Genomic DNA, 287,387 nt, shown 5'->3' on the forward strand with positions numbered 1-287,387 from the left:
TGAAGCACGCCCAGGGGTGGAGAGAGATGAGGCCGAGTGGGTGGGGTCAGGCTGAAATGGGCCTTGAGTAGCAGCAGCTGCAGACGCACAGGCAGACCAGGAACTGCTCTGGACTCGGAAGCGACGGAGCACCTGGAGGGATGGCAGGCAGAGGAGCAACATCAGACTGACGTCACAGAAAGACGGCTGGGGCTGCAGTGAAGTCACTGGCCCGGCAAGGGCCAGGCCAGAGGCAGGGATGACAGCTGAGAGGCACAGATGTAATCTAGGCCAGCCAGCAAGAACAAGCCTGTACAGAGAGGAGAGGGAGACAACAAGTGGGGCGAAGTGTGAAGTTTGTACAAATTTCTCGCCCTGGCTGGTTGGCTCAGTGGTAGAGCGTCGGCCCAGTGTGTGCAAGTCCCAGGTTTGATTCCTGGTCAGGGCACACAGGAAAAGCGCCCATCTGCTTCCCCACTCCTCCCCTTCTCGCTTCTCTCTCTATCTCTTTCTCTTCTTCTCCTGCAGCCAGGGCCCAATCGGAGTGAGTTGGCCCCGAGCACTGAGGATGGCTCCAAGACCTCTGCCTCCGGTACTAAGAAGAGCTTGGTTGCTGAGCAACAAAGCAATGCCCCAGATGGGCAGAGCATCGCCCCCTTGTGGGCTTTCCATGGGGATCCCGGTTGGGGTGCATGTGGGAGTCTGTCTCTGCCTCTCCTCCTCGCACTGAATTAAAATGGAAAAGAGAAGAAAGGAATTTCTCCTCCCTGCCCTCTGCTGAGCGCAGCCCCCTCCAGCCACAGCCCAGGAGCTTGGGCCCCTTTGGAACCTGAGACATACACCCTGCAAACAGGGGTCAGGCTCTCTCTTAAGCTGACTTTGGCTTCCGATGGTCTTTGTTGGTTTTCTTCTTCTTTTCTTTTTTTTACAGTGATCACTTTACCCCATTGCCAACTGCCCCCACCTCCCCTCACCCCAGGAGGTTGGGATCTCTCCTGGCATAGGAGCCAGGAGGACCGAGCCTGAACTTCTGGTGTTCTGAGGGCCTCCTGAGAATGTCAGCAGGAAATGACCGAGATGGGTCCTGGCCCTGTAGGCTGTGGGTGTGATTTCAGAGGCTGTTCTCTCAGCTGAGCCCAGACAAAATACGTGATCTTCCTCATTACCCTTCCAGGTGGTAACTAACGCTCTTAGCTACTTCTTCCCTTTGCCACTAAGCCTCCCTCTTTCTTAGTCAAGGTTTAGGATATTTATAACATTAATTTGAAATACCTAAAACTGAAAATTTCTCAAGCACCACAGAAGCGTATTTCATGAGTGTGTGGTTGAAATGGTGGCCAGAGGCCCTGGAGAGGTAGCTCAGTTGGTTAGTGTCATCCCGATACGCCAAGGTTGCGGTTTGATCCCAGGTCAGCGCACAGACGAGAATCAGCCATGAGTGCAAAATAAGTGGAACAACACATCGATGTTTCTCTCTCTCTCTCTCTCTCTACCTCTATATCTCTAAAATCAACATATAAAAATAAGTGGTGGCCAGAATTTTATCTAATAGATGGAAATCAAGGCCCTAATTCAGTCACCTGCCTCTTCATATTGCCTTCGCCTTCAAGACCACTGCTTTCAGCAGCTGCCTCGTGGTGAAAGCACCCCAGATCTCATCTTCCCATGGATAAGGGAAGGACAGGGACTTGGATTAGGAGCAAAGAAAGACTCTCGGCTTCTCAGCGGTGCTGACCGGAGGGCAGGTAGGAGGAGAAATGGAGAGACGAGCATGAGAGACAGAGAGAAAAATAAAAACACGCAATTTTAATACTTAATCTATTTCTGTCCCCGGCTGGGCTCCAGGGTGAGATGATGAGCTGGCCCTGTCCCCCAGCATGGCTCCTCTGCTCTCTGATGTCAGCGTGCTGGCCCGAGGTCATCCACAAAGACACAACACTAGCAAAGATACACTCCTGTATTCATCGTGGCGGACATGTTATCAGCCTTACAGCTAAGGAAAGTAACAAAGTTCAGTATGCTCTGCCTTCACCCTGATCAATCCATGTATTGAACACACTATCACTGCCACTGGCTACGTTCGCTCTCCGTTCACCTGCTCAGATTTCCCGCCACAATTCCAGGAGCCCGATAGCCAGGAGCCCGACAAGGAAGATGAAGACCAAAACTTCATTAGTGAGCGCAGCATGGATGGGACACACACAGGCTTTAGAATCACACAGACTGCTTGTTTTTAATAATTTATCTGCTTATAAAAATGTTAATTTTTAATAAAACTTAATTTTAATAAGAGTAATTTTAATAAAAAGAAAAAAAAGAAAAAGAAACTCCTCGAAGGTAACTGCTGCTAAAATCTGGTGTTTAGTATTCTTGATCTTTTTCTGTGCATATTATTAAAGTAGTTGAGATTACTATTAAGCATTATAAATTATAATATAATTATATTATAATTAAAATTTTAATTTATATAAATTATAAATTAATGTGATCTTATACATTTCATTTATATAAATTGTAAGTTAACACAATTTTATTTTAAGCTTTTTTTCTATTGATTTGAGAGAGAGAGACAGAGAGGAAAGGAAAGGGAGGGAGGGGCCCTGGCTGGCTGGCTCAGTGCACAGAGCATCAGCCCGGCATTTGGACGTCCGAGGTTCGATTCCCGGTCAGGGCACACAGGAGAAGCGACCATCTGCTTTCCTTCCTCTCCATCACCCCCTCTTCTCCCTCTACCCCTCTCATAGCCAGTGGCTTGATTGGTTTGAGTGTCAGCTCCAGGCACTGAGGATAGCTCGGTTGGTCCGAGCATGTCAGCCTCACGTGCTAAAAATAGGTTGGTTGATTTGAGCATCAGCCCCAGACAGGGGATGCCAGGTAGATCGTGGTCAGGGTGCATGCGGGAGTCTGTTTCACTATCTCCCTTCCTCTTACTTAAAAAAAAAAGGGGGGGGGAGGTAGGGAAGGAGAGAGAGAGAGAGGGAGGGGAAAGGAGAGAGAGAAGGAGAGGGAGAGTGACAGGGAGAGGGAGAGAGGCAGGGAGGGTGGGGGAGAGAGAGAGAGAGAAAGTGCACAAAAGCATCAACTCGTTCTATTTAGTTGTGCACTATTTGGTTGCTTCTCATAGGTATCCTGACCAGGGATCAAACCTGCAACCGCAGAGCACCAGGATGACATTCTATCCACAGAGCAACCCAGTCAGGCCAAATTAATGCAATTTTATATATTAAATTGTATGTAAGTTATATTGTATTTATAATAAAATTATTGGATGTATTATAAATAAAATTATAATGAAACTATTTATAATGAAAATATATATATCTTAATGTCTTGTTATTTTCACCTAATCTTATTACATGAACATTTTCTCATGTTATTACAAACTTTAGGAGGGACTGTTTTCCTGGCTATATAATAACCTATCATGGGTAAGTTCCATAGTTTCCCATTTACTTAGCCATGTTCTTAGTGTTGGTTATTACCTTCTTTCCAAGTTCTGACTTTTAATAACTCTTGAATGAAGAATTCTTTTGCAACAAGATTTTCTTTGAAAATTTTACATAATTAGAATAACTAAGTAATAGAGAATACAGGGTGGGGCAAAAGTAGGTTTACAGTTGTGAGTACCCAATACAGAGTTTATTCTTGTATTAGTATTTATTATTGTGTTATTTTCCATATGAACAACTGTACACCTACTTTTGCCATACCCTGTATTTTTTTTTTTTGTATTTTTCTGAAGCTGGAAACGGGGAGAGACAGTCAGACAGACTCCCGCATGCGCCCGACCGGGATTCACCCGGCATGCCCACCAGGGGGCGATGCTCTGCCCCTCCGGGGGTCACTCTGCCGCGACCAGAGCCACTCTAGCGCCTGGGGCAGAGGCCAAGGAGCCATCCCCAGCGCCCGGGCCATCTTTGCTCCAATGGAGCCTTGGCTGCGGGAGGGGAAGAGAGAGGCAGAGAGGAAGGAGGGGGGGGGGTGGAGAAGCAAATGGGCGCTTCTCCTATGTGCCCTGGCCAGGAATCGAACCCGGGTCCCCCACACGCCAGCGTAGGCTCTACCGCTGAGCCAACCGGCCAGGGCCCATACCCTGTATTTAAGCCTCTTGATAATACTGCCTTCTGAAAGTTTACAACTTGATACTGCCTCCAACAATGTATTAGAATGTGAAGATAAGAGTTGAAATCTAATTTTATTTCTTATTGAATGAATGATTTCAGGCAAGTTGTTTAAGTTCTCTGAGCCTCAGCTCTGTCATCTATAAAATGGAGGTGCCTGCCTCAGAGTTATAAAATTAAAAAATGTAACATATGTAACTTGGCACAAGTCTGATACATAGTAAATGGTCAATTTAAATATTAGTTCCCCTTTTCCCATTTCTTTGCCACTGTTAAGTTAAAATAAAATAAACTTTAGGTTTGTTCAATTTCCTAGTACTGACTTACTTAGATCATAACTGAAACATTTTAACCACAAGGTCTCTGAAGTAGTTCACTATACAATTACAGGCACATTGTATTTGGTTTAGAACTCACTAAATTTTATGTAATTGAACAGGTAATAAGTATTTGATGCAATTGTTACTGTTACTGCATTTAAATTTTTTTTTTTAATTATTGATTTTAGAGAGAGGGGTAGAGAGAGAGAAAGACAGGAACATTGACCTATCCCTATATTTGCCCTGACCAGGGATTGAACTGGCAACCTCTGCTTCAGGATGGTGTTCTAACGAACTGAGCTATCCAGTCAGGGCCTGCTCAATGCCATTTCTAAACAAGGCAGTGTTTCATATGTCTTTCTATTTTATCCTTATGCAAATTATTTATCATCTCTGTTCTCAGTTTCCCCATCAGAAAAACAAGGATAATACCTGTCCTGTCTCATCTGTGTAATAAAAGTACTTCTTGATAACTATAGAGATTTTTTACTCACAAAGTAAATACACCAGGGGTCCCCAAACTACGGCCCGCAGGCCACATGCGGCCCCCTGAGGCCATTTATCCGGCCCCCGCCACACTTCCAGAAGGGGCACCGCTTTCATTGGTGGTGAGAGGAGCATAGTTCCCATTGAAATACTGGCCAGTTTGTTGATTTAAATTTACTTGTTCTTGGCCCTGGCTGGTTGGCTCAGCGGTAGAGCGTCGGCCTGGCGTGCGGGGGACCCGGGTTCGATTCCCGGCCAGGGCACATAGGAGAAGCACCCATTTGCTTCTCCACCCCCCCTCCTTCCTCTCTGTCTCTCTCTTCCCCTCCCGCAGCCAAGGCTCCATTGGAGCAAAGATGGCCCGGGCACTGGGGATGGCTCCTTGGCCTCTGCCCCAGGCGCTAGAGTGGCTCTGGTCTCAGCAGAGCGACGCCCCGGAGGGGCAGAGCATCGCCCCCTGGTGGGCGTGCCAGGTGGATCCCGGTCGGGTGCATGCGGGAGTCTGTCTGACTGTCTCTCCCCGTTTCCAGCTTCAGAAAAATACAAAAAAAAAATTTACTTGTTCTTTATTTTAAATATTGTATTTGTTCCCGTTTTGTGTTTTTACTTTAAAATAAGATATGTGCAGTGTGCATAGGGATTTGTTCATAGTTTTTTTTTATAGTCTGGCCCTCCAACGATCTGAGGGACAGTGAACTGGCCCCCTGTGTAAAAAGTTTGGGGACCCCTGAAATACACAAAACTGAGCGACATACAACATAAGCAGGATTAGCTACATATGTCAGAGACACAAACAGAAAGAACTAGCATTTCTCCAGTCTGCATTTTATATACATCACACACACACACACACACACACACACTATCAGGAGAGTTGTTTCACAAGTATTCAGATTTTTTAGCTAAGAAAACTGAAATTTGGCCAGGTTAGGTAACTTCCTCAAAGTACTAAGCTACCAGGAGGTAGAGACACAGCCCAAATATTAGACTGTCTCTGGCGAAGCAGAGGGCATTTTCCTGCTATACCGGCTTAGTCACTATGAACACTATTATGGGGTTGAACAATTAAATTGTTTTTATTAATTTGCACTTTGTTGCTTAGACAGAAAAGCAAACAAGGTAAATTCACCTGGGAAATTCATTCCCTGATGCAAAGGGTCACCTGAAAGGAAGCCACACTGATAACGGTCCTTCTCGTGAGCAACCAGGAAACGATGATGAGTGTGTGTTCAGGCGATGAGGACAGATAGAAGTTTTCATAATCCCGAAATTTTGTTTGGTTTCAGATGATAAAATATTATATATTTAAAAACTCCATGTGGATGATGCGGTAAGCACCAAGTATCATCTCTGTGCAGGCACCAGGAGTCGGTAACCGCAGGCGACCAACACAAACCTCCTGCTGAGACAACAGTCAGGCATGCCTCTTGGAAAGGGGAGGCCCAGAAGGAACAGACTTCTTCTATTACCCAGGGCTTCTTATACAAAATTATTCTCAGGGGCGGCCAATCCATGCCACTCCCCAAAAAGGAACAAAGATGAAGGCAAAAAAACCCAACAAAACAAAACATGGCTTAAGTGAAAACTAATATTGAAGCAACTAATATTTCTATTAGGCTAACCCAGTCTTGTAGCCCCAAGTCAGTTAAATACGATTTTCATTTGGTTAAACTACACATGTGACATTGTTCCATAAACCCAGAGTTATCTCTGGGAACCGATTTCAAAAGTGATACATGGTGGTTAGGGTTTTGACAAGCTATCATCTTTAAATTCTATTCATCACTTTAAAAAAAATTTTTTTTTAATTTATTGATTTTAGCGAGAGAGGAAGGGGGAGGGGAAGGAAGAGAGAGGAACATCCATTCGTTCCTGTATGTGCCCTGACCAGGGACTGGACCGGCAACCTCTGCCCTCCAGGAGGGTGCTCTAACCAACTAGCTATCCGGCCAGGGCTATTCATCACTTTTAAAGTGGAACTGTGAACTATTTTAACAGGTATTTCAAGCTACACAAAAGAAAAGTAACTTAATTACAACAGGATATCCTGTTTCCCAAGTCCTGTACTTCTTTAATTTTTGCATCTGAAAAATCCCATGAAAAATCTATAATACATAGAATTGCATTTATGCACATAACGCATGATACTCATAGAATATCCATATTATCCCAGATATATGAGAATATCCATATTATCACTTGAAGAACTAGAAGCCCTGCTGCTTTCTATTTGCGTGGCCTTGGGCAAGGCCACTGACCATCTGTGAACCATCTGTGTAAAACAAAGACAATAACTTCCTTCGTGGAATAACTTGTCAGTAAGACATGAAATGCAATAAAGTAAATGAGTGGCCTTTAAAATTATAGAGTGTTATTAAAAGTTGGTTATGATGCTAATAAACATCATAACCTGTAGACCACCGAAGCAGTATATCTGTGGTTTGAAAGGAGCTTAGATTGTTTTCAGTCATCTCCTCCAAGACAAGGAGAGAGCCAGGTACGAAGACAGGCTTCCTGTGCTGTTGGTGATCAGTTTATGTGGTCAGTGTAGACAGACCCATCTCATAGCTAGAGGATTATTTTGTGAGCTTAAATCATTCAAATAGACCTTAGACATGGATCAAATTGATTCTTTTTTATTGATTTTAATTTACTGTGTTTACATAGATTCTAGTGTTGCCTCGAATGCATTCCCCCTCCCCCTCAACATCTCCCTTGACTCCCCTTCCTGTATTGCCCTCCCCACTTCCCTTCAGGTTTATCCCATCCTATCATCCCCTTCCCTCTGTTCTCTTTTCCTCTGGTCCCTTTGATTTCTCCTCTGTCTCAATTCTGTTCCTCAGTTTACATTGTTCATTGTATTCCTTAAATGAGTGAGGTCATATGATATTTTTCTTTTTTTGCCTGGCTTATTTTACTTGACATAATAGTTTCTAGGTCCATCCATGATGTCGCAAAAGGTAAGATTTTCTTCGTTTTCATGGCCCCATAGTATTTCATTGTATATATGTATATGTACCACTGCTTTTTAATCCACTCGTCCATTGACAGACACTTGGGCTGTTTCCAGATCTTCGCTATTGTGAACAATGCTGCCATAAACATGGGGGTGCATTTCTCCTTTTGAAATGGTGCTACGGTGTTCTTGGATTAGATTCCTAAAAGTGGGATAGCTGGGTCAAAAGGCAGTTCGATTTTTAATCTTTTGAGGAATCTCCATACTGTTTTCCACAGAGGCTGCACCAGTCTGCATTCCCACCAGCAGTGTAGGAAGGTTCCCTTTTCTCCACATCCTCGCCAGCACTTATTCTGTGTTGTTTTGTTGATAGGTGACATTCTGACAGGTGTGAGGTGGTATCTCATTGTGGTTTTAATTTGCATTTCTCTAATGATTAGTGATGTTGAGCATTTTTTCATATGCCTATTGGCCATCTGTATGTCCTCTTTGGAGAAGGGTCTATTCATTTCTTTTGCCCATTTTTTATTGGATTATCTTCCTGGTGTTGAGTTTTACAAGTTCTTTATAAATTTTGGTTATTAACCCCTTATCAGATGTATTGTCGAATATGTTCTCCCATTGTGTAGTTTGTCTTTTTATTCTCTTCTTATTGTCTTTAGCTGTGCAAAAGCTTTTCAGTTTGATATAGTCCCATTTGTTTATCCTGTCTTTTATTTCACTTGCCCATGGAGATAAATCAGCAAATATATTGCTGCGAGAGATGTCGGATAGCTTACTGCCTATGTTTTCTTCTAAGATGTTTATGGTTTCATGGCTTACATTTAAGTTTTTTATCCATTTTGAGTTTATTTTTGTGAACGGTGTAAGTTGGTGGTCTAGTTTCATTTTTTTTGCAGGTAGCTGTCCAATGGCTTCACAAGTGAATTCTACCAAATATTCAAAGAAGAACTAAGTCCTATCCTTCTCAAGCTATTTCAAAAAATTCAAGAGGAAGGAAGACTTTCAAGCTCTTTTTATGAGGCAAGTATAATTCTGATTCCAAAATCAGGCAAAGACAACACAAAGAAAAAAGATTGCAGGCCAATACCCCTGATAAACTTAGATGCTAAAATCCTCAACAAAATATTAGCAAACCGGATCCAGCAATATATGAAAAAATAATACACCATGATCAAGTGGGATTTATTCTGGGGAGGCAAGGCTGGTACAATATTCGCAAATCAATCAATGTGATTCATCACATAAACAAAAGGAAGGAGAAAAACCACATGATAATTTCAATAGATGTAGAAAAAGCATTTGATAAAATCCAGCACCCATTCATGATCAAAACTCTCAGCAAAGTGGGAATACAGGGAACATACCTCAACATGATAAAGGCCATCTATGACAAACCCACAGCCAACATCATACTCAATGGGCAAAAATTAAATGCAATCCCCTTAAGATCAGGAACAAGGCAGGGGTGCCCCCTTTCACTACTCTTATTCAACATAGTTCTAAAAGTCCTAGCCACAGCAATCAGACAAGAAGAAATAAAAGGCATCCAAATTGGAAAAGAAGAAGTAAAACTATCATTATTTGCAGATGATATGATATTGTATATAGAAAACCCTAAAGTCTCAGTCAAAAAACTACTGGACCTGATAAATGAATTCAGCAAGGTGTCAGGATATAAAATTAATACTCAGAAATCAGAGGCATTTTTATACACCAACAATGACCAGTCAGAAAGAGAAATTAAGGGAACAATCCCCTTCACTATTGCAACCAAAAAAATAAAGAAAAATAAAGTACCGAGGAGTAAATTTAACCAAGGAGATTAAAGACTTGTACTCGGAAAATTATAAAACATTGATAAAAGAAATCAAGGAAGATACAAACAAGTGGAAGCATATACCATGCTCATGGTTAGGAAGAATAAACATCATTAAAATATCTATATTACCCAAAGTAATTTATAAATTCAATGCAATACCAATTAAAATACCAATGACATACTTCAAAGATATAGAACACATATTCCAAAAATTTATATGGAACCAAAAAAGAATAGCCTCAGCAATCTTGAAAAGGAAGAATAAAGCGGGAGGCATCACACTTCCTGATATCAAGTTATACTACAAGGCCATTGTACTCAAAACAGCTTGGTACTGGCATAAGAACAGGCATATAGATCAATGGAACAGAACAGAGAATCCAGAAATAAACCCACAGCTCTATGGACAACTGATATTTGACAAAGTAGGTAAGAGCATATAATGGAGTAAAGACAGCCTCTTTAACAAATGGTGTTGGGAAAATTGGACAAATTGATTAATTATGAATTGCTCATTTCCTGATTCTAGTTGTGTAGGAGAGACAGCTGAAGACCAGCCAGTTTCCATGGGTACTGTCTATGTGTATAATCAGTACTTCCAGGCACTGTCACTCTCATAAACAGCAAACATTCTCAGACGATCTCTTGTGCAGAGCACTGTGACAAGGGTGTCCTCGCTGTCCTCCTGGCCTCACACCTGAGCCTGAGTGTCGGATGGGTGACTTAGACACCACCACTGTGGTAGATGGTAGAGTAAAAAGGCTATTGGGAAATAGAGTAGGAAAAGAAGAATTCTAACAAAGGGTTTAGGAGGGAGAAATTAAGCCACAGTGGGTGGCTACGGAGAAGAGGAATTCAAGCAGATGAAGAGTTTCAGGCAGGGCACCAGAGCTAGACGGAGGTTCATGGTCAGCCAGAGGGGGTGTGGGTGGAGAGCAGTGAAGGCGAGTCAGCCCTGCAAGGGTCAGGACTTCCTTCTGTAACGAGCAGGGAGCCATCCTGTGGGATTTCAAGCAGGGAAATAACTCGGAGTAAACAAGATGAAGGTCAATTCCCTAATTTCAGAGTAAGTGGGGAGACTAAGGAGCCTTTCGGTTTCAGGTATGCGGAAAGCTTCAAACGCAGATATCCCTCAAAGGAAGTACACTGACCTAAACCATAAATTCCTCGAAGGCAGGGTCAGGGTCTTAACCACTTCTGTTTCCTTGCCTTCAAGCCCAATACCCGGTGATTACAAATGAAAGAAAGAGAAAGGGGTGGAGGGAGGGAGTAAGAAAACGAAATTTGCTTGATGGAACCAAATTCACATCGCGATGTAATAGGTGGGGCCCTGGAAAGCTCCGGCCTGGCGGCTGAGAAGCGGTCGTTCCTGGCGGAGCCCCGCAGTTCTGCCCAGGCCCGGAGAGGTCACAGGGCGAGGCCTTGAGCAAGTAACTTCCTCTCCAAATGAAGTTAAAACCGGCTACCTCGATTTTGCCGAAGAAACGTGTAACGGACGTAAAGGGCAGTGCGCAGCACAAAGCCATCGCCGAGTTAAGTCTGGGGGAGATGGGTGTCCTTCCTACAGGGCGACAGCCTCGTAAACGCGGTGAAGGAACCCCGGGACGAGCAAAGGGCCGACAGGGAGCCGGGTTAGCGAGTCCGAGAGGCCAGCTGTTCGGTGCCGCCCTGCAGCAGGACCAGCCTCCGCGCGCGGCCGCAGAAGCGGGGCTGGTGACCCCGCGCCCACTCACCTGCGGGGGTTTCCCCGGGCATGGTCTCTCCTGGACGGGGCGATGCAGGGTCGAGGCAGGGGTGCCAGCCTCCCCCGCCGCGCCGCGCACCCAGAGCCGCTCGCGGGCCGCGGAGGGATTATGGTGCGGGGCGGCACGCGGGCAGGGGGTGGGGGGTGGGGACGGCACGCGTGGGGCGGGGCGGCGCCCGTGGGGAGGGGGCGGCGCGCGTGGGGCGGGCCGGCGCACGTGGGGCGGGGGCGGTGCCCGTGGGGCGGGGGCGGCGCCCGTGGGGAGGGCCGGCGCGCGGGGGCGGAGCCGCCGGATCTGGAGCCTGGCCCGCGGTGTGGGGGCGCGCCCCCTCCCTTCCCGCGTTCCCCGCCCAGGCGCTCCCACCCGCGGCTGAGGACCCGCGGAAGGTCCGCGCACCTGCCCTCGGGCTCCGCGGCGCCAGCGGGCCGGGCTGCTCTGGTTGAGGGGACACCCTCCATGTCAGGCGCTCTGCTCGCAGCCAGTTTCTTCCCAGCGCCGCCCGAGCCCGCCCCGCCCCGAGTTCGCGGCCCTCGTCGCGTCCCCTCCACACCCCCAGCAGCGCAACTTCGGCGGCTGTCCCCGGGCGTCCCCGGTCCTGCTCCAGCAGGAGCCGCAAGGTTGGACTTCGCGAGGCGGGCTCTGCTCCCGCGGGGTGGAGGTTGCCACGGGCAACGGGACAGCGCCCCGCATCTCAGCCCCCAGCCTGGGAAGAGCCCTCCAGCGATGGAGAGTTGGGAAGCGCGGAGGAGACCCTCCCCGCACCCAGATGTGTTTCGGTCCCCGCCACGACCCGCGTCTACCCCGGGAGGCTCCCAGGAGCGAGGTGCGGGCGCCAGCCTGCCTCCCGGGACGGCGCCAGAAGCGCTTCCCAACCCGCAGGAGAATCGGGGTTCTCTGAACCCCGGAACTGGGCCTGGCGGGGGAAGGTCACTGCGCGAGAGGCGTTAACCTAAGAATAGCGCTGTTCCTTCCAGCTGGCCGCCCTGCTCCCCGCCGGGTAAGTCAGAGGAACGGTCCAGGTTGACCGCGTGGTCGTGCACCGGGCGCCGCTTCGGAAGCGCCTCCGCCAGGCTCGCTGTCTGCCTTCTCCGAGCGCATGCTGAGGGCTCCCCGTGGACCTGTGCACACATGCCGAGGGCTCCCCGTGGGCCTGTCCACACGTGCCGAGGGCTCCCCGTGGACCTGTGCACACGTGCCGAGGGCTCCCCGTGGGCCTGTGCACACATGCCGAGGGCTCCCCGTGGGCCTGTCCACACGTGCCGAGGGCTCCCCGTGGACCTGTGCACACATGCCGAGGGCTCCCCGTGGACCTGTGCACACGTGCCGAGGGCTCCCCGTGGGCCTGTGCACACATGCCGAGGGCTCCCCGTGGACCTGTGCACACATGCCGAGGGCTCCCCGTGGACCTGTGCACACGTGCCGAGGGCTCCCCGTGGACCTGTGCACACGTGCCGAGGGCTCCCCGCGGACCTGTGCACACGTGCCGAGGGCTCCCCGCGGACCTGTCCGCACGTGCCGAGGGCTCCCCGCGGACCTGTGCACACGTGCCGAGGGCTCCCCGCGGACCTGTGCACACGTGCCGAGGGCTCCCCGTGGACCTGTCCACACATGCCGAGGGCTCCCCGTGGACCTGTCCACACATGCCGAGGGCTCCCCGTGGACCTGTCCACACATGCCGAGGGCTCCCCGTGGACCTGTCCACACATGCCGAGGGCTCCCCGTGGACCTGTCCAGGTTGACCGCGTGGTCGTGCACCGGGCGCCGCTTCGGAAGCGCCTCCGCCAGGCTCGCTGTCTGCCTTCTCCGAGCGCATGCTGAGGGCTCCCCGTGGACCTGTGCGCGCGCGCCGAGGGCTCCCCGTGGGCCTGTGCGCGCGCGCCGAGGGCTCCCCGTGGACCTGTGCACGCACGCCGAGGGCTCCCCGTGGGCCTGTCCGTGCGTGCCGAGGGCTCCCCGTGGGCCTGTGCGCGCGCGCCGAGGGCTCCCCGTGGACCTGTGCGCACATGCCGAGGGCTCCCCGTGGACCTGTGCGCACATGCCGAAGGCTCCCCGTGGACCTGTCCAAACAGCCTCTCAGAGACAGAGCGTCTCCTTACCAGGCTGTCCTATTCCAGTTTCTCTGGGACACTTTTGTAGGAGACTCCACGTGAATGTTCAGTTTCGTGCATCTCAGCGGAGTTGCCGATGGTGGGGCGGTCGCGTGGTTAGCCTTCGTGGGTACCATCAAATAGTTTTCCAAACTGGCTGTACGTTTCACGTCCCCGCCAGAAACGTATGAGAACTCCAGTTGTTCCACATTCCTGCCAACACTTGCCAACTGTTTTGCTTTTTTAATTTTAGCCTTCTGGGCTCTGTAGTGGAATCTCACTATGGGATTTATTTTATTTTATTTTTTAGGTTCAGTCATGACAATGCTTCTAATTGCCTTACAGAAATGGTGATTTCACAGGATTCAACCTAATATGCATTTCTGTGGTAATACTGTTGAACGCCTTTTCATGTGCTTATTCACTATGCATATAACCTCTTTTGTGAAGTCTATGTTTCTGTCCAAGCTTTCCTTCGTTTTTAAATTGGGTTAAATGTCTTCTTCTTCTTTGATGGGTAGTTTGTCTTTTCCCTCTGAATGGTTTGTTATGTGCTGAACTGTGCCCCCAAACCTCAAATTCATATGTTAAAGTCCTGACTCATAGTACCTCTGAATGTGAGTATATTCAAAGATTAGACCTTTAAAGAGGTAAATAAAATAAAATGGGGTCGTTAAGGGTGGGCCCTAATCTGCTACAATCGGTGTCCTTACAAGGAGAAGAGATTAGAACGCAGGCAGATGGGTGACCACAGCAGGAGGCCATGAGGCCATGTCTACAAGCCAAGGAGGGAGGCCTCAGGAGAAGCCAAACCTTCCCACACCTTGATTTTTGCACTTCTAGCCTCCAGAACTGCGAGAAGATAACTTGATGTTTATGTCGCCAGCCTGTGGTTATTTCTCCTTGTACCGCAACCTAGCAAACTGATGCATAGTGTGATTGATTCATTGAAGTGCAAGAAGTCCAAGTTATCACGATTTTCTTCATGGTTAATTTTATGGTTCTTTTATTTTTGTGTAAAATCCATCCTTGATTTTTTAAATTGCTGATAAAATAGCATAAAATGGTTAGTCTTTAAAGGTACAGCTGTACAATAAAACACTATATGGCTAAAAGCCCAGTATCATGTTTCATGAGGAAACATTACAATTAAGGTCAGGAAGGATACAGATTATCTGTCATCTCCATTACTATTTAACATTTTTCTGATGATGCTGGTCAGTGCAATTAAAATAGAGGGGGGGGGGAAGCAAGGGCACAGTAACTGGAAAGGTCATTTTACTTAAATGATTATAATTGACAGGTGATTTGGTTTCTGACCTGAAAAACTCAAGGGAGTCCATTGAAAAACTCTTTCAACATGATTCTTTGTCATGGTTCAGATTAAATATGAAAAAGCCAATAGTTTTTCTATATGCAAAAAAAAAAAATCTTTGGAGAAATATAAGAAAGAATCCCATTTAAAATAACATCAAAAAGACAAAGTGCTATGAATAAAAGTTCCAAAACATCCAATTTTTATGGAAAAACTATTGAGTATTATAGTAGTTTTACAATTGAATGTAATCTCAATTAAAATATTTTTTTACATTAGGCAAATGTAGACAACACAAGAATATAGGAACACCCAACAAATCTAAAAAACAAGAGTCATAGAGTTATACCAGCACTCCACTGTCTTGATTACTGTCACTTTAAAATATCTTGATGTCAAGTAGTATCAGTCCTCTAAATTAGTTCTGCTCTTTTCAAAGTTGTTTAGGCTATGCTATGTCCTTTGCATTTCTATATGAACTTTAGAATCAGTCTTTCAGTTTCTGCCTCCCCCCCAAAAAAAAGCTAACAGCGGTTTTGACTGGATTTACATTAGATCTATTATGTCAAATTTATTCTTAAATATGCCATAGTTCTGATGCAATAATAAATGTTATTTCTTTATTCAGTTTCCAAGTGTTCATTGCTAGTATATAGAAATGCAGTTTATTTTTTGTACGTTGATCTTGTATCCTACTAAACTTTAGTATTGGATTTCTAGCTTCCAGGACAGCGAGAGAATAAATTTCTGTTGTGGCAAGCCTCCCAGTTTGTGGTAATTTGTTACAGCAGCCTAGGAAACTAATACAGAGATGCTGAGATCTGTAACTCTAAATGTCAATCAGTCTCTTTCTCCTCGCAGTTATATCACTTTTTGTTTGATGTATCTTAAAGTTCTGGATTTAGATGCAGAAACATTTAGGGTTGTTACATCCTCTTGATGAATCAACCTATTTATCTTTAGAAAATGACCTTCTTTGTTCCTGATAATATTCCTTCTGTTATATATTTTTCTACTTTTTAAATTTTTATCTTATTTATGTCTTTATGTTTAAAGTGTATTTCTTGGGGCTTGGTTTCTTTCTCCTTGTGACAATCTCTGCTTTGACTAATTTTGTCTACTATTTTGAGACTGCACTTGTATGTTTTTTTAAGAGTAGGGAGGCTTTGTTAGTTTTGTTTAAATAAAAATTAGACCTAGAATACTATTCTAAGAATAGCTGTGTGTGATCTCCCTCTAGTGGTCACACATTGAATAATGTTAGGAAATTCAAACAATTCCGGCTCGATTTATCCTTGCAGGTTAGGTATATTTGACAGCTGTGTCATTCCTTATTCATTTGACTTTTGTGTTTTCTGAAGCAGTAAATAAGCTTGCATTATGGTCCCGAGAAACACTCAGTCCTTAAACAGGAAACTTTGCCCTCTCAGAAACTGGCAAAATAACAGCCACTTAAAATAGTAACAATTATGGTGTTATTAGCACCATAGTAATTCAGAAACATATGTAATAGTTGACATACGATAGTCATGGTAAATGTCATGTAAATGATGACTTTAAAAAATATGCAGGAGGAAAAATAGCATAAAATAAAATGGCAGACCGGCCCTGGCTGGCTGGCTCAGTGGTAGAGCATCGGCCCAGCGTGTGGAAGTCCAGGGTTCAATTCCCAGCCAGGGCACAGAGGAGAAGTGCCCATCTGCTTCTCCACCCTTCCCCCTCTCTCTTCCCCTCCTGCAGCCAAGGCTCCATGGGAGCAAAGTTGGCCCTATATTGAGGACGGCTCCATGGCCTCGCCTCAGGTGCTAGAATGGCTCTGGTTGCAAAGGAATAATGCCCCAGATGGGCAGAGCTTCGCCCCTGGTGGGCATGTCGAGTGGATCCCTGTTGGGCGCATGCGAGAATCTGTCTGACTGCCTCCCCACTTCTAACTTAAGAAAAATACCAAATAAAAAGGGAGGGGGCAGAAACAGAACATTTCAAATATGTGTAATGATTCCTTTGCAGATTTCTTTGAACTCATAGTTATTTTAAAAGTAAAATTTAGCCCTGGCCGGTTGGCTCAGCGGTAGAGCGTCGGCCTAGTGTGCGGAGGACCTGGGTTTGATTCCCGGCCAGGGCACACAGGAGAAGCGCCCATTTGCTTCTCCACCCCTCCGCCGCACTTTCCTCTCTGTCTCTCTCTTCCCCTCCCGCAGCCGAGGCTCCATTGGAGCAAAAATGGCCCGGGCGCTGGGGATGGCTCTGTGGCCTCTGCCTCAGGAGCTAGAGTGGCTCTGGTCGCAACATGGCGACGCCCAGGATGGGCAGAGCATCGCCCCCTGGTGGGCAGAGCGTCGCCCCTGGTGGGCGTGCCGGGTGGATCCCGGTCGGGCGCATGCGGGAGTCTGTCTGACTGTCTCTCCCTGTTTCCAGCTTCAGAAAAATGGAAAAAAAAAAAAAAAAGTAAAATTTAAAAGCCATCATTAGTCTAAATGGAAATGGATTCAAATTCTGTAGCTAAAAGAATAAGAATGCCAATTTAGAATTTTAAAAAAGGAAAAAGAAAATGTGAGTTTACAGGGAATGTACCTCAAACATGTGGAATGGTGGGAAGTAAAGGAATATAAAAAGATAAATTACAGTCAGATACAAACCAAAGGAAAGCAGGTATTGCTTTGTTCATTTGGGGGGGGGGGAGATTTTAGGCAAAAACATTACTACAGATAACAAGGACTAAAACTTAATGACAAAAAGTTAAATTCACCCAGAAGTCCTAACAATTTAAATCTTATATGACGTTAAAAAACAAAGCTCTAAAATAAGTAGAGAAAAATCTGACAGAACTACAAGGAGAACTCGATAAGTTCCCCATTGAAATGGCTATGATTTTATATGGCAGACAATATGGTACAGACAACCATAATTTTGCTGATATAATTACTTCTATATGATGAAATTCCATATACCATATATTTCTTCATAGTGCACCACAAAAATTATGGTGGGTGACAGGTGCTCCATTTTGGGGGGGAAAACTGCACTGGAAATTGAAGCATGGTTTTTTTTCTATTCATTCAACACCTTAAAACATTTATTTTAAGGTGTCATGTTAAAAGAGTCAGTTGTTGTACATAGGTAGGTCAGCCATTTAATAGGCATGCAAAAGCTGGAGTTTCACAGAGATTCCTAGGGAAAACTGCCCTGACGTCCCTCCCCCCACCCACCCACACTCTCACTAAGTGTGCGTCTCCTTCTTAAAGAAATGTCCTTGATGGAGCAAACAACAATACTTTCCAAAATTATGATTTCTTTAGTGTATTATCTTTTAAAACTAAGAACGTATTATAGCAAGAGTGAATATTGGTCAACAATCTCAGCTGTACAAAGCAATTTAATTAAGGGACTCCCTTCTGCCAAGTGGTGGAAACAGGGTCCCTTCGTCTCTGTGCTGCTTTCTAACGCAGCACATCTGAATTCCGTAGTAGTGAGGATGGGTGAGTGGAGGGCGTCACGTGGTCTGGATCTTCATCCATCCATGCTGGCATCAGCTGCCAGGTCCTTATTCCTTTCTGGTCCTCCGTCATTGCCCGCTAAGGTCGCTCCTGACACTTGCCTCATTTCCAACCAAGAGGCTTGCAGGTCTGGCTGCCTCTCAGCTAACTCGGGTGTCCTGGAGCCCAAGGTGTGCTTCTGCCGCTCCACACCACACTGGGGCGCCAGAGCCGAGCGGGGTCCGTCGCACTAGCCGGCCAACCCGCGGGTGCCTGGCCCTCGCTCTCCCGCCCTCCTGCTCCTTTGTATGCCTCAGTGAGCTCCGTGGGGCTGGCTCTGACCTTCCTACTAAAACAACATCCAACCGTTCCTCTGGCTTCCTGCGGCCTCGCCCTGGGCTGGGGGAGAGCAAGGCGCCGCCGTTCCCGCAGACCCACACTGACATCTCCCTCCTTCCTCTCTCTGACCGTCTGCCTCTTCCCCAGGTTTGGGAAACTTGTCCCAATGTTGGAAGGGGGTTAGCAGGAAACATTGTTTTCCTCAGGTATGCTCCCAAATCTACTGCGGATACTCGCATCCTTTCTCTTCCTTTGGAAAGTCTAATGCCAAGAACAGACAGACTAGTTTCCGGCTTTCTGAACGTTTTCTTTCTCTGAGGTAATGACATAGAAAGTCGAGCTGACTAAACGAGGAAAGGGCCGTGGGGTAAAAGCAGCAATTATAAAAATCCTCATTCATCAAAACAGCAAAGCATCGTTCTTTACCAATCCAGATCAACAAACATAGTCCCTCTGATAACATTTATTGAACGTTGATTTTTAAAATAAGGATAAAGCAGCTGTTTTAAGAATGATTGGTAGGGTGTATGCAACACTAAATACTAGGGAAGCCCGTTCAAAGTGTACTTTGAAAATCAGTGGAGTCAGCTCCGAGTGAAGAATGGCTGCGTTCCCAGGGACTGTGAGTCAGTGAAACCGGCCGTGAAGGTGGACAGCTACAGTTGGAAGCCATTATTACACACGCACGAGAATAAGCCTAACTGTAAAACACTGGTTGCTGTTGGAGTCTTGCATACAGTAAGGAGGGGACGTGAAGATGACGGTGGGAGAGAAATTGTGGATTTCTCATTAGGAATGGGGCAGGAAGGTCGGCCTGTGTGGGTTGGAGGAGAGGTGTTTTAGCCACCGCACCCCTAGTCCTCCCACTCCTCACCCCCAGCAAACACTGAGTCAGTTCTTCAGGGATGGGGTCTTCAGGGATAACTCCCTCTGATCATTATTTTTTTATAATTTAGAGGTTCTTCCTGCCCCAGAAATCACCTACTTCAAATAAGAACGACTAAAATCCTGGCCCTGGCCGGTTAGCTCAGCGGTAGAGCGTCGGCCTGGCATGCGGGGGACCCGGGTTCGATTCCCGGCCAGGGCACATAGGAGAAGCGCCCACTTGCTTCTCCATCCCCCCCTCCTTCCTCTCTGTCTCTCTCTTCCCCTCCCGCATCCAAGGCTCCATTGGAGCAAAGATGGCCTGGGCGCTGGGAATGGCTCCTTGGCCTCTGCCCCAGGCGCTAGAATGGCTCTGGTCTCAGCAGAGCGACGCCCTGGAGGGGCAGAACATCGCCCCCTAGTGGGCAGAGCATCCCGGTCGGGCGCATGCGGGAGTCTGACTGTCTCTCCCCATTTCCAGCTTCAGAAAAATACAAAAAAAACAAAAGAAAGACTAAAATCCTTATCACAAAACTGTTGGTTTGTTACAATGTGAAAAATACAAGTTCTTACTGAGGTAAGGCACCAAAAGTCATTCGCCTAGAAGTACAACAAGAGCCCGCCTTGGTCCCGTGTCACACCACGTAGGAACAGTCTTCTAGGCCACACAAGTATGTCTGTTCCTGCGTCTGAGCCTCTCCAGGGCTGCTATCTTGCTTTTCTGATATTTGTATCATCAGTACCCACAGATGGTGGTGTCAGGAGTAGGCATTCAAAATGCTTGTTGAAAGATGAAAAAGAAAAAAAAAATAAAAGGAATGAATGAATGAATGAGATATAAGTGATTCAAATGATAACTATTTTGATGAAGAAGAGTAGGAGGAAAGTGGGTTCTTGAAGGAGCTGATCACTAAAGCATAAGAAGTTTCTACAGATGGGTTTAAAAAACACACATTTTGCAGTTCCATAATTTTGCTCAGCAGTCACTAAATAGGAGCTGTGCTTGGAGCATTTTTCAGGGCTACTCATGATTCCTGAAGGTATGTATAGTGTGTGCGTGCCCACTATAATAAGGACTTCACTGTAAAGGAATTTTCTTTTAAAGAATATGTTACCTTAGGTATTGTTCTAATTAACTAAGCTATCCTGAGGAATAACTGGAGAAATGATGCATTTATTTTTTGTCTTTTTGAAGCCATGCAGAATGAAGTCTATTAAATAACCTTTGATTGAAATTCAGCAATTCACATGTGATCTCATATCTGATCAAAAATTAATTTTCAGAATTCATTCCTCTTTGCTTAACTGAAATTCACCACATGGACAAATAGTAATAGAGTTGTCCCAGTTCCTGACGGTTTTAGATCTATACCGACACATGGTCCCCACCCTCAGCAAATCCTTAGAGTTGTTTCTCTCTTGGCCTTTGACCCATTAACAGCTCCCATTCGCTCTTCCCAATTCTGTAAAAGAGATTCATTACTTAAAAGCTTCCACGGACTTTCCAAAGACTAGCTTAACACCTTGCTGTCCTTTCAACAGAGCCCCGTCCCCACCTCCCCCAGTCTCCAGGATACCAAACCACGTTTGAGAGCAGAGATTTCTCTCTTATCTCCCGGATGCCTGTCCATTCTCACCTTGGCAGAAAGCCACTGAGTACTGGGACTGGTGGGTGGACACATGTTCTGCTGAGCTCCATTCTCTCACTGCCTGTGTAAGTGATACCTGGATCTTGTGATCACAGGCAGCTCCTGCTGCTGAGGGCATCTAAGGCTTCCCTTTTCTGAGAAAGTCAGTGGAGGGAGAGGTCAGTGTATGGGTTTCCGTGGATAGCCCTCTTGTCAAGGATTCTAGCTACGGCTCCTCCAACAGGACAGGATAACTGGACAGAAACCAAGGAGAAATATGGTATCTCCAATTTAGAAAATATCAAAAATATAAGTAAAAGTAAGTATAACAAAGATGATAGTACTTCCTGAGTTAATGTACTAAGTTAACATTTAATTTAATTTAAATGTCTGTTAAAAAGTCTTCTGGTGATGTTTAAATAATTGAACAAGTTGACAATAAAAATAAATCCAGGCATAGAAGCAGATAAAACTTTCTATTTTTGAAGTGGTTGTAGAATAACATATAAATTGTTCTTTTTTAAAGACTGATGATCGAACCAGTCATGGTATGATGACTTCGTAAGTTAAAACTATTATGAGAACTTAATACATGACAAATTAGAATTAGTAATATAAAATAAATAATAAAGAAAAGAAAATATCTACTTAAGAATTAGTGTTGAGATACTTAAGAATGGTAAAGAGAAAAATGAAATTGGATCATACCTTCTTACAATATATAATGTAGTATTAGATTTTTAAAAAATGACTACCAAGAGAAGTAAGAGAAGATAGACTAGTTATCTGTTAGGGCTAACAGACACACATCCATATACAACAGAGACACATTTACATCAGAACATGAAATATATCATCATATCATGGGTCTGCTCATAGTTAAATAAATAACGCTTAGAACAATGCAATAAAATAAATATCAAAAGAAAAAGAACAAAATGAAAAATACTCAGCACATGTTTAAAGCACCAAATATATTTTTTAAATTGTTGTAAATATAGAGAAGTACTCTGCTTTCATGCCATAAGTGGTCAAGGAAGATTAAAAATTTTTGTAGAGCCCTGGCCGGTTGGCTCAGTGGTAGAGTGTCAGCCCAGCGTGTGGAAGTCCCAGGTTCGATTCCCAGCCAGGGCACACAGGAGAAGCACCCATCTGCTTCTCCACCCTTCCCCCTTTCCTTCTTCTCTGTCTCTCTCTTCCCCTCCCACAGCCAAGACTCCATTGGAGCAAAGTTGGCCAGGGCACTGAGGATGGCTCCATGGCCTCTGCCACAGGCGCTAGAATGGCTCCAGCTACAACCCAGGGACACCCCAGAGGGGCCAAGCATCACCCCCTGGTGGGCATGCCGGGTGGATCCATGTCGGGCGCATGCGGGAGTCTGTCTGACTGCCTCCCCACTTCTAACTTTGGAAAAATACAAACAAAAAAAGTTTAAAAAAAATTTTTTTTGTAGAAAGAACACCTTGACAAATTAAATTGAGTAATATGTACTCAATTTACGCAGTTGAGAAACATGTATTATTTCATAGCAATTAAAAAGGTACAAATTGGAACCCATATTATGGCACAGATAACTAAAAGATGATTATTTTAAAGCCAGTGTTGCAGAAGGGTCTATGGGGAACAAGAGTCCCACCTACGTGGCTGCTGGGCTCCAGATTTATGTAGAACAATTTCCCAATATGCAGCAGGGACTGAAAGAGCCTTTAAAAATGTTCAGTTTGTTCTATTTGGGGAATATATGAGAAGAAAAACTTAAAGGGGAAAGTGAAACTTTTGCAGAAGTATTTACATAGCAACATTGTTTTTCATAAGAAACATCTCTAATGCACAATTAAAAGGAAATGGATTAGGCAATGGCTCTATATTAACAGGATGGGATACAATGCTACTATTCTAATTAAAAATGACTAATATGTGAAGCTGTGGTAAATAAAGTTAAACAAGTGACAAATATGTCAACTGCTGAAGGGTGAGGTTCTTGGGGACAGAGCCATATCTTACTAGTATGGGATTCATAGGGCTATACTTCATTCCTGGTACACAGTAGGTGCTCAAGTGTTTGTTGAATGAATGCATATATGGCTTTCTTGTTTATCCTGACTTCTTGCTGTGACCTTGATACAGTTTCACTTTGCTAGCTTTCACATTGCTCACCGGCATTTCCGAACTCTAGTCTGCCCCAATCTCAGATAAATGATTATCCTTTGCAGTTCTGGCTCCCAACTAGTGACCTGTGCTCTATTGAAGTCTCCAGTCCCAGGGTGACACACAGCTGCAGCTCAGTCAACACCTAACCTGATGTCTGCATTCATCAGCAAGGTTGTGGAAAAAAGGAATAAACTTGTCAATGCACGAAAGAACATCAACAAACATGGGAAAAGAACTGAATAGGGTAACGAGTGGAGAGTTAAAAAACTAACTGCAATCATTCTGGGGGAAAGAAGAGCTGTATTTGAAAACCGGAATGATTAATAAGAACTGCCCCCCATATATTACAGCTCAAAGCTCATAGTAATATATTTTTAAAAAACTAATTGCAATCAATTTCCTACGACTAGAGAGCATATGTCTTCCCACCCCCAAGCACCTGTTAAAAAGAGGTAAATACGGCCAAGGATTCGACCTTTTCTTAATATCCTGGTCACCCAGCTACTCTGATGGGAAGGCCAACAGCACCGGCCCTCAAGGAGCCGCCAGCTGCCTGAGAGCGTTCTGCCCAGAATATATGCTGAGATTCCGTTGACAGCACAGTGGCTGGCATATTAAGCCCTTAAGATATGTAGAAAATAAGTGTCCTCTAAGGTCCCCGTTCTTAGCGACAGAAAAGCAACACACACACACACACACACACACCCCTTACAAAGACAATTATTCCCTGTGGCCCTCTGCACTTGGCCTTTCCTGGTGCTACGGAGTGCCAGGCACATGAATATTTGATAGCAGAATGAATGATCGAACATTTGAATGGAAAGAGGAGGGGATTCAGCAGGCTGCCAGATTGTATTAGGCAATCACAGCATCAAGTGACGTTAGTATTTATTTTGGAGGATCTTCATTATTTGTGAAAACACACAACTCTGAAAGAGGTGCAAATCCAGGCAGCGAGCTGTGGTTTGAGACACCATTCCGGAGATGCAGGAAAAATCAGCCTGAAGTCCCCTGGCCAGGAGCAGGCCAGTGCAGGCCCGAGGTTAAAGCAAGCCCTACTTGAGGCATCGGTCCCGTGTGTGTCCCCAGGTCGGCCCCAGCCTAAGCCTTCTTGTGCTATAAATACAGTGGCCCACATGCTGCGGAGACATGGTGTTCCCTCTGCTCGCCGGGACAGATAACATGAATTTGCCCTTTAAACGTCCCAAGCTGAAGGCACAGCCCCCGGCCCACCCCGGGCTCCCGGAAGCGCCTTCGCCCCCTTTGCCCTCTGCAGAGGAGGGGGGCGGCGAGGGGGTGTCCAAGCACCTGCTCAGCCAATGCCCACTGCGCGCACCGCCCCGGGGTCCCTCCTCCTCTCGCGAGAGGCCGGGCGGGGGATATAAGGAGGGATGCGGGGCGAGGCAGGCGGCCCCTTCGCGTCGCGCAGGGACGGAGACGGCGTGGCGGTGCCTGACCCGGCGGAGGCGAGAGCGAGAGCGAGAGCGAGAGCGCGGCTCCCGGAGGCTGTGTGCGCCCGGCCGGCATCATGGGTGATCAGGCTTTGAGCTTCTTGAAGGACTTCCTGGCGGGCGGCATCGCCGCTGCCGTCTCCAAGACCGCGGTCGCCCCCATCGAGAGGGTCAAACTGCTGCTGCAGGTGGGGACGGGCGGGCGCGGCGAGCGGGGCGGGCGGGCAGGGCGCGCGGGGCGCGCGGGGCGCAGCGGCGGCGGGGACGCGGGGCGAGCGGGCGAGCCGCAGCAGATCTGCGCTAGGCCACAGGCTGGGCGCCCGGCCTGCGCCGAGGGGAAGGTGCCCTCTGCGCGCACAGGTCCAGCGTCAGTAGCAGATTCCTGGTGTCGGGTGGCGCCCAGCGCCCGGTGTCTATATATGGAAACCCACCCCGAGTGGGTTACAGCCAGCCAGATCCTGTGCCTGGGACAGCACTGGCATGCCACCCGGGCCTCCTAGGTCGGCCTCACCTTCTGATATTCAATGACCCGTCTACCTTTTTGCCTGCACCCACCTTTTAAAATAAAAACGTTAAAATAATTTTTACAGAAGAACTCGCTCACTGTGTCCCACGCACGATGCTAGAGTCTGACATGAATATATTTCATTCATCTTTATGTAACCTCTGTAAAACAAGTATTGTCTCCTCCAATTTGACAGATGAAGAAAGGCTGTGAGAGATTAGAAACAATTTTTGGGATGAACTCGGGTGGCCTTCCTTATCCTGTCCCCAAGTCATGTACACTCCAGCCTAGTCACTGAGTGGCTTGTCATCAGCATCATCCCATCTATCCCGTTTCTCTCCACTTTTCCAAAAGACAAGGGCTGTCAGTGAGCAATTGGGCCTCTTCAGTTTGGGAGTGTAAATGATCAATAATGAGAAAAACCCCAATAAATGGCTTACAGCAGCGACAAACCTCTCAGTACTTGGTTACTTGGATAATCTGCCTGAATATTTCCAGACTTCCTGCTACTCAGAGATCCTGGTCTCTAGGGAGATGGGGCTGAGACTGAGGAATCCTCATCTCCTGCCCCTCATGTCTCAAATCAGGGCAGCTGCCCTTTGCGGATCTTGAATCATTTCTATGTCCCACTGAGCCCCTAGCATAGTTCTGGCACCTAGGGAAAATTCAATACATAAGCGACTCTTTACACAATGAATTCATCTTTTCCATTTATTTGGGGCAGAATATTTTTTCTCAAATGCCCTGATAATTGAGGCAAAAATCGGATTTTTTTTGGCTCTCATCCAAGTAGCTAACACTTATGTGTTTGATTCCCCATGTCTGTTTAGAAAGGAAACCAGGGAAGTGCACGTTCTTTTTCTGCCCTCTTCTCCTTCTCCCTCTGTCCTGCACATCTTAACACCCATCTCGGCCCCTCTCGCCTCCCCCGCAGGTCCAGCACGCCAGCAAACAGATCAGTGCCGAGAAGCAGTACAAAGGGATCATTGATTGCGTGGTGAGAATCCCCAAGGAGCAGGGCTTTCTCTCCTTCTGGAGAGGTAACCTGGCCAACGTGATCCGTTACTTCCCCACCCAAGCCCTCAACTTCGCCTTCAAGGACAAGTACAAGCAGATCTTCCTGGGGGGCGTGGACCGGCATAAGCAGTTCTGGCGTTACTTTGCTGGTAACCTGGCTTCCGGTGGGGCAGCTGGGGCCACCTCCCTCTGCTTTGTGTACCCGCTGGACTTTGCCAGGACCAGGTTGGCTGCCGACGTGGGCAAGGGTGCCTCCCAGCGTGAGTTCAGTGGTCTGGGCGACTGTCTCACCAAGATCTTCAAGTCTGATGGCCTTAAGGGTCTCTACCAGGGTTTCAGCGTCTCTGTCCAGGGCATCATTATCTACAGAGCTGCCTACTTCGGAGTCTACGATACTGCCAAGGGTGAGAGGAGGACCTGGGGGTGGGGCCTGAGGTCTGGGAGGAGGGAGGCGCACAGGGGATCCTGAGGGATCTGTAACTCCCCAAGGGCGTCATATTTATTCATCTTTCTTCCTCCTCTCTGGGCTAGACTGAGGCTTTTGAATGAGGAGGGTATCGAGGATTCTCCTTGTCCTCTACAGAAAGAAACTCTGGCCTTGAGTTATTTGCAGGAAGAAGGGGCAGACTAGCTTCCTCTTGCCCTGGCTCTAAGTTACTGAGTGTAACTGGTGGCCGCTTCAACATATCCTATCCGCTGGGCAGAACTCGGACTTCCCTCGGCCCAGCGAGGGCAGTCACCAGCGTCTGTGGGCTGCCTGGTTACCTGTGAGGCAGCCCACAAGGGGCAGGTTCTTCTGGAAGTGGGGGCGTGGAGTTGGAGGTTCGGTAGCCTCTCCCCCATCCCCACTTAACATTTTGCTGAGCTGCTGAAAGGAATCATTTCATTGCCATTTGGCTCCTCGGCTCTGCCCACAGGGATGCTGCCTGACCCCAAGAATGTGCACATTTTCGTCAGCTGGATGATTGCCCAGAGCGTGACAGCGGTGGCGGGGCTGGTGTCCTACCCCTTTGACACTGTCCGCCGTAGGATGATGATGCAGTCTGGCCGGAAAGGGGGTAAGCCTGGCACCGACTGATCTAAATCATATTTTTCTGCCCGAGGAGAACACTGTTTGGTACTGTTTTTAGTCTTCACTATTCTAATTGTTAAAATTATACGATAAGAACTTAGGAAAGAAAGACTCTCAACTAGTTCTTTAGAGAATTTTGTTATATAGATAAGAATGTCAAAAATAGGCCTGACTGGTGGTGGCGCAGTGGATAGAGTGTTGACCTGGGATGCTGAGGGCCCAAGTTTGAAACCCTGAGGTTGCTAACTTGAGCGCGGACTCACCAGCTTGAGTGTGGGGTCATAGACATGACCCCATGGTCACTGGCTTGAGCCCAAAGGTCACTGTGAGCTTGAAGCCCAAGGTCGCTGGCTTGAGCAAGAGGTCACTGGCTCAGCTGGAGCCCCCTGGTCAAGGCACATATGAGAAGCAATCAATGAACAAAAGTGCTGCAACTATGAGTTGATGCTTCTCATCTCTCTCCCTTCCTGTGTCCCTCTCATACAATAAAACAAAAACAAAAATACATAAAATAATGGCATATTTAGAGGTGAACCTAACTAGGTATGCAGCCCGATGGAGGCCTTAGGCCCTTTCACCTAGAGCCTGGGTGCAGAAACAAGGGGAAAGCTGGTTTTGGTCTATTTAAAAATAACTTTCTTATCCAGTTATTTCAAGCAGGGGAGGGTGATTTAGCTGGATGAGAGCTGGCCTGAGGCAGTCTGATAGAAAGTTTTGGCTTCCATAGGTTAACACATGAAACTGCCATTTTTAAAGTCAAGCATTGGTTTTATTTGGTTCAACCTAGTAGCTGTAGCTCTTTTAACTGTGTGATCTTGGGCTGGTATAATCTGAGACTAGGCCCCATTTTCCCATCCATCAAAAAGGGTACTGTCTAGTTTAACACTTCTGTCCCACCCTGTTCCCTCCCATTTCAGTTTGATGGTCTGTGAATTAGCTGGTTAATTGCCACAGTTCTTTCCTTGAGTCACAAGAGTAGGAACAATGACAGCCTGCCTAACAGTTACGTAGGGAAGGGGAATGTCCAGTTGAATGTTGCATAGAGCTGGCCCTTAGAACTCAGGTGGCTTATTTGTAACCCTCTGTGGAGATGTCTTTCAGGGGAAAAGTCTCTTTCATAGAATTAGGAAGCCCTTACCAACATTTGTTTCCACAGCGGACATTATGTACACTGGGACACTGGACTGCTGGAGGAAGATTGCCAAAGATGAAGGAGCCAATGCTTTCTTCAAAGGTGCCTGGTCCAACGTATTGAGGGGCATGGGCGGTGCTTTTGTATTGGTGTTGTACGATGAGATAAAAAAATACGTCTAATGTCATTAAAACAAGTTCACTGGTTCCAGACCTGTTGTGTGGTTTGGTAAACGTTTCCTAGGGGAAGTAAAAAGAGTAATCTGGGATAAAACCAGATGGAAAGGGATACCTCAGGGAAGAGGGAAAAAGGCTTCACTGAGTGTTCATTAAACCACGAATGTATTTTGTATTTATTTTACATTTAAATTCCCACAGACAATATAACATTTACTTGTATAATTAAAGACCTGATGATGACGAAAGTAACTGAATGCGAAACCAATAAAAACTACTTAATGCATATTCTCTATTGAATTCTTACAACTGACAAATGGATTAAAAAATAAGACTATAAATGCCTATTTTCTAGCATGACTCATTTATCAGTCAGTGGCCCAGCTCCTAACTGTCAAATATGACACTCTATACCAGTGGTCCCCAATCTTTTTTGGGCCATGGACCAGTTTAATGTCAGAAAATATTTTCACAGACCGGCCTTTAGGGTGGGACGGATAAATGCACAAAATAAAATTAGGTGACCGGCATAAAAACTGTGGTATTTTTAAATATAATTGTTGAACTTACGAGACAAGCATTAAGAGTGAGTCTTAGACAGATGTAACAGAGGGAATCTGGTCATTTTTAAAAAAATAAAACATCGTTCAGACTTAAATATAAATAAAACGGAAATAATGTAAGTCATTTATTCTTTCTCTGCAGACCGGTACCAAATGGCCCACGGACCGGTACCGGTCTGCGGCCCAGGGGTTGGGGACCACTGCTCTATACCATGTAAGTACCCACAGTGCTTCAAGTCCTGGCTTTCACACTTGAACAGCTCATGCCCTCTCTTACCTGCTGTCATGTTGCCATAGGCTCAGAAGTGGTGGCATTGGTCACAACGTCCATAATCTCACCTTGTTTTAGGCAGGCACCTTCCCTCAGTCTTTGGGAATTCTGGGGTTCCGCTAAATGCTTTAATTCAGTGTTTTGCGTAATAAGAAAGCGCTTTGTATTAGTACTGTTAGAGAAGTGTGAGACTTAGAATTTTACGACGGTTCATTGGACATTGAACTAAGTGTGAGACTTAGAAAATTACGACAGGACACTGTTCATTGAAAACTCATTTAGTAAGCTAGTATACGATGATTAGGTTCCATGGGGGATGTGGAAAGACGGCTCCAGGGGGGGGCAGAGGGAGGAGAAATGGTATTGTTAAATGCTGTGTTTAGTATACTGACTCTCGGTGTGAGGACAAAGTGGGGTTGAAATGGAGGAAGTGGTAGAAAGTGGCCTTGAGGGAAAACAACTTGGTTTAGACACATTGCTGTCCAAAGCCTCTGCCAGTGTTCAGCACATGCACGTAGAACCTATCTGCTAACACTTCTTTTCTGTAACAAGTTAGCAAGAACTCACAAGTCAGCTTTGGATCTGACTCATAAATTTGTGAACAAGATCCTAATTACAATTTCAAGTGGGAAAAGAGTCACTTTGGTCTGGAAAACCAAAGGGTCCATACTCCAGGTCACCTCTACCCGAATCTAGTAGATACCTCTTAAGAGAAAATGGGGCTGCTTCATTTGGTGGCTGCCCAAACCGATTCAGGATCAAGATTAGCCTACTTATTTCACTGTTAAGATCTGAGGATTCTCTTGAAAAACAAAGTGTATTTGTGGTTTATAAAGGAAGAACTTCCATATTGGCAGACCGGGTAATGCAGCCCAGTGCGCCCTCTGACAGCTAGACGGGGTTCAAGCTGGTTAAAAATCTGGATGAAGGCACAAGAATTATGGGGCCAAGATTTTGGAAGAAGACCACCCAAAAGTGAGCCTGATATTCACCCCCATCTGATACTGGCCCCCATTGGGTGCCTGCACGTTGTGGAAAATTCAGTGGAAAGGCTGAGGGGCTGGAGAGTCTGAAAGCCTTTCAGCGCGAGCGGGACAGAAACAAACCCTTGGCCTGCCAAGGAAGGGGAACCCAGGTAAGCCCGTTTATATTGTGACCCAAAGGGTGGCCCTAGTAGCGAGAGTGAACTGGACGTAGTTTGGCTTTGCCGTCACTGCTGCCGACCTTCAGATCACTCGACCCCTCAGCTGGATGAAGTGATTTGAGATTGTGAGCATCCTTGAGGCAGGCCAGAAGCAAAAGTCTGTCTGGGAGACAATATCCAGAGCAGGGTCAACAAATATATATTTTGCCTGAAGGGCGAGAGAGTCAATAATATAGGCCAACTGGTTGACCAGATGGTCTTTGACACAACACTGCTCTTAGACAAAACAGATGTATGGGTATGGCTATGTTCCATAAAACTTCATGTATGGACCCTGAAATGTGAAATTGCTACAATATTTACATGGCACAAAATATTCTTTTGATCTTAAAAACCCATTTATAAAAGTAAAAGCCACATAAATAGGCAGTGGGGCTGTTGAATTTAGCTCATGGGGCTTCAAGGTTTTCCTACAGCTTTTCACATAACCCAAAGCCACAAATACAACTGTAAAACATCCACTGAAAATATAAACTAAAGAACCAATTCTTTTAAAAGTAGAAATCACAATGGAAACCCAGAAACATTTTGAACTTAATGAAAATAAAAGTATCATGTTATCTAAACTTACAATAAACAGCTAAATCTATGCTAAGAAATTTATACCCTCCTATACAGCTATTAGAAAAGAGGGCTGGACTATGCATTCATTTCAAGAAGTTAGAAAACTAACAGCACATTAGACCCAAAGAATAAAGCTGGAAGTAATCAACTAAGGTAACAGTGAAGAGAGATCATGGTGCAGAATGAACTGCCAATCTCAGTGTGAAAGGCAACGTTCTAGAATACAGCAGTCTCTTCATGACCTTAGGTAAATAAAAATTTCATCACATCTAACAGTTTAAAAAGAAGTATTAACCATGAAAGAAAAGGCTGATACAGTGGGATAAAGAAAATTAAGAATTTCTGTTCAGAGACACCATTCATAGTGAAAAGGAAAGCCAGACTGGGAGAAAATATTTGTACCTTAACTCACACCAGTATCCAGAACATGGAACTGCTCCTACCAATCAACAAGAAAAAGACATTCAACCAATAGAAAAATAGGCAAAAACAAAAGCTTGAAATGGCACTTCACAAAAGATATCCCAATGTCCAATAAACATGAAGTGTTCAATCAGATCTGAGTAGTGCAATTAAAATCACAATATACCATTACATACCCAAATGGTTAACTTACAAGTGACACTAAATATTAGTGAGGATATGGAGATACAAGAATTAATACACTTCTGCGGCAGATAAACGGGTATTCACTTTGGAAAGCTCTGGCATTCCCTACTAAATAAGTCAGTTCTGTGACCCAGCCACTCCACCCCTAAGAATATGCCCCCAATTTAAATGCATAACAGGTAATCAGGGCACACCTACAAACACCTTCATAGCATTATTTGAAATACTCAAAACCTGGAAACCACCTCAAATGCCCAAGAACCACAGACTGGATAAAGTAAATTACAGTAGAGTCAGACTAGTATACAGAAATGAGAATGAATTCCAGCTACGTGAGACAACATGGAAAAATCTCACAAATATAACTAGATTCCACAAAAGCAGCCAGATATAAAAGAATGTATAATTCAATTCATATGACATCAAAAAAACAAAACAGGCAAAACTACACTATGGTGGTAAAAGTTAAGATAGCAGTTACCTTTTGGCAGGCAAAGAAAGTAACGACTGGGAGTTCCAAGGGACTGTGTGAGATATTCTAGAGCAGGGGTCAGGAACCTATGGCTCATGAGCCAGATGTGGCTCTTTTGATGGCTGCATCTGGCTCACAGACAAATCTTTAATTAAAAAAATAACGTTAAAAATATAAAACATTCTCATGTATTACAATCCATTCATTTCCTACCGCTCATGTTCATGGTTGCAGGTAGCTGGAGCCAATCAGAGTTGTCTTCCAGGACAGCACCAAATTTTTATTGGATAATGCGTAAGGTACATGGGTCGTTGTATGGCTCTCACGGAATTACATTTTAAAATATGTGCCGTTCATGGCTCTCTCAGCCAAAAAGGTTCCCGACCCCTAATCTAGAGCAATATTCTAGTGGTGACCAGGTATTTGCTTTGTGGCAACATGAGTTGTCTATTTATGTTTGGGGCCCTTCCTATACTTCCCTAATACTTAGATCAACACCAACAAAATCTGTATAAAATGTGATTTTTCTTGCGAACATTCACCTGAAACAACCACATCTCTCTCATATTCTCCAGAATAGAATTTAAAATGAAATGTCTCAAATTAATGATAGAATTAGGTTTTTCTAGTTAGTATACATAACGACATGGGAGGACATTTATTTTCTTATAATTCTGGATATCTTCTCTTCATAAAACAGAGTCTCAGGATTAAATAAAGCCAACAGGGCACACGCCACACCTGGAGGTCAGCTGTGGTCCCAATGTATGAAATAAAAGTGATGTCGTTTTTGTGACGATTATCATTGTAATACACATACTGTATCTTTAGAATCATAGTTTTAAATTTTTTTCTGGTGACTAACCAAATTTTTTTACTAACTTAAAATAGCAATGTGAAATTAGGTTCATAGGAAAAAAACCCATGTCTCATTAAATTATAGTAAAATAATGCTGTTACCTCATAGTAGATTAAAAAACAGTAACCAGAATTTTAAAACCAAATACAACCTTCTGCTATCACATCATCTTATTTGCTAGAAGCATCCTTTAATTCCATAGCTGAGCACACAAATATACTTACCACACTGTATACTCAGCGATTTATTCTAATAGCCTTGTCATTAATTCTTATTTAAAAATCCTCAAATTGCCTGACCGGGCGGTGGCACAGTGGATAGAGCATCAGACTGGGATGCAGAGGACCCAGGTTCAAGACCCCGAGGTCGCCAGCCTGAGTGCAGGCTCATCTGGTTTGAGCAAAAGCTCACCAGCTTGCACCAGTCACTGGCTCAAGCAAGGGGTTACTTGGTCTGCTGAAGGCCCGCGGTCGAGGCACATATGAGAGAGCAATCAATGAACAACTAAGGTGTCGCAATGCGCAACAACAAAAAAATGATAATTGATGCTTCTCATCTCTCCGTTCCTGTCTGTCTGTCCCTGTCTATCCCTCTCTCTGTCCTTGTAAAAAAAAAAAAAAAAAAAAAAAAAAACACACACAACAAAAAATCCTCAAATTGATGTCTGAACAGCAAATTTTAAAAGTAATATTTATCATTCATAAAACATGTGAAATGTTGATGTAGGTATACTTTTAAGACACACTTCTTCAATCTACAACAGTGTCCATTGTAGCATCAAAAATGAAATTTTAAGCAAACTCTTTTTCTTTCTTTTTTTTTATACAGTAAGAGGAGGGGAGGCAGAGACACACTCCCGCATGTGCCCTGACCAGGATCCACCTAGCAAGCCCATTAGGGGGTGATGCTCTGCACATCTGGGGCAATGCTCTGTTGTTCAGCAACTGAGCTCTTCCTAAGGCCTGAGGCAGATGCCATGGAGCCATCTTCAGTTCCCTGGGGCCAATTCACTCCTATTGAGCCATGGCTGCAGGAGGGGGAGAGACAGAGAGAGAAGCGAGAGGGGGAGAGATGGAGAAGCAGATGAACACTTCTCCTGTGTGCCCTGACTGGGACACACAGGACATCTACATGCTGGTCCAATGCTCTACCACTGAGCCAACCAGCCAGGGCCAGCAAACTCTTTAAAAACTCTACAAATAATTAACACCCTCCTTCCAATTTCGTTTTCACTAATGATATATAAAAGTTATTATGCTAATTTTTTGTGTGATATATAAAAGTTATTATGCTAATTTTTCAAATGAGAACAAGACCATGCATTTGAGAGATGTAGGATCAAAACTCAGTTATCTTTTATTTCTTTCTTCATGATGCCAAGCTAGTTCTTCATGGCTAAAACACATTACAATGAACTGAAAAATTTTAAAAGGATATTGATTTTTCAGTTTCTTACTAATCTTAATTCACTGAAACCAAGTAGTCATTAGCATTAAGCACATTTCCTAGGATGGTATACAATCATTTGCAGGGAGAGACTTTGGCATTTAAGATATTAAATATTTATGAATTTAACTATCAAAATATACTAAAGTAAACCTATGTCTCCAACATTATATTGTTGTAATATTTTTCACAGTGTGCAGTATTTCCATCTGAAGACGAGACACACAGTCACAATGACTTCTTCTAAAGTTGTCCAGATATCCATTTTGGACATTTGGGTTAATGGGTTGCAAACAACTGCATTACACTATACTTACAAGTAAACCAGAACGATTTTATTTGTAGTAGCTAAGAAAGCAGCTTTTCATGCAGTGTGAAGAAAGGAAGTAGGGATGAATGAGATGATAGCTGTCCCTTAAGAAATAATTTTAATAATTCAATACTCTTTCAGAGAGTATTAAAATGGAGGCTATATTAGTCTAATATTTGACAGATAAGAAAACAACTCTCATGAAGAATCTTGCCTAATAGTTTTGACCTTGTATTAGTATAATTTCTAGTTGCAGAAGTAAATCTTCAAAGTATATACAATAAGGTACAAGGAACCAAATATAAAGCAGTGCCAACGGATCCTTCACTCTTTATGTTCTTGAAAATGAAAACAGTGGAATTACGAGTCCTTCATAAAATTGCTCCTTAAACCATAACTTCAAAGTATCACATTTTCAATCCTAGCCTTCTATTTATGCTTATCACATGTAAGTAATCATGACAAAAAGAACTGTAAAATTATGCACTGAAAAAATGAAGATTATTGTCCTTCCTGACTTTTACTTCAAGTTGAATCCCTGCTATCAGTAATACTTAGCTGCACCTCCCCAAAACTAAAGGCACTAAACTAGCTCTAAAATCAAAGTACAGCTTTATCTATAAATTATGTGTTGTACCTGATATATGGCAAAGACCATATAAAATGTTCTCAGAGACTAATGACATTATGAACATTAAAAGATTTCACATATATTTTCCCCCTAACAAATTAAAAATCAATTTAAAAATATTGGCTAATCATTACTGGACAGATGTTCAAATGCTGAGTTTTAAATTCAGCATATCTTACATCTCCTTAAAGACAGGTTTTTATACAAACAGTAAGAGTACAATGAGTTAGAAAACAAACTCTCCCATTAGTATGTCTAAAGGTTAATATGTAGAGCAGAACACTAAATGTAAAAACTGTTCTCCAGAACAGAGCATCAAGTAACAATGAATGAACATTACAGTGCAAAGAAGGAAGCAGAACCACCTCAGAATCAGGTTGTGTTCCCAGGGACTTTTTCATTGTAGCCCCACTGTTCCCACACTTCACGTGCCCGATCCTAAACAAAATCTATGAACGTGAACTAAGACTCGGAAACTATGAACTGATGTTTAGTAAAATGCAGTTTGGCTCTGCATACAAGCTACAGAGCTTGAGTTAACCCATAAAAATACAAATCTTGTTATTGTAGCTACAGATCAAAATGACATATTATAAAAAGAAAGGTGTGGCATTTAATATGGAGACCTTAGTATATCCAAGGATATATTAAAAAGGCCAGTAATGAAGAACAGTGATAACTAGAACAGGAGCAACCATGGCTGAGATACACTTTGTTGTATAGAAGAAGAGCCTACAAACTGACAGAAAAATATTCTAATCCCACAGGTCAGCTACATTATACCGTACTAACTCCATTCTGATTGCCAGGACTTGACAGCGGGGCTAGCAAAAAGGAGACTTCCAGGATTCAACCAGTAAGCCCACACCAAGAAACAAGAAAATTAGAAGACATTTAAAAAGTAGCCTCAACAAATAATGATTTCCCCCCTTTATCATTTATATTTTAGTTGTCTTTTCCAGCCCTTAAAAACTCTACCTGGAATTTCTAAAGCTGTAAGACAACGCATTTCTTTCTTGTTCATCTTCTCTCAATGCAATAAATATTCAATAGAACACAACTTGTTAACAGTATCACTTAAAACACAGTTCCGGTTCCGACACAACTCAGGATCTACCTCTTGGCTCTTCTAACTAGTGGTGCTATTTTGCTGATTCAAAAAATACTTGGTTTTGCTTGTGCTGATCTGGGCCTTGGACAAACTATTCACCATGCAAGTAGACTGTAGCTCTACGGCCCTCTCGCTTCTCAGATGACGACTAGTACTTTACCTGGACGTACAAAGCCAGGAAAGAAGAACACCTATGTGAAACTTTCTAACACTCACAGTTTGGAACGGTTGATTAAATGCTGAGATCTAACCCAGCACACTTACACAGAGGTAGTACATACCTCTGGCAAATCCTAAAGATTGTCTCAATAAATTAGCTCCACCAATGAAAACAAATTTTAAGATTTGTCTCATAAGAAAGTGTTATAATAAAGTTATGAGTCACACCACCTAAATCCAGAAGCAAACAGAAAACAAGGCCAGTGTAAGTTGGGAGTTATGCTCATGGTTTAAAGCTTACAAGAAATGAAAATAAAATGAGACCTACAGAGCTAACCGCTTGGGTGCAACATAGAGTGACACTACCACAACTGTTCTGTCAGCATGACAGCTGGGTCAATTTCCATGCTGAGAAAATATACGTGCGCTTCTCTATTAAATAGATATATATCCCATATAAATACACCCTCACAGGAAACACTGATTTTACATTAAATTGTCTCTTTTGAAAACAATTTTGCATTGAATTACAATAAATTACAACTCACTGTTGTACAACTTAAAAATTTTAAGACAGTTATAGATGTTTACATGAGAATTATAGTAATACACAAGAGCACTTCCATAAGAACTGGATGAGCAATGTTTAAAGTAAAACGTTTTTATAACCAAGCTGTACGAAGAGGAGGGGGCTTAGGTCTTAGCAACAGGCCAGCGGAAGTGTCACAGACTGCTCGCTCACTCTTACAGCTGAGATGGCTGGTAGCACTAGATGTCCTGGAAGCTCCTCCTGAAAATACACAAAAATAGAAAGTGATCTGACTAAACTAAATACATAAATCATCATCTGATAAAATTCCTCCCCTAATTTTAAGTCCATACTAAATTTTTCTTTCCTATCTCACATGTGATTTTAATAGACTAATATAATTTTTTCTTTCCTTTTTTTTTTAAAGTGAGAGAAGGGGAGATAGAAGGACAGTCTCCCACATGCACCCCAACCAGGATCCACCTGGCAACCTGTCTGGGGCTGATGCTCGAATCAACTAAGCTATTTTCAGTGCTGAGGCTGATGCCTTCAGACCAACTGAGCCATCCTCAGCACGCAGGGTGATGCTTGAACCAATCAGCCACTGGGTGTGGGAGGGGAAAAGAGAGAGAATGTGAAGATGGAGGAGGAGAGAAACAGATGGTCACTTCTCTTGTGTGCCCTGACTGGGAATTGAACCCAGGACGTCCATACACCGGGCCAGTGCTCTATGCACTGAGCCAAACGGCCAGGGCTTAGACTGATAGAATTTTCACCCAGAAACCACTTCAGAGTTCCCTATGGAAAATAAAAGTAACAAACATGCCCAGGCTCTACACTAGGGAATTTTGATCCGACAGATGTGGGAATAAATGTTTAAAAAGCTTATCACATGATTCAAGTGAAATAAAAAAACTTTTACATAACCATTTATACATTTATTCAACAAAAAATTTACTGCATTCAAGACCTAACACCAAGCCTGAGTTATTGGAAGAAGACCTCATCTTAGTTACTATACAAGGAAGTGATGCCTGGAGAATGAGTGAATGGAACTACTGGTCAGCTGACTCTCTAGACTCAGATGAGCACTAGGAAGTTATGGCACGGTGAGTGGTTCCCACATTTAGTGCTGGCTTCTTTTTTCTCTAGTTTGGAATGCACACATGAAGTGAAAGCACAGACTTCTGTAAAGATGTCCGGCTCCTCTGTGTGTCTCATATCCTGGCACTAGTGGTTGCCGTAGGCCCACATTCTGTGTGACACACCATTGGTTAGATGCACAACCGATCAGGTAACGAGCATGAAGAGGAATTACATCTGATGACGACAGACTGATAATTTTTTAGTTACGCACTGAGGAAGACAAAGCCCATACAAGGGCTAAAAATATTACCAATAATTCTTAACTGGCTGGGGGAATGTTTCAGCAACTTTTAAACAGCATATCTATTTACTTCTTCCTTTAATAAATACATTGAAGATAAGTCTCTCTTCCATTATCCAGGAAAACTACTGATATTTTCAATTGTTTTTTTTTCTCCTGGTTTCCTTACTCTGCTGCCATTACCTGCTGCAAATGAAACCTGAAATTAAGTGAACTAACACAAATAAAGCATGCCAGTGAAAAATCATAAACTGCATTCCGGAAGTCAGTTTTACAACTCTCATAATAACGTAAGCTATACTTTTAAAAAAGAATAAGAGAGCCTGGCCTGCAGTGGCACAGTGAACAAAGAGCTGACCTGGAATGCTCAAGTCGCTGGTTCGAAACCCTGGGGTTGCCTGGTCAAGGGGCATATTGATACAACAAGCAACCAATGAACAGCTAAAGTGAAGCAACTACTTCTCGTCCTCCCCATCACCCTGTATAACTGATAAATAAAATGTTTTTAAAGGATGAGAGATATAAACAAGTATAGAAAAGTCTGCCTGTGCTTACTTAAGGGGCTGTACTGGCCGAGAGTCGACCTCGCCCGTCTGTAGGACGGTGATGTGTTGAAATAACCCATATTGCGGTGATAGTCCATCAGCTGTTCTGAGCGCTTCATACCCACTGTTGGTTTCACAGCTTCAAGCCTCTTCAGTAAAGCCTTCATTTAAAGACAATCAATTTGAAAGTCAATGTTAGATAAACAGCAGTACTTTTCCAAAATGAAAACTATTTTTAGAACCTGAAATTCATGAAGTAAAAAAGACTGTATATCACTGTTGGCAAACTATGTAAAAAAATATTTCAAATAATGTACTTTCAGGAATATTTAAGGGCTTTGACCTACCCTACAGCTATTCAAAGCCACTATGATTTTAACAAGTGATTACAGAGACATCTCTCTTTGATATTAGGTTACAATTGCAGAAAAGGTGCTATTAAGTTGAAATACATTAAACCTAATTTTCCCATAGAAATAATATACTGGGGATAATAATACTAAGAGCCCAGAAATGCCCATAAACTTTTTGAAGCTACTTTACATCCTGTACCTGATTACACCACAGTGGCTTTCCATCAGTTTCAACTCTCCAGTGTGACTCCAGGGTGACCAGGATGTGGACGAGAGGCCCAGTGGGCAGGGCTCTCCCACTCCCGGTTCCTACCAGCTCAACTACGTTTCTGAACTGCCTGTTTTATGTAGTGAAGATTCTGCATAAAATTTAGTTTGGAAAAAAAATGTCTTTGCTATTAAGAAGTTTGAAAATCAACTACCAAACAGAATATAAAGCTTTTTAAAGCTTTTATATAAATCAACTAGCCAAGGCAACACAGTATCCAGTAACATGGTATTTTAATAAGACTCAGTAAGAGTACTAAACAACATGTATACTGTTGCTAATTTTATTTTCTTTCTTCACAAATCTGAGGGCGAGTTTCTTAATATCTTTTGATATATATATTTTAATTTATTCATTTTAGAGAGGGGTGAGAAAGAGAGAGAGAAGCGGGGGAGGAGCAGGAAGCATCAACTCCCATATGAGCCTTGACCGGGCAAACCCAGGGTTTCGAACCACGACCTCAGCATTCCAGGTCGGTGCTTTATCCACTGTGCCACCGCAGGTCAGGCCAGTAAAAGAGTTTCTCTTGTTTGATTTTCCCCTGGCATTCTTGAAAAAGAAATAGTTAAGTAGATTAATGGATCAGGGAATCAATCCATGGTTGTGTTTTATTATTTTCTTTATGAATTTATACCTTTTCTGTAGCACACCGAGCTTTAACTGAAAAGAAAATGCTGTTCACCAAGATTCACATGAAAAAGTCAGCCTCCTGTGTCCCATCATAGGACACAGTTTCCTCTGCAGTCTTTTTTCCTTCTTCCTCCACTAAGGTTTTCTTTTTACTGTGGTAAAATATACATAACATAAAACTTGCCATTTTAATTTTTTTTTTTTTTTTTTTTACAGGGACAGAGAGAGAGTCAGAGAAAAGGATAGATAGGGACAGACAGGAATGGAGAGAGATGAAAAGCATCAATCATTAGTTTTTCGTATCACATTGCGACACCTTAGTTGTTCATTGATTGCTTTCTCATATGTGCCCTGACCATGGGCCTTCAGCAGACTGAGTAACCCCTTGCTCGAGCCAGCGACCTTGGGTCCAAGCTTGTGAGCTTTTGCTCAAACCAGATGAGCCCGTGCTCAAGCCAGCGACCTCAGAGTCTTGAACCTGGGTCCTCTGCATCCCAGTCCGACGCTCTATCCACTGCGTCACCGCCTAGTCAGGCCATTTTAACCATTTTTAAGCATACAGTTCAGGGGCATTTAGTCCATGTATGTCACTGTGGACTATCACTGCCAAACATTTCCAGACTTTTCCTCAGCTTAGTGTTTTGCTTAGTATTTTCACCCCTGTCTTTCTCTTCTGAGGTTCCACTATCAGTGTTCCTGAGCAATCCCAGAGAAGGGATAGATGGTGATGGAAAAAGTCAAATCATTCAGGGCAGTCTGGCCTGTGGTGGCGCAGTGGATAAAGCATCAACCTGGAATGCTGAGGTCGCTGGTTCGAAACCTGGGGCTTGCCTGGTCAAGGCTCATGTGAGAAGCAACTACTACGAGTTAATGCTTCCTGTTCCTCCGCTGACCTTTCTCTGGCTCTATCCTTCTAAGATCAGTAAATAAAATGTTTAAAAAACATTCAGGGGAAGCAGTTTAGAAAAGGGAGATAGGAAGGAAGGTGGTGCAGAAACAAAGGGAGCCTGGAGACAAACACAGAGGTGCAGGAGACACGCAGAAGGACGCAGACCAGCCGCGAGAACGCCGCCTGCCAGCCGTTCTTTCTGCGTGGATGCCCTTCCCCCACCGCTACCTTCCAGGGCTAGGAAAGTCAGTTCTCTGGAAGCCCTACCCACCTGGTGTTAGCGGTTCTCCTTGCCGTTAATCACAACATGTTAAATCATGAACATGGTTCCATCTGTGAGGTCTATGGTCTTTCCATCATAACTGTCCACCTCTCTTTGTGGACAGAGAAGCTATATAATCGAGGTGGCAAAACCTCCTATGATTCCACCTCCTCTGTCTACAGTTTGTATGTAAGATACTGAAAGGACTACAAGAAAAATATAAAATACGTCCTTGTCATGTAATTTATAACTCAGTTAAAAGATCACACCATTGCATGTCTAAGACATTCAAAGCTGACTAACAACCTTCCTATGTAGCACATCATCAATGTGTTTCCCTGGGCTGTTGTGTCCAATCTGTTAACTACTGACTGAGCTGTACAGAACACACTGGATGGGACAGAAACATGATATTTTCAGTTACCTACTAATTTTGTTTTGCTGATGAAAGTCTCAATAATTTTTTCAGATAAACTCCTAACTTCCTAAATTCATGTACTTGGTTAGATGCGTATTTAAAAATATTAAGAAAATTGTGATGCTTATTCATTAGATGTAAAACATATAAAGTAATATCAAAATCAATTTTGACAATTAGGCAAAAAGTAAACCCATTTAGTAGTCCTGAGAGTCGCTTATCAAGTTTATATGCAGAAGCTTGGGGAATAAGACATGATTGGGCTCAGCTATCCAAATCACACGGAACCATACTATGTATCCGTCTGTGTGCCATAATCTAGCAAACTTTAAAGGAATGACTTAAGAGAGAAGTAGCTCTTGCTTGTAGAAACAATATCAAAACTATGACGTATTGGTTACAGTATAAACCCTATAATCAAAAGTACTGGCCTGACCAGGTGGTGGCGCACTGGATAGAGCGTCAGACTGGGATGCCGAGGACCCAGGTTCGAGACCCTAAGGTCGCCAGCTTGAGCGCGGGCTCATCTGGTTTGAGCAAAGCTCACCAGCTTGGACCCAAGGTCGCTGGCTCGAGCAAGGGGTTACTCGGTCTGCTGAAGGTCCGCGGTCAGGGCACATATGAGAAAGCAATCAATGAACAACTAAGGTGTCGCAATGCGCAACGAAAAACTAATGATTGATGCTTCTCATCTCTCCGTTCTGTCCCTGTCTATCCCTCTCTCTGACTCTCTCTCTGTCTCTCTAAAAAAAAAAAAAAAAAAAAAAAAAAGTACTGTATATATATTTCACTAGAATCTAGTCATCAATTTACAACTTTTGGGTAAAACTTACAAATGATAGTTCAAAATGCTATACCACTTGTAACAGAATGATAAAAAAATGTAAGTTATTTAGTCAGAAACCTGGTTTAAATCCAGGCTCTGCTACTGACTGTGTAACCTTGGTGGTCAAACGACTTAATAGGGAGATTAACAATGAAGTCAACCTCGAACAGTTCTGAGGAATAAGGGAGACAGTGCACATGACACGCTCCGAACTACCCCTGAGATATAGTCAGACTTCATTAAATATTAGTGCTATCATTAATATTGCTTTGTATTATTTTCCAGTTGTTTGCCATGTAATAGTATTATCTTCCCAGCTAAATCATAAATTACACGACAGGACAGTGTTTTATATTTCTTCTTATAGTCCTTCCATAATTAAATATTTGTTTAATAATTTGAAAAGTGGTAAGAATTGTTACTTATAGTACAATTTATTATTTACAAAATCTTAGAAATGCTACTCAAATATTCTAATAATAAATCCCAAAATAGTCTGTCTAAATTTTTTTTGTTTGGAAGTTTCATTGTTTTCAGAAAGAAAAACGACCCAGCCTGAATCCTGTCTTCAAAGGCAGAAAGGTTGAAACGAATGAATAAATAGTGTGTTAATGATTTCTGTGGTTGCATTCGGAGAAGAGCTGCTTTACTGTTTGTTTCTAAAGCACTAAAGCAGAGACCCTGAAGGACACTAGAGTGACAAGCGTCTTCCAGTCGGGGGAAAGCAGGACTGTTCTCCATATTCTCTAAAGCTTGAGTCAGACTTAGTTACCGGTAGGTTCATTTCTGTCATGGAAGGAGACCACAGACAACAGAGCAGAGCAGGAGAACCAGACTGAATGAACGGTGAATTACCTCAAGACTTCAAAACAAAGGTCCTGATTATTTCACAGACTAACACTCATACTAGGTATGAGATTTGCTATCAATTTTCATCTCTGTGACAATGTGTCACTCTCTCTTTAATATTTTTCCCATTCTAAGAGCTCTAAAATTAGTCCTCTAGACCAGCAAAGAACAGAAAAGGGAGGATTTTATGTTTCACTTAATGTTTTTAAGAACAGTCTGGATTTCTAAATTTGTACATGCATTACTTTTATTTTAACACAGGAACTCCTGAGTGGAAAGATCATGGTCTACTTTATTGTCTGCTTATTTGTAATTCTCTGGAGTTACAAGTGAAATAAATGAGCTCTATTTGAACCCTAGGCTCTAATCCTGATATATTCCTGCAGGAACCTTACTTCTTCCCTCATTTTGCTTCAGTTATTCCCCCTCCTTTCAGAGCTCAGGAAACGGACACACATTTAAAAGAATGAAATTCTCTCACTTCTATTAGAGGCTAAAACGAAACTATAAACTAATATCCTTATTGACCTACTCTCCCTTAAGATTATTTCTGTGCTCTTTCATAAAAAATCAAATTCATATTGTGTTCAAATGAAGATAAGAATATGTTGCTTAACAAGACTATTTCAAAAGTCATACATTAAAAAAATGGAAATAATGAAGTTCTAACATAATTGAGTCTATGTGTAGCAAGCACGCCCTCTACTGGATCAAGTTATTTTTTCTTTATTATTCCTCTGATTTATTTCCCTTGAGAATGAGAGGAAGAAAAAGGTAATGAAACAAAGAAGAAACCAAAATTCACAAGACAGATTAAGAGCACACTTTCACCTCTGAGGCTCGGGACTCAACTGTACACACATCACTCTGCCTTTCTACCTCCCTGCACAGCAGGACTTCTCGGTCTGAACTGTGTCGGCACGCAGCCTCTGGATTGCTAACAAGAGAACGTGAGACACCTGGAACAGAACTGCTTTTGTCGTCAAGCCTGTCAGCCACGTGGACTGGTCTCTATCACTGGAGATGGAGCAGAAGAAAGAATACAAATCATAAAAATTATAAAGGAATGGGCACTGCTTGTGCAGTACATCTGACACAAATAACCACAAGGTGTGTGTGTGTGCTGACTGTAAAATAGCTTAGCAAGCAGATTTAAAAGTTTATCAGCTCACAACAAAGTACTCTTGGAGCCAATATGGCTCTAAATAGGGTTTGGTAGGTGACTGGTTATAAAATAAATATACAAAAATTCTATTTACAAAGGTAAGCAGTTAGGAAATGTAATAAAAAAAAATGTCACACACAATAGCTTAATACGGAGTTTTGAAGAAAACTACTCTACCTTCCTAAGGTAGAGTATACTAAAGTAGAGTGTAAGAAGGCTTTGAATAAATGGAAAGGCATACCAGATTTCTGGGTAGGAGGTAATACTTTAAGAGTGACAATTAAAGAGTATTTACATTTTAAACACTCTGCAATTAAAATGTAAATTTAGCCTGACCGGGCGGTGGCACAGTGGATAGAGTGTCGGACTGGGATGCGGAAGACCCAGGTTCGAGACCCCAAGGTCGCCAGCTTGAGCGAGGGCTCATCTGGTTTGAGTAAAGCTCACCAGCTTGGACCCAAGGTCGCTGGCTCGAGCAAGGGGTTACTCAGTCTGCTGAAGGCCCGCAGTCAAGGCATGTATGAGAAAGCAATCAATGAACAATTAAGGTGTTGCAATGTGCAACAAAAAACTAATGATTGATGCTTCTCATCTCTTCGTTCCTGTCTGTCTGTCCCTGTCTATCCCTCTCTCTGACTCTCTCTCTGTCTCTGTAAAAAAAATAAAAAAAAAGTAAATTTAACACAATTCCAATAAATATTTACAATAAATTTGTAATGAGAAAATAATCAGTTACTATGAAGAATAAATGCAAAAGAATAGCCAAGAAACGATTTTAAAAGGTATACAATTAGAAAACTATCGTGTAGCTCACTACCCAGCAATGTTTCAACTGGTTCTGTTGCTATTCTACTACTTGCCACATGCAGAGTAACTCTCCTGGAGGATTTAAGACGTTTCCATTATTACTTTCAATGTATAAATTAAATTACATATTCATTTCAGGTAAATACATAGATAAATAGGACTGTACTGATAATGAAACATGAAGGTAAATTTTGGAAACTGTTTCAGAAAGTATAAAAAAACTTTATTAATTATTTTCACTCTGGATTTATGTGCTCCTTGAGGACCTCACTTTAGTGTAGGACACTACGTGGTTGAGAACCTTGGCTCAGCACTTCCTAGCTCTGTGTCCCTGGGCTGGTTATTTCACTCTCCAGGTGTCAGTTATTTCACTTGTAAGATGTGGATAAAAATACCTGAAAGAGTTACTGTCAGCATTCAGTCAGCTAACATTTGGAAGACACTAACAACAATGCCTGGCATTTATTAAGAGCTCGGTAAACAGCAATTACTATGAACTGAATTTTATGAAAATGATACATTATTAATGTTTTTAATGTGAAGATTTTTAACAGTTCCCATATATATTTCTTAGAACATCAAAGTGTAACTCTGTTTTTTAACAATATCTTTCATACATTCAAATAGCGTACCATCACATTTGACCTCTCTGAGAATGTACTTATCGTTTAAAATTGTGATATGTAAGTTATTTTAGCTTTTAGGGATATAATTAATTGAAATAGATTTAGCTAATGATTGAATACTTCAGCGATGTATATACCTGACCCTTGGACACTACTTTTTATACTATCATAGTGACTTAATAATGTTTTTTTTGTTGTTTTGTTTTTGTTTTGTTTTTTGTACTTTTCTGAAGTTGGAAACGGGGAAGCAGTCAGACTCCTGCATGCACCCGACCGGGATCCACCTGGCATGCCCACCAGGAGGCGACGCTCTGCCCATCTGGGGCGTTGCTCTGTTGCAACCAGAGCCACTCCAGCCCCCGAGGCAGAGGCCATGGAGCCATCCTCAGCGCCCAGGCCAACCTTGCTCCAATGGAGCCTTGGCTGCGGGAGGGGAAGAGAGAGATAGAGAGGAAGGAGAGGGGGAGGGGTGGAGAAGCAGATGAGCACCCCCCCTGTGTGCCTTGGCCGGGAATCGAACCTGGGACTGCTGCACACCAGGCCAATGCTCTACCACTGAGCAAACCAGCCAGGGCCTGATTTAATAGTTCTAATCAAATAGACAATAAAACTTAAAACTTTCAGTGTTTTTTTTTTTGTTTGTTTTGTTTTTTTTTCATTTTTCTGAAGCTGGAAACAGGGAGAGACAGTCAGACAGACTCCCGCATGCGCCCGACCGGGATCCACCCGGCACGCCCACCAGGGGTGACGCTCTGCCCACCAGGGGGCGATGTTCTGCCCATCCTGGGCGTCGCCATGTTGCAACCAGAGCCACTCTAGCGCCTGAGGCAGAGGCCACAGAGCCATCCCCAGCGCCCGGGCCATTTTTGCTCCAATGGAGCCTTGGCTGCGGGAGGGGAAGAGAGAGACAGAGAGGAAAGCGCGGCGGAGGGTGGAGAAGCAAATGGGCGCTTCTCCTGTGTGCCCTGGCCGGGAATCGAACCCGGGTCCTCCGCACGCTAGGCTGACGCTCTACCGCTGAGCCAACCGGCCAGGGCAAAACTTTCAGTGTTTTAATTTAATGTTCCCTTAAAATATAGTTCACTGGGCCTGGCTCATTTGCTCAGTGGTAGGGCATTGGCCCGGCATGTGGATGTCCTAGGTTCAATTCCTCTGTCAGGGCACAAAGGAGAAGCGACCATCTTCGTCTCCACCCCTTCTCCTTCTCTCTCTCTCCTTCTCCCATAGCTATGGCTTGACTGGTCCAAGCGAGATGGCCCTCAGTGCTGAGGATGGATCCTGGCCTCTGCCTCAGGTGCTAAACATAGTCCAGTTGCTGAGCAACAGAGCAATGCCCCGAATAGGGGTTGGGAAACTTTTAGGCTGAGAGAGCCATGAACACCACATATTTTAAAATGTAATTCTGTGAAAGCCATAAAACGACCCGTGTATGTTACACATTATCCAATAAAAATTTGGTGTCCTGGAGGACAGCTGTGATTGGCTCCAGCCACCCGCAACCATGAACATGAGTGGTAGGAAATGAATGGATTGTAATATATAAGAATGTTTTATATTTTTAACATTATTTTTTTCTTATTAAAGATTTGTCTGCACCTGACCAGGCGGTGGTGCAGTGGATAGAGCATCAGACTGGGATGCCAAGGACCCAGGTTCGAGACCCCAAGGTCGCCAGCTTGAGCACGGTTCATCTGGTTTGAGCAAAAGCTCACTAGCTTGGACCCAAGGTCGCTGGCTCCAGCAAGGGGTTACTCAGTCTGCTGAAGGCCCGCGTCAAGGCATATATGAGAAAGCAATCAATGAACAATTAAGGTGTAGCAATGTGCAACGAAAAACTAATGATTTATGCTTCTCATCTCTCTGTTCCTGTCTGTCTGTCCCTGTCTATCCCTCTCTCTAACTCTCTCTCTCTGTAAAAATGAAAAAAATTTTAAAAAAAGATTTGTCTGTGAGCCAGATGCAGCCATCAAAAGAGCCACATCTGGTTCGCGAGCCATAGGTTCCCGACCCCTGCCCCAGATGGTCAGAGCATTGCCACATAGGGGGCTTGAGGGATGGATCCTACTCTCTGCCTCCCCTCCTCTTACTTAAACACACACACACACACACACACACACACACACACACACACACATACACACACACACACACACACACACACGTGTATATATATAGTTTTCCGGAAAAAACTACATATTGTACATTATAGGCTCATAGTTCATCATATTTCATGCCAAACACATAAACCTACTTTTATATAATTAAGTTTGAAAATTGGGCTGTATTTGAGTTTGTGGTAAGTTGGACTTAAACTCAATACAAATGCATTTTCGTTGATGACTAAAAAATTTCAGGTACTTACCAAATTTTCTCTTTCAATCCTTTGCTGTTCTCTCTGTCTGTTGAGAGCACTGTGATATAGCTTAGGAGGATGACTAATTGATCTTCTAGGGATTGTATTTTTGCTTCCTGGTTTCTCAGCCTGTCTTGACAGTTCTTTCAAAAGCCTCTGATTTTCCCGATCAATCTGTCTCACCTCCTCTCTCGTGAAAGAGTAGTTTCTCCTAGGTACGACTGAAGGCTGATCTAAGTGATGTTTCTGTGGTCCCTTTTTATCCAATTCCAGAAAAGCTACAGAAATGAACAAAAGAAGGAAAAATGGCAAAAGCACAGAAATATGATGGTACATGCTTTAACTTTTAAAAACAAAAACTACGTACATTAATTCATGAAAAGGTATGGGTGAAATAATGTTAATGACATCTAGACTATAACTATGTAGGAAAAATCCAGAGGCAGCTTAGCATTTTATGTTTACAGGGTTCTTTAGGAATAAAAGCTATACACAAAATAATAAATATATATTATTAAGAAATGTACAAGGTGCTGGTTCTAAGATTAGGTATAATTTATGGAAAATTTTATGTTTCCCACAGCAGCTTAATATTTAGGGAGGTTAGAAACCTCTAATTCAGTGTACCAATATAATACTTAATTTAGGCAGTTTTTGTTAATTGGAAGGCTTATTTCAAAAATAAAATGTTGTCAGCAATGACCAATGGAAAAAATGGCTGGAAAATGGCAAAAACAAACCCAGAATAGCCTGAAACTTTCAACTTAATCTGAAAATATTTTACTACAAAAGATTTATGATCTTAACATTGGCATTAAAACAAATCCTTCTACTGTAAAAGTCAAACATTTCATTTGTGACTAAACAAAAACATGAATCCACTGTATAAACAGAGTTCTTAACCAAGAAAAGTATTTTTGTATACTATGTTTATCAATAAAAGTTTCTAAAAATATAAAGCTTGCTAAATGTTTCAGCTTAAGTCTGTCCTAAAAAATGAATACATTATATCAGATTAATATACTGACACATTTGTTTTGCTTTGTTTTTTACAATATTTTTCTAAAGCAACCATTATTTGTTTTTACTTGAGTATCTTTTTGTTAATTCTTTTACTTGCTTAGCATTTTGTACTGATAAAAACACAGTGCTATCAGGGAAAGCAGCATTTTTAACCCTCATCCAGGGTTAAAATACAGAAAATTTAAAACATTTCAGCAAGGTCACGAAAACTGTAAGTCTACCTCCCTACATCTAACCAAAGACAATAAAAAATTACATGAACTTTAAAAAATGTTTATTAATAGTGGCTCCTGAGGGGAAAAAATGAGGAAATTAACAGTTGGTAATTTGTTGAAAACCATACAAAGTTAATGACAAAACCTGGATGAGATACAGATGTAATGACCATAATTATCTTGCTCCCAAGAAAAGCCTGTTTTGTAGAATAACGTTTCTAGATTAATTTAGCCATATGAGAAAGCCTTTAAAATAAAATTCTAAAGGGAATTAAAAGTAAACTATTTTCATGGTATTTAAAAATGTTATAAAAATTAAAATAAGGCAATCGCAATAAATAAAGTTTAATCTAATTCACTTTTAAAATTAGTACTCTGTGATAGAAATGTATATACATGGAATGTATTTTTATATATATGCCAGTCTCGACATATGATGTTTCGAGTTTACAACGTTTACTCCTATAAAACTTAAAACAATTGAGACATGAGTATTTCGGCTTTCACTGTTAGCATACACGGGTGAACTACACTGGTCACAAAAATGAGGGGATAGGGACCGTGCAGATACTGCAGTATGTCAGCCTTTTGTACAGTGCATTTCCACCAATGGAATTCGAGTTGGTTTTGCATCTCATTTTCATAATTGAACAACTTTTGTTTGCTTTTCTGGTGTTGTTTAATATAAAAAAATCAAATGTTTCTTCTTTTTATTGCTTCATTTTCATTTTAAACTATTCCCTAATTTTTGTGAGCCGTATAGTTTGGTTGTGCGCAGTGTATGGAGGAGGGAGGGAGGCGGCATCCCCCAATACGCTTGCTTACCCATGCCTTTTTGGACTGGTAAAAGTGCAAGTGTTCCATTTGTGTTAGGCTAGGACATGTTTCGAGTTACACCAAAATTCGGGTTACATCATGTGGCAGGAACAGAACTGGTTGTAACCCAAGGACCTCCTGTACATGTTTTAGTATGAAGCAACCTCAAATACAGGCATGGGCAAAAGTAGGTTTATGGTTAAAATATAACTAATAAATAATAACACAAGAATATTATCTATTAGTTTTTCCAATTAAGATCTAATTTTTTAACTTGAATAAACTTTCAGAGATACATTTATATAAATATGTACCTATTTAACTCACATACTTATTAAATATTGCTTTTCCTAAATTTTCTTCAATGAAACGATTTTGTTTGAACTTGTTACAGTATTTCAGTATCAGTGTCTATTCATTTCTTGAGTCATCTAACGTAACTTACTAGAAGTATCAGCTTTACTTTTAGCTAAGCTGAGATACACACAGCATTTAAAAGTTATGTGTAATGATACCACTGAAAATGTTACAAGCTATGTTAAGACCTTATTCATATTATATTAATGTATTTAAAAAAATAATCCACCCTGTGTGTATAATCATGACCCACTAATAGAAATGGTATTTGCTTTTTAACTTTTCTTTGTGAGAATGGGGGGTACAGAGATAGATTTATGCATGTGCCCAGACCAGGATCCACCCAGCAATCCCCATCTAGAGCTGATGCTCTGCTCATCTGAGGCCACTGGCAACCAAGCTATTTTTAGTGCCTGAGGCAGAGGCTCCATGGACTCATCCTCAGCACCCAGGGTCAACATGCTCAAACCTTTTGAGCCAGGGGAAGAGAAAGAGGGAAGGGGGAAGGGGGAGAGGGAGAAGAGGAGGGGAGAAGAAGGGTGGAGAAGCAGATGGTCACTTTTCCTGTGTGCCCTGGCCAGGAATTGAACCCAGGGCTTCTACACATCAGGTTGACATGTTACCTCTGAGCCAACCAGCCAAGGCCTAATTTTTCTTTGTAAAGTGAGAAGAGGGGAGATAGACGGACCCCTACATGTGCCCTGATAAAATGGTTTTTTAATGTTTTGGGTTTTTTTTTTATCTAAACTTATAAATAAGAGAGGTCACATTTCAAGGAATACTAATTACCGTATTTCCCTATGTATAAGACGCACATTTTTTCAAATTTTGGGGGTCTAAAAACTGGGTGTGTCCTATACAGCAATTGTAATTTTTTTACTTGCATTTCCTGTTTTTTTGTGCTTGTGTTTGTATTCATTGTTGAAGACAGTGATTCATCATCAGACACAGATGAGGACAAGCTAATGGATGGGAGTTTTGACAGTGATGAGGAGTTGTATGAATTTTATGATAGATATGACTTGAGTTCAATAACTTGATATAATACATCATTTTTCAAATTTCAGGCCCCAAAATTGAGGTTCTCACTCTACTACTCTTCTGTTTAATGCTCTCTGCCTATTCAGCGATTTAGATCTCAAGGTCAAAGAACTAAGTCCAACCATACCCACTTTTTGCTATTACACAGCAAAGACAGGCTTGGGGTAGGGCTGGGGTGTCTCCCAAATCAGCCACCCAAATGAGCTAAAAGAGGCTAAATATAAAGAAATTCTCATACATTTTCAAGGTCTACTTTAATGTTAGATGTCTAATAATGCTAGTCTAGACTGATTCTCCTTTCCAATATTTCTCACAGAACCCCAGAAATCCAAATTTAAAAAGGGCCTGAGCAGCTTGACCAGGTGGTGGCGCAGTTGATAGAGCATCGGCCTCGGATGCTGAGGACACAGGTTCGAAACCCCGAGGTTGCTGGCTTGAGCACGGGCTCATCTGGCTTGAGCGTGGAGTCGCCAGCCTGAGCGTGGGATCATAGACATCACTCCGTGGTTGCTGGCTTGAGTCCACGGTCGCTGGCTTGAGCAAGGGGTCACTGGCTCAGATGGAGCCCCCCAGTCATGGCACATATGAGAAAGCAATCAATGAACAACTAAGGTGCCACAAGGATGAACTGATGCTTCTCATCTCTCTCCATTCCTGTCTGTCCCTGTCTCTCTCTCGCTTAAAAAAAAAAAAATGGCCCTGAGCAACCTACATGAACACCTCAACACCTCATCCTACAACTGAGGAAACTGGGGCACAGACCCTGGCCAGGTAACTCGGTCGGTCAGAGCACTGTCCTGATCTGCCAACACTGCAGGTTCAATCCCAGGTCATGGCACAAGCAAGCATCAACCACTGAATGCATGAATGAGTGGAACAACAAACCGATGTTTTTGTCTCCTTTCCTTTCTCTCTCTAAAATCAATAAAAACCAATCAAGCAATAAAGTAATATATTTTTTAAAAGAAAAGAAACTGGGCACAGAATAGTTACTGTTGTCTAGGGTCACACAAATAACAGTCAGAAGCCTAAACTTTTTATTCTACTTCTAGAATTTTCTTCACCTCGCTCCACAAGTGCCCAAATTCAACACTGTTCCACACTCTATGGCCTATAATTGGGACATCTGATTCTATATTCTTTAATTAACTTTTGTTTCACATGCTTATTATTTCATAGTTCAAATTTATAAACTTATTAACAAAAGTTATTTTAAACCAGTAAGTAACATCAGCACTTAGCTATAGGCATCCTTTCTATCTATACTGTTGCCTTATGTTTGCTGTAATGGCTTGCTAAATTTTTACTCAAAATTTACTATCTGAATCAACAAACTGTCTTGATGTATTTTGTTCTGAGCTAGTGAAGATGTTTTAATTGAGAGGATGCTGAGTATGCTGTGTTCCTACCGCTGTTCTGTGAAGGTCACATCTCACGCTCATAATTTTTAGATGTTATGCATCACCACTATCGTCCTCCTACATTGAGTAAATTTAGGAGTAAATTTCCAAGTAGATGGAAGAGGCTGTGACGAACTCAGGGGAGGCCGGGAGGCCAGCGAAGCCCACACAGAGCTGTGGAGAAACGAGCGCGCGGGGGGGGGGGGGGGGGGGGGGGGGGGGGGGGGGGGGGGGGGGGGGAAGAAAAGAGAAACGAGCGAGGTGAGGAATGCCGAGAAGGCACAGGTGCGCATGCGTCTCCATCATACACGTTCAGTCCGCGGTTTAGTTCTACACGTGGGGAAATAACGAAAACCTATATAAAATATTCTTGAATCTGAAAAGCTTCACTGAGTAAATTGAGCATGAATAATTTTGAAGAACTATAGAAAAACAGTATGCAACAGGCTGAAAGCCATCATTAGTGTGTGCAATACTTCATTATTATACAGGCTCTTTGGTGGATTGTTATGGTATGGATTCCAGTAACAGATGTTCCAGCTGGCAAATGCCACCTTCACCCCGTGCCTGGAAAAGCCTTGAGCATCACTCAGTAGCAGGTCACTGAGTCCAGGGTTCCCTCCTGTGCAGCGGAATAAATACAGCTCTTCCTTCTACATTTCAGCTCAGTTTCCCCTATTTCAGTGCTTCAATTATATTTGGGGAACTGTTGAGAGATTTGAGGTATGACTGTTTCTCCCATTTCAAAATTAAAAATATACAGGCTGTCCATATACAACTAAGTTTCAGAAATAGGTAAGAATAGTCAGAGATGCCTGTACTTACTTTCTGTGGAACCAAACCATTTTTTAGTGTCGGGGCATTCAGACCGTCATGGCCCTTGGGTCAGCAGTACTGGGACATGCAGTGGGCTGGCTAGAAACGCTGCCCCTGGGGTCCCAGTCTAGATTTACTGAGCCAGAACCTGTATTTTAACGGTATCCCCAAATGATCTGTATGCATATTAAAGCTGAGAAGCTCTGACCTAGTGGATCAAGTTGGTTACCCAATTAGCATACATTTCTACTTTCCTCCTTATTAACAGATCCCTAATTTTTTTTTAAAGACATCTATCCCTTTCCTATGAAGCCATGTCCTTCAGGGAAGCTGACCTCCTCTCCTGACTCTCACCCGAGTCCAGGCAGAGTAAGCCAAATCTGGGCAATGAGACATAAGTGGAAGTCAGCTGGGAGTGCTTCTTTGAACAGTTCCCTCTATTCTAAGGAGAGCCACCGGAGGAGATGTTTCCCTTCCTCTGGACACTGTTATGTCCAGATGCAAATCCTAGAAAGTGCTGTAGGCATCTCCTAGCAGCCGACACCAGGGCTTGGGAAACAGAGTGGTAGAATCTTGGTTCCTGAAAACATTTCTGAGCCACTGAATCAGTCAACTCTCAAGCCTTGCTTATCTTAGGACTTCCTGATAAGTGAAAAACATTGCTTTATTAGAAATTTCTGCTTCTTGCATCCAAAGTTATCTTAACCAATACAAGTAAGTAATCACTGACAGTCCTGAATAAAAAGCTCAGATATCACAGTCCACTTTCCATTAGGTGTTTTTTCAACCAGATAATTTAATAGAGCCAAGTGTTTTCATCCTAAAATTGGCTGTGTCTTCTCATTCTCATTTGAGGATAGAGTAGTGCTTATAATTTGTGGAATCAAATAATACTTATAAAAAATAAAAAATGGGGCCCTGGCCAGTTTGCTCAGTGGTAGAGTGTCAGCCCAGCATGTGGAAGTCCCAGGTTCGATTCCCGGCCAGGGAACACAGGAGAAGCGCCCATCTGCTTCTCCACCCTTCTCTTCTCCCTCTCCTTTCTTTCTGTCTCTCTGTTCCCCACACGCAGCCAAGGTTCCATTGGAGCAAAGTTGGCCCGGGCACTGAGGATGGCTCCATGGCCTCTGCCTCAGGCACTAGAATGGCTCAGGTTGCAGCAGAGCAACGCCCCAGATGGGCAGAGCATCACCCCCTGGTGGGATCCCGGTTGGGCACATGCAGAAGTCTGTCTGCCTGCCTCTCTGCTTCTCATTTTGGAAAAATACAAAAATAAAAATAAAAATAATAATAAATAAATGAATAATGGAACAGTGGACCTTTAAAATGAAAATTATGTCTTAGACAAATAAGACCATATTTTAAAGAAATAAAACCTGTAAGTCATGTTATATATTTTTATCTTCTATAACATTCTTTTCAATAACCATGTTCTTAATGTTTTGACCCAATGTCATAAAATTCTCTAAGATACTTTATAATGCCATATGTTAGGATGCTACTTTTAAATATATATACATCACAGTAAAAATTATTAAGGACAATGCAGCAGTAGAAATTTGACACAGAAAGGGGCAGATATATTAAGTTGCATATTATTAATATAAAATATTAGTGAGCAGTCCATCAGATGGACTTTTATGGCTTATTTTTTACTGCCTTTCAATTTTTGCATTAAAAATGATTTTAAAAAACAGCCCCACCACTTCAAGGAAAACAACTGACAATATCTGTTGACAATAATAAAATATGAGCATTTTAGCCCTGGCCAGACAGCTCGGTTTGCTAGAACATCGTCCCAAAGTACAGAGGCTGCCGTTTCCATCCTTGGCCAGGGCGCCTACAGGAACAGCTCGATCCCTGTTTCACTCCTTCTTCCTTCCTTTCCCTCTAAAATTAATAAATAAAAGTTTTTAAAAATCTGAGCATTTTAGTACAAATTTAAATTTCAGTAAACTTGGGTTTGACAGCTTCTTAAGAGTTTTCTAATCATATTGGTAGTGGTATTAACAACTATGATTTCTATATAGTTTACTATAAAATGTCAACATTTGTAGCTCAGAGAATTAATATTTTCCAAATCCAAATAACATACACATCATGTTACAAAATCATTCAAACTATAAGATCAATAAATTACAATGTAATAGGCTACAAATCAGTATTACTGTCTTTTTTTCTTTCTTTTTTATTAAGAGGCAGGGAAGCAGAGACAGATTCCTGCATATGGCTGACCAGGATCCACCCAGCATGCCCACCAGGGGGTGATGTTCTGCCCCTCTGGGGCTGCTATGCTGTTGCTTGGCAACCAAGCTACTCTAGTGGCTGAGGAGAGGCCATGGTGCCATGCTCAGTGCCTGAGGCCAAGTTGCTCAAATGAGCCATGGCTGTGGGAGGGGAGAGTAGAGACGGGGGAGGGATGAAGAAGCAGATGGACACCTCTCCTGTGTGCTCTGACTGGGAATCAAACCCTGCACTTCCACATGCGAGGCCGACGCTCTACCACTGAACCAACCGGCCAGGTCTAGTATTAGTTTCATACTTCAACTAACATTTAAGAAACTACTACTTATGGAATATTGGTGTGGTAGCAAAGAATATCTAAACTTAAAAGGTATTTAAAATACTCCTCTATTTTCCAATCATATAGCTGTGTAAGGCCATATTTTTTTAATATGCTTCGACCAAAATAATAATATATCACAACAGTTGTATGCAGAAGCTGACGGAAAATCCAGTCATATGCTAGGCATTAGTGATTAGCAAAAACCACAAATTTTTGGAAATATAGTTTCATAAAATGTTACTTATGTTAACACATAATGGGTTTATTACTACTATTCTTTAATGAACTGATATTTAAGTTTCTGCTTTAATTTCTAATATGGTAAATGGAAATCTGAAGGAGAGGAAGATGCAATCATACAAACAATCTTATAGACTGGAAAGTGGTCCTAAAGAATTTTGTAAATAGAAATTGTTATACTGACTGGCTTAATAAGGAATTTCCCGCCCTGGCCGGTTGGCTCAGTGGTAGAGCGTCGGCCTGGCGTGCAGGGGTCCTGGGTTCGATTCCCGGCCAGGGCACACAGGAGAAGCGCCCATCTGCTTCTCCACCCCTCCCCCTCTTCTTCCTCTCTGTCTCTCTCTTCCCCTCCTGCAGCGAGGCTCCATTGGAGCAGAGATGGCCCGGGCGCTGGGGATGGCTCCTTGGTCTCTGCCCCAGGTGCTAGAGTGGCTCTGGTCGCGACAGAGCAACGCCCCGGATGGGCAGAGCATCGCCCCTGGTGGGCGTGCCGGGCGGATCCCGGTCGGGCGCATGCGAGAGTCTGTCTGACTGTCTCTCCCCGTTTCCAGCTTCGGAAAAATACAAAAAAAAAAAAAAAAAAAAATCCCTAGAGAAGAATATTAATCAAATATACTAAAGGTTATAATGCAGGAGGCACAGACTTACTCTATGTATTTCAGACAGCAAACCTAAAACTAATGGGTAACTGATACAAGATCAGGTGTCAGTGAAACACAGAATACACTTCCTAACCATCCGAGTTGTGCAGCAACAGAAAAGTCCTCACCGTTCTTTTAGTTCACAAACATCGTCCATTATGTGCCAACACTTGCTGGATTGGGGGATTCCTGTAAGGAGTAAGATCCTGCCCTCCTGTGATTTACACTCCAAATGGAGGGAAAAGCAAACAAATTACACCAATTTCAGGGTCTAGTAGGTATTCTGATGGGAGGAAACAGGCTTTTGGGACAGACACGCAGGAGTCAAGGTTATAAAGATACTCTAGAGCAGTGGTAGTCAACCTGGTCCCTACCGCCCACTAGTGGCATTCCAGCTTTCATGGTGGGCGGTAGCAGAGCAACCAAAGTATAAATAAAAAGATAGGTTTAACTATAGTAAGTTGTTTTATAAAGATTTATTCTGCCAAACTTAGTGAAAATCCGACATAAAGTACTTGGTAAGTAATTATTATTATATGCTTTAACTTGTTGTAACTCTGCTTTATAAATTTTATAAAGTAAAGTTACTTCCCTACTTTATAAATCACCATTACTGTGGAACCGGTGGGTGGTTAGAAAATTTTACTAACAGAGATACAAAAGTGGGCGGTAGGTATAAAAAGGATGACTACCCCTGGTCTAGACAAAATGTTGAGAAAAAGTCTCTCTGAGGAGGGGATATATAAGCTGAGACAGAGAGACAGCCCGTGCAAGGAAAAGGGCACAGTCAAGTGCAGGTGCGCCACGAGGGCAAGTGCTCCAAGAACGGTGAGGAAGCAGTGCTACTGGAGCAGAGCAAGAGATGGAAACAAACGAGGGGTTAGGGAGCAGCCCTAATGGTGTAGCAATGGTTCTCATCCCCCTTAACAGTGCATCAGAACAACGGCACCAGCGTGCCCTTGGCGGGGCCTCGGCATGAACATGTACCTGTTTGTTCCACTAGTTCTCCAGATGACACTAGCGCACGACCTAGGATGCGCTATCCTGACACCAGTCGGGTAGGCTGCGAGAAGGAATTGGGACTTCATTTTGAATATAAGAGCACCTCACTGAAGAGTTGTAAAACTAGTAGGATTGATTTACTTTTTAAAAGATCACTCTGGGCCTGGCCTTTGGTGGCAGTGGATAGAGCATCAACCTGGACTGCTAAGGTCGCCAGTTTGAAATCCTGGACTTGCCTCATCAAGGCACATACAACAAGCAACAAGCAAGCAATGCACAATTAAAGTGAAGCAAATATGACTTGATACTTCTCACTCCTCTGTTCTCTCCTCTCTCTGTAAAATCAATAAATAAAATCTTAAAAAGAAAAAAAGAATGATCACTCTGAACCCTGGATAAGTAGCTCAGTTGCTTAGAGTGATGTCCTAATAGGCCAAGGTTGGGAGTTCAATCCCTGGTCAAAGCACATACAAAAATAAACCAATAAATGCATAAATAAGTGGAAAATAAATTCATGTTTATATTTCATATTCTTTCTCCCTTCCTCTCTCTAAAATCAATCAATAAACATTTTTAAAAATTTAAATATCATTCTGGTTGTTAGTATAAGAAGCAGAGGGGCAAGAATAGAAAATGCCTCAATCCTAAAAGTTTTAAGAGACTGAATGAGCATTTATCAGGAAAGATATATCGAGTGGAGGCTTAGCCACTAGGGGTAATGGCCAAAGTGGAGTCACGTTTCAGACACAATAAACAACAGGGACAATCAGAGCAACGTGAAAAAAAACCTACAGATGAGGGAACATTCACAAGTGTAAACTGTCCCAAAATACACTTTTATTAATCTGCCTATTAGTTATTAGACTAAATAAGAGATTTACTTACGCCTTTACATTGCCACCATCATACCAATTATGATGTTAAAAGATTTCTTTTTTCAACATTTTGAACAAAGAGAATCCTATTTACAACTTAAATGTTATCTTCAATTGACCTAAAACTTAATTTGCAAGTCATATATTTTTAGCTATATTAACAAGTCCAAAGAAATCTCAAGTTACTTTTATTTCACTTAGAAATATTGTTCCTTCCAAAAGAAATATGGATAATAATAAATTGATACAGAAATATAGCCATAAAGATTATTCTAACTAAAAACATTTATATTTTAAAGCAACTGAAACTTGAATTATGCTATTTCTTTCTTTTTTTTAAGTAAGAGAGAGAGAAAGAGAGAGAGGGACAGATAGGGACAGACAGTAAGGGAGAGAGATGAGAAGCATCAACTCATAATTGCAACACCTTAGTTGTTCATTGATTGCTTTTTCATATGTGCCCTGACAGGGTGGGGGGCAGGAGGGCAGAGGGGCAGGGAGGCTCCAGCCAAGCCAGTGACTTTTAGGGTCAAGCCAGTGACCATGGGGTCATGTCTATGATCCTATGCTCAAGCTGGTGACCCTGCGTGCTCAAGCCGGTCACGTTGGGGTTTCAACCTGGGTCCTCAGTGTCCTGGGCCAATGCTCTATCCATTGGGCCACTGGTTGGTCAGCCTTGACTTACACTATTTCATCAACCAGGTAATTATTTTCAAGTAATGCTCTTTAGCCTTTAACTTAAAATCTAAATAGTACCCTATAATTCACTATAATTTCCTGGGTTCTTTCATTTGCCAGCACTCTTGCCACTTTCCCGGGTATGAAGACAACAGGTCAGGTTATTTTAACCTCAGTGCTGTTGCCTTTTCTTTTCCTTTTCTTTTTAAATGTTTACCTTACTGATTTTAGAAAGAGGGAGAGAACGAGCGAGCGACAGGAACACTGATTGTTCCTGTCTGTGCCCTGACTGGGGATCGAACTGGCAATCTTCGCGCTTCGCTTCGGGATGATGCTCTAACCAACTGAGCTTTGTTAGAGAGGAAAGTGAAACAGATCTCGTGCCGATGTCTCTATCAAATGTGGGGAAACCAGGCTCCATTTCTCTCAGTTACCCATTTGGTCCCTCTACGCATTTTGAGTTTGTGTGGCACTAAAAATAAAATCAGTGTGAAGTAGTTTCTAGGCCTGGTTGAATTAGCTTGGCAATGATATTCTTGATATTTTTATGGTAAAGTGGAATATTTAGTAAAGTTATAGCATCAATGATCCCAAACAACGAAACATAGCTATTAGAAAAACCAATGCAAATTCATAGTATTTAATGTTTAAGCTCAACAGACCTTTAAGTTTAATATTTAAATTCAATACACAGTTCTGAAAAAGTTACCTTTCAAGAGATGATTCAGGTCCATTGTGTCATGTAAGGCTTTCTGCTTACATCTGGGGTCGAAACCGGAATCCGATACTGAAGACTGCGAGTTGAGATGGGACCCACCAGGTTTTTCTTTCCCCCTTTTGGCCGATTTCAAATTATTTCTTAAATCTTCAACATTTCCATACACTTCTCGACTCACATTTTCTTGCCTTTTGACTTTTACTTTTCTATCACTTGATGCGCCCAGTTCAAAAGACTGAACAGGGCTGATGTCTGGGGTTGATAAAGGAGTAACATCTGTCACAGTATCTTCAGATTCCTCAGTGTAGTGACCGACTTTCGGTTTAGTCCTTGAAGGCTGTGTTCCTGCTGATTTCATTCCTGGTTGACATTTCTGTTTTGGTGACAAGTGGGTCATACCAGAGAGATGTTTCTTTAACGATGGAGATGAGTCAGACGTATAGTGATCAGGCCTTGTATCGGAACAATCTGTATCTGAACTTGAAGAGGAAGAAGACAAAGAGGAAGAGGAACTGCTTTGGGAATACTTTCCCCTTATGCCTTTTTTAACATTACAGGACGGCCTGGCTGACTTGCACCTGACATGATGCTTTCTCTCATCATCACTGCTTTCCTCTCCATCTGTAGAGGAATCATTTTCACCTTCGTTTACAATTTTGGGAACTCTATTCGGAATGGTCACGTGTATTTTATATCCAGTTGGAGCATCACATAATTGTTTTGCTCCTGAAGAAGTGGTCAGTGATGAAGAACTGCCGGCTTGTGTACTATCATCTTCTCCAGGATGTTCTTCTAGAGTAATTGTCTCTTTTTTTCCATTTCCTTTCTCAGTAAAATCATTTTCTTTTCTTTGCACTCCAAATTTTGAGTTTCCATTTTCCATATCTTTGTCTAGTCTCTCTTTAGGGTTACCATTTTGTGAGTAAAAAAGTGAGTTACTTTCACTTTTCTTTGCTTCTTCAGAGTCACTGTCAAAGAAAGAATAGTCCACTTCACTTTCTGATATATCTCCAAACCGATCCATGGTGGTGAAAATATACCTGAAAAGAAGGGAAATGGGACCATCAGACTAAAGACTAATTTTCAGATGCCCAAACACATTATTTTAGCAAAAGTAGTCAATAAAGATAAAAAAATGGCAATAAATACATATCTATTAACAACTGAATTTAGAAAACAAAGTGAACAAGCAGAACAGAAACAGATGAATAGATACAGAGAACATCTTGATGGTTGCAGATGGGAGGTTTGGGGGGAGGGTGAAAAAGGTGAAGGGATTAAGAGGCGTAAATTGGTTGTTACATGGGTAAGTGAAGTACAGCGTAAGGAATGTAGTCAATAATATATATTTTTAATTTTTTTTTTCTTTCTTTAAATTTCTGCAGCTGGAAACGGGGAGAGACAGACAGACAGACAGACTCCCGCATGCGCCTGACCGGGATCCACCTGGCACGCCCACCAGGGGCGACGCTCTGCCCACCAGGGGGCAATGCTCTGCCCCTCCGGGGCCTCACTCTGCCGCGACCAGAGCCACTCTAGCGCCTGGGGCAGAGGCCGAGGAGCTGTCCCCAGCGCCCGGGCCATCTTTGCTCCAATGGAGCCTTGGCTGCGGGAGGGGAAGAGAGAGACAGAGAGGAAGGAGGGGGTGGGGGTGGAGAAGCAAATGGGCGCTTCTCCTATGTGCCCTGGCTGGGAATCGAACCCGGGTCCCCCGCACGCCAGGCCGACGCTCTACCGCTGAGCCAACCCGCCAGGGCCATATTTTTAATTTTTAAGTGAGAAGTGGGGAGGCAGAGAGACAGACTCCCTCATGCGCCCCAACCAGGATCCACCTGGTAAAGACTCTTACAGGGCAATGTTCTGCCCATCTAGGGCCATTGCTGTTACTTGGCAACCAAGCTATTTTAGCACCTGAGGCAAGGCCATGGAGCTATCCTCAGTGCCTGGGGCCAACTTGCTCCAACCAAGCCATGGCTGCAGAAGGGGAAGAGATAGGGAGAAAGAGAAGGGAGAGGGTGGAGAAGCAGACGGTGGCCTCTCCTGTGTGACCTGACTGGGAATTTATCCTGGGACATCCGCATGCCAAGCCGACACTCTACCACTGAGCCATCCAGCCAGGGCTGTCAATAATATGCTAATAGCCATGTATGGTTGTCAGGTGGGTACAAGATTTATCAGGATGATCACTCAATACGTTATATAATATCTAATTACTGGGGTGTACAACTGAAACTAATATAATATTGTATGTCAACTGTAATTGACAAAAAAAGAAAAAAAAATCACTCCCAAATAAGCCACCCCCAAAGACTGACAAGCTTCCCCATTTCAGTACCTGTTTCTGCCCTATTCTGCTCCGTCACTGCAGCAGAAAGGAGACGACTACTATGAAAAGTAAAAGCTGCCTTTACCCCTTCCCGTTAAGAAATTGAAACTCTTAAGGAACATACATAGGCTGTACAGGTTGCTCAGAGGCAAACCTATAAAACTTTCACCACAAACTGTCAATAACCACATATGGAAAATGACCAGGGAAGAGTACGTATGTCTTATTATGTTAAAGGAAGTTTGGTATAAGAGATTTTATAGCACACAGCCTGCCTAAAACAGAAAAATTAAAGCATATTATTTAGACACATGGAGTTAAATATTGGAAAAATGGGATAAAAATGTTCCAAGTAGTTGCTTCTAGCATGGTGCAGGGACCACTGGTTTGGTTATAGGCTTTAAGTTACCAGTTGACTTGTTGATTTAAAAACAGTTTAATACTTTATATCATTAGAATTAAATTGTAATCATCATTATAAATTCATAGCCTTTAAAAAATATTTTTCTTGCCTGACCAGGCGGTGGCGCAGTGAGTAGAGCATCGGACTGGGATGCGGAAGGACCCAGGTTCGAGACCCTGAGGTCGCCGGCTTGAGCGCAGGCTCATTTGGCTTGAGCAAAAAAAAAAAAAAAAAGCTCACCAGCTTCGCTGGCTCAAGAAAGGGGTTACTCAGTCTGCTGAAGACCCGCGGTCAAGGCACATATGAGAGAGCAATGAACAACTAAGGTGTCGCAACAAAAAACTGATGATTGATGCTTCTCATCTCTCTCCGTTCCTGTCTGTCCCCATCTATCCCTCTCTCTGACTCTCTCTCTCTGTCCCTGTAAAAAAATATATATATATATATCTATATATATTTTTTTTTTTTTTTTTTTTCTTTCTTCCAGCCCTGCCTGGTTGGCTTGTGGTTGTCCTGGGTTCGATTCCCGGTCAGGGCACACAAGAAAAGTGACCATCTGCTTCTCCACCCTTCCCTCTCTCCTTTCTATCTCTCTCTTCTCCTCCCGTGGCCAAGGATCCATTGGAGCAAAGTTGGCCCGGGCGCTGAGGATGGCTCCAGGGCCTCCGCCTCAGGCACTAGAATGGCTCTGGCTGCAACAGAGCAACACCCCAGATGGGCAGGGCATCGTCTCCTAGTGGGCATGCCGGGTGGATCCCAGTTGGGCACATGTAGGAGTCTGTCTCTCTGCCTCCCAGCTTCTCACTTCTAAATATAAATATAAAAATATATATATATATATTTCTTCTTAATTGATCTTAGTGACAGCACCACAATTTCAATTACTAATAATCTTGAATTCAGAGTGTGACCTCTAATACTATTCTCCACTAAAAATTTTTTTTAAAAAATCAGGACCTTGGAAGATGCAGCTGATTCCATTTCTGGAGGGGGAATAAACGTCCAAGAAGGGCCTCAAACATCTTACTGTTGCCAGAAAGCAAAATATTCATATATGCGTGGGGTAGTTGGAATAAAACAAAGACTCTAGTTTTAAAGGGGCTTTAACTATCCAAGCTGGACAATTTAGCACTGAAAAGCAAAAAATACAAAACGTGCATAAAAATGAAAAAGTAATTCTGTGGAAAGTCATGAGTCCAAATTGATATCTAAAAGGGGCAAACAGTATGAGTTATGGGAAAGGAATATATAAATTTCCAATAATAACATATAGCTTTCAATCCTATTTTGTATTTATTATTCAATTTGATAACCAATCAAGAAAATATTATGTAATCTGTACCTAAATCAGCCATGATACTTTGCAGCCTTTGTGACTTTGCAACTTATAAAAACAAGTATGAACATGATTTAAATATCAACAAAAACATATACCATTAATATTAATGTGATAAGTTAAACATGGTAAGTTAAAGTATATGTGGTAATTCATTTTATCATCATTGGATCATTTGTCTGCCTAAGGTTTTAAAGAATTTAAGAGATTCTAATGTATTACAAAATTTTAACTGTTTATAATCCACTTTTCAACATTTAAGGGACTCTGATTAAATCAGTAAGTTTAGGCTTGCTGGGTTTATAAATGTCTCTGTGCTTAGGAAGAGTTTCCTAGGTCTGCAGGTCCCTCTCTGAAATCCCTGTTTTTCACAGCGAACAGTTCCCTGCCTTGCTGTTTCCTTACCGGATTGGGAACTCCTGACAGCCACCTCATTTTTCCATCCCTAGTGTCTAGAGCAGAATTTGGCAAATATTATTCAGTGTTTAATCAGTGAAGGATTTTGGAGTTAGGAGACAAGATTGAGCCGTGGTTCTGCTCTTTGATATCTGTGTAAGCAGAAAAGTCTCCTCTCTTCCCTTAACTAGAATCCCTGATAGCTTCCCATAACCATCCCTCACCCCCCACCACACTAACTCTTATTTGCATTTTCATGGTTCATGTAGCCCCCAACAGTTTGTAAGCATCTGCCGCCTGTTAAGTGATCACAGGTCCTGAGAGTATGGCCCAGCGCCTGGGAAACTTTTTCAGGTTTAAATTTGGATTGATAATACCCAACAGATATGGTTATTTAAGGATTTCAAAGCTCAGATGGTTTTAGTTACAGAAAAACTGTCCAACAATCCCATCCACTAAGCATTCCTTTTGATAATACTTATTTCAAAATTAATGAGAATAAAAATATGGGCTTAACATAGTAACGATTCTCTTCACAACGTATTAGGAAAGAGTAAAAATTAAACGATAGTTCATCAGATCGTAATAACCCTTGCGCGGTGCTCAGTGAAGAAAGGTGCTTGCGGCCTGGGGCACTCACCATCGGTACAGCTCCCGCAGTCAGGAGCTCATGCTCTCAACATTCATCACGAAGACACACAAATCAGAATCTGGCGTGTTTCAAACTGTCATTTTGATACTGTGACATTAGGCTTCCCTAGTTACATACATAAGATGGATCAAAAAAGGTAACCGATTGGGTACGGGGAAATGGAGACCCAAAGTAAACATCTGTTTTTCAGGAACCAAGGCTCGGTTCCGCACCCGCTCCGGACCCCGCGAGGTGGCCGAGGATAACGGACAGCCCCCCACGCCTCGGGGTTCAGGTCCCGGTCCGCACAGGCCGGCGGTGCTGACCCGAGCCCGGCTCCCGGTCGCGGCCACGTCCTACTTCAGGGCTGACTGTCACCAGGCTACCCCAAGCAGCCACGAGGGACAGGCCGTGGCCACCGGGGTGGGGGAGACGGAGACCCCACGGGCCCGCGGCTCCGACGCCTCCGCGGTGGTTACACTCGCTGCCCGAGGGGCCGGCCAGGCGCCTCCTACCCTCCCGCGCGCCCCCACAGACCGACCTACGTGCCAGCCGCTGCCCCGGCTCCGGAGAGGGAAAACGGATCCCCAACGGAGGGCAGGCCGGCGGCCGCGGGAAGGAGGGCGGCCCGCGTGCCGCTCACCTGGGTTCCGCCGCCGGAGGCCGCTCGGGGCGTCCCGGGTCGTGCGCACGCGCACGCGCAGGCGCAGGCGCAGGCGCAGGCGCAGGAGCGCTCGCGCGGCCGTCCGCGGCGGCGCCGCTCGGCTTCCGGAGGTGGAGAGTGTAGAAGGAGGGAACGGAGCTTGCGGGGGCCGAGCCGCAAGTGTGGCGGGAGCCCGGCCGCGCCGCGCCGCTCCTGGCGACGGGCGTCATAGACCGCGGAGGGCCGGGAGCCCCACCGCTCGGGTGGGGCAGCGGGAGGCCGGGCCTGCCGTCCGGGGAAGGAGCACAGGGGGAAGGCATCGTCCTCCGGGGAGTCGTCGTCCCGGCGCTGGCTGCCCGGTGCCCGGTCCAGGTCTTACTGCGGCCGCCCCGCCGTGAACCTCGGTGCTGGTGAGCCTAGTTGCTGTCGAGGCCAATTGAACGCGGAAAGCTTGTAATTCCAAGCCAAACAGCAACAGTAATAATAAAAACAGGGCCGCTAACCTGACCTGGTGGTGGCGCAGTGGATAGAGCGTCGGACTGGGATGCGGAAAGAACCAGGTTCGAGACCCCGAGGTCGCCAGTTTGAGTGTGGGCTCATCTGGTTTGAGCGAGGCTCACCAGCTTGGACCCAAGGTCGCTGGCTCCAGCAAGGGGTTGCTCGGTCTGCTGAAGGCCCGGGGTCAAGGCACATGTGAGAAAGCAATCAATGAACAACTAAGGTGTTGCAATGCGCAATGAAAAACTAATGATTGATGCTTCTCATCTCTCTCCGTTCCTGTCTGTCTGTCCCTCTCTCTGACTCTCTCTCTGTCTCTGTAAAAAATAAATAAAATTAAAAAAAAAAAAAAACACCAAAAACGGGGCTGCTGTGTCTTTGTGATTGTTTATATCAGTATGTTGCAGTTCAGATAACTAAGTGGGGTGACCTCTTACTACAGGTAAACGGAGGTGGTAGTTCAAACACTCTAAGCGAATAATGAGCTGTGTAGAAAACACTGAATGCCATAATTCTTCCATTTTGAATTCACAGGCACATAATTAAGGTGACTAACTTTTTTACAATGAAAAGGACAAAAATAAATTGAAGAAAACAATATCGTAAATAAAAAACATTTTATTTATTGCAACAATAATACACTATATGATAAATGCATAAAACATTTGTAATATTTTGTATTGTAATTATACTTACATGCCTATTTTTAATAACAATTGTAAGAAAAAAGTACTCATTTAGATACAAATACGTCACATCATATGCAGTGGATCGACTGCATCAATCGAATATGGACATTTACAGATTAGTCTTCCAATATCAAAAAGGAGGACATTAGGAGTATACTTTTCGAGGGATGAGGGAATTTACAAAAGAAGGACTGTCCTTAAAAGAGGATGATTGGTCACCATAACATAGTAGGTGTGGTAGAATAATGGCTCCAAAGAATGGTCCACCTCCTAATCCCCAGAACCTGTGAATATGCTACTTTACGTGGCAAAAGGGACCTTGCTATGTGATTAGGACGTTGAGATGGCAAAATGAACCTGGATTATTCATTCAAGTGGTCACAATGTAATCACTAGGGTCCTTGTGAGAGAGCAGGCAAGAGAGTCACCACTCAAAGTCCACGATAGGAGACCTGGCCATAGAAGCAAGAGGTAAGTACAGCATGGTGACTGTATTGTGTATTTGAAAATTGCTGAGAGTAGATCTTACAACTCATCACAAGGGGAAAAGACTTCTATGAAAGGTAAAGGGTGTTAACTAGACTTATTGTGGTGATCATTTTGTAATAGACATATCCTGTGGTACATCCTAAGCTTATATAATGTTATATGTCAATGACATCTCAACAAAACAAATTTTTAAAAAGTCAGCAAGAAATCGGAGTGATGTAAGGAGCCGTGAACCAAAGAAAGCAGGCAGCTATGGAAGCTGACAGGGAAGAAAGGGGTTCTCTCCTGAAGCCTCCAAGGGGGAGCATGCGAAGACCTTGATTTTACACTTTTGACCTCCAGAACAGTAAGAGACTAAATACATGTGTGTTGTTTTAAACCACTGGGTTCGTAGTAACTTGTTATAGCAGGAATAGGAAACTAATACAACAGGTACTCAATAAAATTACTGTTACAAGAAAGTGTAAAGAAAGGAACTAAGGGTTAGCCATAGGGACTCTCACTAAGGAATTGGTTCTAGTGTCATTCTTCACGTGCCTTTTGTACTTGGTTGTAACTATGAACAAGTACAGAGAATCATTTCCTTGTTCTTTTTGTAGGCCGAAAGGAAGGATTTCACTTAGCTCTGCTTGCTAAAACTATGCTGTCACCATTTCCTAGAGATGGTTGTCCAACTGTGGTCAAAGTTTATTATACAAAGAGTTGAGTAGACATCTCTCCAAAGAAAATATACAAATGGCCAATAAGCATATGAAAAGATGCTCAACATCACTGATCATTAGGAAAATGCAAATTTAAGCCATGAGATACCACTTTGCACACATTGAACAGCTAATATAAAAATAAAAACAAATTAACGGGTTGGCAGAGCTGTGAAGAGATTGCAACCCGTGTTCGTTGATGGGGGAATATCAAATGGTAGGGCAGCTGTACAGAACTGGCAGTTCCTCAGAAAATTGAGCATAGAATTAGCATATGGCCTCGCAATTTCACTTCTGCTTGTATACCCTGAAGAACTGAAAGCAGAGTCTCACCAGGTGTTTGAACAACCATGTTCACAGCAGCATTATTCTCAATAGCCAATAATGGGAAAAACCCAAATGTCCATTAGCAAATGAATGGAAAACAAAGTGTAATCTGTATACTTACAAGGGAATTTTATTGGGCCCGAAAAGGAATGAAATTATGATATATGCTACAGCATGGATGAACCTTTCACATTATGCTACGTGAAAGAAAGTATACACAAAAGGGCAAAATATAATATGATTCTGCTTAAATGAGGTACCTAAAAAAGGCGAGTCAGGGGAAGAGAAACTGAAATAGAGATCGCCAGGGGCTGAGGGGAGGGCATAGGGAGTGAGTGTTGAATGGGAATGGGGAGTTGGTGTTGAACAGTTTCCTTATGGGTGATAAAAATGTTCTGGAGACAGTGTGTGCTTGTGCAACGGTGTGAATATACTTACTGCCACTGAACTGTACACTTAGAAATGGTTAAAACAGTAAAATCTTTGTACGTTATAGCATGATAAAATATAAAAAGCAAGAGATTATTGTATCTCAAACTTTAATTTTGGCTCCTTTTTGAGGCTGTGAATTTGTAAAGTTTTGCCTTCTCTTTTTTTTCCTGCAGAGACACTTCTTCAGTGATCTATACTGAATGAGCGAACCAATGAATGTGTGAACTAGATTACAAATAAACTTTTGTCAGGACAGAGATTTTATTTGCTTTGTGCCTCTTCATAGTTCTAGTCATATAAGGTCATCAGCTTAGGGGTGTAAAAATCCCTTCCCAAAGTCACCAGGACTCTTTTAATCAGAAAAGATGTAAATAATATACCACAACTCCTTTTTAAAATAGCTTCCACCGTACTTTCCCATGTATAAGATGCACCTTTCTTCAAAAAATTTGGGGTCTAAAAACTGGGTGCATCTTATACAGTGGTTATAGATTTTTTTACTTGCATTTCCTGCTTTTTTGAGCTTATATGAATTTTATGATGAATAAAACTTGAGTTCAATAACTTTATGTAATTTTTTTTTTTTCAAATTTCGGGCCCTAACATTAAGGTGTGTCTTAAATATGGGAGCGTCTTATACATGGGGAAATACAGTATTTATAAACTTTTTTTTTTTAATTGAGAGGCAGGGAGGCGGAAAGACAGACTCCCGCATGTGCCCCGACCGGGATCCACACCCGGCAAGCCCTCTAGAAGTGATGTTTTGCCCATCTGGAGCCACTGCTCCATTGCTGTGAAAGAAGCCATTTCAGCGCCTGAGGTGAGGCCATGGAGCCATCCTCAGTGCCCAGTCCAACTTGCTCATTGACTCATGGCTGTGGAGGGGAGGAGAGGGAAAGAGACAGAGTGAGAGAGAGAAAGAGCAGGAAGAAGGGTGTAGAAGCAGATGGTCGCTTCTCCTGTGTGCCCTGACTGGGAATCGAACCCGAGAGTTCCACATGCTGAGGCTCTACCTGTGAGCCAACCGGCCAGGGCTACTTATTAATAAATCTCTTGAAACAGAACATAGGCTTGGCTATTTCTATGGAGAACTATTCAAAGACCTTTCCATATTATTATTTTTTTCCTTAGGAATCAAATTTTGAAGGATGAAATCTTTATTGGGTTAAAGTTTATAAACTAATTTGAAATTAATTGTGGTTAAGTGTCATATACTTTATCTAAAGGGGTTGTTCAAAATGCTATAATAAATAAAGCTAAATGACTTAGATTCGTGGACAAGATAACGATGGAATTTTCTTTAATTCCCACAAAGCAGAATTAGTAGCTCTCTTCTTGTCACCATAGAACTTTGTAGTGCCTTTATTATTATATGCATTACATTGCTCTGTGCTTTCCCCTGTCTTCTTCCCCTCTCCACCTCAGTTAGAATGTGAGCTCTTCAAGGATATAGACCACATTTTATACTATTTTCTAACAAAGCACCTGGCTAATATTTTTGGACTGAATGAAAGAATGAACAGGGTCACATACTACCTTCCAGAAGTTTACAGTCTATTTAAAAGCCAGATGAATGCCATTATTATTATATTGGTTTTGTAAGGGCACGATTTGTATAATGTAAAAAGCAATTTGTATTGTCCTTTGACAATACATTACTTTGAACTATTATCTATCTTATAGAGTTGTGATGAGGAACATTTGTTGTAGAAATGATTTCCAAAAGTTAATGATGCTGTTCAAATATGGGATATTATTTTTATTACTGTTTTTTGTTTACCCAATTATTCTAGATTTATTATCATAGAAAAATATCAGTGCAGAAGTCCCGGGTTGGATTCCCGGCCAGGGCACACAGGAGAAGCGCCCATCTGCTTCTCCACCCCTCCCCCTCTCCTTCCTCTCTGTCTCTCTCTTCCCCTCCCGCAGCCGAGGCTCCATTGGAGCAAAGATGGCCGGGCCGCTGGGGATGGCTCCTTGGCCTCTGCCCCAGGCGTTGGAGTGGTCTGGTAGCAACACAGCGATGCCCCGGAGGGGCAGAGCATAGCCCCCTGGTGGGCAAAGCGTAGCCCCCTGGTGGGCAGGCCGGGTGGATCCTGGTCAGGCACATGCGGGAGTCTGTCTGACTGTCACTCCCGGTTTCCAGCTTCAGAAAAATACCCAAAAAATTAATTAATTAATTAAAAAAAAAAAGAAAAATATCAGATTTATTCATTCAGCAGGGCCAACTGTGCAAATCCTTGTTCTGGACTGATTAATTCTCTAATACTAACTTTTCAAAAGCATGTCTTTTTTCCTGTAATAAATAAATGACAAATCAGACACTGACTTTTTTTAGGTGGTATATAAAGCTTTATACTATTAATCTTAAAATATTCAAAATCCGCCTGACCCAGCAGTAGCGCAGTGGATAGAGCATCGGACTGGGATGTGGATGAACCAGGTTCGAGACCCCAAGGTCGCCAGCTTGAGCACGGGCTCATCGGGTTTGAGCAAGGCTCACCAGCTTGAGCCCAAGGTCACTGGCTCAAGCAAGGGGTTACTCAGTCTGCTGTAGCCCCCGGTCAAGGCACATATGAGAAATCAATCAATGAACAACTAAGGAACCACAACGAAGAATTGATGTTTCTCATCCTCTCCCTTCCTGTCTGTCTGTCCCTATCTGTCCCTTTCTCTGACTCTCTCTGTCTCTGCCACAAAAAAAAAAAAATTCAAAATCCTTTCAAATGTACACAAGCATATTAATCAATAGTTATGCACTGTGTCCCTTATATTTTACTCTGCTCATAACAGGTATGAAATAGTGTGATTAGTTCAAAAAGTTTCTCAGCCCACATGCATTTTGGAGAAATTAGATAATAAATACAATTTCTTTCTTTATAATCTGCTTCCCAACAATACTGGATATCAAAATCTTGGTGAGTTTAGAATTTTTTGGGGAGGGGCTTTATATTTCATAGCTTGAAAACATAGAGTAAAATAAAGCTAAATAACATTACCAAACTCCCAGCTGGCAAAGTCCACTGCCTCCCTTGCCCTGTCCTTACCCAGACTCTTCTTTGTCCCACGGGCAGGTGGAAGCAGAGTATGAAGGCCCGTCAATTCCAGGAACAAGCAGTGTGGACTTATTAACATTGGAGAGATAAGTCACTAGATCAGGGATCAGGAAACATTTTGGCTGAGAGAGCCATGAACGCCACATATTTAAAAATGTAATTCTGTGAGAGCCATACAACGACCTGTGTATGTTATGCATTATCCAATAAAAATTTGGTGTTGTCCTGGAGGACAGCTGTAATTGGCCCCAGCCACCACAACCATGAACATGAGCGGTAGGAAATAAATGGATTGTAGTACATGAGAATGTTTTATATTTTTAATGTTATCATTTTTTTAATTAAAGATTTGTCTGCGAGCCAGAAGCAGCCATCAAAAGAGCCACATCTGGCTCGCGAGCCACAGGTTCCCGACCCCTGCACTAGATGCTACTGATTTGGGTGAGCAGCCAGATGACCCACCAGACCAACTAGTGGATTCTGTCAAATTACATTGTGGTAGGTCGTTAAAGTAGCGGAACCAAAGAATTACACCTCCCTATATTTAAACCGTGTATTGGCCCTTTTCTTGTTTAACTTCTGGTTGGGCCATATGATTTGCTTTGGCCGATGAAACATGAGCAAACATAACCAGGCAAACAGCTTACGATGGTGCACATCACATCCCTGGGATAACCTGTTTGAGGATCAGAACAGAAAGAGCAGGGACAAGCCATCTCGACAGAGGCTCCACAGACTGGGCAGCCCCAGCCTCTGCACCAGGCGACCAGAACTTCGTTAGTGACTCCAGGCAAGCGGACCAGACCGCCCAGCTGCATCCAGCCCAAATTGCTGACCTACACAATTATAAGCAAATAAAGTAATTGTTATTTGGTGGTAGTTTGTTATGCAACAATAGATAATTTATATAAATTATCTAAATTTCAGGTCAAAACTTAATTGAAATTATTCTTTTTGTGATCTACCCTTTATTTTGATACTAATTTATAGTACTTTCCTTTATAATACTCTTTCTCTTGGAACATTAATACAAAGACATTTCTGTTTTGTTTTTGTTTTTTTTTGTATTTTTCTGAAGCTAGAAACGGGGAGAGACAGTCAGACAGACTCCCGCATGCGCCTGACTGGGATCCACCCGGGACGCCCACCAGGGGCGACGCTCTGCCCACCAGGGGGCGATGCTCTGCCCCTCCAGGGCGTCGCTCTGCCGCGACCAGAGCCACTCTAGCGCCTGGGGCAGAGGCCAAGGAGCCATCCCCAGCGCCCGGGCCATCTTTGCTCCAATGGAGCCTCGGCTGCGGGAGGGGAAGAGAGAGGCAGAGAGGAAGGAGAAGGGGAAGGGTGGAGAAGCAGATGGGCGCTTCTCCTGTGTGCCCTGGCCGGGAATTGAACCCGGGACCTCTGCAAGCCAGGCCGATGCTCTACCACTGAGCCAACCGGCCAGGGCCTTTTTTAATTTTTTTTATTCATTTTAGAAAGAAGAGAGAGAGAGAGAAGGGGGGAGGAGCAGGAAGCATCAACTCCCATATGTGCCTTGACCAGGCAAACCCAGGGTTTCGAACTGGCGACCTCAGCATTTCCAGGTTGACGCTTTATCCACTGCGCCACCACAGGTCAGGCCACAAAGACATTTCTGCCTGAAAGTTTTCAAATATCACTATTTTTACTTACGGGCATAATTCGGAGATATTGCTGGTTTGGTTCCAGACCATCAATATAAAGCAAATATTACAATAAAGTGACTCATGAATTTTTTGGTTTCCCAGTACATATAACATGTTTACACTCTACTGTAATCTAGTATGTGTCCAAAAGCATGTCTGAAAAAACAATGTATAGCCTGACCTGTGGTGGCGCAGTTGTTAAAGCGTCAACCTAGAGCTCTGAGGTTGCCAGTTCGAAACCCTGGACTTGCCAGGTCAAGACACATACGAGAAGCCACGAGTTGATGCTTCCCTCTCCTCACCTCCTTCCCCCCTACATCTTTCTCCTTGCTCTAAAATCAATAAATAAAATCTTTTTTAAAAAACAACAACAATGTATGTGTCTTAAGTAAGAAATAATTAATTGCTAAAAAAATCCAAAGTGTCACCTGACCTTTGTGTGAGTTGTAATCTTTTTGCTGGCGGAAGGTCTTGCCTTGATATTGTTGGATGTTGACTGGTTGTATTGATAGTTGTTGAAGGATGGGGTGTCTGTGGAAAAGACTTAAACAACAATGAAGTTTGCTGCTTTATCAACTAAGTTTATGTAATATTGTAAGTCCTTTGATGTCATTTCAACAGTCTTCACAGTATAATCACCAGGAGTGGATTCCATCTCAAGAAACTAGACTGCTCACATTAAGGGATAGTTTAAAAAGAATATGAAGCGATAAAATATCCCCTACTTTTTGTGAGCAGTGTACTCTTTGATCATAAGAAGCCACTCCTCATCTGTTTGGGTTCTGCCATGAGATTGCAGCGATTCATTCCCATCACAGGCTCCACTTCCGTTTCCGCCACAACTGTAGTTACTTCCTTCACAGAAGCCTGAACCCTGCAAAGTCATCCATGATGGTGGAATCCAGTTCTTCCAAACTCCTGTTAATGTTTGACCTGTGGTGGCGCAGTGGTTGATATTTTGACCTTTTCCCAAGAATCACAAATGTTCTGAATGGAATCTAGAATGATGAATCCTTTCCAGAAGGTTTTTTATTTACTTTGCCCAGATCCATCAGCGGAATCACTCTTTATGGCAGCTATAACCTTACGAACTGTGTTTTCTTTCTTTTTTTTTTTTCCTGTATTTTTCTGGAGTTAGAAGCAGGGAGGCAGTCAGACAGACACACCCCCGTGCGCCCCACCGGGATCCACCTGGCACGCCCACCAGGGGGCGGTGCTCTGCCCATCTGGGGCGTGGCTCCCTTGTGGCAGGAGCTATTCTAGTGCCTGAGGCGGAGGCAACGGAGCCGTTCTCAGCACCTGGGGCCAACTTTGCTCCCATGAAGCTTTGGCTGCTGGAAGGGAAGAGAGAGACAGAGAGGAAGGAGAGGGGGAAGGGTGGAGAAGCAGACAGATGCTTCTCCTGTGTACCCTGGCCGGAAATCGAACCCGGGACTTCCACAGGGCCAACGCTCTACTGCTGAGCCAACCAGCCAGGGCCAAACCGTGTTTCTTAAATAGTTGGACTTGAAAGTCAGAATGATTCCTTGATCCATGGGCCACAGAACAGATGTTGTGTTAGCAGACATAACTTTAATTTTATTGCACATCTTCACCAGAGCTCTTGGGTAGTTAAGCAGGTGCATTGTCAATCAGCAGTAATATTTAAAAAAAATTTTGTTTACAGCAGGCTTAAAATAGTAAATAATATAAATAAATGTGCTGTCTATCCCGGCTTTGTTCAATTTATAGAGCATAGGCAGAGTGGATTTAAAATGATTTTTTTTAAGAGAGAGGAAGGGAGAGAGATGAGAATCATCAACTCGTAGCTATGGCACTTTTTAGTTCATTGATTGCTTCTCAAACATTCCTTATCCAGGAGGCTCCAGCAGAGCCAGTGACCACTTGCTCAAGCCAGCGACCTTTGGGCCCAAGCCAGTGACCGTGGGATCATGTTCAGGATCTCATGCTCAAGCCCAGTGAGCCTGCTCTTAAGCCAGAAGCCACAGGGTTTTGAACCTGGGACCTCAGTGTCCCAGGACAATGCTCTACCCACTCTGCCACTACTGGTTAGGCAGCATGCAGCGTGATTCTTAATGGCCTTAGGATTGTTGAAGTGGTAAATGATCATTGGTTTCAACTTAATCACTAGTTGCGTTAGCCCCTAAGAAGAGAGTTAGCCTGTCCTTTGAAGCCAGGCATTGCCTTCTCTCTAGCTATAAAAATTCTCGATGTCATCTTCTTTCATAGACTGCCTCCTTTTCATCTATTGATACATTGAAAATCTGTTGTGCAGTATAGCCACCTTCAGCTATGATCTAGCTCTAGATACAGTGCTGCAGCCTCCAAGTCTGTGCTGCTTCACTTTGCACTTTTCTTATGGAGATGCCTTCTTCCCTTAACCCTCTTGAACTAACCTCTGCTAGCTTCAGACTTTCCTTCTGCAGCTTCCTTGTCCCTTTCAGCTTTCACAGAATGGAAGAGACTCAAGGCCTTGCTGTGTGTGATTGGGCTCTAGCTTAAGGGAATGTTGGGGCTGGTTTGCTCTCCTATCTAGATCACTAAAACTTTCTCCATATCGGCAGTAGGTCTGTTTTACTTTCTTATCATTCACGTGTTCACTGGAGTCGCACTTTTCATTTCCTTCAAGAACTTTCCCTTTGCATTCACAAGTTGGACAGCTGGCACAAGGGGCCCAGCTTTTGGCTTGTCTCAGCTTTCACATATCTTCCTCACTACACTCAATCATTTCTAGCTTTTGATTTAAACCTGCGACTCTTCCTTTCGCTTGAACACTTAGAGGCCATTATAGGGGTATCAGCTGGCCTGATGTCAATATTGTTATGTTTGAAGAAATAGAGAGGCCTGCGGGGAAGACAGTCAGTCTGTGGAGCAGTCAGAGCACGTCGACCGATTAAGTTTGCTGTCTTCCCTGGGTGTGGTCTGTGGCACCCCTAAACATTACAGTAGTAGTATCAAAGATCACAGAGCACCATAAAAAATAATGATGAAAACGTTTGAAATATTGCAGGGATTATAAAAGTCACACATAGTGAGCAAATACTGTTGGAAAATGGCACTGATAGACTTGCTGGACAAAAGGTGGCTCAAACCTTCAACTTGTAAAAATTGCAATATTTAAAGAACAGTAAAGCAAACTGCAATAAAATGAGATATGCCTGTATTAATATGGAATCCTATGCAGCATAATTTATATACGGTCTATCAGAAAGTTCTGTCCATTTTTGGAATAAAACAAAATACAAATTTTTCTTACCGTCAATAAACTTCATTAAATAATATAATTGCCATTATTATTGATGATGATTTCTTGCCAGCATGAGGGCAATTTGTATATCCCATTTTTGAAAAATGTTTTATCTTTTGATGCGAAAAATTGAACCAGTGCTTGTTTGATATCTTCTTCATTTTTGAATTTTGGGCCCTTCAAAAAATTTTGTAAGGACAAAAACAAGTGATAGTCGGAGGGTGCTAAGTCCGGGGAATATGGTGAATGTGACAGAATTTCTCAGCCTAGTTCTGCAATTTTTTGACAAGTCCCCAAAGCAGCATTTGGCCTGAAATTATCATGATGCAGTATGATGTTCTTCCTATTGAACATTGCTGGCCTCTTTTCTTGGACTGCTGTCTTTAAATTATCCAGTTGCTGACAATACTTCTCCAAATTGAGCTTTTCGTTCAGTTTTAAAAGCTCATAATGTATTGGTCCTTGAATGTCCCATTATATACACAACATTCTCTTATTCAGAGTCAAATTTGGTTTAGAGGTGGAAGGGCTAGGTTTTCCGGGTTCATAATATGCCCTTTTCCTTACGATGTTTTCATAGGTAATCCACTTTTCATCCCCAGTTATCATCCGGTTCAAGAAGGGCTTGATTTTGTTCCGAGCAAGCAGAGATGTGCATATGACGACTCGATCATCCAAATTCTTCTGACTTAATTCATGTGGCACCCATCTTGAATATTTCCACACCAATCCTATCTTCCGAATATGGTCTGAAATGGTTTGCTGAGCTGAATTAAGCCTTTCTGCAATCTCCGATGTTGTCAGAAAAGGATCTTGCTCCAACATGGTCTTTTTTTTTTTTTTTTTTTTTCTTTTGCATTTTTTTCTGAAGCTGGAAACAGGGAGAGACAGTCAGACAGACTCCCGCATGCGCCCGACCGGGATCCACCCGGCTCCAACATGGTCTTAACAACATCATCATCGATCAAAGATGGTCGCCCAGAACGTGGCTTATCAGAAAGGTCGAAATCACCTGTTTCGAATTTTTCGAACCATCTTCTGCACGTCCTATCAGAAACTGTACCTTCACCAAACACTTTCAATAAATTTCTACATGCTTCTGTAGCATTTCTTCCTTGTTGAAATTCATAAAAATTACAGTGGCATAAATGAACTTTATCAGAAGCCATGGGTACACTATAGCTTCACACATAAGACTAACATGAATCAACTTTGTTTTAGTTAATTTGCTACGTCAGTATGTATACATTAAGTGATAAAAATAGAGAGGCACACATGCGCCAAATAAACGTGCTTACGTGTCAAAACTTGTTATGATAGAAACGGACAAAACTTTCCGGTAGACCTATATATGTATGTTTAAAAATTTTTTCAGATTCATCTTCCTCTTAGAAATGCTGGGGTATGTTTCCTTTGGCCATCTACTATTTGTTTTTAAAGTATTTTATGATTTATTTTTAAAGTTTGGCCACACATATTTTTTTTTTGTAAGCCATATTCTGCTTGAAAGTTACAAGAAATATGTAGAGAGAGGGTCTAAGTGACCTGGTAGGGTCTTACAGTGAATCAGTAGAAGAAACTAGAATGATACTTAGGTCTTTTGACTCATGTTAACATTATTTTTTTGTAATTAAATTTAATGGGGTGACGTTGATCAATAAGAGCAGATAGGTCTCAGGTGAATATCTCTATAGCCTTTGAGCTGTTGACTCTATTGTGTGCCCCTCACCCAAAGACAAATCATTTTCCGTCATCATGTATATATTTGTCCCTCTTTATGTTAACATCTTTATTCAAAAATTTCCTCAAAGCGGTCAAGGGCAAGTACTATGGTTTTCTTTCTAATACTGTGGCTACTTCCAAAGTGGGTCAGGGAGTTTAAGGAAAAATATACTAGTGAAGGGGAAGATGTGTCATATTTTGACAAAGGTCAGATGTTGTCTACTTGTTTACGCTGCCTAATATTTTTAATGTCTTTTTTCCCCCCCACTTAATCTGTCCTTATAATAGCCCAATGAGTTAAGGCAGATACTATTCTCATCTTATGTAAGAGAGTAATGAAGATAGCCTATGGAACATTCAATTCCATCAAAATGTGCTGGCTTTAAGGAATATGAATAAGGCATCCCTAATTTGCTTTTCAACCCTTAGAGCGGGTAGGACTAGTACTAACTTCTGGGAAGGAACACCTGGATTCTAATTGAACACCTGACTTCTCCCACAGTATCTCCTGATCTTGTCTTCCTTGTACTCCCTTATCCTCTCTTATCTTCCCTGATGTGTGTGTTCCTCAAACCTTGCACAGGGTAGACGCCAATACTATTTAGGGGATGTTTGAAGTGTCAGTGCTGACTTAGTAGCAAAATGGCATGTGCCTTAAGGAAGTTTTTTGACCATGAGTGTATATTTCTTCAGATCTGCATTATTTGGGGGAACAATGTACTGTTGTGTTGGAAAGATCATGGTCTTAAAGAGTTGCAGACCAGGGCTCTTAGTAAAAGTCAGACCAGATTTTCCCTTACTGCTTCAAGTTATAATCCCTTAGCACTTGTCAGAGGCCTGGCTAAAGTACCAGCTATACTCACCAGGCAACACAACTAAGTACTTGAAAGCATGCAATACAGGTCTTAAACTCATAGATTAAAAACCTTGTTTTTTCTCCCTGTAATATAGGATGAATAAATGACAGAGTTTTTAGAAAGCACCATGGCATAATGGTTAAATGCACAAGTTCTAAAGCCAGACCATGATATTTATTACCTCTGTAATGTAGAGCAAGTTATTTTACCTTCTTTGCTTCAGTCTGCTCATGTGTAGATGAAGATAACATTACCAGGGTTGTTGTGAATATTAGATGAAGATGTCTAGTACTTAGAATAGTGTCTGGCACACAATAAGTAGTCAATTAGCTACTATTCTTGTCAGCTATGGGTTTAAATTAGAAAATGTACATAAAGCTTTTAGCACACAGTCGTTGGCATGTAAATGATCAAAAAATATAGATGTTATTGTTGGTAATAACAAGCTTTCCTTGAAATAACTTGGATTAGTGGGGTTCACTTTGAGGAACACCAGTGAGATGAATGTTAACTATTTTAGAGGCAAAAAGAATGCTTGGAAATCAGCTACAGTGTTTGTTTGTTTGTTTTTTTAAAGGGGGTGAAGGCAAGGAATAGGAAGGTAGTAAATTCTTTGATATCTAGGGATGGCAAAGTCATATCTGGCATAAGGCATTCATTATCTTCTTGTCTTTGACTTACAAGCTATAGGAAGTGTCACATGAATATTAATTATTTAAAACAAAAATATTTTTAAATGACACATGTAAATACATTTTTATATAGATATATAAAATTATATGCTATTTTGTTAGAGCTAAATGTTAGTTGGGGAAATTTTTTCTTTTTCTATTTAAAATTTTTTTCTTATCTTTTGTTTTTATTTTTTCTATTTTTTTTTTTTTTTTTTTTTTGCAGTTAGTTTTTTATACCTTTTACTTTGTCTACCGCTTGAATCTGTGCTACTTCAGGGAAACTGATAATGAAAACATGAATACATGGGTGGGCTGGGTATGTTTTAGACACCAGTATTTCTTTTTCTGAATAATAACCTCTTGGATAATATTTTATTTTAAAACAATAAATATCTACTAATGGCCCTGGCCATGTGTCTCAGTGGATAGAGTGTTATCCAGGTGTGCCGAGGTCATGGGTTCGAACCCCGGTCAGAGCACAGATAAGAAGCAACTGATGAGTGCACAACTAAATGTAACAACTAAGGAGAACAATGAGTTGATGCCTCCCCCCCCCCATTCCTCCTTTCCTTCCTTCCCATCTCTCTCAAATCAATGGAAAATTAAAAAAGAATAAATATCCACTAAATTGTTTACTCATATGAATGTTGTATATTTTCTTTGTTGACATGACAGATGATTCCTTGGTAGAACACAGTATAGTCACATTATTTAAACATTTTCATGCTTATTTTCCTTAACTATGCTTACTGGGAAGTAGGATATAATTCAATTTATTGGAAAATTATAGCGCCTTTAAACTTGAAATTTTTTATGACTGCGGTAAGCAGTTCTGGCCTTTTGCTTACAAGTGTTTCCTGTATACTTCTTTTTTTTTTTTTTTTTTTTTTTTTTTTTTTTTTTTTTTTTTTTTTTTACAGAGAGAGAATCAGAGAGAGAGATAGTTAGGGACAAACAGACGGGGATGGAGAGGGATGAGAAGCATCAATCATTAGTTTTTCATTGTGGCTTCTTAGTTGTTCATTGATTGCTTTCTCATATATGCCTGGACTGTGGGCCTTCAGCAGACCAAGTAACCCCTTGCTCGAGCCAGCGACTGTGGGTCCAAGCTGGTGAGCCTTGCTCAAACCAGATGAGCCCGTGCTCAAGCTGGAGACCTCGGGGTCTCGAACCTGGGTCTTCCACATCCCAGTCCGACGCTCTATCCACTGCGCCACTGCCTGGTCAGGCCCGTATACTTCTTTATTTCTCCCTGCTCCCCTCATCTCTTTACCTCTCCTCCCCTTCCCTTTTCCATTCTTCATTTGTCCTCTCTAGTCTATCACCTTCCTTTAAAGTAATCATTAATCTCTTTAGAAATCCTTTATTTATCCATTAGCAATACATCAGCTGCTTTATTGGTCTTACTAGGAATTACTTGTATTTCTTTACCATATTGACATCTCACCAAGCATTGTCTGCATATTAACGCTGGGGCCATGGTAGAAAATATGTACTCTAAAAATTAGTTGGCCCACTTTTACTTGCGTGGGCAGTAGCATTTGTATTGAATCATTGGTAACGCAAATGTAGGGACTTGGAGCCAAAGTAATGGTAGCAGCTGGTAACCCTGCCTGGCACCAGGCCGACTTCTTGGGGCCTTTGCACAGCTAAGAATTGCAGGCTTCATTTACTCCTCCACGTTTGTCTGAGTCCTTCTCTGAGGCGGCCAGATGGGAAAGGGAAGGTTGTTAGGGGAAACTGTTAAAAGTGAGGATTATGAATGGTTGCCTCTTTAAGTAGCAGGTGAAAACAAAGCAGAAATTTGGGGGGCTGTAAGCATGCGAGGAGATTACTTTTCAGGGTGAGCGGAGAGCGAGGATTAAGGGATCACCTGAGCTAGAGAATTACAAATGCTTCTGACACCTGCAGCAAAATTTTCCATCAACAGACGGTGTCCCGGGGGCACCGTGAGGCCCAGGATAAAGCGGTTTCCACAGCCATTGGTCGCGCCCCCTCCCCGGTGGGGGCAGCGGTGCGTCAGGCCCCGCCCCCTGCCGCCGAGGGCGGGCTCCTCCCAGTTGTCACTCAGCGGGCCGCGGCCGCTCTCCGCCCGCCGCCTGACTCGCACTCCGGGGCCGCCCCCGCCCCCTCCCAGCCTCGGGCTTCGGCCGCTTGAGTCACAACATCGCCTGGCTACCTGGGCGCGCCCGGCGGGGCAGCTGCGGGCCCGGCGTCGGGTGGCGGCGCGGAGAGGTCGCCGGGAGGAGCTCTGTCGGAGCCGTTCCCTCGGCGGGCCGCCGGCGGGGGCATGACCGCGGACTCCCTGTGCCTCCGGAGCGGCGGCGGGAGCGGCGAGGGCGGGAGGCGCGGCGCGGAGGCCACGGGCCGGGGCAGCGCCGGGGGCCCGCGGGCCGGGAGATGTGCCTGTCCCTAGCGGCACAGGCAGCAGCATGCAGCCCGAGGCCACCGACAGCAGCGGCGCCGGCCGCGGCCCCGCGTCGGCCCCGGGCGCTCCGGGCGAGCGGCGGCCGGAGCCCCGGGAGCACGCGGCGGCGCCCAGGCGCCCCGGCGGCGGCAGCTGGCGGGCGCCGGTGGCCGTGGCCGCGCTGGCCGCCGTGGCCCTGTCCTCCCTGGGGCCCGGCTGCTGGCAGGGGGCGGGGGGCGCGGGGCTGTGCGCGCTCCTGCTCCGGCTCAGCCTGGCCCTGGGCTGCGCCGCGGCCGCTTTCCTGCTGGGGACCCTGCTCGCCGTCGTCTGCCGGAGCCCGAGAGCCCCGCCGCCCGACTTCGCCGCCGCCTGGGGACGGCCGGCTGCCCGCCTCCGGCCGGGGGTAAGTACCGGCCTCCCTCCTCGCGCGCCCGCCCCGGCCCGGCCCTCCCCGCTCCGGTGCCCGCCGCCGGCTCTCGGCGACCCAGTGGTCGCGGCGGGGTCGCCCCTCCCCGGCCGGGCCCCCCACCCCGGCGCTGGAAGCGAGCATCCCTCGGGGCTCCAGGCGGCCGGCCTTGACGCCCGGTGTTAGGCGGCGTCGCGCTGCACGGCTGTCCTCGGTCACAGCCGTGCCGGCCGAGGAGTCGTCCCCGGCCCCGGCCCCGGCCCCGGCCCCGGCCCCGGCCCCGGCGCCGCTCCGCCGCTGGAGAGTGGAGGGAGCCGCGCGCGGCGCCCCCGGCTCGCGGGCGCTGCCCCAGGGCCGGTCCGAGCTGGGTGTGTAACCGTTCCCTCTGCGAGGGAACTTCAGGACCTTCCACGGAGGAGGGAACCGGGCTCGGAGAGACTCACTTGGTCCCGGTCCCTCCCCCAGCCCCTCACACCAAGCCCCTGTGCGCCTGATACCACGACGTCCTGTCCCCACCACGTTGGGAAGTAACGTGGTCCCGTTTAGTTTCTGTGATTTAGGGAGGGGGGTGCCCGAAATCCCGGGCGTGTGCAGCAGAAGGAAAGCTGCCGCAGGGGCGGTGGGGGCCAGCAGGGCGGTGCTGAGGGAATAATAGCAGCGTTTTCAATGACTTTTCTCTTGGTGGCAAGCCCCTTCTTTCTCTGCCTCCGAGCTTCCGGCTGATACCCTTAAATGAAATAGATCCTCTCGTAGTCTGACGCTGCTCGACTTAATGACACTGTCATTAAAATTAAGTTGCCAAAGCAGTTTGGGGTAGTGACTCAACTTCATAAGAATATTTGTTTGAGGCACCATGACCCCCTGGATTGTGACATGACCTGCTTACTCTTTTTAAAACTCATCACTGCCCTTCACTAAAATTACCTTTTCCTCTGAGTGCAGCGCCGAAGTAATGGCTGAAGGGGCGGCAGTAGGCATGCTCTCTCTGTGAGTTGATCAATAGTTCAGTATATTAAGGAAGAGTAACTTCTGTTTACATGAGTAGTCTTAAAAATTAGTAATATTAATTTTTCTTAAAACCTTGACTTAGCTGTTTATTTTTTTTCATGTCTAATTTAGCAAGAGTTGGTGAGCAGGTGTATTTTTCCTCTTGCTTTTCTCTTCAGTGATAAAAAAAAATAAGGATTCCAAGATTTTACTAGTGGGTTTGTGGATCACTGATTCATTCTAAATGGCATTGCAAGTCTTTGGAGTATTATAAGAAGTTATAATTCGGTATGTATTTATCGAGTATTCTGTACAAGCCAGGTATTATTCTGGAAGCTGGGGTTTAATCAACCAGACACATGAATACCCAGCTTTGTAGAGATTTTAGTTGTATCAGACAATAAACAAACAAATGAGATACTTCTGGATAGTGATGAATGCTATGAAACAAAAAAAAGTGAAGAGTTGAGTGGGTAATGGTGCCTCGTTAGTGGGGACAGGAAATTTAGAAGGTGAGGTCAGGGTTACAGCCCTAGTATTGCAGCCCATCTCTTAGGGCCTGAAGCTTCATGTTGTGGGTTACCAATCTGGAAAACACATTCTCCCAAACCTCCCAGCTCACTTGCATTTCTGGTAGGTAAAACTTGGATAATCCTAAGAGATGCTTTAGTAGAGGAATCAGAGAAAATGGTACTTTAAAGGTGACAATAACTGAAACAGCATATATAATCTCTCATGTGTTTTACCTAAAGATTTTAGGTAATACCAAGGTGAAGTATAATCTAAGGAAAGTAGATTTACTCTCTGTCTTTAAAACTTGTATTCTTATAATAGCCTTAAATAAGTCAATCAGTACATGAGGAAATTTACTTCCTAAGTTACATGTTATTTAGAATTGAAATGCATATTTCACATATATTCCTTTTTTATAGTACTGGTGCCTTTAGTTGTGCTGTGTTTCTAATAATATGTGTTTAAACGTTCTCTTTATGAATGGAAGCATAAGTATGTGGTGTAGTATAAAATATCTGCAGTTCTGTGGGGGTAGGAGCTGGTCCACAGGTTCTCTAACATATGTGGAGGGGGAGGCTGCCTAGTACTGAATCAGATGATGCTTTTTAAAATAGAGTGACTGCTTTACTACAGATATTTTGATTTAGCATGAAGAAAAGAATCTTCATTTATTCTTATACATTTGGATTATTCTGTCAGCTAGAAATGTCAGACACTGGGTGCTATCCTTCAGTTTGTCGGTCCCTTCCTCTTTCCTTCCCCCTTCCTTCCCTGCCTCCTTTCCTGCATTCTTCCCCCCCCCTTGCCCTTTCCTTCCCTCTCTTCTTCCCTCCCTCTTTCTCTCCATCATTTCCTCCTTCCTTCCTTTGTTCTTAAATTCCTTCTATAGAGGAAAAAAAATGCATGCACGGTTAAAAGTAGGAAGCTAGAAAAGCCTAAACTAAAAGGGAAAAGGTGTTTTCCTGTCTAGAAATGTTCAAATGCTTCTGTATGCCCCACAGTGTAGTCATTGGCTGTAAACTCCATGCGGTTAGGACACATGATTGACAACTTTTGTTATCCCTTGCACCTAGTAGGAGCTCAGAAAGTATTTGCTAATAGAATGAAGAAAATTATGTCTGTTTGTGGTCACTAATAGAGTGTTTTCCCCTCCAATTAATCTGGTATCATCTATTGGGCACCTCTGATATGCAAGGAATTTGATTTTACATGGGTGGGAATCACTATTTTTTTGTGTGTGTGTGCACCGTTCCCGGAAGTACTGCAATACCGGGTCGATGTGTGGAGTGGACGGAGCAAGCTCCTATTCCATCTCCCACCTCCAAAAATCCACTTAATATATTGTCCTCGGATAGAGGACGTATCAGATATTAAACTGGTAAGAACAGATACTACACTTGATCTTAGCCAAAAGGCCGAGAAGCGATGAATCACTATTTAAAAAAAATTTTTTTTTTTTTTTTTTGTATTTTTCTGAAGCTGGAAACGGGGAGAGACAGTCAGACAGACTCCCGCATGCGCCCGACCGGGATCCACCCAGCACGCCCACCAGGGGCGATGCTCTGCCCACCAGGGGGCGATGCTCTGCCCCTCTGGGGCGTCGCTCTGTCGAGACCAGAGCCACTCTAGCGCCTGGGGCAGAGGTCAAGGAGCCATCCCCAGCGCCCGGGCCATCTTTGCTCCAATGGAGCCTTGGCTGCGGGAGGGGAAGAGAGAGACAGAGAGGAAGGAGGGGGGGGGTGGAGAAGCAAATGGGCGCTTCTATGTGCCCTGGCCGGGAATCAACCGGGGTCCCCCTTACGCCAGGCCGACGCTCTACCGCTGAGACAACTGGCCAGGGCCTAAAATTATTTTTTCAGTTACATTATTATATTAGTTTCAGGTGCATAACACAGTGATGGGACATTATATAACTTACTAAGTGATCATTGAGATGAACCTTGTACCCATCTGACAACCTATGTAATCATTAGAGTATTATTGACTATCTTTCCTGTGCTAATCTTTACTGTTCTGTAGTGACTATTCTGTAACTACCAATTCGTACTTCTTAATCCCTTCACCTTTTCCACCCGTCCCCCCAATACCTCTCCCCCCTGTCAGCGACCAGTTCTGTCTCTGCCTATGAATGTGTTTCAGGTTTTGTTTGTTTGTTTATGTTGTTCTTTAGATTCCTCCTATCAGTGAAATCACATGGTATTTGTCTTGCTCTGACTTTTTTAACTGATCATAATACCCTCTAGGTCTATCCATGCTGTTACAAATGGTAAGACTTTGTTCTTTTTGTGGCTGAGTAATATTCTGTTGAATGTACGTACCACAGCCTTTTTTATTTGCTCATCTGTTGATGGGCACTTGGGCTGCTTCCATAGCTAGGCTATTGTAAGTAATGCTGCGATGAACATAGGGCTGCATATATTCTTTTGAATTAGTGTTTCGGGTTTCTTTGGATAAATCCCCAAAAGTGGAATCTTTGGGTCATAAGGCAGATCCATTTTTAATTTTTTGAGGAAACTCTATATTATACTCCTTTCCCTACTGGCTGCACCAGTCTGCAGGGTGGTAATCACTATTGATGAAAGCAGTAAAAATAATTCTTATCTCAGGTAGCAATACTATCCAGGGCTATTTTCAGGTGCTAAGGAAGCTTGTGTAAGGTCAGAAAGGCTGATGCTCAAGTCTTGACAGTTGCTGTCTGGGCCTCGCTGTAAAAAAACTTGGAGTAGGCTGCAGGCCAGTGGACGGAAGCTGTGATGCTCTGGGCTGGCCTTTCCTCATGTGATAGCTGCTAGTCCAGCTTTGCCCATAGGCTGTCATAGTCTAAGGCTGTTGTTTAGTTATATATTTGCTTATTCTGATCTTGTCAGATCATTTTTCTGTCTAGTTAGTTGCTGAGTGCCGTGCCATAGTAGGCTCTTGGTAGACGGATTCTGTCTGAATGAATGGATTATTGTTCGAGATGAGAACAAATTTAAATATCCCATTGACATTTTGTTGTAATGTTTACTTTATTGATTTTAGAGAGAAGGAAGAGAGGGAGAGAGACAGGGACATCCATCTGTTTGTGCACGTGCCCCAAACAGGGATCAAACCCACAACTCTGCATTTTGGGATGATGCTCTAGTCTAGGGGTCGGGAACCTATGGCTCGCGAACCAGATGTGGCTCTTTTTTTTTTTTTAAATTTTTTTTTTTATTCATTTTTTTAGAGAGGAGAGAGAGAGGGAGAGAGAGAGCCAGAGAGGAGAGAGAGACAGAGAGAGAGAGAGAAGGGGGGAGGAGCTGGAAGCATCAACTCCCATATGTGCCTTGACCAGGCAAGCCCAGGGTTTCGAACCGGCGACCTCAGCATTTCCAGGTCGACACTTTATCCACTGCGCCACCACAGGTCAGGCAGATGTGGCTCTTTTGATGGCTGCATCTGGCTCACAGACAAATCTTTAATAGAAAAAAATAATGTTAAAAATATAAAACATTCTCATGTATTACAATCCATTCATTTCCTATCGCTCATGTTCATGGTTGCGGGTGGCTGGAGCTAGTCACAGCTGTCCTCCGGGACAACACCAAATTTTTATTGGATAATATGTAATGTACACGGGTCATTGTATGGCTCTCACGGAATTACATTTTAAAATATGTGGCATTCATGGCTCTCTCAGCCAAAAAGGTTCCCGACCCCTGCTCTAGTCAACTGAGTTACCCAGCCAGGCCTTCCATTGACATTTTTAGATTTGAGATTTAAAACCACAATTTCCTAGAGAATGGTCAAAGCCTTGCCATAGGTGTCACCAAGAGCTTGGATAGTTGCTTTCTGTAAGCACATGGCATTGTTGTTAGTGTTGGGAGAATTCAGAGATGCCCCAGATTCTCCCTGTGCCAGCCCTCAGGCTGAGGAGATTGGGCCGATAGAGGAGACTGGAAGGCAGGGAAGATGTTTCTGGAGACAGTAACAACATTCACATAGCAGTCCATAGCTCCAGTTGGCTTGGGTAGGACTTCTAGAATTCGTAAATGAGTTCTTTTACTAATACAAAAGTTCTTTGACTAAAACAAAGTTAATTTAGGTTCTCAAAGGGGAAAAGAAATAGGAATTAGGAAGACTATACACAACCTCTTTGTAACTTTCTTTTGTTACGTTAATATAATAAACTAATCCTCAATCATTTGATAATGGATAATGGCATAATACACTCACTGTTTGCATTTTAACTAGGGGATTTAAGTCAGGGTGGCTAGTGGGAAAAATATTTTTGAGGAAGATGGCTTTTTGAGAATCCCTTAAATGACAGGATTCTGACTTGCTGTGGCATAAGGGTTGTTTTACTTTAAATTCATGCTATTTATACTTTCTAAATGTAATTTTTTTACCTAGGTTATATAATCACATGATTTTAAAAACAATAAAAAGATGCCATCTACAACAACATGGATGGACCCTGAGGACATTATACTAAGTAAAATGAGTAAATCAGAAAAAGCTAAGCATTATACGATTTCACACATAGGTGGGATATAAAACAGACAAAAGTGAAGTGGTTATCAGGGGGAGGGGAGTAAAGAGAGACATATGGTGACAGAAAATGATCTGACTTTGGGGGATGTGAACAGTTCAAATGCTCTAGAAATGTTTACCTAAAACCTATCTACTTTTTTTTTTTTTTTTTTTTCCAGAGACAGAGAGGAACGGAGAGAGATGAGAAGCATCAATCATAAGTTTTTCATTGGGACACCTTAGTTGTTCATTGATTGCTTTCTCATATGTGCCTTGACCGTGGGGCTACAGCAGACCGAGTAACCCCTTGCTCGAGCCAGCGACCTTGGGTCCAAGCTGGTGAGCTTTGCTCAAATCACATGAGCCCGCGCTCAAGCTGGCAACCTTGGGGTCTCGAACCTGGGTCCTTCTGCATCCCAGTCCGACACTCTGTCCACTGCACCAACACCTGGTCAGGCAAACCTATCTACTCTTATTGATCAATGTCACCCCATTAAATTTCATTTCTAAATTAAAAAGAAATCAAAGCATGTACTATATAAAAAGATACACAGTGGAAAAAATTTCTCCTACATACAGCCACTATTTTTAAAACTGATTCATTGATTGATTGATTTTATTGGGGTGGTACTGGTTAACATAAGTGTGTAGGTCTCAGGGGCTCAATCCTACAGTACATCTCTGTGTACTGCACTGTGTGTTCACCACCCCTCCACTCACGGCCACTATCAATAGTAGGCACTGTTTATTCTTCCAGATATATATTATGCTTATATAGCAAATGCAAATATATATTTAAAAACGTTTTGATACCTATAATCTCTTGATATATAAACAGTGATTACACACTAAGGAAGAATTATTTCTTTTCTGCATCTTTATGATGAACTATTTAAGATTAGTAAACATAGGACGGAGTTATATATATGAATAGTGATTATTATCTCGAAGTAGGAAGAGCCATGATTAAACCTAGAACACAAAAAAAAACCCTAATCAAAACCAGCGTATGTATCCTAAGAAAGGAAGAAAGTGTGTATTTGAATTAGCAAAACTGTCTGAAGGAAGCAATATGTACTTTTCTAATTTATACAAAAATAAAGCAAAACCAAGCAAATGGTTTAGAGATGCAGTTCAAACACTGTTAGCGATCTGAGTTGCCACTGAGTGTATGAGATGACTCACAGGAACTAAGATTGGAAACTGAGCTTTGGCCAGGTCCTGCCGGTCCTCAGCCAGGCGAGCAGAAGTGGAGTTTAATCTGTGGTATGGCAGCTGTTGACAGGTTCCAAGCATCAGAGTGATAGCATCAGAGCTGGGCTTTAGGAAGGCTAGACAAAAGCGTGATTGGGGTGAACGTAAAAGAGAAATACCGTGCAGGTGTGTAAGAGTTAATGGTGGATGGAACAAGAGGTGATTCAAGAATGAGTAAGATTTTTCTTTGATGTTAATTATCATTAGTTGTCATCACAGATAGGTTCAAGAATCTTTTCAAGAATGTCCTAACATTGTCTTTAAACAACAGCTTTAGCCCCAGACCAAAGGGTGCTACTGTTTATTCACAATGGTGAAGATTGAAGTCTCCAAACTGGAATGTTCTATTTGGAGCCTTTATTTCTAACACTCTTGAATCTTAACCTGCTTTTGTTTTAGGTGCATGCTATGATGTCATCCTCCTAATTGAATGTTGCCTTCTTAAAAATATGTTAGGTTTCATTTTGCAACCTTATCATTTGGAGGCTAGGAAGTATCCTAGATCCTTAAAATGTATGAGTCCTTGTAGGCAGAATGTCACACACACCATTGTACTAAAAAGGTGACTCAGCAAGTTTGGTGCTAAGAGCTCAGGCTTCAGAAAATGAATAGTATCTGTGAAAGGCTGTCAGGATTAAAATAATGGCATACAAACTTTCTGGGTATAAAAAAAATTGCAGGTTTGCTTCTGAAAGCAAAAAAAATCGCAAACTTGGAACTTAGGTTTTTACCCTTCACTGTTAGGTCACTTTCCAAACTCGGGTTGGTTGGGTGGGTGGTGATGAGGGGTAGCTGGGCAGCTCTGCCCCCGCGGGTCCCTCCTGGCTACCCTGGGACCAGCGCCTGGGCCAGTTCCTCATCTCCACATCTTGCTTTAGTCCTCGGGTGTGTGCTTAGGTAGAGAGTCTCCAAACATAGTGGAGCTTTCCACAAAGCCGAGTGGGTTTGGTTATATTTTGGTGGGCTTGTCAGCTCAGGGGCCGCTTTGAGAGAACGTAGTTAGGAGTGTGAGGTGTCTTCTCTGTCCCTGGGGCTGGCCACTGCTTGTCAGTTCGTCTAGGCCTTGGTCAGCCCTGGTACATGTGTCAGTCATCCTGCGGTTTCCTGTATGGACAGCCACCAGCTGGGTGTAAAGAGCAGTGAATACGGTGACTCCAAGTCAAACGCCTTTGAGGCCCAGGAAAAATGGAATGAGTTGTGCGTTTTTAGGATAAGACGCATGAACTTGTTTAGGCCACCAGGATCTATTTCATAAGCTTTCAATTTTAGTGGAGAATACACCTCTTGGAAAATTAGATAATTTTTTTACAAATATTCATTGGTAAATTCAAACCTGAATTTCTGTAGTTCTCTCCCACCTGCATGAGTGAGTTTAAATTAATAATAGTAACTAAAATTTTGCAGGTGTAACGTCTGCTTATGCGGGATCTCGTTGGACAGCGCCCCTAACACCCCACCCTGCCATTTCTGTGAGTCCCCAAGTGGTGTCTTGTGTGTTGTGACTGAGCTCACTTATGTTCTTCCGTTTCTGGTGCCTGCAAACCCTTGAGGCCCTTCTCTGCTGAAGCCATCGCCAGTATGTGAAGAAGGCCAGTTCTCGTTGGGCTGCTGTGGTCTCAGTCCCCTGAGGTGGGATATCCAGGAGCGCTTAATTCTTGTGCTTTTTTTCTGTATAGCAGCCGGGAGGGCAGTCCTGTTTCTCTTATTGGGCACGCTTAAACATTTTGTACTTGTCATAAGAGCTTATGCCCTGGTTTGCATCTTCCAGTGGACAGCCCGCCCCTTTGTTTGTGGTTCCTCTCTCCACCTTCCTTGGAGCAGCCCCTGACATCAAGCATCAAGCTCGGGCTTTCTCTCCTTCCTCCAGCTTCCTCTGGTCTCTAACCTAGAGCTCAGGCACACCAGCCACGCCCAGCCTGTGCCAGGCAGCTCGTGTGGGTAGACACCGAGGGCTGCACGCGGGCTCCCCAACTTGTTAGACATGGAATTAACATATCAAACGATCCAGATATTTCCATGTATTTTTCCTGAGGCAGTTAATTTCATCATTTTATTTCCAACTTTTTTATTCCTGTTGCACAAAAACGTTTCTGAGGTTCTGACCCCTAGATAAGCTCAGAAAGTTGCTTTGTTTTCTAGATTTGAATTTAGATCATTCTTGAAATCTCTCTTTTTTTTTTGTTATGTCACTGTTAGGCAGTCTTGCTCTTGAGCCCCTACCACGTAACCCTCATGTAACCACGTAACCGTCTCTACACTGAGGATTAGAGATTTATTCCTCAGGCTCAGATCTCTTTTCGGGCCTCGGACTCATTTATTCAGCTGCTTAACTTGTTATTTCCACTTGGCGCTCACAGTGGTGCCTGAAGCTCAACAAGTGCAGGAGTCCCCATCTGTCTTGTGATCAGCGTCCCCACCCCTCTCCCACTGAAGAGAGACCATGTCGGTGACGAGCACCTCTGAAACTCACGTCCCACAGCCAGCAGCCGCGAGTCCTCCCGCCATCTCCCCGCCTCACTCCCCACATGCTGTCCAGCATCAGGTCCTGTTCTTTTCCCTCTTGAGTGTCTTGCATTCATCCGCTTCTTTCGATCTCTCTAATTCAGTCTCAGTACTGTCCTGTCCCCTTAGCTGACTGCAGTAGTGACCTCTCAGCTGGTCTCTCTGCCTCCTTACTGGCTCCTCCTTCAATTCATTCTTTTAAAACAGCAAACCAAATCAGATCCCTCTTCAGCAACATATTTGATGGAAACCCATCAGCGGCCTCCTGTTCTTCCCCGTTGTTCAGCCTAACCTCCTGTCGTAACAACTCTCTCCCCTCGCACTTCGTCCTCAGTCCTCGGATTGCCAAGCGCCCTGTCCGTGGCCTCAGAGCCTGTTGTGTCCTCTGTGAGAGCAGCGCTGCCCCTTGCCTGGTGGGTTTCTGTAGCCCAGACTTCCGCCCATGACTCTGCAGAGAAGCTTCCTCTGGTTCCCGACTGGATATATTCTCATGGCACCAGACACCTGTCCTTCGTTGTACTGACCGCAGTTGTGCTTTTATACTCACCTGGACGATTCTGTCTTCCTTTTTCATTAAGCCTTGAACTCCATGAAGGCAAAAACTCCCCTCTGCATCTTTAACACTTAGCATGATTTAGTAGGTAATAAATATTTCCTGGGTGAATAACCGGCAATCTTACACATTAAGAGAATGGTTTTGGAGTCAGCTAGTTGTCTGAATTTGAGTCCTGGCTCTGCCTTAATAATTCTGTGACTGTGGGCAACTTGCCTAAGATTTCTAAGCCTCTGATTCCTTGTTTGAAATATGGAGGCCTGACCTGTGGTGGCGCAGTGGATAAAGCATTGACCTGGAACGCTGAGGTCGTCGGTTCGAAACCCTGGGCTTGCCTGGTCGAGTCACATAGGGGAGTTGATTCTTTTGGCTCCTCCCCCTTCTCTCTCTCTCACTTTCTCTTCTCTCTAAAATGAATAAATAAAATCTTTAAAAAAAAATGGAGATAGTAAATACCTTCAAGGGTTGTTTGGCACAATGTCATAGTATTTAGAAAGACATACTATTTATAAATATGTTTTGAATATAGAAAGTGTTCAGTGGTATATTTTTCACTTTTACTTTAAAAAAACTTATTATAAAGATTAAAAATGCAGACTCAGAAAATCACACAAAATAAACGTATCGTTGGATGAATGATTATAAAGAGAATATCCTGTAACTTCCTCAATCCCCAATGTCAGCCCCTCTAGTCTTCCTAAGTAATTCCATCTTGACTTTGCATGTCATTATAATTTTACCACTTAAATGTGCATCTGTGGACATTATAGTTTATATTCTTGCCCACTAAAAAAAATGTTTTCCTCCCTGTTCTTTTCTTTTCCTTACAACTTATCTGTTGAAGAACTGGGAGCATTTGTCCTGTAGAGTGTCCTACAGTCTGGACTTTGCTGATTGTATTTGGATGATGCAGTCCAGCATGCTCATCTGTCCTTCGTAGGTCCTGGAAATTGGCAGCTGGGTCCAGAGGCTCAATCAGTCCCTACGGAAGGGCTGTATAGGTGGTGATGGGACCTTTCATTGGGAAGCACACACTATTTGATCATCTTTGTGATATTAGTAGCTGTTGATGCTCAACACCTGGTTGTGTTATTTGTTGGGGGTGACAAAATGGTGACATTTTCATTGGCATTTACCTGTCATGTATTTTTCATAAACTTTTTAAAGAGAGACACTTTTCCCTCATCTACTACTTGGTTATACAGCAGTCCAGTTCATCTAAAAGCAGAATAAATGCTAAATTCCTTCCCATTATCAGTCTCCAAGATAATGAGTTGCTTCCCCATCATCCTCTGGAAGTGACCTATTAGTTGTGTGTTTTATAAAATATTATGAGCTCCTGAATTCGAACATACTTGATGGGTTTCAATCAGTTGTCGCTGTGATCTTTTGAAGCTTCTATAATTCCATCTTTGGCCGGTGGGAGCCTTTTCAAGTTGGCTCCCGAGTCCTTTTGAGATGCCTCTCCTAGTCTACGACAGTTTTCTTGTATCTGAGATAACAAGGTATTTCAGGTTCATCTTGAGCATTCATAATTCTGCTCGCACCTGGAAATAGCCATTTTCTCAAAAAAGAGCCGTGATTTCTTTTCATGGGAAATGGTGTTTTCAAGAACTCATTCTACCTCAGCGCTGAGCAGCACAGCCACACCCAGACCCAGCTGTGACCCCAGCGAGCAAATGTAGGGTGAACAACTGTCCTGGTTTGCTTAAACTTGTTTTGGTTTTGAAACTGAAAGTTCTGTGCGCAGTGGGGAAAAAAGAGCTTATTCTGGGTGTTAGGGAGGCTGATTGCTATTGGTTTGGTTATTGTTTCTTGGCCTTCTCTATGGAGAGATGGAAAAAATATATGTCTTTTGTGGATAACAGTCACCCAGTATTTAAATTTATATACTCTCTCTTTCTTCTTACAGGCAAGTAACACATATTTTGAGTAATTCTTTGTAGTCAGCTCTGGCATTTGCTTATGATAGCCTATTTTGGCATTGTTAATGGGTTCAGGGAAATGACTTCTGTGGCCTGAACTTGATTCACTGTACTCCAACCCGTGAATGTGAGTACAGTGGGTAAATATGTGTTCTACAGGCATCATTCTGTGACTGTCCTAAAGTGAATGTCTTAGTAATTGTAATAGCTCAATTGGATATTTATTACACTTACTGCATGCAGGTGCATAGAGGTATTGCCCAATTTCATTTTAAAATTATATTTATGATTACTTTTTATTTAGAAATTAAATTTAATGGGGTGACATTGGTCCATAGGAACACATAGGTTTCAAGTATACACCTCCATAGCATGTGAACTCTTCATTGTGTTGTATCTGTTACTGTATATTTGGCCCCTTTTCCTCCTCTGCCCCATCCTCCTCCCCTGATAACCACTTTGCTTTTGTCTATGTCCATGAGTCTCAAATTTATATCCCACCTATGTGTGAAATCATATAGTTCTTAGCTTTTTCTAATTTACTTATTTCACTCAGTGTAATGTTCTGAAGTTCCATCCATGTTGTTGTAAATAGCAATATGTCATCATTTCTCTTACCTTTGGGGTCAAATTCATAAAAAGTTCACTACGGCCAAGGTCCGTAAGTTTAGTACCTGTTTTCTTCTATGTGATTTATTATTTCAGACCTTATATTTAGGTCTTTGGTTCATTTTGAATTAATTTTTGTGCATTGGGACAGACTGTAGTCGAACTTCATTTCTTTTCATGTGGCTTCCCAATTTGCCCAGCACCATTTATTGAAGTGACTTGCTTTTCTCCCTTGTGTGTTTGGTTCCTTTGTCAAAATTTATTTGCCATATGCATGTGGTTTTACTTCTGAGCTTTCTGTTCTCTTCCATTAGTCTGTGAGTCTGCTTTTCTGCCAATTCCATGCTGTTCTGATTATGTCTATCATGTGAGGCAGGGACTGTGAATCTCATTTTGCAGGTGGGAAAACTGAGGTTTACAGAAGCTAAAAATGTGTCCAGGCTGCGTAGCAAAGGGAAGAACTGAGAGTTAAACCCAGGTCTCGCTTACTCTGGAGCCTGGACAGATAGCCACGTTATTACCCTTTTAATTACTAAAGGTAAGTCTGGCCTAATTCAGGTTTAGAAACAAAACAAAACTTGAGAATCTTTGGGATATTCAAGGATCTGTTTAGGAGTTAGTCACTTTAGAGCAGTGGTCCCCAACTTTTTTTGGGCCATGGACTGGTTTAATGTCAGAAAATATTTTCACGGACCGGTCTTTAGGGTGGGACAGATAAATGTATCACGTGATCGAGACAAGCGTCAAGAGTGAGTCTTAGACAAATGTAACAGAGGGAATCTGGTCATTTAAAAAAAATAAAACATTGTTCAGACCTAAATATAAATAGAACAGAAATAATGTAAGTTATTTATTCTTTCTCTGCAGACTGGTACCAAATGGCCCACGGACCGGTACTGGTCTACGGCCTGGGGGTTAGGGACCACTGCTTTAGAGGTCTCAGACTGAACTAGGGTGTTGTCACAAATGCTCCTTCTGTGCTCAGGACAGTCACTACTAACCTAGCAAGGTGCTTTTTTCCTGCTGGGTCTGATGGGGCCTCAGCATATATAGCTTTCTAGGCAGCTGCTGACAGTTTCATTTTAAAATTACATTTTGAACATTCAGTTCTGGCGTTAGCACTGAGCGTGACCCCACCTGCCGTTCTGAGGGGACGCCTCACACCCTGGCAGTGACCCCTTTGGGCTCCCGTAGCCCGTTCTCCATGCCTCTATCCCTGTCAGCACCAAAGTGTGTCAGAGTGATCGGTCATATACTTCCACCTGTCCTGGTCAAAATCAGAGTTTTCTGTAATATTTAATTAAATGGTTAATTCTGGGAGATGCTTTTCGGTGCACTGCAAAGACAAAGAAGAAGGACGAGAGACTGGTTTGCTGGTCACAAATTTAAAATCTAAGTGCTTGAAGCTTTACAGTGAGCATTCTTACATTAACATTCTGGAAAATCCTACGGTAAAGAAACCTGTGTAACTGTTTTTAATCCAATGTTGTTTTTTAAACATGACTGATCCTGTATCCCCCCCCCTCTTTTTTTTTTTTAACACAATGAGATTTATTATCGTAAAAAAAGAACACATAATTTAGAGGTAGGACAAGCCTCGGGGTGGGCCACAGCTCCCTGGGGGACTTCAGGCCTCCGGCCCTGGGTCCCTGCAGTTTTCTTAGCTCTGCCTTCCTGGGGAGTGGGACTGACCCTCAGGCTCTGGGCCACAGGGCTGCTGCACAGGATGACCCAGAGGGAGAAAGTCACCGTTTGGTGGTTTGGTGGCCGTGTTCCCCTCACACCATCTTATTGGCCAGGTTTGGGCAGATACGTTCCTAACCCATTGCTGGCGAGGGACAGGATTTCTGCGGTTGGCTCAGGAGTGTAGCAGCTGGTCATTTAGAGAGGAGGGGATCAGTGGGGTCAGACGATAGACACTTGACATCACAGAGCTTGACGACTTCCCTTTTTTGCTGTCTTTCCCACTGTCACTCACTGTTAACTTGAATGAATCAACCTGCTGTTCCTGATTTTACTTCTCTGTGTCCCTGTGCCCCTGGGAAGACCTTTGTCCCATTTCTGCACATTCAGTTCTGACTGTTAAAGGTCCCTTTCATCCAGTGAACTTTATCATCCATTCTCGTTGTTTCTGCCCAATAAACATTTATGGAGGAGCGGGAGGGAAAGTCTAGGTTAATTCCAGGTGTTTGAGTGGACACAGGCCCTTGGCGCAGACCTGCGTGGTGGGAGATAATGAAGTAAGTTTGGCCGTGTTGCTTCTGAGAGACCTTACTGACAGGTTTAGCTGACAGTTAGGATGCAGACCTGCGGCTTGAAGGAGAGACTGGGGTGAAGCTAGTAGGTGTGTTGGTGGTCAGTGTACCTGCGGTATTAGAGTACAGGCTCCATGCGACGGCCAGGGCCAGCCAGGACTGCTGAAAGCAGTGAGCCCAGGGCAAGCCGCGGGAGCCCACCCAGTGTGGGGGAAGTCAGGACAATGATCGTAGGGAGAAGCCTCGAGAAGCGGGACGAGATGGCCAGCAGTGTCCAGTGGAGCCCAGAGGTCCAGAAGGAGGACCAGGACGTGCCCACTGGCTCTGACAACTTGGAGGCCTTGGAGGCCTGTGCCAATGTGGTCCGGGGAGGTGAGAGTGGACAGGAGACAGACATGATGCTCTCCGGGGCCACAAGCTGGTGGGAGGTGAGGGGGCAGAGGCAGCATTCAACGGCTGGCGTGTGGTGTTATTGGGGGGGATTTACTCACATTTCTGGGTTAAAGGGAACTCATGTAGAGAGGAAGGACCTGGAAGTCGCCGACACGCAGTACACTAGACAGCGCAGTGTCCAAGCTGACGGGATCTGAGCACAGGGCAGGGTTCCAGCCCAAGACGATGGCAAAAGAGGTAAAAATGGGAGCAGAGAACCTTGGGGGAGGTTGGCAGGGAATTAAGCTATTTTATGCTGGGTCGCCTCAACTTTCTTGTTACGCAGGAGACAAAATTAATTGCTGCTGCTGATGAGAATGATGTGTAAAGACTAATTTTAAGGGAGGTGGTAAAGGTTTGGAAAATTGTTTGGAGAGACTAACAGCAGAAACGTTATTGAGCCCTGACTGTGTACCAGGCCCTGTACTAAGTACTTCACATTCTCATTTGATCCTCACAGTGACCCACGAGGTAGTTATTATTATCCCCATTTCATGGAACAGGAAACAGTTTTAGAGAGGTTAAGTGACTTGCCAAAGGTGACAGAGGTAATGAATGAGGGGTCCAGGCCTTTTCTGGCCCCAGAGCCAACCCTCGTCATCTTTGCGCTCCTGCCCACGAAAGAGAGGAAGCATAGAGTTAGGGGGAGGATGTGGGTTGAATGCCAGGAGTGTGTGGTGACACCATCAGCATGAATGTGATATTAAAAAAAATATTTTTGGCCCTGGCCGGTTGGCTCAGTGGTAGAGCGTCGGCCTGGCGTGCAGAAGTCCCGGGTTCGATTCCCGGCCAGGGCACACAGGAGAAGCGCCCATCTGCTTCTACACCCCTCCCCCTCTCCTTCCTCTCTGTCTCTCTCTTCCCCTCCTGCAGCCGAGGTTCCACTGGAGCAAAGATGGCCTGGGCGCTGGGGATGGCTCCTCGGCCTCTGCCCCAGGCGCTAGAGTGGCTCTGGCCGCGACAGAGCGACGCCCCGGAGGGGCAGAGCATCGCCCCTTGGTGGGCAGAGCTTCGCCCCTGGTGGGCGTGCCGGGTGGATCCCGGTGGGGCGCATGCGGGAGTCTGTCTGACTGTCTCTCCCCGTTTCCGGCTTCAGAAAAATACAGAAAAAAATAAAAATAAATAAAAATAAAATATTTTTTTAATTGATTGATTTTGGAGAGACAGATTAAGGAGGAGAGAGAAAGAGTGAGAGAGAGAAAAGCATTCTTTTGTTGTTCCACTTAGTACATTCATGGGTTGCTTCCTGTATGTGTCCTGATTGGGGATCGAACCCACAGCCTGGGTATTTGGGGACAGTGCTCTCACCGACTGAGCTTACTGGCCAGGGCCTGGATGTGATGATACTCCTGTAGGAGGAGCACCCAGCTCCTGCTGGAGGTGAAGCCCTGAAGAAGGCAGCTGTGGGCATGGTATAAGGTCAGGGTGCAGGAATGCTTGGTGACAGTTGCCCAGGTGTCAACTAAGCCAAGAAGGAATTGAGGCCAGGAGGGAGCTGAGGGCTTACCGAAAAGGGAGGGCCAAAGGGATTGAAGGGCTTCTAATTGTTGTGCCAAAGCCTGTGGTATGGCCCTGAGAATGGGGGGTCCGAGTGGAGTGGAGGTGAGGGTCGCTGGAGTGAGGTCAGGGCACGTGTGGATGCGAGCCGCCCCAGTGTTCCACGTTGTTCATCCTCTTATTTCTCTGTGGACTGAAGGAGTTGCCGCCAGAAGGTAATTCTTCAGTAGCATGTTGCCAAGAAGGCAGATGGCAGCACACATTATGGAGTCAGAGGGCATGGGAGAGGCGAGGGCAGGGTCGATGGGCTGCTGTGTCTTGGCGGTTTGCCCAAGGCCAGGTCATTAGGGGCATGTGCTTGTAAGTATACAGGGGCAGGTTCACCTTTTAAGTGCAGTAGAAATTCGGTGTCAGGAAATAGAATGGTTGTTTTCCTTTGGAGGAGATTGTTTTAGCCAAGTTAAATTTCCAAGAATTGTTTTATTCAGTGCCTGTACACAGTGTCGAGTGCAGACCATTCCAGGAATACAACACTTTTTTTTTTCAAGCACAATATTTCAAATGACCTCCCAGTAATTTAACTGATTTTCCTTGCCTTTTAAAGTGATTAATATTTGGTAACATCAATGTGGAATAGAAAGTCTATACAGAAAGAGTTCATACTACCCCCTTTATGAGAATATAAATGAAGCATTATAATCATCATTTCAGTTAACTAAGCGAAGTTGAAGATAGGAATGAATCTTTTGTGATTCAACTCCCAATTTATGTAAAGTGCTTGCAGTACTCTTACATTAAAATAAATCTTCTGAATGTTAAAACACTTCTCAGTTTTTTTCAGGAGTCATATTTTGTCATGACAACCATTTCACATTTGGTCTAAGGGTCCATACATAGTTTAGGAATTTTTTCTAAAATACTGTACTTATTCCAAAGATACACCTTCATCTTTCTGAATTAAGGCTCTTGGGGGATAGGATCTAGAAATATGCATTTGAATAAATTCCCTAAGTGATTCTTGAAAACTGAGGAGTGTGTTTTTCAGCGATGGGTAGGGGCTTCCTGATGTCAACAAGGACCGCTTTCTGCATTCACTGTGTGCAAACACCCACGTGCTCCAGGGCGCATTTCTCCCCTCTGCCTGCTTAGAGGAGATGTCTGCTGCACAGCGGCCTCTCTTTAATGTCATGATTCTTTAGGGAGGTGGTGTTCTTTGAATTTCAGCACATTTATTTTAGATAGAAATGGGATAAATAATTTTTATGATCTAGATCTGGTCTGGGGCAAATAACTTGTACTCACCCGTCAGATGGGATGTAAAAGTCAGCCTCTTTCGGTCAGTGCAGTTGAACTGTACTTTCAATTTTATGCAACTAATCTTTTAATGGCAATAATTCATCTCATCCATCTCAATATCTTATACATGTATGTTATCTGGGCCGCTCTGCCCGGAGCTCAGCTTTTCGCTTCAATGGAATTATGGAAATAGAGAACCCACTAACTCAAATTACCAATGTCATATTTTTCTAACCAGGCATGAAATATTTTATCATCAGTTTTTATTTAAAAGCTAATCAACAAATTAATTAGGGATGGTATTATGGTATTCCAGGACCGTAATGGAGTGTATAAAAAAACCCAGTAATTGCTTTCATCACTGAAGACCTCTGTGGACAAAGCTGTTCTGTGTGACTCATGTTGTTGAGTCGCAGAGAGGTCTGAAGCAGCGGCAGCCGCTCTGACTTCTTCCTCGTTTACATTCAGTGGCTTCTGCGAGAACTCTTGTGAAATGAGAATAATTTTTGTAAGATACTTCAATATGTTTGAACTTCAAAACCCTTCTGAAACAATCTCATGGACTGATTGTATATTTGAATGAATAACTTTTCATCCATGACCTGGGCTTGAGAGAAAAATGTGAAGACACCAGGATAGGGAGACTTAGAATTCCTAAGCATGGCTTCCCACAGTGGGATGGCTCGTTAGTTACTCATGTGAGCTTCCATCAAGAATAGATTAAGCCCCTGGAGCGTAGAGAATGTAGTTCCGTCACCTTTGTCTCTCTAGTACTCAACGGAGTGGCAGACCCAGAGTCCTGTCGATGTTGGATGATTGTAAAAATTGATGGAAGTGTAATTCATATCATGGAAACCTACGCTTCCCCTTATGAACTCAAAATCACAATGGCAGTCAGTGATAAAATGCTTACAGAATTTTTATTGCACGAACCTTCCAGGAATGCAAAAATCTAATGCCAGTTTTCAGTTTCCTTTCCTAAGTCAATCTGCTTTTCCTCATTCTTCTCTTCCAGCCCTAGTATCTGTTCTGTACTTGCCAATGTAGGCAAACTGCTGTCTGCTTGTGTACTTGCAAGTGTATGTTAGGATTTCAGTTTCCAAATCTGTGTCAGATTTGCAGTGTGGTTAAATTTCTCTTGTAATCAAGGGGAGTGCGTTTTCTAAGGATCTTAAGATTTGAGTCCTTGACATTAGAAATAAAACATTTTTCTTCCCATGAATCTTAATTCTTCAAAGCGAGTGAAAAGCAATCTTAAGTATGTTAACCTACCTCAAAATCTACCTCTGTTGATCAGTTAATAGAGATTTTGCCTTTGTGTCAATATTCATTTTTCTCTTAGAATAAGTAACCAAGACACATTACTAAAGTAATCTCCTTGTTACAGTAAAATGTGACAGCTTGAAAGGTCATAGTGCTAATCCCATGTAATAAAACTATAATCATCCTTTGGAAAGGAAATGAACACTGTAAAAAATTTGGACTATGAGTTTTGGAACCATAATAACTTGTATTTGTAAACTGCTTTACAATTCTAAAGTACTCTTACATGTATTATCCTTCTGGAAGTACATAGTAATCTTTTACCATAAATAGGGCAGACTTTGTTTAAATTGAATTGAATCGTAGAGAGATGGACATGTTCATTATAACTCAGCAAGACAATGACAAAGAATCGACTACAGCCAATTTTTTTCTGGGTCTTAACTGAGTGCTCTTGCCACTATAATGCGACATCATATGCTTTTGCCATAGTAATAAGAAGGGGATTGTGCCCCAGCATAAAGCACATTTGAATTTCATACATGTTGAGAGAAAGGATCTGATTTCGTACCCCTTCAGAGGATCCAGACTCAGGGCCTATTCTGCTGATGATTATCTTTTATTATAGAAATATAAATAGAACCTTGATTCCTACATTTGATGCATGCAGGCAGAGTTGGCCTTTAGCCTGAATACAACAACTCTTTGATAAATGGTGTAATAAGCTGTAGAAGCTACTGATGATCTAATCTACCAGTCATCCTTGCCAACCTCATTTTAGGTAAGATCATGGTAGGGATTTATTCTTCTGGAGGCCACGCTGGCTTGACTGCCTCAGTATCCCTCAGGGTAGAGAAGGCCCAGACCTGCCCCACCTCTTGTGTTCAGTACTCATTTCCTCATCTGGAAATACTGTGGTGTTGGGCTTTCAAGGTTCATAGTTTAGGGTTGGCTGAAGAGGCCGAAGGGGGTTTTTCCAGGTCACCTTTGTATAGTGTGTGCTTCAGAGCCCCTCCTGTCCCCACCCTTGCACCCCATGCTGCTCCTTCTGTGTCTTCTGAGCCGACAGGAAGCTGTCCTTGAAGCACAGCAAATAGGAGTCCTGAGGCACAGAGTTCTTGGAGTGAAGTGAGATCCCAAATCTAACTGTAGATATCACAGACACCTCTAGTATTTTTTATAACATTGTTGGTGGTACTTTCATAGAAATGTTAACATTTTTCATTTAAAATAGGGAAAGATTGTGGGTACAAAGTACATGCACAGTAATAAAGAGAATAAATGATAGTGTCATTCAAAACAATATATTCCAAATATTTTATTACATAAAATATACTTATTATGTAATAGTGAGTGTAAAAAACCAGATGCAGTACTTTGTGAATACTATGATCTTAATTTCTTAAAAAAAAAAAAAAAAAGTACCAATGATAACATGACTAATGTGTTGCTAGGCATGGCTGTGCTTCTTAATGCTCATAACCTTAGGACATATAGGTACTGTTACTTTTATTTTACAGGTGGGGAAATTGAGGTAGAGGAAAGTAAGTTGCCCAAAGTTACATAGTAATTGTTGGAGTCATCAAGTAGGAGAAAGTACACCAAAATAACAATAGCGGTTATTTCCAGATGATGGTATTATAGATCCATTTAATTTTTTCCTCGCTAGATTACCAGTTATAAAGGGTGTCACTCAGGAGCAGCCAGATGGAAGCGATATGGAGGGCAGGGTACGGGGAAGGTGCGGAACTTGCGTGCCCTCCAGCACGCCACGCTCTGAAGCTCTCTGAACCCTGCTCGTTGGGGCTTTTATGGAGGCTTCATTAAAAGTGATATTGATTAAAACATTGGCCATTGGAGATTTCAGTTTCTTTATAATATAGAATATGTCTCTGTTCTTTATATAACAGCATTTAAAAAAGAAATTGAAAACATATTTGGAATCTAGAATAAACAGTAGGACATTTATAGGTTTGAATTTTAAAGAATAGTTTCTTTTTCTTATATCTAAAATAGAAATTGTACTTGATTAAGAGAGGGAACAAGACAAACACCTCTACTTTCTATCGGTACAATCTTCCCCAATGATAATCGCTCCATATGTGTTCAAAATTTTTCTTCTGTTGATAAGGAAAACAGTCCTCCTCTTAGTACATGATTAAACTGGCTTCTGATGAAGCCAGGGTTTGTTTGACTACTTACATACTTCACCAGTAATAGCAAGGACAAAGGCACACACACAGAAGAACATTTTCAGGATAAGTACACTTTCCTCTCAGTAAAGTATAGCCTCAAAGGCAAAACTAGTTCAAGAACAAAATGTTCTATTATGTTGTGTCCTATTCTGGTCGCTTAACTTTTCAACCTTTCTTTCTTGCTTTTATTTCCACTGTTCCTTTCCCTTTGGAAAACCAATTAGCTATCCAGCTGACCAGTCCCCCCACCTACCCACCTACCTACCAACCAACCAACCAACCAGCCTCAATTTGTTGAAAGTTAGTAACATTTTGAATTTTGTTAGTGACCATAGCTATATGTGGCAGTATGTAACAGGCATTCTGCTAAGTGCTTCCTGGGAGCCAGCAATTACAGACGTGATGCCCATGGTTTCAGTACGGCTTATGGTTTGTCCCAAACAGAGTAAGCGGTGTTTGGAATAATAACGAATTACTTGGGGGTACCATCTAAAGCTCTTGATTTTCATTCTTTGTTGAAAAGAATTGGAACACCTAGCCATGCAGCATAGTAGCCTCCTTAACTTATTTGTATTCCTTGCCAGGCTCCTGTTGTCTTTTTTCCTTTTTGGGAGCCCTGATTTAGTTATGTTATTTGATCCTCTGAGGTGTTGAAAGCCCACTTAAACTACAGAGGGAAGTGGCGGGGTCAGGATCTATCAAGGAAACTGTGCTATTGGACTTGGGAGCTGGTATTCCTTCCACACTGCCTGCCACCCTCACGTCCTGTAACATGGCTACGCAGCTTCCACGTTGGGCATGGCTTTTATTGCTGTGTCGCCATCTTTTGTCGGACTCTTAGATAAATGAGATGGCCTTTCAGGTGTCTTAGTCCCTTCCCATCTTCCTGAGGAGGAATAAGTATGATTCCTTCATTTCTTTCGTTTTAAATACTTTTTTTGAAGCTGAAGCAGAACGTGATTGGTTTGTGAAGAGCCATGGCTTGGAGAATAACCCAGTGTAAGAATGAGACTATTTGTCATGGGATCCAAGTAGATGGTCAGGTGCTGAGAAGATCTGGAAACACTCAGCCATGTGACAGTTCCATGTGGTTAATGGTGATGACTGGGGGGGTTTCTCTTTGTTTTCCTAAGATAAATCCCTGTTTCGATAGCTTTAAAAGAAATTATACTCATCACTCCTTCAACTCTATATAAAGTGTTTATCTTTTTAAAATAATCCAAAATGCATTTAGAAATGTGAAGTATGTAAGTGTATGATGAAGGAGAGGCACTTGTTTATTTGAGCAGCCCAGGTAATGGGAGGAATGACCGGTCACCGGCTGCCGGTTCCAGCCACGTTGTGCTCCCACGGGAGCAGCGCAGTAACCAGTGGCATATTTATAAACAGTGGACAGCGAGCTATAAGTCTGGGCCAGACTGCAGATTGTTCTCTGTTGTTTGGTTGCTAATGGTGTCAGGGTACCTAGGGCTCTCTGCATGGATTCTCTGTGGGTGTTGTTTCCTCGGGAGAGAGTGTCTGTGGCCGTAACACACCCAGATTGTCTTAGCTCTGACACAGACAGCTGGAGTGTGTTATGGCGGTAGGTGAAACTCGGACATTCAGGAGTAACAGAAAGCTGATCCGCCCTCAGGAAAGGGTTTCTAGATATGGCATCTACTTGTTGACGCTGAGGGTCTAGTTACGTGTATCTAGACATGTGTATTAGACAAAAGCTTTCAGGGTTTGCCCTGTCTTTTGAAAGCATTTCTAAAATGAGCATTTATATGTTGAGACCTGTCATTTTCTTTCTTCCAGAGAACTCACTGATTCAAAATGATCATGACAAGTTGGTTTTAAGCTAGGTTTAAATCTTAAAATTAAGACAGATTTTATTTATTTTAGTTAAATAAAAAATAAGGCATATTTTTTACATGACAAGGGATGCTGGTTTACCAAAAGCTTTTATGAGTGAATAGTGTGGCATGGCTACTAAAAACTTAAACCAAGCTGACTGGCTGGTCAGACTTCTTTTGAAGTCCTAGTTTCTGAATTAGGATGTTGAAGATTTCTATCACTGACCCTTTGTGCCAGTGGGAAAAGCAGAGTTTTCTTTCATCTTTCCTAAAACTGGCATTTTGGGAAAGAGATTGTCAGGAAGAGAGGGAGGCTTTACCTGAGGGAAGAGGCCTGTGCTGTGCAGAGGGGGGAGAGTTCGCATGTGCCTTCCAGAACATGTCTTTTGGAGAAGCCTCTGCTGTGTGGCACTTCTTTTTTCCAAGCCTGTAAATAGAGAATGAAGACAATTTTTGTTCAGCGTCCTCGGAGCCATTGGGATCTGTTTACGTTGCGTTTGTTTTAGCTGGCTTTCTCCCTTCCCCACCCTTCCCCTTTCCTTCCTCTCTCCCTCTTTCTTCCTTCCTCCCCTTCTTTCCTTCCCTTCCTTCCCTTGCTCTCCTTCCTTTTTTTCTTCCCCTCCTTGGGACAATGATTATTAGTAAGTTCCATCTCTGATCTGAAAGAAGACAAGTATGTAACAAATAACTTACACTTGTGTAGGAATTTAGACATGAGGACATTCTAGCTCCGTAAATGTTAAGTCCTTAAAGAAGGAATTTCTGTGCATAGTTACCCAGTTATTTTTGGCCTGTGATGTTTTCTGTTGTCTTCCTGTTCTCCTTACTTAGAGATTCTCCATCAAGAATAAAGAACCTTTTTCATTCTAATAAGGGCCAGTGACCCCAGGGGGTGGTGTGTGGTGGTGGGAAGAAGGGGAAATCCAGAACCAGGTTGGAAATTAGATTGAGGGAATAATACAGTTCTACTAAAAGAGCCAAAATGAAAAATGTTAATTTCAGAAGGTTTTAAAATTAAACCTTTATTCAGATGCAGTCAGTAGAATCACAACATATGTTTATATGTGATTTTTTTTTAAGTGAGAGGAGGGGAGATAGTGAGACAGATTCCTATGTGTGCCCTGAACAGGATTCACCCTGTAAACCCCATCTGAGGTCAATGCTTGAATCAACTGAGCTATTCTTAGTGCCTAGGGTAGATGCTCGAACCAATTGAGCCACTGGCTGTGGGAGGGGAGGAGAGAGAAGGGAAAAGAAACAAATGGTCGTTCCTCATGCGTACGCTGACCAGGAATCAAACCTGGGACGTCCATATGCCAGGCCAGCACTCTGTCCATTGACCCAACTGGCCAAGGCCTGTTTATATGTTTTATTTCTAAATATGAAGCAGAGAGAGAAAAGAAATTTGCAGACAGATGGCAAGAAGTAGTAGAGCTGTGACTAGGGAGACCAAAAAGAAAAGGTAAAAGTATGAGTGAGAAAATTAAGTTTTGACAGAAGTTGCAAAGATAGACACAAGCATAGAATACCAGCTTCTCTCCCAGTCCTTGGAGATGTTTCCATTTTGAGAACCCAAATTCTGGAACTTCTTAAATAAATGTTGTGTGACTTTGGTTTTGTCATTTGATTCGTGTTATACACTAAAGCTGCCATACCTATATTTGGGGAACTATACCAGACTGTTTGGCAAAGGCTTGAGAATTTGTGATTCAAGTAATTTGTCAGTATAGTGCTCTAAAAGTATTAACTCAATTAAAAAATTGTCCAAAAAATCCATGTTATTTAAATATCTTCCTGATGTTCTAAAAAGCACTAGAATTTAAAATTTTTTCTCATTTTCTCAGTTTTTTTTTCTTCACAAAATAAAAACTTAAAAATTACAATGAGCCTGACCAGGCAGTGGTGTAGTGGATAGAGCATCAGACTGGGACATGGAGGACCCAGATTCGAAACTCTGAGGTCTCCAGCTAGAGCACAGGCTCATCTGGTTTGAGCAAAGTTTACCAGCTTGAGCCGAAGTTTGCTGCCTTGAGCAAGGGGTCACTCACTCTGCTGTAGCCCCCAGGTCAAGGCACATATGAGAAAGCAATCAATGAACAACTAAGGTGCCACAATGAAGGATTGATGCTTCTCATCTCTCTCCCTTCCTGTCTGTCCCTATCTGTCCCTCTCTCTGTCTCGGTCACACACACACAAAATTACAGTGAAATGTACTGACCACTTACTTTTGTAGCAAGCTACTCAGGGACTAGAAAATAGTTTTAAATGATTTAAAGTATATTTCTTGTGTGCATTAAATGGCTTTTGTTTATAAGAGTATGATTATTTAAGGTATTAAAATATTCCTTGAGAAAGTATTGAATGTTGTGTTAATTTGTAACAAAAGAATTCTTTTGTTTTGTGAGAGTAACTGAACACTTAAGGCTTTTAATGTTTCAACTAAGGAATCTTAAAACTATGGCTTTTTGTTTGTTTTTAATAACAGTGATCATAGAAAACAGACGATGCTGTTGGCACTTGACCCCATGGATAACATGAAACTAAGCCAGGGACTAGGCATTTACTGCTCCCGTTGGGTGGCCCAGACACATGGGGTGGATTGCAGCTGTGTTTGGGTGGCCCGCCTGGGAACAGCGTGATTGTCTCAGGCTTGCTTGTTAAATGAGGGTGATAGTAGCATTGCCATTTAGATCTCCTTGGTGATGTGGTGATGCTAGTTGAGCACTTGTAATATATACTGTGCAAAAAAAAAAAAAAAAGCTCCATATTTTGTTAACATTGCTTAGTTATTTTTTATGCCCCTAAACCAATAAAAACATTATACATGCTTTTGATTTTTTTGGTAGGTGATCAATTAAAAGGTTTTCCTCTTCAATATAGTCTTACTAGCCCAATAGTGGGATTTTCATTCTGTATGTTCTCTCCCCAAATCCCTGCCACCCCCTTTTTTAATTTTTAAAAACTTGTTACATAGACATATATGGAGTAAGAAGTTAAAATCCTATGCCTAGAGAAAACCACTTCTAATAGTTTGAGGTATGCATTTCTAAACATTTTGCATGTTTTTGTACGTTCTACCATTCTGTTGATTTATTTCTATATTTTCATCATACTGTTTTGATATCTGAAAGAGAAAAAAAAACCTTCCTTAATTCTTCTTTCAAAAGATTTTAACTAACCATAAACATTTATTTACTTTTCCAAAATAACTTTATAATCTGATAAGCAACATCTTATTGCTTGTTTAGATGGTCTTATTTTTATATGTAATTTATTCCTTCAATAATCTGTATCTTTTCTCTTCTTCTCACGTTTCAGAGTCCTGAGTATCAGAACTCACAGGAGCCAGTTCAGCCTAGAAGGGTGGTGATTTCCCATAACATGGATAAAGCTCTGAAAGAAGGTAAGGACTGATGAGATTACATAATCACCATATTCTAAAGGGGAAATGACCTAGTAAGTATATCCTTCTCATCAGTGTATAGCATTAGGACTTTTTTCTAACGAATTTTTATTTGATGACTAAAGAAATACATCCACATTTTGGTGGAATGGACGGAATTGAAACATTTTATTAAGTAGGAATTTCTAGGTCAAGTGAGGCTAGCCACCATGTGAAGCAAGGATCAGGAAATATTTTCTTCTTCTAAATGTATCCTAGAAAAGGTGTGTTGGTAATAAATACACTCAGGCTTACTATTGGACAAACCAGTTAACCAAATTAAGGAATAGCAGTCAACCTTACAAAAGAATGAAGGACGTACACATGAAATTTGTGCAGAAAGTGTGAATGGGGGATTGTGGAGGGTATAATAGTGTTACATGTCTACAAGTGGGGGTAAGTAAGTGTAATTATAAATACTAAAGTTTAAATGATAGTATAGTTTGATAGAATTAAAGTTTAGAAAATTTTTTTTAATGATAGAATTAAAATTTAGAAAATGTTTTTTAATTAAATTTCCAAAACCACTGACAGCTTCAGTTATGTGTATAAAAAAGGTGTGAGTTTTTCAGGTGAATACATGATATTAGTTATGAAGTTAAGAAAGAACTAAATAAATATACTTAGGCAAGGGTGTTTTACGTGTAGTTCACAGAAATCACCATATGAAAATTTGAAAATGATAACTGTAAACAATGGACAGTTTGAAATTGTGTGGTTTCACAGGATTTTAGAACTAAGGGAACTGTAATTAAACTTTGAAAGTATTTCTGGTATATTAGTAAGGTATGATGACTTTGATAAAACTTACTGGATTTAAAATTTAACTTTAATTCTTAATCTCAAACCTAATTTTAGTTGCTTTGATTGAGGTAGAAATTAACATACTTTGAAATGCACAAATCTTAAGTGTACAATTCATTAATTTTCATAAATGCATATACTCTTGTAACCACTACCTTCATCAAAATAAAGAAGCCTGACCTGTGGTGGCACAGTGGATAAAGCGTCGACCTGGAAATGCTGAGGTCGCCGGTTCAAAACCCTGGGCTTGCCTGGTCAAGGCACATATGGGAATTGATGCTTCCAGCTCCTCCCCCCCTTCTCTCTCTCAGTCTCTCTCTCCTCTCTCTCTCTCTCTATCTCCTCTCTGAAAATGAATAAATAAAATAAAATAAAAAAAAGAATATGTTTGTCATCACAGAAAATTTGCTTCATGTAGCTAATTAAGTGCATCCAGCAAATTTTTCATTTCAAAATTTGCACTTTTTGTGTCTAGAATTTCTTTGGTTCTTTTTTGAATTTTTTGCTTTTTTGCTGATATTTCTCCATCTGTCACTTCTTTTTTTTTTTTTTTTTTTAAAGATTTTTTTTTTTTAATTTTTTATCTATTCATTTTAGAGAGGGGAGGGAGAGACAGAGAGAGAAGAGACAGAGAGAGAGAGAAGGGGGGAGGAGCTGGAAGCATCAACTCCCATATGTGCCTTGACCAGGCAAGCCCAGGGTTTCGAACCGGCGACCTCAGCATTTCCAGGTCGACGCTTTATCCACTGCGCCACCACAGGTCAGGCCTGTCACTTCTTATGACCATCATTATCCTTAGTTCCTTGAATATATTTATAATAGCTATTTTAAAGTACCTGTATGCTAAATCTAACATCCAGGCTTCTTGGGGTTGGTTTCTATTAATTGCTTTTTCTCTTAATGATGTATTACCTTTTTGGTTTCTTTCAGTTCTAGTTAATATTAGCTGTGTGCAGAAAAATATGTATGCTACTTTCTAGACATTCTGTGATCTTCCTCTGAAGATCTTATTTTTTGTTCCAGTATGTAGTTTAATTTTCAGCTGATCACCTTAAAGATACTTGGTTTTATACATTTTTTTAGGGTGGATCTATTTGGGTTTTGTCCTTAGTTTACGGTGAATCCCTGAGTCCTAGAACTTAGGTTTAACTCATGTATTTTGTGGTCCTTCTACAAGTCAGTGGAAGACCACACAGTCATACCTCTAATTTAGCATGATTCCAACTCCATACTGTTTCCCTGCAGCGGATAGCAGCTGTAGTCTCTACTCAGGTCTTTCAGTCTTCCAGATGTGCCACAAACAAGTGTGGCTAGTAATTGTCCAAGTCCTGAGTGAGAATGGTGCGGAATGAAGAAATGGACTTAAGGAGAAAAAAGGATGGGATTGGGAGGCCTCTGCAAGCTGATGGCAAGCCAGAGCAAAAGCAAAGCCCCCGAGAATTCAAGTCTTTAAGCCATATGCAAATAAGGAAGTCTTTGATACAAAGTCACACATCTGAGGCATAAACAGGAATCCTCATAAGAGTGCACCATCCCACATCATGCAACAGTCAAGGGTGTGGGGAAGATCTTGTCTTAAAAAGGGTATTTGAGAAGATCTTAGTATTAGAAGAGTGTGGGAAGAGCTTAGTCTTAAACTAAGCCCTAGGCTGTAAGGACTTTGTCAGTTTACAGCCTGTCTCCCACACAGATGTTTCAGCCTTCCAGGTGTTTCAGCCTTCCACTGGTCTCCTTGTAGCCTCACCTCCATTCATGTGCAGTTATTGCTTTAAGGATATCTGGTATAAGAGGGTAGCTGTTCTAACTTCTCAGACTGACAGTAGTTCATTCACACTATATCTGAACCACTAAAACAGAGTTTTACATTTGAAGTTGGCTAACAAAGCACAGTAATAATATACTTTGAGCATCCTCCTTGAGTATGCCATTGAAGCCTTAGTCATTCTTGAAAGCCTAATTATATTATTTTGCTCCACATTCTTGACTAATACTTCTTTCTTCTCAATCTGTAAAGATTTAAGGCAAATCCTAAATTAAATTGAGCTAGAATACAAGCACGCTTTAGGAATGTCAACAAAAAATCCACCCACAAACATGTGACACACATCTATGCCTTGAAGTTTACTCAGTTCTTTAAATCAATCTATTTTTACATTGTACATTCTAAAAGAAACAAAATAGATACATACAAGTAAAATGGTGAAATAATGTTTCTAGTTTAAACCAACATCAGGGGAAATTTTAAAATAAATGCTCTTAAGCATTTCATATAAAGTGAACTCAAATTACTATAGACTTAACAAGCATCCCTGCTATTTGTAATTTGCAAGCATACCAAAAGTCCCTCAATTTTATCAAGTCAAGTCTGCTGAAAATAGCTGATAATACTCAGAATTTCAATTAAATATACTGGTACTAGAGTTTAGAAATAGAAATTAAAATAGTCTAGAAATGCAAATTATAATCACTATAGATTTTCTAAGTGCTTATAAAACCTCTTAGCCTTCTCAACACACATTTTTAGGTTCTAATTTTTTTGTTAAATGTCCAAATTTTTTTGGAAGGCAGTTTTGGTTTAATTTGTCTCATGTTTTTTTTTTTTTTTTCCACTTAAATATTTTAAATAATTTTTCAATAATTTGTTACATCTGGGTCAGAAATAGTTTCTGGTTTTTTCTTAATGGACTAGTCCAGTCAGGAATGTTATGTAGCTACTTTTTGTGGAATCTAGAAAACAGAAGTTATGTGTTCAAATTAATATCTGGAAGTGAGCAGGAAGTTGCTGAAGGGCTTAGATGATTCATTTGTTGGTTTTCCTTTGTCTTGCCCTTTCCTTCGTGTTTAGTGGATATTGATTCCACCTTACTTGCTGGAAGCCCTCTATAAATATTTATCTAATGAATAGGGAAAGATTGAGGTAGACTCATTTTTTCTTTTCGATGCCTGCCCCTTAGTGTTTGTTCTTAGCAAGTAGTTGCTCTCAGCTCTACGGCTCAGTTCTATTAAAAGATATTCTCTGCATGACTGAGGCCCATGGATTCACTTTGAGAATTTATCTAAAAGTCTTGATTTTTGATGCTCTGTGTATGCTTTTGAGCTTTGGGATTTAATATGCTATTTTGTAAGTTGTTATAAAGCTGAGAAATCCTGGAAATATGGAAGAACATTGGATGCACTTTTATGGTTGATGTTCTGAGAAGAAAGCCATCACAGGATATGAAAAGAAGAGTAATGCTTCTTTTGACCTGTGGGCTCCTGTAGGTGTGTGGATTCTCCACGCAGAGTGACTACTAAGCCTGAGCTGGAGATTCCATTAGCTACTCAATTTTCTAAGAAACAAGACCCTCCCCTTCCTACTAAAAAACAAACAGAAAACAAAAGCACAACTTAAAGTTGGTGTGTGGTGGCCAAGGTGCATAAACTGAGCACCAAAGCCTGGGCTAAAGACTTGAGAATTATGGGTTAGCCGTTTGTATGCCAGGTGTGCGACAGGTCGGGACCCCAGGTCACCTTTTACTTCACAGGATTCCTGGTGATAAATCGGTACAAAGACAGGCAAAGCAAAGCAGGAAGATAAAGTTCTTTTACTAAAACAATATATGGTTACATCAGAATTAAGCCAAGTCAAATGGTATTTGAAAAGGAAAGAAATAAACCCACCAAAGTTAGTAGTGGTTAAAAAATAGCCCATGTGTCCTTGAGTGGGAACAGGATTATGTGGCTAAATGTTTTGCTCCCCTGGAGTCCTCAAAGCAATCACCCCTCAAGCCCAGTAATATTTTTAATTCTCAGAAGAACTGATTTCTTGCAAAGATCATTGGCTTTACTTTTTTTTTCCTGTATGGACTAAAGCTGCCCATAGTAACATGGAAACCACCCTACATTCATGACTGTTGAGCACCAGATATGTGGCTTGTCCAAATTGTTGTGTGCTAAAAGTACAAAATATGCACTAGCCTATGAAGACTTTGCATGAATAAAAGCAAAATATGTCATTAGTAATTTACAATCTTGATTACATACTGAAATTATAATAATTTAGATATTAGATAAAGTATTATTAAAATTAATTTTTTTGTGTGTGAGAGAAAAGAGAGACAGAAAGGGATAGAGATGAGAAGCAACAATTTGTAGTTGTGGCACTTTAGTTGTTCATTGATTGTTTCTCATACGTGCCTTGACCAGGGGGCTCTAGCCAAGCCAGTGTGACCCCTTGCTCATGCCAGCAACCTTGGGCTTCAGGCCAGCAACCGTGGGATCATGTTGAGCTCAAGCTAGTGAGCCTGTGCTCAAGCCGTCCACCTTGGGGTTTCGAACCTGGATCCTCAGCATCTCAGGTCGGTGCTCTGTCCATTGCGCCACCACTGGTCAGCCTTAATTTCACCTTTTAAAAGGTGGCTACTAGAAATTTAAGATTACAAATGAGGCTCTCATATTTTTTCTGGACAGCACTGGTCTGGAGCTAAGGTTTTCTAACTCCAAAGCATAGAATTGATCGAGACTTAAGAAAATAGACACTTAGGAATCTTCTTAAGGCAGTGCTCAGCTGCAGGTGCTGAACCTGGTGTGGTATCTGACATATGGGATTCTTCGTGCATGAGGTGGAGTCTCATTAGGGGTAGGAAACTATATAGTAATTGAACAGAAGTTTAATATGGAGAATTGTTAATTAACTTGTAACATTGGGTTCACTCCTGTGGGCTAGAGAACTCTGAAGAATATGGGATAAGCAGGGGACAGGAGCTTTGTTGCTAGGGCTCTCTGGGGCCGAGGCACAGCGCTATTGGGAGTGATCCGTTTGGAAGAGGGGTTCCTCTTCGTAGAGAGCTGAGATCCAGGCCTCACCGGAGAGCGCACAGCCTGGGCCTGGCTCAGTGTGGAGCAGTCCGGGGAGATGCCACAGGCTGGGGGAGTGCACCCACAGGGTGCCAGTGGACTTCTCTGGGCAGCTGCCCTTGGTGCTGTTAGAACTTGCTGGGGGTGAGCACCATCCAGTGCCCCTCATGCTGCTGTCGGAAACAACCCAGGAAGAGAAGCCCCTTCTTCCTCCAGTGTCCCCCCAGCCCCCCCACACACTGAGAAAATGTCACATGTGCCAATTGGCAAAGGAGAAATGTGTACGGGGTAGACCTCCGATATCAAAGCGTGGCAAAAAAAGGTGAATTTGAGCTGAGGCAATAAGTCGGTCTCTGGCGCTCTCTGTAAGTGTGCTGCCGCTGTCGAAGACGCTCTGTTTTAGGTCGCTTGGCACCAAGATGGACTAGTAAAAAACTGGGCTGTCCGAGAAAACCCAGGACATACGACAACCGGTCACCACATCCCAACACTTCTAGACTGATGAGAATCTTTCATTTTGAAAGGTTTTAGTGGAGATTATGTCGTGTACTGTTTCCTACTCTCTTTTGAGCACTGACCACTGAATAGCAGTTGGCCAGTCTCCAGGAGCAGTGCTGTCTTCATGTTGCCTCCTTTCCCCCGAGTGTTGCTCATCGCCGTGTTTGTTCCTGGCAGTGTTTGACTACTGTTACAGAGACTACATTCTCTCCTGGTACGGGAACCTCAGCAAGGATGAGGGGCAGCTTTACCACCTGCTCCTGGAAGACTTCTGGGAAATTGCCAGACAGCTGCACCACCGCCTGAGCCATGTGGATGTGGTCAAAGTCGTCTGCAGTGACATCGTAAGGACCTTGCTCACTCACTTCTGTGACCTAAAAGCCGCGAATGCCAGGTACGTGTTATAATATGGGAAACCCTCCCCCCCTTTTCACAAGAAAATACATATTTTTTTTATTAAATAAGAAGCCTTGGTCAAGACAAAACTCTAGATTATTTTATTTCTTGCTGACACTTAAATTGAAATGTAGAGGTATGGAGGAGAATAATTAAACTTTCTAAGAGAAAACCACTTTAAAGACTTGTTTAATTTTGTAAATAAACAGTAAAGTGAATTTTACTGCGTCGGCACTATCATGAACTTAATTATAGTATTATGGATACCTAGAAATAAAATATTGAAGTATAGTGTTTCATACTATGAAGAATATCAGTGAGTTTACAACTCTTAGAAAAGTTAAAAGTGGTTTCCTCCCTCCCTCCCTCCCTCCCTCCCTCCCTCCCTCCCTCCCTCCCTCCCTCCCTCCCTCCCTTTGAGTTAAGAGCATCACCAAATCCTTAAAACTGATTTTTAGAAGGAATTTACTGTTGGAGCTTGTGGGCTATAATTAGAGATGTTTCAATGTGAAAATTGCTAATATTAGGCTTGTTGGCCTTTTGTACTGTTACATTGGAAGGGTTTGTGCCCATTAGGTGACTGCCTTTGGAAGACTTCAGCAAGGCCATTTCTGTGCCGATAATAAATTCTTTCTTTCTTTTTCTGATAGAATCTTAAATGTATGTTTTACTCTTGAGTGAGTACAGAATGATGAATTATGCACTTCTAACTTGAACATACAGAATAGTCTAGGCTTCTGCTTGTTTGGATGTGGTCTCAGTTGGAGTAGAAATGGGCTCCCTACAGTTACTTGGCCTATTTTCACTGACAATATTCTACCTCTATGTTTAGGGAAGAGATAAAGTATTTGAAAAATACGTAAGCAGATGAGTAAGTGTTGGTAGGTGGTAACTCACCTTTTTTCTAGGAAGGGCTGTTGTGTGAATTGACCAGCAGGCAGTCTCTGTTCCCCTGGACCTGGTTGCTCAGCATGCTTGTACCATAGTGTCCATCCATTCTCAGCTGTTGCCTCTTCCTGGTATTGTCTCTCCCAAAGTCGACCTGGCTCAGGTTTGGGAGACCAAAACCCACAGAGCCAACACAGGCTATTATTTTCTAGCTTTCTGCCCCCATTGTTTTGCAAACTTGTAGAAAACTGGGACCCATAGTAAGAAATTCATTTTAGCCCTGGCCAGATAGCTTGGTTGGTTAGAGCAGTGGTAGTCACCCTGGTCCCTACCGCCCACTAGTGGACATTCCAGCTTTCATGGTGGGCGGTAGCAGAGCAACCAAAGTATAAATAAAAAGAGAGATTTAACTATAGTAAGTTGTTTTATAAAGATTTATTCTGCCAAACTTAGCGAAAATCCAACATAAAGTACTTGGTAAGTAGTTATTATTATATGCTTTAACTTGCTGTAACTCTGCTTTATAAATTTTATAAAGTAAAGTTACTTCCCTACTTTATAAATCACCATTACTGTGGAACCGGTGGGCGGTCAGAAAATTTTACTACTAACAGAGATACAAAAGTGGGCAGTAGATATAAAAAGGTTGACTACCCCTGGGTTAGAGCATCATCCAGAAACACAGAGGTTGCTGGTTCGATCCCCGGTTGGGGCATATATAGGAGCAGCTCAATGTTCCTGTCTCTTTCTCTCCCTTCTTTTCTCTCTACAATTAATAAAATAAACATTAAAAGAAAAGGGAATTCATATTATATTGTGACCCAGTTTTATAAAACAATATTCTTATTGCTTGTGATAATTGATACTTTTTGTTCTCTCTTTTTTCTTTCTTTTTTTTTTCTTTTTTCCAAAGTTGGAAACGGGGAGGCAGTCAGACAGACTCCCGCATGTGCCCAACCGGGATCCACCCGGCATGCCCACCAGGGGGCGATGCTCTGCCCATCTGGGGCATTGCTCTGTTGCATCCAGAGCCATTCTAGCGCCTGAGGCAGAGGCCACAGAGCCATCCTCAGCGTAGGGGCCATCTTTGCTCCAATGGAGCCTTGGCTGTGGGAGGGGAAGAGAGAGACAAAGAGGAAGGAGAGGGGGAGGGTTGGAGAAGCAGATGGGCGCCTCTCATGTGTGCCCTGGCTGGGAATCGAACCCGGGACTCCTGCACGCCAGGCCGATGCTCTACTGCTGAGCCAACCGGCCAGGGCCTTCTCTTTTTTTTTTTTTTTTTTTTTTTTTAATGGTGTTTGACACCGAGTTTATTTTATTTGGTTCCTTTTGGGTCATAATCCATGGTTTGAAAAAAATTATAGAGCAGTGGGTCTCAGATTTTTTGTCTCTATTTCTTAAAAGTTATTGAGAACTTAAAAGAGCTTTTGTTTATGGGGTATATCTTGTGCTGTGCTGGGCCAGCTTCTCTTGGTTTACAGGAGCTGACTGTGCACATCGCTCCTACGCTCTGAGTTCAGTGACCTCAGGTTGTTAGCTTGTAATTGGCCATGGTGGGGGTATTTACGCTGTGAAATGGGTTAATGCGACAGACCCGAGCTGCCCTCGCCTCCGTTGGAGAGCCATTAACCAGCTGATCACTTATTGTATCTACCAATATTTACCATATTAGAGATGAAAACTAAGAAACTTTTAAAGTGCAAGAATACACAGTATGCTTTTCATGAACCATCAGAGTGACATGTCATCGCACATCTGTAGCCTCTGCAAAGCTCCACTGTGCTTGGGAGATGGAGAATGCAAACAGGTGCCATTTTCCTATTGCTATGAGTAAGTTCCAAGCTCAGAGACAGCCCCCTGAAAGGGTCTTGGGGACACATAGGAGTCTCCAGACCACCCTCTGAAAATTGCTGTTTGTAGAGAAACTTCCAGTAAGGGGGTATGTGAACTCATAAGGGAAGTGAGAGAACTAGGACTTGTGGGTGACCTCCCCAGAGTTGCACAAGCGTCAGCCTCTTCTTCTGAGGGGCCAGCAGCCCCTTGGCGCCTCTGCTGATTTGCTGTGGTGTCCATTATAGAAAGTGTCCCACTGTTCTAGCTGGCAGGTGCTGTCACAGATTTGTTAGAATTCAGTGGAAGCTCATTTTAAGGATAAGTATTTACTCTATGGTCCAATAGAGGACAGTGTTTTAAATCAGTGTTTTATTCCAGTTAGAAGGCTGATGGATTTAGGTTTGAGAGAAGAGCAAGTGGCTAGTGAAATACAGTGTTTTTATGATTATCAAATTTTAGCACAAGAATATATTTTCCATTGAGACGTTTACCAGCTTCTGAAATTACTGCTTTTATAAATAGTATAAAGATATTATAGCTAAAGCGTCAGAAAAATAGAAACAGAGAATTGATTTCATTCCAGAAACTCCTTTTCTTTGGGTTTCGACTTGCCTTCTGCCGAGGGTGGATTTATTTTACTGCTATCTGGGCTGTGCCTAGACACTCTAGTTGATGATCCCTATTAAAGAAAAGACTGTCACTGCGCTCTGGGATGATGGGTATTTGAGAGAGCACCAGTAGGTCGCTGCTGTTTTGCATGTAGATGATCATGCGTGCACTGGAGGTGAACCCTGGAGAACTAAGACTTGATTGTGCTTCGTCTGCTATGCATCATGCCAGGAGACGGGTAGACAGCATGCTTAGGTTTGATGGCTAGATTCGTCCTTGCCTGCCCCAGGCGAACTGCGTCCTCATCCTGGAAATCGCCATGAATGTGCAGATAGCCATTGGCAGCCTGGGAGGCTCCAGCTGAATGGGCCACCATCAGACAAGGGAATAATAAACTGCATTAATAAAAGCAGCACCTCCTCTGGCTGACTGCTGGGCAGTTGTGTGGGCGGCTTTCCGGCCAGCCTGTGGTTATTTGCAGGCCAGCGTTCTGTTGCCACTTGAAGCCAGTCCAGATCACATTTAATTCTGGCCGCTGCTTCCTCGTGCTTTGTCCCATCTGTCTTGTTGCAGCATATTTCAGTAAAATATAAAAATGATTATTTTTTATGCTATTAAATTGATAGCATCTTTAATTTTGTAGTCTCTTTACAATCTCCGTGTTTTGTTTACTAGTCAAGCATGGGCATGCTGTTTAAGGGAGAAAAAATGTTTTTATTCACATATTTTCCTTCTTTATCTCTAATTTTTTTCTCCTCTTCTCCATGCAATCTGTGATTATGGTGTAGTGTGAAGCAGTGTTTTTCAACCGCTGGTCCACGGACCGGTCGGCCAGAAATTTTGTGTGGCCCCGTGAAAGAGTTCACCACCCTGATGTCGTATGAAGATTATAGACCAATAATCTTAGTTAAATTCACTTATGCTCAGGGTGATTTGTACCTTAGCGGCCCCTGAAATAATTCTCCTATTTCACTGGTCCCCAAGTGTAAAATGGTTGAACACCACTGCTGTAAAGTCTGCTGTAAAACATATGAACTTGAGAGTTATTTGTATCATTTGTTTTCTCTGTGATTTGGACTATCCACTTAACCACTCAGATCCTTAATAGTCTCATCTATGAAATGGTGATGATCATGTATACTTCTTGGTATAGATGGGAAAATGAAGTAATACTGTACATATGAAATTTATAAGAAGTCCTTTTCCTCCCTGAAGGAATGCGCACCCAGCAGTCAGGCCTGGGCACTGCAGTGAACAGGTTCATACGGACCTAGAAAGGCTGCTGCCAGGATCAGGGCTGCGATCCACCGGGAAGCTGGGTGCACGTCTCCTGACCTGGAAGCAGCTGTTTGACTCGTCATTCTTTCGCGGCTTCTTTAGCAGTACCTGATGTCTACTTGCTGGGGCATCATGGGAATATCCTGCTCGGAGTTAGCAGAGGCTTCCAGGGAAGCAGTCACCTTCCCATTGTTTTAGAGATCAAGCTTATGTGACCAACCTCTGACCTTTGGCTCACTCCGAGGGTTTGCCCCTAACTTAGCACGAGAGGGAGAGGAATCTGTGGAAGTCTGAGGATCTGGCTCCTTTCATTGTCTGCCTTCCAGTGGGACAGAGAAGGGGCAGAGAAGCCCACTTTGAGAGAGATTTTGATGTTATTTAAAGAACACTGTCTTGTAAAAGTGGGCTTTTTTTGGCCAACTTCCTCCAATAATATTAACCAGATATATATGCTAAGCATCACTCTTTAAAGTGTTTGAAATGAAGTTGCCTTTAACTCTTACAGTAACTTTAGCTGGCTGCATATCTAGAGTTTAATATAATTTTCGATGCCATTAAAAAGTTAATATGTATTAGTATATGTGCAAAAGCTTGCTCTTAAAATCTCTGTTCGTGCTGTTGGCTTTGCGCATGAGGGTTGAGCTCCTCTGGTTTGTTGGAGAAGACCAAGAGGAAACCTCTCTTTTTAGTGTGCATATTCTGGGAATAGGCTGTAGTCTCTTGTGCAAAAAGAAATCAGTTTCCTTCTGAGAGACACTGGTCATAAAGGCCCCGATATGCATTTATCTGTTTTCTTTCTTGTGTGGTGCCCAGAATACTTCCTCCCCACCTGTTTAGTGTTTTTTCTTCTTCCTGGATTGGCCACAAATTACTGCAAAGCCCATGAACTTTGCCTCTTATCTGGAAGATACTGGAAAAATTACCTTCCTAGTTTTTCTTGAATTACTGTTAAGATACAGTAGGAAAAGGAGGTATAGAGAGTTCTATTGTTCACTTGTCTTCGCTCAGATCTCCAAATTAATGGCCCTTGGGTGGCGATGGCATCAGTGCCGACAGGGAACCTGTGACCAGGTTCGCAAACTAGTCGGAAAATACTTGGGAACAGGTAGTACTTACAGAAGGCCATTTGCCATCGAATTATGTAGCATCAAGTTATGCACCACTGCCTCAGAAATACCAGAGCTTTTTAGTCCCGTGGTCACCCACTCAGGACTGCTGGCTCGTGTCCCCCGTGTACGCTTTGTTAGAGTTTCTCCTTTGAAAAGTAAAGCTGTAGATCACATTCGTGAAGAAAGCTAGGTGACCTAGAAATAAGCTAATTAAAGAATACTCATACCTTTCTGGATTGCTGCTGATTTGGGAGTTATATATATAATGGTGATGCTACTTAAGGGTTGAAATCCCAAAAGACCATGCATGCGCTTGCGTTTTTCCAGACACAGTTGAGCAGATTACTGGCTACTGATATTGTTGAGGAGTGGACACATAGTTGTTAAAACCAGTGTGTTGCCCATTTAAAATATTTTTTACCTAATGGCATACAACCGAATTGTTTCTAGAATTTTCTTTCCTTCCTTTTTTCTCTCTCGTGTATTTATCTTTTTAGACAAGAAGAACAGCCAAGGCCTTTTGTGTTGCATGCATGCTTGAGGAACTCGGTTGAAGAAGTAAGATTCCTACAGACGTGTTCTCGGGTTCTGGTGTTCTGTCTCCTCCCCTCCAAGGACGTCCAGTCTCTCAGCTTACGTATAATGCTTGCAGAGATTCTCACAATGAAAGGTAGACTTCCATATGTAATCAATATTACTAATGCAATGATAATTGTGCAAACAAATGTGCTGCTTACTGATGTGATTGGGAACACTTCTTAGGACATCGACATGGCCCTTGCTTACTGTAGGACCTAGGAGAATTCATATATTTGCAAAATTTTATGGTTAGATGTCAGGGCATCATTTGGCCATATCTGTAAACAGATATTTATAAACATTGCCAGGTGTTGTGTATTTTGACATAGGATAGGCAGTCCTTAATGCTCTTCATAGGGAAGCATCCATTTGTGGTAGCTTTTGAATTATCCAGGCCAATAATACATGCGATAGTAAAAGAGTATCTATACTTCCACTCAACTGTGCATTTACTTAAACTACCTTTGCTGCAAGATTCATTGATAATGCCTGTATGTAATTTTGTGAACTGGAATAAAGAAAGAAAGTAACTGTACCACAATGTGATTACTAAGACAAAAGTATATCCAGGGACATGCCTGGTCAGCATGAGAAAAATGGAAGAAAATGTGACGTAAGAGAAATTTTTCCTATCTCAGAATTTTAAACAAATAATGTGGCATTTGATATGCATTGAGTGAACATCTCGTTTATTCTTTTGGAATTAGCAGGTAGCGCCAATTAGCTGATAGAATCAACCACAGAGAGAAGGGGAACTTTTCTTTTTTTTTTTTCTTTTTTTTTTTTCATTTTTCTGAAGCTGGAAACAGGGAGAGACAGTCAGACAGACTCCCGCATGCGCCCGACCGGGATCCACCCGGCACGCCCACCAGGGGCGACGCTCTGCCCACCAGGGGGCGATGCTCTGCCCATCCTGGGCGTCGCCATGTTGCGACCAGAGCCACTCTAGCGCTTGGGGCAGAGGCCACAGAGCCATGCCCAGCGCCCGGGCCATCTTTGCTCCAATGGAGCCCCGGCCATGGGAGGGGAAGAGAGAGACAGAGAGGAAAGCACGGCGGAGGGGTGGAGAAGCAAATGGGCGCTTCTCCTGCGTGCCCTGGCCGGGAATCGAACCCGGGTCCTCCGCACGCTAGGCCGACGCTCTACCGCTGAGCCAACCGGCCAGGGCGAGAAGGGGAACTTTTGAACCTAAAGTCAACACAATGAATTTATAATAATGTCATTGATTTTTTTTAGCAACTTCCTCTCTGCGATATGCTCTCAGCAGTTAGGGGATGTTGACTTTCATCTTTTGGCAGACAAAACATACTGAGTCTTATAAAAGAAAACAAAAGAGAAAAATCAGTGGACTTAATTTGGATAGATTTGTTAGTGATATGGGATGGGCGGCCATGTGTGTGGGCATGCATGTGTGTTTGTACGATCCCCATCTGGGTAGTTTAAAAATGAATTGAGCCCAAACACCGGCTCAGTGATACCATATAAAAACTGTCTGGTGAAAACTGTCCAGCTGCACTTTCCCCGCTTCCCACAGTCCTGAAGCCGGTGGTGGCCTTGCTGAGTAACCCGGACTACATTAACCAGATGCTGCTGGCCCAGCTGGAGCGCAGAGAACAGATGAGCGAGCACCACAAGAGGGCCTACACCTATGCCCCTTCCTATGAAGAGTTCATCAAGCTCATCAGCAGCAACTCGGATGTTGAGTTCTTGAAGCAGCTAAGGTATTTGGTCTTCAATTACCGCCTGGTAATAGCAACTAATTATCATCCTCTGCCGAGTTAGGTAGGGAAAAATGTGTTTGCCGGGGAAATCTATAAATCTTAGCTTCAGTGATAATTAAATTTATCCAGCTTCTCCTTCAGCAGTGGAATTAGTTTTCTCCAAGTATAATCTTCTTTAAATAATTGGGTTATAACAGACTGAAAGCTGCTTTGTTGTTGGGAGTGTGCCTCACCGCTCTGACTTGTACCCCAGGGAAGCGTTGGAAGGAGATTGTGTGTTTTTAAAATCACATTGCAGAGCATTGTGTTGATTTTTGTTTTTCTTAGGAAAAATGCAGAGGCCCGGGTTTGGGAATAAAGGATTCTGGATTAATTGTTTTGAGAAAACACATTTGAAATATACCCCAGGAATCTCTTTTAAAGGGAAGTTCAATCTCACTTATTGTACTGGAGGTATTTTAGGGGTCATTGTGTGTGTGTGTGAGATTTTCCTTTTTTGCAGTAAGTATGTGCACATCCAGTAGATCAGGGGTCCCCAAACTACGGCCTGCGGGCCGCATGCGGCCCCCTGAGGCCATTTATCCGGCCCCCACCGCACTTCCGGAAGGGGCACCTCTTTCATTGGTGATCAGTGAGAGGAGCATAGTTCCCATTGAAATACTGGTCAGTTTGTTGATTTAAATTTACTTGTTCTTTATTTAAAATACTGTATTTGTTCCCGTTCTGTTTTTTTTACTTTAAAATAAGATATGTGCAGTGTGCATAGGGATTTGTTCATAGTTTTCTTTATAGTCTGGCCCTCCAACGGTCTGAGGGACAGTGAACTGGCCCCCTGTGTAAAAAGTTTGGGGACCCCTGCAGTAGATGATACAGTGTCGTGTGGCTGGCGGGTTTTCTCGAAGGCTGCTGTGCCTTTGAGTTCCCAGGTGGGAACACCTGAGGACGAAGGGAAACCCTGCCGGGTCATTTTGCTTCTGATAGGTGATTTTGGTATATCACTGATGGAAAAGTAAAACAGTGGCTGAAATTGAATCTTTGGATGATTTGAGGATTTCACACATGTCTCATTTGCCTCTGAACTAGGGTCAACATTAAAGTGAGTTACCAAAAGTGGCCAAAATACTTAAAAAAAAATTGTAAGTAGTTATTTTGAACAATCAGTGATTGGTACTCTACATCGTCTGTCGTTTTCTAAGCACAGTTCCTGCTCTTTTAGTGAGTCTTCATAAGAATTAATGGTTTTTCTTCAGCATATACTAAGCGAAGGCTCAGGACCAGAGAGGCTGTACGCAGCTCAGTGTGGGCAGGTCATCACCCAGCAGGCAGAGAAGCAGGGCAGCAGGAATTGCCCTTTGAAAAGCAAAGCCATGGTACCAGCTGGCCCAGGACGATGGGACAGCCTGCTTTAATCTTGGTAGGAACAGTCCAGATCGCCTCAATCTGCCTGGCCAAGGTTACACTAGAAATTCTGATCCTACAGTTCCCCTTTCCCTCTGATTCCTGACGAAACAAAGAACACTTAAATCTTCCTTTGACATCACCACCCCTGGGTCTCATACTGAGGGCAGCGCTGAAGGGTAGAACACAGCGGGCCTAGGAAAGCAGGCCCTCTCAACACAGGAGACTTTTTTTAGATTTTTATTTATTGATTTGAGAGAGAGTAAGACAAGGGGAGGAGCAGGAAGCTTCAACTCACAGTTGCTTCTTGTATTATATGTGCTTTGACCCGGCAAGCCCAGGGTTTTGAACCGGCGACCTCAGCGCTCCAGGCCGACACTTGATCCACTGCGCCACCCCAGGTCCAGGCTGAACACAGGGAGACTTTGAAAGGGCAGTATTCTTCTGAACTCCCATCTGTTTATGAACTGTCAGTGCCACACGTAAATCTTGGGAAGTATGTCGATAACTTCCTCTTAGAAGGGCTGCAAAGTTCTTTCGAAACAAGGAATGTAAACTTCTTGAAAGAGTTGTATGCAGTGGCCAACATCAGCTATGGGATCGTGATAATCCCGAAGATTTATATATTTCCCTCTGCAGGCATGGCAGAGAGCCTCTGGAGAAAAATACTGTGAAGGACGTGTTTCTCAATGAGATACACACTCCCAGATGTCCTTTCTGCACACATCTATACACACGGCATTATACTGCGGCAGTTTCTGGACCTGGGACCATGAGACAGTTCCTGGGGCTTTGCCGTATGCTGGACTGGCAGGCATTTCTGTTTGCTGTGGTGCAGGTGTATTTTTTAGCTGTGGGGCTGCTGTCCCTGTTAACTGCATCTTAGGAACAGACTGGAGGGCTGACCTTGGTTCTCTGCCTCTTGCACAGCTTGAACTAGAGCGCTCCCAGGCACAGCCCTGCAGTGGCAGAGAGTGATCATTTTGCTCAAAAAAGTAGGTGGTTGTGCATAAATTATCTTGTCACTCAGCTCCTTACTGTTCATCTGATAGGAAAATTGCTCTCCACTCCAGGCCGGGCCTGTGTCTAGTTATTGACAGGCAGCCTCGCTCTTCATTGGAGTCCTGTCTGGAGCCCGCCTCGGAGGTCCAGCACGCCGGCGCTGATGGGGCCGCTTGCTCCAGTCCCGGCCTGCACCGTGCGCTTGTTCTTCTGCTCAAGTGTGAGCACGCCGCTGACTGGCTTGATTAGTGTCCTAGGTCATTGTCTTCAAATCGCTCTTCATAAAATTTTATGATTGGCTGCCTAAGGCAGGGAATGCATCTTATTTAGACTAAGCAGTTGATGACACTGTCCACTCTTGTTTTATACATATTTGAGAGGTAGAGGCATATTTTCTAAAAGAAAAGCGTCATTGAACTCTGCTAGGCTGGAATGCATTAGAAACAGAGACAAACAAACCTGGAAGGTGGAGTTCGAAGTTCTGCAGAGTGTGCTGTTTCTCTGTTGCAGGAGATGCTTTCACAGTAGGACTGCAGAGCTACAAGTGCTTCCTTCAAGTAGGCTGAATGAGTGGTTCTTACCCTGGCTGTGTCTTACAGTCACCCAGGCTTTAAAACAATTACAGTTGGCTATCTCACTTTCCTTAGCTATTTCCTTTTTCTTCCTGCACCCAAGAAGTGGAAGCCAGGATGTGATGGCTAGACTGGTGTATTATTTTGAATTTTCCAGGGTCTACTAATAGGAGCAATGATCGTTCTCTTAATGAGACAGGAGCCAAAAATCTGAGTGTCCTCTTTTTTTTTTTTAATTGTATTTTCCTAAGCTGGAAACGGGGAGGCAGACAGACTCCTGCATGCACCCGACCGGGATCCACCCGGCATGCTCACCAGGGGGCGATGCATGATGCCATCTGGGGCATCGCTTTGCTGCAACCAGAGCCATTCTAGCGCCTGAGGCAGAGGCCATGGAGCCATTCTCAGCACCCGGGCCAACTTTGCTCCAATGGAGCCTTGGCTGCGGGAGGGGAAGAGAGAGACAGAGAGGAAGGAGAGGGGGAGGGGTGGAGAAGCAGATGGGCGCTTCTCCTGTGTGCCCTGGCTGGGAATCGAACCTGGGACTCCTGCACGCCAGGCCAATGCTCTACCACTTAGCCAGCCGGCCAGTGCCTCTGAGTGTCCTCTTAATGAAGGAAATTGCAGGGCAGGTTGAACAGATCTGCCACCATCGGTGTGGGCGGAGGGACGGTGGGACAAGGAGATGGTGGCCACAGTCAGGGAAGGCAAAGTTCAGAGCGAAGGTGCCTTCGTTACCGAAATTAGAAACGGACCGCATTTCCAGAGAAAGAACTGCATGTTACTTTATTTTGAAGATAAAGCTGGAGTCAAAGTAAACTCTGCAAAAGGAAAATGAAAGGTTCTGCCCCGAGAAGAGCTGCTTGTAAAGGCGTGTGCTGGCGCGGCCCAGACGCAGCTGGAGCTGTGTGCTGGGCAGGGCGGTAGTTCCTCAGCGTCTGTAAACAGTGCGCTGATGAAAAATACTTGCTCCTCCATGAATGGAAGAATTTTTGTGTAACTGGTTGGAGTGGAACCTGGGCATCACTATTTTTAAATATTCCCCAGGTTATTATAACATGCACCTTTATTGAGAATCTCTTTTAAATGGAACATTGTTCCATATGCTGCCAATCGGAAGTCTTAGCTAGATGTTATGCTATACAATTTTTAATCATTTGAAACCTGTTTATCACTGTTTGAGTTATATGGTAACTGTCGAGAATATTGACTAATCGGGACACCTCACGCTCCTGCTCTGTCCTCATAATAAACAAGGGCCTTCCCTGAGCTGTGTTTACGCCAAGGTTTCTCAGTCTTGGCAAAATTGACATTTCGGGCTAGATAGTTCTTTTTTGTGGGTACCTTCCTACTTATTGTAGAATATTCACAGCACCCTTGCCTCTGCCCACTGGATGCCAGGAGCACACCCACAGCTGTGACTCCAAAAATGTCCTCATACATCGCCAGATGTCTGCTGGGGACAAAGTCACCCCTGACTAAACCCCCGCTTTAACCCCACGAGTAGATTGGAGATACTTGTATTAGTTAGGATTAGATTCACAAAATACCTAGGAAATAATAATGATTACCAAAGTGTAGAGGGTTTTTCGAACATTTCTTCTATGAGAGAAGTCTGTAGTAGGCATTCCGGGAGGGTCCGGGGCCACTCTCCTCATGGGCCCTCAGGCTCATGGCTCTGCTGGGCTAAGCATGGGTGGTCAGTCCAGAGGCCTCACGGTCCAGGCTGGGCTCTGCAAGGCTGTCCATCACGTCCAGGAAGCAGAGTGACGGCAAGGAAAGATGGTGGCAAGGGTCATGCACTGGCTGTCCTCTAGGGAAATTTCTGGAAGCTGCTATCTGACATCTCTGCTCACATTGTGTTGATCAGAACAATTGCGACATAATAGGTAGTCTTATTCTGTGCAACCTTAGGCCTATTTTTAAAATGGGGGATTCTGTTACTAAGGAAGAAGAAAGAATGGATTTGGAAAAGGCAAATAGCCAGTTTGGACAGTCCTACATGTTGCGTGGGTGCAGTGACGCAGGCTAGCTCTATGTCCCACACAAACATTGGAAAGGACGCCTTTCCTGGGCTGGCCACTCGCCAAGGTTAAAGAGACACCAAGCAAATGCTCAAGAGGGGGAAATGGTCTTTGTTTTTAAACTACCATTTGTTGAATATCAAGTAGGTGTGAAGGACGATGTCAGATTCTTCATGATCATCACTGAACGTGAAGTAGGTGCTATTATTCTCATTGTATGGTTGAGGAAACTAAAGAGACTTGCCCGGGATCACACAGCTGACAAGTAACAGAGCTGTGGTTTGAACTGAGGACTGTCTGACTTCAGACCCCATACATAAAGTTCGGTCAGTTGCCAGCCAGGAGGGTAGAGAACAGCAGTGCCACACAGCCCAGCCTTGTGGAACTTCCCGCATGCATGGTGGCAACTCTCCGTACTGCCTCTGAGTCTTTGCTGGCACTGTTCTTGCATGAGACAAACACTGCCATCTTTAGACAGCGGTGGACCACCAGAGAAACAAGTAGTAATGCGACCAGGGCAGCCTGTCGCTTCCCTAAGTTCCTGCCCTGCCAGCCCAGTCTTTATTAGATCTTCTAGTTCTGGATCTGTTTATTTCTGACTCTTCAGTTAGAGAGCAACATGGAAATAGTAGCGAGGGCATTCTGGTAATGAATGGAAGATTTAAAATAAAAAAGATTAGGGATTATTTGGCTTGGAGAAGAGAAGCAAACCTTTTACCTACACCCTGAGACTGATGTGGTGTTTTCTGTCTCGCTAGGATAAAGATAGCACTGGGATAATGAATGGATGTCACTTCAGAGATCATAACTAACAGTGGAGTGGTTCCTGACTATTAGGGGATGGATTTTCATCTCCAAATTAGTCCAGGTGCATTTGCACCTGGAGATACTATATTAACAATATTAAAATTCTGAAAATTGCATGCTTCTATGTTTAAAGAATTTACATTGTTGAGTGTTCAGTGTTTTGAACTATATTCAGAAGCTATATTGTGAATCATGCGCAGTATCACAGGCACAGAGGCACAAGAGAGAGACCAGTGTGCATACCGGAAGACCGACTGAAGCACTGTGTCAGGAACCAGTCAGCACATACAAGCCTCGGAGAAAGGGTCAGAGTGGGTGGACGAGGAGAGAAAAATCATGGCGTGAAACGCAAAGAGAAGCCTGGAGGGTTTCTATAATAATGATAAATGGATATAAATTTAGTTTTAAAAAAACTTGTTGCCTGACCAGGCGGTGGCACAGTGGATAGAGCGTCGGACTGGGATGCTGAGGACCCAGGTTCGAGACCCCAAGGTCGCCAGCTTGAGCGTGGGCTCATCTGGTGTGAGCAAAAAGCTCACCAGCTTGGACCCAAGGTCGCTGGCTCGAGCAAGGGGTTACTCGGTTTGCTGAAGGCCCACGGTCAAGGCACATATGAGAAAGCAATCAATGAACAACTAAGGTGTTGCAACGAAAAACTGATGATTGATGCTTCTCATCTCTTTCCGTTCCTGTCTGTCCCTGTCTATCCCTCTGACTCTCGCTCTGTCTCTGAAATAAATAAAAATAAAAATAAAAACTTGTTAAAATGATAGGCTACCTAAGAAAAAAATGTTTTAAAAGGTTACACTTTTATGAAAAGTAAAAGTACATTGACTTCAGAATATAATTTCTTCTGTTGGAGTCCAAAAAATAGCAGAGGTCACAGAGGTGGGAGTGAAACATATCAGAGAACGCAGATTACTTTTATGTAGGAGTCAGGATACTTGAATGTTGACAGCAATGCAAAATTTGATATGAGAAGGGGAAGTTTTGGAATAAAAAGTTTGTGATAACTGACCTTAAAGCAGCGGTTCTCAACCTGTGGGTCGCGACCCCTGCGGGGGTCGAATGACCAAAACACAGGGGTTGCCTAAAGCCATCAGAAAATGTTGCGACCCACAGGTTGAGAACCGCTGCCTTAGAGGATCGCTCTGTGCTCACAGCGGAGCAGCCCTGGTGGTGTGGGAAGGCGGGTGCTTCACAAAAGGCAGGTGGGGCACCAGGCAGTCCAGGTGCAGCACTGGGCTCCCCTCCCCATCTCTATGTTCCTAACTGTTAGCTGCTACTTGTTGTTATAATCATGAGACCAAGGATTAAATAGATTTAATTTCACTGTGAACACTGACCAGTTACCACTGGCCCACTGGGATTCAGTGTTTCAGTTTGGGGTTTGAGGAGACCCAGTAAATAGCAATGTTCCTCTCTCCACCCTGAGGTCTGGAGCCATCTCGGGCCAAGGACTAAGGCAAACAAAGACCAAAGTGTCACTCTCAGTGCTGATAGATCATGGACAATGCGGTCTATATATGTAAACCTGCAGTCACTAAGATGAGTTTCTGAACTAGACATTTGCCCACCTGGCAGTGGAATAGGGGCCACCTTGTCCCTGCTCTGCCCCCTCCCCCAAGGGGCACAGTCCCCCGCTGGCTGGCCTTGGAGGCAGAGAGCGCAAGCTGGTAAAGGGGAGCAGCTGAGAGGCGGGGCTCCACACGTTCCTTAGTTCCTTCCAGTCAGACTGTAAACCTCTTCCTCCTCTAGGGGGAGAGGCTGAGTGGGAGGTGGGGAGAGACCCTGGGTGGACCTTCCTTTACTTAGAATGAAACTTCAAGAGTTGAGGTGGAGTCGGCTGGGTAGACAATGCTTTATTTCTTAAAAACAAAAACAAAGACTGTGGTGCCAAGTCCCTACTCGCAGAAAAGAATTTGACGCTTCACAGGTCTAGTTCAGGGTAGGGAGGTGATAAGAGTGGTGTGCTGGTCATTTAAAACCCTGGCTCGCGCGTGGAGGGGTGAAGAAACCCTGACGTGCAGCATTTGTCGACTGCTGTGGTGTGAACACCTTGAGCCAGAATACCTTGAGCATAGATAACAGTAAAATGAATACAGTGACTAGGAAATGTATGAGTTTTGAGTACTCTTACATTTAGAACAATATAACTTAATTATAAGTTTGCCCAATTCAATTTTAAGAATGGTAGGTTTCATTCCTGAAAACGAGAGCTGGCACAAGCCTCTGAGCCGGCTCCTGCACAGCACTGAGCGGCGGCCACACGCTCTGTCCTTGGATGACCCTGCACTAGACAGACGGAAACACAGCTCCTGTGGAGGAGGCAGGAAGCCATCCTACAGGGGTCAGTCAAGCCTCTAAAGTAGAGCAGGGCCGCGAACCTGGGCTCAAGTAGACCGAGTGTCACAGGCCTGGTTCGCTTCTGCTTTGCTGCTGGCAAGCTGCATGACCTTGGGCAAGTCCTTTACATGCCGAGCTTCAGTTTTAACTGTGAAATGGAGGAAACAGTTTCTATTTCGTAGGTTGTTGTGATAATTAAATGAGAGGATGCACATACTGCATTAGTACAGTTCTCAGTACACTCGGGCGTTCCAGTAAGAGCTGAGGAAACAACAGTGGTCAGCAGGAGGCAAGAAATTCTCAGATCCTGGCTTGAATAGGATTAATGGCTGAGATGGGGCAATCCAATCTTATTTCAGAAAAACTTCACTTAAAACGTATAGAAGAGTCATTAGGATGTCTTCAGTGTAGAACATAAAAATAGGCAACTAAATATGATATTTAGGAAACATTCAGAATGAAAATGCTGTATGTAAGAATTGAACCCAGCAATGGTGCTGCACAGAAGTCTATATAAATATCGATCAACTTACAACCTATGCAACTTACGACCATTCGACTTTATGACCACAATCGCTAGACATGACTGCTCTGCGTCTGGCAGTGCAAGTGTTGCTCAGCTGAGCATACGACAGTGCAGACCAGCTTCCAGCAGCACTACCATTTCCATGTGCACCATTTCAACTGTTATCCCAGACTCGGTACAGCAATTTGTGTTTTGTGTCTTGGATATTTTTCATCAACCCCCTCCCAAGATGTCTACCAAGAGGAAATTGTCTTTGCAAATACTAAACCAGTTGTACTGGTAATGCAGTGTTTTACTTAAACCTGACGAATGTAAAAATAAGAAACAAAATGGTGTAGAGATGATACAAATGGCATAAAATAAACAAAGAAAATTATGACATATAACAATAATGAAAGAAAATTATGATAAAATATGACTTAAAGATTTTTTTTTTTTGTATTTTTCTGAAGCTGGAAATGGGGAGGCAGTCAGACAGACTCCCGCATGCGCCCGACCGGGATCCACCTGGCACGCCCACCAGGAGGCGATGCTCTGCCCATCTGGGGCGTCACTCTGTCGTGACCAGAGCCACTCTAGCGCCTGAGGCAGAGGCCAAGGAGCCATCCCCTGCGCCTGGGCCATCTTTTGCTCCAATGGAGCCTCGGCTGCGGGAGGGGAAGAGAGAGAGAGGAAGGAGAGGGGGAGGGGTGGAGAAGCAGATGGGTGCCTCTCCTGTGTGCCCTGGCCGGGAATCGAACCTGGGACTTCCACATGCCAGGCCGATGCTCTACCACTGAGTCAACCGGCCAGGGCCTCAAGATTTTTTTTTTTGTTTTTTTTTTTCTTATTTTTTCTTTTTTCTTTTACAGGGACAGAGAGAAAGAGAGAGGGGAATAGATGGGACAGACAGACAGGAATGGAGAGAGATGAGAAGCATCAATCATCAGTTTTTTGTTGCGACACCTTAGTTGTTTGACTTAAAGATTTTTATAACATCATTTCACAGTACTGTACATATAGCCTACTCAACTTACGACCAAATCATGTTACAACCAGTCTGTCAGACCCAATCGTGGTCGTAAGTGGAGCACTAGTTGTAAATAAACACTAGTGAGGTTAATGGCTGACATAAAGACACAAAGAACACTAGTGATAACTAGATACAGATGGCAGAGAAGAACTTTGGCTTTCTTGAGGTTAACTAAAGGGTACCAGCTAGCCAGGGACGAGAAAGCTTTGGTTGCTTCTGTGACATAATTTCTGCAGGATCTGGGAAGTAGAAAATGAATACATGGTAATATAGTTATTTTAGGAAGATTAAAATATATAAACAAGGCCCTGGCTGGTTGGCTCAGTAGTAGGGCATTGGCCCAGTGTGTGGATGTCCTGGGTTCAATTCTTGGTGAGGGCACACAAGAGAAGCAACCGTCTGCTTCTCCACCCCCTCCCATCTCTCTCTGTCTCTTCCCCTCCTACAGCTATGGCTCAGTTGGTTTGAGCACATCAGCCCCAGGCGCCCAGAATAGCTCCCTCAATCCTCCACCTCAGGTGCTAAAAATGGCTTGGTTGCAAGCATGACCCAAGATGAGCAGAGCATGGACCCCAAACGGAGCACTGGGTGGATCCTGGTTGGGGCACATGCTGGGGACTCTTACCTCTATCTCCCTTCCTCTCACTTGGAAAAGAAGGAAAGAAAAGATATAAACAAAATTAAGAAAATAAAAATTCACTTATCACAAATAGATGAAAACTGTTCATGCTTGGGTGTGTGTGTGTGTATCTACAGATTATTTTCTCTATATAGCATGAGTTGTGTGTGTGCATATATGTAAGATCAAGATAGCTTAGGCTGCTCTGGTTCAGAACTTTCAAATGCAGTGCACAGGTATGTGGAGATGAAGGTTTCCAACCCCTCAAGGTGGCGGGTGGGGCCTGGGATGACTGGTTACCTGGTGTTCTATTCAAATAGAATTCTCTGTGTGTGCCACAAGAGGGAAATGTTAGGAAGCATGCCTCAGTCTTCCTGGGGACTCTCCTCCCTTCTGCACACTAGAAAAGTGGACAGCAGGTGTGAAAGCCCCGTTAGTGGACGGCCTCTCACTCCTCCGAGTCCTCACTGAACATCTTTATGTTTGCCCTGCTGCTGCTCCCTGGCCCCGAACACCACCAGACATACCTCATGAAGAGGTAGTTCGGAACCTTGTTCTCCTCAGTAGTTAGTACTCGGACATAAAATCTAAAGTGAGATACTTTGCTTTTTGTTCATAATATTGGGAAATATTAAAAATTTAATGACACTTAGTGTTGACAAGGGTGTAGGAAAACAGACAGCCTCATGTCCTGCTAGGAGCAGTATAAATTATTACCTTTTTGTCACATGGTTTTAGAATATGAAAAATAGGTCACAAAAGTATGCATTCTTTTTGATACAGTTATTATAATAATTTATCTGAAGGAAATAATCATGAATGTGTGGAAAGACTTCTCCAAGAATGTTTCTTGCAATTTTATTTAAAATAGAGAAAAGCTTGAAAGAACCAAAGTGCCTAACAATAAGGGTTGGGTAAAAAAAATAAAACTTTTGACGCGTGTTATGTAACAGATCTCATGAACAATGGTCTTGCGTCAGAATAGTTAATGATATTGGAAGATAGTAACCTTTAATGTATAAATGAGAAAGGCTCTAAGGCAGTATTTATAGTATAAATTCAGTTCTGTAAAACAACAAAATACTATGTTTGCCTAGAGAAAAGTTTATAAAAAGAGACCAAATGTTAATTGTGATTAACTTTGAATATTGTGCTTTGTGTATTTTCCCATTTTCTTCAATGAACATATGTCCCTTTAGAGAAAGTAAAAATTGACTCAGCCCGAGCGAGTACAGTCTGCCCATCCATTCACCAGGCTGGGCTAACAGATCCGAGAGGCAGCTACCAAGTTCGCAGGAGACAGTCTCTCTTCCAAGTCCACACAGCCGCTGTAACATGTCAGCATGATTCCCTTCTTTGAGTGACGACTGCTTTCGCACTCACTGAGAACCTGTGCTCTCTTAGATCTTACCTAGCCTGCTAAAAGCTGCTGTTTGAAATCCTGTCTGTAAGGGTGACGCATCCTGCTCGCTCCTAGGAGGGTCTCAGTCACCTTGACACAGAGGAGCAGCCCCATTTCTCACCCACCCATCAGTCCAGATGCAGTTAAGGGGCTTCTGGGCTCAACATTTCAAATCTATCTTCATTGCAGTTTCCAAGCAAGTGGGACCCTGGGCCCACCTGAGAGTGACCTGTACCCAGCCCTATGTTGAGTCTATCCCACTGCAGTTTCAGTTAAATTTCGTCTACACTCCATCCTTTCCCAGAATCCTCCAGTAACTCTACATTGTCTTTGTTTGCGAGAGGTCCCGGTTCCTCCTGCTCGTTGCAGTGGGTCAGTGCACCTGATTTTGTTGGACTACAGTGACCCTAGTGGTCTTAGATTGATTAGGCTGAGACCCTCCTGTAGTTAGGAAAAAAGTAAGTTACTTACAAAACTTTTGTGTATTAAAACACGCACACACCATCTCCCTAATGTATGTCTAAACAGTTGGTAGCTGGGTTATGGAACACTAGTAATAGTGAACATTATTGAACTCTCTCTGCGGGGCAGGCACGAGTCCAAATACTTCCAAGCTGTCATCTCATTGACTCTTCAACCCTACCAGTAGAAATACTCATTCTTTTTTCTACAGGTGAGGACTTGTGAGATTTAGAAGGCTTAAGTAGTTGTCCCAGGTGACACAGTCAGTGTTGGAAGCGGGGTCTGAACACAGGCCTTCTGGTGTCAGAGCTACATTCCTAACTACTCTGATACACTCCAGATGTTGGGAAACAGCTGCAGTTGAGCTGCCTGAAGGCACCGTGGTTTTATTTCTTCTCCAATGCTTTAATTGAACTCCCTCTTATGAAGACATTATTTCTAGAGTACTACAAAGTAGCCTGTGGCAACTATGAAAGCATGATATGTTAAGTTTTTAATTGTTTCTTAAACATTGGTGTGTATGTGTGTGTATATATATGGTATTCTAATCTACAACATATCCTTTCTAACTTTAATATAAGAGTATTTTAAACCATTTACCGTACCGTGCACCTGAGACTAGGATTTGTCCAGCCTTTGTCTGCTAAGACAGTCTGGCGTGTGTATGCCCAAAATGGCTTTAAAGTAATATTTTAAAACAATCATGTGAAGCGTGCCTAATGAAATGAAGAGATGATTTTTTTTTATTAGGTTTCTAAATAGTTTTGACATCAGTTCTAATACAATAGAATTCCAAAGCTGTTCTGAACAGTTGACAGTAGAGGGACAATAAGTCTATAGATTTCTAAGGTGATTATTTTGAAAGACTGTGTAGCCTTTCAGGTGAGTTCAAGATTAATGGGAAGAGTTCATAAACCTGCTCTGAATCTTGATTAGTTTAGCTGAGTGTGTATATCTAAAGAGGTGAGGTTGCGACTCCAATGGGCAGGTGGCAGCTGTCTTTGTGTGACTTCTTTTTCCTTGTCCCTGGAACAAAGGGATACTGTAGGTAGGATCTTGCTAAAGTTGGAAAGAGCTGAATTTTTATGCTGCTTTCTCTTAATACTAGAGTTTACATTATCATTTTGGGAAAACATATACTAGCAATCTCTGCACTGCTGATCCAGAGAATGTTTCAAATCTCTGTCTTCCTAATTCTTACACTAAAGTTGCCATCATGTCTTCCTCTAGGAAGAAAGCCAAGTGAGTGACAGGTATCCCTGTAAACCGCCCCAGCGGACTGAGAACCATTAAGGCTAGCCTGCATGGGGATGCATCTGTTCCTATGGCTTTGTTGAGAATGAGGAAGTCACTCATTTCCTACCTTGCCTGTTGGTATCAAGTGAAAGTGAATTCTACACATTCATTAACCATGTTCAAACATGCTTTGCCTCTCTGTGCAAAGCACTGTGTGGAGGGTCTGGTGTGTATAAAGAGGAATTGGTTGTGGATCCTTGGATTCTTTCCCCAGCCATCAAGGGGTTTGTTAACAGTCCAACAAAGGAGACCCATGTGGGAATACATACATAGTTAAATACAAAGCAAGATATTCAGGCCAGAAGTAGAGTGTGAAGAGCTAAAGGTGTAGGAACAAATATTTCATCCTGTCGAAGAGAGGGTTATAAGAAGTATCTAAGAAGCTTCATAAAGGAATGGTCATGAACTGAGTGTTTAAGAACAAACAGAATTTCAACAGGCCAGAGGAGGGGTTGCATGCAAGAGGGAGAGAAAACAGCAGAGGCTGGGAGTCAGGAAAGACTGGGGGGGATTGCGTGTGGCCTGGTTTGGCAGGGAAATGGTGTCTAAGAGAGAGCAGACGCACTAAGAGTGGGAAGATTATCTGGCATTGACCGTGCTTATATGCTTTGAAAGCCCTTAGACAAGATAACCATTAACTTATCGTGAATTTTAGGGTAGCAGGGAAATGGTTAAGAACATGAGCTTTAGAGTTAAGCAGCCCCAGCTTGTCAGTTTGGCTTCAGAACTTAAAAGTAGTGAGTCCCTGTGTAGGTTTCATAGCTTACCTGAACTCCAACTTCCTCCTCTGTAATGTTGGGTTAATCACAGCATCTCGCTATGAGGGTTAAATGAGATAATATAAATTAAAGTACTAAACAGGATCCTGGTACCTAATGAGAGGAATCTGTGTTAGCTGGTATTACATTATAATTTATGGACTTGTTTTAAACATTTGACTCTTTACTCAGATGCTATGTATTATTTTTCAGTACCGTTTGTTCAAGAGCATGAATTACTAGGAATATGAAAAGAACAGATTGTTCAGAATATTATTTGTACCGGTTAATGTTTTTTTTCTTAATTGAATTTATTGGGGTGGCACTGATTAACACAATCATACAGGTTTCAGGTGCCCAGTTCTACAACACAGGTACCTGTTAATGTTACAGATATTAATGCTTATTAATTTAGCTCATTGTTTTACTGTTGTAACCAAAATACCATAGAACGAGTAGCTTAAGCAACAAACATGTATTTTTCACAGTTCTGGAGGCTGGGAGGTCTGAGGTCAAGGGGCCAGCAGATTGGGTGTCTGGTGAAGGCACACTTTCTGTCTTCTCGCGATAATCTTACTTGATGGAAAGAGAACTCTCTGGGCTCCTTTTTATAAAGGTTCTCATCTCATTTATGAGGACAACAACATTGTGACCTAATTGCCTCCCAGACGTCCCACCTGCAGACCTCATCACAGTGGGGATTAGGACTCACCATATGAATTTGGGGGGAAACCCAAACGTTCAGTCCACAACTGTCACTAATACTGAGTGCCTACCTGATGTTTATTGCCAGACTAGGTCCTATAGGAGAACACAAGACACAATCCTTGTCTTCAAAGAGGCTCAGGGTCAAGTTGGAGAGAAAAATGGTAGCATATCTTTGTTTCAGACAAGGCCACAATTTTTTTTTTTTTTTACAGAGACAGAGAGAGAGAGTCAGAGAGAGGGATAGATAGGGACAGACAGGAATGGAGAGATGAGAAGCATCAATCATTAGTTTTTCGTTGCACATTGCAACACCTTAGTTGTTCATTGATTGCTTTCTCATACGTGCGTTGACCGTGGGCCTTCAGCAGACCGAGTAACCCCTTGCTCGAGCCAGCGACTTTGGGCTCAAACTGGTGAGCTTTTGCTCAAACCAGATGAGCCCTCACTCAAGCTGGCAACCTCGGGGTCTCAAACCTGGGTCTTCCACATCCCAGTCCGACACTCTATCCACTGCACCACCGCCCGGTCAGGGCGCAATTTTGTCTAAAGCTCAGATGTGTTACTATTTTTGAAGGAGTCTTGTAAAGAAGCAAAAAGGAATAGACATGCTATTCTCTGTGTTCACAGCACTGTTTGTGGAACTGTGACTCTTGAAGGCAGCAATATAAAGTCATAGCTAAATAGATGCTCTTTCAGAGCAGCAGCAATTCAGGGCTTCAGAGAAGAGAAATATTAATGTGAATTAGAGGACTGGGGAAGCTTTGAGGGACAAGTAAGGCGATTTTTTATTTGATTGGTACAGACACAATCTAAAAATACCTTTGAGAATGCTGTTTTCTTTCTATTCACTCTTTCTCTCTCTCTTCCTTTTTTTTTTTTTTTAAATCAGGTATCAAATTGTAGTGGAAATAATCCAGGCAACGACAATTAGCAGCTTTCCCCAGCTGAAGAGGCACAAGGGTAAGAACCAATTTGTCTCCTTCAGATACGCGGTCTGAAGGTCTCTCCCCCGTCCTCTCTCTCCTGTCAGAGCTGTGGCGAGTGTGAGCATTCTTCTGGCTTCTATTTAAATGTTTTAGTTTATTATAGTAATAGTAGAACAGCATTAGAGAAAGAAAATATCCTAATAGAAACCTTTGTATTTCTGTGTTCCTTTATAAACTTGATTCATCTGCAGTCATAATTCATAAAAGATTAAAATTATTGGGTAGATAATGCTTTTGTTCTGTTTTTAAACTCAACATGACTTCATATTGTCACATCATCAAATTTAATCTTAATGTTTATTTCTATCTTGAAACATAATCTTGATCATTTAAATGACTCCAGTGAGTTAGTGTTTCATAATTTACTTAACCTTTTCCTTAGTTAAACTTTGTTAAATACCTCTGTCCTCCTTCCACTCTTGCAGATTTTTAAAGAAATAGATGTTTTGTTTTATTTTTTTCCCCATGTTTGTTCCCCTTGAATGAAGAGCTTGTTCCCCAGACCCCAGGGAAGAATAAGTAAGGTGTGAGGTGGCCCCCAGCCCCTGTGGTGTGCCAGGTGCTGGCATACCCCTCAGTCATGCCTGAGGCCGAAGGGCAGGGCGTGCTGCTGTCCCCAGCGAGGAGCAAGCCTTTCCTTGTCACAGCAGACATGGGTACCTGCAGGCTAGACCTCCCCCAGGGGTCTGCAGGCCAAGGAGTGGGCCAGGGACTTGAAACAGGTGCCCGGCTTCTAATTAACACACAGAGGCCAACAGAAGCGTGGTTTGGGGCCTTTTCCTTGTCTTTCCGAGTCAGTGACAGGAGGGAGGAGCTGTGCGGAAGGGAATGAAGTTGGAGACCTCGGACAGGCACTAGTTAGTTCCTAATCAGGGAAGACGGCGGATGTGTTCGTTCAGAAACGTCTGCTGGCAGTGACACTGGACTGCATTCCCTGAGTCCCTGAGAAAGGAGGGCTACGGTGTCTGGGAGTGGGGGTCCCTGAGCGAGGAGGGGCGCAGTGTCCGGGAGTGGGGGTCCCTGAACGAGGAGGGGCGCAGTGTCCGGGAGTGGGGGTCCCTGAGCGAGGAGGGGCGCAGTGTCTGGGAGTGGGGGTCCCTGAACGAGGAGGGGCGCAGTGTCTGGGAGTGGGGGTCCCTGAGCGAGGAGGGGCGCAGTGTCCGGGAGTGGGGGTCCCTGAGCGAGGAGGGGCGCAGTGTCCGGGAGTTGGGGTCCCTGAGCGGGAAAGGGCGCGGTGTCCGGAAGCAGGGGTCCCTGAGTGAGGAGGGGTGCAGTGTCCGGGAGTGGGGGTCCCTGAGCGGGAAAGGGCGCGGTGTCCGGAAGCAGGGGTCCCTGAGCGGGAAAGGGCGCGGTGTCCAGAAGCAGGGGTCCCTGAGTGAGGAGGGGCGCAGTGTCCGGGAGTGGGGGTCCCTGAGCGGGAAAGGGCACGGTGTCCGGAAGCAGGGGTCCCTGAGTGAGGAGGGGCACGATGTCCAGGAGTGGGGGTCCCTGAGCGGGAAAGGGCGCGGTATCCGGAAGCAGGGGTCCCTGAGTGAGGAGGGGCACGGTGTCCGGGAGTGGGGGTCCCTGAGTGAGGAGGGGTGCAGTGTCCGGGAGTGGGGGTCCCTGAGCGGGAAAGGGCGCGGTGTCCGGAAGCAGGGGTCCCTGAGCGAGGAGGGGCGCAGTGTCCGGGAGTGGGGGTCCCTGAGTGAGGAGGGGCACGGTGTCCGGGAGTGGGGGTCCCTGAGCGAGGAGGGGTGCATTTTTAGAGAGTAAGATTATCATCAGGCAGAAAAGCCTCAGTCTGAATGTTAACCTCTTGCCGCCAACCCCACCTGTCGGCACCAGCTCCTGACTCCTGGAAAACGGGCTGGTGCTTCCTGTCGCAGCGTGGCCGTGTCGAGGTGCTGCCAGGACGTGTGTGCTGTTGTAAGCAGTGCCCTTCCCAGTGTTGTTTCTCCTGATTGCCACACGCTCTGTGCGAGAGGGAAACTGAAGAAATTTACAAAGAGATTGAACAGATGGAAGATCCTAGGACTAGGTTTCAACCTAGAGATGGGAAATTGACTTCTGAATGTACTATGTGCTACAAGTACAGTTTTGTTGCAGCATTAAGGGTGTTTCTGACAAGTCTTTTTCAGTCGTAATCATTGATGGTTAAGGAATGACATGCAACCGTGAAAATACTTTGAGGACCTAAAGAAAAGAAATGCCGTGCAGCAAGGTGGCAGAAGTGGCGTGGTGGGGACCCCTCAAGCCTGAGGAATGAATGAACCGGTTCACTCTGTACTGCCAGATAAAAGCGTCCAGAAAAAAGCCCCACGTGATTCCGCGTCACCCGTGGTTTCTCCTCTCTGAACGGCATCGCTGCCCATCCCTATAAGTCAGAGACACAACAGTCGTCCTCGCTCCTTCCTTCCCTCTCATTCTTAAGTGGTCTCCTTGTCTCCGCTGCTGCCCCTATTTAATATGCTTTTCATACCAAAGCCATAGTGATGAAAAATACAGAGTTCTTATCTTGTCACCTCCATGCCTGAAACCCTTGTTACCCTCCTCTTGTTAGAATGAAGGCTCCTCGTGCGTGGTCACTCGGCCTAGGTCGCTCCTACTCGTCCTCTGTGTTTTATCTCAAAAGTCTCTTCTGGTCACACCCTGCCTCCGCTGATCCTGGGTGGGTGAGAGAGCACTTAGGTTCTCTTACGACCCCCGTGTCAGTGGAGAACGCACCCTGGAAGATGTCTTGATCACCAGAAGTAGGTCTTTGGTCATCCTACAGGCGTATCTTCAAGTGCCATTCCGTGTAGCTCTAGCTGTGCAGTGGGGAAAACTGTTCCTGACCTTTAGGCGATCACAGTCTATTGAGGGGACAGAGAGACACACAGAGTTAGGGTGCAATCTGGCAAAGGTAGTGAGGGTTGCGTGTCCAGGGTCCAGTAGTGGACGTGGGGAGCAGTCTGCCGATGGAGCTGAGGTCCGGAAGGCTTTCTCTGGAGAGTAAGAAGTGACTCAGGAAGACTGAGTGGCTCCCATTCTGTCTGGGCTTGTCAGGTGGATGTGGGTAGCAGGTACCTTGTGTCCATCCATGAAGAAGCAGGTGGAACAGCCTCCTGTGTTTGGGTGGCGTCAGGGAAAGTACTGGACTGCCACTTGGCATGTGTTGGTGAGATGGGGCTTGACACGCTATCCTGAAGGTTGGACGTGGTTCTGTAGAGCAGTGGTTCTGGAAACATCGCGGACATTGGACTCTCCTGGAGGGCTTGTGAGGTGCAGGCTGCTGGGCCAGCGCGGACTCCGTCCCTGTCACCTGGAGGGGCCTGAGGTTGGCCCTGTCAAGGCTCCAGCGGGCTGCTGCTGCTTGCCCCCAAACCACACTCCTATGGGTCCACCGCCGTGTTCGGTTGCCGTTTCAGGACCCGCCCTCTAGCTCTTTCTTTACAGTTCAAACAGCTGAGTAGTTGAGAAATGATCTATTAAAATAACTGCTACGGGCTGAACGTTTGTGTCTTCCCAAAATTCATATGTTAAAATTCTAACATCCAGACATGACATTACAAATAGTTCCTAATGTATGAATGACCTAAACTTACAAAACACCCAGGCTGGTGCCCTGCCCTTGTTATAGGGGCCATTGCCATGCACTGTGAGGACTGCTGTATCTGGCACCAGTTGTCCTCTCCTCCGTCCTACTTTGCCCCTCCTTCTCTGCCTTGAGGCTCAGAGCACTTCTGTTACACTGTCTCTAGTCTCGTAATTTTATAGGACACTCTGCCACTCTGTCCCCCAAAAAAGCTTCAGTCATAATGTATTCTAACACCTGCACTTATGCAAATAAGTTCTGGTCCAGCAAGCTTAAACAGCATGCCCTGTGGGACCAGAACAGGTGTGCACCTGTTTGTGTGCCCAGCACACCCATCTGGGTCTTGAGCCCAGTCTCCCGAGTGTTAGTCCTGGACTCTTCCCACGGCACTACTCATGCGCACAGGCGGGTGTGACGAGGGCTGTGTTCTAAGCACCTATCTCATAGCTGTTCAGTTTCTTCTAATTTGGGAGCAGGGCTCTGCTGGGAATTGAATGTGTGGGTTAATGGATATGACAGTATTACTTTCCGAGTGCACTGTAAACATGTTGGGGGGTCTCTAACCTAAGGAAGTGCTGGGCGTGTATAAAGGAAGGAAGCAGGTGGTCTGCAGGGACAGCTGGCCAGGCCGGGAGGGTCAGGGTCTCCTGGTTTTCTCATTATAAGGTGGACGGTGCCACCCCTCCTGCTGTCCTTTCCCTTGCTCCTCAAATGTGCTTTCTGCTGAAGTGGACTGACACCTCAGGAAACTTAAGTGTTTGGTGTGCTAAGAAAATCCCCTTTGTTCTTTAAAAATAAAACAAAGACCCTGCTGGCCTCCAGTTGAAAAGTAAGGTAAGTCTGTTTTCGTTCCCGGCCGCCCTTGAGGGGATTTCCAGATAATTCTGAAGACGTTGGTGATGATGAGTAATTACTGAGAATTGCTGTCAAGAAGTCAAGCACCATTTCTCACCTGGAAACTTGACCAGGGCCTGAGTAAATACACACCTCTTTCCTCAGCAGCTCCTTGAGTTAGTACACTCAAGGGGTTTATGAAAATTTCTTTTTGCTTGTTTAAGGAAGATTCCAAGGCCTGGGAGTGTGTCAGTTGCGGACAGATTGAGGAGTGGAGGTCCCTCTGATGAGGAACTCTCCAAATTCCCTGCCTCGGCTACCTGGGGAGGGGGGTCGTGAGAGGGCCCATGCATTGCGGGGAGTCGGGGTCGGGACAGGTATGCTGCCTGCCTCCTTCACCACCACAGAGGTTGCGTCTCTGTATTTAGCACTTCTCAATGGGGTCGGGCTGGGGGGCACAATTTTGCCCCTCCCTCCAGGGGACAGGGGACATTTAACAATGCCTGCAGACATTTTTTGGTTGTCACATCTGGGAGAAGAGATGCTACTAGCATCTAATGGTAGAGGCCAGGGATGCTGCTACTCACCCCTACAATACACAGGATAGCTCCTGCGACAAAGATTTACCCAGCCCACAACGTGAGTCATGCCGAGGCTGAGAAACCCGGCCGCGCTGGCCCCGCTGCGGTGCTGTTGTTAGGACGTGCTCTGGAGTCTGATAGGTGTTATGAGGAAAGAAATATTCCACAACTGACATTTTTGAATTTCTGAAAAATAGAGGGGATAGCATTTTAATCCATTTGTACTGTGCTATTTCTGGTGTTGCTGGTTTGCACTGTAAGTTACCTCACCTTCCTTTGCCTCATTAGGAATTGTACCCAATCGCTGTGCCCTGGTGTTTTTGTTTTACTGTGAGCCACTCCCCTTGCTTACGGAAGAACTAAGCCATGGGCAGAAGAGTTCACCTAATTTGTACTCCAAATGTCCTCTTTAGTAAACGAACCCAAATGAATCCATTTCCTTTTGCTTTGCCCTCAGTAGAATCTAAGTGATCTAGGAGGCAAAGCAGTAAACGTTTATAATTAATTGCCTTAGAAAATGGTACCACGTGTGTGTTCGTTGTTGCTTTGGTCTTCTTTACTGAGCTAGATTAGAGGTGGTGTGATTAGTGGCTTTTTAACAATGCATCGTCTGCCCTAAGGCCCCACAGAGGAACAGCCGTATGACTCTGGCTTGAGCTGGGCCACACTGGTTGTCGCACCCCCGTCGTCTGTACTTTTCTTGACTTGAGTATTTCTTGGATAAATGGGTTTTCAGGTCATAAAGATACGTATTCATCTGCATTGCTGGGTTAACAAGGGTTTTTGCATGTCGGACACATGGGCTGCATGAGTCCCATGTTAGTCATTTAGCCCTGAAAGTGACATTAATTTACTGAGACAGAAATACACAGAATTGTCTAAGCAACAAGCTTTTTGATCGGACAATGGCATTGTATTGCCTCTTAACAAACAGAAGCCCGTCACGTGAGCAGGCGACATTTAAGTAGGACACCAGAGTACCGTCAGCCCTGCAGCTGGGCTCTAAAGAAAGATTGATTCTCCTTTTTTCTTCCTTTTCTTTGGAATTTGCTTCTAGTTTTTGTACTTTTAGAAAAGCTTTAAAGGTTCTTAGAGGAAGAATTGGTTGTTAAGTGTGTCAATTTTTTCCCCATTATGTCTCTTTATTGGCCTGTTTTCACCCAAAATTAAAATTGTGGTCTTGGTTTATTTTGTAAAAAGCACTTTTTCTACCCCAATTTAGGGTATTTTAAATGCTATGCACAAAATTTAGATTTTTAAGGAGATATGTTTAAAAATGAGATTTTTCTGAAAATCTGTTCGAAGTATGTATTTCTTTAGGTATACACACAAAGCATCCTAGTTTGCGTAGACTAATTTGAGAGCAGACTGCATTGATCCTTATCTCCCCACTGAGGAGGCCCTGAAGGACCATTTTTTACTCTTGAGACGGATGCTGAGTTACTAAATTATTAGTCAGGGCCTCGCCCGCCATCCGCCAAGCGCTGGACAAGCCGAGAAGCCGTGACGGGCACACAGGTGGAAGAGCATACTACCTGACAGACCCTCCTGAGCCAGGCCATCTGTGACCCAAGTCTGCCTGTGACCTGTCGTAGATACTGGACAAAGCTGCTTCTGAAAGATAAAATGTTGTGTGTGTTTTCCCGTTAATGGGTCCGGCCTGCCTAGGCCCTGTTTTAAGCATTTGTACAAATTAATGAGTGGGACATGAGAGAGGGAATGATCTCCCGAGGGGGTGGGGGCCTCTAGCCGAGCTGTGCTGAGCAGGACTTACTCGCCACTGTCGGGGCCCCAGGAACAAAGCCCAGACCCTCTTTTTGTATCCGTGTAGCTCCAGTCTTAGCGAGTGTGTTAGGCTTACCTCCAGGTATCCCCTGACCTGCCTGGTGGCCACCTGGCCCTGAGCACAGCTGACGGTCCTACCATGCCCCCGACTGAGCCTGCTCTGCTCTCCACCGGGGACTCCACACTACCCCCCTCTGCAGCCTCCCAACCCTCCCTCTCCACCCACTCGCTCTGGGCCAATGACCTCACTCACTGGTCAAGGCAGCGGAATCCATGGGAGGGCCCTGCTTCAGCGCCGGCCTGTCGGTCCCCAGACTGGCCTGCAGCTACGTCCACCCCGGGCCCAACAGTGTCGGTTCCCAGACTGGCCTGCAGCTACGTCCACCCCGGGCCCGACAGTGTCGGTCCCCAGACCTGCCTGCAGCTACGTCCACTCCGGTCCCGACAGTGTCGGTCCCCAGACCTGCCTGCAGCTACGTCCACCTGGTCCCGACAGTGTCGGTCCCCAGACCTGCCTGCAGCTACATCCACTCCGGTCCCGACAGTGTTGGTCCCCAGACCTGCCTGCAGCTACGTCCACCCCGGTCCCGACAGTGTCGGTCCCCAGACTGGCCTGCAGCTACGTCCACCCCGGGCCCGACAGTGTCAGTCCCCAGACTGGCCTGCAGCTACGTCCACCCCGGGCCCGACAGTGTCGGTCCCCAGACCTGCCTGCAGCTATGTCCACCTGGTCCCGACAGTGTCGGTCCCCAGACCTGCCTGCAGCTACGTCCACTCCGGTCCCGACAGTGTCGGTCCCCAGACCTGCCTGCAGCTACGTCCACCCCGGTCCCGACAGTGTCAGGTCCCCAGACTGGCCTGCAGCTACGTCCACCCGGGTCCCCAGACCTGCCTGCAGCTACGTCCACCTGGTCCCAACAGTGGTGGAGCTGCCGTTCCCATGGCCAAGCTCTCATCTGTCTTCTGGGCTCCGTTCCCCATCTATCACCTCCCTTTCTCTCTTAACTGGTTCTTTCTTACCAGTATTAAAACCAACTCATTTCTGTCCTATTTGGGGGGAAAAATGCCTTCCTCCAACCCCCAACTACTTCGGATTGTGTATGCAAAGCAGTCCATTTATTCTCCATAAGGTGATGCTCAATGCTTATTCATTTTTAAAAATTAATTTTGCGTGAGCTTTTGCTTTTACTTTAACTTTTATGGTATTAACTTAAGGAACTAAACCACTGCAATTGTTTTCCAATTAAATTTTTAAAAATTCTTGCTAAGATCACATGGCTCGTAAGTGGAGAGCCAGGACCATAATGTAACTCTGAGTCCAGTCTCTACTGAAAACTGCCCACGGGGTTGACGGGAACGTGGGTAGTGATCTGGGCAGGAGCGGGTTGGGAGGAAGGGAGGGATGGGAACCACACTAGAATAAGGTGAAGAGGGGGAGCTGAGGATACTCACCCCACCTCTCTCATTCACAACCAGAGTTCTAGAGAGAGCACAAAGCCTGGTGCGTGGTAAGCCCTCAGGGAATGTTACCTAGGTTGTCCGTGACCTTTCTTTGCCATTTGACACAGTTCATCTCTCCATTCAACAAATGTGTCATGAGTTCCTAATATGTTTCCAGGCACGGTTGTAGGTGCTGGTTGGGGATACGGAAGTGTATAAACAAACAAAATGACCTTTATGAGGACATATGTAGGACAAGCAGGTAGACTACAAATATGGTAATATGCAGAGAGGGAGAAAAGCTGTGTTTCAGGGTGGGGTTGCAGTTAGAAATAAGGTGGCCGGAGAAGTCTTCCCTGAGACCTGACCTTCAGGTCCCTGGGGACCTGAAGGAGGCTGGGAACTGAGCCCCAGGTATTATGGGGGATAAATGTATTGAGAAAATTTGCATTTGAGTGGACCTGTTCAAGAGTCAACTGCATATATACATACAAACATGCATATTGATTTGTGAGCATATGTGCACAGAGGAGGTTTTTAAAAATGTTTTACATTTGAGTGGATTTGTCAGTGATACATTTAGAAATGAGTGATATTTCCACATATTTTGAGAGTATGTGTATGTTTAGCATGAATTTAGTTCTGTTCTATTCCATTCTATTCGTTAGTACCCACTGTTTTTCAAAACTACAACACCAGACATTCATCTGGTTCAGTTGTTGCGTCCCTCTTTTGTGCCTTGTCCTCTGACCGGATACTGTCCATCCCATTCCAGGTAAAGAAACGGCTGCGATGAAAGCTGACCTCCTGAGGGCCAGGAACATGAAAAGGTACATTAACCAGCTGACGGTGGCGAAGAGGCAGTGTGAGAAGAGAATCCGAGCCCTGGGAGGCCCGGCCTACGACCAGCAGGAGGACGGGGCCTTGGACGAGGGAGAGGGGCCGCAAAGCCAGAAGGTAGAACGTTTGAGTTTCTTGTTCTGAGTATTTCCTGTTTGTTATGAACACCGATGGGATCAGAGATACATAGTCCTTTAGCTCTTTGGTATTTAACTTAAGACGTATGTTCAGAATATATACTCTCGTGTTTGCTTTGACGAGTGAGGAGCTGAGTCACTTGGTGTCCTTGCCTTCCGGGAATGTGGTGGGTCGGATAGACAGGCCCGAGGTGGGTGTAGTGTGTGCACATGCTGATGTGTACCCCCCTTTGCCCTCCCACAGTCTTAGAGGAGCATATTTATATTTGCAAGGACCCGCTCATGTCACCCACTGCCACTTGGATAGAAATAACCACCTATGAAGTGGAAGGTGTCTTAAATGGTAAAAGGTGTTTTACTTAACTCTCACCTCATGGCTGTGCAACACGTACTTTGATGTCCCCATTTTACAGGTGAAGAAACAGTTGATTTTCTTCTAACTAAATTACCTAAGGCCATGTAGATAGGAAGAGGCAGCTCTAGATAAAAACCCAGATCTACTTGATTCACAAATCTGAGTGTTTCCTCACTAAACCATAATATATCAGTGGCTGTTTTTGTGCAACAAAACTTCGACTGTCTGATGCCAAGTCCTTAAGTCATGGATCATTATAAGAACGTGTTCTGGCCCAGCCTTGTACCTGTCCTTGTTTTCAAGGACCATGCACGTCTCCCAAGATTGAGAGCTGTCAGTGTGGAAAGGGACAGCCATGGTCCCCTGTGAGGAGCTGGCTGTAGTGCTTGAGAATAGGACTTCAAGGCAAACTGCAGACTCCTCTTGTAAAGGGACGCTTCACCACAAGCAGCAGCATCAGTGTCACATAGCTGGCTGTAGTGCTTAAGAATAGGGCTTCAAGGCAAACTGCAGACTCCTCTTGTAAAGTGACGCTTCACCACAAGCAGCAGCAGCAGTGTCACGGAGCTGGCTGTAGCCTCCAGTCTCGCTTATTCTGATTTTTAGTCTCTTGACCTTTTCCTGTTCAGCTCTTGCTTCTCCGTGAGTTTCCCCTTCCTCCGCATTCCGGTGATGAGCTTGTTCCTCGTTCTGTCCCAGCTGCCATTAGAGCCTCTTCAGCGAGGGTGTGCTCCTCGTGGGACTAACTTTGCTGCAGCATCTTGCACAAGTGGCACAAGTGCAGCCCTGAGTGGCTCTTGTTGTATAGAGGGGTCCACGCCCACTGGAGCTGTCTTTATTTTGCTATTACCAAATGTACCTTTCTGCGATTTGGCTTTGTGGCCCAAAGTGAAAACCTCACCTTTTGGTAATCATTGGAGAAAGATTGGATTTGGCAAGTTGAATGTTGTCCCTCTTCCTCCTCCTCCTCAGTCTCTGGGCTCTTAAGTAAATTTCTAGCTACAATTTTTGTAGATGAGGTCTTCTTATATCCTGTTCATTCATTCATTCATACACTCATTCATTCATTTAATGGACATTTATTGAGGGTCTTCAATCTCTCAGTTACAGTGCAAGGTACTAAGATACAAAATGAAGAAGACAGAGTCCCTGCTATCAGGGTCCCATGTAATGATAGATAAGTGATACAACACGGATGAGAGATATACACCTAGGAGAAGTGCCTGACGGTTAGCTACCTAGTCCGAAGATGATATGATTTTAGATGTTATAATAGAGAAAAATCCTGCAAAAGATTAAGGAAGGTCATTTTAGGAGAACTGAATGTGATTTCAGCACAAGTTATTTAGAAGCTGCTACTATATTGGGTTTAATCTGGTTCTAGCTCCATTTTAACTCATTCTTCCAGATACTTAGGAAAGGAGAAACCCATTTCTGTCGCAACAGTTTATCTTCAGCGTGAATCCATTTCCTCCAGCCTTCAGGCCGGACGGCTCAGATAATATTACAGACTTTTATATTTATGATGGTTTGCTTTTCTAAAGTTAAGACTTGCGTGAGTTTGGGGTCATTCTGCCATCTTCATAGATAGAGCAGTTTTGCTCTAGCATAATCATATCTGATCCAGAGGAATCACCACTAACTTTATTTCAGAACGTAGCTTTCAAAATTAGATGAATTCTCCGATCAAAAGAAATTGAGTGAATAAATAAAAGGCAAGGCTTAGTTATATGTTGTCTACAAGAAACTAAATATAAGGCTACAGATATGTTGAAGGTAAAGGAGGGGAAGGATCGTCATGTAAAGACTAAGCATAAAACAATCTAAAGTAGCTCATGTTACCATCAGACAAAATAGGCTGGAGAACAAGGAATTGAATGGTAGAAACAAAGACAGGTCAGAAGTCAGTGATCTTCATCTTAAAGCCTACAAAATACAACTAAAATAACTCAAAGGAAGGAAATACTGCAACAACAGAAATCAGTGAACTAGAGAACAATTAGAAAAACCAATGAAATCAGCCTGACCTGAGGTGGCAGGGTAGATAAAGCTTTGACCTGGAATGCTGAGATCACCAGTTCGAAATCCCAGGCTTGCCCAGTCAAGGCACATACAACAACCAACCAGTGAACAACTAAAGTGAAGCAACTATGAGTTGATATTTCTTGTCTCCCTAACCCCCTGCTCCACTCTCTGTAAAATCAAAAATTAAAATCTTTTAAAAGAAAGCAAAAGGCTGTTCTTTGAAAAGATCAATAATATTTATACATGCTAGTTAGACCAAGAAAAAGAGAGAGAGAAGACAAATTATTAATATTAGGAATGAGAGAAGAACATCAGTGTAGATCCTACATACATGAAAAGAATAACAAAGAAATATTATGAGCAACTAAAGCCAATAATTTTTACAATTGAACTAGACAAATCCTTTTGAAAACACAAATGATCAAAACTGACTCAAAAAGAAATGGAATATTTGATTACTCCTAGATATATTTTTTAAAAATGAATTAATAATTTAAAACCTCCCATAAAGAAAACTTCAAACTCAGATCACTTCACGAGTGAATTCTGTTAAACATTTTAAGGCAGAGATTAAATAGCAGTCCTAACCACCCTCATTCAATAAGTGAAGAAGGACTCTTCTTGTGACACCAGGGTAACTGGTACCAAACCAGAGAAAAACATGAGTTAAAAAACATAACTGCTGACCAATATCCTTCATGACCCTAAAAAGAAAATCCTTAACAAAATTTTAGCAAATCAAATCCAGCAATCTATAAATAGAAGAAGTACTCCAATAAAAGTTCTCCTGGCAGGGGGTCCTTAATGTGAACAATGTACATCATTTTTCTGCAACTTTATTGTCAAGGCTTGATGGAATACTTATTTATTCAAACAGCTTTATTAAGGTATAATGACATATGACATATAGTACACTGCATATAAATAAAGTGTATACGAAGACTTGGACATATAGGTATCCTCATGAAATCATCACCATGGTTAAGATAGTAAATATATTTATTACCCCCAAAAGTGTCCTTGTGCCCTTTGTAATTTCTTGACCCCACTTGAGACCCACTGATCTAATCTTTTCACCCATGTCACTCAACTTGAAAGTGACCTCTCACCCGCTCTGGGCCCTGGCAGCCATCACTGTCTTGTCTTTCTTAACCAAAATCCTGGTTCAGGTTTCCTTGATCAGTTTTTGTTGTTGTCTGTTGTAATTCACAACAACTGTTACAAGTCTCACAACAATTTTCACCTCCCGCCCCCCCCAAATGTAGAAATTAATCCATTGGAAGTTAAAGCAGTCTAATATTTACAATTTGAATTTTAAAATCTTTTTTTATTAATTCTCTTAATAGATTCTTCAGTTTGGAGATATCTTGGCCAATACTTCTTACCGAGAGTACTTCCGAACGTACATGGAAAGGGTGGACAAGAGAGCGCTGATTCGTTTCTGGGAGTCTGTGGAATGTTTAAAGAGTGCTAACAAGGTCGGTGTGCAGACGAAGGAACGTGCGTCACTAGTGATGGGAGCTTGTGCGTTAGGCAGGATGTCTGTTTCTCGCAGACAAAGCTATAGGATAAGAATACATTGAAATATAACACTGGCACTATGTCCTACCCCATAATGGTAAATAAAATTAGATTCTCTTTTATTACTAAAGATGCTTTTGAATGTGTAGTGAAAGAGGGGAAAAAAAGATTTATAAATGTACAAAAATAGTGAATTTAGTTTGAGTAGTTCCTTTTCAACACATTATAAAAGGGCATATGCATGCACACATTGCGACTGTAGTAAATTATGTCTTGTCACCTACAGCTCAATCTTATAACCTTGCTAATTTTAATATCATAATGTGCATATTTTACACTACTGCTTGTTCATCTACTTAGATTATGATTGAGTTAAGGGACACAGAAAAATGTTTTGATTACTTTTTGTAAGATGTCTCTTACAATTAAAAGCTCAACAGTAAACATTGTATTTTGTACTTGCTAATTTCTCAGTATATTTTTAAGAATTAAAGTGTGAAATATATATATGTATGTACATGTCTATAAATATACTTAACAAGCCCTGGCCGGTTAGCTCAGTGGTAGAGCGTCAGCTGGCGTACAGGAGTCCTGGGTTCAATTCCCAGCCAGGGTACACAGGAGAAGCGCCCATCTGCTTCTCCACCCCTCCCCCTCTCCTTCCTCTCTGTCTCTCTCTTCCCCTCCCACAGCCAAGGCTCCATTGGAGCAAAATTGGTCCGGGTGCTGAGGATGGCTCTGTGGCCTCTGCCTCAGGCGCTAGAATGGCTCTGGTTGCAACAGAGCAACACCCCAGATGGGGCAGAGCATCGCCCCCTGGTGGGCGTGCCAGGTGGATCCCGGTCAGGCGCATGCGGGTGTCTGTCTGACTGCCTCCCCATTTCTAACTTCAGAAAAATAAAAAGTAAAAAAAAAACAAAAACTTAGTATGAATTACATAAGACATGTATTTCATGGGCTTATTAAAATAAGCACAAAAGAGCATTGAGCACGGTAGATGACTCATTTGGTCTTTCCACGAGTGTTGCTAGAACTGAATCCCAGCGGTTGTCAAACGCTCCTCGGGAAGTGTTTGTCGTCAGAAGCAGTTGTCTTCTTAGTGTCTGACATCCTCCCTTGGTTCCGGACGCGCACACAACGCCACAGCCCCTGCTGGCGCCCCCGTGTGCGGTCTCAGCGTCCGCCTTCCGGCGGCCAAAGACAGACAAAGCAGAGGAAAGTAACCCTCACAGATGCTATTTCTTACCTCTTTTAATATCTTCCTGTCATTTCAGAATGAAATCCCACAATTAGTTGGTGAAATTTACCAGAATTTCTTTGTGGAGAGCAAAGAAATATCTGTGGAAAAAGCACTTTACAAAGAGATCCAGCAGTGTCTTGTAGGAAATAAAGGTATTGAAGTGTTCTGCAGAATCCAGGGCGATGTGTATGAGATTCTAAAGGACAGGTATTACCCGTCATTTCTTGTCAGCGACCTGTATGAGAAGCTGATGATAAAAGAGGAAGAGAAACATGCTTCACAGTTGATTTCTAACAAGGATGAAGTGGTGAGTCATAGTCAGCTTTCTGCTTCCTCTTTGGTGCATAAGCTTGGAATATGATTAGGCAAGCACATATTGTATAAGCTGGATTTGGGGCGCACCTTTGTCTTTTAGCACACAGGACTTTCAGTAGAACTTGGAGTTGAATTTCATTGTTGCTCCGGCTTTACCCATTTCTTTCTTTGTCCTCTCACACACTGGCTGCCGTTTCCCAGCCCTGAGTTAGAGACCCCCCTGCCTTTTGTGTGCCTGAGACACACCCTGAGTTCGACCCCTGAAAGTGCAGGCAGGAAGCCTTCAAGGTGGGCTGTTTGTGGCCTGGACCAGGTTAGACAACCAGGAGAACTGTACCGTCCAGCCTGAGAGTAGACAGAGGATGGGGGGAAATGAGGACAGGAAGAGAATGTGGGAGGAGTCATTGGAAATATTTTGGAGTTGAAAACATTAGATGAGGCCCTGGCCAGTTGGCTCAGTGGTAGAGCATCAGCCTGGCATGTGGATGTTGCAGGTTCAATTCCTGGCCAGGGCACACAAGAGAGGTGCCCATCAGTTTCTCTACCCCTCCCCCTCTCGCTTCTCTCTATATATCTCTATCTCTTCTTCTCTCTCTTCTTTCCTCCTGCAGCCATGGCTCGATTAGAGTGAGTTGGCCCAAGGCACTGACGATGATGGCTCCATGGCCTCCACCTCAGCTACTATAAAATGATTCCGGTAGCAACAGAACAAGGGCCCCAGATGGGCAGAGCATCACCCCCTAGTGGGCTTGCTGGATGAAATCCTGTTGGGGTGCATGCAGGAGTCTGTCTCTGCCTCCCCTCCTGTCACTAAATTAAAAAGAAAACAGATGAAATTAAGATATTTGAAAGGACCTTGCTTAGCCATACCTACGTCTAATTTTCTCCCACTTTTTCCATGATTTTGGTTAGCCCAGTTGCCAGCTCTCATTTATGTTAATGACTTACATGAGTTTAAAGATTTGTGAAGGAAGGTTTAAAAATAAAGCATTTAAAACTCATCCTACATAGAAAGGTAATCACTTATCTTGGGTTCTTTCTGCCTAGTTCACTGCATCTCAAGCCTGAGGGTCAAGTGCTCTCTGGGTGGTTTAGAATCCGGTGTCGCTTAACTGTTGTTAAAGTCATTCATTCAGGCTTTAAAAAAATATTCTTTTATTTTATTTTTTTTTTCTTTACAGGGACAGAGAGAGAGTCAGAGAGAGGGATAGATAGGGACAGACAGACAGGAACGGAGAGAGGTGAGAAGCATCAATCATCAGTTTTTCGTTGCAACACCTTAGTTGTTCATAGATTACTTTCTCATATGTGCCTTGACCGCGGGCCTTCAGCAGACCGAGTAACCCCTTGCTTGAGCCAGCGACCTTGGGTCTAAGCTGGTGAGCATTTTTTAATTTTGCTCAAGCCAGATGAGCCTGTGCTCAAGCTGGTGACCTTGGGGTCTCGAACCTGGGTCCTCGACATCCCAATGCAACGCTCTATCCACTGCACCACCACCTGGTCTGGCTGCACTTTCTTTTTAAGACTGGCCAGTTTGTTTTACCTGTGTTCTCTCTCTATCTAAAAGTTAAAAGGGTTACTATGCAACTGCTTTGAAGAGGTTACTCAAGTTCATAAAAAACACCAATACCCAACAGATAAATTGAATAAGGACTTGAACTGACACTTGATATGAAAAGTAAGAGTAAACAAACATGAAAAATGTCCAACTTCACCTAGGATTCAAAGAAGGGTCTTATGTATTAATAATCTTTTTTTTAAATTTATTTTTATTTTTATTTATTTATTTTAGAAAGGAGAGAGAGAGGGAGAGAGATAGAGAGAGGAGGGAGGGAGGAGCAGGAAGCATCAACTCCCATATGTGCCTTGACCAGGCAAGCCCAGGGTTTCGAACCGGCAACCTCAGCATTTCCAGGTTGACGCTTTATCCACTGCGCCACCACAGGTCAGGCCTGTATTAATAATCTTTTGATCCAATAATCCCACTTGTCGAAATTTATCCTAGAAAATAGCGAAAATGTAGAAAAAAGTTTATGCACAGTGTTTACTTTAGTACATCTGGGATAGCAAAAAGGCAAAATCAGCCCATAGCAGGAGCAGCGGTAGGTGCCTACTTCAGTTAAATTATCAATTTATATAGTACTGTGTAGACATAAAATTATAATTTTGAAAACAGTACCCTGAAAATATGCTGTAAAGCCAGTATCCATGGCCACCATCACAGCAGCCGCCTGGCTCATGCAGGTTCGCATTGGATTCGGACAGTCGGTAAAGAAACAGTGGAGCCAAAAACTGATAGGCCATTTTCTTTAATTCTAGCTTGCACTCGGCGGGCAAGTAAAAACACACACTGGGCTCCAAAACCCACTCACATTCAGTGCTCACAAAGCCACTGACTTATTCGAGTTTCCTAGAATCAAAGGTTTCTAGCTCACCAGCCTTATTCTCCTCAGTTCCCCATCTCCTTCCTTATCCCAGATACAAACTCTACACAAACTGGCATCTCACTCAGCACTCCACCATCTTGGCTGCTTCTCCTGGCCACATGACCTCTTTCTGCTCTCTGCTCTGCTCCCTCTGCTCTCTCATGCTAATCATCCCAGGAACCAAGAGGGCAAGCTCCCATTCTGCCCCCAATTTATAGTGTAGAAATCTAAACCTTTAATCCAATATACAAAACAGGGAAGTCTCTAATACAAAGTCACTTCTCTGAGGCATGATTGGATTGGATTGCCCCACATTAAAAAGGGTGGGAAAGGCTTAATCCCAAAACCAAGCCCCAGGCTACAACGATTCTGCCTGCCCCCAACACACATTAATATCACCTGGGCACCATTATCTTTTACAAAGTGAGCATAATACATTTTATCTGCCCAACAATCCACCCCTATGCTCACTTTACTATCCACAGTCTACATCACCGGCATCCCTGTGCAAGGAAATGAGGCACATTACACAAATTACAACAGCACAAGTCATACAATTTCAACAATCACAAAGGTACACTTCACCAGTCTCTGAGCACTTAGCCCAAAGCGCAAAATGTCCTCGGCCTTCTTTCTAGCCACGGGAAAAGCTTCCCGGGGTAGGGGAGTGCTTCCAGCAAAGCCACCCCCCACCCCCATCAGGGTATTTCACATTGTCCAAAATCCATAATCCGTAAATCCATCCAACAAAGGAGCCAATGCCCACTCCAGTCGTCCAGGAAATCAGTTAACGCACGTGGGTCATCAGCCACCCCCCTCATTCCTGCCGTCCTGGCAGGTCTTACACTGTCCCAAAGAGGGGCACGTGGCAATGGCAGTCAGCATTTCCATCTTGGCTCTGGAGAGCATGAGAGCGTCCATCCTATGTCCCCCAAATCGCAGACCTACCAGGGCTGTAGTAGGTGCTCCTTCCAGCTGGGCTCCCATCTTATGGAGACCGCGGATTGCAACTCCAGCCTTTTTTTTTTTTTTAATCCTCTTCCAGCGTTTGCTCCATTTCCAGGAGAATCTCGCAAACCTGGTCGGCCTCCTCCTCCAGCTCCAGGGTCAGCATCTGTTTCTCCCACGTTTGCTCCAGCTCCTTCCACTGCTTGGTTGGCAGGTCCCGGGCAGCTTCTTCCACAGAGCTCTCAGTTTCCTCATGCATGGCTGTAAAAGTCAGCCAGCCTATGGTCCCCAAAAGGACAGCCATGGGGAACCCTAACACTAGCCAGTCCTCTACTCCACCACTCAAAGGCTCCTTGCCGATCTGTATCGAATCCTACCACAGACTACGCCAAATGTAGAGCCAGTAAGCAGGGCCAGGGCCACTATCACAGCAGCCCGGCCCATGCAGGTTCGCATTGGATTCGGACAGTCGGTAAAGAAACAATGGAGCCAAAAACTGATAGGCCATTTTCTTTAATTCTAGCTTGCACTCAGCGGGCAAGTAAAAACACACACTGGGCTCCAAAACCCACTCACATTCAGTGCTCACAAAGCCACTGACTTATTCGGGTTTCCTAGAATCAAAGGTTTCTAGCTCACCAGCCTTATTCTCCTCAGTTCCCCATCTCCTTCCTTATCCCAGATACAAACTCTACACAAACTGGCATCTCACTCAGCACTCTGCCATCTTGGCTGCTTCTCCTGGCCACATGGCCTCTTTCCACTGCTCTCTGCTCTGCTCCCTCTGCTGTCTCGTGCTAATCATCCCAGGAACCAAGAGGGCAAGCTCCCATTCTGCCCCCAACACCCTTAATATCACCTGGGCACCATTATCTTTTACAAAGTGAGCATAATACATTTTATCTGCCCAACATATGCTATATTGTATGTTATGTGTAAAAAGCAGAATACCCGCTTGGGCGTATACAGGTGTAGAATTAGGTCATGCTAGGGGTACTTGTGGGCAAGGACTAGAAAGAACCACAAAAATGAAAACAGCTTGATTTTCTATGATTATAATATCTTGTGTTGCTTTGAAAAGAATTCAATTTACTGTTTGTTACAATTAATAAAAGTTAAAAGAAAAACTCTAGAAGAAGTTAAGCAGTTTTTTCCAGTGCCCTGCTGTTGTTGCTACTCATGAATCTAATTAATATGCCCTTTGACAATCTATCCAGATTTTTCCAAGTTACCTGGTTCTTTGTGAACTTCAGGTTGCTTTCAAATGCTAACCATTTTACTAGTAAAATAATCTACCTAATGATTTATAAAATAGTGCTTCAACAGAAGGACCGAACCAAGTGTACATAGAAAGGACTCTTACTAGTAGGAATTCAGAAATTTTACTTGAAAGAGATTTGCATGAGTTTTTTATAATATTCTTAGGACACCAAAACGAAGTGAAATCTCAGTGTCTTTGTCAAAGGTCAGGTTGAGGCCCCGACCTGGGAGCTCAGTGGGCAGAGTGTCATCCCGGGGTGCCGAGGCTGCCGTTCTGATCTCTGGTCAGGGTGCAGACAAGAGGCAGCCAATGAGTGCACAACCAAACAGCAACTAGGTGGAACAGCGGCTTGATGCCTCTCTCTCCCTCCCTCCACCCCTCCCCCTTTCCCACTGCTGCTTCTCTTCTCTTCTCTCTCTCATCAGTAGAAAAATTAAAAGAAAAAAGATTATGTTGTGTTAGAAAGTAACTGTTTCCTTCCCTAGTTCCGTGCACAGACAGCCCCCAGGTGTACCGTTTGGGAAATAATGGTATGGAGTTTTTCTCCTTTTTCTAGACTATTAAATATTTCTTTCTCTTCCCCACCCCCTTCCACTGCAATCCTGAATACCAGTTACTTTAGTTCTAAATACTGGAATTTTTCACTTTACTGAGAAAGAGCAGTGCAGGGCTTGCGGCTGCCGCCGTCATGGCCGTGCGGGTTCTCATTGGCCGACGAGAACACAGGCCGGGAAAACACTTCCCTCTCACGCAGAGCTCACAAAGCCCTGACGCATTCTCCGGCTCCACAGCCAGGAGAGTCTTCTCCAGTTCCTCCTAGAATCAAAGACCCCCACAAGCCTCAGTCAGGCTTCCAAAGCCCCACACCTCTGGTTCCCCATCTGCACACCTCTCTCTCTCTCTTTCTCTCTGCAAAACTGGCTGCTTCTTCAGCACTCTGCATTCTCCGCTCTCCCTGCAAAACTGCCTGGGCACACAGACCCCTCCTCCAGCAAACGTTAGCAAAACAATGGCCCCTCCCCAGCAGGAACGCAACCGGCAGTTTGCAATTAACTGCCCTGCTCTGAGGGCAAGCACACACTTGGCTGCCCAGTGCCATTTTTTAACAATAAAAGTGAGCAAACTCAAAAAATACAAATTTTACAAACTCATTTGCTCAACAAGCAGCCTGCTTCTAGACCTTCTACTATGGATTCTTTCCTTAGTGCAACCTCGTACTTTGGACGGTGCATTTTAATGACATAGTGCCCGTAGAATAGGTCACAACTATATAGGTCACAACTATATACGTAACAGTCCATCTTTGTCAGTGCAGTGGTCATGGGACTTCTTTCCCCAGGACCCGGGAGGGGAGGCCGCTGAGGAAGCCGCGGATGAAGGCACCAGCCAGATGAATGAGCAGGCCAACTTTGCTGTAAACAAACTACGGGAACTAAATGAGAAACTTGAATATAAAAGGCAAGCTCTAAATTCTATTCAAAATGCACCAAAACCTGACAAGAAGGTAACTCTTTTGCTTTCAAGGTTGTCTTTGAAAGTTTCCACTTTTTAAATTTGATAAATAGTAGTTTTCAGTTTATGTTGGGAAGTGTCACAGATTCTTTAGAAATAATTTACTGTAAGTTTGTTTTGTTTTTGTGCTTCTAGTAAGAGTTAGAAAAGTACTTGTTAAAAATGTTAGGTAAGGGTCTAACTTGGTTGTTTTGCATGTGGTATCCTATTTTCTCAGCACCATTTGTTGGAAAAATTTGCCTTTTCCCATTGAATGGTCTTGGCACCCTTGTCAAAAGTCACTTGACCTATTGGTGAAGGGTTACTTCTTGGCTTTCTATCCTTGCCTTGGTCGATATGTCTGTCTGTGTGCCAGTACCATACTGTTTTAATTAGTGCAGTGTGGTAGCAGGTATTGAAATGAGGAAGTATGAGTTTTCCAGTCTTGTTCTTTTTTCCCCATATTGATTTGGCTGTTCAGTCTCCCTTGAGATTCCATATGAATATAGGATTGACCTTTCTGTTCATGAAAAAAAAATCGTTGAGATTTAGACTGGGATTGAGTTGAATCTGTAGGTAGCGTGGGTAACATTGGCATTTTAGCTATATTTAGTCTGTTAATCCAAGAGCATGGGATATCTTTCCATTTATTTCTATATTTTTTAATTTCGTTCATGCACATCCTGGAGTTTTTATTGTAGAAGTCTTTTACCTTCTTGCTTAAGTCATCCTACTTATTTTATTATTTTTGCTCTTATAAATGGAATTGTTTTCTTAATTTTCTCTTCTGGATTGTCTGTTGTTAGTGTATAGAAATACAGTGATTTTTGTGTGTTCATTTTGTACCGTGCTGCTTGCTGAATGCACGGCATTTGAAACGGGTCCCTAACCCCCAGGCTGTCTCCCTGTGGCAGATCGTGTCCAAGTTAAAGGAGGAGATCGTTCTGACCGAGAAGGAGCGCACGGACCTCCAGCTGCACTTGGCCAGGACAGACTGGTGGTGTGAGAACCTGGGCATGTGGAAAGCCTCTATTACCAGTGGCGAGGTGGGTCTGATTGCTCTTCCTCCCACTTCATTTTCAAAGTTTAACTTCAGGAGACAAGATACTATTCTGGAGAATTAAGGCTGAGGATAGAAAATGTATTTTTTCTTCTAGACTGCACTTGTCCAACTACCTTCCTTCTCCCATATTTTCACTCTGTTCTGCCGTGACTGGGAGCTGTGTTGGTGGCCTGGTAGAGATCCACTCTAATTCCACTTCAGACAGAATTGTCCTTGTTCCCTGGAATTGTAAAGAACATCAGCTAGGAATAATCGATGTCTTTAAATTGCCATTTTATTTTTCCATTGAAGGTTGAAGTAAAATGGAAAGCACTATTTTAGAACTTTGGAAATAAAGAAATCTAAACTTTAAGTGTTTCTGATAGTTCCATCGTGCTGACTTCAATTGCTCAAAAAATGCCAGTCGCTCTAAAATCTTTAATATTAAATATTTTTTCTTTTGAATTAGAAAATATTTTGCTATTCTCTGGTGAGATGGAGTAATATTTTTTAGAATATACTGTATCCCTTTTCATTTGTCTGTAAAGCTAATTTCATTTAAAGAAACGATGCTTACAGGCATTTTTGCACTGTTAATGTTGACAACTCCTTCCTTCTGTCTGCCTTCCTGTCACCTAGAAGCCAGAGCTGAAGGTCAGGTCCACTGTAGAGCACACAGATGACAAGATCCTGAGTAAGATAGGGTTAATGTGTTGCCCCGTTGTTTCAAATGGCTTGTTAAATACTCGGCTCTTTAGGTGTGCAAGGGCCTATCTGCCCGGTTTATCCTTGTTCATCCTGCTTTTCCCATCAGCCCAGTGGCTGGGTTCCTCCTGGGGGGAGGGCTTAAACTCCCAATCTTACTCTCTAGACTAGAGCAAAACGGGGCATGTTCTCCGAGAGCCGCCCTGAAAGCGCACACATTACACGAGAGCTCAACCACATGCCCTTGGTATATCACTGGTACCTGTTGGCACTCCTATCCCAGTAACCTACAGGGTGATATGCTTTTTTTGAGAGGAGATGGGGCACTCGACCAGGGAAGGGAAGGTTGCACTCAACCTTGACATTGCAGAGGGAGTTAACACTGGGGGGAAGCCTGTGAAGGGAGTGAGCCCGGGGTGTGCAGTGTCTGGAGATAGCAGAGGAGGCCTGTGGGGAGAAAGAACACACATTCTGTCCCCTCCTCAGTTTTGCTGTAGAGTCAACATTTCACAGTTTATTAAGATCATCTTCCCAAGGCGGATGCTGTGGGAGGCAGACAGGGAAGGAGCAAAAACTCCCCCAGGCCCTTGGCCCTGGTAATCAGCTGTGACTCAGGAGCTTGCTGTGGCACCTTGGTCACTGGAAAGATAATGGAATAGACACAGAGCGCTGGCCTCGCTGCCAGAGGGCACCAAGCAGCCCCACGTGGGAATGTGCAGGAGAGTTTACACGCCGCAGGTTCTCCTGAGTTCTGATTCTGGGTCACCTGCTCCCAGATGTGAAGCCAGGACTCAGGACTGCCGGTGACCCTGTCTGTGCCTCCACATCCCCACTCCTACCCAGGGACGTGGTGCTCCTCACAGGGCTCAGTGGGCTCAGGAGGTCTTGTATCTCTTTCCTTTGCCTTTCTTACTGGCTCTTTTTTGCTAGTCTGATTTGTTGTACTCACTCAAGCTTAAGTTCATAGAACTCGTGGATTGTTGACTATTGAAATTAAACCGGGGAAACCCTCCTTTTCCTCTGAGAGAGGCGTTGGTGCATCTCACACCTGCTTCCTTGCTGTCAATTTGATTTTTCAAGGAAGCGTAGGATGTTAAGTCTGCCATATTAGTTTTCTTTGGCTGTATACTGAATTACCACAATCTTCATAGCCTAAAACAACAGCCATTTATTAGCTCACAATTCTGTAGGCCCATAGTCCAGTATGAAATGACTGGGTTCTCTGTTCATTGTGTCACAAAGCTGAAATCAAGATGTTGGCCAGACTGAGTTCTTGTCAAGAGACTCTGGGGAAAAATTCACTTCCAAGTTCATTCAGGTTGTTGGCAGAATTCAGTTCCCTGAGGTTTGGGACTGAGGTCTCTGTTTCTGGCTGTCAACTGGGGCTTTTCTCAGTTGCTGGAAGCGCTCCCAGACCCCTTCCGGGTGTCCCTCCCTCCGTTAAGCCAGCAACAACACACTGGATCCTTCTTGTGTCCCCAGTCTCCATGACTTCCTTTTCTGCTACTGGCCTGAGAAATCCTCTGCTTTTAAGGAGCTCATGTGATTGGGTACTCCACACAGGTCTTTGCCCTGTTTTGAGGTCAACTGGGCCATATAACATCCTAATTATCGGAATAGAACCCATCATATCCACTGTCCCAGGGATTATGCAACACGTATACACCAGGAGAGGGGAGCCCCAGGGGACGAGTAAAAACTTTGGACTGCATTGACCGCATTGGCTCACCATGCTTGTGGTGGTGGTGGTGGTTTTGTTTTCCAAGGTTACAGAAGAGAACGGTGAGCAGATGCCCTGTTACTTTGTCATGGTGAGCTTACAAGACGTTGGAGGAGTTGAAACCAAGAACTGGACAGTCCCCAGAAGGCTCAGTGAGTTTCAGAATTTACACCGGAAACTTAGTGAGGTACGGATACTCCTGGAACCCAAGATTCCGAAGTTCTGAGCCAGAAGAGGTGCAAGAGCTCATTTTTAACTTTTCCCCATAAGATAAACAATTACTGTTTTCTCCTTTGCTGTTCATACTGGCCAAGTGGCATTTTCAGCCTGACGTTTAGAAATTCAGTCATAGATCCAACTATCTATTCTCGTCTTGATTCTTCAGGAAGGGAGTTGTCTGATCTCCATTGGGACTGAGGCCCTGGAGAACCCCCGGCTGGAAGAAGGCTGGGTTCACTGAGTGGTTTCGAAGCTGCCAGTTGTGACCCATTAGTGAGAGTGAAGTCAGCTCTGGTGGCAGCAACAGGACGAGAGTAGACTGTTGGGTTTCATCACACAGCACTGGGCGTCAGTTAGGGGTCATGGCTGAAAGCAGTGGCTGGAGCTGGGCTGCCACCTGGGATCCCAGCGTGGCCGCATACTCCTCTGTGACCTGGGACTCGGCACTCCGCCTCCTGTGCCTCTTCTTCCTCATCAAGGAAATACACATATCAATAGCACCTCCCTCCCTCGCTCAGACTTGTGAGAATTAGGGACTAAATGAATACAAAGCATTTAGAAGAGTGCAGCACATAGTGAACATCATTGTGTTGTTATTATAATAGAAGAAGTAGCGAGCGTTTTCTCGTGCAGCTTTGTTCCAGTGTTATATGTGTGTGGATTATTCATACAGACATGTGCAGTGCCTTGTGGTTGCAACTCAGCATGTATTTCCTGCTGTGGGTTGGTTAAAAGTGTTTGAAAGCCTCCAATCTAGGCCAGATATTCTCTTTGATAGATGGGGGAGACTGATCCAGAGAGTTTAGCTGACTTACAGTGACCAAACCAGGCTTAGAATCTGGGTAGCCTTATTCTTGCACTTGTCTCAGAAATTCCGTCTTTGGTAACCGTCCTCCAGGGGCTAATTGCCCTTGAGCCCAGCAGTTAAAAAGCTCTTCACTCACTTCCGCTTCCCCTAGGTCCGTTTTGTCTCTTGCTCAACACGAACTCATACTGTTAATCCCTGTGGTCACCTCTCAGAGCTCCCTTTTGCAAATCCTTTAAATAACTAACTTCTGAATGCTATTACTTTTCCAACTGCTTTTAAAAGGATAGTGGCCCAGACAGAATGCCACAGTGCAGCATTTCTCAAATGGGCTGTGGCCGCTTTGCAGTGTGGGAAGCTCAGTTTTAATTTCGATCCTGAAATAGGAACAATCTTACTCCCCAACTCAGGGCTGTCATCCACACCAGCTTCCAGCACAGGGTCAGGCACCATGCAGGGTTTAATCCTCAAAGGGAAGTCTTGTTGTTATTCATTACCATATGCTATTGTTATTAATGGGTTTATATCTGCAGTTTGCCATGGAAGGCAATCAGAGAGCTTCAACCCAAGTTAGTCTTGCTTTCCATGTGCTCTTCTGTGGACTTTGGTAGTGTTTCCGGCGCTGTTGCAGACACAGCACATGATCCCGTGGGCAGGGCCCACACCGCGGGCTGTGCGCCTACATGTGCCCTCCAGTCCGCGTGTCAGCGCGGCTCCAGGGTCGCCGGTCTGGGGACGAGCTCTAGCTTTTTCATCAAACGTCCCATTCCTCTCAATTCCGTGAGCCTGATGATTAGAGCAGGTAGGTTTTTAAGGTCTTAAATTTCAGAGCAATGGGGATAGGAGGAACATGTTTGCTTTGTTCTAATTATAATTCTCAATCTCTTTTTTTAAGATTAAAATGTAATTTCAACACACTAACATTGAACTTTCCTCCCACAGTGTTTCCCTTCTTTAAAAAAAGTCCAGTTGCCTTCTCTCAGCAAGCTGCCTTTCAAATCCATAGATCAGAAGTTTATGGAAAAGTCAAAGAACCAATTAAATAAATTTTTACAGGTAAGCAACTGAAAAATTTTGGCTATGAGAAGAAAAATCAGTTATTTTCGGGTAAAATGTCATCATCCTAAGAGCTTGCTCGTTTGCTTCCTGTTCTCACAGGCCATGCTAGATCCTCAAAGTAATTTTTATTTTGGATTTAAAGTGTATGATGCACACAGAAAATGCAGATCTCTTGTGTATGCCTTTGTCTACTTCCACAAACTGAACACGCCCTTGGAACTAGCGCCCAGTCCAAGAAGCAGGGGGTTGCCGGTCCCCCCAGCTTCTGGTCGCTGCGCCTCCACCACGGGGACCCACGGCCCACTTCCAGCCACGCAGACCCTTTCAGCTGGTTCTGAATTCTATGTAAATAAACCACACAGTGGCTGACCTTTTCCACTCAATAGCACGTTTATGAGATTCACTGATAGTGCTGTTTTAGTGTAGATCATTAGTTTTCATGTGTACAGGCTTATTTTCTTAAATTTTTAAAATTATATTTTTCGCCCTGGCCGGTTGGCTCAGTGGTAGAGCGTCGGCCTGGCGTGCAGAAGTCCCGGGTTCGATTCCCAACCAGGGCACACAGGAGAAGCGCCCATCTGCTTCTCCACCCCTCCCCCTCTCCTTCCTCTCTGTCTCTCTCTTCCCCTCCTGCAGCCGAGGCTCCATTGGAGCAAAGATGGCCCGGGCGCTGGGGATGGCTCTGTGGCCTCTGCCCCAGGCGTGAGAGTGGCTCTGGTCGCAACAGAGCGACGCCCCGGAGGGGCAGAGCATCGCCCCCTGGTTGGCAGAGCGTTGCCCCTGGTGGGCGTGCCGGGTGGATCCCGGTGGGGCGCATGCGGGAGTCTGTCTGACTGTCTCTCCCCATTTCCAGCTTCAGAAAAATACAATACAATAAAATAAATAAATAAATAAAATTATATTTTTCAAATTACAGTTTACTTTCAGTATTAATTTTGTGTTGGTTTTGGGTGTGCAGTGCAGTGGTTAACCAGTCCTACACCTTCCAAAGCGCTCCCCTCAGCGGCACCATCCATCCATACGCAGCGTTAGTGACTATATTCCCTGTGCTGTCCATTACATCCTCATGACTGTTCTGTGACTGCCAGTCTCTACTTCTTGGTTCCCTCACCTCATACACCCCCCCTGCCGTGTCTCCGTGTCTCCAGGTTCTCACTGTGTGAACACACTACAGTCTACCCCTTCTTTTGTTGCCCAGCGTTTGCAAAGCTGCTAGCTGGCGGCCATGTGAAGAGTGCTTCTGTAAACTTCCAGTGCTTGTCTTTGGTGAATGCTGGGGGACTTGGGTTTGCCAGTAGAAAGTGGTTGTAGCAGCTTTTACACTCTCCCCAGCAGTGTGCAAGGTGCTGCCAGCCTCACGTCCTCACCACGCCTGCCGCTTCTGCTGGGGTGGCCGCATCTCATTGTGGTTTCAGTTCTCACTGCTGTGACTAGTAAGAAGTTGCTCACCGGCCTGTATACATATTGGCCATTTGGGTCGTTTCTTTGTGAAGTGTCTACTTTCTTGTCGTGCTGTGCCTGTTTTTCCATATCCTTTTGTTCTGTCTAGGTTTTGGGTGTAAGTCTTGTCAGACCACAAGTGTTGCAAATATTTTCTCCCTTTGTGAGAACTGCCTTTTCACTCAATGATTTCTTTTAACGTGCAGAAGCTCTCGGGATTCTTTGGCAACATATTCTCCTAATTTCCTCTAAACGCTGTTTCCTTCAGCGTTTTGTAGAGAATAAGGCCGGACAGAGCTGTGCCATCCCCATCATAGCCACTCTGGGTTTCCCTTAGCCGGGCCCTCTGTGTGGCTAGTGCGGGGGAGGCGCTCGGACCCCACACCCCAGGGCCCCGTGTGTCTGTGTGGCTAGTGCGGGGGAGGCGCTCGGACCCCACACCCCAGGGCCCTCTGTGTGGCTAGTGTGGGGGAGGCGCTCGGACCCCACACCCCAGGGCCCCGTGTGTGGCTAGTGTGGGGGAGGGGCTCGGACCCCACACCCCAGGGCCCCGTGTGTCTGTGTGGCTAGTGTGGGGGAGGCGCTCGGACCCCACACCCCAGGGCCCCGTGTGGCTAGTGCGGGGGAGGCGCTTGGACCCCACACCCCAGGGCCCCGTGTTGCTAGTGTGGGGGAGGCGCTCGGACCCCACACCCCAGGGCCCCGTGTGTGGCTAGTGTGGGGGAGGGGCTCGGACCCCACACCCCAGGGCCCCGTGTGTCTGTGTGGCTAGTGCGGGGGAGGCGCTTGGACCCCACACCCCAGGGCCCCGTGTGGCTAGTGTGGGGGAGGCGCTCGGACCCCACACCCCAGGGCCCTCTGTGTGGCTAGTGCGGGGGAGGCGCTCGGACCCCACACCCCAGGGCCCTCTGTGTGGCTAGTGTGGGGGAGGGGCTCGGACCCCACACCCCAGGGCCCTCTGTGTGGCTAGTGTGGGGGAGGCGCTCGGACCCCACACCCCAGGGCCCCGTGTGTGGCTAGTGTGGGGGAGGCGCTCGGACCCCACACCCCAGGGCCCCGTGTGGCTAGTGCGGGGGAGGCGCTCGGACCCCACACCCCGGAACCGCAGTGGCTCTCGGGGGCAGGGCTGGAACTTGCCTTCCAGAACACTTGCCCTGTACAGGAGTCGCTGGAAGTCCTGAGACCTGATAATGCATGCTGCCACATTCTTGCTAAAGGCTGTTTTAAAATATAATCATTGCGCCAAAAATATGTTCAGTATTTACTTTTTTTTTTTTTTTTTTTGTATTTTTCTGAAGCTGGAAATGGGGAGAGACAGACAGACAGACTCCTGCATGCGCCCGACCAGGATCCACCCGGCACGCCCACCAGGGGCGAGGCTCTGCCCACCAGGGGGCGATGCTTTGCCCCTCTGGGGTGTTGCTCTGCCACGACCAGAGCCACTCTAGCGCCTGGGGCAGAGGCCAAGGAGCCATCCCCAGCGCCCAGGCCATCCTTGCTCCAATGGAGCCTTGGCTGCGGGAGGGGAAGAGAGAGACAGAGAGGAAGGAGGGGGGGGGGTGGAGAAGCAAATGGGCGCTTCTCCTGTGTGCCCTGGCCGGGAATCGAACCCGGGTCCCCCGCACGCCAGGCTGACGCTCTACCGCTGAGCCAACCGGCCAGGGCCAGTATTTACATTTTAATACGTTTAAGCCAGAGTTGCCTTGGAACTGTTAGTCTCTGTTTTTCTCTTATATATTTATATCTCTTCGTCTTTCTTTCTAAAATATATATACATCTGTGTGTGTGTGTTTCCCTCCGGAAAGAAAGTTGCACTTCTGAGAAACTTTCCAAGTTTAATTACTGTAGGACTAGGGTAGAGAAGCATTAATGTTAAATGCTCTTGCAGGAGAGAATTTGAAACAGTATGTCGCTGCCTGTTCTAGGGAATATTAAACTCACTGAAGCATAGCACTTGATTGAGTCATTCGGATGAATTAAAGATCCTGTTTGTGAAACAGATACTTGTTATTCACCATCCAAGCTTCTGAAGCGCCCGCTGTGCAGGATGTGGCATCCTCCATTGGGGTCTGGGGTTTCCTCCAGCCTCTGCAGCTGGGGCTCTCAGTGTGTCTGTGGGGTCTTCCCAGCCCTTCCGCTGTGGAGACTGCGATTCTTCCTGCACTTGGGGAGGTGCCCTGGAGGTGTAGGGAGGAGTCACAGGCGCCCTGGTTGGATTACGGGGGGAGGGAGCTGGGTTAGTGAGTGTTCTTGTGCACAGCACCCAGCCTGGCGGGGAAGGGGGGGGGGCAGGGAGATGCGCAGCAGAAACAATGCTTTAAGTTATTTTTGTTTCCTCAGACTTTACTTGAAAGTGCTATCTAACGAGTCAGCATACGTAGGTAGGTTACACAGCAGACGGTGAGTGGGGAGAGCCAGATGCTCGTCAGTTGAAAGGCAGCTGTGGTCAGACCCACAGCACCTGCCAGAAAAAAAGGATCCCAGTGACTGGGTGTTTCTGTGAACGTGTATATGTGAGGCCTACTAATAATGCAGATGATCAATAGTCTAGCTAATGGTTCTTGGCCATGCCGTCACTTATCCCTTCCTCCATTCATCAGAATCTGTGTAGCCATCTCCCCTCCTCACGCACCCGCTCGCTCCAGTCATCCCCCCACGCAGCGCTGCACCCCGCTGCACCCCGCTGCCCGGCGTGCCTGGGCTGTTCTCTACGATGCCTCATCCTCCCTGAACAGTCAGCCGTCTTCCATCGTTGTCTTCAGGCTCCATGTGTGTGGGGGAAGGGTTGGGATAGGAGTCCATTCTCCTACAGCTTCAACACCACAAAATCCCCGTTTCCCTGTTTCTCCGTGTATAAGATGCCCCATGTATAAGACGCATCGTAATTTTGGGGCCCAAAACTTGAAAAAAATGTATTACATAAAGTTATTGAACTCAAGTTTTATCCATCATAAAATTCATACAACTCCTCATCCCTGTCAAAACTCCCACCCATTAGCTTGTCTTCATCTGTGTCTGATGACAAATCACTGTCTTCAACAGTGAGCACAAAACAAGTGCAAAAAAGCGGGAAACGCAAGTAAAAAACCTACAACCACTGTATAAGACACACCCAGTTATTAGACCCACATTTTTCCAAAACGGCGTGTCTTATACATGGGGGAACACGGTATATGTTGCCCCACAGACATAGTCTTTGAGAACATTTCTAACTTTTCATATATCTTTCATTTCGTTATTTCATAATAGAATATAATTTAGGCCAAAAACTTACCATTAACCCTTAATGATGTCTTTTTTTTTTTTTTCTTTTCATTTTTCTGAAGCTGGAAACGGGGAGAGACAGTCAGACAGACTCCCGCATGCGCCCAACCGGGATCCACCCGGCACGCCCACCAGGGGCGACGCTCTGCCCACCAGGGGGCGATGCTCTGCCCATCCTGGGCGTCGCCATGTTGCGACCAGAGCCACTCTAGCGCCTGAGGCAGAGGCCACAGAGCCATCCCCAGCGCCCGGGCCATCTTTGCTCCAATGGAGCCTTGGCTGCGGGAGGGGAAGAGAGAGACAGAGAGGAAAGCGCGGCGGAGGGGTGGAGAAGCAGATGGGCGCTTCTCCTGTGTGCCCTGGCCGGGAATCGAACCCGGGTCCTCCAAATGATGTCTTTATTTACACCGATTGTATTAGGTTTGAGACTTCCCATTAGTTATTGTTTCCTACTGTTTTATAAAAACATTCGAGTGTAGATTAGCTAAAGGAAGTCACACTAGGGGAGAACATCTCATGCTCCTAACGCAGCGTCACACAGAACCAGACATTTAGTACTCTGAAAAGGAATAAAAGCCACCTACAGATTGTGCTCAGGGGAGGCAGAGTGACACCAACTGCCCACTGCCCCTAACCTCTCGCCCTCCATCTGAGGCGGACCCTGCCATCCGGGGCCAGTCTCCTGAGGAATCATGAAGTTGGCACCCCCTGGAGTGCTGGTGTTGCCCCTGGGGCCCTGCCCCCAGCCCCCCGAGGTGGCAGCACTGGACACTCTCAGAGGGGCTCATTCCAGGGAGGGTCATAGGGTCTGTCCGCTGTCAGCCCTCCTCTGAACAGATAAAATGTGAGCATCATGGGCCAACTCCTCTGGGACTAGAACTGAACCTCTCCTGCCTCCCCAGTTCCTGTCAGCAGTAGCACCGTGTGCTCCCTAGTGTTCTGTCTCCCCCAAGGGGCTTGCATCATAGTGGGGCAGCATTTCCCAGGGCTTTGTTCCTAAACTCTGTGTCTTTTCATACTAGACATCTAAACCTTCCTATGGGCCCACTGTTAATTTTACTCTCTCGCCTATCAGTAGCACTTGCTCGGACTTGAACTGGATTTATGTTCTCCCTCTCTCCTAAGGCCAGATAAGTACATAAAGAAGCTTAGGAAGTGTCCAGTTTAAGGGCCAATAGGAACAGTTATGTAATTATGTGACTAAGCACTGCTTGGAGGATGCTGCGGAGTGAGACAAAACACCCGCCGGGCAGGTGCCGCCCCACGTGACCACTCAGTGCGCCTGTCTCGGCTGCGGCTCAGAGCCTGCACTAGCTCTAGAGGGCGCTGGCGCGGGAGCCCTGTGCACTGTGCAGATATGCGAGTTGTTAGACACAGACGAGTGGGAATTTCCGAGGCCGTGGTCCCGGGTCTGTAAATTGTGCACAGAGGAAGAGTTTTTTGTTGCGCTGAGCAGCGCAGACTAGAGCAGACTGTTGTCTGCACAGCGTCTCCCGAAGCAGAATGATTGGGGTGCTCCAGCCCCCGGTTGCCATCATCGAGAACTGATCTAATATATTTTATTCCAGGGGAAGGGAAGCGGTTTTAGGTTTAGAATTATGATGAAAATAAGTCACCTTCATCGCTTGGGCTTGTGGCTTCCGCGGCGCAGACAGGTCCCGCAGAGGAGTAACGGGTCCCTTTCTCCCACAGAGCCTGCTGTCCGATGAACGGCTGTGTCAGAGTGAAGCACTTTATGCCTTTTTGAGCCCTTCTCCTGACTACCTCAAGGTTATTGACGTGCAGGGGAAAAAACCCACTTTCTCACTGTCCTCATTTTTGGAAAGACTTCCTCGTGACTTCTTCTCCCATCAGGAGGTGAGCAGTCTAAAGGTTGTGTGTGTTTATCAGATGTCTTGTTGGAGGCAGTTTGAAGTTACATATTTGTTGAAAGCATGCTACTAATTGAGAAAGGCAGACATCCATTTTCGGTTGTTACCGCTGTCATATTTTGGATACCTACTTGTGCTCCCCTGCAAGCCCCTTGGAAGAAGGAAAGGATTGGGAACATGTAGGTAAGTGGGCTAGCCCGTCCCGGGGTGGGGGCAGGCATCACTTATATTGAGGGGAGCGGCCTGTATTTGCGGACAGTAAGAAGGACTTTGGGAGGCAGTGTAGGAGGCGGTTCTGCAGGGGGCTGATGAACGATTAGGCCAAGAGTAGGAGGGGCAGGTCCTGCAGATTGAGAAGTGAATTCTCTATTTTGTATTTTTTTAAGTCTTATAAAAGTTTATTTGAGCCAAACTGAAGACAGTTGCTGAGAAGCAAAATCCCAAAGGATTGAGAAACTTCTCAGGAGAATGTCAGTTGGGCAGCTTATTTTATTCATTAGAATCAGGAGGAAAAGTCAGGAGGCTTCCGTGAGCAGCACGGTGGTTAGGGAGGCGGAGAGAGCAAAGCCGGACTCAGAGACAGGATCAAAGTAACGTGGAGCGACATGCTTACACACTGGTGGGTCCAGGATTAACATTACAGCACAGACAGATGGTACTCGGGAACAAGGTAACAGTGTGCCCCGGGGCCAGTGGCTGTGTCTAGAAGGGTCTGGGAAGAAGATGACTTTGACATTTCAAAGATATATTATCTTAGATGCACAAAGACAACAGACAATTTCAAAGTTACTGATTGACCTTGTCAAAGAAACTTCAGGCGAGGACATGGCTGCCAACCGTGACTGGCTTTTAGGTCCATGCAGACCACCTGTGTAGATACTTTGGTCTTTGGGTTTGTAAGGTCCACCAGGTGGGCCTCCCCTGAGCTTGTCAGGTTTCGTATGTGGCCCTTGTTTCGTCCACAGTGCTTAGGTAATAAAGTCTCTGTAAAAACCTAAAGCAGGGGGTCTGGAGAGCACCAGGCTGATGAACAGGTGGGACTCTGGAGAGGACACGGAGGCTCCACACTCCTTCCCACGAGCTGTTACTTGCATGAAGTGTTAAGCCCACTGACCATAACCAAAAAGCCACCATTACTCAAGCTAAAATTGTAACTCTTGAGTTCACCCTATCAAATCTAGCAGTGGTATGTGGGGGAAGGGATGTGTATGGGTAAATAGAGCCTGCAGACATTTGCGATCTTATATATTCAGGACTTCAGGGTTCCCTCCAGAGTGAGATCCTAATTCACATTCAGGCTGCTGACACCCCTTGTTTGGCTCTCCAGCAAATTGCACAAGACCGTCTCCAAAATGGCATCTCCTTCATTCATTGCCAAATGCCCCTTAATGAATTTGAACAGAAGAAGCTGGTGGTGAAAAGGAGCAGCTGGTACTGCATTCTGAGCTGGGGCGGGCGAGGAGTAGGGAGTCCGTGCACAGCACAGAGCACATCACACCAGCGTTCTGGTCTCTGTAAACCCGCCTCCCTCTGAGCATTCCCCACCCACCCCCCACCCTCAAGCCTTACTGGTAGTGTCAGCTGTGCTTGGCTAGCTTGCCTCCGTTACCTCCCATTTATTCCTAAACCCCTTGGAGTTTACATTCTGACTCAGTCCCTATGAAACTTCACTCGAAAGGTGAGTGTCAGAGGCCAGTGCAGGGGCTTCCCCGCAGCCTTCACCTCCCTTGCCTCTTCGCAGTGTTGGTGTTGTGAAGCTGAGCGGTGTTAGGGAACGCCTCCCGCCTCCGTGACTTCCCAGTCCGTCCTCTGCTTGTCCAGCCTCCCCCCCCCAGTCCCGTGTCAGCCCTCGGCTTGGTCCCCCAGCGTTAGCTACCCCTCTGCGGACATTAGTGTGCACTTCCTCGGCCGCCCTCCCACCGCCTGATGCTTGCCCCTTGATCACAGCACCTCACCGACTAGTAGAAACAGCGTGTCAGTCTCCCCAGAGAGCGGTGAGCCCCGAGAGACTGGACCCATGTCACACTCCGCACTAGCGGGCGCCTGGCATAGGGTGAGTTTTGAACTGAAACTCGCTGATATGCAGATCAGGAAATGAGACGAGCTGAAGTACAGCAGAAAAGCTGGAATCAGAGCTTTAAAAATCACTAGATTACTTAAAAATATACATGTTTTTAAAAACTGTTAATTTAAGTTCATTTAAGTTAAAAAGCCATACTTTTTTAAAAATTGAGTTTATTGGGGTGACCTTGCTCCACAAAACCATACCAGTTTCAAGTGGTAACAACTCAACAAAACATCTGCACCCTGCATTGTACTTTTAAAACTCAAAATGGTTAGAAAACTATTTTGTTGTCTGCTCATTTGCTCCTTATCAATACAGTGACTGAGGTGTTTCACAGTTAGTTATTCCTCTTTATTGAAAATACGTAGAGATCTGCATGTAGTTACATTGAAGGATTATTTGAAGTTGAAATATTAGCACATAGTTTGGAATTTACACTTGAAAAAAGAGAGCAAGTCTGCCAACTCTCTTGGATGTGACCTGTGTCCTGTGACTTTTCTGTGCCCCCAGGAAGAGACAGAGGAGGACAGCGACTTGTCAGATTATGGTGACGATGTGGACGGGAGGAAGGATTCCTTGGCTGAACCGTGTTTCATGTTGATCGGGGAGATTTTTGAACTTCGAGGAAGTAAGCCTTTTTGTGATTATTGAGTGGTACTTTCTGGTTAAGTGGTTACACATACACACATTTAATATTCCTCTGTTCCTGAATCAAACATGTGTTTATATTCACTTATGCATTCAGCAAATACCCTGAAGGGCCAGCCAGCTACTGTGGTAGGATCTGAGGATGCCACCTTCACACAGACGTCCTGTCCTCATGGACCTTCGGGGCCTGACCTCCCCTGCACCCTATCCCTCTGAATACAGAAAGATAGAATGCTTTGCATTTCTTTTTAGGTGACTTAGCATAGTTTCATTGCTTTATCACCAGAAGGTATGAAAGAAGGATTTTTCAGAGCCGAGGAAGAGCCCTGTTGTGACAGCTGAGCTTTGGGTACTGTTGCTATGGCATTGTGGCCAGCGACATAGCGCTGCCTGTTTTGCTTTTCAGCCGCCTTTTTTCCCATAGAGGCGTGGTGAGCAGTGCAGGGTGGGGGACTCGGTCCCCCAGGGACACTCGGCAGTGTCAGAAACACTTCTGGTTGTCACAGCTTGGGGGATGGTGCCACTGGCGTCCAGTGGGTGGAAACCTGCTGCAGCGCCCAGGTGAGCCCCTCCAACAAAGACGCATCTGCCCCAGAGACAGTAATGCCCAGGTTGAGAAACTGCCCTAGTCGTTCTTGAGGGCGATGTACTTGGAGGAAACGAGCAAACATAGGATCAAAAGACTATTTTGTTAAGACCCACACAAGCGCCTCTCTCCTAAAGCAGTCTGTGGGTGAAAGGTCAAACTATACTCCGGGGTTTAGTCTCGAGTCCTAAATAGGGTCCTGCCCACCCACACCTCCCACAGCCCCCAGCACAGTGTGTCATGAGACTAGAGTACACAGTCCTACTCGGGGCCTCAGGACCAGCGAGGGATGTGACGGTGCCTGAAGGCCCCACTGACCACCCCGTGGTGGGAGAGCGAGGCTTTGCGAAGCACAGAGGGCCACCAGCCAGTGTCGGGAGCCCTCGGGCTGTCCTGTGCTCTGACCATTCAGAAGGCCACCAGCCAGTGTCGGGAGCCCTCGGGCTGTCCTGCACTCTGACCACTCAGAAGGCCACCAGCCAGTGTCGGGAGCCCTCGGGCTGTCCTGCACTCTGACCACTCAGAAGGCCACCAGCCAGTGTCGGGAGCCCTCGGGCTGTCCTGCGCTCTGACCACTCAGAAGGCCACCACCCAGTGTTGGGAGCCCTTGGCTGTCCTGCGCTCTGACCACTCAGAAGGCCACCAGCCAGTGTCGGGAGCCCTCCAGCTGTCCTGCGCTCTGACCACTCAGAAGGCCACCAGCCAGTGTCGGGAGCCCTCGGGCTGTCCTGTGCTCTGACCACTCAGAAGGCCACCAGCCAGTGTCGGGAGCCCTTGACTGTCCTGCGCTCTGACCACTCAGAAGGCCACCACCCAGTGTCGGGAGCCCTCGGGCTGTCCTGCGCTCTGACCACTCAGAAGGCCACCACCCAGTGTCGGGAGCCCTCGGGCTGTCCTGCGCTCTGACCACTCAGAAGGCCACCAGCCAGTGTCGGGAGCCCTCGGGCTGTCCTGCGCTCTGACCACTCAGAAGGCCACCAGCCAGTGTCGGGAGCCCTCGGGCTGTCCTGCGCTCTGACCACTCAGAAGGCCACCACCCAGTGTCGGGAGCCCTCTGGCTGTCCTGTGCTCTGACCACTCAGCTTAGCGTCTTTTCCCTGGGGCAGAGGAGGAGGGCTGGGACTTGGTCTTAGGAAGTGGGGCTGTGCACCCCTTAAGGTCACTTAAAGAATTATTAGCAGATGGAGAAACTTCAAGTGCTTTTATAAACTTGAGCATGTCTCTGTGTCTTTTAATCCTCAGTATCTGTGACAGTGCCTGAACCACAATAGGTGACCAATAACATGCTGGACAGACGCGCTGGTGAACGAGTGCACGAGACAGTTTTAAGTGCTGGAATTGTTTTGGTCATTGAACTTTCACCTAAGCCAAAGCTTAAACAATCACAAACACTTTGGGAGCGTATGTTTTATTTACAGCTCTGTAGGGGAAACAGAGATATATCAGATGTGGATTCTCAATTCAGTGCATTTACCAAAAGGATTCCAAAATTGTAACTCACTTTAAGCAATAGACATAATTAAATTCAAAGTTACAGAGATTTCTATAAAAGGATGTTCATCTGTAGCATAATTTCAATAATGAAAAGTCAGAATTAAGCTATATTTCAGAAGTGGGGGATTGTTAAATTAAGAAATATCCATATGATGGAGTATCATCCTAGTATTAAAGATCCTTTCAGATGAAATAGCTATAGCTGCTGCATATTTTAGACACTGTAAGATACAAACTTCCACTGGGCTCAGCATAGTCAGAAAACACGCGTCCCCACCCAGAGCCTGGCTTCCCCAGTGTAGTGCGGCCCATTGAGCTGTGAAGCCTCCCTGTGCCCCAGGCTGGTGGGAGGGGAAGCACCGTCCCAGCCTTTGTGTTGTGCGCTGCGCGTGCTCACTGAGGCGGGTGGTGAGTCAGCCCGTCGGGGCAGGAGTTGGGCTCAGAGCCCTGTCTTTGCAATGTGTGTTTCCTCCATCATGGGCCTGCTCAGAGCATCTTCAGTTTTGCTGGTGACATTTCAGAGGGGAAAAAATAGAACGTCATTTATAATGAGATGTGATATCTTTGCCATCAGCAGAATCCTAGTGTTGCTGCAGCTGCATCTGTGGCTTTGAACAAATGAGCCCTTGGATCGAGTCACTGGGGCTGTTTTGTTTGTGGGGCGGGGGTGGGGGAGAGAGGGACAAGTAGTAGTGCCAGCAGGTGTCAGGGATGGGAGAGAAGTGGGAGCATAGTCATTTTCCGTTCCTGCTGTAGGTCAGTGTACAAAAAGGGAGCAGCAGCCGTATCGCCTCTTACTAATTTACAGCCAGTCACTCAGCTGACAGGCCTTCCTTCTAGAGGTGCCCGTGTCCACAGATCCTCTGGGGGTACACTGCCTCTCTCCTGCGCTGGAAAGGCAGGGAGAGGTGATCAGCACTGACAGTCAGGCTCCCTGGTCTAAATGCTAGCTCAGATGAGGAGGTTGAGGTGCTGGTGGTGTGCCCTGACTGCTGTCAGAAATGCAGGGTGCTTTTCGCCCATCTGCTTCTCCAACCTTCCCCCCTCCCTTCTCTCTATCTCTCTCGCCCCCTCCTGCAGCCAAGGCTCCACTGGAGCAAAATTGGCCAGGGTGCTGAAGATGGCTCCATGGCCTCCACCTCAGGCGCTAGAATGGCTCTGGTTGCCATGGAGCAACACCCCAGATGGGCAGAGCATCGCCCCCTGGTGGGCGTGCCGGGTGGATCCTGGTCAGGCACATGCAGGAGTCTGTCTGTCTGCCTCCCTGCTTCTCACTTTGGAAAAAAAAAAATGCAGGGTGCTTTTAAGGCATGGTTCTGACTCCTAGACTTGAATCTTAATTGAAGGGTTAACAACATGACTTGAAGCAGTCATTTAGATCCATTTAAAAACTTAGAAATGACCTTGGAATGTCTGAAGTCCGGTACCAAGTCTGCTGTGGGCGCCTGTTTGCGTGGCTCCCCTTGCACAGCGGGGTGTGTGAATTTGCTCCTGTTGGGCCTTCTTGCTAGTGCAGTAGCCTGAACCTGTGACTTGTAGAGGCACGTCTGAATTTCTCGTTTGCTCATGTGGCAGTAGCTACACATTTCAAGGTGAAAGTGGAAATGGAGAATTTGGTTTAGATTCCAATTCGCTCAAATACCCTCACAGCATTTCCTTGCATTCTTTGCATTTATATTCATAGTCTGTACATATAGAAATGTGTCTCCACGTTAATGAAAGTTTAGATTTGTAGAACCCTTCCCCCATGCTCTTCCACACGAAATACTGACAAGATCCCCAGAGCAAGGAAAGCACGTGGAGTGAGGGTTTGCAGAGCACAGAGGCCACCACCCAGTACTGGAAACCCTTTTCCACGTGAGGAAACGGAGCTCAGAGAAAGTGATGGTGACGTGTGCCCCGTGGCGCAGGCAGGGAGAGCGCCGAGTGCCCGTCAGTCAGGACCCTGGCTCCCCACGAAGCCACCATCAGATATACAGAAGTAGCTGATGCTCCACAAACTGCTCCTCAAATGCAAGCAGTTAGACCCGTCAGTGCATTAATATTTCAAAACATTTGTCAACATTTGACTACACTTGTTTTTCATTCACAGAAGTGTGTTAGAACATTGGGCACAAGCCAGACAGAAATCTGTCGGCTGGGGGAAAACAGACCTGTTGTCAGGAGCCCAGGGAGAGATGAAGTGAAGCAAGCGTTCCTCCCACTTGTTAGCTCAGCTGTTGTCCAGGCACTGAAAAGCTGTAAAAACTCATAGGTTTCATCTGAGCGGTTGCTAAGCAGAAAAAGAGAAGCTTAGTAAGAAGAATTTTCCTGGGCAGAGATTTGCCCACCTAGACCCCAATTCTGCAGGTGTCAAAGCCCCAGCGTGGGTGTCAGGACTCAGACTGGGTTAAGTGACAAAGCATATGCTTTGTGCAGCTAAGAAAATGTCATAATTGTGGTATCCTGTGATAATATTTTACCTCTGACTTGTATTTTAGTGTTTAAATGGGTGAGAAGAACATTAATTGCTCTCGTTCAAGTCACTTTTGGAAGAACCATCAACAAGTGAGTTGCACGAAATTAATGTTTGAATTCTTGCCTACTCTTTGCCTTAATAGTCAAATTACTTGTGGTATAGTCGCCAGTGATCTTGCTAGCCGAAGGTATTTTATTTTCTCCTTTTGTTTCTGATACAATTAGAAGATCACGTAGGGAAGTGGATTTCCGAAAGAATCTCTCCCACAGAATGCATGGTGAGCTCGGTGGTAGAAGCTCGAGCCAGCAGCTCCGGCATTCTGGCTGACGAGATTCGGTCCCAAAGATCTCTTTGATCGTGCCGACTGGTCTGAGTATCTTGGGCAATGTTCTTGTGTCACATGATGGGAGTCAGGTTAAGGCTGAGACTCGAAGCCAAAATGAAAGTGGGCTGAGCCTCACGTGGCAGGTCTGCAGTTTGAGGGAAATGCAGATCATTTTTTCTTCTAGAGTTGGTTAACATCAACATGGTAACTCCTCTTGCTGGTTAATATCTGAGTCTCCATCAGGGGTGTGTGTGTGTGTCCTGTAACACCATCATAGGCCATGTGGGTATTGTAATATTACATACTCCATATCCATAAAAGTCTGACTACGTACCCGGTATTCTTCCAGAGATAAACATTATGGCTTTCTTGCTAAAAAAAAAAAAAAGAGAAGAAGGGAAGATCATTTTTTTTATATAGCAACTATGTTTTAAGATGAAAATCAGGTTTTTCCAACTGAAAGACTAATTTAGTTGTCAAACATATGTATAAGGTTAATGTAGTTTTATCATATAAATCATAAATTTTTATGGAAAACATAAAGAACATATTATCTTTTATTCATTTGCAAATAAAATATATTTTCCTTGTGGTCATAAAAGTTTACCTCTATTTTACTTCTAATATTTTTTAAGACTTGTATTGGTGATCTTTTCAGTTCCTGTCCCAGGCTTCTGTTTTAAGGAGAAAAATGGCCTGTTTAGTGTATAGTTTCAGTCTAAGTCAAATCTCTTAACCTTTGCATTGATAGGTGTTGGATAAAGAAATTTCCAAAATGACCCTATTTTTCTTGGTACTCCAGACTTGCTGATATATTTGCCTTTTCAGTTTCAGCAAATCATTCGTGCTTTTCTTGCTCCTATCTATAATCCTGGCCCGGGATGGTCGCAGGAGCAGCTGCAGGTGGTCAGTGTGAACACACTGGCAGCTGTTCTCTGGGGCTGGAGAAGGGGCACCGTGGGGAGTTCCCAGGCCTCCCTGCGCAGCCCCACCCCCGCCCTTAGCTTGTCTGCCTTTAGCTGATGACGTCTCGTAAACGTACGCAGCAGCATGTGCTTCGTGCCGGCTCTGATTCCATACACCAGAATTACTTCAGAGCCTTCTATGGTTCTGGCAAATAGAAAGTCAGACCTAAAGTGATAGGAAATACTCAGGTGATGGCCTTTCAGAAGAGTCCCTTGCCTAATTTTACGTGGTAAATTGAAATGTTCTTGCTTCATTTCTTTGTGTAGTACCTGTGACTAACCCGAAGAAAGAGGACAGAAGAAACAAGATATCCCCCTCTTTATGGAGATTTCTCTTGGGCAGGTCGGCAGGGTCTCTTAAATCAGAAGTCCTCTTAAATTAATAAAATTGTTCTTATTAGATAGGAATTGCAATATAAGTTCTAAGCAATATAGGGAAGTATGTTAGGAGACGTAGTTACAGAAGGAATTAACAGTGTGACACACAGTTGAATTTAGACATCAGTAGTGACTGGTTATTGTGTGTACAATCTTAGGCTTGAACAACTTCTTCACTACTATTTCTGAACACGATACATTGTCCCCTTAAAAATCTGGTTGGGGCCCTGGCTGGTTGGCTCAGTGGTAGAGTGTCGGCCTGGCGTGCAGAAGTCCCGGGTTCGAGAAGGCCAGGGCACACAGGAGAAGCGCCCATCTGTTTCTCCACCCCTCCCCCCCTCCTTCCTCTCTGTCTTTCTCTTCCCCTCCCGCAGCCGAGGCTCCATTGGAGCAAAGATGGCCCGGGCACTGGGGATGGCTCCTTGGCCTCTGCCCCAGGCGCTAGAGTGGCTCTGGTCGCAACAGAGCGACGTCCTGGAGGGGCAGAGCATCGCCCCCTGGTGGGCAGAGCGTCGCCCCCTGGTGGGCGCGCCGGGTGGATCCCAGTCGGGCGCATGCGGGAGTCTGTCTGACTGTCTCTCCCTGTTTCTAGCTTCAGAAAAATACAAAAAACAAAACAAAACAAAACAAAAAATCTGGTTGGGAAGTCCAATTCTTAAAGGGCTCTTAAATTTATTCATGATTTGAGTTTGAAATTCCAGGTCTTTCTGGCACTGATAGTCTAAAATGATTCTTCCCCGTTTTTCAACAAAGAGACGTCAGGCTCCCAACAAACAGCTACAGCTACTCCTGGGCTCTTTGAACTCTGTTAACTTGTCTTTTGACAGCAGAAATCCTATAATTGGTGAAATATGATTAATAACTAATGAAATAGGGTTATGTAGAAAAGATCTGGGTTACAGATAAAAGTCATTTATTTATAACTGTGCCCAACTGTCCTCCCCATGGAAATTTGGCTGGAGAGCAGGGTACCTTTCCAGAGTCCTTCACTTCGTGGTGAGAGAGTCACTGTCTTCCCCTGCCCCGCGAGCAGCGAGAGGTGCACCGGGGCCCTCGGCCGGCAGTGTTGGTCTCAGCAATGCCAAGCGGTGGGGGAAACGTGTTCTCCCCCAGGACAGCTGGAACTCGGGCGTGTTTCCGGCCCCTTTTAACCACCTTTCAGTGGATTTGTGTTTGCAGTGCTCCCACCGCATGGAGCAATGAGTGAGCACACTTAGAGTAGTGTCAGGCTTCAAACAAACCACGCCCCTCTCAATGAAGATGCCTCCCAGCAAACATCCAAAGCACGCTGGCGCTCCGTGAACAAATACGCATTCCATTTCACCAAAATAAAAAATAGTAACTCAGAGTCAGGTTTAAAAATCCATTTCCTAGTTTATTCATCCAACATTGAGACCAGGCTGTGTCTTAACTTACACACTAATAAATGCCCTTTGAGACTAGAGTGTGGAAATTTTTAAAAATCTCATCCAAGAAGTATTTTTCTCTTAAAAGACAAATTCGGGACACAGTGAACTGGATTTTCAGTGAGCAGATGCTGGTTTACTACATCACCGTTTTCCGGGATGCTTTCTGGCCAAATGGGAAATTGGCCCCATCGACCAAAATCAGAAGCAAAGAACAAAGTCAGGAAACAAAACACAGAGCACAGCAGAAGCTCCTCGAAAACATTCCAGGTGAGGCCTGCGCTCCGCTCCTGGAAGTAGAGACAAGGGAATGTTAGTCCTGTCAAGGTGGTTTTCACTTCTGTCTCTCGGGAAATGCTATTTACACTGAAAAATGATCCCACTCTTTTTTTTAAATCCTTGCTAAAGAAATTATATTGAGAATCTTCCCTGGCCAGTTGGCTCAGCAGATAGAGTGTTGGCCCAGTGTGTGGATGGCCTAGGTTCGATCCCAGGTCAGGGCCCACATGACAAGCGACCATCTGTTTCTTTTCTCCTCCCTCACCCCCTTCTCTGCCCCTTCTCTCCCCCATCTCTCTCACTTCCCCTCTTCCAGCCAGTGGTTCAACTCGTTCAAGCCTCAGCCCCAGGCACTGATACAGCTCAGCTGGTCTGAGCATAGGCCTCAGGCACTAAAAATAGCTCGGCATTTGAGTATTAGCCCCAGTCAGGGTGCATGTTGGAGTCTTTCTGTCTCCCTTCCTCTCACTTAAAAAAGAAAAAGTAAATTATACTGAGAATCTTAATAAGAACAGTACTGGTTATAATTCTTTTAACTAGAAGAATGTTTTAGAACAAATAATACATTCTGCTTTAGAAAGCCTGCTAAAGTAGTTTTGAATGCTTTTTAATTGGGTAGCAATGTATTACAATTATAGTTTGTATACATGACTTATGTTGAACAATTCTAAATAATCTTTTTTTCTTTAAACATGATTATTCATGTTCCTCAGGCCTTAGTACCTTTACTTTTTGTGTACCTATCATGTAATATCTCCTTCACCGAATTATCTGTGCATTGTGCATTTTATTAATAATAGCTAACGCTCTAAACTTAATTTTTCAGATATGCTTCAGAGCCTTGTTGGACAGCAAAATGCCCGTCATGGTATAATCAAAATATTCAATGCACTGCAAGAAACAAGAGCCAATAAGCATCTGCTATATGTGAGTAATTTAAAACCTACCAGAGGGTTAATTGTTTAATTTTACATTTCTATTCACACCAGGGTAGATTTTAATTTCTTTATATTCTTAATCATTCATATTACTTGTAACTCTGAACTCATTTCCTCTGCTTCATTTTTGTTTGCCTGTCTCTGAAATTGGGTTGAAAAGAAAAGAAACAAGTACCCCTGGTGGGTGCACAATTCTTATCCTGTGATACTATTTGTCTCCTTGACTTCTGATGTCTGTAACATGGCTGCTTGGTTTTCATGTTTCAACAAAGCAAGCAGTTTCCCAGGCAGCTGTCTGGTTAGAGTTGGCAATGTTAAATTTGGCTGATGGCGTGGCATTGGTTACAGGCCACGGAATAACTGTGCAGCCCATCTCCTTGAGAGTAGCCTGTCCGCTGAGAATGATCTCAGACCTAAAATGGGACTTGTCTCCTGAACGTAGATACTTGAGTCCACGCTTAGGAGAAGGAACACCGTCTTCTCCTCTCTGTCTCCTCTCGGTCCAGGTGCTGATGGAACTGCTGCTGGTGGAGCTGTGTCCCGAGCTGCGAGCGCACGCAGAGCCCCCGAGGGCCAGTCAGGTGTGAGGGGACGAACAAATCACCGGGGAGATGTCTGTGACCGTCGCCATGAGCCTGCCCTCTCTTCGCAGAGGGCTTGACTGAGCGTGGCGCTGACGTGCGTTCTGGTGACTCCCTCTGGTTCGTGGGAGGTGAGCAGAGCGGACGCGGTGCAGCCGACAGGAACACCACTTCTGATCATTACTGGTTTCTGTTTTAATAAGACTAGAAATACTCTCAAGTTCAACATCCTGACTGAAGTATCAATGTTCATATGTGGTAAGAACCTAGGAAATATTATAAATATTTATGAAAAGTTTTGTTTTAAAATAAAGAACTGTGAATATTGTACAGTTAATTTCCTCACTGAGGATTTTGAACATTCCTATAATTCATGTGTATTGAAGAACATTGTTGTGCAATGCTTTATGTAAAGTTGTTGTGGAAATTTGTCTTTATTTTTACCAAAGATTTCCCATAGTTTGAAGTATTTGAAGCAATAAAATATAAAAATGAATCATAGAGTTCTATGATGTTTAAGATGCTTCTTCCTCAAAAAAAAAAAGGAGGCCGAAACACTCGAGGCAGTTCAAATGTTTACTGAGTGCCCTTCTTTGTAGAAAACGCTGTGCACATAGGTACTTCTGCAAGGAAAGAGATCGTTTGCCGCCTCTTCTCCAGACACAGAATGAATATGGGAAGAAGACGATGTTTGATGTGAATGACAAGAGCCAAATGGGCGCTGAACTGACGCCTTCGGTGGTGGGACTGAGCTGACCTGAGGATGGGCAGGAACTTGACCTGGAAACAGAACGTGGGGGAAGGGAGGGGCCTCCCGACATTTAGGGACGTGATTATGTCATCATTGGTTGACGTATGGAGCGGTCTTATGGACAATGGGGGCATTAGGAGAGACCAGGGTACAGATGTTTTATTGCAATAGCAGCCCCATTATCACATGGGCAGCTCAATCAATTTTCCTGGGCTTCACCATCTATTATGCAGTGATAATAGATAAAACACTTTCTCCTCTCAAACCCCCAAGAATATTGAAAGCAAAACAATTAATGGGCAGAAATTCCACTTGAAATCCATAAAAGAAAAATGGTATTTTAAAGTGTTTTTGATTATATCATTGATAGATCATTCCTGCCAAAGTTCTTGATGTGAAACATAACTTCTGAAAGATAAATGATTAAACATTAGTAGACTAAATTTTATCTTCAGGATTCTTCTAGTTTCAGCTCTTGGATAATTATTTATCAAACCAGGATGATATTTGACACGAGATAAAAGCCAGAGTTGATAAGAACTATCCTCCATAGGGACACAGCAAAGACATTCAGAGAAGAGAAGCAGTGTGAAGTCACCAGCCCTGGGGACTCATCATAACTGTTCCTGAAAACGTCCCACTTCTGCATAATTTAACTATAGCTGTTAAATTTATACTGCAAATGAGAAAACCATATTGACTCCTCAATCTTTCTTTAAGATAAATGTTCATTTTTCATGCACTGTTTTCTAAGTAACCCTACAAGAGTTGTGATCCTTTTTGGGAAAGGCTAAGGGTCTGGGGCCCTCAGCTCACTCCCGTGAAGACTGACGGGCCATCACTGTCTGCGGCAGTGGCCGTCTGTCCGCAGGGGGGACCTCCGCGGGGCACCAGCTTTCTGGTAACAGCGTAAACAGAATTTTCATTCTGTGTCAGATGCACTGAAGACATTTAAGCCCAGCATATCACCACGTGTCACACATTAGATACCTATGTTTAGGAGTTCTCAGACTTGTGTTTTATTTAAATTTTTATTTTTAGTTTTTTTTTGCAGATGAAGGATAGTTTGTCACTGATGAGAAAAAGCAGCCAGGCAGAGTTAAAGATCAGTTAAAAAGCAAGCATGGCACCTGCCCTGAGGTGGCGCAGTGGATAGAGCGTCGACCTGGAACGCTGAGGTCGCCAGTTCGAAACCCTGGGCTTGCCTGGTCAAGGCACATGTGGGAGCTGATGCTTTCTGCTCCTGCCCCCTTCTCTCTCTCTCTCTGTCCCTTCCCTAAAATGAATAAAAAAAAAGTGAGTGTGAGGAGGGGCAGGGTGCAGCCGCTCTGCCCTCTCTTGTGTTCTTTACTTTGGATAAAGAAAGAGAGCAAATCTATTCAATGTGCTGTTAAAGTCAACAAACACCACTATATTGCATTCCTATTTGAAAAATCTTAGAGACTTAAGGAACTGGATTAGTGTGGAGGAGGGAACCCTGGTTGTGAACTTGGGTCTTCACAAGGATGAGGAGTGTTACACGAGTGGTATTACAAGAACACGAGCACGCAAGCGGGCTCGTGGTGTAGACGGAGGTCAGGTTAGACGCATGAACTCTTACACGCTTGAGATATTGAAACGTGTTCCTGGAGGAGAACAGTCTTTAGTAGAGATTTTCATAGACAAGGACCGGTTTTCAGGGATGGTTTAAGTTTATACTTTTCTTTACAGATTTAAAGGAGAAGCATATGACCAGTTGAGGAAATGTCACAGAAAATTCTTTTTGAAATTTCTTCCTTTTAAGACAAAATGAAGTTCAAATAATAAGACAAACCAGATCATAAGACAAGGCCAGGCCCTGGCTGGTTGGCTCAGCGGTAGAGCGTCGGCCTGGCGTGCGGGGGATCCGGGTTCGATTCCCGGCCAGGGCACACAGGAGAAGCGCCCATTTGCTTCTCTACCCCCACCCCCTCCTTCCTCTCTGTCTCTCTTCCCCTCCCACAGCCAAGGCTCCATTGGAGCAAAGATGGCCCGGGCGCTGGGGATGGCTCCTTGGCCTCTGCCCCAGGCACTAGAGTGGCTCTGGTTGCGGCAGAGCGACGCCCCGGAGGGGCAGAGCATTGCCCCCTGGTGGGCAGAGCATCGCCCCTGGTGGGCGTGCCGGGTGGATCCCGGTCGGGCGCATGCGGGAGTCTGTCTGACTGTCTCTCCCCGTTTCCAGCTTCAGAAAAATACAAAAAAACAAACAAACAAACAAAAAAACGACAAGGCCAGGTCACTGCCATGCAGCACCTCTGTGAACACAAGACAAGGCCGGGTCACTGTCTGTCTGCCGTGCAGCACCTCTGTGAACACAAGACAAGGCCGGGTCACTGTCTGTCTGCCGTGCAGCACCTCTGTGAATGTAAGACAAGGCCGGGTCACTGTCTGTCTGTCGTGCAGCACCTCTGTGAAGGTAAGACAAGGCCGGTCACCGTCTGCCGTGCAGCACCGCTAGTGACGGCTCTGCAGAGAGCTGCATCTGCACGGTGAGGACGGGCTCTTGCTTAAATCCACTGTCAGAACGGATGCTTTGATTTTTTAAATACTGTGACAAACATTAGTATGTTCACAAAGAAGATAGTGAGGTATCTTCACGGCGTATCATTTTCAATTTTTTTTGTTTTCCAGACGAGTCCCTAGTTTTCTGCCTGTGAGTTCTATTTTCCCGTCAACTTCAGCCTCACTGTTGTCCCTGATAGGAGGAAAGCCTCTTTAACCATCTTGGGTTACAGTTCCATATGGATGACTTCACTGAGATATTTTTCACATTTTATCTTGCTTCAAAATACATCTAAGATTTTTAAAATGTAGAAAATGAAGCACAAAGAGAACATCTTGCTTTGAGATTGTCTTAGGAATATAGCAGTTGTTTTGTTCATTAAATTAAGATACTTAAGGGAAGATACGGAGGGAGAAAAGTCTAAGCATTTATTAAACTTTATCATTAATCAGCCAATTTGAGAATTATTTATAATCTCTTGAAATACAAAATGTCCCAGAGATTTTGTGCAGTATTAGCTTTAATAACTTTAGAAGCAGAAATGCTACACAAATTTATTTTTAAAAACATCTGAAAGTTCCTTTACATTTTTTATTTATTTTTATGAATTTTAAATTTAAAAATTTAAGAATTTAAAATGAAAAACGTCTTCAAAACTCATATATAAAATTTTTATAAGTTGTGTTAGCATTTGTACTTCTGAAGTTCTTACACTGAGGCTGCACCAGTCTCTGGACACTGTATTTAAAGAAAGGGAAAAGACACTTGCTTTATGGACTCGTTTTCGATATTTGACGTGGTCTAGGCCAGTCTGTAGGCTAAGAGCGGGATTTCTGAGGACTCATCCAGCAATCTGATCCTGTAGCTAGCAGCTGCAAAGTTACAGAGTACAAATTTAAGAACAAAGGTAATATATCATCAGTAAAAAACCCAAGGTAATGTAACTCGAGATGCGGAAAGTAAACAAACATAGCTATTATAAAAATACACACATTTTAAGCTGTTAGGATGGGCGATCTTTGTTGAAATGCACCGTGGTCTAAATTCTCTGATGAATAAGTAAAGAGTGAAGTTCATTTGCCAATACAGGATTCAGACGACAAGCCTTCAAAATCAAAGAGTTGGTTATTTAGATATATTTTAGATAGTTGGATCTTTCTTCTTTTAAATAATTTTTGGTTTGTTTTTAGGAATAGTAAAATACAGTGAATTTCAAGGTAGACTCTTGATTAAGATACACATGTATTCTGATTTCTTAATTAGGGAAGTACAAGTCTATGCAAAAAAAGATACTAAAAACATCCATGCTGCTATTATTTGAAAGAGAGAAAATTTTATCAGTGTGAAGAACAAATGAAATTTATATACTGATGATAGAATTTCTGCGATATGAGTTATTAAAATAATATGGAAAACATTAACATTTGGCTCTCAAACTTGTTATTCTCATTGTATGAATAGCGTATCTATAATCTTAAAGTATCGAGTTTTATTATGACTGAAGTAAACAGTGATACATAATAATGAATAATTTCATAGATGTCAAGTACTGGAATGAGACATCAGAGGTTACTACATCCAAACCTCACTCTGCAGAAACTGTCCCTTTGGTGGCCGTGACTGTCGGTCATGGCTGATATTTGCTTGGTTGCTCCTAGTAGCAAGAAGTCACCACCTTATAGGAAAAACTTTTATTATTTCCTAAACAGTTGTATTAGAAGATTCTTCTTTATGGTATGCTAAAAATTCCTTCCATGTACTTTAAAATCACTGAAGGGTCCTAGAAGAACTATAAAGCTGGTTTCCTAGAAACCCCAAGAGGTGAAGTACCATATTTCTTCATGTATAAGACGTACCCTTTCCTGAAATTTTGGGGTCTAAAAACTGGGTGCATCTTATACAGCAGTTGTAATTTTTTTACTTGCATTTCCCGCTTTTTCGCACTTGTTTTTGCACTCATTGTTGAAGACAGTGATTCATCATAAGACACAGAGGACAAGCTAATGGATGGGAGTTCTGACAGTGATGAGGAGTTGTATGAATTTTATGATGGATAAAACTTGAGTTCAATAACTTTTATGTAATACATCTTTTGTCAAATTTCAAGCCCCAAAATTAAGGTGCATCTTATACGTACATGGAAGCATCTTATACATGGGGAAATATGGTACTTGGCAGTCAGGTAGCCTAACAACAGAGCAGAGAACACGCTGGGGTCTCCTGACTTGAGGCCACTGTCTCTTCATCCATGCCTTACGTTTCCCATCATGCACTGCTAGTGGCTAGCATTCTGCTCTCTTCCTCTAGTTCTCTTTCTGCAGGACAGCCTTTTACTTGGTGAGGCCCACTGTCAGGACCTTCTCGTACCCTTTTTTTCTGAATACTCAGTTTCTCTTATGCCTCATATGACAGGATTCCTGACCCTTCACGGGTTTAGTGCATCTGAATTTTCTCCATTTTCAAAGTATCTGCCATAAAATACAATGGCCAAAATTGAGTAATGGGGCCATTATCTCCCACAATATGGAAAATTGTTCTAAGATTACAAGTTATTTGTTTTGCTGTTTTACTTAAGATAAACATATACCACAGCTGAAACTCTTTTTTACATTGATGAGAGAGAGAAAGACGGGGGTGTGTGTGTGGGAGAAGCTTCAACTCTTTGCTCCACTTACTTGTTCCATTTAAGTTGTGCCCTCCCTGGTTGCTTCTGGAACAAGCCCTGACCAGGGATCAAACCTGCCCCCTCAGCATGCAGGGACGATGCTCTGCTCACTGAGCCACCTGGCCAGGGCCTTGAGGACACTTTTGACCTAGAGTTTTCTGTGCCTCTAGTTATTTAGAAAAGAGACTAAGGATAGCGTACAATCTGAAACTGACTTGGTTTGGAAAGCAGTGTAATACACAGAACATTTAGGTTTTAAAAAAGTTAAAGACTATTCATAGTCAAAAGTGGTATAGTTATAAACCCCTCAAAGGGTGGCTGCATTTGTGTACTGTATTCCTATATAATTTAGGGTTCCCAGACTTGCCTGCCAGGATCCCCCAAACTCTGCAGTTCCAAGGATCTTCAATAAACATGCTTGCGTCCCACTCCTGGACTGAGCTTGAATCGGTCTGAAATGAGGTCTGGGCTTTGGAAGTTTTGAAAGATCCCTAGGTGATGTTAATCCACGACAAGTTTGGGAACTGCTGTCGTGTCAGACTCAGGCAAGGGGTTTTGGAAATTGTTCCTTGACTTTTTCCCCTGCTCAAGCTGAACAATTTGTGTATTCCACGGATTGCTGTGTATATTTTCTGATGGTGTCATTCTAAGTTGACTTTGTGTATGTCATGCACCTAAGGGGTGCACATACTTTTTTCTTTTAAAAAAAAATACTTTTACTCTTCATAATGACCCTCCCTCTCCCATGCCTCCCCACTTTTAACAGTTGTTTGATTTTTAGATGTGAAATCTGTGTGGGATTTGAATAACTTCATCACAGAGAGGAGGACACGAAAGGGCTTATTTTAACTGGTTACCTCAGACTCAGGAACACTTCTCGGTGTGGCAGATGTCATGCATAAGAAAACTGGTAAAAAACTACTTTCTTTAAGGTACTAGAATGAGGCTAGGGGTCACAATTTTTTTTTCTGGGTGAAAGAAGGTATGAATATTCTGGCTTTAAGGTTTTGGTGCTGGGCCTTAGGCTGCAGATAGTGACAGTGAGAGAGAACAGTATAGGACTTTGTCATCATACTAGTAAGAATCTGACAGAATTGTCAGCAAACTGTCTGCATGACTGACAAGCTCCACAGAGGTTTTCTGTGCAGCAATTAAGGAGGAAAACACACTAATCCATAAAGATGGTCAAGTCTTGACTAAAAGCCCAGCGATTTCTGAGTCAGTGTATGTCTGTTCTCAGGCTCACGTACTTTAGAATAATAGTGTTTGGCTGTGGCTTCGTCCTTTGTGACCCCCAAGCCGAGCTGCAGGCAGCGCGCGTGGTAGAAAGACGCTATGGCCATGCCTCTGCTGATGAACTCGGGGAGGCAGTCCGTGACCTGCGCTATCATGGGGACGTCGTGAACCTCGTCGTAGTCAGCAATCCTGTGACCGTGGAAAATGGTGAAATGAAAAGGACATCAGTTATGTTTTACATTTTCGCAAGCAACATGTCTGGAAATTGTCCTTGTGCCCAAAGTGATTCCCCCATTCCTACCCGTGGGAGTGTTAGCAAAGTTGTTGTGTGTTGAAGGGTGCATGTAACATGGTTAATACAAGGGGAAGAGTCGCTGTTTTGTAGCTTCCCTGGGATTCTGCTTGTCAGGCTTAATGACCACTAGAAAATAAAAGGTGGTTTTCTTATAATATTACTACTTTAAATTTAATATTACGGCAGATTTCAACAATGGGGAAAAAGTATTTTCTGGGTTTTTTGGATCGTGTATTTAAACATTGACCTTAAATTTGGACTTTAGCCTGACCAGGTGGTGGCGCAGTGGCTAGAGCATCGGACTGGGACATGGAGGACCCAGGTTTGAAACCCTGAGGTTGCCAGCTTGAGCCCAAGCTCACTGGCTTGAGCAAGGGGTCACTCGGTCTGCTGTAGCCCGCGAGGTCAAGGCACATATGAGAAAGCAATCAATGAACAACTAAGGAGACCCAATGAAGAAGTGATGCTTCTTATCTCTCTCCCTTCCTGTCTGTTTATCCTTGTCTGTCCCTCTGTTTCTGTCACACATACAAAAAAATGAACTTCAGTTATATGAATATAGACCAGAAAACACACTAAAACACTGGCACATCTATCTTTGTTAAAACATGGGCAATAGGAAGAACTCATTCTGTATAACCCAGATGCAAATATGGAGAGTTGTGTGAAAATGAGATCTAGTCAAGTCCATGTTAACCCTGTTGTCATGGGGAAGAGGAATGTGAATAATGTAAAGTTGCAAAGATTTTAAGAACTTTAAAAAATCTTAGTTTTAGTCAAATGGGCACCTGGAGGTTTGGGACATTGGTGATCACACTGGTGTGTGACCTGCTGCCTGGAAGCCAAGATGGTCGGGAGCAGAGGGTAGAAGCAGCTCCCGGTCTGCCCTGGTCTCCGCTGCTCACACAGGCCTGGGGGAGGGGGAGCCCACCGCTCTGTAGGAAGGGCATACTGGGCGGGCGGGCGGAGCCATCACATGGCGGTGGCCGCTCTGGGGAATGTCCGCGGCTGTATTTCCCGGCATGCTGCTTTTGTACATTATGGATAAGTAAATGTAGGAAAGTTCATTCACTCAGACAAAAGAAATTTCCGTGTTTTATGGAAATTTCCAGATATTTTATAAGATGTTAGTGTTGGAGACGTCTAACCGTTACTCTCATTTTATAGTCCTTCTCAAGCTATACTGCAGTTGTGCACTTACAGGACCTGTGGCCAAGGATGTAGGAAGAAATGAATTTAATATTTAGGTTACATTTCTAAATGTGCCAAGCTGTGTTAAGTACTTTATAGTAGGAAGAAATGAATTTAATATTTAATTTACATTTCTAGTGTGCCAAGCTATGGTAAGCACTATGTAGCAGGAAGATATAAGTTAATATTTAATATACATTTCTAATATGCCAAGCTATGCGAAGTACTTTATATACACTTTTTTTCCTTGTTTTTTTTTTTAATTTTAATGGGGTGACATTGATAAATCAGGGTACATATGTTCAGAGAAAACATCTCTATATATACACTACTTTTATAATCTTGCAGAAGTATGTTCTTCTTATAAAGCAATTGATGCCCCCCCCCCCCAAATTAAGGAACTTGTTTAAAGTCACTTGGCTGGTATACAGAGCTAATAGAACAGAATCATACTATCTGATCCGGTAGCCATTAGTTACAGGTGGCTATTTAAATTAAAATCCCATGAAATTTAAAAGTTCAGTCAGTTGCACTAGGCACATGTCAAGCGCCCAACAGCCATCGTTTACAATACTGTAGCAAGTTCTATGAACACATCTGGCACACAACATCCAGTAAGAGTTTCTGTAAATACCTTCATCCAGCTTATTTACCTTTTGGAAAATGCAACACACTTGGTGAAGAATTTCATGTTATAGTAATACTCCACGAGATTCCCTTGAGCGTAGACATTTCCACGCTCCGCTGCCTCCCGTAAGCAATGCAGGGCCGCCTCGGTGTCCTGGCGGATGCCTTGTCCATAGAAGTACATGAGCCCCAGGGCACCCTGGGACTCCAGGTTTCCGTTGCCGCATGCTTCTGAGTGCCAATAAAATGCCTTTAAAAAGCACAGTTTCACTTTGTTACGGGGTGACATTCCAAGGGAACACCAGGAAGAAAAACGTCTTTAAAGAGAAGATATTACTGTGAATTCATCTCTAGGAAACAGCTCTAGCCCCGGGAAGGCACTTCAGGCTGGCATCGACTTCACATGCCTTACAGAGGGAGCAAGCCTCATTCTATATGAAAATGGGCCCTGTTTCTGTACATGGTGTCCAGAAAGTGGAAAGGTGGCTACCCCGGCACACAGGTTATGTACGCCTCCATCACGGTAATTCTACTGCAATGCTGACAGTGAGACCCGGAACATTAAAAGGGAGAGAGAGAGAGAGAGAGAGGGAGAGGGAGAGAGAGGGGGAGCCCACCCGTTGCTGTCTACCCCATCAGTGCAGGTAAGGTCACGGCCTTGGCCGACAATTCTTCGGCTCAGGCTTCAGGATTTTCAGATACTCCACAGGAAGGATCAGAGGGTGGGAAACAGGAACAAAGCGTCTGCGGGGCTTGGAGACACGCCTGCTACTGGGCACAGCAGAGGGCAGAGTGTTTGAAGCTGAGGGGAGTCAGGGCTCTCAGGATCGCGGAGATGGCACTTTCCAAATCAAAGGCATCCGAGGATAAAACCTGCAGGAGGCCCACTGAGTACTGGCTGAGTACACAACACAGCTGAGCATTGGCTTAATACTCGGCTGCTGTGAACGTGGATTAGTTCAAAACATTATTCCCAGGTGGGTCTTAAATTGTCCAGTGCCTCTTACAGGTTTGCCGTCAACGCCTCTTACAAGTAGAACTTGGCCCTACCTTCCCCCTATAAGATATCTTGGAAAATATTTCAGTCACTGATGATGAAAGATATTCTATTTCTATGAAAATCTTAAATGGATTTAATTGTCAATTAGTTCTTTGTATATTTTACTTATTAGTATCATCACTTCCTCAAATCACATGTAATAATTTAATCACACTTAAAAGGATTTGGGCTTTATTTCGGGACTCTTCTAGCTTTTATGGAATAATGTTTTGTATGAGTAGCTTTTTATAGAACACAGAATACTCTCACATCCGTGAGCCCTGGGAGAGAGGCAGGGAAGGCGGGGTTCATGGATGAGTCAAGGGTGAAATGAGCTTGGAGATCTTAGATTTTAAACTTTCTTTACATTTTAGAGAAATATTAGAGATTCAAAACCACTTATTCTCACCTCCCTACTTTTAAAAAAGAAATAAAAGAGACAAACAATCTAAGTATAATGCCAGCATTGGAAAAATAGATGAGTGTTACCTTTTCTAACTCTTTGGGCTCTTTGGTTGAATAATACAATCCCAGGATACTCTGAGCCTTCACACTGGCCTTTGGATTTCCACTGTCTGCAGCAAAAAGCCACAGCCTGAAAGAGGGAGAGGAAGCAAGCTGTTACCTGTTTCAGCGTTTGATTAAAAGGAAAACTCCTTCCCAGGTAAGATTACCTTTCAGCTTCCTCAGCCGATCTCTTGACGCCTTTCCCTTCGTAGTAAGCTCTCCCAAGGTTGTACGCAGCTGCAAATTTTAAGTGTCTTGCTCTGGGACATGGAGAATCGAGTATTTTCTTCATGCAGTCCACTCCTTTTTCCTTCCACAAAGGAAAAGAACAAAAAACCCTCGTTTTTAGTTTTACTCAAACTAAAATCTTTCTCCTGATAACATAAAGCAGTCACCCTCTGACATAATTCCTGACTCTTGTGCCCAAGCAGCGTGTGTCCTGGGCCAGCAGGACTGGAAATGAGGGCAGAAGGGACAGGACATCTCCTGGGCATTCCCAGGAGCCCGGGCTCCCAGAGCTGGGCGACAGCGTCTCAGTGTGGTCTCCTCCCTTCCTCCCAACCTCAGGCCTTATTCGGAATCTGCACAGTTCTTGGAACTGACTCAAGTGCAAAAACACACTGCTCACCAACATTAGGGGATATTTCAAAATGAATGAAGCGATAAAAAAAAAAAGCATTTGACAAGTCAAAGAAAATTGTTTGACTATGCAAATGAGGTGCAAACCCAACTTCTATTCCATTGGTGAAAATGCACTATACAAAAGGCTGAAAGTACTGGAGTATCTGCACCTTCCCTGATCCCCTAATTTTTGCGAGCAGTGTAGCTGCAACTTCTTCCACATTTAGAATCCAGCATTAGAATGACTTAAAAAATACAGGAAAGCATATTAAAATTATCGACATGTAACGGTAGCAAAGAGAAGAGGCTAAAGGAAAATTTTTCACACAAATGCAAAAATGACTTCTGCTATCCTTTGAATGATAAAAGGTTAGAGATTATTGAACAATAAGGATAGAAATATTAAAATATAAGTAGTTTTAATATTATCAAATAATCCATTAACAATGAAAGCTTAAACACTGTGAACAAAACAATAACTTACAGCATTCGTAGTCGTCCCCAGCCCGTCATAATACATTACTCCTAGCTGGTAAGTTGCTTGATGATCCTGTTCCTTGATTTCTTCAAACTGTTCTATTGCTTCTTGAAACCATCCCTATCAGGTCCCAGGAAATACTGAATCATTTTTATTATCTTAAAGTAATCCCAATTATTTAATTCCTATGCAAATCCAGTTAGTAACAACAAATAAAATAATAAAAGACAGTAACAAATGTATGGAATTCCAAGTAAGTCACTGACAACAATCAACACACTAAAAAATCCATTAAATAGGCCTAAATGTGGCCACTGAGGGAAGTGACCAGGGCGAGTTAGGTAAGATTCTCATTGGCTTTCACTCTTATTCTTGGCTATTCCCAGTGTTCTCTTGAACACTAGCCTTGCCCTCTGCTCCCACTAGCCTGGCATGTCACACGCCACTCCTGAAGTCTGAGACATTTCATCAGGGACCAAAGCCTCAGAGAAAATGTGAACATCAGGATATTTACTATTATTAAATATCCTCTATTACTATTATGCCTCCCGTCCTTCAATTTGCTAGCTAGGGGAAGACGTGTGACACTCTAAAATTATCTTTCTCCCCTACTTTAAAAAGCTGCATGTTTTGCGTTACTGATTTACAGCTCCTCATACTTAGACAATTTGTAGCAAATATGTTAAGGTATAAGGGATTAATAGGGGGTCTTGTATCTTCATTCACCATGAAAATGCCTCACTCTAAAGAATGAATCATTTGTAATGGTGGAAAGTCTATTCCTGAGTTGGAAGGCCATTATTGGGAAGAGCAGGCTAGAGAAAAACAACGTTTGAAAGACACAAAAATGGTTGAATTTCTTTTTTCATAAACTGTCCAAAATCCTAACCAATATTCATTTTAAAGAACACAACGTGTAAACGACTACATTGCTAAGATTCATTTTCCATTTTGGCTAATGTTTGGCTTAGATTTGAGAGTGAAGGAAAAGTTAGAACATACAGAGGTAAAGTAAGAAAGTGCTTTCAGTTTTCCTGATTTTAAATACCATATACATGCTAGAAGATCTCAAATACAGTAAGTCCCCGAGTTACAAACATACGACTTCTGTACAGCTTTACTTAGGAACAGAGTGCCACAGGGCTATTGGTAATCAACTGCAGTTGGGCGTGAGTGAAATGGTATCACAGAGTTACTCGACCCCCATGGCAAAGAACTAACCCAGGAAGACCTTGTGGAACTAGAGCAGCAGCTGAGAGCATTTAGGGAAGAAAACAGGGACCTAGAAACCTCAGAACCGAAAAAGTTTTGTGCAAGAGAGTTAGCTGATGCTTTTCATCTCATTGAAGCAGGAATGGCAAAGTTAGAGGAGCAAGATCCTGGTACAGGGTTAATTTATAAGGGAAGAATGGATTTTACAATCGACTTTAAACCAAAATGTCCCTTATAAATGACTTTCATGGAGAAAGGTCAGGTATCTCCTTAAGCTGACACCAGGGTATCACACTTGAAGCCACAACCATGATCTGGGGAATCTGACGGTTTCCCTGAGTTACAACATAAGGCAGGGTACACGGGAAATTTTGCTATGTGGATCTAACAGCGGCATTATATGAAATGAAAACAAAGAATGCTACCTCTTCAAAGTACAGTTGACCTCGTAGGAAATACGCCATGGCGTCCCCTCTTCTTATCCGTTCCTTCAGGAGCTGCAGGGCCTTCTCCACCACATTAGCATGGCAGTACTGATCTAAGGGAGGGAAAGAAAGCCACCTTTCCTGGTTCTCACTCCTGGCCTCCGTCGCTAAGGGAGACAGTATTATCATAGGACCTACACCGTGCCTTCTATAACCAAGAACTATTCATTGGTTTTCAAAGAGACCCAGTTTGCTACTAGGCAGGCGCTCTGGCAATGCCACCCTGTGGGTGAGAGAAAGTCTCAAGTTGAGGCTTAATTAGAGCCACTCTAACCAAATGAGCTAACTACTCCCAATTTATTATTTAATTAAAATGGTAGTTTTAAGGGCCAACTGCAAGTAAAGTATGGCATTGTTCTCAACAGAAATGGCATTGGCCTTCCCTTTTCCAGAAGGGTATCCTAAAACCCTGAGTGGATATTCAAGATTGGGCTCTAGGAAACTTCTCCCCCAATGATTTGCTAGAGATGATTTAAGTCTCATTTCACGTATTCTTACAGGACAGCTTGGAAGGGCTGGGACGTCAACCACTTCCTTGACAGCAATAAGACTCATATTTCTTGTATCTTTTTTCCCCTGGTGTCTAGGTTAACATTTAGTGAGAATATTATCAGAATTTGTACCAGTCTTTTCCTTTCTCCACTGAAAGATTTTCTGGTACTTAGCAGCATACTGGGATAAAGAGGTATAGAAGGGGTCCTTGGGCAACTTTTCACTGGTCAACTTCATCCTGTTTCCACAACGTGTAGTCTGTAAACAAACACAGAAAATACGACAGAGCTATCTTCCTCCAGAAAAATGCGAAGAGACTCCATCCCACTTAGCACTCATGAAGACCAAGCTCCCCAGACTGTCTAGGGGCAGGGCACCAAACTACCAGCTCTGGGTTGTAAATATTCCCGGGAGAAACCAGGGCCCTTTGGGACTATGAGAAGGTGCACAGCCACCCTTCACGTGTGGTAGCACGGCATGGGTGAGAAGAGCTCTGAAAATCCTAGGAACCCACAGGCTGCAATGGGTCATGTCACCCGCCACAGCTGCTGTCACAAGTAGGATCTAGTGACACTACCCATAGATACAGTTCTTATGTGTTGGTGCCTTCCGGTTACCCTGTACCTGAATCTCATCAAATAATCCACTTCCCATTAAGGCATTTGTCTATTTTACCTGGGAATATGCTTTACTTTAGCTGTGTTGTTCAGTTTCATCTTCCCATCTGTACTGGACTGCCATGTTGTAAGATGGACCACGGATGAATGAAAAATCAGAGCCTTCATATAAAATGGAGAGGTTGCCTCATTTGAGATGAAGAAGTCCAGCGTGGCCTGGGCTGAGCGGAGTGAGACAGTGAGCTCAGTTGTTGCTAGGCTTTTTGTTTACTCCTTCGCATTCCACTGTTCCAGCCGGCTTTCACCAATCAGGAACTAGCTTCCGGGAAGGTTCCTGATTGGTGGTGAAGAGAACTCAACAGCCTTCTAGTGTGATTGGAAAGCTTCATTTGCACAATTATATGGCACTAGTTGGGATAATCAGTTGCTTCATTAATGAGAAGGAAGTGCAGAAAAAGGAGATAATTCAGTATATTGGGGAAAGAAATCACTGAAGTACCTGGAATTTTGGAAGACTCACTTCATATTTTTAAGAGTCAATTTCCTTATCTGTAGTTTGGATTGTAAGTAGGTTTGAACTAGAAGATTTCAAAATGTCTGTTCCTAGGTATGTCAACTTCTTTGATTATAAGATAGCAAAAATAGTATGATTGCATTAATGAATATAAAAGTTCCAATGAATTTTTGGGTGAAGCAATCTTAGGTCAAGTATTTAAAAGAAAATTGAAATGGGATGATGTAGGTAGCACTTAGAAACTGGTTATAGCTTTTATTTCGGTGAAGTCGTTCAGTGCACTACTATATCCCAAAAGAAAACACCTGGCATATTCAGGAAGGTCGTGGGAAATGAAACAAATCAGGTGACAACACTTCTCCTCTGAAGCCGTGCAGTCTTCTGCACTTAGTTCTGCATGTGGTTTTGGTTGCCGGAGCTCACAAGAATTGGAGAGGGTCTAGAAAATATAAAAGATTTGCTGACTTCTCACTAAATGCCAGGTGTTCTTTGTTCTAAGTGCTTCATAGGCACTAGCTCCTACAAGACTTTACGGAATAGGGGCTATGAAGGACCATTTAATGTATGTGGAAACTGAGTCACAGTGAGGAAGTGAAGTAACTTGCCTCAGATCATAGGGCTGCAATGGCTGGGACACCTCTCACACCCGTGCACTTCTTCATTGATCTCCAAACAACAAAATTAATATATAAGTTTTTAAAATGGCAGGACTTCTGCAAGAGTAAGCCAGAACGCAGTACCTTTTTTTTTTTTAACTTAGTACTTTTAATTTCAGAAAATAAGAACTAAGAGAAGATTTTAAAAAGAGTAGGGTTGGCCCTGGCCAGTTGACTCAGTGGTAGAGCATCGGCCTGGCATGCGAAAGTCCCGGGTTTGATTCCTGGCCAGGGCACACAGGAGAGGCGCCCATCTGCTTCTCCACCCCTCCCCCTCTCCTTCCTCTCTGTCTCTCTCTTCCCCTCCCGCAGCCGAGGCTCCATTGGAGCAAAGATGGCCCGGGCGCTGGGGATGGCTCCTTGGCCTCTGCCCCAGGCGCTAGAGTGGCTCTGGTCACGACAGAGCAACGCCCCGGATGGGCAGAGCATCGCCCCCTGGAGGGTGTGCCGGGTGGATCCTGGTCAGGCACATGCGGGAGTCAGACTGTCTGACTGCCTCCCCGTTTCCAGCTTCAGAAAAATACAAAAAAAAAAAGAGTAGGCATTTATTTCTGGAAGTATATTGGTTAATCAGAACAAAAAAGTAAGTACAGATTGGTTGTGAGAGCAGTGTGACATTTTTGTCCCTAGTGTGATTAAAACTAGCTTCATACTGGTTTAGGAATGTTCTGGCATTGTTACATTCAAAAAGGGCTGACTTACAAGCTGAATAAACGAAAACTTCTTGAACAGCTCTGGCCTACAGAAAGAAATATGACACATAATGGTTAAAGTTACCTCGTCTTTTTTTAGAATAAACATTATGTTTTAGGATGATTTGAGATTTATAGAAAAGCCGCAAAGATAGTACAGAGAAGTCCCTTGCAGTTTCCCCTTTTGTTAATGATATATTATTATGCTGCATTAGTCACCACGAAGAAACCAACACGGGCACACTGCCGTGAACTAACCCTACACTTTGCTCGCAGTGCACTAGTTTCTCTACTGCTGTCCTCTTTCTGCCACAGGATCCTGTCCCAGTGACCACATTAGTCATGTCTCCCGGCTCCTCTGGTCTGTGACCGCTTCTCAGATTTTCCTTGTTTTTTGTAACATTTACAGTTTTGAGTATTACTGACCAAATATCCTGCAGAATGTCCCCCGAATCTGGATGTGTTTGATGTTGTACTAATGGTCAGACTTGGGTTATGGACTTTAAGAATTCCAAGAGGTGAAATGACCTTCTCACTACATTATTATCAAGGGTACATGCTATTAACACGACTTATCACTGATGATGTTAACAATTATTTGGCCAAGGTAGTGTTTGACAGGTTTTTTTCCACTATAAAATTATTTCCACCCCCTTCTCATACTCTATTCTTTGGAAGCAGGTCATTATGTGTAACCCACACTCAAGATGGCAGCGTGTGGGGAGGGTTCATGTTTATTTCCTGGGTGGGGGCGTGTCTACAATGAGGTGCTTAAAATTCTTTTGTAAGGAAGACTTGTCTTTTCTCATCTCTTTATCTATTCAATCATTTATACCAGTACGGTAGACTTACAGACCCCGATTTTATTCAACTATAATTCAACAGTACATTATTGTGTTGTTCAAGTTCCTTTGGCCACTGAGGGCTCGTTCAGGTTGACTTCTGTGTCCCTTTGACCTTCCTGGTCTACTTGGCAAACTCTTACTCAGCCTTAAGACTCAGTCACATATCTTCCATTCATTTGGTCACTTGCTCATCATTCAATATATTTTTTTAAACACTCACTCTAAATGACATCCTCCTTCTGGAAACATACTTATTCAATATATTTTTTTAAACACTCACTCTAAATGACATCCTCTTTCTGGAAACATACTTAGCAGCAAAAAACCCCTAGGTGGAACTATGTCTGCCTAGAGGAGTGCCTGTTAAATATGCATCTTAGATCATCTCCCTCTTTAGAAAATTGATCCCACCCACTACATTTTACTAAAAACTCCAGTTACTTGCCTTCCAAAAGTATTGATTCTGTGTATTTTTGGACTCCACCAGCTTTGTTCAGTTTTTAGGAAGCTTTTAAACACATTACTCAGGGTAAGCCAGAAACCCAGATAAGACAAAGATTTTTTTTTTTCTGAATGTGAGCAATAGACAAGTATGCAGTGATTCAAGGGAGAAAAGCTTTAAAAACTACTCACAAAATTTTCTTTCCTTCTGAAAGTTACATATGTAACAGGAACTTAATAATAATTATCAGACTTAATACCTGCTGAACAGAATCTTGTTTTAAAGGAAAAGGATGTAATATGGAGGTGTTTTAAAAGAAAAGGGTGTAATATGGAGGTGTTTTAAAGGAAAAGGATGTAATATGGAGGTGTTTTAAAGGAAAAGGGTGTAATATGGAGGTATTTTAAAGGAAAAGGGTGTAAGATGGAGGTGCATTCCTCCCACAAATATCCCATTATATATGTTAACTGCAGTACAGATGTGTAGAATTCTAAGCATTTCTCTGATAATACCTTGTATTAGGAATTCCTAAGAACTTCTCTGATAATATCTTGTGCTAGTTAGGAATTCCTAAAAAAGAACATCTGTGCAACCGTGATGATTGATTATATGCTTTTAAAAATAGTGCTTACCTAATTGATAAACGTGAGACAAGGCAAACTGGCAATATGGATGCATGTTCTCACCCGACAACAATACCTTTACAGGGCCATTTAAATATCATAGAACGGTACTGTGAATTGCTTAAATAGAAATAGCACGGAACAGAAGCATGGTTCTATATAGGTGTTTGAACATAAATACATATTCACACTTATGTTCAAGTAGGCATATGAATAAAAATGTTTAAACCTACCCCTTGGGTCCGTGCATCACTACAGTAATTTAAATTTATTATTGTCAAAATTATTTTATGGCTTATTACAAAATAAATATACTGTAATAAAAATTACAACTGAAACGGCACTTATCTTTAAAGGACAGTGATCTTGTCTTTTAGAAACAATAATAAATGTATAGATTTTTTAGTCCTGCTCTCAAGGTGTCAGTAGATAGAAACTCAAGACTTTTAGTGAAAAGAAATATATGGCTGGAGCCTTAGTTTTTAGCCAGATTAACCTGAAAAAAAAAAAAAAAAAAAAAAAAAAAGTGGGCCCTGGCCGGTTGGCTCAGTGGTGGAGCGTCGGCCTGGCGTGTAGAAGTCCCGGGTTCGATTCCCGGCCAGGGCACACAGGAGAAGCGCCCATCTGCTTCTCCACCCCTCCCCCCTCCTTCCTCTCTGTCTCTGTCTTCCCCTCCCGCAGCCGAGGCTCCAGATTGGAGCAGAGATGGCCCAGGTGCTGGGGATGGCTCCTTGGCCTCTGCCCGAGGCGCTGGAGTGGCTCTGGTCGCGACGGAGCGACACCCTGGAGGGGCAGAGCATCGCCCCTGGTGGGCGTGCCGGGTGGATCCCGGTGGGGCGCATACGGGAGTCTGTCTGTCTCTCCCCGTTTCCGGCTTCAGAAAATTACAAAAAAAAAAAAAAAAAAAGTGATTAGAAAAATATAGTCGAGAGATTACATGTGCATTTGATAGCTACAATTCGAAGTCAGAAAGTCTGTTGCTAAAGTTCTACGAAAAGGAACGACTTAAACAGTATAAAGAGCTCCAGGTGCGCCATCCCTCCACCCCAGAGCCCCACCACTGCACCCCGTGTCCCAGGAGCTGCTCAGGGGTAGCGCTGCCCGCGGGGAAGAGCCCATTGTCATCAACACCCGGGGCTGGTCCCTTCCTTTATCCTTGAACTGTCCCCCAGTATCAGGGCAAACACGATTCTCTTTCCTTTTTGCCCCCGTCTCAGCAAACTCAAGTTGAATAGCTTCCACTCAACCTTTCCGCAGGGACCAGTCCAGCAGCGCGCTGTAACCTGTCTCAGGAGAGGACACGTTACAATGGGAGGCCTACTTTAGCAGGGACAAAAGGGTCCGGTTTGAAAATGACGTTAATTTTGGGGGTGCGGGGGGGCCGTCCGGCGGTAAAACCTACCCCCTTGGCTCCATGACACCCTCGCCCCCCTTTTCCGTCCGGTCCTGGGTGGGGGTGACAGGTGAATATGGGAGATTCTGAACTGGAGCCAGAAGGAACTCATTCCTTCCGCCGGCGCTGGGGGCGGGGGACACGGCGCCAGCACCACGCCAAGCGGCTTTCACAGGTGGTGCCGCAGGGTTGCTTAGAGCTCCCCCGTTTCCTGGTTACGTGCGAGCTAGCAGAAACCAAAGCCTTGGCCCGCGACCCCCACTTCTCCGCTGGGACTCAAGGGCTGGGCACGCCGGCGAGACGTGCCAAACTCTGCACTCCCTATGGATGCCGTGGGCGCCCGACAGCTCGCACGCCCGCCCTCCGGGCGCACGCGTACTGGGGCTTTGAGGTGGGGCTTAGGGCCCCGCCCCGAGGTGGGCGGGCCTGGTGCCTCCTGGTGGCCAATCGGCTGGCGGGTCCGCGCCGCTTCCTCCTCCCTCCTAGCCAGCTGTGCTGAGTTCAGGGTTGCACGTGTGAGTGTTTGTGTACGTGCGGCAGCCGCGGGCCTGACGAGGAGAGTGCAGCTGAGGGTTACTTTACTGCTGGGGCGCGGTGGACAGGGCCCGCCCGCTGGCCCGGCGACCTATAAATTCCCCTCCCTTAGGTGGCTTGTGCCCTCTTACCCTCCACTCTGCAGCGGAGCTCCACCGCTCTCCAAGCTCACGGACTCCTGTCCTCTGTTTTAGGCTGGAGATGCTGTTGCTTGATTGCAACCCAGAGGTGAGACTCGGGCCCCTTTCCCCCCGCAGTCTTAACCTTCCAGATGGCCATCTTCTTGGGAGCGCTAGCGAGAGTGACAGTGGACTGACACTGGGAACTGGCGAGCACGTCTCTTCAGAGTTGGAAGGTTTTTCAACCCCAGGAAGGTGTGGGACTGGACCAAGGCAAGGGGGGTGATGGAGCTGTTCTCTTCCCTCAGGTGGATAGTCTGCAGCATCTGCTGGAGACCGGGGCCTCGGTCAACGCACCCCCGGATCCCTGCGAGCAGTCGCCTGTCCACATGGCCGCAGGTGGCGGCCGTGCCAGCTTTCTTCTCTGGCAGCTGCAGACCGGCGCGGACCTCAATCAACAGGTAACTGGGTAACTGTTACTGTGGGCAACCCTCCCTTCCACCCCATCCGCACACATATTTCTTAGACACCGAAATGTTCAGTTCAGTTGTTACAGATATGTCTATAGCAGTGATGTCCAATTGAAATGTGAGACATGTATGTAATTAAAAGTTTCGTAGTCACATTAATGAAGTAAAACGAAACACGAAACTTTATAATTTAAGCCAGTCTGTGCAAAATGCCATTTCAGTATGTGATCAGTGTAAAACATTACTGGTACTTTACATTTTCCTGTTTATGAGGGCTTGTTAAAGTGTTTAAACCTCAAGACACTTTTTCATCCTCATTTCTAGTCAAGGAAGGGAGTTATGTTGAAGAGACAGAGAGCAAACCTGTGCCTCTACGGACCAGAATTAGTCTACTTTCTACAGCACTCAGGGTGACCAGTGGGTCGAGGCAAAGCAGAGGGGACATCTCTGGTGTCACTGACCCAGAGCTACTACAACTTGCTGACCTTCAGATGGTTCTGGGTGAACCTATGAGACCAGATGTTTTGTCAGACTCAAGTTCAGCTGTGTGGACCTCAGAGAGAGAGTAACACATTGTGCTCCTGCCAGGACCCACGGAGGCGTCAGTTGTGTACACACACACACACACACACACACACACACACACACACACACGGGATCCTCCAAACTCTGCCTTGGGGTTGTGCAAGCCTGAAGGATGTGTGTCCCTTTCCTTCCCGTTCCCTGCACAGGTGCCTGCGTGTGAGGCCAGAGCAGACAGGAAGCCTGTGTTTCCATTAGGTGATAAACACCAGCAATCTGTCTGACCTGATTTCTGTCCCAGAGTATGGAGAGGGGACCACAGATTCACTGGTGGACAGGGGACCCCTCCGTTCTTTCTAATTCCTAACTTCAGCTTGGCTGCCGACCTCAGCACTCAGGGGGCTTTCGTAATTGAGTCATAAGGGCAACCCCCAGGCTATCTCCAGAACTAAGAGGAAGTTCACTTATATAAGCACTGATTCTTTTAAGATTTTATTTATTCCTTTTAGAAGAGAGAGAGAAGTGGGGGGGGGGCAGGAAGCATCAACTCCCATATGTGCCTTGACCAGGCAAGCCCAGGGTTTTGACCCGGCAACCGCAGCGTTCCAGGTTGACCCTTGATCCACTGCCCCACCACAGGTCAGAGCTCCAGCACATTTCAATTCAGACTAGCCACACTCAAGTTCTTGTTACCTATATATATACCTACTGTCTACTACATTGGACAGCATAAATAAGACTACAATTTCAAAAAGAACAATCACTATGTTATCAAATTAAAAGTCTGAGTGCAGCATTTGAAAAATCTGTGAGGCATGCTCACAAACGAACTTTTATATTGTAGTCTACATCTTCCATTGAATATTAAAGTAGGATGAGTTTTAAATTGTAAATTGTTTATTTTACTTCCGTAGAACTCTTATTTTGCTTTTATTCACATAACTTTGTTAGTGGCTGTGACTGCATGTTTTTATTAATGAAAGCTTTGTATTTAATAACATACCAAGTGAACCTTATAAGGAGAAAAAAGAATTTGAATTTAAAAATTCAGCCTAGTACAAAGCCGGTCTAACTAGCTTCCTCAAGTAGTTTCTTCAATATGTAGAGCTGACCCACCAGCTTCCACAGGAAAGTGTTTTGGAGACTAGTGTGTTGTCTTCCATTTCAGGATGTTTTTGGAGAAGCTCCCCTCCACAAGGCAGCGAAAGTTGGAAGCCTGGAATGCCTCAGCCTGCTTGTAGCCAGTGACGCCCAAATTGAGTAAGTATTCAACTCAGTGGCTTTAAATTGGATTAATCAGACTCTTGAATCTTAATTACATGTGCTTTTAAAAAGGATGCTTGCCTAATTGATAGCTTAGTGTTACCATTTAAATGTTAACTTAGACTGTTTTTTTTTGTTTTATTTAGAAAGTTAAATTTAACAGGATGACATTGATCAATAAGAGTACATAGGTTTCAGCTAGACATTTCTGTAGCATTTGAACTGTTGATTATGTCGTATTCCTAACTCAGGCTAATACCTGATACTATTCAAGTTGAGTAAGTAACAAATGGATCCTGAGCAGTCAGAGGTGCAATTCTGTGAGTCTATTATGGCAGCATTACGCCTTAGTTTCTGGCGTAGGTAAACTCGTCTGTAGTTCTCATGGACTTTCTTGGGTACTGATTGTATTGAACACGGAATACTCTCACTCATCCCATACTGAAATGCCCACTCTGTGCTCGACTCTGCTAGACACTTAGGGTACCAGTGAGCAAAAATGGAATTTCTTTGTTTCCTTTACCTCTTCTATTCTGCAACCGACGTTTGTATGAGCCCAAATGCCTTTGTTTGGAAGATATATCCAAAGAGGCTAAACAATTGTCCATTTTTATTTAACTCTGTTTTTATTTTAAATCCAGTTTATGTAATAAGAATGGGCAAACAGCTGAAGATCTTGCTTGGTCATGTGGATTTCCAGAATGTGCCAAGTTTCTTACAGCAATTAAATGTATGCAGACAAAAAAGTCAAGTGCACAATCCAATAGAGATCAATGTATTCCAGTACTCGGGCAGAAACGAAGTTTTGGAAGTGCAGAAAGCACAAACGGGAAAAGGAAGTGTGGGTAAGTCCCTCCTAGTTTCTTCCTTCTTCCTCCCTCAGGGATAGCTTTCTTTCTTTTAAAAATATTTTATTTATTGATTTATGTAGAGGAGAGAGAGAGAGAAATGGGGGAGGAGCAGGAAGCATCAACTCGTGGTAGTTGTGTAGTAATTATTTCTCGTATGTGCCTTGACCGGGCCACCCGGGGGTTTTGAACCGGCGACGTCCGCATTCCAGGACGCTTGATCCACTGCGCCACCACAGGTCAGGCAAGGGTCCCTTCTTTAGCACAGAATTTGCTTCATTTAAACATTGGGGGTCTTATTTCTAGTGTATCTTTTTCATTCTTATTAACACACTTTAAGACTGGTGATAATAACTACTACTAGTAGAGTCTAGAAACCAAAAATTGCCCTCCATGGTGGAAAGGTTGGGGAGATTACCTTTTTAAAAAATTGTTAATGTTAATGGGTTTTTTTTGTTAATGTTTTTTAACAACAGATGTCCTGTTGGTTATGAAGAGGTGTGAAGAGGCCTTCACTTCGTACAGATCTACTGCTCGGCCACATGCTGTGGTTTTTGGCTTATCAGGTGTGTCTAAACTCCTAAGGAGGAGGAAAATTTTCTTCTAATTGAAGATAACATCTATGAATACATGGAAAACTTTCTTCTAAGTGAAGATAACATTTATGAATACATGTATATACATGCCTATAATATTTTGGTTGTACATGCTTTGTATTTTAAGTTATTAAAGGAATGTCTAAAGAATAAATTTTTTTTTTGGTATACTATTTACAACCTTTGGAAAAGTCAAGGTTAAACCATCAAACTATTATACCCTGGATTTAATTTGAAATTAAACTTACTCTTTATTAACAAATTTGTAATCAACTTTACTTTATAGTCTTTGAGTCCAAGATACTTTAAATAATATTTGGTCGCTGAGGAAGACATAAGTTATAGTAAGCATCCTTGTTCCAGAAGTCTGGGCCCTTCCATCCACACCAGCCCTAGATTTGGGAAAATGGAAAGGAAGACATTTTAGAAAATTAGAAGTTTATAGGATCAAAATTGTAACATTTTACCACCCCATTGTCCCATTGTGGCAGCAGGACCTTGGAATAAGACTCTTCAATATATAATTCAAAAGATTACAATTCTTATAAAGCATAGAAAAGTAATTTATTTGGGTCTATTTCAGGTAATTGGAAGTCTGTTTTTCTTTTTTTTTTTCTTCCTCTTCTTTTCCAAGTGAGAGGAGGGGAGATAGACAGATTCCCCATACCCCCCAACTGGGATCCACCCAGCAACGCCCATCTGGGGCTGATACTCTGCCCATCTGGGGCCATGCTCATAGCTGAGCTATTTTTAGTGCCTGAGGTGGAGGCTTCATGGAGCCATCTTCAGTGCCCGGGGCTCATATGCTCAAACCAATCAAGCCGTGGCTGCGGGAGGGGAAGAGAGAGTGCAAGAGGGAGGGGTGGAGAAGCAGATAGTTGCTTCTCCTGTGTGCCCTGAATGGGAATGGAACCCAGGATATCCAAACCCTGGGCTGATGCTGTACCACTGAACCAACCGTCTAGGCTGGCAGTCTGTTTTTCTGAGTACTCTGTAAGGACCGGAACGTGCCGTGCAAAGGCATCTTAGCTATGAGGAAATGTGGTCGAGAGAAGCCCGAGCTTGCCCGTGGAGTGCCTGCTATGCCCTTCCGTTTCCTCAGGCTGCGATCATTCCGCTCTCCGTTCTTCATGTCAGGATTAACCCCTTTCCCCCTCAGAGAAAATTACATTCTAACAAAATCTTATTGTGAATATAAAAGGTTTATCAAATTTCTTCTAAGGCCTTGATTTATTAAAGACCTAGCTAACAACTGATCTGTGATGTACGATTCTAAAGCGAAACGCTTTGTTTGCTAAATACTTGTGAAGAGATGAGCTAGGACTCGTACAGTACCACTGAGTGAGTGACAAGTCGTGGTCTTATTCCACCCTGACTAACTCGGAGGCTGCAATGTGTCAGGGACCTAAAGTCGAAGTTCAGACTTCGTACAGAAGATAGTATGTTTGCTCTATAGTTTAGTGTGGGCGTTGGAGGGTTGAGTAGAGATGCTTTTTATTTATTTTATTTTATCTGATTGCAAAAATCAGACATTGTAAAAATTCAAATGAGTTAACAGTAAAAAAATTAAACTTCCCCTAGTCCTACTGCCCCTGCTCTCAACTGTTAAATTTGGTTTGTGTTTGAGACCTGTTTCTATACATACATATGCTTTTTATTATCTCCTGTTTTTAGCAAAACTTTCATATGTTTAATGTCTTAAAATCTGTTTTCTTAATGATAAATAGGAAAAAAAAAAGGCTTAAAACTACCTCTGTTTACTCTTTGTGTGGTCCTTTCACACGTGTGGGCCTTCTCTGGGTAACCAGACTCGATTTTTTAAAGGGAAGTGGGTAGAGAGGGTGCCAACCAGAAACTGTTGGGAGTAGACGGAGCCATGCTTCCTTCCTGGGAGGTGACTGGCCTGGGATGTCACACCGGGAAGCTCCACCAGAGGGCAGAGAGGCAGAGGCAGCCCTTCCCGGTGGCCCCTGCTATAGACTGAATGTCTGTGTCTCTTTAAAGATCACAGGTTGAAACCTAATTCCCAATGTCATGATATCTGGAAGTGGGGGCCTTTGGGAGGAGACTATATAATGGGGGTGGAGCCCTCATGAATAGCATTAGTACCCTCATTAAAGAGGCCCTAGAAAGGTCTCCCATCCCTCCCACTACGTGAACACAGAGTAGACTAGGAAGTGGGCCTCACCAGACAGCTAACTGCGGGTGTCTTGACCTTGGACTTCCAGCTCCCAGAGAAATAGACGTCTGTTGTTTGTAAGCCACCCGGTCTGGTCTTCTGTTATAGCAGCCCAAAGGGACTGAGACAGTGTCCTAGATTCCCGAGTCTGCGTACTGTTAATATTTCTACTGATGGCCAGGCCTTGGCCTCATGGTTTCTTATATGCACTAATAAAGCACATCTATTATTCTATTCAAATTCTTTATAGAATGAGATTAAGTTGTATGTAAATAACTTATAACTGGTCAAGCCTTCATTATGTCCAGCATACTGCTTAGCTATTTTTGGTTGATTCTAGAATTATAAAGGTGTTATATACTCCACTCTACTATTTCACTCATAAACCTCAAAACATTTGTTTATGAGGTGTAAAGTCTCCAAAGTAATTTATTTATGAGCTCTGAGATGCATTATTAAGGTTAATAACTGAGAAAATCTTTATAAATCTCACCTAACTTTTATCTTTTGCAGCTTATTTCCCTGTTCTCCTCCCGGTCTAGAGAGACAGTCACCGCAGCCCTCGACACCTCCTTATACGGAGGGTCGTTGCCCTCGGTTTACAGGGTTACAGGTTGTCCTTCTGCTAATGGCCAGTTTACTAGCCTTTGGTTCTGGTTTCTTTGTCTTGTATCTAAATTTGTGTTAAACAGATACTTACCTTTTCCAAAATAACCTGTAGGTCTTCAGCGCCTGTATAATGTGGGTCTAAGATCAGAAATTTTATCTGCCCTGTTATCTCATTCCACGCGACTCCTAGTATTGTGTGGGCCAAAACTCCTCCCCCTGGAGAAGAGGAAATATGAAATACGAGGGGATAGTTAATCTCAACTTCCTATTCAGTTTCAATTTAAAAAGGTTACTTTGCCTGTTGATCTAACAGCATTAAAATCGATTAGCCTACATTGTAAAAGACCACAAGTCAAATATACTCTGAAAAGATAAAATTTTCGTCTTTGAGACAAAAAAGATACAATCATATCTGTAATCATGTAAGGTTTATATTCCACTGCCACATCCATGGAGTTAACTAACCTGCACTTAGAAAGGGCCATCCAGAGTCAGCTCCTCCCACCAGGGGAGGAGCCCCCACTGAGATTCCCGCTGGGGTCCGTCCACCCTTGGCGGATGGGCGCGCTGCCGCTGCTCTGACAGCGTTGACAACCACCCACTGTTCTTTCGGTCTTTCTGATGTTCTGCTGAAATCTGCCTGCCTCCATTTCTGACACTCCTGTTCTAGCTTTCCTCACAGAGTCATCAACCTTTAGATCAGATAGTCCAATCCTCTTATTTTACAAATAAAGCGCAGAGGGGTTAAGCAATTTGCAATATTGTAACACAGCCGGCCAAGTCAGTGACAGAGCCGTGCCTTCTGGGGCTCAGTGGAGTGGCCACTGCCTTTTTTCCATGCTGCTCTGCACGCTTCACATATCTGGACACAGTTGTTATTTCTCTTCCTTAGCCCTTTCTTCTGGGTATCATCTGTCTAGAACTTTCCTTCTGCCTTGTACATTTAAAAGTAAATATCCAGAGTCTGTATGGTGTAAAAGCTAATTTTAAAATGTCTTGCCCTGGCCGGTTGGCTCAGTGGTAGAGAGTCGGCCTGGCGTGCAGAAGTCCCACATTCGATTCCCGGCCAGGGCACACAGGAGAAGCGTCCATCTGCTTCTCCACCCCTCCCCCTCTCCTTCCTCTCTGTCTCTCTCTTCCCCTCCCGCAGCCAAGGCTACATTGGAGCAAAGATGGCCCGGGCGCTGGGGATGGCTCCGTGGCCTCTGCCTCAGGGGCTAGAATGGCTCTGATCGCGACAGAGTGACGCCCCAGAGGGGCAGAGCATCACCCCTGGTGGGCGTGCCGGGTGGATCCCGGTCGGGCGCGTGCGGGTGTCTGTCTGACTGTCTTCCCGTTTCTAGCTTCAGAAAAGTACAAAAAAAAAATGTCTTAAAAGCACTGATTTTGTGTGGCACTAAATATTTATATTTATACTAATGGTACGATTTGCATCCTCTGCATTCGACCAGTGGAGCCCAGTCTGCCCACAGCCCCGTACCGATCATTACTGGAGTCCCTTCGCTCTGGAAGTGATTGGCCAGTTCCCGTCCTCGCGAGGCCATTTCCGAGCCCTGGCTGGAAAGAGACCATTTTCTATTAGTATAATTATTTCTGACACTAAGTTCATATAAATGAGCTTGGGAGTCAATGTTTTCTTCATTTTTGGTTTTTTTTTGGTGAAAAATAAAACAAAAAACACCTGAATTTAAATACAGTTAAGTAGTAGGAACTGACTGAGAGCAAGTGAAAGCAATATAATTTTTCTAAATATTAAGGCCACAAAGTACACTAGGAAGGAAGTGAGACCACTTGGATTCTTTACTTCTAGAACTGCATAATAAAGGTCCTGAAATTTTAATTTTTTAAATTAATTGAGAGAGAGAGACAGAGAGAGACAGAGAGAGAAGAGGGGAAGAGCTGGAAGCATCAACTCCCATATATGCCTTGACCAGGCAAGCCCAGGGTTTCTAACCGGCGACCTCAGCATTTCCAGGTCGACACTTTATCCACTGTGCTACCACAGGTCAGGTGGTCCTGAATTATTAACATGAGATTGAAAGTGGTCACCTGACTATCCAGGGGGGGCTTATTGGTGGGTATAATTTCAGAAGAATCAGTTTTAAGTCCCGGGTTCTTGTCTTTCTTGTTGCCAGACTCTGAATCTGTATTTCCTCATCTTTAAATTGGGGCCACCACCGTCCCAGACTATGTGAGAAGAGTCCAGGACTAGATAGACAATGTCTGTGAAGCCAACGTGAAAGGTACAAAATGTTTCCAAGTACAACATTTATAGGGAATATTTCAAAGTTCTGTACAATTTGTACTGTTGGGAAGACAAAGAAAGATGGACAGATGGAGGTATTTTTTTAGAATGCAGGCGCCAGGTGGCGTTACACCTTAGCCCTTGCGCTTTGCTGCACCAGAACTGTCCCTTTCTAATCACCGTGTGCTTCACGAGTTAATCCAGCGTCTGTTAGCACTGACTTCCACAGCCCATCCAGACTGCAACGGTGAAACCAGATGTGTTAAAGCACTCGGCCAGATAAGGACACTGTTACTGTACTTATCAAGGTTGTCATAATAGAACATAATTTAAAACATAGTCCATAAAAGAAGGAAGCTAGTTATGGTCCCAGAAACCAATCTTATTTAATTTAGATTTGTTCATATCTTATGTTAGAATTATGGTTAAGCTGTATTGGAAATAATAAAATGAATATATTATTCAGACATATTAGTTTGTTAACATCTTAAGAAGAAAAAGTGCCGGAAGCAAACAAAACGGCCGGTCGTAGCTCAATATTGGATTTTCTCTTTTTAAAGCGCTGAGCATAAAAAACTTGTTTTTCTTTAACTACACTCAAAGTTGACATATTCCCAAGATTTTCTCTTCTCAGCTAAAATTAGGCCTCAGCCAGATAAGTATGTAGTACAGAGTTTATTTATAAACTTCAAACTCTACTAAAAATTAAAAAAAATTTAGGGTGAAAAAAGATTTATAAAAGGATGAGGCAAAATGTGGAAGAAGAGTAAAGAGTAAAGACAAATGTGGGGAAAAGATATTCTTTTTCTGTTATTTTAATTAAATGACAAACTCGCTTTGAAAGGATTTCTCGAATTTCCTAGCGTGTCCCTACCTGACAAACAGTATTTTTGAAGTCACACCGATCAGTTGGTTCAGCACCAGCTGGACCTCGATGGACCCGATCCACTGCCGCGATCCCACGAACGCTGCTGGTTTGTCCCCGGCGTCAACCAGAGCCTAGATGTATTCAAAATACAAAACAGTCCACACTCAGGACGGCTATTAAAAATTACATAGAGGGCATTTGCCCTGATCACCAGGATGTCTTCCTTCCAAATAGAAATAAGTGTGCCGTGAGGTCACAGTGATTATGAATGGTATACGTATTAAGGCTGATGAAAAGCACACTTGGTGATAACGCAGAGGCATGTCTGTACCTGCTGAATTTCCTTGTGTGTCGGAACGGGTCTCTCGGTGTAACCCTGGTGTCGGAACCAGGAGCAGATCGTCTGCAGAGACCGGTAGGCACAGCCCCAGCCGCTGTCGTCCGTCCGATCTTGCATGTAATGATGATACCCATACGTGCCCTGGACCATGGAAACCTACGTGAAAAAGGACAACCACAAAACATTCAGATAGAGGCACACATGGTAGACGTAACATTGAGATAGAGGCACACGTGGTAGACGTAACATTCAGAGAGGCACACGTGGTAGACGTAACATTCAGATAGAGGCACACGTGGTAGACGTAACATTCAGATAGAGGCACACGTGGTAGATGTACTCCTGAGTCCTGTTTACTGTGCCCAGACCTAGACTGCTCCCTTAGTTCTTTTTCTTTTTTTTTTTTTTGCATTTTCTGAAGCTGGAAACAGGGAGAGACAGACAGACTCCCGCATGCGCCCGACCGGGATCCACCCGGCACGCCCACCAGGGGCGACGCTCTGCCCATCCTGGGCGTCGCCATGTTGCGACCAGAGCCACTCTAGCGCCTGAGGCAGAGGCAAAGGAGCCATCCCCAGCGCCCGGGCCATCTTTGCTCCAATGGAGCCTTGGCTGCGGGAGAGGAAGAGAGAGACAGAGAGGAAGGCGCGGCGGAGGGGTGGAGAAGCAAATGGGCGCTTCTCCTGTGTGCCCTGGCCGGGAATCGAACCCGGGTCCTCCGCACGCTCGGCCGACGCTCTACCGCTGAGCCAACAGGCCAGGGCTCCCTTAGTTCTTTATAAAAGTGACTTCACAGGACTGCAGTGGACCATAGACTCTTTTGGTGTTTATTAAATGTCTGAAGTCCTCGCTCAAGGCTGTCAGCTTTGGCCCGTCCTGCTGCCTGCCTCCCTCTCCAGCTCCAGCTCCTGCTACGTCGCCCTGGTGACCACTCTGCTTTAAGCTCAGCCATGCCAGGGGCAGTCTGACCCCAGAGTCCTGTGATTCTCTCTGCCCGGAATGCTCTTTCCCCGATAATTTGAGCTTGCACCCTTACTTCATTCAGGTCTCTGCACGGGTCAGCAGCCTTCCCTGATCACCCAGCCTAAAAACAGTGTGCTCACGGCCTCACCCCCAGTGCCTGCTCAGGCCTTCCCTGTATTTACTGTATTTCCCCATGTATAGGACGCACACTTTTGGGGAATAATTTGGGGTCTAAAAACTGAGTGCGTCTTATACAAGTGGTTGTAGATATTTTTACTTGCACTTCTCGCTTTTTCGTGCTTGTATGAATTGTATGATGAATAAAACTTGAGTTCAATAACTTCATGTAATCCTTTTTTTTTTCAAATTGCGGGCCCCAAAATTAAGGTGTGTCTTATACATGGGAGCATCTTATACATAGGGAAATACGGTACTTTTAAAAACACCACTACTTGACACATGACGTGTTTTTTTAAAATATCCACCTACCCACACTAATACTATTTGAGTTCAATAGGGGCAGCACTGTGTTCTATTTATTTCTGAGCCCAAGATGCTACAATGGGCTTGGCAAACAGTTAATAAATGTGTGTTGAATAAATGATGGATGGATGGAAGGAAGGAGGAAGGAAGGAAGGAAGGAAGGAAGGAAGGAAGGAAGGAAGGAAGGAAGGAAGAAAGGGAAAGGGAGAGGAGAGGAGAGGAGAGGAGAGGAGAGGAGAGGAGAGGAGAGGAGAGAGGAGAAGAGAGGAAAGGAAAGGAAAAGGAAAGGAGGGAGAGAGGGAGAGGTAAAGGAATGAACTAACAAATGAAGGGGCCATATGACAGGACATATGAAGAATGCTTCTGAAGTTTTCTGTAAGCCTGCCAATGATTACAGCCGGGTATGCTATTTAAAGAGCCTCAAATAAAAGCCAATATTATATAAATTCTTTCTTGTCACACAATGCTAAAAATACATATCTTTTTTGATAAAATGGCATTTTTTAAAAAAAAATTAGGTAATAAGATTCATTGAAAAATATAGACTCCTCACTCTACATTTAGGAGATCCATATTCAAGCACACATAGAAAATGTATAACTGGACCACTGTGGTAGGCTGAAAAATGGTCCCCGAGAGACATCCACGTCCTAATCCCCGGAACCTATGGATGCCTCCTTAGAGTCTTTGCAAATGTGATATATTTAAGGCTCTTAAGATGGAAGACTTCCCTGGAATATCCAGGTGGGCCCTAAATGCAACCATAAGTATCCTTATAAGAGAGAGACAGAAGGAAATCTGACAGAGGAAAAGGCAGGGTAACCGCTGAGGTGGATATTGGAGCGAAGTGGCTATATGCCAAGGAATGCTGGCAGCCATCACAAACCGGAAGAGTCCAAGGAAAAAAGCAAGTTGTAGGAGAATACATATACAAGGACACTTTTTAAGAACTCAAAATCAAGCAAAACTAAAAGCTACATTGTTGAGGAAACACACACACTAAAACTTTTAATAGAAAGGAAGTGAATGGTGAACATAAATCAGAATAATAGTTCCTATGGAGAGGAGGGGAGGCAGAGGAGTGGATACGGAAGGAACACACAGACTGGTGATGTTTTAGTTCTTAAATTGGGTGGGGAGCTCTCCGGTATTCATTTCCTTTCTATGCTTTAGAATTTATATATATGTTATAGGGACATATCAAATATAATATAATAAATATTTAAAAAGATATAAATGCTTCTTGTATCTAAGAGAGATAATGAACCCATTTTATCGTAAAAACCAGTCAGCATTTATACAGTACCTTCTGCGTCTCTGGAACACTCTGTAAGGAACTATTAAGAATTAAAACAATATATGACAACATCTACACTAGAAGAGTTCCAATTATAGTCTGAGAGAGAAAATATTTATATAATAATCTACTAGAAAACCATCAAGAGTTATATTATTTGAGACTCTAAGTTTTTTATTTCCTATTCTGTAATTCTCTTGACTGTGACAGAGCAGGATGTTTAACTAGAAACAGGTGTCTCAAGATTTCCTCCTATAGAAACAAAACAAATGAAATCATTTAGCATCGCTGAAATGCTGGCTAAAGACACATTTGTACACAAGGAACAGCGAGTGCCCGGCCACGGTTTTCTATGGGAAGCGGGTCTGCCCAGAGCTCTTGCAGATGCTGTCGCCAGAGCCCTCTGAAGGCCAGGACTAGTGGTGGGCCCCTAACTCCTCTAGGGCAGACACTGGATCGTATGTTCACTTTTACTTCCTAAGATTTCCTTACAGAGCACCTGGTGACTCAGCAGGTACTGAATACACGCCATGACAAGATGGCCGATTGAGTTTCCTGTCTTGGGAACTTTAAGATGCAGAGTGAATCAGGCAGCAAGGAGCAGGGAGTGAAGCTGAAACAATGCATTAACGAGCAGCCAACGGGAAAGAGTGGGGAACAGTTATACACAGGAGGAAACAATGAGGAAACAGAAGCTATAAGGCTGAGAAAAGCCAGAGTGAAGGGAAGGGAACAGCCAGTTAGATCAAAGGCAGACGGAGCAGCAGCAAGGCCCCCGAGGAGTCAACAGAAGCCTGAGACTGAGGCAGCTGCTTTGTTCTAAGAGGCCAGCTGTACAAATAGTCCTATTCTTGCATGTCACAAGATGTTTCCTCACTGGCCTATATGCATCCTTAAAGGAACCCTGCCCCCACGCTTCTTATTTCAGCAACCTTTAGTGAAGATCTACCCGTTGCAACTGGGTACATGCTGCACAGAGATCACAGCGTAGCCCTTAATTGGACTTCTGCTACAGGCTGCTCTGGGTAGAATACGCCTTAATTAGCATGACCTCTCACGTTCAGAATGAAAGTAACTGGCACAAGCTTTAAAGACATTTTATTAGGGAATGGAATTTTATTAAGAAAAATGTGGTACATACTATCTGTTCCTAACATTTTTAGACCACTGTGAATTACTGCTATCTTAAGCAACTGATTTTTAAAAGAAATGGATGGTAGCTCAGTTGGTTAGACTGTTGTTTTGATGAGCTAAGGATGTGGGTTCAATCCCTGGTCAGGGCACATACAGGAATCAACCAGTGAATGCATAAATCATTGTAAACACCCCTCTCTCTCACTAAAATAAATAATAATAATAAAAAAATATTTTTTTAAAAATAAAATAAATGGATAGTAAATTATGTTTTGGGGATGACATACATTATGAATCAATCCTTACAAATTCCACTGGGTGCAATAAAAAAACTAATGACATTAATAATCAATTGACTCCCATAAATAATTATTAAACTCACCATACCAGTCTCTATGTTAGGTGGACTGAGATAAACATGTGGGTTTCTAATGTAACCGTCTTTGTATGGTTCATCTGGAAAGTGATAAGCATTAGACCTTTTGAAATAAGGTCTGTCATGAGGTAGATTGAAGAGATCATGTAACTCCTAAATGAAATCAGTATCAATAGGAAAGAATAGAAAAAAGTTAAATGATTTAGGTTTACAGTCAATAAGTAAACTCAAAATAAAATATAAAACACATGAACTATATATTGGTTATAAAAATCATCACACTTATGACTTAATTGACTAAGGCCAAAGAGGGTGAGAATAAACTAAGACCAGACAAGCTTTATTTTTGCTTATCAGTGTATATGGGTAGAAACTAGAGGGGAACATGGAAAAATAAAAATCATTTGTTAAGCATGAGTGAATTAAGATAATTTAAAACTAATTATTATAACACAATCTGTTATATTAAGAATAAAGACTGGTTTTGAAACAGTCTTGTAAATGAGTAAATTATAAGAGTGATATAATAATTATTTTAAAGTTTTTTTTAAAAGCATGCTTAGAGTACTTAACAAGGGGTAATAATTAAATTTCAGAGTAGAAATTGGTGGAATAAAACCAGCCAATATGGCAGTAAAATAAAAATACACGTTTAAAATGCAAAATTATTCCCAATTGTATAAAAATATGTAATAGTTACTTTGAAAAACTTTTTTTTTGTATTTCCCGTGTATCTGGCAGTTTGAATGGGATCATCTGTTCATGTAGCTGTGGCCTCTACAAGTCAATTCGTCTAGCACAGAGAGGCACTGAAGGCTACAGGGTTACACCTCTTCTCGGGGACAGAGATTAAGAAGATGCTCCCATGGTATGCTTTGATGGGTGCCAGGCAAGGCCACACATAAAAAATATGTACTCCAAAACCAGTCATTTTGCCAGTAATTCTCAATTCTTTCAGTGCTGATGTCTGCTTCAAAAGTCTCTAATAAAACCCAAAAAAGTCTGGCAAGTGGGGAAGGGATGGAGTATTAGTATAAATCCTAGTTAGAATAGCATAAATCCTGACTTCCCTCCTGTAACTGTAATCTTGCTTTTTTCTCAAATCTGAAAATAACAAAAGGAAAAAGGAATTAACATCCATCGGCTTCTCTAGGTCTATTAAGCGTCTTTTCAGTTATTTATTTCATTATGCAAAAATAAAATACTTCGTAGAACATATAAACCACACTGAGCATATAAAATTAAAATGTTACCTATAGGACAATCTGACTTTGGGTGGTGGGTATGCAACATAATTGAACGACAAGATAACCTGGACTTGTTATCTTTGAATATATGTATCCTGATTAATGTCACCCCACTAAAAAAATAAAATTATTAAAAAAAAAATGTTACCTATAGGTTTCATATATTTTTTCCTCAGAATACTTAAAAACGAAGTTACATGAGAACAGTTAATATATAAAAGGGTAATAGCCTGTTTTCACACTTTAAAATTAAATCATAAAATAATTTCCATTTATTAGAAATATGTAATTAAATATAAAATGAATGACAGTCATATTTTTTTCTAAGAGTAAATGATTTGGTCTTACCTTTCTGTAGACCTGCAGCTGCCCATCCGGAATTCCTGATGGGTATGAAATTGTTACAAGATTTTTCCCCCCTGGTAATAAAAAGTGCAGTGGTTCAGGGACTACAATAGACGTTCCTTTCATATATTTCAAAATGCACTTTTCCATATCAGTCAGTTGATTATGAATTGCATCAACTAGAAGTTTACGAACTCTGTGGGGGGAAAATATACAAGTGCATTAACAAAGTTATAGTAGCTCTGAGAAATGACAGTGTGGAGTTAATATGTCCCTAATGTAGTATTAAAAAACGAACAAACAAACTTGAATGGGCCAGGTTTATGAAAAGAAGTCTAAATTATGAAAAGTTAAATAAACTCTATGTTTCCTCTGTGTAGATAAGGGAAAACCCTATATCTAGGTTTTGTAGACAACCCTACTTTCTCCAAATAAACATTTAATTACTAGATGACTCTTAATAAAAAATAGGGAGGAGTTCATCATATTAAAATCTACAACCAGCCCCCTGGAAATGCATCTATGAGACTAAAAAAATGGACTCTGGTTACTCTAGGGCAGGATCCTCACTGAGATGGGGCGGGAGTACTAACACCTACGTACTTTCCCCACGCTTCTTCCGGGGCAACAGACAAAACTGCGTCGACAGGTAACGTCATAGTAACGTAGTGGTGTCCTCCACTGTCTCTTTCAATGATGGGGGTTACGGCGGCCAGAGAGGTCGACATTTCCAGCATAAGATCTATATTTACTATTTGATGCTAGAAAGATAAACAGTGACAGTCAACTTAAAGCACACTGAACACTACATATAAAAGGGTAAGCAAAAGGATTTTTTAAAGACCAAGGCTGTATTACAGAAAATTTTTAAAAGCTCAAATTTTATCTAAATATTCTTTTCTGCTTCAAAATAATCTGAGAAAAGGTGGACAAGCAAAGATGAAATTGGACTGATCAGGTACTGATAAACATTAAGTCTGGTATATTTTCACCAGGGTTCATTATACTATCTCTCGACTTTTGTATAGACTTAAATTAAAAAAAAAAATCAAATGAACAAGATATAATGACCACATACTAATGGAACTTGAAAACTATATATATACCCCTGCTCTAGAGACATAAAGAACTATAAACAAATATTGAATTCTGTTAGTGGGATTGATTTTGCCAGTGGCATGGAACAAGAATTCTGAAAATACTTTTTGTATATTGAACAAATGTAGCACGATGTTGAGGAGACTGGAAGCCAGGTTTCTCGCTGGGAAAAGGTTAGGAATTGTGTGGGGCTGAAACAGAACTGGAGCTGAAATATGATTTATGTGGAGAAAGAGGAGTGTCTGTGTTGTGTGTGCGTGTGTGTGTATATGAGTAGCATGGAGTGACATGTGTGTGCTCCCTGGAGCAATGGCTGACTCCTGAGTGGGAACAGGGAAAGTACATGTTGTGCGTGGAACGGCTTGTGGAAGAAGGTAGAAGTTCTGAAAACCACTGTGGAGCTCGCTTGAAGAAGCTTCTATTGGCCAATCCTGGAAAATATGAGCCTCAAAATAACTGATAATAGCAACAGATTATAAGTCATTGCATAAAATAAGAATCCATGCTCTGTGCAGATAATACATAAATAAAGAAGAGTGCTCCTCACAGTATAATGACATCTACTAAGTAAGGAAGGGAATGACAGGAAAATCCCCCCTTTGCAACCATCAGATTAGTGTTGGATTCTGGCAAAAATTATCAATTGATGTTAGAGGTGCTAGGTAAAAGTTTGATGAGGAATATAACATACATAGTCTTGAAGTATCTTTCCATGAGATACTTCCTAGTTATAAGGGAAAAAATAGTACCCTCACAGTGGAGAAAAGTGGCAGATATTACATTAAGTGATTGAAGATAATATCACCAAAACTAGGAACAAACTAATAGCATATGCCTCTTCAATAAGATGTGTTACTTATGTGGTATTCCTACCAACCATGCGCAGCCTGAATTTAACCATGAAGAAGAGCAAAACAAACCCACACCAAGGAACAATCTACAAAATAACCTCTACGCCTCAAAATGTCAAGCTCCAAAGGTTGGTAATTCACAAAAATATTACAGCCCACAATTTTTGTGTACATTCCAGCTAGGTAAAACTAACAGCTCGTGTGGACACTGGTATCTCAAACAGCACACGACCCAAACCAACCTCATGTCTTCCCCAACTTCCAATTTTACTCAAGCAAGAAACTGGTCATCCCACATCCAGTTAGTTTCCAAGTGTAATCCATATTATCCCCTAAAAATTTCTTGTATCTTTACCCACTTCTCTATCACCACAGCTACTAGTTCAGCTCTTCCTGAGGGTCCCCTGCCCACCTCTCCAACCTTACGTCCACCCCAATTTCCCCGCCAGCCTGGAAAAACACGAAAGTCAAATTCATCTCATACAACCTCCTGCTTTGATGAAGTTGCTCCATTATTTTTTATGTCCAATATCTGGCCAAGTTTGTGACATATGGCAGGCAGGCATTCAATAGTTTTGGTTCAAAAATCCACAGAACCAAGAACAGTGTGAAGAAAAGTAAATCATTTATCATTTCTACTTCACACAGCATAATGTACCACTGTCATGTTTCAGAATGGTTCCTTTTTATTCATTTTTAAATAATTTGTAAATGTACTCAAGCTGTTTTACTTTTGTGGGAATAAAGAAAGCATTAAAAAATCTTAAGGTAGCCTGACCAGGCCGTGGCACAGTGGATAGAGCCTTGGACTGGGATGCAGAGACTTAGGTTCGAGACACCGAGGTTGCCAGCTTGAGCGCGGGCTCATCTGGTTTGAGCAAAGCTCACCAGCTCGGACCCAAGGTCGCTGGCTCAAGCAAGGGGTTACTCAGTCTGCTGAAAGCCCCTAGTCAAGGCACATATGAGAAAGCAATCAATGAACAACTAAGGTGTTGCAACGCGCAATGAAAAACTAATGATTGATGCTTCTCATCTCTCTCCGTTCCTGTCTGTCTGTCCCTATCTATCCCTCTCTCAGACTCTCTCTCTGTCTCTGTAAAAAAAAATAAAAAAAAAATAAAAATAAAAAATAATCTTAAGGTAAATATAATGGGACAAAAGTTTAGATACCAAAAAAAAGATACAACTTCTGGCAAGTGACTTATCTTTCTGGACCTCAATAATCTGATCTGTAAAAACTAAGAGAAAAGGATTAAATAATTTCTAAACTCTCAACTCCAAATTCGAGGACTTAAAATTTTTACCACTAAGAAGACAGGTAGGTGATTTGCTTACCACGTCCGATAACTTTTTGTCTTTCTTTTTCATGAATTTTCGTTTTGAATCTTCTTCCTGTTCAAATCTAAATTTTTAATACACAAAGATGTTTAACATATGAAATGACATTTTGAAAACATTTCTAGCAATCGTCAAATATACTCACTGAATAAAGCGCATTATGATCTTACAAGCAGAACTGTCAGTCAGTTCTCCGGGAATCGTGTTCACGTCACTGTTGGGCCATATATACACTGAGCTGTGGCGAATTCTGAACACCAGTGCATCTGAAGAAAGCTTGGCTGACAGGTCACTCAACACGTGTTTTAGTGCTTTCTTGATAAAAATTTCTAAAATAGAGAATATAAATAGAAGTTAATGAGAAGAAGTTTAAACTTTTCAACATGACTGCTTCCAAGCATGTAAAAGTAGAAGTAAAATTGACTCCCAAATACCCAATTCCCCAGATTCAATACTTATAAAAAATTTTTGCTTTTCTTTTAAAAAAATTAAGATAAATTAAGATAAAAAATTAAGATAAAATTCACAAAATATAAAATTCATTCTTTTAATGGGTACACTTCAGTGGCTCTTAGTATATTCACAAGGTTTTACAATCATCAATCTCTACTTTCGCAACGTTTTCATCATCCCCAAAGAAACTGTACCTGTCTGTGGCCATTCCCCATCCCCCCTACTTACGGACGGCAATTGCTAATCTCCTTTTGGTCATTATGAATTTGTTTATTTTGGATACTTCATATGAATGAAATCATGCACTCTGTGGCCTTTTGTATCTGGCTTCTCTCACTCATCATGAGATTTTCAAGATTCATCTCCTGCGCTCTTCTTTTATTGAATTTGCACAGAGGAGCCTAAGTTGAAGTCTAATTCATATAACTTACTAACTATATGGTCTTAGACAGTTCAGCCTATCTCCTGCTCAGTTTCATTTGCAAACTGGTGAGGATCTCAGTTCAGTTCATCATCAAGTTTATAATAAAAAAGGAGAGTTTTTTGGCCGACCTACCATTAGGAGTAGCTAGCTGAAAAGCTAGATCAAGGCCTCCTCTTATTCTGAAGAGCATATCTGTAGTCTCTGAAATCACCTAAGACAAATAAAACAATCCCATTGTGAAACGAAACAAACCCATCCTCACATAAATTAGAATCTGAGTTTCGGTTAAGGCTTTATCAATTAACCTTGACTTTTCAAATTATTTCATGAGTTAATTCTTTGTATTCTGAAAAAAATCATCCTAAATTCTAAATTAGGGGTTCTCAACCTTTGTCCCACACTGAAATCACACGAGGAACTTAAAATACTGATAACCTGGGCTGCAGTCTGAGAGATTCCGGTTAACTGGTCTGTGGAGGCTCTGGGCATGGGGACACAGTATTGAGAAGCTCCTCCACACCGGGGAGTCTACTGTGAAAAAGCGGAGGCCCACTGCTCTAAGACCACATTTCTACATTATAGTCTCAACAATGGGCTAACAATGACATGAAAACATCAGTGGTAAAGAGCTACTTTAAGAATGGGATGAAAACATTGAGCCTATATAATATTTGCAGGTCAAGATGATGAGAGAGAACTAATCCATCTCCAAATGGCAGCAGTATGAACTACAGAAGTCTTCATAAGGCAATGTGGCAATAAGAACCAAAAGCCTTCTGTTCACACTCTTGTAGTGAGTCGCATTTAGAAGTTTAGTCTAAGGAAATCTGCAAAACACAAAGGATTCAGGGATCAGCATGTTACCCTAAATGTCAACAATAGGAGATTAAATAATAATATTATCCAGCCATGAAAACCATGCTTGAGAAGAATACTTCACAGCATAGGAAAATGCTTGCAACTTATAAAGGGAAAAAAGCACTTGTAAATGGAATCTATCAGCAGTTTTTCATTTGGGTCCATATGCTGAGTTTTAGGTGGTTGATGACATATGACTATTGACATGTACCATTTTGCTGGGGGGAAGGGAGGAAGGAAAGAACCTCTCTGGGAAGAGATTTCAAAGAGTTTATCAGTCTCAAAATACTTCCCAAACAGGCTCAAGAAGCACAATACATAGTAAGAACATGATTTTGAAATAAATGAATACATACTAACATTTACTGAGCTCTTAAAATGTAAAAGGCATGCTGCTAAATGATTGGACATATAGTAACTCTGATCCTCAGAACTTTGTGAGGTATGTACCATTATTATTTTTCTCATTTATAAATCTCTAGTCACACTTTTTAAAGGGTGACTGCTTTTATTTATTTCGTAAAGTGTAACCTGTTTGAAGGTCATACTCTTTGCCCCTATTCTACTTCTGAGAATTTATTCCAAGAAAATAATGGAAAACGTTCTAGACAAACTTAGCTTCAATGTTGTCCACTTATCATACTCTTGTTCCTCATTACAAAAAACACCCCCCCCCCAAACCATCTAAATAGCTATCAATAAGAAGGTGATTAAGTAAAGAACAATACTACCATACAAAAAATACTGGGCTCCCATTTGAGCGAAAAATATTTAGTGACAATAAAGATACTGAAGAAGATAAAAGTTAAGACAGGCACGAGCAAATTTAACTCAGTAACTAACTGTATAATTTTGCACAATTTAACTGATTGGGTTTTTTTGTTTTGGTTTTGTTTTGTTTTGTTTTACAGAGACAGAGAGAGGGATAGATAGGGACAGACAAACAGGAACGGAGAGAGATGAGAAGCATCAATCATTAGTTTTTCATTGCGACACCTTAGTTGTTCATTGATTGCTTTCTCATATGTGCCTTGACAGTGGGCCTTCAGCAGACTGAGTTACCCCTTGCTCGAGTCAGCGACCTTGGGTCCACACTGGTGAGCTTTTGCTCAAACCAGATGAGCCCACGCTCAAACTGGCAACCTCGGGGTCTCAAACCTGGGTCCTCCGCATCCCAGTCCGACGCTCTATCCACTGCGCCACCGCCTGGTCAGGCTAACTCATTGTTTAAGTCTTCTACATTCTTCTGTAAAACTGGAAATATCTACAACTTCATAGGATGGATGTGAAGGTTCCATATAAGATCATATATGAAAGCACTAGAATCTCCCCGAGACTTCTGAAGAAATAATATGGAAGCTGAGATCTGAAAGGTGGGCAGAAATGAGTATGAACAGTTCCAAAAGAAAGACGGGGATGGGGGTGAAAGAACCCGTTCCAGGCCAAGGCACAGACCGGTGAAGGTCTGCTTACAAGACCATGTAAGAGCCTGACCTGCGGTGGCACAGTGATAATGCGTCCACGTACCCCTGGTTGGAAACCCTGGGCTTGACTAGTGAAGACACATGTGAGAAACAACTACCAGTTGATACTACCCGCTCCTCCGTCCCCCACCCCCTTTCTCTCTTTCTCCTCTCTCTAAAACCAATGAATAAAATCTTTTTAAAAAGACCATGTAAGAAACTGAAACTAGGCAGATGGTTAGATGACGGTGGCAAAGGCAAGGATGGCCAAGAGGACAGAGTGAGGATTTACAGCCATTCAGAAGTGGCCTCCTTCGGACTGGCTTATTGATCAGATGTTCAGGAGTGAAGAGGGAGATGTCATGGATGCCAGGTTTGGGATGCACAACAGTTAAATGTGCCGCCATCCACCTTAAGTGAGGCGGGCTTTTCTTCACTGGCGGAAGAGCAGGAGTGGGATGAGGGGAGGTGGGCATGAGTCATTTTTGAACTTGCCGCGTTTGAAACACACGGGCCATCGGAGCGGAGGTGCAGTCAGTAGCTATGTGGCTCTGGGGCTCAGAATATAGGTCTAAGCTGCAGACGCTAATTTGAGAGAAGACACAGGATATGAAGAAGAGTCCCCTAAGACCACCGCCACGTGTGCAGGATAGGGATTGGAGGGCCTGGCTGAGCAATCACTCGGGAGGGAAACCGGGAAGTATGAGATCAATGGAACTAAGGGAATAGAGTATTCGATGAAAGTTATTCATCATTCCCAGGTCCAATCCGTCTTCAAAACCTTCAAAAAGGACGTATCGTCCCTCGTCCTCCAAATGCATTCACAAGGAGGAGGCGCAGAGCGCGCGCGTCCAAACAGCGGAGAGCGGGGGATCAAGGCTGTGCGACGCAGTGTCCCTCCGGCCCTAGTCCGCAGGCTGAGGACAGGGCGGCCCGGCCACGGGGTTCGCAGCTGCCATCGTGGGCCCCGGCAGGACCGGCTTCTTTCAAGGCCCCTGGGGCTGCAGTCGCGGCGGCTACCGAAGTCCGAGGGGCAACGCGGCGATCAGCGGCGAGCACAGGTACTCACCATGTCTGCGACGTGGCGGTGACAGGGGCATTGATGTCCGCCTACGGGCTGGGCTGGAAGTGTCGTCATCGAGGGGCGGGGCCGGGAAGGCCGACTACAACTCCCAGCATGCCTCGCAGTACGTCATGGGGCGAACCACGCCGCCGCGCCTCGGGGACAGCTAATGGGGCGAGAAGGAGGAGTCTTGTTGTAACGAGCTTTACAATAAATCTTATTGAAATTGACAAATAATTGTTATTGTTTGAGTCGTTCGCATGCCAGCCCACTCATCAGTCTCTCTGCGCGTTCCTAGATGGGCACTCGCAGGGCCCACGTGCCCCCCGTAGCGTCCCCGCGTGGATTCTCCGGTACCCGAGGCGACGCGTCACAACAAACAGCGGCTGGGCGCCGCACGCGCTGGCTCTTCGCCTTGAGGCCCCGGGGAGGAGCGCTGCCGCGAGGCGTGCGCTCAGCCGAGGTCGCTTCTGCAGCCGCCAAGGTTGCCCGGACTGGAGCTGAGACGACCTCGTCTCGGTTGTCGGACTGAGTGCCCTTCTGAGAGGTGACGTGGTCCGCGCGGCCGCCACGTGCTGCCATTCGGACACCTCCCTGCTCCGAGCCTCCGTTTCCCTGATGGGAAATCTTTTCCTCATCACGATAGCCAGAAGTTTTCTGCCCCTTCTGCACCCCACACCCACCAACCATCACTTTATCCATGCCTTTCAAGGGGAACTTGCCACATTCCACGTGTGCTATACTTAGGTCCTTGTGTACAAAATAAGTATATGTATTTCACTAGAGTGTAAGCTGTCTGGGGGCAGCATCCATGCCTTTTAAAATCTCAATTTTCTTATCTTCTACCAGCGAGCCTTACCCAGAGGAGAGGTTTGCAAAGCATCTGCGAAATAATAAATGAGTGGGTGATACTGCAAATGTTGCTGACGAAGAGTTAAGTAGTAGAAAACCCAAGGCAAGAACTTCTTGCCTTCCCTTGCTCTGTAGCGCAGATACTGGGGATATTGTGCTAAGAACCAAACTGAACCACAGTTCCTGCCTTTGTGGAGTCAACAGTTTAGTGCAGGGGTCCCCAAACTACGGCCCCCGCGGCACTTCTGGAAGGGGCACCTCTTTCATTGGTGGTCAGTGAGAGGAGCATAGTTCCCATTGAAATACTGGTCAGTTTGTTGATTTAAATTTACTTGTTCTTTATTTTAAATATTGTATTTTTTCCCGTTTTGTTTTTTTACTTTAAAATAAGATATGTGCAGTGTACGTAGGGATTTGTTCATAGTTTTTTTTATAGTCCGGCCCTCCAACAGTCTGAGGGACAGTGAACTGGCCCCCTGTGTAAAAAGTTTGGGGACCCCTGGTTTAGTGTGTGTGTGTGTGTGTGGCGGGGAGGGACAACTGTTAATGAAGGGATTCCTACACGCTGGATGTAAAATGATAACCCGTTGTGTAACTAGGATGAGGACATGGGAAGAGTACATGCAGCAATGACAGGGAATTAAAGAAGTGATTCATGAATTAAATAATGCGAAGGCTCAGTGTTAATTGGGGAACAGTAGGGTATGGCACAGTCAAGTACCTGCCTAAAGTGAAACAGCATGTGCCATGGTCCTGCGGCTGGGGAGAGCAGGACTTGAGAGCTTAAAGAAGAGAAATGGAGCCCAGGTGCCAGGGAGCAGAGTCCCCAGGGTGACAGATGAGGGAATAGCGGCTTTGTGAGCCCCTGTAAAAGCACAGGAAGCTTTGGTGGTTGGGCAGTGGGGATGGTGCTTTGAAATACCATGCAAACCAACATAGTAAACCCCACTGACATACATCTAGTTTTAAAGCCTACTAGATAAGAGGAAGAGGTTGGATGGGGGACGTGGTTGTATTTTCTTTTTTGGGGTTTTTTTTTTTTTTTCTTTCTGAAGCTGGAAACGGCGAGAGACAGTCAGACAGACTCCCGCATGCGCCCGACCGGGATCCACCCGGCACGCCCATCAGGGGCAACGCTCTGCCCACCAGGGGGCGATGCTCTGCCCCTCCGGGGCGTCGCTCTGCGAGACCAGAGCCACTCTAGCACCTGGGGCAGAGGCCAAGGAGCCATCCCCAGTGCCCGGGCCATCTTTGCTCCAATGGAGCCTTGGCTGCGGGAGGGGAAGAGAGAGACAGAGAGGAAGGAGGGGGTGGGGGTGGAGAAGCAAATGGGCGCTTCTCCTATGTGCCCTGGCCGGGAATCGAACCCGGGTCCCCCGCACGCCAGGCCGACGCTCTACCGCTGAGCCAACCGGCCAGGGCTGGTTGTATTTTCTTAAGCTTTATTTTATTCCTTTGCCCCTTTGATATTACACGTTAGCACTGATTCATGCTCAGGTGAGTCTCAGTTCCAAATATTCAAGTTCAGTGTCATTGAAACAGTTTGCTCCAATTTCAAGGCATAAGCCAAGGTTTGATTTATTCACTAATATATGCCCAGTGCCTAAATCAAGTTAGTGCTTTAAAAATATGAGAAAATAGAGGCAAATATTCTTAGCTCTTTGATTCTCCTTTTTAGAATATATCTTAATTAAAAAAATAATATCTAAGTAAATAGTTGCATGTTCAATGTGAGATTTCTAAAGAAAATCACAGTTGCAGTCTACCCTTTAACAAATACATTGAATTCATTGTGGATTTCCCTTTGTTTTGTTGTTTTTATCTTGTCTAGACAATTGTCCTCTCTCCTACTGAACTTGAGAAAACTCAAGAACTACAGGGTAATGCGTGTATGTGTTATGTATTCTAGAAAGTTAAGTTCTAATTTTCAACATGAGGGACTGCAGTATGTTTAAATCATTTGATCTAAACTGAAAACACCTGCCTTTGTTAATTATGACTTCTATATCTAACTGGAAATCAAAGGGAGGATGTTGTTTGCACAATAGGTATACCTCACTATAAAGTAATAATTTTATCATTTACAACAGACAAATGGCAAGGCAACACCGCTGTCATACACACCTTGTCGCCTGTGGGTAGTTCGCCTGCAGCGTCAAAGGGAGAATTCCTGGTGATAACTTTGAATCCCCTCATTCCCCCCTCAGCCCCACAGGGTGGATTCTTTCCCCACAGAGTTTGGGACTATTGTTGTATAGAGAACGTTCGTTTTCAGACTCAGAGTGATTTAGAGTCATCGTAGAACTGAAGTTTAGTAATCACTATTTTTTTCTAAACGTCCCCTCTTGTAATTTTCATCGCAGGGTAGGACTGAGCTATCATAGAAGCGGCCTTAAGGAACCTTTCGAAGCCGCCAGTGTAGAGAACAGCACCACAAGAAGCAGCCATGCCCGCCGAGGGAGGGAAGACGGACATGGAGAGGGTTGGCCTCTTCAGCGAGATGACGTATATTACTGTGGGTGATAAATATGTGTCACAATTTGACCGTAAGTACAGCTTGGCTTTCTTTATAGCCTAAGAGTGGACATCTTCTCTATGAAAATTTGGACTTAATATCTAAGTCAAATAATATTTTTAATGCTCCATATTTTAAAGTATTAGTGCTAAAGTTGAATAGACTTGTAAAATTTCAATAGAGTTAAGAGAATTTAATTTCATAAGCGCGGGAAGCTCATTTTATTGTGCTGCTCTACCTTTATATGTTCTCCTCATAAGTCGTTCTACTTCTTCCCCAGGGTTAATGGCAAATTTCTCCAAGAATATTGTCTTTTTAGCTTTTCATTTTCTTAAATGGGACACTCTCCTATGGGAAGAATATTTACATTTGTACCCACCATTCCTTCTTGAAAAATGAAATGCTAAGTGAATAGCTCCAGGATATAGGACAGTCATAAATAGTAAGGACAAAAGTAAATAAACTTTTTAACTGTCTCAGTTAAATTTTTGGCTATTCAATGTCTTCTACATAGCAATAAGAAAGACTACACTGATATTAAACACCTCCAAGATATGTCATTAAGTTAAAAATTGAGGTACAAATCGTATATATAGTATGCTGAGCATTACAAGGGCAGAATATATATGAAAATATTTATTGGAATATACCTAAAGTTTCTTTGGGAAGCATTTAATTTTATGATTGCCTGTGGGAGAGGAACTGAGTGCCCAAGTGTGGGAGGAAGGTTTATTGTAAAATAACAATACTGTTGCATTTGTAACCATGTGAATATATTACATTTTGAAAATTTAAATTAAAAAAAATTAATGATACAAATTCACATTTAAATAACCTGTTGATTTAAGGATTGTTTGCACTTCAAACAATTCTTTACATTACCAAAGGACTTCCAAACTGATCCAAATTATGAAAAAAGTTCTAAGAAGTATTCATAAGAATAGCCTTTAAAAAAATTACAGGGCTCCTAATATTTCATTGTATGAATATATCATAATTTACCTGCTCTCCTGCTGATTACATGTTTCTTGTTTTTTATTATAACAATTGAAGTTGCTATGAACATTCCTGTTCATGTCGTTTACTCAGTGGATAAAGGCACTCACGTGTCTTGAGTATACACCCAGCAGGGAACTTGCTTAAGTCTGAGTGTGGAGCACCCTTTTCTTCAACCTACACATGCACACAACACTACTGCTGTCTCACACAAATAGTGTTTCCTAGTATGTAGATAGGGAAGCATTGGATTAGACAACTTCTGAAGTCTCTTCCGGCTCTGAAATTCACAGTCTATAACCAGCACCTTAATGTAATGATTAAAATATTTTAATGCATCCCTCTTAGATCCTATTGTCAACATAGACTTTCACACAGAGCTTTCAGTCAACATTTTGAAACAGGTTTGAGGTCTCAAAACTTACTGGTCTATCTTGCATTTTGAAACTTCTCTAAGTTATTTTGCATGTTCTTTAATTACTAGTGAGCTCAAAGACTTATGTTCCTAATTTATTTTTAAAGGACCTTTTAATGAAGCTGCAAGCAAAAATAAACAGATGCTACCTGGGGGATCCAAAGAGATGTCCAATCTCCAGGCAGGTTACTTTGATCCCCATTTTGTAAGGATTTTTGAGGGTGAAGGCTATGTCAGTATGAACCAAGTGAGGAGACGGCGTATGATGGAAGAAGCCAAAAAGAATCTGGGCAAAGCCTTCCTCCCTAGTAGTGGAGAGAAGAAAACGTAAGTGCTTGGGGAAGAGCCTTATAAACATCTGCACCTTCCTCTCCTCTAGCCTAAATTAAGTGTCTGTTTTTCCACAGGACTTCCTCATATATGATTTATTTTTAAAAATACGACCCTTTGGTCATTTGGTTTTAGGTGGGGACAGTGATATTGGAAGATTTAGGTTGATAGGTAATTGATTAAATTGATTCTCTATCACATTACATGTTGGATTATATTACACTTCTCTGTTAGTTTATATAATAAAAGCCAACTCAATAATAAAAATAAATTTGATCAAAAACCTAGTGGTAGTCAGGATAGAGAAAAAATTGCCTTGGGTCATCATATCTGTGCCCTGGACTATTTTTTCTGCTTTAAAAAAACATTTATAGGCCCTGGTTGGTTGGCTCAGTGATAGAGTGTTGGCTTGGCATGTGGAGGTCTGGCGTTCAATTCCCAATCAGGGCACACAGGAGAAGCAACTTATCTGCTTCTCTATCCCTCCCCTCTCTCATCTTTCTCTCTCTCCCTCTTCTCTCTCTTCTCCCAAAGCCATGGCTTGAATGGTTTGAGCAAGTTGGCCCCAGGTGCTGAGGATGGCTCCATGGTCTCACCTCAGGTGCTAAAATAGCTTGTTTGCCTGAGCAATGGAGCAGTGGCCCCAGATGGGTAGAGCATCACCCAATAGGGGGTTTGCCGGGTGGATTCCTGTTGGGGCACATGAGGGAGTCTGTCTGTCTATCTCCCTGCCTCTCACTTAAAACAAACAAACAAACAAAACCTTTACAAAGTGTTAGTAAAAAAGTGAAATTGGGAGTAACCTTTTTGATAAAGAAGGTAATTTATTGCCCTGGCTGGATAGTTCTGTTAGAGCAATGTCCTAAAGTACAGAGGTTGCTGGTTAGATTTCTGGTCAGTGCACATACAGGAACAGATTGATGTTCTTGTCTCTCTCTCTCTCTCCTTTCCTCTCTCATTAAAATAAATCAATAAATAGATTTTTTAAAAATTATCAAAGATACATTATTTAAAAATCATTGTGAAGATACATTCGTGGGGTTTAATATTTTAGTTACAAATGTCAATGTGAGGATTTGTTTTTTTTTCCTTAAGTGAGAAGTGGGGAGACAGAGAGACAGACTCCTGTGTGAGCACCAACTGGGATCCACCCCACCAGCCCACTAGAGGGCAATGCTCTGCCCATCTGGGGCCTTTGTTCTGTTGCTCAGCAACCGCCCAGTTCAGCGTCCGAGGCACAGGCCATGGAGCCATCCTCAGTATTTAGGGCCACCTTGCTGCAACTGAGCCATGGCTGTGGGAGGAGAAGAGATATATAGATAGAGAGAAGAGAGAGGAGGAGGGGTGAAGAAGCAGATATTTGCCTCTCCTGTGTGCCCTGACCTGAATCGAACCTGGGACTTACACATGCTGGGTGACACTCTACCACTGAGCCAATGGGCCAGGGCTGAGGATTCATTTTTTAAAACAGAAATCATACTTCATCCTTCATTGCAATGTTAGTGTTTATGGCGCATCACCTCACCCACCCCCACTCCCCTAAGATTCATTTTATTCTCTTAACTTAAAATCATTAAATAAATAAAATCAGCCTGACCAAGTGGTATCACAGTGGATAGAACATCACCCTGGAATGCTGAGGATCCAGGTGTGAAACCCGGAGGTTACTGGCTTGAGAGTGGGCTCACCAGCTTGAGCGCAGGCTCACCAGATTGAGTGCGGTGTTGCCAGCTTGAGCGTGGGATCATAGCTATGTCCCCATGGTCGCTGGTTTGAGCCCAAAGGTCGCTGGCTTGAGCAAGGGGGCACTTGGTTACCTGGAGCCTTGCCCCCAATCAAGTATGAGAAACAATGAACAACTAAAGTGCCGCAACTATGAGTTGATGATTCTCTTTCTTTCCCTTCCTGTCTCTCTGTCTCTTTCTTGCTAGAAAAAAATAAAATAAAATCATATAGGTAATGTTATATTTTATAGCTGAGTTTTATTATGTTCATTTACACTCATTAATGTTATTTTCAATTTAAAATTTATGGTAGATGAGAATTGGTTGAAGGCTAACTTTGTGCTTATTTACAGTATTTTCTTGAGATTACTGAAGCTTCAATCTTCTAAGTCAAATTACCAAGTATTTTTGTTTGTTTTTGAGGGAGTGAGAGACAGGCAGGGAGCGAGAGGGTGAGAAGCATCAGCTCGTAGTCGCTTTCACTTTAGTTGTGCATTGATTGCTTTCCATTCACTGCTTGGCTGGGGTCAAACCAATGTCTTTTGCTCAAGCCAGTGACTTTGGGCTTTTCATGCTAGCGACCTTTGGGCTCAAGCTATCAAGATTTGGGATGGTGTAGATAATCCCCCTGCTCAAGCCAGTGACCCCATGCTGACCAGCCCATGCTCAGAGCTGGTGACCTCATGGCTAAAACCTACGACCTCAGCATTCCAGGTTGACGCTTTACCCACTATGCCACCACCAGCCAGGCAAAAACTACTAAGTTTTTATTAAGAGTGGGGAATTTTCTCTTTTCTGTTATTATAGTTTAATCTTTTTCCACCTTTTCACACTTTGGATAGGTTTGAATTATTTATTTGTATTATTATTTCTTTTTCTTTGGCTTCTTTATTTTCTCCTTAGAGACTAGAGGAGTCACTATTTCATTTATTTATTTATTTATTTATTTATGCAAAAGAGGGGCAGATAGGGACAGACAGACAGGAAGGGAGGGAGATGAAAAGCATCAATCTTCATTGCGGCTTCTTAGTTGTTCATTGATTGCTTTCTCATATGTGCCTTGACCTGGAGGGCTACAGAGGAGCAAGTGACCCCTTGCTCAAGCCAGCGACCTTGGCTTCAAGCCAGGGACCTTTGAGCTCAAGCCAGTGACCCCGTGCTCAAGCTGGTGAGCCCGCACTCAAGCCAGCAAACTCGGGGTTTCGAATCAGTGTCCTCCGCATCCCAGTCTGAGGCTCCATCCACTGCACCACCACCTGGTCAGGCACTATTTCATTTCTTTTACATGTAATATAGTTTTTTTACCCTTTCCTATAATAGGTATAACTTATTCCTATTTTTCAGTGCCCCCCATAATTCAGTGGGAATTACTGCCTTGATACATTATAGTATGCTTAGATTCATTTGTGAGCCAAGAAATAGTAACAGTTCTATAGTTAGATGAACTTTTCTTTCTTTTTAAATCTCGCAGATATGTGAGAAATAACCTGTAATTTAGTGGGATGCAGAAAGAGTTTCCAAAAAGAGAACTTGGCAGTAGAAATAAGCCTCATACTAGTACTCATTCACCACCACGTTATGGGATGATAGGCATTTTAAATGAACAGTGGTACCTTGACACATGAGCACTTTAAATCATGAGCAATTTGAGAGGCGGGCAGTCGCTCATGGAATTTTTTGCTTTAAGTCATGAGTGGATATTTGATTCATGAGCTTCCGCCACCCTCCACTAGATGGCCTGCCAAACGTTCTGAAAGGGAGGAAGAAATAAACTTCCATACAAAGGTTTTTGTTGAAACGGCTTCTAAGTGAAAGCGAGGAAAGTGTGGCGAAAAAGTCAAAAGTCAGTGAAGAAAATGATGATTAAGCAAAGTAAAAAAATAGCAATTAAGTTTAGTGATAAAATTACATATCATACATAGTGTGCAAGTTAAATTTTGGAATTAAATGTAGTGTTAAGTGTGTAGAGAGTAAGTTATGTTAAGTGATAGTGCATGAAATGAAAACCTCCTCCTCCAGTCTCCTCCCCCTCCGCCAGCATCTTCTGACCTTGAAGGTAAATACACCTCATAAACCAGTTTATTTCTTTACATTCTCTCTTATTATGTATATATATACACACACATATATATATGTATTTGTTATTTATAAAGTACATTTTCTTATTTAAAAGCATATAAAACAAAAAATTTGTGTGGTTTTTGGGGGCCGGAATGGATTAATTGCATTCCATTAATTTAAATGGGGCAATTTGATTTGAGATACGAACAAGTTGAGTCATGAGCTCAGCCATAAAACGAATTAAAGTCATGTGTCTAGGTACCACTGTATTGATATTTATTGCTTGCATTATTAAATCACATGCTCTTAGGTTAGGCCTGTTCATAACTGACCTCTCGTCTGTGGTGTCATTGCTTTTAATCTCATGTTTTATGACATATATTCATAGATGGCAATTCATGAAAATTAGTATCTTCTCCTGATGGAACCTTTATTTGTAGACCAGAGATAAGTAACCACGCCCTGGCCAGATGGCTCAGCTGGGTGGAGCATCATCCCAATACACAGAGGTTATGGTTTTAGTCCCGCACATACAGGCACATACAGGAACAAATCGATGTTTTTGTCGCTCTCTCTTCTCCTCTCTCTCCAAAATAAATAAATTTTAAAAAATTTTAAAAAGTAATTAAACGTTGATATTTTTCTAGTTTTTAAATTTTTAAGTTCAAATGTATAAATAGTCAAGTTTTGATGATGATAAGGTTTCATTTGTCTTGGAGACCATTTTCTGATTATTAAATTTGTTGGCTCTGTCCAGTTGGCTTAGTGGTAGAGCATCGGCCTGGTGTGTGGATGTCCTGGGTTTGATTCCCTGTCAGGGCACACAGGAGTAGCAACCATCTGCTTCTCCACCCCCCTCCACCCCTGCAGTCATGCATCAATTGGCCCTAGAGAGTTGGCCTGGGGCACTGAGGATAGCACCATGGCCTCCATCCCAGATGCTAAAAAAAAAAAAAAAAAGCTACATTGCTCAGCTACCAAGCCAGGACCCCAGATGGGCAGAGCATCGCCCCCTAGTGGGCTTGACCGGTGGATCCTGGTTGGGGAACATGGGGGAGTCCGTCTCTCTGTCTCCCCTCCTCTCACTAAAAAAAAAAAGGTATTTAATTCATTGATAACTTGCAAATTAGAGACTATGACTGTTACTAACATTGTCCTTTTTACTGCAAAAATTTTATGGATAATATTTGTTAAAATAAAGCACTGGGTAGTAAATGACTTAATGATTAAATATGTACTGTGGGCCCAGAAAAGTTAAGATTAAAATTAAAAAATATTTGCTGAATTTTTTTTATAGTGAAGCAATTCCTTGGAATTTATTTTGCCATCAACAGTTGAAGCAATACGTATATATTTTGAAAGTGTAGTTTCTAGTTGAATGGGTGATCAGGAATAATTAGCCATTTATTTGCTAATTTGCCATAAAGTACCTAGAAATTCATCCAAAAAACACAAAATAGTCTATTCATTGTTCTAGTTAACAGAATTAATAGAAACTATTTTAACTTCCTAGAGATTATAAAGTTTTGTTTATGTGAACCTTTAAAAGAAGCATAAAAATTAAAAACTCATCTTAAAAGTTGTCTTTGAGGCCCTGGCCGGTTGGCTCAGCGGTAGAGCGTCGGCCTAGCGTGCGGAGGACCCGGGTTCGATTCCCGGCCAGGGCACATAGGAGAAGCGCCCATTTGCTTCTCCACCCCTCCGCCGTGCTTTCCTCTCTGTCTCTTCCCCTCCCACAGCCGAGGCTCCATTGGAGCAAAGATGGCCCGGGCGCTGGGCATGGCTCTGTGGCCTCTGCCTCAGGCGCTAGAGTGGCTCTGGTCGCAGTATGGCGACACCCAGGATGGGCAGAGTATCGCCCCCTGGGGGGCAGAGCACCGCCCCTGGTGGGCGTGCCGGGTGGATCCCGGTCGGGTGCATGCAGGAGTCTGTCTGACTGTCTCTCCCTGTTTCCAGCTTCAGAAAAATGAAAAAAAAAAAAAAAAAAAAAAAAAAATTAAAAAAAGTTGTCTTTGAAAAATGGGGCAAATTGGATTAAAAACTAACAAAATAGTTTTTTCTTACCAAAGGTAAGCAAGTCAGTTCCATCGCATAAATTTTGCTCCTTTTTCAATTACTTTTTATAAATTGGGATAAAATATATATCACACAAAATTGGCCAGTTTAACCCGCTCCGTTTTTTGTTGTTGTTTTTAACTAAGATGTGGAGTAGGAAGCTACTATGGAACCATAGGCGGTCCCGTCCCCTTCTTCAGTGCACAGTTAAAACCCAGGGCGAAGTATGTGGCGCCTGGGAAGAATTTATACACAAACCCCGGAAAGAAAGGAACTGGATATGGGTGAGATAGCTTTAATACTTTTATATCATGGGTTTTGAACTTAAAAAAATACAATTTAAAATTTCTGAACCCTGAAGTCACCATTACTTATTTTCTTTCCTTAGCTATGCAAACGTTACAATCGCTAAACAGCCTTCGCACTCTGATGATTTCTATGATGCACCAAAAGTGAATTATAAGGTAAAATCATGTATATATTTTAACTTTTTTCAACCTTTTTCATTTCATTAGAGAAGTCAATTGCAATCTAATGTTGGTCTGTTCTGTTTTACATATTTGTATTGCCAGGGCAGTGGCAAACTGATGTTTATGAACCATGATAATTTTATATTTTTTGTATTAGATTTCCACATCTTGCTCTAGATCTTCTCAGCTCCTCCCAGAGGATGGAGGGAGACTTGACTTGGGGTGGTGAACACACAGTGCAGTACACAGATGAGGTCATTGTGGAACTGGGCACCTGAAACCTGTGTAATTTTATTAACCAAAGTCACCCCAATAAACTCAATAAAAATTTTTAAAAATACCATATCTGTCTTCCATTTCTTCCATTTCTTCTCAACTAGCTGTGAGACTTCTGTTAACTCGGCCTGATTTAACTGCGTTCTATTTTGAGTGGAAGAATCATATCCTAACCCTTAGCCATTTTCCCAGCATGCTCTAATATCTCGTACCTAACAGAGTGGTGGGAGGTACTTTGGGGCTGATCAAGCCATTTTGGCGACTGAATGGAATGGAGGAGTGAGGGGGAAAAGTGAGACAGGAGGAGTAGAGAATGGATGAAGACCTACGGAGGAGAGAGTGACAGGGTGGAGAAAATCACTCACTTCATGAACTGGCAGAAAGGAAAACTGAAACGTACCAGCATTTGCCTTTTACACTCATCTGTACAATATTTGACTTACAATGTGGCGTATTCACTTATGCAGAGAATGTCTACATGTGAATGAATAGAGGAACCCTAATACATTCGGAACAATATCAACATCATTTAACCACATCAACATAGAGAGCTGGTAGTAACAAAATGTTAAGTTTGGACATTAAGCAACAGAAATTAAATGGCAAACATTTAATTAGTGGTATTTTGTGTTTTTGTTTTGTTTTGTTTTGTTTTAGTGTTTAGGCACACAGTTGTCAGTAATTTTGCTGTGGCAACTTTAAGTGGCATTGGGTCTGTGAGATAGAAAGATATAATGGTCACCGTGGCCAATGGGCATGTCCAAACCCAGGAAAAGTTTTCTATTAAATTGGGCAGAAACCTTGGCAGTTTGAAAGTAAGCATCTCTGTTTCTATGTATGGATAATTCAATTTACATAAAATTACATATAAACTACTTCTCATATATAGGAACAATAATAATACATACATACTAGGCAGTTTTATCAAAGGCTCAGTAAGTAGTCTTCCATCCCAAATTTTATGGATAAAAATACTTTACTCACAGTAGAGTTCTTTTATTCTTACTTTCAGAACTTACTCTAAGTAAGAAATCCTCCTTGGATTTCCTAAAATTAATTCTGAAAAGAATTGTAAAATGTACCCTTGCTTTTTTCCTAGAGTTTTAGACATCATGCCACTCTATTCTTGCCTGAATTGTTTCTGATAGGGTAGCAGCTATCATGATTATGTTTGTCATTCTGTATAAACCGTCTTTTTTTTCCTGACTTTATTACTCATCTGAACAATTTGATTATGATGAGCCATGGTGTAGTTTTCCTCATGTTTTTTGTGCTTGGGGTTTATGGAGCTTGGATCTGAGAGTTTATAGTTTTCATTAAATTGGGATTGTTTTCAGCTATTCCTTATGCATATCTTTTTTCTGTCCCTCCTTCTGTCTCCTCTTCTCAGGGATTCTATTTACCTGTGCATTAAGTCTCTTGCAATTTTTCTACAATTTACCAATGCTCTGTTCACTTCTCTTTTTTTAACTCTTATTTTCTTCTCTCTGTTTCATTTTGAATAGTTTCTATTGCTGTGTCTTCAAGATCACTAATCTATTCTGCAATGTCTAATATGCTATTCATGCCATCTGGTATATTTTAAACCTCACACCTAGTGGTTTTGTTCTCTAGAAGTTCAATTTGAGCATTTTTTCCCCATATCTTACATGTCTCAACTTTCTGAGTATGTGGAATACATTTATAATTATATTTTAATGGCCTCTGCTAATTCTAATATCTATGGCAGTTCTTGATTGATTTTGAATGATTTTTTTTTCTTACTATGGGTCATATTTTCTTGCTACTTTCCAATTATTTCTGAGAGAAAGAGAAACATCAACTTATCGTTCCATTTAGTTGTGCATCCATTGATTGCTTCTCATAGTGCCCTGACTGGGGCTTGAACCAGTGACCTCGAGGTCCAGCTGGGGCCCTGAGGATCAAGCCGGGGACACCCAGGATCGAACCAGTGACCTCGGCTCCCTGGGACTTCACTCTGTCCACTGTGCCACCAGCCAGGACAGTGGTAATTTTTAAGTGGATATCAGGCATTGTCAGTGCTATGTATTTTTGTATTCTTACAGATAGATATTCTTGGGCTTTGTTCTGGAATGCAGTTAAATAACTTGTAACCAAGTTCGATGGATGAAGCAGTGCTCAATCTAGGGCTAATTCTTCCCCACTACTGAGGCAAGACCTTTCTGTGTACTATACCATGTGCCCTGGGTATCCCGGTTTCTAGCACAGCTGACGGGCCTGCGCCCTTCCCAGCTCTGTGTGAGAGCTGGACACTGTGACCACTGATCTTTTTAGCTGGCACTTCTCTTAGCTTTGAGCTGTTTCCTCACAAATATGTACTGATCAGTACTCAGTTGAATACTCTCTAGGGCAGGGGTTGGTAGAACAAATACAATATTCAGATTCTTTTTTTTTTATTTGACAGAGAGAGGGATAGATAGGGACAGACAGACAGGAATGGAGAGAGATGAGAAGCATCATTTTTCATTTTGGCATTTTTAGTTGTTCATTGATTGCTTTCTAATATGTACCTTGACTGTGGGGCTACAGCAGACCAAGTAACCCCTTACTCAAGCCAGCGACCTTGGGACCAAGCTGGTGAGCTTTGCTCAAATCAGATGAACCTGTGCTCAAGCTGGCAACCTCGGGGTCTTAAACCAGGGTCTTCTGCATCCCAGTCTGATGCTCTATCCACTGCACCACTACCTGGTCAGGCCAATATTCAGATTCTAAAGCATTGCCTATGATACCGTGCTTCAGAATCACCTGGAGTGACTGTTAAAACTGCTGATTAATGGGCCACCCAGGGGATCCATAGGACCAGAAATCTCTGAAGAAAGAGCTTGGTGATTTGTAATTTAAAAAAACTATAAAGTGATTCATTAAAATGAAAATTTGATGAACACTGCTCAAAAGACTTAACAGAATGGTTAAACAATCAGTGCCATTGTGGTGTGGGGGCAGGGGAAAGGTGACCAGAAGGGGCGGAGCTCCTCCAGGCTGGAAAAGGCAGAGGGGATGCTAGAGCAAGAGGAGAACCCCAAAAGAAGGAAAAAGTCTGAGTGTCCCGGCAGGCTTCTCAGAAATGAAAGCTCGTCTTTCCTTGATTAGCTGTCTATTTTAGATTTCATTTATCAAACGTTTTCTGTTGAATGATGAAATATTAGATTTTATATTTGAAAAAAGTAAAACGAATGTATCAATATTTACTTTACAGTTGTCTTTTTGAATCTATATTTTATAACATGAAACTTTTTCTACTTTATTGACAGTAATTTTTATGCTTGTTGCCCCGTAGGGAAGATTGCAGTGTAGGGGGGGAAAGAAATGACCTCTGCTTTGCTGAGTACTAGGTCACTAAAAGTATTGTCATATAAAGATGTCTCATGTAAAGAGTAAGTTTTCCTCACTCTTAGCAGTAAAAACCGACAGATTCTTTATGTACAGAATCTCATTTAATCGCCACGACAGCTTGTGGGGGGGTGGATATTACCTTCACTGACAGTTGAAAGAAATGTGACAGTGAGAGCACCCCAGAGTCCCTGAGAAATATGAAAAAGCAGGAAGGAGTCTGGGTTTGAACTAAAGACCAGCCTTTTATTGTGTGTGTGGGGGACAGAGACAGAGAGAGGGATAGGTAGGGACAGACAGACAGGAAGGGAGAGAGATGAGAAGCATCAATTCTTCGTTGCTGCACCTTAGTTGTTCATTGATTGCTTTCTCATGTGTGCCTTGACCGGAGTGCTCCAGCCAAGCCAGTGAGTGACCCCTTGCTCAAGCCAGCAACTTTGGGCTCAAGCCAGCAGCCTTGGGCTCAAGCCAGCGACCTTTGGGCTCAAGCCAGTGACAATGGGGTCATGTCTATGATCCCACGCTCAAGCCAGATGAGCGCACGCTAAAGCAGGATGAGCCCGTGCTCAAGCCAGTGACCTCGGGGTTTTGAACCTGGGTCCTCTGTGTCCCAGTCCAATGCTCTATCCATTATGCCACCTCCTGGTCATGCTTCTTCTTCTTCTTCTTCTTCTTCTTCTTCTTCTCTATTTTGTTTTACTATCAATATGTCATATCACCCAGATAGTGAATATAGATTTGTTCAGGTGATAAACAGATCTCTATACTTCCAATACATTTATATTGATAATGAACACCCTAGTTGTGCTTGTTCTTAAGTAAGCATATCTTTTGTATCATAAAAACAGAACATATCGAAGGAATGTTTCAAAAAATATGAACCTAGCAATATCTATTAGAAAATGTAGGTACTTGTATTAAAATTTTTAAAGTTTGACTATATTATTATCATTTTGAGTAATTTATGCTATATAACTTCAAACTCTTTAATTTACAGAAAGAGAATGAAGAACACCAAAGTTTACTTAAAGGAACACCTTTCAAGTTAAATCTTTACCCAAGAGAATATTTTGATACCAATCCTTATTTTTCGGAGAAACCTCTACCGCCGATTAAAAGAGCAGACACAAAACAACCATTTCCAAGCCCTTTTAAACCTTCTTCTCCTGGTAAAAAGGTAAGATAAAAGTTTTGTTTTATTTATTTATTTATTTATTTATTTATTTATTATTTTTTAAAAATTTTATTTAGACAGTTAATTTTAACGGGGTGACATTGATTCATTATAGTACATAGATTAAAAAAAAAAATCTCCAGATCATTTTGACATTTGATTATGTTGTGTACCCATAACCCAAAGTCAAAGTGTCCTCTGTCACCTTTTATTTGGTTTTCTTTATGCCCTGCCCCTCCTTTCCCTTGCCCTCCCCCTGGTAACCACCACACTCTTGTCCATGTCCATGACTCTCAATCTTGTGTTCCACCTATGTATGGAATCATACAGCTCTTAGTTTTTTCTGATTTACTTATTTCACTCAGTATAATGTTATTAAGGTCCATTCATGTTGTCGTAAATAATCCTATGTCATCATTTCTTATGGCTGAGTAGTATTCTATAGTGCAGTATATATGTACCACATTTTCTTTATCCAATCTTCTACTGAAGGGCTTTTTGGTTGTTTCCATGTCTTGGCCACTGTGAACAATGCTGTGATGAACATGGGGTTGCATGTGTCTTTAGTTAAAAGTTTTAGAATGAAAAAATATTAAGCATTTTAAAGACATGGTGCCTCTTGCTGTCAAATTATTTCATTACCCATGTAAATAATAAACTTTTGTTTATTCATACCAAGAATTATGAAACTAGTTTTTCTAAAATTATGAAAAGTCACTAAGTATGGCTAGCGAGTGGGGAATAAAGAAATTCTTATAATGAAATAATTATTAATCATTCAAACATATTTGAATTTACAATTGATTTTTCTAAGTGCCTCTCTAAATCTTAGGTATAGTTTTTCTCAAAACCATAAAAAACCAGCCTGACCAGGTGGTGGCGCAGTGGATAGAGCATCGGACTGGGATGCGGAGGACCCAGGTTTGAGACCCTGAGGTCGCCAGCTTGAGTGTGGGCTCATCTGGTTTGAGCAAAGCTCACCAGCTTGGACCCAAGGTCGCTGGCTCAAGCAAGGGGTTACTTGGTCTGCTGAAGGCCCATGGTTAAGGCACATATGAGAAAGCAATCAATGAACAACTAAGGTGTTGCAATGAAAAACTGATAGTGGATGCTTCTCATCTCTCTCCATTCCTGTCTGTCTGTCCCTGTCTATCCCTCTCTCTGTCTCTGTAAAACAAACAAACAAACAAAAAAACAAAACCATAAAAAACCAGACCATCTTTTAGTTTTTGAAATGATTAAAATAATCTATCTCACTTTGCAGAAGTTTACAACAATTTTTAATGAAAATGAAAATGCTTCTTATAGATTCTAAACCTCTGTTTATACTTTTCTTTTTCTTCTGTGAATTGCCCACTAATTTCCCTGCAGTTTTTCTATTAGGTTATTTGTATTTTTCATATTGACTTGTACAATCTTTTTGTGTGTTAAGGATATTGTTCTTTATCTGTGTTGATAATAATTGTTTTAGTCTGTTGAATCTTTAACTTTTTTTTTTTTTTTTCTGAAGCTGGAAACGGGGAGAGACAGTCAGACAGACTCCCGCATGCGCCCGACCGGGATCCACCCGGCACGCCCACCAGGGGCGATGCTCTGCCCACCAGAGGGCGATGCTCTGCCCCTCCGGGGGGTTGCTCTGCCACGACCAGAGCCACTCTAGCGCCTGGGGCAGAGGCCAAGGAGCCATCTCCAGCGCCCGGGCCATCTTTGCTCCAATGGAGCCTTGGCTGCGGGAGGGGAAGAGAGAGACAGAGAGGAAGGAGGGGGTGGGGGTGGAGAAGCAAATGGGCGCTTCTCCTATGTGCCCTGGCCGGGAATCGAACCCCGGTCCCCCACACGCCAGGCCGACGCTCTACTGCTGAGCCAAACGGCCAGGGCGAATCTTTAACTTTGATTATAGTATTTTGTGCTATTCAAAAACTTAGTAATTTGATGTAATCAAATTTATCAGTCCTTTGTGCTGAGTTTTATGGTATCATAACTTTACCACCAACATTAGAAAAATATACATTCTTGATTTCTTCTTAGTCTTATAGTTCTGCATTTAAATCTTCATCTGAAATATACAGGGGTGGACAAAAGTAGGTTTACAGTAGTTTGTAAGGAAAGTAATACAATACAGTAAACAAGAATACAAGAATAAACTGTGTTTCACATACAACTGTAAAACTACTTTTGTCCACCCTGGTATTTTGATGTGAAGAGTGCAATAAGGATCTAGCTTTTATCTTTTTCTAAATCCAGTGTTTAGGGGAGAAGGAAACTTTGGGGGGAGGATACATTCTGTATGATTAGTGTGCTTATGGTTTCAAGGATGTATACATCTGTCAAAATACATAGCATTGTAAGCTTTGTTGCAACTTATTGTATGTGCACCAGCTTATTGTATTGTGTCTAGCATCTTAAAATAATCAGGGAGATGTCCCTTTTTCTCTCTGTTCTATAACAATTCAGTAGATTTCAGTAAAACTGATATCTTTTAAAAAGCCAATTGTTCCCCATTTTACTGATAGAATAATTCTTAACACCACTACCATGAAATGCCACTCATCACTTCTTTTTTTTTTTTTTAAATAAAGTATTCAGAGTGCAGTATGTTTATTTTTTCACTTGTCATTTTCCTTCGTAGCAGATTATAAAGGAATTAAGAAATCTGTGGTTTCATGTCTACCCTGGAAGTAATTAGCATTGACATCTATTTTCTCCTTTGGGGGGATGTAAGGTGAGGAGAACCGGAACCCCTGGGTGAGCTGCCTGGGCCAGGCTGCCAAGGGACGCTGCTCGGGGCGCAGGCTGCTGGTGGCTCTGCGCTGTTCCCGGACTTCTGCAGGCGGACGCTGGGCCAGACAGCCCAGGAACCCGGCACCGGCACCAGCACCACCTTTGGACACAAGGCCTCTGTTTTGCAGGCCTAGCAGCTCTGGTGGGCTTGACAGAGCTGGTTTTAAATGCAGTCAGTGTTGGGAACATACAGTGTTTGCTAATTTGGAACCTCCCTCCATATACTTGGTCTGTGTACCTTATGCTGTGGGCCTAACAGAGCTCTGAATTTCCTTTTAAGTGCAGACATTATAAATCAAGTGGCACACTCATCACTTCTAAATTCCCAATTTTTGAGGATTTTTTTGAATTTCCTTTCTATTTGACTACTGTTAATTTCTACCAGTCCCAACCTACTTTTAATTATTACTGTTACATTTCAGTATTGGTTTGTCTAGTCTCTTTTTCTTTGAAAAAGTATTATTGGCTGTCCCCTTCTATGTACTCTCTAGAGCTTTGGAATTATTTTATAAAGTTCTAGGGGAGGAAAGGACCTTTGGTACTTTTCTGTGGAGTTGAATCTTTAGATTTTGGAATGCATTACCTGTAGTGTTTCATTTTTATAGATGCCAAAGACTGGAATAAATCAGGAATGTATGTAAAATTATATAAACTGTTTGGTGTTATGTATTTCGACCACCTTTTTAAAAATTTTTTTTCTCTCTATGGCTTGTTAATGAATAACCATTAATTTCTTGGAGTGAATTCTACTAGGCTGTGTTGTGTAATCTTTTATTTTTATTTATTTTTTTACAAAGACAGAGTCAGAGAGAGGGATAGATAGGGACAGACAGACAGGAACGGAGAGATGAGAAGCATCAATCATTAGTTTTTCGTTGCAACACCTTAATTGTTCATTGATTGCTTTCTCATATGTGCCTTGACTGTGGGCCTTCAGCAGACTGAGTAACCCCTTGCTCAAGCCAGCGACCTTGGGTCCAAGCTGGTGAGCTCTGCTCAAACCAAATGAGCCCGCGCTCAAGCTGGCGACCTTGGGGTCTTGAACCTGGGTCCTCCACATCCCAGTTCAATGCTCTATCCACTGCGCCACTGCCTGGTCAGGCGTGTTGTGTAATCTTTATGTGTAATACTGTGTTTTATTTATTAATATTTTAGTATTTTTGCATCAATAATTTTATGTGACTGGACTAAACTTTTTTTTTTTGGTATGCTTTGTTTTATTTTAGTATAAGTAGATGTTAGTATCTTAAAATAATCAGGGAGATTTCCTTTTTTCTCTCTATTCTATAACAATTTAAATAGCATCAGAAATATCTGTTTCTTGAAAGCTTGAAAGCATTATCATAGGAAATATTCTGGGCTTAATTTCTTGCATGGCTCCTCCTACCTGTTTTCTTTTTTTTAAGTCAATTTTGACATTTAGATTTTCTTTGGAAATCATTGACTTCTTTCAGGTTTCAAGGTTATTAACATAGAGGTTTACAAAATAGTATTTTAATATTCCTTGTATGGATGGGTTTGCTCTACTCCTTTCATACTTAATTATAATATAGATATATCTGTATAATTGATTTTAAAATGAATCATCTGGTGGCTTGGTATATTTACCATATATTTTATTATTTTTAACTTATCCATTTGCTTTTACATTTATTAATTCTAAGTTACTTTTCTTGAATTTTCTTATTATTTGTTGTTCTTCAAAATAATCTGTGTCCTGGCCCTGGCTGGGCAACTCAGTTGGTTAGAGTGTTGTCCCAACGAGCCAAGGTTGTTGGTTCAATCCTTGGTTGGGGAGCATATAAGAGTCAACCAATGAATGCGTAAATGGGTGGAACAACATCTCCTTCTCCCTACCCCCCTCTTCCCCTTTCTCTTTCTCTCCCTCCCTTTATACCTTCCCCTTTCTCTCAAATTAATAATAATAAAAAATAATGTGTCCTCAATCTAGAAAATTTGAAAAATTACAATTATATCTTTCAAATGAATTACGTTTTCAGGTAAATTTGACTGAGCTACTCTAAGAGAAGGGATGCCTAAATAAGTGAGTTATGATTCTATAGTTTTCTTGGCAACTATACATAATATAAAGATTCAAATCATGGTAAATCAGTTTAAAAAGTCAAAACAAATATTCATCTGTTTTGCGTGTAGGTCAAAAATATTTTGATGGATTTAATAGATTATCAATATAAAGTAGATCACATTTTCTACTCACCTTCTTTTTCTATGTGCTATTCCCGTTTTTTGTTTTTTTTTTACAAAATTGTCTTTCTCATCATTGACTGATATTTAACAAACTCATGTTATGCCAGGCTTCCTGTTGGACAGATTTTACCATTGGCCTTTCTCCCACCCTCTGGTTCTAAGCCCTGCCTAACTCCATTCTGCATCAAAATATATATATGTGACCGAGGTCTTGTTCCCTCAGTGATGGGCTCACTCTAACTAGATGGTGGCCTGACCTCATCATCTCTCACTCACTCACGTACTACTTGTTGGCAATGATTTAGAATATTATCTTCCTATAAACATTTGCATTTTAATAGAGGACTTTTAGAATTACAGTGTCTTAATTCCATAAAATTGATGGTAGGGAGACTCTTTGCTGGTATTTGGTTTTTTTTTTTTAATTTATTTTATTTTTTTTTATTTTTTACAGAGACAGAGAGTGAGTCAGAGAGACGGACAGACAGACAGGAATGGAGAGAGATGAGAAACATCAATCATTAGTTTTTCATTGCACATTGCAACACCTTAGTTGTTCATTGATTGCTTTCTCATATGTGCCTTGACCGTGGGCCTTCAGCAGACCGAGTAACCCCTTGCTCGAGCCAGTGACCTTGGGTTCAAGCTGGTGGGATTTTGCTCAAACCAGATGAGCCCGCGCTCCAGCTGGCAACCTCGGGGTCTCGAACCTGGGTCCTCTGCATCCCAGTCCGACGCTCCATCCACTGCGCTACCGCCTGGTCAGGCATGGTATTTGAATTAAACAGAATACACAACTTTATTTAAATGTGAAACCAACTCCATAGACAATATACAAATATGTGTGAACCTCTTCAAAATTTATTTTTTTGAGAAGCATTCCACAAAACCATATAAAATTGTCTCGTTTTCACTTGTAGCCTGGTGGGATGAAAGCAGGGACATTTGACCCTTACCCTTCACACTCTGATGACCCTTTTGGGGCTAAATCGGCAAAACAGACTTTCACCAAAGACGCTAAGATTTTCCAACCACCAGGAGGACCAAAAAGCAGACCAATTAAAAGCATAATGTCTTTGAATGTCAAAAGGTACTATATGTTACATTTACTTCATAAACCAAGAGAAATTGTTTTCAACTTTTATATTTCTTCAAAATAATATCTTTTCTTTGTACATACTTTTTTAAATGACAAATTTGGGTGACTTTAGAAATCTCAGCTTCTTCCATATGCCTTCCCTTCCTTGTAGAAGTTCTTTCCCATTTCTGAACTTCACAGTTGGGAAAGCTTAATTCCGCTGTACCAAACTATTCTGTCCATAATTTTTAAAGCAAATCCATGCCATCTCTTATTAGGAGTCGTTTGAGGCTATTTAGATATTTATAGTTCAGTTAACTGTCTATGTGAACATTTTCTGTGTCTCCAAGAGAGTTCCGGTCCTTGTTGAAGGTCTCCAGGCTCTCAGAGCCGGTTTAAGATTTCAGTTCTTAACTCTGAATTAATCTTTTATGAAAACAGGAAATAGTCTTGTTAATTAAAAGTGCTATTACCATCACTTTTTTAATACTTTGAAGGAAAGTATATTGTTAAAGAACCTTAAAAGTTCAATTTTACCCAGGTTTTTGGCACTTTTGAAACTGAGAAGTTCTTAGAAAATCAGAACATAGATTAGAAAAGGACAATTTATCATTTTGTGCGTGTGGATGCAAGATCATAAGTGAAAGAATTAAATTCTCTCTATTCATTGAAAAAGCTTTAATGCCAATTAAACTAATTTACATACTTCTAACTTTGTTATACATAAGCGGATTAGGTAAAGGACACCAAATTCACCTTTTTTTTTTATAAAAACACTAGCACACCCAATTATTTGTAGACAGTGATATAAGCCAACATTATTATTATATCACAAAAGTAAGACTGCCCTTCAATATTTATGTAATTTAACTGTTGTCCATAGGAATGATATTCTGGGGCTAGTGTCCTGTGAGTTCTTTCTCTCCAGAGCACAGAAAATTCTGTGATGCCCAGAATATAGGTGTGGCCAGAAGAGAAGAGTGGCTGATTGCTCTTTTGAAAAAATCATAAGTTTAGTAATTCTGAGTTTAATTGAATTCTCTATTTTTTATATTATCACAAATATTATCCTAAATCAAGCTTAAGCTCTTCTAACCTTCATGTTACAACTAGTAAACCTCGAGATGGTGGTACTTAAAATTGGCCCCCAAAACCAATATTTCCTTCTTAAATCACATTTTTAAAGTATATCTGATTTATATAAAGTGAAGCTTTTTAGTTTGTTGAGGAGTTTTGGTTTTGGATGTTTTTATTGTAAAATAAAAATCTATAGATCTATTCCCTGCACCTTTAGAATGAAATGGGCATTTATTTTCTAATTTTAGGTCACTAAACGTGAAGAACTACAAGACTGCCCCAGTACAGTCCTATTAGCATTGGGAGGAGGAACAGCTCTGTAGCTCCTGACCACCAGGCATTCACTAGCATGTGCTCGGTCCTTGGGGAAATATAAGGTGCTGTAGAAGAGATAGCTTGAGCATTTAAGAGAAATTTAATCCTACCACTCTAATACTCTTGAGTACTATTAATAAATAGATTGCTAATAATAATACCTGATTGATCTGTGTTTATATGTGTTTCTGAGAATATAATGTGTAGAAATTTTGTAAAATCTTGAAGTGTCATGTGTCAACTGAGAGCTTTTACCCTTCGTGTTAAAACGTTGCAGGTTGTAGAGGAGAGGTGGATGAGGAGGCCCGTGGGGGTTGGAGGGGTGGATGGCGAGGCCTGGGGGGGGGGGGTGTGGATGTGGATGGGGAGGCCTGCGGGGGGTGAGTTGGTGGATGGGGAGGCCTGTGCGGGTTGGGGGTGGTGGATGGGGTGGATAGGGAGGCTCGCGGGGGTGGGGGGGGTGGGGAGGCCCGTGGGTGTTGGGGGGGTGGATGAGGAGGAGCACGGGGGGGGGGGTGAGGCCCATGGGGGTTGGGGGTGGATGGGAGGTCCGTGGGGGTATGGGGGTGTGGTGGATGAGGAGGCCCGTGGGGGTTGGGGGAATGGATGGGGAGGCCCGCGGGGGTATGGGGGTGTGGTGGATGAGGAGGCCCGTGGGGGTTGGGGGAATGGATGGGGAGGCCCGTGGGGGTATGGGGGTGTGGCGGATGAGGAGGCCCGTGGGGGTTGGGGGGTGGATGGGGAGGCCCGTGGGGGTTGGGGGAATGGATGGGGAGGCCCGTGGGGGTATGGGGGTGTGGTGGATGAGGAGGCCCGTGGGGGTTGGGGGGAATGGATGGGGAGGCCCGTGGGGGTATGGGGGTGTGGTGGATGAGGAGGCCCGTGGGGGTTGGGGGAATGGATGGGGAGGCCCGTGGGGGTATGGGGGTGTGGCGGATGAGGAGGCCCGTGGGGGTTGGGGGGTGGATGGGGAGGCCCGTGGGGGTTGGGGGGTGGATGAGGAGGCCCGTGGGGGTTGGGGGGTGGATGGGGAGGCCCGTGGGGGTTGGGGGGTGGATGAGGAGGCCCGTGGGGGTTGGGGGGTGGATGGGGAGGCCCGCGGGGGTATGGGGGTGTGGTGGATGAGGAGGCCCGTGGGGGTTGGGGGGGTGGATGAGGAGGAGCATGGGGGGATGAGGCCCATGGGGGTTGGGGGAATGGATGGGGAGGCCCGTGGGGGGGGTGGATGGGGTGTCCCGCGGGGATGTTGGTGGATGGGCCCCCGAGGATGCATTGGGGGGATGGGGAATCACTTTTATTTTATTTATAAAAAATTTACAAAGTTACAAAGTGAAAGAAGACTGTCTCTGGTGTCCTCGCATGCCGCCCTGTGGGTGTCCAGCACTGCCTCACCTGGAGTGTCCCCCCTACGCCTTACCCGCTGGTCCCCAAGTTCTCTCTCCTTCACCCACCCTACCACTTAAAACTATCTGTTGTGTAAAGATGCAATTTAAGTGCATCACTATAATTCTCAATGAGGTCTCTATCAGTAGTCCTCATTTATTGGGGGGTGTATTTAAAAAGAGAAATTTATAATACCTGTGAATAAAATGTACCGGGGAAGTTATTTTTGGCTCATGCTGCTTCCTAGGACTTGTCCTCCTGCCGCCTGAGGCTTCCCAGAGCTGGAGCCCGAGGCGGGGCGTGTGGATGCTGCAGTACTCTCCCTCGGACCCAGTCTTTTTCCCAGTGTGGGGAAGATACTTAATGTCAATCCAGATATTCATCTGGCTTTTAAAGGGATTGAAGATGGTACAGGGACTTTTTACTCTTGTCAAATATGTATATTTTTATCTCCATGCCTCATAACTGTTTACTTTTTTCTAAAAGAATGTTTAATTTTTTTATTTCCTATCCAAAGGATCGTGTGGAATGAACATCTTAAAGACATTATCAAGGATATAATGTAACTCAAAGGGGAATACATTTGTCTTTAGAATAGGAGTGATTTTGCCAGGTGCACATAACTGCAGGAAATTCATATAGTTATATATTGCTGTTATTGAACAAACATTGCATATACACATATACATTCTTTTGAGATAAGAGTTTTATAATTTTAAGTTTCATTAAGATCTGAATAATTGCTTTTTTTTTACTTCTGCCTTTTGTTAGCTGTAACTTTTATTACTGTGTCTGTCTCTCATAGCAACGCATACTTCATATAACGCTCATAGATGGGGCTGTGCATCCGAGGCCTGACTGCAGGGTGTGAGCAGTAGTAGTTTGACAATCGGCAGAGATTATCTAGAGTTTGCATAAATACGTTGTGTCACTGTGCAGAAAAGGAAATGCGGGAAGCAGTAATAGGAATAGGAAGCACGTAGAAAAATTAAGATTTTCCAACTAAGAGAGGAAAACACACACATGCACATTTAATTTGAGAGGTGCTTTATTGGTGCTGACTATTGATTGCTTTACTTTTCTTTTTATCATTACTGACTCTACTTGTAATTTTGAAAATACATTAGGTAGTTTCCTGGGAAGCAACTTTCTTCCCCCTAAACTCAGACATGGGGAGTGAAGAGTTAATGGACGCTGGCATCCTATTGCCTGACAACTCAGGCACGTGGTAACCTACTGTCCCACCATGACACCTGTGTGAAGGAGCAGTTTCTGCACCTACCATCATGAAGAATGGGAGAGATAAGCTTGCTTTAGCAGCCATTACTTTCTGCTCTGAGTCATCCACCCATACCTACATGGGCTCAGTCCTGCAGCAAGACTGAAGATGTTAACCTGATCACGGAAGAAAGGCTTCACTTTAAAAGAGATTTAGCGCAACAAGAAGCTCCGACCGGAACTGAAGAGCAAGTTAAGTAGCAGCATAGCCTACTTTTTAGAAGTCTTCTCTTGCTTCTTTAAGAGGCTGATTTTCAAACAAGGCAATAAAGTCAATTAAACTCTAGCATGACTGAGAAAGAAAAAAGGAGAAACCCCACATTACCAATGTCAGAAATTAGAGATGGGATATCACCACAGGTCCTCTGGATATTACGAAGATTATAAGGAATATCAGGGACAACTTTGTGCCAGTGTACATTTGAGAACTTATATGAAATACAAATTTCTCAGAACATACAAATGATCAAAATTGACTCAAGAATAAATAGAAAATCAGATTTGTTCCATATCTATTCATGAAATTGGATTTATAATGTAAAACTTTCCCAATTGGAAGACGCCAGTCCACAGGGTGAATTCTGTTATGTATTTAAGGAAGAGATAATATCAGTAATACCAACCCTACACTGACCCTTTTAGAAAATAAAAGGGAGGGAACACTTCCCAACACATTTTATGAGGCCAGATTTTTCTGATACCAAAACCAGATAAAGACATTTTAAAAAGTATATACAGAGAAACCAATATCTTTCTGAACATAAAAGAAATCCTTAACCAGATATTATCAAACTGAACCCAGAAGTGTGTATTAAAAAGATAGTACATGACCTGGTGGAGTTTATCCCAGCAATGCAAGGTTGGTATGATGTTTCAAAATTAATGTTATTGTAATATTAACAGATTAAAGGGGAAAGCACACCTTAATAAATACAGAAAAAGCGTTTTATAAAATTCAACGAGTGTATATAGCAAGCAGTCTTGGAAAGACAATGTCTCCCTTTGGAGAAAGGGCAGATCTGTCCCATACAGGAAAGGTAACGTTTCCCTCGTGCAAAGGGCAGGCATGCTTACTGTACTTAAAAAAGATCTGGGTGCCCTCACCTCAGAGCCCTCTCCTGGAATGTAACTGACGGCGGCCCTCTTTGTGCTGTTTATAGGAACTGGGGCTTGGAGAAGCAATAGAGAAAAAGCTAGTGTTCTGGCTGCTGCTGGTGTTGTAACCAACCATCCTTTACCTTGGAGCCCAGCGTCTCCTGCCTCCCACTAGCACTCGTCAAGCTGTTAGGCCAACATAACGGCTTACAAGTTGCGTGAAATCCCATACTGTCCACAGTTCTCAACAATAAAATATAAACCCAATTCCAATTTAAAAAACCCCAAAACTAGTCTACTCTAATAAATTACAGAGTAATTGTAATCATATGTAAAAACAAACTTAAAATTATTTTGTAGGAAAAAACGTTCTTGGACAAAGCATTTTGAAACATTGATTTTAGAAATTTATTTACCTATCTTAGATGGAAGCAATTGATACAGTTTACCCGGAATTCCTGGGGAGAAAAAAGAATTTGTTTTAAGGTGGGAGTACTAAGTATACTTCAGAAAGATAATAATTTTTTTTTTTTTTTCTGAAGCTGGAAACGGGGAGAGACAGTCAGACAGAATCCTGCATGCGCCCGACCAGGATCCACCCGGCACGCCCACCAGGGGCGATGCTCTGCCCACCAGGGGCGACGCTCTGCCCCTCCGGGGCGTCGCTCTGCCGCGACCAGAGCCACTCTAGCGCCTGGGGCAGAGGCCAAGGACCATCCCCAGCGCCCGGGCCATCTTTGCTCCAATGGAGCCTTGGCTGTGGGAGGGGAAGAGAGAGACAGAGAGGAAGGATGGGGGGGGGGGGTGGAGAAGCAAATGGGCGCTTCTCCTATGTGCCCTAGCCGGGAATCGAACCCGGGTCCCCCGCACGCCAGGCTGACGCTCTACCGCTGAGCCAACTGGCCAGGGCCCAGAAAGATAATAATTTAAAAACAACCCAAAACCCGCTCCTTCTCAAAGTTGTTTTGTACATATACAGTGTATAGAAGTAATATAAATAAAATGACATTAATTTCATTAAAAGAGCAAAATCTCTAAATAACCCTGTTATATAATACATTGGATACACATCTTACAAAACTAAATTTTCATCTTAAAAGTTTCCTCCCTGTTCCTGTCCTCTGACCATTGCCCAGTTGGCTAAGGAATCTTAAATATTATACTTTCTACTAATCCACCACAATATACATACCTTTCAGCTCAGGGGCTAAAGCCCTATTCTTGGGACTCGAGGTGTCTTCATAAGTATCATAGTTGTCAAAATGGAATTTCTCTCTCCTTGAAGTGTAACCCATTTTTGACAGGTCCCCATGCTGGCACATTTTTTCAGTTAGATTTAAGTATTCTCGCTGAAGATTCCGCATCTCAAATTCCAGGGTATCCCTTTCATTCTCGATACTTCTTACATAGTTCTCTAACAGTATTTTGTCTTCTGCAAGTCTACTGATGCTGTTTTCAAAGTTTATATTTTCTTGAGTATGTTTTTTTAGTTCTTCTTTTAGAATCTGATTATCTGTTTTGATTTCCATGACCATTTTTGATAGCATTTCACATTCGTTGCCCATCTCTGATAAACTCTTCTTATAAATACTCGCTTCTGACCTTGCGTTTTTTATTTCGTTCAGGAAGTTCTCTTCTGCGGTGGATTGGTACGCGCGAGCGTTCTCCATTTCTCTTTCCAGCATTTGCCTAGCAGCCGTGCGTTCTTGTAATGCTGTTTCAAGATTCAGCTTTTCATTTTTAACTGTTTCTATTATTTCGAGAAGTGTCTCTTGTTCAGTTTTTGCCAACCGTTCTTTCTCTTTTAGCTGCATCACCTCCAGCTGGTGTTCTTTTAGTTCATTTTCAAGTGAGCTTTTTTCCTTAAGAAGCTGGAATGTTTCTTTCTCCAGCGTCTCCTTTTCACCTTGTAACAACAGAATATTTGTTTTCATCGATTCCATCTCTATACTCATTCGGTTATTTTCATTATTGACAATGACCATCTCATTTTGAGTTTTGTGTTCCTTACTTTTTAGTTGATCTAATGTTTCTATCATCTGTTGCGTCTCCAAAGAAAGTTGACTGTTTTTTTCCTCTAAGGTTTGATTTTGTCCTTGGAGAACATTGTATTTATTGATTACTTTTTTCAATTCTTTAAGACATTCTTTGCCATCTTCTTCTGTTTTAATTAATTTGGACTGAATCATGTTCTTTTCTTCAGCCAGAGTCTTAAGTTGCTTTTCATAGATTTCAATTTTCTGAATCAGAGCTTGAGTGGTAAAGACAAGAGGTTTTATTTTGGTCTTAAGGGTTAGATTTTCATTCTCCAGTTCCGTTACTTTTTTCTGTATCTGCATAGATTCTTTTAGGTAATTCTGTAAGCACTGAATTTTGGCAACACACTGCTCAGTCACAGAATTGACTTTGGATGTCTTCTCATTTTCAAATATTGATTCTCGTTTTATTACAGATGGTTGCCTTTCTGCATCTTTCATTTCATATTTTGTTGAGTCAAAGAATGGCGGCGTATGTTTTGGAAGTCTGCAATGGAATTTCATATCTGTAATATTCTTGCCAGCGATAGGAATTTCATTTTTGTTTTTCTCACTCTTCTTTCCCCTGTGTGTTTCACTCTTAGATAATTTTTTACACTTCCTACAAAAATTCAGATGGAATTTTGACACTGTTCCCCTGAGTGGGAGTAATTTGCTTACTAATACTTCTAATTCTAAAATTCTCTTTGATTTTAAATCTTCATTTAAGTTACTTCCTATAGTTTCTTCCTTAATAGAATTAGTTTTTTCCTGGTGAATGGGGGACAGGTCATATTTAGTATTACCTGGAACATTTGCATCCATTTTTAAAGTTTGAAGTTCATTTGTAAGTGCCAGTTCCCTGTCATGTGACCTTTGAAGCTCTTCCTTCATTTGTTTGATAGAATGGCAAATATCGTCTAAATTTTCACAAAATCCGTGCTTGAGAAGAGGCACAGTAATTTTGGGTTTGTCCAGAATTACTATATCAGCTTGAGGTATAACATTTTGAGGTACATTAGATAGAAAACTGTAAATGTTATTATAATTCTTCAACATGTCAGAATTTTCTGAAGGGTTCATAATTACGTTTGACGGTGAATTATCTGTTGAAGTTCTTAGAGTTATTATGTCCTTAGAACGTATCTGGGGTGGAATATTTATACCTTGAGCGAGACTATTAACACTGTTGCTACTGAAATTTTCTTCCAGTGGATGAAGAGTCCTAGAATCTTCACAATGATGAATTTTCTCCACAGGAAGGATTTCTTCTTGGTTCTCTATAGGCTAGCAACAATAAAAAGCACACTATAAATGTTCTGTCTTTTGCCACATGACTAACACATGAAGATACTATTTTGTGGAGGATTTATTTTTGCAAGCAAATGAACTTCTTTAATTATCAGCAAAGAAGTCTGATAAGTATGATTCGTTGTCTTCAGATCATCTGACAACAGTTGCAATCTGTACTCTGGTCTTCACAATTTGCTTAGAAGTTGTACTTATTTCCTTAGAGGGGGAGCTACCTGGGCCAAGCCTTCAATTTCAGAAATAGACATTTAGCATCTCTCAAGAGACCAGCATAGATGGACAGGAAACATAGAAGTAACAGGTCAAGTGGAAGATTCAGGAAAGTATTTCCACTTCTGGGCTATTTGTCAACCTTAGCTTGCGTTCCTAGTGTCAGATGATTCTAGGGCTGGGCCTGTACAGACACTCGACTCTGGTTTGGACCTGTCCGAGGGAGTTCACTCCAGGTCTAGGTCAACCCTAAAAGTAGAAGAGCTCAAAAGTGGACAGATAGACTATTTCATTTACTTGGGGCTCTCTAGGTATCTGGACTAAGTTAAGTACCCCTCACCCAGTCTCCTATGGGACATGGGGTGTTGCAGAAGTAGGGGGGAAAACACATGTCTTTTAGGGTTTTCCACACAGGAATTTCCCTATTTTCATCTCTGATGGTCCACTCACCCCGTGAAGATGGGTAAACTGTCCAGCTGGAGATGAACTGGTTGTAGTAGCATTTTTGAATACCTAACTATAGAATGACTTTCTATAGAATAACATACCTTTTCAATGTGTGTGTTGAATACTGGATTTTTTTCTGAGCTAAATTGTGGATTTTCTACTTCAATAATACTTTTGTTCAATATTTCACTAATTTCAGACTGCACCTTTAAAAGATAAATTAAGAATGTTAGAATTGGATTCCAGGTTTATGAACTTTTGAATGTACAGGAGTAATAGATATTATAATTAAAAGATATTTTTAAATTTCCTACACATAAAAATTTTTTCCCATCACATAAAATATAAATTAAACTTTATTGTAACCTCTGTAAGTAAAGAAATCTTTTAAGACAAGCCTTTATTATGTGATTATAAACATAGAGTTAACTTAGGAAAACAATAAAGTCTTATGCCGTATATTAAAATAGTTTTAGATGTTTGATTTTTACCTTGTTGAACACATCAGAGACCAGGTTTATCTTCTCTTCCCTTTTCCTACAATTGCTTTTAGTACAAGAATATTGGGGTGAAGTTTATATCCAGCATTTAGTGAAGATGTGTTGTGTTCCACACCCCCAGTATTCGTACCCTAGCCTTCTCTTTACACTACCCTGTATTTCTTCTGGATGAAGTCCATGATACTGATCCTACTTCTAGCTCTGGGCATGGTAGGTGACTTAGTGCTGACCGATCACAGTGATTGGTTCGAACATTGCCTATGACCTGATCTGGGCCAATCAGAATCATTCTTGAGAACCTCAGTATCAACTGGTAAGAGAGAAAAAGCATGATCTCTCAGTCTGATGAGTCTGGAGGGACAAAGCTGTGGGACTTCTAGCAGCCCCTCTGTTGCCACATGGAATCTGAGAATCATGGCTGTGGAGAGCAGAGAGGGGTGCGATTGGTGTCTCAGTGACGGGAGCCCTGAACACATGGACTCAGTCATTCCCCAAGTGAAAATCCAGAATTTTCAGCCCCCCCCCCCCCAAGCTAATGCATTTTCCCCCTTAGTTCGGGTTAGATTTGATATCTCTTATGGTGAGAGTCCTTATTTGTAGATTATATATAAGGTACATTATATTTAAAAAAAATGTTAATGTTTATTTTATTGATTTTAGAGAGAGAGGAAAGGAGAGAGAGAGAGAGGAACATCAAGCTGTTCTTGTATGTGCCCTGACCGAGGATTGAACTGGCAACCTCTGTGCTTCAGGACGATGCTCTAACCAACTAAGCTATCGAGCCAGGGCTATACAGAGTATGCTTTAAACATGTTTTAAAAACTCAATAAGCACTACTTCTTTTTTGTCATATCCAAATATAAGTACAACAGAATATAGTTTTCTTCAAATTTTGAGCCTAGAAAATGTTGAGGCCTTTGGTATAATACATTATATATCAACTAATAAAATGGTCAGAAATGTGGATGATATCTTAAGTTGTAGGTTAAACGAAACATACCATGCTGACATTCTGCAAAGTCTGTATTCGGAGAGCCTGAAATGACTCCAGCTGATGCTGAAGGGCCTGTAACGACAGGAGACAAGGCGGGGGTGGAGTATTTTTAGGCAGGGGAACATACGCTTGAATTGCTGTGATTTTTTTATGTATCTCCCAAGTTGCCATTTACTAGAAGGGGTCATGTGAGGCCAGGCGACTCACATCCTTAGTCATTCTTGCTAACTCTCCAATGCATTTTCATGAAGAGTTTTATGGAAAACCCACAAGTGTTAAGGAAGTATTTGTTCTGAAAAAGGATCAGTCTTTTCAGTGGAATAGACTCACTTTTAATGCTGATTGTGGTTGAGTTTGGTTTTCTGATTCTGATATGCAGCCATATTCTAAAAAACACACAAACAAACAAACAAAAAATTGAACAACCACGTGACTTAATTCTCAAGTTTTGTTTTTTGAACAATTGTAATGGGAAGCAGTCTTCTAACTTTTTTGGATGGCAAGACAGAGATGGGAATTTGAAGTTCACATTAGAAAGAACCCCATGTTAGTCACATATTACTAAGTTTAAGAAGTAATTATATTTATTTTCACTTGACTTAAAATATCTAGTTGAGCCTGACCAGGTGGTGGCACAGTGGATAGAGTGTTGGACTGGGATGCTGAGGACCCAGGTTCGAGACCCCGAGGTCACCAGCTTGAGTGCGGGCTCATCTGGCTTGAGCAAAAAGCTCACCAGCTTGGACCCAAGGTCGCTGGCTTGAGCAAGGGGTTACTCGGTCTGCTGAAGGCCCACAGTCAAGGCACATATGAGAAAGCAATCAATGAACAATGAAAAACTGATGATTGATGCTTCTCATCTCTCTCCATTCCTATCTGTCCCTATCTATCCCTCTCTCTGACTCTCTCTCTGTCCCTGTAAAAATAAATAAAATAAAATATCTAGTTGAGGTTGTAATAGTGGTTTTACTTTTGTAACGCCAAACTTGAAACTTTCAAAAACACAAATATCTTTGTTTATGGGACACTACATTTTTAAAATAAAAATACTAATCATCTTCACGTTATGAGAGACCCTTAGCAAACTACTGAACAGGTCTTAGCATCTATGAAATGGCCATGTTTTATGTTCTCATCATAGAAAACAAGTTGGATTAATGGAGCATAATTTCTGTCATGCTCTTAAAGTGGTACGAAGACCCACGTATTCCGTCCTAGAATATGGATTATAGGTCTGCAGCAGGGGAGAGACTGTGTAAATTTCCTGGCATGCATCCCTTTTTGTTCAATTGTTGGACTGCTTGCTTGCTTTGTGAATTTTTATTAGAGTTAAAAAAATATAAAATCACGAAGTGTCCCGAATGAAATGAAAGTTAGGATAGAATTTGCTCCTAGGCTGACAATTTCTGCCCTAAGAGAAGAGTTGTTTTTTTTTTTTTTGTTTTGTTTTTAATTATTTGCCACAAGTATCTTTGGCATCAGTTTCATGTTTCCCCATTTGAACATTTATTTTTTTTAACAATTAATTAATTTTGGGACCCCCACTCCCCAACATTTTATTTATTGATTTTAGAGAGAGGAGGAGGGAGGAGGAAGAACAGGTAGCATCAACTTGTCGTAGTTACTTCTCGAATGTGCCTTGACCAGGCGAGCCTGGGGTTTTGAACCGGCGACGTCAGCATCCCAGGTCCACACTTTATCCACTGCGCCACCACAGATGAGGCCCTGAGAGAAGGTTTTGAAGAGGTCAGCATGTCTTCTTTGGAATGACAGTGCCAGATTGACAGACCTTGTGGAAGCCGGTGACAAAATATAAGCCTCTGGCCCCCGCTGACCTCTCCTCCCTGCCATCTGGCCCTCAGCAGGGACAGGCCCGCTCTGGTCCAGAGCCAGGGGTCGCTTAGCTGGTTGAAGAACCCCACCTTCAGCGGCGGGCAAGGAGGGACGGCCAGTCCATCTGGGCAGGGATGGCCCAGCTTCGCTCCTCACTGGGAGAGCAGTGAGAATCTGACACGTTTATCTTTGAGGGAGAAAAAGGAACTCAGGTGAGGTCTGGACCAGTGCAGCGAAGCTTCCCCGAGTGTTTCGGACTCAAACAACCTCTACTAGTGAACGCCAACAGATCAACAGGCGAATCGAAAAGAACATGTCACCCAGAGTCCCGCCCAGAAGGGACTAACATGTCACCCAGAGTCCCGCCCAGAAGGGACAGTCCCGCCCAGAAGGGACTGTTGTTATTTTTGAGGACTTGCCCTCCCCAATGCATGTTTGTAGAAAAAACAATGATTTTTAGAACAGTGGGATCTTATTATTCATGCTACATTTAAATCAATGGTATTACATTTATATTTAATAGAATAAAAACTGCTAATTATTGCTCATATTTGGATCTTTTTTTTATGATATGAGAGAATATTTCCTATGAGCTCACTCTGAACTAATGAAAATATGTCACGAAAAAGATTAAGAGATTGGAATTTTAATGTTTTTGAATAACACACATTTCTATTGTATTCAGTGTTGATTTATTCCCTGTCAAGATAGAGAGCAAATTATGAGGAAATTAACATTATACTTCCTCCCACCGCTGCTCCCACCTTTCATGATATTTGCTAGTTATTTTCACACCGTGAAATTTTATGATTTTTTTTTTTTTTTTTTTTTGTGATAGAGAGAGACAGATAGGGACAGACAGACAGGAAGGGAGAGAGATGAGAAACATCAATTCTTCGTTGCAGCTCCTTAGTTTCTCACTGATTGCTTTCTCATATGTGCCTTGTTGGGGGGGGGGGCTACAGCAGAGCAAGTGACCCCTTGCTCGAGCCAGCGACCTTGGGCTCAAGCTGGTGAGCCTTGCTCAAACCAGATGAGCCCGCGCTCAAGCCGGCAACCTCAGAGTCTCGAACCTGGGTCCTCCGCATCCCAGTCCGACATTCTATCCACTGAGCCACTGCCTGCTCAGGCAAATTTTATGATGTTTAATTTTGTTCTATAAACATAATTCTGTCATGTAACAAAGCCATTCAATGAAAAGATAGGATGATAGCACTGTAAATATTTTCAGCCCAACTTTACTCTGAATGGACTTACGGTCCAGAACCCCTCTCCTCCCGGCCCCCGCAGCACAGCCTCCCTTTCCGCACGGTGTCCCGTCTCTCCTCCCGGCCCCCGCAGCACAGCCTCCCTTTCCGCACGGTGTCCCGTCTCTCCTCCCGGCCCCCGCAGCACAGCCTCCCTTTCCGCACGGTGTCCCATCCCTCCTCCCGGCCCCCGCAGCACAGCCTCCCTTTCCGCACGGTGTCCCATCCCTCCTCCCGGCCCCCGCAGCACAGCCTCCCTTTCCGCACGGTGTCCCGTCTCTCCTCCCGGCCCCCGCAGCACAGCCTCCCTTTCTGCACGGAGGTCCCGTCTCATTAGCGGAACTTGCAAGCTCAAGGCCAACTACAGGGTTTCTTTTGCTAAAACCAAAGAAGAAGTAAGGGGCCAAGAGAAATCTAAAGACTTAGTCAAGGGTTTTAGAACATGGAATTTCTGTACTGCTAAACATACAATACTGGGAGATATACAAACTACGTAGAAAATTAGGTCCCCGCCCTGCAGAAGCTTATATTCTTGGGGACGGAAGACATGTTATTCATATTCTATTACACTGAGAGTGTCTAGCTGCTTTGGACTTAAGTGTCAGAAGTGAAAAACAAGGTAATTACTAGTGGATTAACTTTTGAAGTAGTTAAGTAGAGGTCTGGGAATTTTATTCTGAAGCCTGCAGAAGATTATGTCATATTCGGCGTACGCAGAAAGTATTCGGCGTACACGCAGCTAACATGAACACCTGCAAGCTAACATAAGACACCCTGCGGTCAAAGCTTTGGAAATCTCAGATTCAGATACAGAGTTTTGCTGTGATGATCGAGATTCATTCCTAGAAGCCTAGGTTTTGCAAAACCTTGGGAAGCGTGGCATGAGATGCCCATGGCTGTGGGCACCCCGGGCTCGGATCCCTCCTGGCCACACACTCCCTGTGAGGGACGATTCTCAGCAGTCTCTACTTTCTAGGTCCACCCCTTAGCACCGTGCTTGGTACAGGACACACGCTCAAGAAATACTTACCCTGACCATTACTGCAGAGGCAAGGGCATTTCATGATCAATATGACGATGATTCGTTACATTTAAAATTTCCAATCGAGATGGAAGAGGGATGGCCACTCAGAACTCTCTGGTGCACCCCATTTTGCTCGGAATGAAACCCCAGGTCCCTACGTGGGACTCCCAAGTCCCTCCCACTGCCCAGTCTTTTCTCCGAACTCTTCTCCTCCCCTCTCCCTGGCCATTCTGCTCGGGTCACTCTGGCTGTTCCCCGGGCACGCCAGACACCTTCCTACCTCAGGGCCTTTGCAGTTGCTGTTTTCTCCCCTAGAAACCAGCACTGATTAACTCCTTCATCTCTTCAGGTCTTTGCCCAGATGACAGGGCTTCCTTCTGTCTTACACGTAATACCCTTTGTTCCCCCACTAGAAGACAAGCTTCACATGGACAGGAATTTTGCCTAGTTTGTTCACTGTTGCACCTCTAGCCCCTAGGACGGTACTTGCTCAAAAATATTTGTTAGATAAATGAATGAATGATAGGTGCTTACAGCACACTGGGCATCCTGAAGTTAGAAAGGATCCCTCACATGCAACAGATGGAGGGTTAATTAGACTAATTACTTCTTTGAAAATCAGAGACCTCAAACATATTATACAACCTCTTGTAGCTCGGCATTCTATATGCAAATCAGGTCAGTGTTCTGTGGGTTAGTACGGTGATCCCCAACCTTTTTTGGGCCATGGACGGGTTTAATGTCAGAAAATATTTTCACGGACCGGCCTTTAGGGTGGGACGGATAAATGCACAAAATAAAATTATGCGACCGGCGTAAAAACTGTGGTATTTTTAAATATAATTGTTGAACTTACGAGACAAGCATCAAGAGTGAGTCTTAGACGGATGTAACAGAGGGAATCTGGTCATTTTTAAAAAATAAAACATCGTTCAGACTTAAATATAAATAAAACGGAAATAATGTAAGTTATTTATTCTTTCTCTGCGGACCAGTACCAAATGGCCCATGGACCGGTACTGGTCTGCGGCCCAGGGGTTGGGGACCACTGGGTTAGTACTCAGGCTGTGGATCGCTTGGTGACAATGCATGTAAGTCGGAAAACAGAGGGGAGAGAACAGAGTCCTGCCTGCGGACTTTGCCCTCAGCGGCAGGCAGGAGGCCACTGCTGTCCTGGGCAGCACCTGAGTTGGAAGATCTGTGAGTTACTGCATCCCCGCCCTGCAGGATCCAGAACTTGTAACCCTGAGCTCCAGCAACAAGGCTGTAACTCTCCAGCGGTGCTATCTGACACGGAATTTCGTTTTCTGTAAACGCTGTTCTTTTTCTCCAGCGCCCTAGCTCTCACTCATGTTAGAGAAGAGAGTCCAAGCCCTTCTGACCTTACACGCTCTTTCCGGTAAACGCTGAGCTGACTCAGCGTCTGAAGTCTGTTCACGGGTTCCCATTACTTCTCCTGGTTGCACAGGGCTGCCTGTCTATCCCCCGGATGGTGGGTGGGGCGCAGAAGAGCAGAGAGGGACAGGTCAGGATGCTGTCCCACTGTGCCCGGTCCTGCTGGCCTCCGTGGTGACGCTGTTTATCCGGGTGGCCACTGGGCATCCAGATGTCTTCTGTCTACAGAGATGTGACTGATCTAACCCCTTCTTCCAACGCCCTTCAGAAGGTATTTGTGAAGTTCCCAGATTTATGCGGCACAGAGATCCTGTGCTGACCTGGCCTCCGGTTCAGCACTTTTCTCAGCCCCTCTGTGCGGGGACTGCCCTATAGCTCATCCAGGTTATGGCAGCGGGGGTCCTAGCCGGGCCCATCAGTCTAGATACCGCCTTCCACCCACAGGGCTCTGCTTCTTCCCCGGCAGGGCACGCTGAACGCACGCCCTTCCGAGAGGTGTGTGGCCTTCCGCTTCTGCCTAGGAAGTGAGACCCCCATGTCCTCAGATGCCCCTAGCAGGGAATGTACGCACGTCTGATTTCATGTGGACCGTGATTTATGTGGAGCACGAAACCGGAGCCCTTTGGTTGTTTCAGAGACCCTCTTCACAGACTATCCTGTTGTCCACAAATACTTGCTATGAAAAGTATGTATCTTTTTAGCGTCTCTAAAAAATCAGCAGATCTTATCTGGTATTGAGAGAACTAGTATAGCTTAGTGTGGTGTTGAAGGCCTGGACTCTGGGCCAACCCCGCCGAAACCTCTATCACTGTGTGACCTTGGCGAGTTCGTTAACCTCTCCGTGCCTCAGTTTCCTCACCTGTAATAGGGGGGTAAGGGTAGTACCCACTTTGCAGGGTGGTTGTGAGATGAAATGCGTTGATACATTTCGATGCTCCGAACAGTATCTGGCACACAGCATGGCGCCGTGCCGTTACTGGAAGTTCGTCTGTGTCGGAAGCGCACGGTCTGGGCCAGGGGAGGTGGGCCATTTCCCCGTTACCTGTCGTGAGGGCAGGCATGTCACTGCCGCGGGGCTTGGGTCTGGGAGGTTTTACCTGGTCCACTGCCACCGCTTTCTTTTATCCCCTCCGAGGAATTTAGGATCTTGGACGCTGAAAGGAGGACGCAGTCAACTTCATCCCCCTCCTGATCGTGCTTTTCTGTAACAGAACCGTGGGTGGTTTTGGCTTTGGGACAAGGCAGGTGCGGCGTGGGGATTCGGGACGCCGACGCCCTGAGCGGCCACGGGAGGGCGCGCTGGGGCCACACAGCGGGGCCGGTCGGGGCCGCCGGGAGGCGGGAAGCTGCTCAGCAGGGCGCGGGGAGGAAGCGGCCCCTTTCTCAACGATGGGCCAGCGCCCTCCACCGCCCATCCGCTGCCCAAGGGTCCCCCTCGGGGGCAGCCCCCATCCCGGCTCTCACCCGGGCTCATCTCTGCTGCTCAAGCCCTCTTTTCTTCCCAACTGCCCTCTCCCCTGCATTCCGCTCAGGTGCTTCTCGCTGGGGCAGCCCGTTGCCTGGTAACGGGGCGGCCTGGGTGCCACGAGCGAGCGCGCCGGGCTCAGGAAGGGTGGGCGCGGGGGGAGGGGCAGGTGCGCTCCGGGACAGCAGGGACGTGAGAAGCTCCCGCCCTTCGCTGTGTGCTCCCAAATCCGGGGACAACCTCACTAGGGTGTTCTTCTCCCTCACGTCTTTCCTGCGGACCCAGAACGTGTCGGACCAAATTTTTGTGCCTCTCAGAGAATGGTGCTCTTTAAGGAAACATTTTAAATGAGTAGATATTAATTTTGCAATAACAACCATTACAGATTTTGAAGAAAAATGTAGGACATCATGTGTCTTTTATAAGGGCACACCGCAACACGGGCGCAATACAGCCATTAAAAATTGGAATTTAGCATCGATACATTACTACCATGTAATCCTCAGACCCCACTCAGGTTTCACCCTTCTCCCAATGTCCTGTATAAACGCTAAGGGTCCGCGCATGCGTGGTTGTTAGACACCCTCCCCACCTTTCCTCAGAGTCTCACACACAGCACTTCCAGCTTCAGTCAGTGGGTTAAGGTGGGTTATCTGCTGTTGTGGACATGACCCATATCGCTGCTGAGGTCTCCCTGACTGGGCCGGTGGGAGTTCCCTGGCTGGCTTCTGTGTACTTGGGCCACATCTCCTTCATTGCGAGAGCACTTCTTCATTTTCTTGACGTACCCAGCTGTCCCAGGCTCATCCTACACTGCCTGCCCTGGCCTGTGCACAGGCGTTTCTCCAGGGGCCTTTGTTTCTTTCGGGGAGAGCGGTGTTTTGCAGCCAGGATGTGAGTGCCGAGAGTGCGGGTTGCCGTCTGGGCGAGGCAGCTCACAGGTCTTCGCAGTGGGCGGAGCTAGGGACTGTCTGTGCGTGTGTATGCACATTTACACAAAGAAACAGGTGTGCGCACTCATATCATTTCTGTGTCTGTGTATCTATATTCAGTGCCCTGAGTTCACGATACCTCCAGCTCCAGTCTCACGTGATAGTGGTAATGCTCTTTCTCGTGTTTACCCCGTTTCCAAGTTCGTGATTTCCCTTACCAACAGAGAGAAAGTCCACTCTCCTTACCTTTTACATTTGTACTTAAATGAGCAATGCCCTTGCAAACAGTCATTCTCTCAATGCCTAACTCCCACCATAGCTCCCACGAGGTTGCCCTGATCACCCCAATAGGTTCGGGTACCTGCCCTGTCCCTGCCCTCCCACTCTATTTAGACTCTGGACCCTGTGTGGGGCCTCCCCTCCGCCTAGACGTCCTGCTTGCCCCTCGGAGCTCCATCGCCCTGGGCTGGGCCTCCTCTCTGGGTAGAAGGCCTCCACCTCCTTCCTGGGCTCTGAGACCACGTGCCAGCCGGCCTCATGCAGGCCACCGGCCTCACTCGCCTCGCTCATGCCCGCCCTCCCGACATGTGGGCACTCTCCTTCCCTTCCGTGGGGTTGGACATCCAAAGTCTGCTTTGGCAAAGTCGGAAAGATCCTTCTATGCTTTTTTTTTTTTGTAAATAAGAGCTGTATTGTTTTATCTTTCATGTCCAGGTTTGCTATTCATCTGGAATTGATTTTCATACAATGGGTCCATATCCATTTTTTATGGTGATTCCCTTGACCCACCACTTATTGTAAAGGATGTCATTTCTCATAGCAGTCATTTACCTCAATACGTTGTGAAATGTGTTTTTCTCGTGTGCTCTCATTTTGCCATCTTGACCCTGGCGTTCTTCGTTGCCAAGTTGCTCAAGTCAAGTCAATGATTGATTCGCTTGCCAAGAACATACATTAGAGTTAGATAAATTGGGCAGTATAGTGAAACTTCCTTTAGACTTCCAAAATGGGGACAGCCCCCTTCTCCTGAGTGAGAGCAGGAGGACCCTGGTCCCCCGACAGCCCCTCAGGGCGCTGTGCCGCCCTCAGCATCTTCTCCAGCAGCAGCTTTGTGTGCACAGAGATGACGGGCCAGTGACGCTCAGAAAAACCTGGCGAAAATATGTGTTACGCTTGCTGGGGCCCAGCTGTCACTATTCCCGCTCCTGGGACGCCGACAGCGGCATTATCCTATTACAAGTCAGTAAACAAAGTTTAGAATCAAGACGCTTTCTCTGGGGGATGTCAAATCCCCTTGCCCTTCCTAATGTAATTAGGCTCCCAATATTTAAACTTTTGGTGAAATATTCTTTTTTCTTTTTGACAAAGACAGAGAGTGAGAGAGAGAGAGTCAGAGAGAGAGACAGGGACAGACAGACAGGAAGGGAGAGAGTTCAGAAGCATCAATTCTTTGTTGCAGCTCCTTACTTCTTCATTGATTGCTTTCTCATATGTGCCTTGACTGGGGGGCTCCAGCAGAGTGAGTAACCCTTTGCTCAAGCCAGCAACCATGGGGTCATGTCTATGATACCACTCTCAAGCCAGAGACCCTGTGCTCAAGCCGGCAACCTTGAGATTTTGAACCTGGGTCCTTCGCAACCCAGTTCGAGGCTCTATTGCAGGGGTCAGGAAGCTTTTCAGCTGAGAGAGCCATGAACATCACATATTTTAAAATGTAATTCCGTGAGAGCCATACAACGACCCGTGTACGTTATACATTATCCAATAAAAATTTGGTGTTGTCCCAGAGGACAGCTGTGATTGGCTCCAGCCACCCACAACCATGAACATGAGCGGTAGAAAATGAATGGATTGTATTACATGAGAATGTTTTATATTTTTAATGTTATTATTATTATTTTTAAAGATTTGTCTGCGAGCCAGATGCAGCCATCAAAAGAGCCACATTTGGCTCACAAGCCATAGGTTCCTGACCCCTGCTCTATTCACTGCGACACCACCTGGTCAGGCTGGTGAAATAGTCTTGCTTATGTTTAGTGGTGTTGAGAATTGTGGAATCATGTGAGAAAGGATTATTTCCCAGATTTTAATGGGGGGGGGGGAGGGGACTGGCACATGGGAAGTTTAGGAACTTTTCAAATACACTGTACCTCAGTGGTTTTCAACCACTATTCAAGACACTGGACTGACCAGTACTTGACTTCCTGGTTCTAAAACCCTGGTATTGCCCAAATCACTTTCTTTTAATGTTTTCCCCCCATAACATCTTACAGTTTTATGAGATAGGACAATATTGCATCTAAAGTTTACAGAAGTATAGAGGTGAATATAGTTAATCCGAGAGTGAAAAGTTCCTCTTTGATAAGATATCCCACTTTGCCAGTAGAGCATTCTCAGCCTGATGAGACAGTTTCTGTTCCATTCGGCCCCGTATCAGACAGTGGGCTTTGCTTTCTTTGGTCACACGTGTCAGTCAGCCCAACAACTGCCCTGAACATGTCTGACTTTTCTTTGATTGTTAAGTTCATTGCTAAAGGACAGAATGGAAGTCTGTACTGCCAATTGAGAAAACATCCGTGAGTCACAATAAATAGTAGCTCCTCTTAGATATGTACTTTCACCTGTTGACTAGCAGCTGTGGATTCAAGAATCTGGAACCAATTCAAAAGCACTGCACCCAAACAGGCTGGTCAAGCCTATTCTTAGCAATGTATTACCGACTGAAAGACTTCTGGATATTTTAGCTTCAGAAGATCTTAATCCTGAGATCACAAGGCTATATATCATTAACTGTAGCTGAGATCTATATGATATGCAAAAATAGCCAAGCCACTCCTAGTATATAACACTACTGGGCATCTGTCCTAAGGCTCGTGCTCTGGTCAGAGAAGGCGGGTCGATGTGCTGGTGACTCAGAAAGTCTTGGGTGGGTTGTGGGCCTCTGACAGCTCAAAGGCTTGATCCAAACAGAAACACCTCCACACACTGCCTCTTTTAAAGTTCCCCTACAGTTTACTTCAACTTGATTATGTCCATATCGGAGAATGAACCTCACAGCTCACTAAGGATAGCCGCTGACTACGGGGCTTGTTTGAACGCTGCTCCCAGAAAACCTTAATAGCGGCATGGTGAGGATGCAGAGAAAGGCGAGTTGGTTTAACTCTGTGACCTCCAGTGTCCTAGAGGGACAGGCAGAGAAATAGCAAGGTGGTTTGAGAGGGCAGAGATGTGAGGGCAAGAGATATCTTTAGAATGGCATGGAGCATCTGAGCCTGTTTGCGAGCTGAGAAGAGGGAGTCAGGGACAGAGAGACTGAGTGGGAAGAATGAGCTGGGGAGGAACTTGAGGAACAGAGCGATGGACGCGGCTTGGCCCAGGAGGACACAGGATTAACAGGCTCTTTGGCAAGCACAGCCTTCACATTCAGTAGAGGGGACAGAGGGCTTCCCATCCACTGACAGAGACTGAGGCCACATGCCACACCCTCGACACCCTCCCTCCCCCCTCAAACAAGGCACTCGGGTCAAATGAGAGCCCTGTTTGTGAAGTTAACTGAGGGTGAGTATGTGAACACATTTCTCATGAATCTTCCAGTCTTCCTTAATTTAACCCCCTTTTTAGTGGATTACATGTACTCTCCACTGGGCTTGTGACTCCGAGTCGGAGATGCCGGTTCACTGTCTCCAGAGAAGTGCCTGGGGTGTGTGACCGTGTGGGAGAGCAGGGACATCTCTGGGGCTAGGTGCTCCTCAAACAGCTCCTACTCGAGCCCTTGTCACCCCCCCTTTATCCTCTAGCCCAGAATGCCCCATGCTGTCGATGCCTACGCCCTTCCAAGATCCTGGAGGGGAGGCTGGTTGGTTCTCAGTTTCCTCCACTGTTTGGGTGTAAACCTTCTTAGTTTTCCCAGGTCAGTTCCCATTCGGTTGCTCCCTAGCTTCCAAAATTTTAAGTTTCTGTCTTTCCCAGAGCAGAATACTTTAAAATAACATCTGAACCAAGAATGCAATGTATTTTGGATCCGCTCATTTCTCTGATCTCAAGGCCTCTTATTTATTCTATGTGGGTAGCTCTGTCAGTGAGTTCATGTTTTCGGGGCTGGGGTTCCAGCTGCCATCTCAGGTGCCCGGAGCGGCCAGGCAGGGGTTCTGGTTCCAAATCCTCGACAGGTCAGGGTCAGGAATAGCCCTGACGTTTGGGAGTATCCTGGGCCATACAACTCGAGTCCTGTTTCTCACTTAGGGCAGCAGGAGGAAACTTGCTCCGGGCCTGTCCACAACAGCTGAGGCAGGCTGGAGAAGACTGTGACGGGGTCAGAGACAGAGGACCTGTGACAGTCCCCACCTCCCCACACTGCTGGTTCCCCAGGGTTTGTCCTTGGAGGGGACAGTTTCAGAAGACCCCATGCGACCCCAGTGAGGAGCATGGGAAATAAGTAAGACAGACGAGTCAGGGGCACTGTCATAGCACCAGTGGGAGAGGCCAGGTGACAAGCAGAGCCAGAGGCCAGAGCCGCCCTGGAGCTCCCGTCTGACTCCGGGGAAGGCTGAGCTGACGCTTCTGGAAGTGTCGGTAGAGATGGGGTTAGTGCCTAGTCCCAGCTATGCGGAGACAGCAGACCCCAAGGGAAGCCAGGGATCTCAGCCCTGGACGCAAGCAGGACCCCAGGGACCCGGCAGTCCCTCCCTCCCTCTGGAGGTCCCCTAAGCGGTCTCCTCCTTAGACGCTATCTTGGGAAGGAGGAGGAGGTGGTAATCAACCTTAGAGCACAAAGAAACAGCCCCATGAAGTCTGAACCTTGAATTTGGCTGAAAGAGACATTTAAAATAAAAGAGACTATTTCAAAGCAAAAGAAACTGTTTTAATCTGAAAGAGACTGCATTATTACCTTTAACTAGCAAACTTAAATGCACCTGCTATCAGCAGAAATTGTGTGCTTCTAAAGAAAGACTAAATGAGTAATAGAAACTAAAGAAGCCTCATTTTCTTAAAATACCTGAGTTGTTAGTGTACACATGATTGGCCCTCCCATTGGAATGTTCGCTTTAGCTGAATTCATTGAGTGCCACTTGATAAGGTATTTCAAAAATCTTTTCATGTGTTTTTCATGCGTGTTGCATCCAGTGGTATACTTGTTGTGTAGGAAACTAGAGAAATCCAGGGAATTTCTCCCTGACATGCACTTTAATCGTTAAAGCATTTAACAGAAATTGCGAAATCAGCTTGTTAAGGAAAGACAATTAGACATCCCCCAATAGCTGGATGTTTACATGTTTGATGGTCAGAATATAAATTTAAATTGAGGAGTATAACATACAAAAAAAAAAAAAAATTGGCTTAAATGTCATTAAGGTATTGCCCCAAGGAGAGTAAGAGCAGCAAACCCAGCCGAAGCTGTGTTTGCACCGTCACAGGCATTTGCCTCTCATCCCTTCTCCTCCGTACACAGTCAGATACACATGTAAAAGCCTTGGTTTTAGATTTGGACTCGACGGTTTGCTACACTTCTGCCCCAAGTCGTGAATGTCTTCCTGTGTAAGGGCGCATGCGTGCGTGCTCCGCTCTGCAGGGGCTTAAGCTTTGGGGTAGAGAGTGACTGTGTCGTAGCCCTCTGGGGGCCTCGTGCGGGCCCTCGCGTGGGTTTCGCAGTACAGCTCCCCCTCCACGAAGAAGTAGCCCTTTTGCTTGAGGTTGAGGCTGCAGTCGGCACACACAAAGCACTCTGGGTGCCGGTACTTATCCCGTGCCTTCACGACAGCCCCGCTGGGGAGGAAAAGGAGACCAAGTCAGGAACACAGGGGACAAGTACAGGTAAGGCAGGGGGGTGTCTGTTTCACATTCAGGAAACCAGAGGAAGGGGCACAGCGTGTACACTGATGTGATTGTCAGAGCGATGCAAGGCGACCCCATACGTTTCTCTTTGATGTGAATATTTTTTCAGACTTTTTAAACGTTGACCTAAAAAGTATAACTTTTTACTTCATGATTTTCCCCATTGCTTCTTTGAAAGAGGGAGGCCCTGGCCAGTTGGCACAGTGGTAGAGCATCGGCCAGGCGTGGGGATGTCCTGGGTTCGATTCCCACTCGGCACAGAAGAGAGGTGGCTGTCTGCTTCTCCACCCTTGCCCCACCCCTTTCTCCTCCCTCAGCCATGGCTAGATTGGAGCAGCCCGGCACTGAGGATGGCTGCAATCTCCCTTGCCCCTCCCCCTTTCTCCTCAGGACGCTGCAATCTCCCTAGCCCCTCCCCCTTTCTTCTCCCTCAGCCATGGCTTGATTGGAGCAGCCCAGCACTGAGGATGGCTCCCTGGAGACTCAGCATCAGGTGCTAAAAATAGCTCAGTTCAGAGCCTGGCCCCAGATGGGCAGAGCATCCCTCCCAGAGTGGGGGTTGCTGGGTGGATCCCCGTGGGGTGCGTGTGGGAGTCTGTCTCTCTCCCTTCCTCTCACTTAGAAAAGGAGGACAGAAAAAAGAAAGAAAGAAAGAGGGAGGCAAGGTTCTGCAGAGGATTCTGATTTTGACCAAGGCTGTTGTCTGAAACAATTATATATAAGTCCCTGTGATTGCTCTCTGTCTTGGTGGCCCAGCCTCTACTCTGTGCAGCACAGAAAAAACAGATCAAGGAGCAGAGGTGGCATTCACACAGCTGGGCCGACTTGCCTCTACTGTCAAAACAATTAACTACAATTTAGGAGCAGCAATTGCTTTTGCAAACATCACAGACTGTCCTGTTTTCGGAGGTCTTCTCCTGGGCTTCCTGTCCTGCTTGTTTCTCTCTGTCCCATCTCCCCCCCTCGACCAAGCTTATCTCCCACTGTGCTCCTGGGATGTCCCCTGGGTAATTGGACAGATGGTGCCTCCTCTGGGGGTTAATGGTAGCAGAACAGAAAAAAGGGGCGGGCGTAGTGGCCCCGTGAGCATTTGCATGGAGAGTTGAAGTGACCCAGTGACCCGGTCAGCTTGAAGATCTGAACTAATAGCTTCAGGTATTCAAACATAAAGGCCTTGGAATGGAAGCTGACTGTATTTTTTTAAATTATGTTTGAATATTTGTGCAACTTAAGAAACTGGGTAAAGATACTGTGTTTTAACGAACAACCTAATGACCGCTGTCTTTGTTTCCCTGGGTTTATACGGAAAAGGAAGGACCCCAAAGCTGTACCTTAACAATGGGAGGTTTTGATTCTCAGGAGTGATTTTAAAGATACACTCTGGGCATTTTTTTTTTCATGAGAATAATCTGAAATTCTAAGTCAAGGTTGCTGACACACATTATCTGCCAATTTTAGGGTATATCTAAGGGATTCCTGTCAAAATGTGGTGGAGGTTGTATTTCAAGTCAGTGAGTAGAAATAGCTGCCACCAGGTTTACAGGGGATCCCTGGGTTAAAAGTGGAACTTACACAATGCCACTGCCACATTTGTCACAGAGCGGCATCTTCTGCATGCCGCCAGCGCCGCCGTGGGCTTTTGTAACCGGAGCCCTTACGCTCCGAGTTCCAACCGGACGGTCATCTGAAAAACAAAGCGTGTCCATTTATGGCAAAGGAACAGCTGGCTGCAGTTCGCACTTGGCTTCTATTTTAAGGTGTGCACTTTAACCTAAGGCATTCTTAAGTCGTACCCGTATCCGCAGTATCCTTTCAAACGCAGTTCAAGCCTGCCTTGCTCTGACATAGGGCCTTACGAAACAGAATTAGTTAGAAATTGGTTGTTGTGAGGAGCTGTTAGAGAATGCTCAAAGGGGTCGTGGCTGATTGGCCACTCACCCGGGCCGTCGTTCACTAATTCCTGCAGCACCCTGAAGGAGCCCGACTGGCGAGGCTGGGCGGGTTCATCCCGGTTGTCGTGGAGCATCCGGTACACGTCCGACTGCGGGGGCACCGAGGCCGTGGGCTCACTGAAACACAGCACGGCAGGCGAAGCAGCGTCAGGAGCCCGGGGGGCGACAGGCGTGCCAGAAGCCACAAGGCAGCAATAAACAGTAGTCACTCTATCTGCAGTAGTAACTCCTGAGCAGAGCTTCAGCATTTACAAGTTCATCTCTATTATAGTTTTAAAAAATAGTGTTTATTCACATGGGTGGCCTTAAAAATGTCATTTGTTAACCTCCGGGCCACATCAGCAGTTATCCATTTGGCAAAATACTTTGGAGAGCAACTAAAATGTGATTGTTAGGCGATAGTAATTTTAAAATAAGACTTGTGTCTGATGAATATATAATTATAAATAGGAACAAAATAAACGTTTTTGTCAGGAAAAAAGACAACAGACACGTGATAGAAAGTGCTGGAGTGAGTCCCGTTCTATTATTATCAGTCATAAAATTGTTGTAAAATTGAGATTCACTTCTGACTTGAAGCTAAAAGTATATGGTTTAATTTTGTTTTAAGATTAATTTGCTTTGTTAACTCCTAGAAACAACAAAGGTATCATTTTGCTTGTAAACTGAAGAAATTCAAGTTGCCAGTGTTTGGAGGCATATAATGTAAAAGTTTTCCCATATATGTGAGTTATATTGATTACACTATATTTTCTCAATAGCCACATTATAATGCATTTACAACAACAATAAAGTTTTATTTTAATAAACTTTCTACATGATAAGCAATAAAAAAAGCTACAATAAAACTAAATGTCAGGCATTAAATGCTTTATTATTTTATGTCTTTTAATTGCATCATCTAAAAAGGTAGTTACTATCCACACATAATTTTATCACCTCTATCATATGTGGAAATAATTATCTTATATATCTGAATTTCCTGGCAAAATGGCTTTGAGATAACATTATGCTATTATTATGTTATTGTATCCATCTCAAGAGATAGCTTTGGGATATTGTTACATGCCACTCCTAAACATTCTACTACTTTAATTTATAATAAGTGGTTCTGTACTATTGCAAAAAGTGAGATTTTCTTATAATAATTTTTTAATTGAAATAACTTGATGGCAAAGTACTTTGAACAAATAGTTATGGTAAAGAAGAAATTAGTCAAAATTGACACCATTTGAAATTAAATATCTACATTAACAGCTTGAGATATTTACTTGTAAACCCTTATTCATAGCAGAAACTTGAAATGGAAAAACAATGACCTCCCCACAAGACGCCATCAAAAGAGAGAAGTATCATCTCTTTTAAAACTTCTCTGGACCTCCCATCCCTTCCCAGTTTTTGACCCACAAAGGAAAAACAGAGTGCATACTAGATTATGAATCATTTTTGAGAAGTATTATACCAGACATCGCTATAGTTCATTATAGTTTTCACAACACATGTACATTGGATACCTCCATGATTTCAGTTTATTATGATCAGCCACATAAAGCTCTACTTAGTTAATTCCTCAAACCACCTTTATCTTTAAGCCTAGGCATCTGTAAGAAATCCTTAGTATTTTTTTCTTTAAGGCTGTTCACGTAGCTTTCTTCCAATTAACACAATGTTATAAGACACCCATAACATTGACATTGCCCATGTGTTTAGTTAGCATGCCCATGGTTCAAAAAGACTCATATTACCTCATTGAGGGTGCTTCCCCTAGAGCTGTTGAAACCTGACCCTGAAGTGTTTCCATAATATTGTCATCTGAGTACAACTGCATAGGTGTATTAAACTGAGCATGTACAATCTTCACACCCGGAAGTTCCATTTCCAAAGGAATGTTAGGGGCCATCTTAGCAGCAACTTTCAAGTCACCTGGGCAAATAGTACTAACAGTACTGACAGAAGAAGGGGTGCTACGTCCACTGCTACCGTCAATAGCGGACGGAGTGCTGCATCCGCTGTGTTAATGACCACGTTACACAGAGAGGACACGGGAACCGGAAACACCGGACAGGAGAACACAGAGAACAAGTACAGAGAAGTTAGAAGAAATAGAAGACAAAAAGTAAGAAGTGCATTAACTCTAATCAGAACTGTTGATTTTAGCTATAATTTATTTTAAATACAGAGGGCATTTAAAAAGTCATGATTGAAAAGCTTCAGCAAATTAAAAGGTACAGGTGATATTGCATTTTTTGGCTCTGTTCTTACAGGTGATATGTAAGTCAAAGGTTACATGTGAACAAGTTGTATGTAAAAGTAGAAAATGCGACCATACTTACTTTTTAAAAATAGGCCAGATAATTTAAAACTTGACAACATCACAGACAAATGCAGGGAAGTTACATTGGCTGGGCATCCTTTTACATTTCTGAGGTACAGTGTTTAAAATTAAAAGATTAATGAATGGCCCATACAAATAGTAAGTGAATATGCCACATGAAGATCCAATTAAATATTTAGGCTAAATATTTCATACTAAGTACGTTTCAGAAATGCAGTTGAGTTTAATTGAATAGTAATTAGAAATGTAGGTTGTGTGATAAAGATTATGTTTCAAGGCTATTTTGTAAATGTCTTATTTTGACTATTTTAACTTTTTCTACTTGCATTCTTTGATTTTGTGTGGTATAGGCTTTTAAAAATTGTTTAGTAATTTAATACGGGCTCTAGAACAGCCAACAAATGCTTGTCACCTTGAAATTAATAATTAGAGAGCCAATACGGTGATCTTGGATGCCACCTAGGGCTAAGATATATATTTTTATACATAGCTAGTTCATGTAAACTTTTAAAAACACACATATTCATGCATATTTATCATTTCCTTTTGCAGACAAGTTGAGGGAACTTATTATTAAAATATCAGAAAGGCCGGCCATGCAACTTTCAGAACAGCGAGGGAGAGCTCATGTTCTCTATAAAGCTGGACAGGAGGCTGGTCACAACGGACATGCCAAGGACTACAAAGTATGTTTCTATGTGCTTTTTACATGCAGTATGGGAAATGCATTTTACGAGAAAATGATATATACTGATGTATATATATATTTTTAAAGCACAATCACTTAAGACAAAGCCAAAGGAAATGTTAGTATTAATGTAAACTGTCATGCCTGCAGGTTAGCATTGCTGTAAACTCAAAACAGAAAACAATTTATATGTTGTGTGTTCATCTCAATGTCAGTATTCTCTTAGGGCTGGAGGATGATCCATATCTGCATTTACTTGCTAGGGCTACTGATAGGAAACCTCAGCCCAGTTCAGAGAGCACAGACCAAGAGTGGATTCTGTTGACTTCATCAGTATCACAGCCTGATTAGTCTGGGCAACCCTTGTCACTAAATGGATTTAAAAGTTTTTTGGTGTTTTGTTATCCAATTCAACCACCCGCAGAGCCCAAATTAGGCAGGCAAATATGGACTTGCTCCTTCACACCTTGGCTTGGGAACCTGTTTAAACTCAATCTGGGAACTGGTTGATCACATACCAAAATGTCAAGTTCCTTTTTCGTTGTTTTTTGCAGGCTCAGCATTACACTGGCTCCTGAAATTGACTTCAGTTGGTAAAAGGATAGAAGTAAAATTAAAGTTGTAATGCAATTTAGTCCGGATCATATTGATTTGATCCAAGTGTAAAGAAGCTAATTAAATTGTAATTTAGGGGTTTGAAACATTTGAGTTAAATCTTGGGAGACTTGGGCTTGCAATAGCGAACCCTCGCCACAAGCATTTATAACTACTCTGATCTCACTGTGCTCATAGTGCTAAATAGTAGATAAACTGTGATCAACTTATAGATAGTCCTCTTTTTTAGTTGTAATTGGTAATCTTTTCCTGTTGTTAGTGTTCTTTATACATACGTGTTTGTTTACATAACTTTATTGAAGCAAAGATTGTGTTCTAGTCTCTAATTTCTTTATCATTTTATTTAGGGACCCTTGTCCATTGAATAAACTAAGCAATCAAGAATTAGTTTTTAAAATACATTTCTGGGACAATTTAAAAAGATCTCTTGAACTGATGCTTAAAAAAAAAAAAGTTTTCATGAGCTCCAGTTACTGGGAATATCACCCTGGGTCACCATGACCTTTTCCTGTCACTTGGAAAGGTAGGTGCTAATGAGATTTCTTGACATTGATTAACTGACTTGGCAGGACCACCTGTAAAGTTGATGATAACACTGAATAACTTCACTCCTGGAGAGATCGTTAGAGAACTACCTAGTTTCTCTGACTTTTGGGGACATGCTTCTGGAAGCAACTTGTCCAAAACCACTCACAGGATTGTATTTTATCTTTTGGATCTATAAAATACCATGTATATATTTTTAATGATAGCTTTGTCTTTAAAGATTTACATATTGGTGTATAAAACACTGGATTTTTAATATGCTTCAATAATTATGAAATACAGTGGTACCTTGACATACAAACAGACCAACATACGAATTTTTTTAAGATACCAGCTGCGACTCCATCCATATTTTTGTTCGAGATCCGAGCGAAATTTCGAGGTACGAGTGGTGATTCAGGAAGCTGCCGCTAGTTGATGCGTTGGCGCACAGGTCCAGTATCAGCAGTTTGATATGAGTTGACTAACGAGCTCGGTTACAGAACGAATTAAATTCATATCTCAAGGTACCACTGTAATTAAAAGAACCGTAACTGGTAGCAAAATCCTAGGGCAGCCATTTTCAATCTTTTTCATCTCATAGCACACGGAAACTACTTGCTCAAATTCTGTGGCACGCCAAAAAATATATTTTTTGATGATCTGACAAAAAAAAAAAAACCCCACCCCACAACAGGTATAATTTTGATTCATTCACACCCAATGGCTATTGGTGTGTTGGCTGTTGTTGTTTGTTTAATTTGACCATCTAAGGGAAAAGAGGTCAGTGCCCCCGACTAAATAGTCAGGCATTGCATGTTTTAAAAATGCTTGCAGCACGCCGGTTGAAACTGCTGCCCTCATGAGATTAACATATGAACAATTTTGCATCTCCAACTTATTTCTGATTGAAAAATTGGTCAATAATGGTGTATTTTTGGTATGTAGCCACTCAAAATTCACCTTGATTAGGAATCATTTGGTGAGAACGAGAAATTCAGAAGCTAGAGCAAAGACTGAGGGGCCACAGGAAGGACTGGAAAGGCATTTTTACAGTCCTTTAAGGTTTAGGTGCTGGTGCCTGTTCTTTAAGCTAATCTCTCATCCCTTTCTCTCCTCTGCCCCCTTTCAAAGTCAGTTGAAAGGCACCTTTCAATGACAAAAAGATGAGTGGCTTGTTATTATTGCCATATTTGAACTAAAATGAAAGTACAGGGAGGGGCAAAAGTAGGTTTAGGATTGTTCATGTGGAAAATAACACAGTAATTAATAAATAATAAAACAAGAATAAAGTCTGTGTTTTGTAATCAGACACCTAGTTTGGCCCCACCCTGTGTAATAGAAGGGCACCGCATCTCGGCATCTCTCTGACTTCCCCTGAATTTTTATAATATTAAATGTTATTGGTTGTTAGCAAAAGCAAGAGGGGTGTCAGGTATCATTTTATCCAAGCCTCTTGATGTCTTCTAGCTCATTAGGTTACCTGTGCTTCTCTAGGAAGCTGTGTATGTATTTATTCAGCAGTCAAAGAGCATTTTAGCTTTCCATTGATGCTGCTGTATGATCAGGAGTGGAGCAGGGAAGCTGTTGAATGTGGAGAAACGGGAAAGGTACAGAAGAACATGGGATAGGAACAGGGGACAGATGGAGAGGAGTGAGGAAGGGCTGTGTGAAGTGGCAGGTGTGAGGGAGGGCACTCGCTCCTGGTCCCTCTAGGCACTCAGAGATGTCCGGCTCTCTGGGTCCCGCGAGCGTTCGCAGTGGGCCAGCTGCTTTGTAGGCCGTGTGGCTATAGCAGTGTGCTCCCAGGCTCATGGGGGAAGATGCGTTTTCTTTCTGGTCAGTGCCTTTTTAGCATCTGTCTCCTGCTCTTTGTGATATCACAATCTTGTCTGGCTTATTTTGAGGTAATTCTCTGCTCCTGACTAGCTTCTGGAAAGGTTTGCGCGCGGGCATCTCATGTCAAGTGATGACTGACCATCCATCCACAGCAGGCGTCATGAACTCAGGTGTCTCCGGGGCCCAGGAGGGTCACACATGTATGAAAATGGGCCAGGAGTCATATACTTAAGAGTAATGAGCATTTATTTGGACAAACTGGAGAGTAGATGTTCTATCTTAAAGGCACAGACCTAAGTTCCTTTAAACAATCAGAGGGGTAAGTAAAACATCGTCTGGGAATGAATCCATCTGTGGCCCACTAGCTTGGGAAACCTGATCTAGATCACTATGCCATGTTCCTGACCTGTTAGGATCAGTACAGACTAACCGCCACCTCCTTCCTCTGGGCTGACCTATGTAGCTGAGGTCAGAGGAATGGGTTTGAGGTTTCCTGGAGTCACCATTTCCTGATGGGGCAATCCAGGGCACTAACTTCTTCCCTCGGGGGTTGGAGTTCAGTTTCTAGAGAAAGTATCTGAAAAGGATCATCTGAAGATGATCTGTTTCCTTGGTTGACAGACAGCAATAAAGCTTGCTCATTATCCCAATGTGCCCACAGTTTTCCAGGAGGGTAACCAGGCTACATCCCTCTCCCCATCTCTGTCTGTATTACTTATTTTTCTCCCAGGTGAAAAAGTTCCTTTTCAAATGGCCTCTCTTTTTTTGCAAGTATCCTTAAGAATGCAAATTGATCCGTGTGTGAGGGCTGGGCCCAGTGCGGGAGGGCCCAGTGGGAGGGCCCAATGGAGCACCCAGTGGGAGGGTCCAGAGGGAGGGTCCAGTGGGAACGCCCAGTGGGAGGGCCCAGTGGGAAGGTTCAGTGGGAGGGTCCAGTGGGAGGGTCCAGAGGGAGGGTCTAGTGGGAACACCCTGTGGGCGGGTCCAGTGGGAGAGCCCAGTGGGAGGGCCCAGTGGGCTCTGACGTGTGATGAGGAGAGGTGCGGTGGTGGGGTGAGAGTCTGTGTGACATAGGAAGCAGCACCAGCGTCCAGGGACGCCCCCTGTGCCCCAGCTACTTCTCTAGTGCTGACGCCAGGGCTGGTTCCTGCCAGCCCTGCCGGTGGGGCCTTCCTAGCTGGGAGAGGGTGCACCTGCCTGCCTCAGAGGTCAGTGTGCTGCGGGTGGGACCCTCGGGTGTTAGTGACAAACGTACGTGGTGCCTGCACCACATTTCTAGCTCTGTAATCTGGTCCGTGTTTACTCTTGGAAATGGGAGTTACTCCTCTCTGTACTCTGCTAAGTGAGTTTGTTTCCTTTGCTTGTCAAATAAGCTTCACAATGAAAAGAGTCACTCCAAACACCTCCAAGTTACTTTTCTTGGTGATTAGTAAGGATTCATTAAAGAAGCATGCACTCCAAACTTCACAATCTCAAAGCTTATGACCTGCTTCGGCCTGGGATTACGAAAGGTTTGGGCCGAATATTGTGCTTGTGTTCAAAGTAGTTCACATCCTGTAAAAACAAAGGGTTAAAACGTCCCTCAGTGGAAGACGAGTCTGAATGTTTTGGCAAAATGAAAGAACAGCAATCGCGCAGAGCGGATTCTTTACCACCAGGTATGGACACGACTAGGAAGGGGGTGATGGGACCAAAACGGTGTCTTCCTTCCAACCGTCTAGTCACTGACCGCTCAGGAACTGGCGCGTTGGAACCAGGGTCTAGACGCCTGTCTTTAAAATAAATGATTGTGCCTTCAGGTAAGTAAACGTAAGACAGCAAGGGCTGCACTTCTGGAAGGAAAAGAAACTGGGCCATCACTGTTAAGAACATGGTGGCCAGAGACGGAGTCCGATACTTACTTTTGAGGTGAGCTAGGAATGAGACCCCGCAGCTGTCCGTGAAGCGCATCTTGGATATTGCTAGTTGAATAGAGCCCAATGGGTGAATTATAGGAAGCGCTCACTACCTGTCTTTTGTCATCAATGTTTGCTGCTGCAACAAAAGGCTGGGCCCTTCTGTTGTGCGCGGTACCAATGGGTTTGAACTCCTGTACAATGGCAGACAAAATACACAGAGCCACAGAATGCACAACAAAGCCATTAATGAGCAAACCAATAGCATCGCTAGTGTTAATCAAGGCTTCTTTACCCACTACACACGAGGTTAATGGCAAAGTTAAAGGGGGCTTAGGTATAAACCTTTCTGCATTTTCTGTGAAACTTACACGTGCTATGTTCATCCATCAAATGCTATGGTGCACAGAAATTAACTTATTTAAAGTGTTATAAAATAATTCAGCCACT

The 287,387-nt window shown here is 43.6% G+C and overlaps 9 protein-coding genes, 1 non-coding gene and 1 pseudogene across 15 annotated transcripts in view; 5 read left to right on the forward strand and 6 right to left on the reverse strand.

The window, feature by feature from the left end:
* Positions 1-24,682: 24,682 nt before the first annotated feature.
* Positions 24,683-28,675, forward strand: SLC25A4 (solute carrier family 25 member 4). The gene is made up of 4 exons (XM_066380176.1): positions 24,683-24,925; positions 26,177-26,663; positions 27,177-27,317; positions 28,488-28,675. Exons 1-4 carry the CDS (start codon positions 24,815-24,817, stop codon positions 28,643-28,645), a joined length of 897 nt encoding a protein of 298 aa, XP_066236273.1. The 5' UTR covers positions 24,683-24,814; the 3' UTR covers positions 28,646-28,675.
* CFAP97 (cilia and flagella associated protein 97) lies at positions 28,590-66,932 on the reverse strand. Of its 3 annotated transcripts, none has more exons than XM_066380173.1 (5): positions 66,869-66,932; positions 61,125-62,173; positions 48,755-49,023; positions 39,310-39,460; positions 28,590-37,628 (listed from the first exon to the last, which is right to left on the reverse strand). In XM_066380173.1, the coding sequence occupies exons 2-5, from the start codon at positions 62,155-62,157 to the stop codon at positions 37,501-37,503; spliced, it is 1,581 nt and encodes a 526-aa protein (XP_066236270.1). In that variant the 5' UTR covers positions 62,158-62,173; positions 66,869-66,932; the 3' UTR covers positions 28,590-37,500. The 3 variants fall into 3 exon arrangements, with proteins under 3 accessions (XP_066236270.1, XP_066236269.1, XP_066236272.1); XM_066380172.1 differs by having other exon boundaries at positions 66,767-66,898; XM_066380175.1 differs by lacking the exon at positions 66,869-66,932 and adding an exon at positions 66,235-66,696.
* Positions 66,933-83,314: 16,382 nt separating this feature from the next.
* SNX25 (sorting nexin 25) lies at positions 83,315-187,062 on the forward strand. The gene is made up of 19 exons (XM_066380177.1): positions 83,315-84,034; positions 110,966-111,050; positions 117,405-117,621; positions 123,838-124,010; positions 125,454-125,640; positions 141,462-141,532; positions 150,530-150,711; positions 154,458-154,589; positions 155,907-156,179; positions 162,162-162,326; positions 163,228-163,359; positions 165,827-165,967; positions 167,747-167,860; positions 174,260-174,424; positions 177,014-177,131; positions 181,712-181,778; positions 184,852-185,033; positions 185,869-185,969; positions 186,487-187,062. The coding sequence occupies exons 1-19, from the start codon at positions 83,657-83,659 to the stop codon at positions 186,565-186,567; spliced, it is 2,964 nt and encodes a 987-aa protein (XP_066236274.1). The 5' UTR covers positions 83,315-83,656; the 3' UTR covers positions 186,568-187,062.
* On the reverse strand, positions 86,774-86,964 carry LOC136404526 (U2 spliceosomal RNA). Its single transcript, XR_010751292.1, has one exon. It is a non-coding gene; the product is annotated as a U2 spliceosomal RNA (small nuclear RNA).
* LRP2BP (LRP2 binding protein) lies at positions 184,971-201,818 on the reverse strand. Its single transcript, XM_066380178.1, has 10 exons — positions 201,357-201,818; positions 200,813-200,939; positions 200,130-200,242; positions 198,499-198,612; positions 197,561-197,703; positions 197,376-197,481; positions 195,874-196,097; positions 193,749-193,923; positions 190,826-190,938; positions 184,971-185,053 (listed from the first exon to the last, which is right to left on the reverse strand). Exons 2-9 carry the CDS (start codon positions 200,916-200,918, stop codon positions 190,873-190,875), a joined length of 1,047 nt encoding a protein of 348 aa, XP_066236275.1. The 5' UTR covers positions 200,919-200,939; positions 201,357-201,818; the 3' UTR covers positions 184,971-185,053; positions 190,826-190,872.
* Positions 196,270-196,411, forward strand: LOC136404710 (small nucleolar RNA SNORA1; annotated as a pseudogene).
* Positions 201,819-207,004: 5,186 nt separating the features above from the next.
* Positions 207,005-210,900, forward strand: ANKRD37 (ankyrin repeat domain 37). The gene is made up of 5 exons (XM_066380180.1): positions 207,005-207,225; positions 207,425-207,577; positions 209,277-209,368; positions 210,013-210,216; positions 210,696-210,900. The coding sequence occupies exons 1-5, from the start codon at positions 207,199-207,201 to the stop codon at positions 210,721-210,723; spliced, it is 504 nt and encodes a 167-aa protein (XP_066236277.1). The 5' UTR covers positions 207,005-207,198; the 3' UTR covers positions 210,724-210,900.
* A 141-nt stretch (positions 210,901-211,041) lies between these two features.
* On the reverse strand, positions 211,042-230,565 carry UFSP2 (UFM1 specific peptidase 2). The gene is given in 13 exon segments (XM_066380179.1): positions 211,042-211,207; positions 213,695-213,819; positions 215,084-215,160; positions 216,723-216,847; positions 217,048-217,212; positions 221,316-221,462; positions 222,905-223,097; positions 223,505-223,662; positions 226,186-226,252; positions 226,334-226,517; positions 227,198-227,276; positions 230,456-230,526; positions 230,529-230,565. Coding segments are annotated over 13 exon segments (1,515 nt in total). The 3' UTR covers positions 211,042-211,120.
* Positions 230,566-230,864: 299 nt separating this feature from the next.
* CFAP96 (cilia and flagella associated protein 96) lies at positions 230,865-254,215 on the forward strand. 2 transcript variants are annotated; one of them, XM_066383524.1, is made up of 8 exons: positions 230,865-230,996; positions 233,665-233,847; positions 235,335-235,554; positions 241,544-241,681; positions 241,786-241,861; positions 246,492-246,671; positions 252,578-252,747; positions 254,061-254,215. In XM_066383524.1, the coding sequence occupies exons 2-8, from the start codon at positions 233,748-233,750 to the stop codon at positions 254,107-254,109; spliced, it is 933 nt and encodes a 310-aa protein (XP_066239621.1). In that variant the 5' UTR covers positions 230,865-230,996; positions 233,665-233,747; the 3' UTR covers positions 254,110-254,215. The 2 variants fall into 2 exon arrangements, with proteins under 2 accessions (XP_066239621.1, XP_066239622.1); XM_066383525.1 differs by having other exon boundaries at positions 233,670-233,847.
* A 4,837-nt stretch (positions 254,216-259,052) lies between these two features.
* On the reverse strand, positions 259,053-270,333 carry CCDC110 (coiled-coil domain containing 110). Its single transcript, XM_066383586.1, has 6 exons — positions 270,324-270,333; positions 269,957-270,061; positions 263,691-263,746; positions 263,367-263,432; positions 261,968-262,072; positions 259,053-261,185 (listed from the first exon to the last, which is right to left on the reverse strand). Exons 1-6 carry the CDS (start codon positions 270,331-270,333, stop codon positions 259,053-259,055), a joined length of 2,475 nt encoding a protein of 824 aa, XP_066239683.1.
* A 5,762-nt stretch (positions 270,334-276,095) lies between these two features.
* Positions 276,096-287,387, reverse strand: part of PDLIM3 (PDZ and LIM domain 3) — a 29,150-nt gene continuing 17,858 nt past the window's right edge. Inside the window, exons 4-8 of one of the 3 annotated variants that reach the window (XM_066380181.1) lie at positions 286,529-286,596; positions 280,786-281,049; positions 279,027-279,157; positions 278,661-278,772; positions 276,096-277,019 (exon numbers count right to left, since the gene is read on the reverse strand). In XM_066380181.1, coding sequence (XP_066236278.1) covers positions 276,830-277,019; positions 278,661-278,772; positions 279,027-279,157; positions 280,786-281,049; positions 286,529-286,596 — 765 coding nt within the window. In that variant the 3' untranslated portion in view covers positions 276,096-276,829. Of the gene's footprint in view, positions 277,020-278,660; positions 278,773-279,026; positions 279,158-280,785; positions 281,050-286,528; positions 286,597-286,943; positions 287,132-287,387 lie in introns of all 3 variants that reach the window. The other 2 variants (XM_066380182.1, XM_066380183.1) reach the window with 2 other exon arrangements.

The sequence above is a fragment of the Saccopteryx leptura genome, chromosome 4 (assembly GCF_036850995.1).
Source record: "Saccopteryx leptura isolate mSacLep1 chromosome 4, mSacLep1_pri_phased_curated, whole genome shotgun sequence".
Lineage (NCBI taxonomy): Eukaryota > Metazoa > Chordata > Mammalia > Chiroptera > Emballonuridae > Saccopteryx > Saccopteryx leptura.

Coding starts and splice junctions, on each gene's coding strand:
- SLC25A4 (XM_066380176.1), top strand. CDS start 24,815: ATGGGTGATCAGGCTTTGAGCTTCTTGAAGGACTTCCTGGCGGGCGGC. Junction 24,926..26,176: donor GGGTCAAACTGCTGCTGCAG/GTGGGGACGGGC, acceptor CCTCCCCCGCAG/GTCCAGCACGCCAGCAAACA. Junction 27,318..28,487: donor GCAGTCTGGCCGGAAAGGGG/GTAAGCCTGGCA, acceptor TTGTTTCCACAG/CGGACATTATGTACACTGGG.
- CFAP97 (XM_066380173.1), bottom strand. CDS start 62,157: ATGGATCGGTTTGGAGATATATCAGAAAGTGAAGTGGACTATTCTTTC. Junction 49,024..61,124: donor CCTGAATCATCTCTTGAAAG/GTAACTTTTTCA, acceptor TCATTTCTGTAG/CTTTTCTGGAATTGGATAAA. Junction 37,629..39,309: donor CGGCCAGTACAGCCCCTTAA/GTAAGCACAGGC, acceptor GTGTATTTTCAG/GAGGAGCTTCCAGGACATCT.
- SNX25 (XM_066380177.1), top strand. CDS start 83,657: ATGCAGCCCGAGGCCACCGACAGCAGCGGCGCCGGCCGCGGCCCCGCG. Junction 162,327..163,227: donor CACCAAAACCTGACAAGAAG/GTAACTCTTTTG, acceptor TCCCTGTGGCAG/ATCGTGTCCAAGTTAAAGGA. Junction 185,970..186,486: donor CCAATAAGCATCTGCTATAT/GTGAGTAATTTA, acceptor CTCTCGGTCCAG/GTGCTGATGGAACTGCTGCT.
- LRP2BP (XM_066380178.1), bottom strand. CDS start 200,918: ATGAAGTTGACCAGTGAAAAGTTGCCCAAGGACCCCTTCTATACCTCT. Junction 196,098..197,375: donor AGCCCAAAGAGTTAGAAAAG/GTAACACTCATC, acceptor TGCTTTTTAAAG/GCATTTTATTGGCACTCAGA. Junction 193,924..195,873: donor TGTGTTGCATTTTCCAAAAG/GTAAATAAGCTG, acceptor CCACGGTCACAG/GATTGCTGACTACGACGAGG.
- ANKRD37 (XM_066380180.1), top strand. CDS start 207,199: ATGCTGTTGCTTGATTGCAACCCAGAG. Junction 207,226..207,424: donor TGCTTGATTGCAACCCAGAG/GTGAGACTCGGG, acceptor CTCTTCCCTCAG/GTGGATAGTCTGCAGCATCT. Junction 209,369..210,012: donor GCCAGTGACGCCCAAATTGA/GTAAGTATTCAA, acceptor TTTTAAATCCAG/TTTATGTAATAAGAATGGGC.
- CFAP96 (XM_066383524.1), top strand. CDS start 233,748: ATGCCCGCCGAGGGAGGGAAGACGGACATGGAGAGGGTTGGCCTCTTC. Junction 235,555..241,543: donor AGTAGTGGAGAGAAGAAAAC/GTAAGTGCTTGG, acceptor TTTTTAACTAAG/ATGTGGAGTAGGAAGCTACT. Junction 246,672..252,577: donor CTTCTTCTCCTGGTAAAAAG/GTAAGATAAAAG, acceptor TTTCACTTGTAG/CCTGGTGGGATGAAAGCAGG.
- CCDC110 (XM_066383586.1), bottom strand. Junction 263,433..263,690: donor AACCACAATCAGCATTAAAA/GTGAGTCTATTC, acceptor CTGTCGTTACAG/GCCCTTCAGCATCAGCTGGA. Junction 262,073..263,366: donor CTTTGCAGAATGTCAGCATG/GTATGTTTCGTT, acceptor TATCTTTTAAAG/GTGCAGTCTGAAATTAGTGA.